At 27.4% G+C, this 246,839-nt stretch overlaps 1 protein-coding gene across 4 annotated transcripts; it reads right to left on the bottom strand.

Annotated features, from left to right (window-relative positions):
• Positions 1–68,990: 68,990 nt before the first annotated feature.
• On the bottom strand, positions 68,991–228,969 carry LOC129965669 (ETS homologous factor-like). 4 transcript variants are annotated; one of them, XM_056079769.1, is made up of 10 exons: positions 228,678–228,969; positions 102,348–102,426; positions 87,915–88,068; positions 84,924–85,181; positions 84,087–84,239; positions 83,294–83,398; positions 82,871–82,900; positions 78,988–79,183; positions 77,735–77,888; positions 68,991–71,727 (listed from the first exon to the last, which is right to left on the bottom strand). In XM_056079769.1, exons 1-9 carry the CDS (start codon positions 228,848–228,850, stop codon positions 77,774–77,776), a joined length of 1,263 nt encoding a protein of 420 aa, XP_055935744.1. In that variant the 5' UTR covers positions 228,851–228,969; the 3' UTR covers positions 68,991–71,727; positions 77,735–77,773. The 4 variants fall into 4 exon arrangements, with proteins under 4 accessions (XP_055935744.1, XP_055935742.1, XP_055935745.1 ...); XM_056079767.1 differs by having other exon boundaries at positions 68,996–71,727; positions 82,826–82,900; positions 228,678–228,966; XM_056079770.1 differs by lacking the exon at positions 228,678–228,969 and adding an exon at positions 141,143–141,473 and having other exon boundaries at positions 68,999–71,727; positions 82,826–82,900.
• Positions 228,970–246,839: the final 17,870 nt, after the last annotated feature.

The following is a 246,839-nucleotide window of genomic DNA, read 5'->3' as shown; positions in this document are numbered from 1 at the left end:
ACATTTTCTCTAAATTTTAGAATTTTTTCCAAAACATTTTTTTTTTTTTGCTATTTCCCACAATTGATTACATTGTTACTCTGAGATTCAAAGCAATTTCATTATTTCATCAAATATTTAATCACATAATTTTCTTTCATTGCTGAAAGCTGAAGAAGAAAGATTCAATTTAATGTTCAAATGAGTAAAAAAATGAAATTACTAAACTGTGAATGTCGGAAGCTAAACGAACTGGGTATTTACGTTTTTAATAGTACTACGACATTATGGGACTGTCTCCATTAAAAAGGTTCATATACACAATAAACATATACAAAGCATGATGATAATGGAGCAATGGTCACGAAAATTTGATGAAATCATTATTATGAAATTATATCTAAACAATTTAAGTGAAAATAACTAATATTCCCAGCGATTCAGCCGGTCGCCACAGGCAACTAGCTTTTAATATTTAACATTATTGTGAGCAAATAGAAGGTGAGAACAAATGAATTGATTTTGATTATCTAAAAGGGATACTAAAAGGTTTCTAGCCAATTTCTTGACAAGCTTTATCACCTCCGTTCTCTAACCGAATTGGATAAACGAGTTCTGACGTAGTGAAGTGCATTTATTTTGTGACAAATATTTGTAGAGGAGTTTTATTATACTTTTCGTTATTGCATTATTTTGATTTTTCTTTCTCAAAATTGGTACAGTTTTATTTATAATTTATTAAGACATTGAAATTACAATTATAACTATCTTGCTACTAAAAAAATCATATTTAAAATAGTGCTTGTTTCTCACAAAAGCATAATTGCATTTTAAGAGTTAGAGAGTTGATGGGAAAATCTTATTCTTTCCTAGCCGAAGCCTTATGGACGTCAATGTAGGCTGCCACGAAACATCCCAGCTCAATGTCAGGATAATACTACCTCACAAGTAATCAAAGAGACCAACCAGAGGCAATCCATCTTCTCCTTCACTTTAAAACTATCTGGATCTTCACATATTAGACCAACCCTCTCAGGAAGATTTACTTTGGTTCATTCCATTCGCTACCAAGTCTTCAGCTCCACAGGCGATGCCTCAAAAATAAAAAATTCAAGATGCCTAAAAAGGAAAATGCCTTTTTTTTTCAGACTGAATTGAAGAAAAGTTTCTATTTAAGTTCCGCTGAGATGACTGCAGAAATATTTCTTTTCTAACCAAAGAAATGATAATCGCATGTTTTGATAATACTTTAATTGTTGGGCTACACAATTAATGGATATTAATGATAACATTAGAATGTTTTGAAAAGGCGTAGTATTTGTTTTTCTTCACAAAAATAAATCTGGAATGAAGGCACAAGTCAATGGAAAGAGAGGGATAGACAAAACGTGGCTTTGATTTTCTACCTCACGCAGACAACAAAAGTAAGAAGCGGGGATAGGGTCGCTAAGAAATAATAGGATGTAATAATAATAAAATAATAGGGTAATGATAATAATAATAAAGTATTGAATTCTATGTGTTTTTACCTTGTTTCTATTTATTGATATATCTTCAATTGCATGTAGTGTAAAGGAACCAAATGCACTGGAATTAATAACACATTCCAAATTTATCATTATAGATTCGCTTAACATAGAGCAATTCTCACATCACAAAGCCATCTCATTAGACCCTAGCTGTAATAAAGTATCAATTAAAAAACAATAAAAGCGTTAAAATATTATTTATCAAAATTTCCCAAAAGTAAAGCATTTAAGAACAAATTTTACTTGCCAAACATATTCTATATTTATTTAATTTTATAGGTAATGTTTTTTTTCTTTTGGCGCAAGGGCCATGGTTATACATATGCAACAGATATTTTATTTTTGCGAATAGTTTTAAAGAAGTAAAAAAATATTCAGTAAATAATTTCAGTTTCTTCTTGGTACTAAGAAAAATTCTGAATCACAAATTTTTTGCTATTTATATCGATTTCAAATGACAGAATCTGTCTTTTCTTTTATTTCTCACAGTCTCTCTTAATTTATTAAAATTCAATTAAGAAACAAAAAGACTTTAATGAATGTAATTTATGATTTAATGAAATTTTCATTTCTTTATGCACAATACTGTGAACAGTTAAAATTACTAAAATATTTTTATTCTTGAATTTGCTAACCAACTTATTTTATAAATCTTGTTAATGGTATTCCAAGTATACACCTTAAAAATCTGCGTCATTTCTTTTCTTACAAACATATTAATATAAACAAAATCTGTTGTAGAAATTTTTCTTTAAGAATCATCATGTTTTTTCTTCAGTATGCACTACAATGAAAAAAAAAGCTTTTGACAAAAAATTGATGTCAAAATTGTAGAAACTGCAAACTCTTAACTCAAAGAAAGCAATTTCTACATAAAATCTTGTTGAATATTTATACTTGAATTTGGTAATCAGGAAATTAGATGGTTTCTTTTATTAGGGAATCTATTTATAATTTTCTTCAGATAAACTTATTTTAGTACAATAAATCACTTACATATTTAACAAAAATATAATCGGCTTAACTCAGTTGCCTCAGAAAAAGTAAAATATAATTTCATACAATATTCAAGTAATGTTATTATACTGTTGAGCATAAATTTAACTGGCTTAGACTGTCATTTTATACGGTAAATTAAAGATATAATCTTTGGTTTTTAGTTTAAGAATCCCTGTTAGCATTAGATAATTTTCGATATCTCTACAGCGTTATTTAATAATTTGAATGTCGCTTAATATCGTAAATATATCATATCAATACTGGAGAGCATCTTAGCCTCATAGGGATCGCACAATGGTTTTATGATTTGCTGCCTCCTTCATATTGTTTGTAAAGTATAGTAAATTACCAATGAATGGAAGAAAATTCGTTATTATTGTTACTTATGACACTTTATAAGCCCGCTGACTAACTGTCAGCGATTTCAAGCCTAGTGTGCAGTAGCTTCTGAAGGTAAAGCCCCTGAGCCTCCAGGGGTAGAGGTCTGACTCGATCTCATATGAAGATAACCCAGACATTAAATAGCAACGATTAATGGAGTTCCCGCCCGATGGGCTACCTCCAACATAGCAATGTGGATAGAAGCCTGGCTTGAGCTAGAATGACCTGGACTGGAATATCTCCGAGGTGTATATAAGATTTATCAGTGACCAATCAGGGACGTCTGGTAAGCGGCGTGTGGGGGTGGGTGCGGTATTCCGGCAAATCCGAAGCTCTCCTTTCAGATGTTGACCCAGACATTCGCTTGCATAACCCCTTTATATAGGGGGGCTCTTTCACACGCCTCACAGACAGAACACAAAGTAGAGAGCAACCATACCCGAACCAGGACTCGAGCTCGGGATACCCAGATCACGGGAAAGGCCCGCTACCCCTAGGCCAAGACGCCGGCAGAAAATTCTCTTTCTATCCATGACCAAAAATTATAAAAATAGCTATTTATGCTCTGGAAGCAAAATACGAGATAAGAAATGCATATTTTAAAACATCATATGCTGTTCATTTCTAATACTAAAATTTCATATAATATTCCAGCCTCTATTTCGAAATTTCATCTTAATTTTTTAGATTCCATTCGATTGCCTTTAAATTATTTTTAAAACCTTATACTTTATTATAGCAACAATAACGTGCACACAGTTTTTTTATAATCACAATGCATGCGTATTTAAACTGAGTTATTAAAACAATGAAAATTATTGTTGCAAAATGTACTTAAAAATATTTTTAATCAGGAAATAGGGTAAAAATGTTTCTTTTTTGAGATAATATGAATGGAGAAAAACATTAATATGTGATTAACTTCTAATTAAAAATGTAATTAAAATTTTGAAAATCTCTTCATTAAGGAGCATTTACTATTTAGGATATAACAATCTTAAGTAGCTATAAATAAAATTTGATAGGTCTTGATCTAACAATCCGATCTGATAATTCTTGAACAATTTTTACATCATACCTCTTGGATGACGTATTAAGTTATTTTCAGATAGTTTGCAGCCTTACCATGTTTAAAAATAGCTGATATAATTTAAGTGAATTTTCAGAAATCTAGCTTGTTCAATTTACTCAACTGTATGAAGTCATGGGATTTCACACATAGAATTTAATTAAATTATTTTGAAAAACATTTGTCCATATTGCGATGATTTGTGCAATAAAAATATAGAAATTCTGGAATAGATTTCTGCGCTTTATGACGTCCAAACAAACCAGTTAGGTTGATTTGCAGAAAAAGCTATAAACTCGGTGCCAACATTTTGCGAAACATAGTAACATAATGAAAGGTATTTGAAATTCAGACCCTACCGCAAAATATCCTTGACTTCCGCAAATGACATGATATAAAAAAATACATTGCAGATAAAAAAAAAATGCAGGTTAATATGTTCCGTGCTAAACTTCGTATCCTGTTCTTTAATTTTTCCTTTCAATTCATATAATTGCATCAGTTCATGAAAAAATATGATTGAAGGGGAAAAAATAATTTAAAGGAGTTTCGAATTTTTAGTCGAAAACATTTTAGTTTGATTCTTTTATCTTTATTTTATTTTGAAAATTGGTTTTTGGTTATACAACAACCATAAAAGACACTATAAAATGAATATAATACTGTCGCTTCGTGCATGAATATAAATCCATTAATTAAAACAGTGATAAATAGTGTTATGAAGTAAACTTTAAAAATTTAAAAATTAATAAAATTATAGAAAAAAAATATGCGAAATTATGACTGATAGAGTTGAAAATTTATTTTTCCAATTTTAAAGTCGATGAAATATGATTTTTTGCAACGATGTGCTTTAAAGTTTATGAGTAGTAATTTTGAAATTTTTAATAATTTTTAATCACAAGCCTAATTGGATTTCATCATGAGAATTTCAATGTGCTTAAGTATGATATGGTTTATACTAGTTTGACAGCTTATAAATATTATCATATTAAATATTTTTGGTTGGAAAACAGAGGTAATGGATGAGAGATAGCCTAAGAAATTTTGCATTTAAAATTTTAAAATGCCGCTTCTATTTATTATGACGAAAAATATAAGTTAAATACGACAAAATACGTTATTATTTTAGATTAATCTTCTTTAAAGCACTTTAATAATACTCCAGTAAAATATTTAAAAATAATATTGAAATTATAATACAGTAACAAAGAAAAAGAAAATTCTTTTTTTCTATCGTTTGGACATATTTGTAAATTTAGAGCCAAAAAACTTATTTTACACAGTGATGCAACGAAGAAGTTGCAAAGAAGTACGGATCTCTCTTGTACAAATTTACAAAACGCTGTGATGACAAAAGATATTACTATTTGTTGTGGTTAATATTATGTTTAAAATTACTTTTAATAAACCGCTGATATAAGGTGATCCATTTTAAAATGTAGGCAGAATTTTACACAAGGTAAAGAAAGAGTTCTGATTTTTTATTTAAAAGGAACTCATTTTTTGTGCAAGAAGATTTATATTCTGTCTGAGTGCTTTCTTAGGAACATATAATTTTTCGAGGAGATTATGATTATATTTTGCAATTAATTGCATTATTTTTTCCTCGACATTTCAACGCAATTATTCTACATGACGCTTATTGTGTTTAATTAAGCAGCGTATTGAAGAGAATCGAATACTCTAATTCCGTTGACAGAAAAGGCCAAAAATTTGATTTTGATCTAGAGTTTCGATAGCAAATTTCATTTATCTACCCCGTAGTGCTCTTAACTGTAGTTCTACATTACTTACCAATAGACAAATCGACAGACATTTTGAAGGTTTTGGTCCAAAATTTTATTCATAAGTGCAATTTTGATTATAAGACCATATGCAAAGTTTAATCGAAATATCTCATCGAGTTTTTGAATTATTATCTTCACATTCATATGGACAAAACCGACAGAATTATCTATTTATTTCCCTATTTAGTTCAAAATTTAAGTAGAACATACCACATTATTAAACAACACACCACATTACATTCGTCTAGCTCTGTTTATCTAAGGATCTTGTTAAGAGACATCAAACAGATATAATTCGAAAATTGGGCTTATAATAAAAGTAGTTCTGGTTAATCATAAGCTGGCACATTGCAATAAAATTTGATCCCCAGTTTTCTACTCATCAAACTAAAAATATCATTGGGTTAACTCTTTTCTTTAATCAAATCCTCATAAACTATACTCTCGTTCCCCTACATTTCAGGTATGGTGAGACAGATTATTTTCCATATATTTGGAAAATTGGTCAATGAATATAAGCCTTGATTTCCAAGTTTTAAACTATCAAATTATAAATATTATGGATTAAATATTTCTTAATAAATTCATTAAAAAATTATCTGTCTTTCAAGTATTATGCGATGTTTTTATCAGGAAGCCTCAAGCAGTTTGGATCTAAGTTTCTAAACATGCTTTCATTGTGAACGATCCATGGTTCATTCTAATAATTTAGTTTGGAACATGTATTATTCTTGAAAACAGAGGACAAAGGGATATATTATACTTTTATATTGAATCACTTTATAAGAACTTCAGGAATATTTCATCAATGAGATAGTATTAAACAATACTATGGAAATGGTATCATTTCCTGAATTCTACAAGATTTTGATACGACAACGGCATGTAGCCGGCAGGTGCTCTTAAAATTTTAAATAACTGTAATTTCATATAAGATTTCATGAGCTATCACTCTTACAATTATTCATAAAATTGAATTTAGAAATATTTAGTTAATTAAATAGTATAAAAAGTTTTCGAAGGTATATTATAATTAAGTTAAATGTCAATATAATAATTCTAATATTCTATTAATTTATAATGTCTTATATCAAGATTTTATTAAAATTATTTACTAATAGCTTGTTTTGCTGTGTACGTTTGTTCTGAAACATTACGAAAAAGACACAATTTTCCCAGAATAATATTTTCATAAACACAATACTCGAAACGAAATATCAATATTTCTCAAAAAAAGATTCAAAATCCCATTAACCACCTTAATTATTTCCAACCTCATTCTTCTTTCCTCGATTCCGCATAATTCTCGAATAATCTCCCTTGTCTTTGTCATGTGTTTACCTAGCAATTACCTCGAAATAATGAAATACAACCTTCAAACCTACGACACAATGATTTCCAGATTTTTGCTTAGTTGCTTAATAACTTTCTCTTACTTTTTCCAACGTTCAGTAGCATTTCATTTTTAGGGTCAATGTCGCAGCTTGCATCTCCAGTGGCATCGCCAAAGTGACGAAACATCGGATTTATTCATGTCCGAAAGAAATCGCCCACACTCGGTAAACTCGGACCCACAAAAGACAAATAATAAAATGTTAACTCTTCCATGAGACTTTTGCATTGTTCCTTGCTTGGTCGCTCAACGGTTGAGAGTTACGCTAGAAAGCTATATACACCACCACTCAAAGCTGAAATGGTGTATCGTTTTTGAAATCTGTGTTGTCATCTTGTGCCAGAATGGAGATGATTGTGTTGATGTTCTCATGTTCCCCAGTAATAAGATTGCCGCTTCCGGCTATTAAGACGGCAATTGATAAAGGGCGGGTACTTGTTCCAGCGGTGCTTGGGAGGTTTACAACAATAGGAAGCTAATTTTTCATGACTTTGGAACTCAAATAATGTATAAAAGTAATGAATGCAAGATATTCTCGTATTCATGAATGAAAAAATGAGTTTTGTTTCAGTACCGAAATTTATTTCAAAAGAGAGAGAGAGAGAGAGCACGTACATTGGTGTCTCAGTAACCCCCTCCCCCAAATAAACAAGTGCTTTATGATATTTTTGGTTTATTATATAGAATACGATTAAAATTAAGGTAAATTATTGAACTAGTAAAATTTCGATCTGAGAATTTAATGAATTATATTTGCCTATCTGCGAACTAGATAATTCAAAAGCAATAATAGCTAGACAATTAAAATATTGTATATTTATCAAAATTGTAGACCATTGAAAATTTTGCACATAAATCCGACAAAACTGAGAAGTCTTTCAAAGAACAGTCTTGTGTCGATATAACTATGTAGAAAAATGAGATTTGACATGAGGCCTTTGCAACAAAAATGTTTCCAAAATGATACCCAAAATACAGATTTGGGTATCTTTTTTTTAACCGATTGATACCACTGTTTGATACTGTTTTGCAATACGAGATCAAACGTAGAAAGTAGATCGAGAACGTAACCAATTTCATTTACGATACTTGTTGCTTTTCGAATGATCATATTCAAATATTCTTGAATATATAGGCACGCAGACAGTCAACTTTTTGAGGGTGTTATATTTAAAATTTGATATGAGTCTATTATTCTAATGATAAATCCATATGCTTAGTTTCATACATTCAGCTATTTGCATTTTTTAGTTATTAGGCTGGTTTGAATATGGAAGAACAGACAAAAAGGATTTCCACGGATTTCAGTCAAACTTTAACAGAATCAGCAAATTTAGTGCAAAAGAAACAATTATTGAATTGCATGTATCTAGCTTATTTCGTTTTTGAGTCATTGTGTTCACAAGCACGCGTATATATAGACTAACAAATATGCAAACAATATGCCTTTATAACAAATATGCTTTTTTTCCGACAGATTTGATCCAAAATTTACGACATATCCACAGTTTTGATCATTCCCTTACAGAAAAAAAGAAAACAAAGGCACCAACATTAACCAGACTTAAAGCAATATTTTAATTAGGTCTTAGTAAAATAACTATCAGGTCTCGGAAAATGTAGGACCACAGAGTCCAGATGCTCCTTCCAAAACATTCATCACTGGTGGCGATATGTTTTGAGCATAGCATTTACATGCACAGAAAGAAAGATTTCCCGTAGACGGTTGTCACTCAAATTTTGATTCATATAGTCAAATTTGGTTAGAGACTGCATTCTAAATTTCATTCCTATATCTCAATGAGTAATTCTTTTCACAAACTCTTTTCATCGATATCGGCATTCATCACTGGTGCGCGATATGTTTTGAGCATAGCATTTACATGCACAGAAAGAAAGATTTCCCGTAGATGGTTGTCGCTCAAATTTTGATTCATATAGTCAAATTTGGTTAGAGACTGCATTCTAAATTTCATTCCTATATCTCAATGAGTAATTCTTTTCACAAACTCTTTTCATCGATAAAAAGTATTTTTTTCTGTAGCTGAGAGATCTGAAAAGGGAAGACTCATTAAAATCTCGATGTTATATTTTTTCCTGATGGTTACAATCTTATTTTACACTTCATACACAAAAGAAATTGGAAATCTTGTTGCTAAAATCTAACTGTAGAAGAAAACCTAAACCTAACTATAGAAGAATTGTAATCACCATTGCATTATTTTTAAATAACTTCTCTTTTTTTTTACACTTGATATGAATAAGTTTGTTTAGACCTTTTCATTCGTATTTATAAACTGTAAACCAAAGTCATGTGCTAATTTGATGTCTGTTGAATATGTATCTTTCACCACAACTAATACGTCCATTTTCATCGAAATACATTACAATTTAAATTTTGTGGCTATTTTTAAACAATTAGCTTCTGATTCTAATAAAAAAAAATCTTCAAGGCTGGATGAGACGATGGATATTGCGGTTTATTCAAAACTGTCTTAGATAAAAGCGCTGAATAATTATTTTCGTGGAATATGAAGTACAAGGCTACCAATTTGCTAAAACTTTTTGAATTAATTCCTCATAAATTCATATCGTTGCCTGAGTATGTGTATAACGCTCTGAGACGGATATATTTTAGATTTATGCTTGCTTTCGCTTAAACTAAGTATATAAAGAGAAAACTATTTCAATCATCAACAAACTCGACTTCCAAGTTTTTCACGAATCCTAACTTTTAGACAAAAGCATCACACGATAACTCAGAAACGGAATACACTCGAGGAATAAAATTTGGCATGCGGTCTTTACGCCACAATAACAAATTTCTAATCGATTTTTGCTGAGATTCTATCAAAAAATTTTTATTTGTAACATCTCTTCTTCGACAATAAAACTTTGCATATGATTTTATCAACAAAAGTAACGATCGCTGTCAAAGAACATGTTAAATTGGTTTGAGGTCCGGTATGTACACAGGCGATTTGTATCAGCCAAATCAGCAAAGAACATGAGAAACGTTTAGCATCTTGAAATACTATGATAACAATTAGATATTTCATATCTTCCTTCGGTAGATTGATAAAATATTTTCGACAATATCTGGAAAGAAATGTGTCGCCAATGATTTATCACACACTTCTTTATCGTGGGAGTTAAATATGTAGTGCTCAGCGTCTATCAATATTCAAATCCGAGTTGCATTATGGACATGGCACAAATATATGACATTAATTGGACTGATGATTAGTGACAAATGGAGAAACGATTAGCAAAATTTCGGAGAATTGATAAGTGGCTTGAAGTTTACTGATTTTAATCAAATACACATACATACTTCTATTTCTCAACGATCTCTGGTGAAATTGATGAGCGTAAGTGCCGCTACGGCATTTCTGTATCGCATTATTTGCATTTGTGACATCCAGTTACTATCAAGCTACATCAAGCCATCAATCTCCTCTCCAATTTTTAGCCGCCAGTGATTTGCCTGACACAAATAATAGATTGTATTATTTAATGGTCGCTATATGTCTGTGTGTCTACTTGTGTGCACGGAAATTAATAACTTAAAAATGAAAGAAGGTCTATGTATCATTTTTAGAATGCGATATTTATATTAAAAAAGAATATTAGTGTTACATTTTGGGCCACAGCAATTGATGGAAAGACATCCTTTTCAAAACAAGGACAATTTTCTTCATTATATAATGAAAAATACAAAATATTTCATTTTGTTAAAGAATGCCAAAAATTGAAATACGGAGATTCCAGCAGATCAGATATAATATTTTATTCTTTATATATCTTGATTTAAAATATAGATATCATTAATTGATAAAATAATGTTCATACTTTAATATGATTTATAGTTTTCAAAGAAAACTTGAACGATTTTATTTTGTTCGATTTCTTTTAAATGAACAAAGAATTGCATTAGATTGACAAAATGCTGTTTTCATTCTCTGCTTAATGATTTGGTAAAAAATTTAATTAGTTATTTTTAATTCCTGAATTTTGTTCTTAATTTTAGTTTTATTTAGAAATTTTATTTTGATGCAACATGACGTCTGATTTCATTTCACGACTATTTTAAATATGGAATACTTTAAAAAATTTAATATTGATGAATATTAATTATAAACATCATTAATTGTTTTGGTTTATTTTAACAATCATAATTACTTTTACGCAAACTTTTTAATTTCAAAAACAATTTTAAACAACATAAGAATAATTATTCTAATAAGATAAAAAGACCTAATTTGAAATGTATAATTAATATGAATATATTTTTGCCTTGAAGCTAAAATAATTGTGTGTCCTTTCAGAAAAAAAGATCCAAATAAATTTAAGGGAAACATATCAAAGGACACTTAAATCCCAACAAGATTTCTTTTATTCAGAAATCATGAATTAACACGACTTTAGACAATAAAGGCGGAAAATATACAAGTTTTAATAAGAAATTTCATGATCAAAATAACAGCTCATAATAAGCAAGACAAATAACACATAAAGTTGTTGATATCAAGAACTTGAAAAGGGAAACATTCTTCTTTTAGTGACAGCTGTCAGGTATAAATATAACCCAATATTATGCCAACAAATTGATTATTTGCCAAGCATTGCAACCTGTCAAACCATCCGCCAACCTTGAATCACAAAGCGCCAAAAGAAATCCCAATCACGATATGGTGGTCACATGGTTCAATCCCCCTTTTTTGATTCCCAACCCCTTCGGACACATCTACGTCAAAAGGCCCAAGGTCAAGACATAATGAAACCGTCAAAGAAATAGGGTGTCATGTAGCTTTCAGAAATATCATTCATTCACTGCGTTCTAGGGCATATAGGTAAAGCCTAGACACATATGCTCCGACCGACTTGAATGTTTTCTAAAGTCAAGGTGATCATTTTGGCGATTAAAGAAGAAACCGCAAAATTGTAATCATTGCCAAATCAGTATTTTAATAATATTGATGGAGGGTAAGAGTCAATTGTAGAGTCTAAACCTTAACTATACTAATTATTTGTTTTTTATTGGCTTAAGTGTTGGTAGATATTTAGCATTTCCTTCTGAATGCTTAAAGTATAAAGCACTATTCAGCGCAAGACAAAAAAAAAAAAAAAAAAAAAAAAGCATTCTTACAACTTTCGGTCGGTGAATTATTGAAATTTACTTAAATTTCTTACCTTATCCAGATTTTAATTATCATATTTAACTATGGAATCACTGATTATATTTTAAAATTCAGACAATAATTTTTTTTATGAGTTCCATGCACCTGTAAGACAGTAAAAACGTAATGAACGTTAATGAAGATCGAATAAATTATTGATTGAGCATTTTAGCCAAATGATTATATTAGCAGAGATACAGAGTTTCCGGAGGTACATATCTAAAACTGTTATCTTTTCATTTGTAAACTGGTATAATGAATTAAGAAATTAGTGATTTAGAAAAATCATATAAATTTAATAAATGTATCTATTTATTTCCTTAACACAATTAATATTACATCAAAACGATAGCTAATGAAAAACGGATCTAGGCTGCATTGTGTGCCTTAGAATAATAATAGTATAATTTTAGGAGGTTTTTTTAAACAGTATTTTTTCTGTGATGATTTGATTAGAATATTTATTTACAAAATTAGATACTTTCTAATTAGATGCAACAATGTTATTTGATTCTAATATAATAAGACTTCTTTAGAAATTACTGCTTATTGAACCACATTCAACTGGTATATTAATAAAGACATCAAATTAAATCTAGATTTCTCTATGCTCTTATGTGAAATTATAAAAATATTTTAAATATATAATTTTAGACGATTTATAAATTGATATTATGTGATGATTTAGATAAGACTTTTGCCTATGGAATAAGTGATTTTTTTTTAACTCTGAAAATAAATTTAACACAATAGTACTTCCTTAACATCTTTTGTCTTTTTAATGCCGTTTTTCTCTCTTTTTTTCTGCATAGAATCACATCAAAACGTCTTATTGATAAAAAGAACATAGCACCGAATTTTTGTGCAAAAGCTGGGAATTTTAGAGTAAAAACGCAGCAGCGTTGAGTAAAATAATATTAATGTATGTATTTTATTGTATTTTTACAGTTACACATTACCATTCTCTTTTAAAATATTTAAATATTATGAAATTAAGTTATGATACCCTTAATTCAATGCATAGTTATTTTGAAATAATTTAAATTTTGTGATAACTGAGTTTTGAAATAATTTAAATTTAGTGATAACTTCACTATCAGTGCAACAATCGTCCTAGTGTAACCATATGCACATATTTCTTCTTTTCTATTTCTTTTGTCTTAAAATATGCAACAAAATATAATTTTCGTTGTTGTGTGTATTGTGATATTGTAGATCAACTTATTGAAAAGGATAAAAATAAAAATTATTTTTAATGCAAAAATGTTCTTTGTTTTCGAGTCATTTATAAAAATTGAAAAAAAAAATTACTTTTAATCGGCATGAGGTTTAATTTAAGATATTAATTAAATTATTAGTTATATTTGGCAACCAATTTTTTCGCCCAGATTATTGACTTTTTGGCTGTTAATCTTTATTCATGAAATACAATCTTTTCATCATATCCATTCATGTTTTTTGATAAAATTGAAAACATGAATTTAATTAAAGCGCATTACAAATTACTGAGTGTACAAGTTAAAAAACACAATATACAAAATAAAAGTAGATAAAAATCCTATTTTGGAAAGTAATTTTTAATTAAAGTAATTAAAATATAAAGAAATTAATTATTTTATCTTAATTCTTACCCTGAATGAGTGGGTTTGAATTTCATTATAACAATAAAAACATCATTACAAAATGTGTATCAAATTAAATTTAAAATAAATATTTAAAAAAAATTAAACAGATAAAATTGATATCATTAAAAAAAGTATTTTTATTTTCTACTTTTAAGATAAAGCATTCGTTTTTATAATATAATAATTTACAATATTTTGAACATCAATTTTCATAGCAAATCATAGCAATTACCTATCTGACAATGGTTAAGAGTATTTTCGAGCTCACTAAACCAATTAACTGCGGAATTTACTTTTTAAAGTCCTTAAAGTCTCCTTTTCTAAAAACAAACGATGACGTATATATACGTCGAACACAATATAAATGATGAAATTGTAAATTTTGCAGAAAAAAATTCATAATAAAGAGAATAAGATGTCATTTTTATTACATAAAAAATTACATATCGACCACGCCAAAATGATTTGGATTGACGTGTACATGTCGAACGCACATAAATGATAAAACCTTCCATTTAGCGGCACTTTCTATAGCCTTATTATTTTTTTTACATCTTTTTTCACATGACTGAAACGAGTTATATTCCTAGATTTCAAATGATTAGTTTGAAGTTCTATTAATAGGCTAAAAGAAACATTGAATTAAGCGCAGCTGTAAAATGTTCAATGCAGTATTCTGAAACGTTCGTGAAGTGGCCTTTTGAATTTGGCTCTTGCCTTCGTCAATATATAATAAGAAATTTTTGCTTTCACGTTAACGTTTTAAATGTATAGATTGCGTGTGGAATTTTTATCTTTAAAAAAGATTTTCTTCCGTTTCATAACGACAGGTAAAGAAATTCCTCTGTTTCGATGGTTTTTAATTGCTAAACAGATATATTTTATTACTTTTGTCAGATAATAAAGCGTCCTCAATCAACATTTCAACTGTGGGAATTTCAAGTGCAATGAAATTCATGTTGCATTTTAAGTAATTATCAAAGTAATACTATAAGCAATTTCTAGAATTCAAATTTAGGAAAATTTGAGTTAGCGTTCGTTAAACTAATTTCATTTATTCTGTCACTATTCTGAATTACAGTCAGCAACCTAAATATTTCAAATTCGAACGATCTTTCTTTCACAACGGCAAATCTTTTTCACTTTTTTAGTAATAACTCTTTCCATATCTTTCTGTTTTTAATTATATGCGCAAATTACTCTCTCGTAAATATCGCATCAAAATCTGCGCTTTTTAAAATTGTATACTTTATTTTAATAATGATGAAATTATTATCTATAAGAAAGCATAAGCACAGCCAATTTCAGAAATATCTTTTTTTTCTTTCTTTTTTATAATTGTAATTTAATACAGATTTTGTAAAAGTGTACTAAAATATAATTGTATAAACATTATCTATATACACATTAAACAAACATATAACTATACAAAAATTATCTAAAAATTATCTCAAACTATATAAAACTATATAACTATATAAAAATTAATTAAAAATTATCTCAAAATACACATCAAACAAACATATAACTGTATAAACATTATCTCAAAATACACATCAAACAAACATATAACTGTATAAACAGTATCTCAAAATACACATCAAACAAACATATAACTGTATAAACATTATCTCAAAATACACATCAAACAAACATATAACTGTATAAACATTATCTCAAAATACACATCAAACATTTGTAATCCCTAAGCAAGGATGTCCAATTTATATAAGAATCGATTTCATTTTGAATTTAGCAAATATTTGCTATTCTTAAAGACATTTTTCAAATCTTGTATCGGACTCCACGTTGGGTACCACTTTTATAGCATTTTATTAAAAAAAAATTCAAGATATAAATATATTTACAAATATATTCTTGAACTATTTTATAATCAACTTTATTTTCGTATCTTTTCCATTGCAGGATGCCACCTCGTATTATTAAAATAAAACCGTACAGCAAAATCCAAGTTCGAGTGCATGAGTTTATTCACATCAGATATAAAAGCACATTTGGCTTAAGGTTAGTTGGTTATAGTACCAGTTTTCAAATTTTTCTAATCCTTTTCATTTAAAACAGTTGATATAATTAAATTTTCTTCTTGGATAATTCTTTTATTTAGGGAAAAAAAAGTTTGATAAAAGCTCAGAATGAAAAGATTGATGCATTGGGAATACTGAAGAGGCAACGAACTTATTACAAATCGAATAGCTACAACGATCTAAATTTCTTTATACACTTATATTTAATCGATTTGTTTCACGTTTAAGAAGAGGAAATACTGGAATCAACCACACAATTTTGATAAACTAGAGCTGTGAATTTTTGACAGAAGTGTGTCCTCATTGAAAAAGCACTATTTTAAACTTTTCAGAAATATCAATCGATCAATCCATTTAATTTAATTTTAATTATCGAAAAGTGTAATTAAATCCAAGAGTAATGAATTAATGAATTTGAGAAAAGAATTTATTTCGAGTTTCTGTTATATTTATTACAACAAATTAATTAAAGAGAAAAAAGCATAATAGAATAAAAAGCAGGGGCCAAATAAAACAGTGTTTTAAAATTCATCAAATGCTAAAATTAATTGGAATGAAACCCGAACTAAGCTCTTATGATTGTTTTATTAAATTTGTTTTAACATAATCGCATTTGCTTATTTTTTTAGGAAATATTTAGAAGCAGTAATTTTTTTTCTTTTAATTTAGAATTAAATTTATTTAGTTATATAAATAAAACTGGAACAGTAATTTTTTGTATTGCATGGAAATCCAACTATTCCGCAGTTTTTCTTCAAATTTTAATCTCAAATACATTAAACGTAAGAAATGTTCGTGATATTTAAATGAAGATTTCGTTACATTTAATTGTATACAATGTTAACAATGAACAAGAAAAAAAAAGAACAGTACAGTGCATAAAATTGTTGTTTTGTAAATTGAATTTTAAATTTCTAAGATAGGAAAAGAATGCTATTTAAATATGATTTATTGTATCTTAATAGTATTGAAAACTGAAAATGGTTTTCCAAGTTTATTTTACTTTAAAAAATTGATTCGAAGATTGATTACATGTTTTTAAATGTAGACAGATATTGAATGCATTGTTGAAAATATTTCCCTTCTTATCCATATCACTAATATTCTTTTTTAAGTTGCGATTCACAATATTTAAATAAATTTTGTTTTTTTCTTTAAAAATTAAATACTAATAACTTATTGAAAATATTAGCTTTCTGTAGTTTTTAAATATCATTAGAGAAACTCTCATTTTCTGAAAAATTTTGAGATTAATGCAATAAGATTTTTTTTTTAATTTTAATCTTTAAACAAAGTTGCAAATGATAGATAAGATTTATGTATTATAGTATCTATGGGATAATCTTTCTCATTAAAAATAAAATTGCAAACGACAAAAGGGTTTTGATTATACCTTGTGTTATAATACTTTATATAAGATAATCTTTTTCTTTAATTGTGGTACATGTAATAAATACTCTTAAATAAAGTTTGTTTGCGGGTACATATGCTAATATCAAAAATATATATTTTTTCTCTTTTGTTGCCCGATATTTACTTTACATAACTTTCGATAACTGATTTAATTTATGGAAACTTTAATTTGTGATATAAATATTTGTCACGTTATAATTACATCAACTGCGCTTAAAAATACTGTAGCATATTGGATAATTTATTGAAGGTTCTGATATAATAATTAAACTGTCAATATTTCGTTTGTAAAAAAGACATGGCAATAATTTTATAGTGGGCAACTAAGTAGATCAGCTATTTTGAGAGTAACTCCACTTTGAAAAGGCAATAAATGACGATAGAAAGCAGACAAATTTACGATATAGTATACTAAAAAGAATGAAATAAAAATATTTCTATGCTAGTAATTGAAAATAACTGATACTCGTATATTAAAAATTAACATTTTCAGAATCATTAAATTTTTATTATTATTATTAGATTTCCTTTATTAAGTATTTATGAATGGGGGGAATCAAATTTGTTTTAAATTAAGCAGACAATAATAAGAATTGAAGCAACTAACAAGTTTCCATGTCTGACCTTTAATAGCTTAGTTAATTAAAAGTTTTTATTATAAAAATTTAAATAATTAAGAATTTTTTTTTTTTTTAACTAGGTGAAAAAAATTATTGCTTCAAAATTTGCAGTCAATTATCTACCATGTCAAAACTGAATTATACTTACTGTTAAAGCGTTAGCAAATCTGATTTAAATAATTATAGACCTTTAGTGAATTTATATTGATTGCATTAACTTTATTTGATTCTGTAAAGGACTTCATACATCATATTTATATTGTAAAAAATAATATTTTTTAAACTTTTATTTCCACTTTAGTTGTTTATTTGTCATTTTTAAATAAGTGCTTTTACAATGCACTGATCTACTAATAGAGAAAATATAATAATTGCGTAGTTTATTGATAAAATTTCAATAAAAATAAATGTATGTTTTAAAAACGCTTATTAGTTAATGTATTAAAAAGCAGAGAATCATTTTTTTTTTACAGAAAATATAAGTTTTGAAGCAAAATTGCAAAAGACGAGGAGCTGTTCGAATTAATTCACAATAAATTAGAATTTTAATCGCATGCGTGATGTATTTTTTAATTTGTAGCAAAAATTGAGAAATTATCGACTTAATCATGCAAGTTGTAGTTTAATTCGCTTGCAATATTTCCTACAATGCAATATGGTTTTACAGTTTTGTTTTGAACCTAAGTATTTATACTTTTCAATACCACAATAAAATCTTTTTTTCCAAAAATTATTTTAAAAAGTTTAAAAACTATTTTTAGTCATCGGTAAGTTCAACAATTCATGATAATAAATATTATAAAATCTGATATGAAATTATTTTTACAAATTTACTACCAGTTAGGTTCTCTGTAAAAAGAATTAAAATTCAATCGATTAACTGATATCTAAGCTTTAAAATTCTAGAGCCATCGGAAAAACACAGTTGTACAAAATTTCATCAAGAAACGAATGAAAAAGTATTAAAAAATTCCATCAAGTCAAATTAAATTAAGACTAGTATAAAAGGAATTGTTCTACAATATAGTTTATTTGTAAGCCTAATATGATGAAATTTTACAGAAACAATGTGTTAATAATCAGAAATTAAAATTTCGTTGTTAAACAATAAGAATATTTGTGAACGGATTAATAAATGATTAAGGAAGCTTACAGATTGTCAATCATGACAGAGAATCAAATATAATATGAACATCATAAAAGCATTGTTGATATTAAGAATCTGAATTTACATTGATTTTATCTCTAAAGTTATTTATTTTTTCCTTAATTTTACTTTTATTTTAAATAAAGGATTCATCTTGATTTTGAAATGAATTAAAAAAATACATTAAGAGCTTTTTATATTCGATATTAAAAGAGATATACATATGTTCCTCATATACTCGTTAAAATGTATCTTTATATTTTTATTTGTCACTAATTGATTAATAGAAAAATGATTAATTTCAAATAATCATCCTGCTAAAACTATCCTACTTTTCATTCAAAATTATTAATAATACAATATGCTTTGCATGAAACGTTCATCTAATCATTATCTGCAATTTTTAAGTGTGATTTATTTCTGTAATGCCGGCGTCCTGGCATAGGGGTAACGCGTCTTCCCCGCGATCTGGGCCTCCTGGGTTCGAGTCCCGGTTTGGGCATGGTTGTTCTTCCTTTGTTCTATCTGTGAGATGTGTGAATGTGCCCTCCTGTAAAAAGGGGTTGTGCAAGCGAATGAGTGATGCGTGAGTGGCAAAGTCGTACTCTTGGCCCTAGTTGGCGCTACTATAAAAAACAAAGAGACGCTCCCCTCCGGCTTAAGTGCCATAAGAAACAAACAACAAACAAACAAACAATTTCTGTAATAGGAAAATTTAATAAAAGCTGAAGCATATTGTCAACAATTTTCCATTCCAAAAAAAAAAAAATTCCGCAATTTAAAGTGTTTGCTAACTTTATATTCGTCAATATTTAAAATTTTTTTCATTTTACAAAGTTGACAGGCAAAAATATCAAGATATAATTTTCTGATTTTTAGATCTATCAGAGGATACTTTCGGATTCATTTTCAGCTAATCTTTTAAGGAAGTAAATGTATTATATAAACTAGAAAATAAATTACCTTTATGTAAGAAAATGGATAGTAGTTAAAAAAAATGGCTATTTTTTCCACATAATGTGATTATAACTCTGTTATACAGACCTACAAAAATCAGTAGAAATGCCAGCTAATTTTAATTTATGGTATTACTTATCTGATTTTCGTAGATCTCGGAGGTATTTCTATTTAAAAGGTTCTTAATAACATTATGTTGAAAGTTACTTTAAATAGTCGTGAAATATTTTCTTTAAGAAATAAGGTTTCATCTAAAATTGTCATATCGTTTTAAAAGAATAAAAAATAATTTATCAACCATAGACTTAGTTATTCGTTAATATCACATTAATTCTTTAGATATAATAGCTTTAATATATCCATTAAGACTATTTCATTCAAACCTTTTTAAAGAATGACTTTTAATTAATTTGATATCTTTCGTTCTTCTAAGATGATATTTTTTATCGGTTTTTATATTCAATTCTTGATGTGCAAGAGCTTTTTAGAGACAACACAATATTTTTATGTTAATAGAAACCTGTTTATCAGTTAATTTAGTAATTTGTTGAAAAAATCTTTGCGTATGAACGGGTGGTACGATTTGATAATTAATTTTATTGTATAGAAGCTTTTTTGGTTTCAAGAAAATATATTATTTATATTCCTGAATTATAAACAAAAAATTAAGCAGCATAAATTTTTTTAAACTAATAAAAAATCTAATTTTTTAATATTTTAATTGAAGAATGCTTTTAAAAAATTGTTTAGATTCAGCTACTTTTATTTTGTTTAAATCAATTAAAATGTCTTTTCAATGTTCATGCTAGGATGCAATTAAAATAATTTTATGGAATCGAAACATTTACACATATTCTTTTTTTCGTTTATTTATGTACAATTTTTTTTAAATATGTAAATACAAATCCAGATATGCTAGGTCAATAATTATTTCTAAATTAATTAAACAGTGAACTAGATAATTGAGTATTTCAGACTTTGAAAGACGTATAAAAAATTATTTATTATTTAAATATTTTCCCATTTCTTTCTTGATAACAGCTCGCAATGAAAAATTTAAGTTTCAAACGAGCAGAACTGAATCTCAGCAACATTTAAATTTTTATTTTCTTTAATAAGATAAGCATTAAAATGATATAAATTATTTGTAAGTATCCTACAGCGGCCAGCTGACAGCTGACTAGCTGATAATATTCATAAAAAAATTTAACTTAATTCATTATTTTTAGCCTCTCATCTTAATTTTCACATCCTTGAATTACTTACCTTATATTTTATATAAAGAGGAATTCAATCATACCAGTTTTTTTTTAATCCGATTTTCTATTTCTCCTCAAACATTCATGATTATTTTGACTTTCTCATATAGGAAGTATAAAGGAAGTATTGTAATCCTCAAAAGACTTCGAACTCGAAATTTTTATGAATCTTCACTTTTCGAACTTTCTTGAACTCGAAAAAACACACTTTTGTCTTTATGTCTTTCGGTTCTAAACAAGATAAATTAAAAACGATTTAAGCTAAAATTAAGTTTAAAAAGGCTGACATCTGATAGATGAAATTGCGAAAACATTTGTATATTTTTATCAAATTTAGAATGAAATCCATTTCATTCAAAGTTCCATTCATTTCATTTCATTCATTCATCCAACATTCATTTTCATTTCATTCTTTTATCCACCATTCATTTTTATTTCATTCATTCATCCAACATTCTTCATTTCATTCATTTATCCAACATTCATTTTCATTTCATTCATTCATCCAACATTCATTTTCATTTCATTCATTTATCCAACATTCATTTTCATTTCATTCATTCATCCAACATTCATTTTCATTCTATTCATCGATCCATTACCTTTTCTTACCATTCGAACATTTCTGCCAAATTTTGAATCGAAGGAAGTATGTCTGTCTGAATGTTCGAGTGCAAGCGCACTCAATAATTACAAAAAGCCAAGAGCTAGGTATATAAAATTTACTATATAGGTTTAGCATCAAAAATATGATGCGTATCAAATTTTAAGCCAAAAGCGTCGAACGGTTGAACATCTGTTGATCTATACGTTCGTCTACGTGTAAACGTAATAATTTAAACCAGTGACATTCGGTATATTATCTTATGACTACAACTATAGTCCCGTATCAATTTTTGATAACAGTCAGCCGTCAAAAAAGGCGTCCAAAACATTCAGTAAAAATGCTAGATTAACGCCAAAGATCTATAATACTTAATTATTATTCATCAATGCTAGTTATTCGTGGCCTAACTTTAGAACCACAGTTTTATATAAGGAGAGGGTGTTAATGCCATTATTTGAGAGAATGTTTCAAGAAGCAAGAAAGTTTCGGGGAAACCACTCCTATCGATTTAAAAGGTTTCCTTAACGAAAAAAATATATCTACTTTCATCTGTAGTGGCTTTTGTATATTTAATCTGGAATGTAAAATTAATTTTAATGTATCATGGAAATTCCGCGGGTAATCTCAGAAATTATTAATAAAGCTACAAATTTTCCCAATTCATTTTTAAAAATATGTTTGTTTGTTTTAAAAAAAAGGACTGAAACATGGTAAAAAATAAAGATTAGGAAACAGCAATAACGACCAAGAATGGTCAGGAAATTACTGGAAAACATCAATTTTCTTTTTTGCGTGAGACTCTATATGAAGTTCAAAAGAAAATATCTTTTTTTTCTAACTTTGAGTAGCAAAAGAACTGGCAAATAGCTGGGAATGAATATTCAGTATAACTTGGCACAATTTCTTGCACAACTTTTTGCACGCATATCCATATTTTGTTGCATACATGAATTATTAATAGAAAGTTTGTTTCAAATTTTCATACATGATAGCAGAGAATGACATAATAATCAGAATTAATTCGATGATATTTTCTGCTTTTTGAATATGCTAACTTACAGATTCAGTTAAGATTCAGTGAATTATGTGTATTTTTGTATGGAATTATAGCGACCTTGAATGATTTAATTTCAACCTATAAGTTTGAGAGGTGATAATTTGATATAACTTTCGACGATTAAAGGGTTTAGCAATATTTTTCTTATTCTTCACATTAGCAAAAATGCTGCTTTATATTTCAAAATGTAAAGTTCTTTATCATACAGACTTTTCACATTTTTACAAAAAATTACTGTATTTTCATTGAAATTGAGTTCACATTAAGTTTTGAAAAAAATATATTATATTATTTTCCATGGTTCTATGAGAAATTCGTAAAATAATCATCAGGATCAAGACTGGAAATTATGTAATTTTTGAAATATTAATTAACCCATAAATACTAAACGATGAAGAAAAAGGAGAAATAAAATCATTACGTCCATGCTTTTACTTTCATATGAGCCACCAGATGGAGTGCAAACACATTCTAGCTCGGACAATAAAATGAAAGAAATTACTACTATATCAGAGATGTTGGATGATATCTTCATCGACTTCAGGTGTCTCCCCCAGTTTCTAGACCTTATACCTTTCGATTTCTTCCTTGAGGTTATTTTAAGAAGTAGCTGTCATCATTGGCATAGACGGTTATGGAGCTTTAGATTTTTATTGACGATGGTTTACGAATATTGACAATGACAGCTTCAATGTTAACAGGAAAGAATATATAGATTATCATAGAGATTTGTATTCGGCAATAAAAGGAAGACTATAGAATTTTTATACGTATAGAATTTGAAAATAAATGTCTAAATGTGATATTTTTTATAATGGTAATATGTGTTTAAACATCGTGATCAAAAGCTTGGCTATTATTTTGCTGTTTTCTTGCAAATTTTGCTGTCTACTAAATATGATTATCAATATCAGTTACATTATGGATAAGATATGTATTAAAAACATACGAATAACTCTATCTTTTTTCAAAACGAATAACTATGTAAGAAGGAAAATAAGATTAAATCACTCTTAAATTGGAAACATCTGATTTCAGCGATTTTCGAATAATATCCATTGTTTGAAGAAGGAAAAAATATTTTTTCTCAAACTTCCTGTTATAAGATGCGAATTTTTTAAATAATATTTTCTTGCATAATTTCCAACAATATATTTCTTTGTTACAAAGAAATTCAAACTTTTTCATTATTTTATTAAATATGTAATCCATTGTTGAAAGTTAAGGAAGAAAAATTTTGCTTATTATCTCCTTATTCATACGAGGAATCAGGAAATGAACTTTCATTACCGCAAAAGCCGTATAATTTGAAATAAATTACCCTGCTCCTTAAGTTTTTATTTGTACTATTGTATCATGGATCCGATTTCATTAGAAGGGTTCATTTACACAATAAAAAGAATGGGTGTAAGACTATTAAAATCGCATGGCTTTAATATTTGTAACAGTTTGATGCATAATACATTTTGTTCTGAGTATCATGAACATCAAGTGATGTATATTAGATTTAGTTACAATTAAATACAATTGATATACTGGCCAATTAATGGCGGATGGTCTTCATTAATGTTAAATTTTTTTGGGTACCGTGAATTAGTGCATATTTATGTAAAGTTCTCCAGCAACTCGCCGAGATATTAATTGCATTTAATTTCAATTAAATCTAATACACATCACTTGATGCGATGTATATTATGACTTGATTGATGAACATCAAGTGATGTATATTAGATTTAATTGACATTAAACGCGATTGATATCCTGGCCAGTTATTGGTCACCAAAGGCGGCTAGTCTTCATTGATGTTAAATTTTTGTGCACAAGGATTTAATGCACATTTACGTATTTCAGCTTTAAATATTCCATTGAATGAGCCCAAATTCTTTTTGATGACTGTATTTAGTAAGAAAAACATAGCGTAAATAAATGAAAGCAAAATTTGCGCCAAAAAAGAAACCGCAAAAAAAAAATCTCGCCTTGTTGTATTCAGTTTAAAATTTATTTCCAAAGCTATAAAATTACACGCATATTTTAATTGGTAAAAATCAGAAACCTGTCATTATACTTGTTTGCAATGAAATAACTAAAACTTTTGCAATCTAATATTTATTCAACTAATGATTAGGATTTTATTCTAGAAGGTAAAAGTGGCAAACCAGAGAAAGGCAATAACTTACTTTTAAGTGGATTTAAATAAATTCATTAACTGATGTTTTTAAACTGTGGAAAGCCCCTATTCTCCACTGATGACACCAACACGAAATGTTTACATGGGGAAAGCAGCAATAAAAAGAAAAACAAAGTGCCGTGATCCTTTCACGTTTCCGAGACACCATGACCTTTGACAGGATTGCACTTTCTCTTTCGTTATTTCGCTTCGACGAAGAAGACTTCGGACGTCTTCAAACACGTAAGCTGCGGCTTTTGCAGTTAATTCTTTTTGTTTCTCTCATCTGTGATTATATTTATTTTCTAAAGAAATGCCAGAGGGATTACGGACTTTTTTTCTACTTTTTTTTTCCATTACGCAAACCTTGATGCACGTGTTGTCTGTATGGATTGCGAAAGCTCCGTATTTTACTATACATTATGTTATTTCTCGGGAAATGCATTTAAATTTAGTGGCGAAAGAGTTGCACGAACTGGTTTTCCATCACCACCAGTTGATCAAAATTTTCTTTTTTCTGGCAACTCCCCTCCCCCCTCTCCCTCTTAGATTGAAGGAGGGGGGGATGAATGTAATGAAAAATAAGCGGGGGGATGCGAGATGACTTGTAACATTCGAAAGCGCTAAGAAGTGATCATGACATATTCCGGAAAATATTAAATAGTTTCATATGTGATGTTCATTAATTTGATTGTGATTAATCATTTTAGAAACTGCTTTGTACTCGGCAAATACATGTATTATTTCCACAAATAAAAGTAATGATATTCTAACATGGCATTCAAATAATAAATTATGAAAATGCTTCAAAACCGGCATTGTTTCTTCTTATCACTTGTAATGTTATAACGCTGCTATTAAAAAAACATATAGATGAACAAAGAAGGGGAAAATTTTGAAATAGGAAATATAAGTTTTAATTTCCAAATTTGGAATTATTAGAAACTAATCGCTAAGTTAGTAACTACTAAGTTAGATTCTCTACGAAAGGAAGCATTAGGCATAGAATGTTGCGATTGGTTTATGCTTGTAGAGTGGTGAATGTATTTGGCAAAATCGCTCAAGTTGCTGAGGCTGGGGATTCTGCTAAAATTTTATTTTGAGACAACTGCCAAAAATGGAGGATTGTAGACGACACGTCGGCTTGCCGATTTAAAGAGGATCACGGAGTACTTGAATTCATGGTTCTTAATCTCCGAATATAACGAGAGAATTGGCAATGATATGGCCATGATAATGAGATTATTTGGTAAATGGTTGTGCAAGATATATGGAGGATTAACTTATTAGATAAAACATATCTAAGGATTCATGAGCTCTAGTATGAAATAAAAATTGGTGAAATAGGTTTCCTTGGTCTTTTTCAGAAGAAAATTCATAGTGAAATATTGATTTTGAGATTTCTGTGGAAAAAAATAGGGGGCGGGGAGGAAACATCTGATTATTCATGATATATCTAAGGATTATGAGATTTCAAATTAAATAAAAATTGACGAAATCAAATCAATGGTTAGGGCTAGAGAACTAGTTCTTCGGTTCTTTGCCAATTATTTTAAATACATAGATTTATAATCAATAGAATTAATAGTATATTAATATAAAAATGTAAAAAAATGCATGTCTGATATTTAAAAAAATATTCCATATTATTTTTTAATATAGCAATGTATTTTAAAAATGAATAATCATATTTGTAGGTAATTAAATAATTTGAACTCATCAGTTCTTTTTTTATTACGTTTAAAATACTCATTGCATTTAAAAGCAATATTAGAATAGGAAAACTCCATTTCAAACATTAAAGGTGAACGAATGAAGAACACTTTTCACTTAGCCCATCATTTGTCTTAATCGAAATAAATTAATACTCCATTATGAAATTACATGAAAGTTATTTTGAGCTTATATTCTCTAACGTAGATGACACTGGAGCTGATATACCAAATACCAGTAGCCTGCTCCCATGTATAGGAATCATTTGAACTCATCTTATTTTGACGATTTTCGAATGTTCTTCTATGGAATCGAACTCGCGAATTTCGAGACTTTGCTGCAAGTTTCATTCTACTCCATTTCCTTCTACCTTGGACATTTTATTTAGAGTATACGATGTTAAGTTGCCTTAGTTCAAATGATACAGCATATTGATAAGAACTAAGGGAATATTAAAAATCTGATCGAACTTTGGGAAGAGAGACATTTGAAATCTGCTTTGTCTTCACCATCCTTGAAAACAAGTGTAGTAGAATACTTTTTTATGGCTTTGAAATGACTGACGTGAAACGGTGTGTAAATTTAGAGATCGAAATTTTAATAAACAACTTTGATTATTGTGAATTTAATTATGCTAAGGCAAATTCATTTAAGAGTAATAATTTCAAAGATTTTAAAATAGTATTTGTATTTACGTGCTTAGATTTGAAAACAAAAATTGAACTTTACAATTGAACATTTATCAACGATAGTAAAACCCATGATAGATTTGATTCCTAATTTTATATGGATCTATATTATAAAAGTTAAAGCCATGAATTAGATTTTATCAGTCTATCACCTTACTTTTTGTAATCCACTTGCACTCGACGACCGGACAAATAGACTTCATCTAAATGGGTATCATTAAGAATATGATAAAAACTAACAAATGTGGCTTAAAGACTATGTGCTAAATTACATTTATAAAGAGCAAAGAATTTTTGAGTTATCGTGTTCACAGACAGACAGAGCAACAGGCAGAATATTCGTAATTCTAAAAATGTGGTTTTCGAAATCAGAGAAGTGTGAAATTTGGAGATCGGATATCAAACTCCAGGATTCAATACTTTCTGTCCATATACGAAAAAGTAAAATAGGACTGTATTTCATTTTTTCAATATGCAAGAAAAGTATTTTAATTACAAATAGGAAAGAAGTTCAATTTAATATATAAAAATTTGATACTTGATCAATCGATTAAAAATGTTTTAATAAAATTACTTCTGTAGTAAAATGTCTGATTCTTATATGAATTTGTAACCAAATTCATACATGAAAAAGTAATTACTTTTCTGATTCGTAATTTTATGCTCAGAAAAAACTTTTTTACACTAAAAAAATTTAATTGCAAAAGGGAAAGGAATCGGATATATTATGTGATAAATTTAGTATCTGATCTAGATTTAAAAAGTTTTCATAAAATTACTCACAGACTTAAAAATAATCCCTTTCAATGTAAAAACTCAGGATCGTTTTGAAGAAGAAACCTGTAATTTTCTATTTCTCTAAAATCAGTTCATTTCGTATTTATTGTTATAACTGTTTCAGAAGTGTGGAGTCAAGTAAACATAGCCATTTTTTTAAACATCAAAATCTAAAACAGCATTATTTTTATCGTTAAAATACAATGAAAAAAATTTTACTTCTTTGTTTTTCAGATTGTTTCATAAAATACAATTATTTCTATATTTCTTAATACAATAAAGTAATATTCACATCATTTTTATTTGCTTAATGTATGATTATTCACTTGATTATGATTTAAAGGCTATTTCATCTTTTAGAAGCCATTTTTTTGAAAAATTACCCTTGAATATCACACTATGTTTCTTTCAATATCCAATTTTATGAAACATTTTGCATCGTACAGTAAAAAAAGATTTATATTCTTATTTCATTTACGTATTAAATTGCTGAATTTAAATATACATTTCAGATCAAAAATTCATTTTAAAAACTGAGTTGATGACTTTTGCTAAAAAAACAACAACTTTACATTAAAAGTTGAGATAAATAAAAATGTAGTACAGGATGGTAATATAGCTACAACTCAAACCCATGACTATCCGTTGTGACCGAATAGCTAGAACGTTAGTTTTCCATTATTTTTACCGAAACGGTTCACAGATCTGAGCCAATTGCCCCTGAAAGTTCTTCAGGAAAATCTAACTATACTTATAGGAGTACGAAGTGGGATTAGAAACACCATTACTTAATATAATGGGCCCACTTTTCAATTTCGAGTTATGAGCATTTAAAAATTAAATGTGTTTACTTTGATCGATTTTCGACACAATATAAATTTCAAATATTTCTTCACAATTGTATCTTACATTTATAAGACTAATTTTTTTTCAGATAAGAAATATGACGTGTAGTTAATGACCAATCTTTTGCGAAACTAATTCTTGAGCTCTGTACAAATTGCAGGTAACTTTTTATTATTCACATGATGCAATAATTCAGCATCAAATTCAATTTACTAAGGCTCGATGAAGTCTAATTTTATAGCTGCCGGGAAAGAAAAATATACAATTAGTAGTTTCGTTTTTATTCTGTTTTATGAATGAAAGGTTTAAATAAGGTCATATGCAAGTGGGTCATTCAAGTAGCATTTGAGTACTACATACTGTTACTGAAAACACGACGCATTGATTACAAAAACACTGCCAAGGTTCACACATAAAACAACAAATCACTATTCAAATAACCGTAACAGAACTTTCAATAGAGCGCAACATCTACCAACTTGTATTATGAATAGAACGGTAAATACAGATTAACTCACTATTTATAAGTTACTATACTCGAATATTTATAAGTTTCGGATAGAGCATAACACCATATGGAATCGTCTAGAAGTATTTTCAGATCTCGGGTCCTAATAGAGACAGTGCATAGTTTTTGCATTTTCTACAATCTTCATTTTCTCGGCAGAACTTGCAAAATTCGTTAACAAACTAGGTGATCAATAACTTAGCATAAGTTAAGAATTTCTTGAAATCTCTGTAACTAAGCATAAGACTAAAATGGTTAAAAGACATTATTATTATTTTGTAATAATATCAATATTTTTTTATAGTTTTCAAATATGTAAGGTTTTTTTATGTGTGTGTGTAAAATAAAGCACTTTTATTAATACTAGAATTTAATCAGTTATCTGTACTAAAATAGAAATTTAAAAAGTTGGAGGAATACATTATGAAATCGGCATTAAATGCGAATTTTTATTTAATTTTCTCATTAATAAAGCTGTTAAATGGTTAAAATTTTTAATGGAGTTTAATCTGTTTCCATAGGAAGGTGAAATGATTATTTCTCATTCTTTTTCGTCATTTCTTATTGCATCACCAGATCATTTGTCTTCTGTTTATCCATCAATTGAGATTAAACCCGAAATCATGATATCATTATTCATATATTCCTCGAAAATCATCTCTTCTCTCATTAGTTTACCGTTAGTTAAATTAATTCGCTTCCGAATCGGTTACACTCGTTACATTCATTAGCATTTGTTAAACAGGCATCCGTCTCCAATATATACATTATGCAGAATGCCAGACATGTTCGGTCGTATTTTAACGAAATGTTCCCATTTTAATTTTTGCGTTTATATTTTTAATACAATTTTTTTTACATCTAAAACGCTTGTTAAGGAAAAGCCCTCATCCTTGTCTGCCTTTCTTACAAAGTATTGGCTTTTTATCTAACATTTAAATATATTTTTATCGTTCTTTCAGTTTGTTTTGCCTGTTTTAGATGACTTTATGAATTTTACATCTTTTGTCAAACTTTTCTATCATGTATTTATTTCTTAGATGTTGCTGCTAAACATTTGTTTCATGGCTTTATCTTGCTTCCTTGTTCTATGTTTTACAATTTTTATTTACATGGTTGTACAATTTTAACCGTACGTGTAGCACAGCATATCTAGACAAGGCTCTTGTGTCAACAATATTCGATATATAAAAATATCTGTATACTTTCTAATTCTAACTAAATTCTTAGTAATCTGAGTTCTTCAAATCTAAAAACAACAAATATGTGAAGTTTTGAGTCGAATAAGTAAAATACTTCATTGATATATTTAAACAAAGTTCTTACAATGATTGCGGATAATTCAGAATTCTGCATAAATGTAAACAAAGTACATATGATAAACCTTTAAAAGATGTTTTATAGTATATTGTAGTTTTTTTTTCAACTATCCTCCGATTTTTTTTCCAGAAAGCGAAGAATATCTGTCTCACTGGTTGCTGCATATGTATAATTTAATTTTTTTCTCTATTATTGCTTGAAATTATTTAATAAATGTAGAAGCAAATGAACAAAATATTTGCGCATGTAATTTTTATATAATATATAAAATCTTGAAATTATGTTATTGTTATTCATATATTTTAAGAAAATAATCTCTGCTGTCAGTAGTTTTCAATCTTTTTCAATTCCAAAAATAATATATAATTAAAAATTTGCATCATCTATATGCAGAATATAAGTAAAATATATATTTCTCCAAATTATTTTCCATGAAGTCAACATATTAAACGGAAGAAAGTTTGGATCATTGGTTGCCTGCCTATTTATGCACAATTTGGTCCCCCCCTTATAAATGTTTGTATAATATATGTAGAATAATATGAGAAAAATATTTGTATAATATATGTAATTCTGAAATTATGATATCATTATTCCTATATATATATTCCTAATATGATCTCTGCTTGCAGTAGTTTTCAACACCGAAAACGATATATAGTTGAAGCTTTGCTTCGTTTAAGTAATTATATGTAAATAATACATGTCCTCCAAATTTTTTTCCAGAAAATTAACATATTAAATCAACATAGAGTCTGGCTCTTTATGTACAATTTGGTTTTTCTTCTATTAGTGTTTGGAATAGTTTAAGAAATGTATAAACATATGAACAGAATATTTATATAATAGCTATCAACACAAATGCAATGAAATTTCATTAAAGGAAATTTATGAATTTGAGCATCGGATAAGTGCAGAATTTAAAGAACTATTTTACCTCTTTACGGCAAGAAAAAGATCAACATTTAATGATGAAAAAGAGTTTGTAATTTTAAATATAATTGTGGCAAATACATGTGATTCTGTAAATTGATGTCTAGTTGATGAATTCCTAGTTTCTGAGATTGCATTGTTGAAAATGATAGAAGGTTCCGAGCTCATTAATTTGAAAAACAGTACATTATTTCTAGAAATTTCAGTTTAATTTCTCCATTTTAAAGAGATTAAATCCAAAGCTATTACTTTAACATTGTTGATACATATAATGAAGCACAGAAGCCATTGAATTAAACATATCAAGTATCAATCAAAAATCATTATTTGAAGGTCAAACGAAAGGATGCATTATCTTGAACATTATCGCCAAGAATTTTTAAATTATGATGAAAACGATAAGATATGCGATACACACGTAAATACCACAGTAAAATGACGATCGAAAGTAATGGAGTATGTATTTTAATGAATCTTTGTTAAACCCAAACATCTTGTGACATATCAGTAATTCAACAATTGCTGCCGAAATAGCTAAAAACCTTGACTTCCGACGTCGCCAAACAAATGAAAGTTAAGAACTCAAATCACCAAACATGTGTTTTAAAAGATCTTATTCGAAAATTACTCCCATTGTTTCCAGAAATCAGACGAGATCGTTTGTTTTTAATGACCTTTAATTGCCGTGCATCTTCTTCTGCTCACAATGAATACGAGAAATTCGAAACAATGAGAACTTATCGAAATTTGAATCTTTATTTATTTATTGTTATTTTGCTTTTTTTGTGAAAGGTCGGAAGGTGATGAAACATCCTAAATATTCTGCGTTTTTATATTGAGTTTTGATTTTAGATTTTTGAAACGTCCTTAAGAATGGAAAGAGTGTGTGCCCTTCATAAACATCGGGATGACACAATGAAATTGCAATCAGCCAAGCGTGGAGTAAAAATAGTAAATTAGGAAAAGCGATGTTCTAGTATTTTGCAATGTCTGCACTGAATGAAATTGCAAGACAATTTTTCATAAATGACAATTTGAATATACATACACACAAACATATATGCGCTCACATACATTAATGCACACATACACACACGTACACTATCTTAAATTAATGTAAATTAGGAAATTAGAATTAATGAATAAATTAGGAAAAGCGATGTTCTAGTATTTTGCAATGTCTGCACTGAATGAAACTGCAAGACAATTTTTCATAAATGACAATTTGAAAAATACATACACACACAAACATATACCAAACACATATGCGCTCACGTACATTAATACAAACATACACACACGTACACTATCTTAAATTGATGTAAATTAGGAAATTAGAATTAAAGAGTAAATTAGAAAAAGCGATCTTCTAGTATTTTGCAACATCTGCACTGAATGAAATTGCAAGACAATTTTTCATAAATGACAATTTGAATATACATATACACAAACATATATGCGCCCACATACATTAATGCGCACATACAAACACGTACACTATCTTAAATGAATGTAAATTAAGAAATTAGAATTAAATAGTAAATTAGGAAAAGCGATGTTCTAGTATTTTGCAACGTCTGCGCTGAATGAAATTGCAAGACAATTTTTCATAAATGACAATTTGAATATACATATACACAAACATATATGCGCTCACATACATTAATGCACACATACACACACGTACACTATCTTAAATGAATGTAAATTAAGAAATTAGAATTAAATAGTAAATTAGGAAAAGCGATGTTCTAGTATTTTGCAACGTCTGCGCTGAATGAAATTGCAAGACAATTTTTCATAAATGACAATTTGAATATACATACACACAAATATATATACCAAACACATATGCACTCACATACATTAATGCACACATACACATGTACACTATCTAAAATTTAAGGAAATTAGAATTAAATAGTAAATTAGGAAAAGCGATGTTCTAGTATTTTGCAACGTCTGCGCTGAATGAAATTGCAAGACAATTTTTCATAAATGACAATTTGAATATACATACACACAAATATATATACCAAACACATATGCACTCACATACATTAATGCACACATACACACGTACACTATCTAAAATTTAAGGAAATTAGAATTAAATAGTAAATTAGGAAAACAGATGTTCTAGTATTTTGCAACGTCTGCACTGAATCAAATTGCAAGACAATTTTTCATAAATGACAATTTGAATATACATACAAACAAACATATATATATATATATATGGGCCAATGGGCATGGCTCGGCTAGCTGACAGTAACATCGAAAACAACATTTATGTTTATGGTCTCTCTTTCTTCATATCATTAAATTTATTAACAATCGGAATTATGGTTTCTTTTTTTCAACGACTGTAATATCTTTCAATATTCTATAGTGCAAAAACTGATTACCTGACACTATATACATTTGAAATGTTTTTGACGAGGGTATTCTTTACAGTAGTTACGGAGTGGTTCCTTTTAGCAGAATATCATTTGCTAAGTATTATATCCGTTGCTTATCAGGATGAAAACAGTTCAATATCTTTTTCATGAATAAAAGATGTAGCGATTGGTTTAATTTTCATGAAACCTTCACTAAATCTTTTTTATTACGTCTGAGCATGTGTTGAAATACTTTTTGCATTACAAAAGGTAAGATTATTACATATTAAATCAGCTGTTGATGGCTACAAGGTATAAACAACATATGAAACAAAATAAAAATCTATTTAATGTAAGTACTCGTTGAAATTTCAAAAAACAGAAGTAAATAAAAATAACAAAAAAATACATTGTATATGTTTCAAGTAAAATGTGGTCTTTTAAAAATTATTATCATGCATAAAATTCTCTAATCGAGTGAAATTTTATTTTTAATTAGAGTGGAAATCTCAGTTGTATCAAATAACTTTTAAATCTCGTCATTTATCGTAAATTACAGAGACTTTTATATATTTTTTTTAGTCATGTCATATACAAAAGATTTTTAAAGATCACTGAAAGTCTTAACCTAATTTTTTTTTAATTGGACATGGGAAATGTTAATTTGTAGACAAGTAAATAAATTGTTTTAAAATATCTATAATATTTCCATTCAACCGAAAATTAAATTAATTTTTCGATAAATGAAAAGATAATTTTTAATTTATAAAATATTTTTTATTTAATTAATTATCATTAAAACATTTTTTATTATGTATTGTATTTGTAAATAAAATTTGTAGAATATCTATTCGGTAATTTGAATTTCTACATATAAAATCTTCATATATTTTCACTTTTTTAATATTGTAGTCTTTATTCGTTGAATCATAATTAAAGACAAAATAAAGCCTTATTCAGTTTATAGGTGAAGTCTTAATTATTTGATGATTAATTAGTATCTTAATTATTGATTATTAAAATAAATATCGGGAATATCGACAAATTACTGTTTTAAAAATGTATGAAAGTCAAATAAAGACTGAAATATAATTTTTAAGCAATAATTAGTTGTAGCAATCTGACAATATTAGGCACGATGCGTGCGTATTATCGATGACATTAAAAAAGCATGAAATTATGCATGTGTAAAATGCCTGTGTACTTGGTAACAGGGAACAAATTTAAATGTTAAAAAAATGCTAAAAATGTTTTCAAAAGGTTAGCGAATCGTTTGTTTAAAAACAGAAAAAAACATTTGTAATAATTTAAAATTATAAAAATTAGTTACAGTAGATAAACTTAGAGAAACGTTTAAAAAATAAGTAATGTATAAATATATTTTTAAATTTTTTTAATACAAAATACAAATTAAAGTATAAAACGAACTCTTTTTTTAGCTGAAATTTACATTTTAGTAAACATTTACAGATCACAGATGTTCAAAACACCATTTTGCATGCATGTTATTTTAAATTTTTTCCATTAATTTGTCCAATGCTTTATTCCTACGGAGAAAGCTTTAAAGTTAATGCTTTGAAAATAAAATCATACAAACCACAAAAGTAATTGTAGGGAACAATTTCTAAATGGGGTAAAAATAAGAAGTCAAGGAATTAATAGAGAAATGACGATTGAAGACGGTATGTAACACTCGTTGCAGTAGGGGCAGCATTAATGAGGAAAGAAGCAAAAAAGGGTGTCTTTGCAATAGGTTAAACGAGCTTTAAAAAATGATGAAATCATCTGATTTTCCAATAATGATTGATAAAACTAAAAATAAAAGGACGTTTTATTAGTGACATTGGAATATTGTGTTCTTTTTTATTACGCAATTTTTAAAGAATCTGGTCAGCTATTGTCCCAAACTAAAAATTCCAACCAAAGCTTTTAAAAAAATAATTGTCTCAGTTACCTATTTGCTGAGGAATAATAAAAATTCTTTTAGTTACGATTTGTTTGATTTTTCCTTTTCATTTAAAACAATATTGAAGTTCATATAAATTATTGTTTTTTTTAGTTTGAATTATAATTTTAGTTTGAACTATTCATATTTCTTAATATGAAATGTGACTTTGAGGAATGCAATTTTGCTGAACGAGCGATGTATTAATGATATATAAAAATGGTATATAAACTTCAATTTAACAAGAGTCTATTATTATATATATTATATCAAATAAATGTACAAACCTAGGTACATTTGTATGGTGGATTCGACCAAGCAAGTGTAGGACTGAAAGTTATTTAGAAATATTCAGTATCATGCACATTACTTTTACACATTTATATTATTTTAATAGTCATTTTCACAAAACTACTAAAATATAATGAAGATACTTGAATTCTAATTATTTGCAATTTTAAGTTTAATTAAAATGTAACACGTTCACTCAATTTCAAATGATTTTTTTTACGCGTAATACTCGTAAAATATATTCAGTAATGTTGCTATTGCAAACGCATGAAATAGCATGTACCAATAGCATTATGATAGTATTTGAATACGTTAATATTGATAACATTGTTTTTAAAAAGACATATTATAAAAACATAATTAAGAAAATTAAAAAAAATTTAAATATATCTAAATAAAAGATACCTTTTTTTAAAGTCCCTATCAAATGGTTTTACAAATTCAAGTATCAAATATTGGTAAATTGAAACTGCTGTTTTTTTTATATTTATTAATAGTATTTTGTTACTATTCTATGGTATTAACCGTCTTTTGAAGATTTTTAATTATTTTTTTCTCAGTATTTATATTTTGAGCTCATAAATGTAATTATTTTAAAGTAATTACAAATTATTGTAATATTGAAAACAATTGACAGATGAATTATTTTATCATTTGAACTATTTGTTTATGAATGGTTATGTGAAGCTTGATTTATTTTATATACTTGTGCTTTTATTCTTTTCCTATAAACAAGGTCACAAGATTTGTGTTAAAAAATAACATGAGTTATAAATTTATCTTATTGTGGATGAATTGAAAATCCCAAACTGAATTATGCGAATTGACTTTCTTAGTGTCTTTCTTTGACAGTGAATTCTTTTTTATATTTGCTGGTATTTTTTTAAAAAAATAAACAGAGATTTCATAAATAGACAGGATTGCTTGAAAATGGTAAAAAAAATGATGTTGTGGTCAAACATTAAGCTACTATCGTTGGAAGAAAATTTTATTTTTTAATTATCTATATAATGATTGTGAATTCAGATAAAATTGAATTCTATGGAATACAATTTCGTTGGAATCTAAAGGCCATACAAGTTTCAAGTTTCGATGTAATATCTTTCGATTACAGAATATGATTTTTATGTTTATCAAAATTTAACAGTAAATAAAAAGCGTGTTTACAAAACATGCGAAGATTTTTTTTTTTTTTTTTTTTTATTGAAACAACAGAATTTTCCATTCAAATGAAAGGATGAAATGAAAATGATTAATGATCAAAAACAGGAAACTCGAAATCTTGAAACTTGTCTAAGAGCACGGTTTTTTGACATTTTCTTAATTGGCTGAGATTTATTACCTAGGTGTTAAAATAGAATTCACATCCTTTGAAGCAAGACTTTATTTTTCAAATAAGCCGAGGTTTCATAATTTGACTTCAAAGCTTCGTAGCGATGAAAAAAAGAACGTCGAAGATGAATAATAAATTTTTATCGTTTGCAGGATGATTAATGTTTCGAACTATTTATCACTAATCATTTAAGACTGTCGACGACTCATACTTTTTTTTTGTCATTAGCACAAATGAAATTGATTTGAAATATCTAAATATGGTTAAAGAACATTCTGATTGTAAAGGAAAATAAAAATGAACTTTCTATTTTTCCGTATACGGAATATATAAAGATACATTATTATAATCGATAAAAAATTCAACCTCGAGTTTTTGATAATTTTTTATACTTTAACTCTTTTTTTACTGACGGTACTTAAAAGTACCAATTAAATCTGGCTTATATCTTCGTAACACGACTAGTTTTTCTGATGGTATTCAAAAGAACGTGGGGAATATAACCCAGAGAGAAAGTAATCAATACAAGATAAAAGTAGAAATTTAAAATATTTAATTATTAATTACGACATTTCGATTAATTAATGTTTCGATTAGTTTAATTAATTAATTAAAAAATCTTGGATTTCATGGGATTATTGTGCAAAGAAATTTTTCTACTGGTGCAAAATTAAAGTTGAAAAATTGATGATAAAATAATTCGGTAAATAAAGGGTTAAACTTCTCTGAGTTTAAAAAAAAGTATTTTTGAAATTACGACTCTCTGTTTTTCTACTAGTATAATGATTATTCAATATCTCAACGAATTTTATGAATGAAATTTGGTATTTAGATTTCGCATTAATTTTGAATATCTGAACCTCACTTTTAAAATTAAGAGAAAAGATATAAAATATTAGTTCAATTATATTCAACACAAAACGAAATTGAGCATAGAAAATATCATAATTCTCATAAACATATTATAAACTGAAGAGAAATTAATTTCGCTATTTTCTATAACTGTTATTCTTTTTATTATTTATTTATTTATTTTTAATTGCAAAATTATGTTTTCTTTGCGTTATGGTTTTAGGGTGCTTAAAGCATGTTAAATACAGGGTAAGTAAGAAATAAGTTATCCATTTCAGAGGGCTCTAAAATGCTTTCTATTGATCCAAATGAGATAAAATTTGAACTACAGATTATTGAGATGATGCGCTTTGCATTTATTAAATTAAAAAATAGTTCAAAAATTCACCGTCAGATGGCGTTGTAATAAACGTATAACCATTTAATAGGGTTTATAATTGTTAAATAAAATAAAATTAAAATTGCTCAATATGTCCTCCTTTATTTTCAACAATATGCTCTAATCGGAGAACCAAATTTTCTATAGATGACCGAAGCGAATCTGCCGGAATATTAAGAATATGGCGCCGAATGTTGTCCTTCAGATCTGATAGAGATGATGGCCTTTGATGGTAGATACTGCCCTTCAAATGAGGTGGCCATGCTATTGGGAAATGACGGCTGATAACTGGTGCTTCTGTGAAATGCTGTATTAACAATCGCTTTACTCGACGATCAATATGAGGTGGTGCACCATCCTGCATGAAAATGATATCTTGAAGACATCCACGCTGTAGAATATTTATCAAAACTATCAAACAACAATATTTACAATCGATTTCAGTACTTTATAAACTGGTTTACAAAGAATATCAATATGAATTAATAAATTTTACACCAGAATTGAATTACAAATTTTACAACACAAATTTTTCAATATGAAATAACGAAATTTACAATAAATTTCAGTGTTTTTGGTGCATTTGAATCGTATCACTTTTAGCAAGAATTACGTAGGGAACCAACTCAATTATATATATATATATATATATATATATATATATCACTAATTTATCATATTTGCCGAAACACACACATAAGAATATAAGTCTGTTAAATATACTTTTGGACGATGTGTATTACATGAAATAATACATTTAATCTGGAAAAAAAATATATGAAATTAATTAGAAGTTAACAGTTTGATAAACTGTTATTTCCTTGAAAATCTCGACTCAATCTTCGCATTCATTCATTAGTTTTTGAGTTTTCTGAAATAATTTTTTTTAATTTCAATAGTCTAATTTTATTTTTAATAAACTGAGTACAAAATCATCCATGTTATAGAATAAAAATTGGAACATCAGCTTCATACCAGTTTGTTTAGAAATGGATGTTCAAAGAAAGCTTCAAATCTCCTCAACAAAGAATGATTTGAGAATTATATTTATTTATTCTTTCCAACAAATCCTAATTTCTAGGTTCAAACAATAATTTAATTCATATGCAAAATCACTAATGCCATCATACAATTCATACTGCACAAGCCACAACATAAAAATGCGTATATATTTATCCATATGTGTATACAATTTCCTAAAGGCCTAAAGATATACCCGGTAGTAGATGTTATTGTTCGTGGTTTGTTTCATATACAGCAAGAGGTAAATTTAGAGGAAGCGCATTAGAATATGAAAGAACTTCTAAAAACAAATATCTCCCTTGTAATTAATATAAAGAAAAGTTTATGTTTTTTCCTAAGAAAAACCTAGAAAAAGCATCAAAAGTGTTAATAAAAGAGTCTTTTTTGTGTATATTTCAGGACCAGTTTTAGACACGTGCAAGAATTTTTCCTCTATGCAACATATTTTTAAAAATTCGGAATTGTTATTTGATCCAGCAACTTAAGGTAAAATTTGTTCTGCAGTTCTAAAACTAGTTGCACCAATATTTCAATATTTAAGAATTTTTGGTTGATACGTTACAATTAGTTTTAAAGGGAATAAGTTTTAAGGAGTCTTAAATATTATTTTATTTTCAAGATCAGCAGGACCTCCCCGATTTTTCCTGTCTTTACGCAAGAAAAAGATACTCTTTGCTTCTAACTTCAATGTACACTAAAGAATATAAAGAATGTATTTTGAACTTCTTTTTAAATACCCAAACGGATCCAAAACTTGGTAGAAAATCTTTAATTTTTAGTGTTAATATTACAAAGGAAGCTCATAATTTTTTTTGTTTGTTTGTTGATCTTTGACATGATGGTTTTCTTACACAAATAAATAAATGCAGTACAAAATTTGACACACATTTACCATCCTAATGCAAAACCCTTATTCCAAATTTCATTCAGCTACTTCATACATCTTTGAATTAAGATGTTCAGATATGTTCGTTTCAGAAAATAGCGCCTATCGCTTTAGAGTGATTTTATTTTGCATTTGATAACACGCAATCAGTAAAAAGAGCGCTTTTCCGAAATGGTTTGTAAACGCTTTTCTACTAGCTGTTCATTTCTATTGCTGATTTTTGTTTTCTTTATGAAACGAAGTATTTTGTTTTAATTCAAAACTTGGGTAAATTTTTTATACGTTGATTGTTAAAAAACTAAAAATTTCCTCGGCTTTCCAACTCAGGATTCTGGAATAAATTATGGTGAAATCAAAGGGCTGGTTCTTTCTGTATCTGAAAACAGAAAATATATGGATAGAAAGACAGATATATCTTTGACAGGATTCGTCCAATATTTGATACAGATTTACAGCGCTGAGTAAAGTTTGTATACTGTCATCACTTTCACGTTACCAATCAATTTAATGTCAAAAATTGATTCTTTGCGAAATTTGTTATGTAAAATGCGCAGATACATCAAATTCCCATAATCGATTTTTTGACATTACAATATTTTCTCTTTTTATACAATAAAACAATGTTTATAGTTTCTCATATAAGGTCAGTTACAACTATGCGTCGTTGCATTACACTCTCGATCATTCGTAGCCAATATAATGATAAACGTCATTTTTAAAGATGCAAATGATACAAAGGTAGTTTCCTGAGAACAGCGATCACTTTCTAAAAGTATGTGAACTATGATAGAAATTTCGTGACTTCGGAATCATTTATAATTAATTACTTATTAGGTGAAAAATTTTCTGAAGCTGACTGAAACAATGATGTAAAAAAATATGAAGCTGTTCTGCCTTTCATTGGGAATACAATGTACTCAAATTTTGTTACTTTGTTTGGCAAAATATTAGTGTAAAAAGAAACATTCGATGAGCTTTATTTGAGGCATAATATTATTTATAATAATCACTGAAAAAACCCAGCTAGTTATACGACGGTTCAATTTAAATTTAAAAATAAATTAAAATTAAAATTTATTTTATATTTTACTAAACGCCAAACTTCCTATAGGTAAATAGTATAAAATAAAAAGTGTATAATTAACGCCCATTCATACCTTTACTGTTCCTCAAAATAAGCAAAAACATATGATTTTATCATTTTTTTAAGAATATTTAATTTTAAAATTTAATTACTGTTTTCAATATCATGTAGTAGTTAACTAGTACCAGTTTATAAAATTTTAAAATCACTACTTTTAAATAAATTTGTATAGATTATATTAAATTCGTAATAAAAACAGTTATTGATTAATATTATATGCCATATCCTATCAGTGTCTTGAAAGTCATAAATGCGATGTTCTACTGAGCCTCACATACAAAAAAAAATGAAAATGTATTCAGATTATTTAAGTATTCATTTTTAATATGTTTTCTTTCAGTGTTAATTTCAAGATGGAAATAAAATTTATATTAAAAAAAACTCTAAGAGATTTGTCCTTCAGGCTGGAAGATATCAATGTCCCAGAAAGATATTAACTGAAGGTGAAAAACGAATAAAACTTGTCGACATTTGCGAGAGTTCAGGATGACATAAGAAAAGCTTTTCTTCGCGTGAATTCTTTTTGAATATTTATTGATGGTAATGAAATTCGTCTTTTGTATCAAGATGATACATTTGAAAGGACTAGGCGGATACACTGTAGCAGTTGACCCCATTTTAAACCGTTTGCTTCTGGCCTTCATTGTTTTCTTTTGAAAGAAAAACTGGAAAGAGTGTATAAAAACAACTAAGTTTGGTATTGAAAATTTTGGTTTCATTTCTTTTGTTGTTTTAAAGTGTAAATTTATTTATGAATTCATTTACTCGTTTATTTTCAACTCGCCTTAATAAAACTAGCAAACAAGAATGAATTAAATTCTTTTTAGATGAGTTCGTGTTTGGATTATAGAAAATTTCTTTGTGATATAAGTACTAAGAAAAATTAAAATGTTATTAAAAATATATGTATCTTTAAAACAGTCGTCTTCATATTTTGATTTGTCGATACAAATATCCCAAATTTATTTATAAACAAATTAATTTTAGCTGTTATTTAAAAAAATGCGAAAAAACAAAAAAAAAAAAAATGAAATACTTTTAAATTTCAACTAAATTGTTGAACAGATTTTCTTCAAATGTTGGTCCTAAATATTCAGAAGATTTAGAAAAATTAAATAGCTCATTTTTCATTAATTAGAAATTGTTTTGATTGCGCATGCTCAGAAAAATTTAAGAAATCAAAACAGTAAATCCAAGATTTTCTAAATAAACTTAATATAAAATACACAAAGCATGTGAAAGATATATGCTTAAATATAGTTTAATTTATCTCATTAATATTAAAGATTGAAAATTACTTTGTGGTTTTCTGTTATTTTGAGATTTATTCCAAATGTAATCTTGATTTTAAAGGTCTATTGGAGATTTAAATTCTTTGTACAAAGCCTTGATACATTATTCCTGATTTGTTATAAACGAATATTTATTATTGAGAAAAGTATATATATTTAATATTTGTTATATAACTATCATACGCCTCAAATAACCGTGTTGAAAAATTATTATGAAACTCATTTGGAACAACATCTGCGCCATCAAGTTTTATACGGTGTTGGAATATTTTTCTAAATTAAACTTATGAATCAAATGCAATTTAATATATTATTATTTCGAATTAGGTGATTAGATATCTCGGAAGAACCAGGAAAGGTATATTAACCGGAAAGTTCCTAATTCTAGTAGAATGTTTAATAATTGTCCTAGATTTGAATTAAATATTCCGTATTGTCCCTGATTATAATCATAATTGAATAGTTTTTTTTAATAAAAAATGATCAATTACTTTGGTTTTTAAATAAAAGAAAAGTGAAAATGAATTCTCCTCTTCAAATACTTATTAAATGGGCTAGTTTTTCCTAGAAAAATTGTCTTGGATTATATTCCTTGTTTGAACTGATTGAGCCTTTTATTTGTATTGTATGTCCTGCATTGTCCCTTTTTATTAGTAAAAGGTTCATATTAAAATAGGATTGGAATAGAATTATTATTACAAAAATTAGCTTCTGAAGACTTCTTTTTAACTTGTACATATGACTAATCTAAGCAAATCGTTATGTAAAAAAAGTAAAAATCATAACAGAAATTTTGTTTTTGTTCAATAACTCTTACTGCTTTCCTTTATGGAAATTCTTATAATTAACTATTTCCTTGGTTCTAATTTATCTTATATGTTTATTCCCAATATTTTTCCTTCTTCTAGTCAGAATCCCGGATTATTCTTTTCGCTTTCAGCTTTCTAGATGAGAGACTTTCACAATCTTAGTTTCGAACATATGAATTAATTTGGCTTTCATAAGTTACTGAGATGCGTAAATGTTCTCACAATAATTTATTTAATTTTATCAGAAAAGCGCCTTGAATTCAAGAATTGGAAACATTTTCAAATCAGATATAATTCCTTATAAAATCAGAAAACAGTAGCATTTTTAAGTACTTGTGTATTTTTAAGACACTGGGATTATTTGATGATAATATATACAGTATATAAACTATTATACATAAGATACCAAGATTTTTCAAAGATAATTGTCAACTTCGATTGGCAACAGTTCGCTTTTTTTTGTGTGTGATGGGAGGGTCAATTTATTTCAGGAGACATAAAAATAAACAAGTATACCCATCTTTACTTTAATAATGCATAGAAAGTTATACAGAAATAACGGGTGTAACAGTGTTAAAAAATCTTCAGAAAGAGATAGTGCTCCTAAAGTATGTAATGGTACTTTAGGAACAGTATTGGTCTATGAATATTTTATTTAACGTTTGAATTTGACTCTAAGTTATATTAATAATTAAATAAGTAATATTTGATTCACGTTAAAATTATCCAAGTACAAGGTTCAATCAATTTTCGTAAATTTTTGACGTACCTTTTCAAAATAATTTCATTAATTTTGCCAAGAAATCTTGTAATTAATGTTAGATTTGAAACTTTCAACTTTCTCCAATGAGCTATGATTTTTTGTTGCAATATCAGAAAACTTCATCTTTCAAACAACTTGTCATCTTGACTCTTTTACGTTAATTGCATTTACGCAAAATGTATATAAAAGATCCAAGTTGTGTAACAAGCCTTTAGGATACGCTGGCATTATCAATTTTCTATTAACACTTTTTTCTAAAAGGATCAGGAAGTTGTCATTGTATTTATTCTATATTTGATGTGATCAATGCTAATTGTTACATCTCCAACTTGTCAACGGCACACTCCATGCGGTCACTCATTTTCCACTGGATGAAAAAAAGTCGAATCCATTATACCTCATAAAAAACAAAGAGTAGAATGAGAACGCAAATAGATCGCAACGAAATTTTTAGCATGTCTAATTAACCAATGTCCTTCACAAGCTAATGATCAGTCATCTTCATACTGGTTTTAAAAGTATTAACATAAGAATAGACATGTCTTGTCAAATAGCTATGAAATAGACATAGTAGGGAAAAAAGGTTGTACTAATTCTTAGAGTGAAAAAACATTAACAAGATTTGGAAGCACTTGGAAACGTATACTTAGAAAAAGGGAACATGATGTTTTTCACCTTCAACTTCGACCTTTAGATGCGAGCATCACTAGATACGTCTTGAATTGGGTCTTCTCAAGGTCACTTCGTTTATGATTTCGGCCATTATAAGGATTTAAAGATAATACTTTTTTAAAGAGGCTGTCTATCCTTAATCTGCGATCATGACAGTAAGATTAAGGATATGATCCTTAAATAGTTAATGAAATGAATCATTACAAATTTGGAATGAACGCAATCAACCTTCACAAAAAAAATTGAAATAAATAAAATATGAAAGCAAATTTTTCGTGAAGATGAAATTAAAATTAAATTATAAGCATTTAAAATATCTTTTTAATATTTTATATGCTTAGAATTTCATTTCATGATGGTTAAGAAAAGACCAAAATTTCGTAGTCAAAGAGACGTGGTTTAATATATGATGTAGTAGAATTTCTTGATTTTTGTCATTTCAAATTCTGCTTGCGTCGTCTCTATACGTTTATATGCTTTGAATATCTCATCATTTCGAATTATTATTCAATAATTTACTTCCAATCTGTCTTTTTTATTTTATCAGCGAGATGATAATTCCATTTTGCTAAAATATGAAATATTAACATTTGAATCAACATAAGGAACTGTTGTCATTTCTCCAAATTGCTAAATCTTAAGTCAAATAATTTATGCAAATATCATAAAAATATAGCTTTGCTCGATTTTTATATAATTTAGAATAGAATTTCTTGATTTCTTTTGCAATAATTGATCTCCTTTTGAAAAAAAAAATTCTTATTTCGTAAATATCAACATGCGGATCAATTATCGCTTCATATTGTAAGTCCTCTGACCAATTACTCAATTCCTGTAACCGCCCGTTTTATGAGTTGCTCAGTCATTGAATGATCACTCTTCAAACTTATAAATTAAAAATAAAATTATTCAAAAACAATAAATTACAATTTCACATAATTACCAAGCACATTAAGTAATCTTAGTATTCTTAATTTAATTATTAGAACAAGACATTCCCAAAATACAAAGTGTCATATAATTAAATAATAAAAAAGCAAAACTATTAAGAGATTAAATTGAATTAAAAGCATATGAAGATTCTTTATAAGTCAATGTAAACTAAAGAGACATTTTAATTCAAATTTTAATGGTAAAAATTGATAAAACTAATATTTATAAAAAAAGTAGCTATTTATTGATATATATATTTTCAGCTTTAAAGGGATATATTTTTTTGAATTCTTCAGAGCTATTGTGGTAGGAATTTTTTGAAAAAATCAATGATTGCTTAACTCTTAATTTTTACGATAATTTCCCATTCTATATAGTGATTTTATAAGGTTAATTTGCTTGACACTTTTAATCTGGACATTTAAGATTAATTATTAATGGAATCAATGATCATTTCACAAAATAATGATGACTATCATATTTCCCATCAATATTTCATTTATAGTGTAGTTATTCATTCAGCTGGGTTGTTGTGCTATTGTCCGTTTGTACCTATTGCAATGGTATTATATGTATTATCTGAGCATTATCTTGCTCATCCTTTTCTTTTATTTAATTTATAGAGAAAGTGTCTCTTATAGAGCACATCCCTCTAAGCATTGTCTATTATTTATTATAAAAATGACTTGCATCTATGCACCTGAATTAACATCTGCGCTGCATATAATATGATAAATGAGTTAAATCGGTTATTATTAATAAAAACCACGGTTGGTATTAATGATAATTAGTGATTATTAATACTACTAGAACTTTTAAGTCAGATATTATTAATTATAACCGTAGTTATATTTAATACTAATAATTAGTTATCTATACTAATAAAATGTATGTGTGCATATATGTGTGTGTGTGTTGCCACACTATACATCACTGTATGGTCTATTGCTACAAAATTTGGCACATGTATACTTTGGAGGTCGGGAATGTGCACTTCAAAGAGATTATTTATTTAAAATCTTATTTAGAATTTTAATTAATTAAAAAAATTTTGAACTTTTAGCATTTTTTCGCAATAACTTCCGAAAATATTACAATACAGAAGTAATTTTTACATCATTGTAAAATTAGAAAAATTATTGTTCAACGATATTAATTTAACTGTACAAATATTTCCTGAAGTTTAGCAATTATTTAAAAAATATTTTATGTCTAATTTTCAACAATGGATTACGTTGTTACCCCGAAAGTCAAACCGTTTTCATTGTTTCATCAAATAAATAATCGCGTGATTTTCTTCCATTGTTTAAAGCTCAAAAAGAATGATTTTGTTTGATATTTTACAAGGCGATTTAAGAAATGAAGTTAATAATTTTGTTACGAATTTTCCTCACCGCCGGGGTTCGCTTGATAGTGGGTGTATGATGAAGGGAACACACAATTAGCAAGCAACAGTAAAAAATAGCGACGACTTTTATTTACACGAAGACACAAGTACACAAAGACGACGAATACACAGACGACAAATATTTACAGCCGAGACGAACACAGGACAGCACACTACAGACGGCAGTAGTCCACAGTAGTAATCGTCCACAGCACACGAAGCGGCTAGACAAAATCCAGCAGGAGAGAGGTTCCTCGGAACTTAGCTCTACGGTCTCTCCAACGGCTGAACTTCTCGCTGTCTTCTTTCGCTTTAGCTGCTCGCTACTTCTCACAACTGGCTACTACACACAATATAAGACGGCACAATAGACGACAGGATTCGGCAGACAACAGTTCAGTACTCACTCCACACAACGCTGGTAATTCGCAGTTGCTTCGCTATATTCTCGAAGACTCGTTACTGGTCGACGACTCCGACTACTCGACACAACCAGCTTGAGAGTGCCAGCCTTTTTTAATACCCGTGAGGCGGGGCTAGACGCTTCTAGAACAATCAGGTGTATCTCGGTTTCTAATGGACGGATCGACAAAATTCTCGAAGTTTCGATTATTATCCATTTTGTTGCCAAAGTCGCCAAGTTTGTCGCCAAGCTCGGGGATCACTGGCTCGGCATCTGGCAGCATTCCAATACGGATGACTGTAAATCAGTCTGTCTTATAGTGACATTATTCGAGCTGGGAAGCAAAATTACATGTTCGTAATAATATAAAGAAAATTAGATAATTAGATGATAGATTTACATTCTTAATAGAGCTATGATATAATGGGACTGGTCTTCGCAATAAAAATTCATATATACGATAAATAGAACTGATGTAAGAAAATTAAATTAACACGGCTTGAATATCTAACAATTTGATGGAATCATGGACATGAAACGATTTACAATTATTAGAAACAATTTATTAGAATTATTTATTATTATGTAAACGATTTATTAGAAAAACGATTTATTACGGTCGTCAGAAGGTGATCTCTACTAATAATAAAGATGAAGGTTTGTGTAAGTGAAGGTCTATGTATTGACGCTCTGCAAGCCAGACCGCATGACCTAGACTTGGCATATAATACCATCTTGCTGATACAAGCATTTTACCCAATTATATTTTATGTATGCATTCGATCCAAATTCATTCTGCATACAGACTTATTAATGCTTTTAGGGTATTATCACTGTGTATAAAATCAGAAATAAAGCAAGAATTTTTTGTTTTATGTTATAGAATACAATTGGAAATAAATTTTGCAAATTGTATGTTGTTCACACGATTTTTTTAAATAAGCCATAATTATTTAGGTAGACATTATCTGTCTATGCTAATAATAAAGATAAATGGGTGTGTGAGGGAGATAGTTTGCTCTCTACAGGCCATATCGTTTGCTCTACAGCTACAGAATTTGGCACATATATATCTTGGATGATGGAAATGTGTATCACAGGGCGATTTCGTTTTCGAAATTTTAATAAAAATTTTATTTAATTAAAAATCAAGCAATTTTTTTTGGAATTTCTCTGCGATAACTTCTACAAATATTATAGTGCAAATATAACTTCTATTTCAACATAATATTCAAATAATTATTTTTCAGCGATAGCAGGTTTATGTCGTATGAATAATTTTTCTATATTTAATTAATATTTTTTAACTATCTTAAGCATATTTTACCAACAAGAATCGTAAGAATTCTGAGCAAATATTAAACGTATCATCAATGCTAATACAAAAAAACATAAGAATTCTAGAAGAACACCAAAGTTATAGATAAAAGTTAACTAAGTTTACAGATTTTTGTTTGTTTTACAGTGCGATTTGATATCCCATCCTTTACACAAATCATTACTGGCAAAACAGATTTCATGTATATTTAAATAATTCTTGGAAGAAACTAAAAATATATATATATTCATGTTTAAAATGTTGTTAATATGAAGAAAATACTACATTTTAAATTGTTTTAGCTTAGAAATTAGATTATATTCTTAAAAGGTTATAAATAACAAAGTCTATCCATTTTTACTAATTTTACTTGAATTAACAGAAAATAGGGGGAATCCATAGCAAATTAACAGAACACTAAAAGTCTTCTAAACTAGTATAAATCATATATCTATCAATATTTAAAGATTAAAAATATTTTGCCCAAAACGCCATTAAGATCAGCTAACATAAAATACTTAGTTAAAAATTCTACTGACCATTCCGATGGTTGCCCAAAGGCATTTAACATTCATTCTTTACAATGAAATGATATATATTTTACCAGATATCTGGCTACAATTATTAAATTACAAGAATTGAAATAAATTATAAAAACATCCTAAAATATTTAAAGAACTGTTATATTTGCAGTGAAGCATTGGAACGATTTTTCTTTTCTATCAATAAAAATTTGTGCGTTTTCGTTGATCACAAAATAATTTCTTTCACTACAAAATTATGCGATACGATAGTAACAAATTCTTCATTTCACGTTATAAAATATGCTGAAGGAGAGAAAAAAAATTGAAAATAAAGTATCAATTGATTATTAAGAGTAAAATCAATAAATGAAAAAACGCGAATATTAAAAAGAACTCATTCTAATAAATCATTACTTTTTGGAAGATATAATCAATAAACAAAATTTTTGTGTAAGCTAAATATATTATCTTTTATATGGCAAGAACGAAATCTTGAAAATCTCAATTTTAGATACGTTTTCTTTATATGTAGATAATTGAAAGAAATTTTCTAGTGTGTTTCCAAATTTTAATACAGCAAATTTCTCCAATTAACTTCTGAAGTTTTTTTTTCACTCTAGAAAAAACTGCTTTCCTTTCCTGTTTTTAAAATATTATGCATACAGAACTATCTTTACAATTATTCCTTTTGATATGATGTTATTTGTAAAATTTTCCCCTGCAGAATTCACTTTTGTAATATACAACAATTTCATTCATTACCAAACACATGTAATTATTTTTATGAAGTTCGAGTGAATACGATAAAAAAAATGAATCAGAGAATTGAGGTCTATTTGAACGTATCTCAATATAAAATTAGGTCACAAGACCTGCAATTACATTCATTAGCATCAATTTAGTTCAAAAGCTTCTATGCCTAGCTTTTCTTTTCCTTTCAATGTTTTCTGATTTGTGTATTTTGTTTTATTTAAACATTCCGTTTTGAAAGTTTTGCTTATTCGCTTTAGTTGTTTGGAAATTAAAAGCATTGTTGTAGTTTCACACAGCTTTGTTTATAAAAAGAGAAATTTGTATATTGGTTGCTTTCGAAAATGTTTTAAATAATGTAAAAAGCTTTGAAAGTTGAAATGTAGTAATAATACTTATTTTTTTGCATTTTCTCTCTTGAAATTTAAAAAATAACCATTTTCTGAATATAAATATTCATTATATTTTAGTTTCGCTGAGCTAATTAATGTATACTTGTTATACCGTATTTCATTTTTTTTCTAATATATTAGTAACTGATATATCCAGTATTGCTCGGGAAATTACATACTTTCATGCATTATATTTTTTATACAAAATTACTTTTGTATAAAATATTATTACATACAAAAACCTTTTATCTTCTGAAATTCCCTTTATTATCTCCTTTTAATTAAAATGTAATTTTAAAAATTTTAATTAAAACACGATTTTTAAATCTATCAATAGTTGATTTTCTCCATAAATTATTAAAATTTGGTTCATTATCATTGCAGACTTTGTTAACAAAAGCTAAGCTCTCTTATTTTGAGCGATTGATTTAAACTTGATTTTAAACCTAGTTAAACCACTACCTTAAAACCATTAAAAGTTTTGTCAGAAATGATAGAATGTTATATAAACATGAAAGTGTCATGTTTTATATAACAATGCTTAAAATTGGGTTAAATTCGCCACAGGTTTTTAGGAGGAGCTGTGAAACCTCATTACATAGCCGCACTTACTTTTAATTATATTAAGATTGCTATAGGGATTGTTCACCGCTCTGCTTTATCTCATTCTTTCATATTAGTATTCTGTTTGCCATTTGATGTTGTATGGTGAAAATAATCAAGTAAGCATTTTCAGCATTTTGCAGCCTTAGTCGGTGTTCATTATATGGGTTCTCGTTTAAAGAACTGATCACCTGAGCGTCACATTCCAACTAATTTTTTTTAATTTAATCCACATATTATTATTCATATTTGGTCAATTATTAATTTTAATAACTTTAATTTTATTGAGTCATTATGATTCAAGACTGTGCAGCATTCACAATATTATTGAAGCAGATATTCAGTGTTTATACTATAAGTGAATAATATGAGCATATAGAACTTGATCAGTTATACTTGATAAAGTGTTTCCATTATCCGAATATTTTATAACTCATTTAATTTATAATTTTGCTAATTTAGTAAAACGCAAAATGAAGCTTTCTAATTGACATCCCAATAGTCCATTCTACGCGTTAGGAGCCAGAGGCGTTTTTAATACTTTTCAATACACTGATCACTTCAATTTCAAGTTTCTATACAATTTTAACTTGATCAACATATTAATGATCTATTTTAGCTTTTTTTTAAATTTTAATAATTTACTGAAAACGTTTGTTTTTATATGTCTATTATGATTTCCAGTTGTGCAATATCCACGTTTGAACAAAGTGTTATTAAGATGGACTCGGTATGTTTTTAATACTATAGTAACTGATTATGAACATAGAAATATGATCAACTATATTAGATGCAATTTTAATATTTTTAATATTTACATTTCAGAGAATTTTTATTCCTTACAAATTTGTTTATTGGTCGACCAAACTAAAAATATTTTTGAATCGACCCACTTGCTGTCTGTCTCAATCTAGTGGTCTTAAATAATTGTTCAGTAAGAAATCGATCACTGAACATTTTGGAAAAATATCTTTTTTCCATTGATATACTTGATTCAAAATTTGGCAATGACTTAGAGCTTAGCTTGTTTCCCTTTTGAGTTACGATCACGTACACGCGAATAGGTAGAAAGCATTAAGCCAATTTTTATGACTGATTTGCTTCAAAATTTGGTCCACATCTATGATTCTGATGATGAAATCATACGCCAAATTTGACTAATCTTCGTTGCATTTTTGAGTCTTTCGTGTCCACATATTATGTATCGCATATTGACTTTCTTTTAGAGATTTAATTCAAAGCTTGACAGAATTCATAACTTTTAATTTTGGTGAAAATAGAGCACACCAAATTTCATCATTATACTCTGTTTCTTAATTACAGTATTCACAGACAAAAATAATTATTTTTTAAAATTATTTTTTGTGATATCAGGATATCTATACTTATAATAAAGCTCAATGTGTGTGTGTGTGTTGGCGCTCTACAGTCCAGACCTTTTGACCTACAACTAGCAAATTTGGTGCATGTATATCTTAAAGATCGGGAATGCAAACCTCAGAGCCTTTTTTATTTAAAATTTTAATTAATTAAAAATTAAGCAAAATTTTGGCGTTTTAACGCTATAACTTCCGAAAATATTACAGCAAAAAAAAAATGATTTTTACATCATGTTGAAGATCAAAAATAATCTTTTCAATGATGCTTACGTTTTCACCAACTAATTAACTTTCTGTTTTTAATGAATTTTTAAAAAATCTGTTTTACTATTATAAATGTAAAAGTTTGGATGGATGGATATTTTTTACTCATCTTAATTACAGTACTTAATTACAGTATAGACAAAAATACATATTTTTTTAAAATTATTTTTTAAGATAACAGGATATCTAAAATAAAAAGACTAATCGAAATCTCAGTTTAGAGTTTTAACAATTTTCTCAAGAGAAAACTTATTTACTAGTGGGAGAAAACCATAATTCAGTGTGCTAGTGATAGAAAATTGAAAAAGGTACGGATAACCCTCTCTCATAGGGTAGACAAAATATTAATTTTCTTTTCTCAACTTTTAAAATCAAATAAGTTAAATATCAAAACGAAATAAAAAAAAAGATAACTTCGTCTTCGTCATCATTTATCTACGGCACACCAAAAGAAAATGAGACTCCTCTTGCATTTTTCCAACAATAGAACTAGGTATTCACAAATGCTTTAGAAAAAATCAAGCCGTGCTGAAATTCCCATTTCAACTAACAAAAAGTTTCAAACCTCATAAGTAAGTTATAAAAAAGCCGATTTTTATTTTTGCATATTTCTTTCAGTTGTCAATCATTTAGAAAATTACGGTTGAAACTGCAATCGAAGAACAGGGGTCAGTGTTAAAAATAAAACTCTTAGCTTCAGGATATCTGTCTTGAGGATATTGCACATAGGATTTTTTTTAAACTTAATGATTGGTTAGTGAAAGAACTGAAGAGGATTTAATTCTATTTTAAATTGGTAATCTTAAGCGCTGAAACGTAAAAATAAATATTTCAGTTAAGTAGCAATAACTTACATTATAAATAATTGAACAGATAAAATTTTCATTGAGTGTTTAGATTATATCTTTTCCAAATATAAACTAAACATTTTATAGCTTAAATAATCTCTTCAAACAATTAATGTAATAATAAAACAAAAACAAAAAACAAGATTTTATTATGTAAATAATTTAAAAAGAATATGATCCTAATCCTTAAATATTTTTAAATAACAGTAAAAATTAAATATAAAAAATATCCAATTTCTCGGATGCGGTCTATTATATTTTAAAATATTTTAAAGTGGTAATCTTAAGCGCTGAAACATAAAAATAAATATTTCAGTTAAGTAGCAATAACTTACATAATAAATAATTGAGCAGATAAATTTTTTATTGAGTGTTTAGATTATGTCTTTTCCAGATATAAACTAAACATTTTATAGCTTAAATAATCTCTTCAAACAATTGCTGTGATAATAAAACAAAAAAATAAACAAGATTTTATTATGTAAATGATTGAAAAAAATATGATCCAAATCCTTAAATATTTTTAAATAAGAGTAAAAATTAAATATAGAAAATATCCAGTTTCTCGGCTGCGGTCCATGAATGAGCATTGAAAGGCATTCTCCAGATTGTTATATAGTATTAATCCTTGGTTAAAAAATTTTGTAACAGCAAATGTATTGATTTACGTGTAGCCACACCTCTCATAATTATTCTAATCAAAAATAGATAAATGCAAAAATGTTTGTTTAATTTCGAAAGAATTAATCTAATTCTAACGGCACTTTACACCTTGACAAATTTGCTACAGCATTTTACTCTTGTGATTCAGGTTTGAATTTTTATATTATTGTTATTAAACACTTTTATTTAACTTTTCATGTTTCATATTTGTAAAGATAGAATTTCGTAATCAATTCGCCCCTTACTTCTTCAGCTAATTCAGCGCTCCATATCTCAATAGTTATTGGCACAAGATAGAATATTTTTAAAATTTTAGAATCCCTAATTTTTAATTACTTAATAAATTGAAATAAAAATTGATTGCACAGATGTGAAGTCATTAATTAATTTTTAACATAATTTTTAGTTTCCATAGTATGTTAAAAATATCTTAGAGATTAATATGTAAAAAAATAAAAGTAAAAAGATTTCAAAATAGTTTTATTAGTATAGTACAAAGCAAGAAGTAATATTTTTTTTTTCAAAATTCGGCAATAACATAAACAAATTAAAGATGCATTGTAATAAAAAGAAAAGAAAAAAATCTTGGAGTTTTATTGAAAATTGAAACATTGTGTTTAAAATTCTTATTTATTAAAAGTGTTTTCCTCAGAAATTTACGATTTTATGATTTTTGTCTCGATATCCGACATAAAATATTATAAAGAGATAAGAATAAAAAAAGTATATTCTTTGAATAATGATATTACAAATGCTAAATAAAACATTTACATTTCTAATATACTGTATAGTATATTAGAACATTTACATTTCTAATATAATGTATAGTATATATTATTACTATTCTATTAGTTCTATATAGATAGAATAAAAATAGGGATATTTCATTTTAGAAATCTAGAATAATAATAGAAAATAATTGTTTTCACAATTGAGAGTTTTTATAACTGTTTAGAATATGAACACAGACTTGAAGCAAACTAGGCAATTTCTTCTAATAATTAACTAAGGCACTGTACTGCTTCTTGGAAGCTTCATTTACCATATAAGGCTTAACTGTTGTACATTTGTTTTTAAAGATAGAATGAATTTTATAAGAAATAAAGACCAAAAACTAGAAAAGGGTGAATACGATTTTTTTTTAAATCTGAGCTGACTGGCATATGAAAAAGAAAATAATTTATTTTATCAAAATCTAAAGATTAAAACAAAAATAATAAATTTGTGAAGTTCAGAAAACAATGAGAGAAAGCGATAAAACCACGATAAGTTACAATAGAAATAATAAAGTCCGACCATTGTCCATATAAAAATTAAAATGCATTATAAATGTGATGAAGATTCTAATTTACTTAAAACCATTTCAATCAATGCGCCTCACTCTTTTATAATTTCCGCCTTGTTCTCCAGATTTTAATTAAAAACATTTATTTTATAGCTTAGATGAAATCGTTTCTAAAACAGTCTTTATATTTATTATATAAATTATATACTAATACAAAATTATTTGTAGATTCTGTTCTTTAATACAAAAAAAAAATTCAGACATTTCAAGAATCTTGGGCTGTCTTAATTAAAATGGCCAAATTATTAGTAACCTGATTTATGTGAAGGCAGATAAAGCTGGAAAGAAAAGCGCACTCATTAAAGGGCCAATATCTAAGCCATTATCAAAACTGCCAATACAAGTAAATAGATATTTTTATAACACATTCGATGTAAATAGTGAATTCATTTTGAACTAAAATATTTGTATATACCCGGTTTATATTGCAGCCACTAAATAATACTGATAGCAATTTGCATGTTACTAGCAATATTTGAAATCCGGCGGTTTAAGTATTTTAGCAAAGTATAAAACGATTAATATTTCACATGTTTACCAGATATTTTTAAAATTGCCATATGACAAGCTGGTAAAGCATGCAAAATATCTTTTGTAATTTTTTTCTAAAACACATTTGTATTTCAGTAGAATGTACGTCTTTGGAATACAAGCCTAATATTGACCCTTGTTCTATATTTTGTTTACTAAGCAACATTTATTATTTAGCAAAATATCTAGAATGTATATCATATAATTCTCTCATAGAATATTTTGTCTAAAAATGTCTAGGCACTCTATAAACTGTAGGCGTTTTTTATGATAAAGAAAATGAAATTTTTTTAAAGTATTGGATTATGCGCAATTTTGCTTTTATATGAAATGATCACGTGATTGCAATAGTTTATTTTTATTATTTCATTACATTTATGTAAAAGCGCATAAAAAATGTCAAGTAAATAGAACATGCTTATATAAATACCAATAACATATAAAATGTAATTAATTATTAACTTATAGTTTACGATGAATCAAAGCCATTTCTTGTCCAGATTTAAAAACAATAAAAATTTACTTTTAAAGCACAAAGAATATTCATAAATCGAATATTCATATATCATAATATGATGAATATTCTTATGAGTGAAAATTGAATGAATATTCATATTTAATTAAATAAATATCCATATTCATGTTAAATTAAATAAATATCTATATTCATATTAAAAATAAATATTCATATTCAATTAAATAAATATCTATATTCATATTGAATTAAATAAATATTCATATTCAATTAAATAAATATTCATATTCAATTAAATAAATATTCATATTCAATTAAATAAATATTCATATTCAATTAAATAAATATTCATTCATCAAAAAGTTCTCATATTTCGTACTTTATCTAAAAATGCCTAGACATTCCATAAAATGTCGGCGTTTTTATGGTAAAAAAAAAAGGAAGATAAAATGTATTTAATCTTTCTTATTTTAAAATATTTGAAAAACAGTTTTTTTTAAAAAATATTTCAACAAATAATTATTAAATAGTGTCTTATTTTACGCTCATTCTGAACATATATCTTCAAAACGAGCAAAAAGTTACTTATTTAATTTTTCAGTCTAATGTCACATTATTTTAAGTCTAATAATTAAAAATAAATAATTATCAAAAAAATACTTTTCACCTGATAGAATATGTTGAAAATTGGCAAAAAGCACTTATTCTATTATATTTTATATTCATAGAAATCGAGGACTACTAATTAAAAGAAAATGCTTTTTGCCAATACATTATCAATCTTAAGATATCAATAAAGGTTTCGGTAAATACCAATGACCTTGTCACATTCTTTAAAGATCTTAAATTAGCAATTGAAAACGAGTATCTGTCAGGAAAACTCAATTAAAATAACGATAATTACCCTCAATTCAATTAATGTCTAGATTTTTCAAAATAAAAATTAGACATATAATGGCTTAAATATGAAAGGAAACTTTCTGGATGTAAATGGAGGAATATTCTTTTCTTAGGAAATTTTCAATGCATTTTCGCTAAATAATTTTAACAATTTAAATGATTTATTATGAATTGCATACAAATGCAGGCATAAACATTTAAAAAAATATTGCTTGAGAAATCGAGATAATTATAATTTATATTCTATTTGTTTTTCTTCAAAATACAAATAAGTGTTTAATAGCTCTTAAAAATTTCTTTTAAAGAATAAATAATAGAAATTCATAAAATTTAACTAATTTATACCAACGAGAAAAATATCTTCCAAAGTCATAAAATCATTATTATCTAAAATGGATTTCGCTTTTTCTCCTTGTCCATTTTGTTTCAAGAAGTATTCCTAAATTTCTGACTATATTTTTTGAATAACCTAATGTATTTTTCTCCCTTACACTTTCTTCCATACTTATAACATGTGGAGGATTTTGTGTTTAATTTCATGGAATAGAAATTTAAGAAAAAAGATTCGGGAACAAAATTTGAAATTGTTATGCAATTTGAATAACAAGACCACATGCACAAAATTTCATTTATTTAGCTCATTGTGAAGTTGAGTTATCCTACTGATATATACATAAAAGGAAAAATTCGTACAATTCACCTTTTGAATGATTTATCCTAAAATTAGGTGCAAATAAACAAATTCGGTGCAAAGATTATACACTAAAATTAGTAATTAGAATTTGATATTTTTTGAGTAAGTAATCAACTTGTGAACGAATTTCGTCAAAATTGAGTTCAAATCCAAAAATATAATAATGAAACCGTAATTTAAATTTAATCTATAGTTGGAGACACTTTGTCAGAATAGTATTTGTAATATCTTTTTCACAGACAGGCATAATTCCAAAAATATACATGGACTTTAAAATTTGAATATCTAAAGCGTAGAGGATCATCAAAATCCCGAAGTTGGGTTTGAGACGATGACAGACCCAGACAGAAATTCAGAGTTTGAATGTATTATATATATATATATATGTATATATATATATATATATATATATATATATATATATATAGAGAGAGAGAGAGAGAGAGAGAGAGAGAGAGAGAGAGAGAGAGAGAGAGAGAGACAGAGAGACAGTGTATGTTTGTATTTGCGTACAAGAGTAAAAGCTTGAGTTTTCCTATTAATGCTTTTTACTGAGAGTCTTACAAGGATTTCTTTGACATGTGTCAATTCAGGAAAGGGAATCTTAGGTATTTTTGGAAGGAATACGTTGGGCGTTAGGAAATTTTATCACATCGCTTGCATCGTGAATATTATTACATAGACATCAATTTCTTAGAGAGTGTGTTAGAATTAATTAAATAAAAAGTGGGATTTAGATCAGGAAATAACAAATGTTTTAGTAATAGTGTACCCTAATTTAAGATAAAATAATAGGAAACAACAGAAAATTATATATTCAGGGAATTCTCGACAATAATGTAAATTATTTTAATAATTTTGTGATATTTTTAATTTCTAGAAACTTAATTTGAACATTAGTTATAAACAGTCAAGAAAATGAATACTACTTTTGTTGTACAACTTCTACGTAATATAATTTTGACTCAAGAATGAGAAAAAAAGAGAAGTGTGGATATCGCATTACACATAAAAATCATTTCGTTTCCTTGATCAAAGTAAGAACATTATTTTCAATTTCTTTATCAATGCAATAAATTTGTTGTTATTTTATCTGTTGTTATGTTTATTAATTTTTTGTTGTTATTTTAATTTTGTTGTAAACACAAATTTAAAATAACAACAAAATTCTTGTTTCACGTAATAGGATTTTACTGACGATTAAAGATTATGGAAATAAATTACAAAAATTTATAAAGAAGAAAAAAAAAATATTATCAAAATTGAATTTGCATCTTTCCAATGTCCATGGTGTACACATTAACGATAAAAGTTTATAAGTTAATGATATTTCATGTCTCTAATTGAAGCATATACATTTCACAACAGAGATGTTCTTGCATAATTATATTCTTCCTTATATAATTAGATTCTTAAGTTCTTTTCTATACCCTTTCTTGTCAGTAGAAATTTCATGAATATGTTTGTAGAATATGCATTACGTACTTAACAAATCTTTTTTTTTTATGTTTAAATGAATTTAAATCATATATAATTACTCCATGATGGGGTACCTGGAATCATTATTGAAACTGTCTGTAAGTAATTATTAGATTATGTAATGGACAGTTAGAACCTGAAAAAGAAATTAAAGAAAGAAACAAGCAAATATTAGTTTCAAGAAACGATTGATATTTACCTGAAATTTTTACATCTTATGCAATAAGGTAGGCCAATAAATAATTTTCTTTAGCAACAAGTGTATGTTGCAAATTTACTGCGTATCAAACAAATATGAAAACAGGAAAATATTTTACACTTTTATTTTACATTCATGTAATTCATTTTATTAAAAATAGCTTTTAGAGTTTTATTCGTTCTTTTACTTAAAGACATAGAGCTAAAATTTTAAATCATGTAAATCTTACCAAACATTTTATTCAGAATGAAATCTTCCAGAAAATTCTGACTCAAAATGTGAAGAAATCAAAGTATAATATATACAAAATATTATTTTATTTTAATAATATACAAAATATAATATATAATAATATAATTAGAATAATATACAAATATAATTATAATAATATACATAACATTATATAAAAAAGTACTTTAGCTCTTCACATTTATGAACTTTTAAGAACTTCTGATCAATGTTAATATTCAATTTAGATAATAAAAATACAATAAAAAAATTTCAAATCTTAATTTATTGCAATACTATGGTATTGTTCAGGGATCATAATACTACCTGTAAATTGCACGTTGTGCTAAATACGATGCGACATGCGATAAGTATTTTAGGCATTCACATGTACGAACTTTTAAGCACTTCTGACCCATATAAATATTAATTTATATAATAAAAATATAATAAAAAAATTTCTAAACTAAATTTATTACTATACTATAGTACTTTTCATAGGTACTACTTGTCATACTTGTAAATTATCAGATCAGTATACTACCTGTAAATTGCGGCATGTGCAAAATACGATGCGACAATCCTTTTAATTTTTTTTTCTATGGGGCCACCTTAAATCACTCGTTTATGCAAAGCATGTACTCTCAATGCAGTTAGTTATCTTATAGCTTTAGTTATTGTTGCTGCGGTAGGCATACAAATATGGAAACCATTTTTACGTCTATGTAGACGATGCAATAATGTCACTTCTTATAATAATGCCACTTCTTATAATAATTAACCGAATAAAATTTCTTGAAATTATTATTGTATTTTTTATAATTCATGCCTATACGCATTTTTCGAGATTTTTAGCCTTTTAAAATAGTTTGGGGCATCCTATTATATCGAAATTTTCGTTCCTTTAAATTTTATTAATATTAAACATTCAACCAGCACGCATTTTTCGAGATTTTTAGCCTTTTAAAATAGTTTGGGGCATCCTATTCTATCGAAATTTTCGTTCCTTTTAATTTTATTAATATTAAACATTCAACCGGCCCGCATTTTTCGCGATTTTTAGACTGTAAACACGGCTTGGGACATTCTATCCCAATGCAATTTTTGTTATTCCTAATGTTTAATAACATGCCTTGGAGTGTATCGTTTGTCTAACAGAACTCTGTATTAAATAATCAGAACAAAACAATCAAAGAAATATTCACCACAGTTAGATTAATATTATATTTCAAACTTCCAATCAGTTAGATAAGAATAACAAACTAGTTTCTAGATTCTCTATGATTTATTTATTCATTATATTTAAATAAATTTTAAAATGTTGGAAAAAATTGTATTTTCTTAAAGATTAGGCAAGCATAATAAAATAAAGGATACTTCTATCTGTTAAAATTACAAATTATAGTGAGTGTGTTGTGATTTTCTACTGAATTGCCCAATTTTAAATATAATATTTTTAATCTACACAAACACAGCTACACTAGAAAATTTACAAAAAAAAAAAAAAACCATAGACAAGTAAATTAAAATAAACAGTGTGGTGGAGGGATTCCACCGTTTCCAACCGAAAGCATTCGGCGTTAGCGCAAGGGTTGCGCATAGAAAAAAGTCGACCTCAGGATGCAGGTCTCCCGTTTAACTGCTTGTCTGTAAACGCCACAAGGGACTTCTGTGAAACGCCACAAAGGGGTGCTACAAAGAGGTACTACAAAATGGCATATTTTTAACACGTCTTGAAAACTTAGCATTCAGTAGAACGGTTATTAGCCCATAAATTTTGTCTATTTTAATTTACCAGCCTATGTTTATTACAAGCATATTTAGTAGTGCATAATTTTTAGAACTGTTTCGGTTTTCTAAAAAAATTTCAAACATCACTAAATTTTAAAGCTAAATATTAATTATTTGTAAGAGCATAGCGAAGGCGTTTCTTTAAAATATACTAGAAGAAATCAATATTTTAAAACTGTTTTTCTTCCTCATCAATAAATCTGTTATCCCGTTCTCTCTGCAAATATTAAAGATGAATGTGTGTGCTGGTGCTCAACAAAAGAGATTTCGAGACCCAATGCAACCAAATTCAGCACATAGATACTTTGGAGTATGAAAATATGCACTTCGAAGCGATTTTTATTACAAATTTAATTTATAAAAATCTAAATGAAATCTCAACGTTGTTTTATTTTTCACTATACGTTCTAAAAATATTAAAATACAAAAGTAATTTAACGACATTTTAAAATTCAAAAAAGGATCTTGCAATAGCTTGCAAAGTAATTTAGAGTAACACTGCATTCGTTAGGGCTGTAAAGAACCTATTTAAAATATTTTTTAAACTTCTATTTTCGTTTCTAATGTTTGGTTTTTTACTCACAATGAGAAATAGATAATCATCGTCAACAGTAATATTAATAATAACGAAGAAAGAACGCAGGAATTGGATTAATGAGAAGCTGCACTATGAATAGTTATTGAATAGTTATGAAAAGCATCCAAATTCGCTCACTGTGCATAACTAAGTGACCAACTGTAAAGCAAAAACAACGTTTTTATTTTTGAATTTAACGCTGAATGAAACGATGAGAGTTTCACAGTTCCAGCTAAGCTATCAGCCAACCGTCGTTTCCTTTTCCCATCCAATCTTTTCACCATGAATTTTTTTTCCTTCCCTTGTTTACTATCTTTTGGTTTCTGTTTTTCTTTCATGTTGCCAGAAAAGAGATATATCTGTTTTAATAAGTATTTATTTTCGTTTATTCGAAATTTACTCAAGCAAAATAGTACTTACAGGATGTCTCTAAAAAAATTTTCTCTGTTTAGAGGCAGCATTTGCAGCCGAAATGCAATTAAACTTCATATAAATATTATAAAATAATGGAAAAATAAATTCCCCGCAATTAAAAATAATAGTATCAAAAATTACCGAAGCAATATGTTATAACGAATATTGACGTTTTAAAATGGATGCACCTGGACGGACCAGAGAATTACAATTCTCTGATTAATGAAGGGTACTTTTTTGAGAATTTCTTACAGAACAACATTCATTTTTGATGCGATTCTTTCATCATTCGAATATTCATTAAAGTTTGCATTTAATTTTTTTCGGTTACGAAAGGAAGAGTATCCGCTATCAGCAACTTTTGTTGCTAATTTATTTTATTTTACTATTTATTTTGAAAATCATCATCCTATGCTTTCCACGGTATATACAATAAATATATCTGATTTCATCCTACATAAATTTTATACTGCAGATATCTCCAAGCAGACATCGTTTTTATAACTATACTGTATATAAATCGTATAATAATTATACATATTTGAATAGAGACATTTTTAATTAATAATTAAAAATAATTATTCAATTATTAAAAAGTTTTGAATTTCGACTAACTACCTGCATGCAACCGATTTTGAGGATTTGTTTTTATTCGCATTCTGTGAAGTAGATTTCATTTCTGCTTAAATGCATTATCTGATATCTCAAAGAAAAACACACGTGTTCAATTTGTATACTTTAATATCTTTGCATCTTCTTAATTATATGAGAAACTCTATTTTAACTTGATTTCATTAAATGGAAATAATCTAATGTTAAAATTTTTGATGCCAACTTGCGAAATGTCTTAACATGACTAGTTCCAAAATGCTTTCTTCAAACCAGCGGAAGTGGTCTCACCAAAACTTTCTCGCATATTCTCCAATAATTATCTTAAGTCTCAAAGAAAAGTCGTGTTCAATTTGTAGGCTTTTATATATTTGCATCTACTAAGTTATGTGAGAATGTATTTAAACTTAGATTTCATTAAGTAGAAATCTAGGATTAAAATTATTAAAGCAAATTTACAATCTATCTTGTTGTTGTTTCTTATGGCACTTGCCACGGACAAACCCGCTGTTCGAAGACACCAGATTTAAGCCTAAGGGGGAGCGCCTCTTGTTTTTATCGTAGAGCCAACTAGGGCCAAGAGTACGACTTGACTACTCATACATCACTCATTCGATTGTACAACCCCTTTTTACAGGAGGGCACATTCACACATCTCACAGATAGAACAGGAAGAACAACCATGCCCAAACCGGGATTCGAATCTGGGACACCCAGATCACGGGAAAGACGCGCTACCCCTATGCCAGGACGCCGGCGTCAATCTATCTTAAATTGAGCATGATTAGTTTCAAATCGGATGCACAAATGCTTTCCTGATCTTTCCAAAAATGATCATTGGAAATGATCTGACCAAAACTTTCCCACATACATTCCAATAAATTTCTTATATTCCTGCCCCTATAAAATTGTGTATCACGAGTAAAGTCGTGAATACAGGTATTGGTGAATAATAGTTACGGAATATAAATATTTTGTTTGCCTCTAGCATTTTTACTAAATCTGCCGTGCGATATATATTTTGGACGCCTATTTATCAGGTCGACTGAAACCAAAATTTGGCACGGATTAGAGTTGCAGTTTCAGTATCTCCCACATACACTCCAATAAATTTCTTATATTTCTGGCCCCATAAAATTGTGTATCACGAGTAAAGCCGTGAATACCTTGCATGGTATTGGTCAATAATAGTTACAGAATATAAATATTTTGTTTGTCTCTAGCATTTTTACTAAATCTGCCGTGCGATATATATTTTGGACGCCTATTTATCAGGTCGACTGAAACCAAAATTTGGCACGGATTAGAGTTGCAGTTTCAGTATCTCCCACATACACTCCAATAAATTTCTTATATTTCTGGCCCCATAAAATTGTGTATCACGAGTAAAGCCGTGAATACCTTGCATGGTATTGGTCAATAATAGTTACGGAATATAAATATTTTGTTTGTCTCTAGCATTTTTACTAAATCTGCCGTGCGATATATATTTTGGACGCCTATTTATCAGGTCGACTGAAACCAAAATTTGGCACGGAGTCGAGTTGCAGTTACAGTATCATATACCTAATTTCATTGATTTTGGTGATTGCGTTTATGAGTGTTTGCGTTTACATGTATGCGAAAATACATATCAACAAACAGTCACCTCTTGGACAAATTTGGTTCAAAATTTGATAAGAATCTATAATTTAAGTGCTAAATTTGTGTACCAAATTTAACACATCTATTTCTTTTGAAACAATACAATCAATACAATTCTGAAACAATTTTGTTGAAAATTTGATAGAAATCAACAAATTTGGTACAAAAATCTCTATTCCTAATCTCATTTCTTTAACTCAAAAAGTATTTTTAGGTTATCGTTTTTACAGGCAGAATGACAGACAATGCTACAAATGTGTTTTTGAAATTTAAGGAAACATGGAGACTGGTAAAAAAATCTTGCGCTTGAATTTCTTGACGAATACTTTCTCTACACTTCATCTACGAGAAAATAAAAATTCAATCTCATTTGTTATACGTAAATTATATGCATGGATTTATTTTATTCGATTGGATTTTTAATTGGCACTTTTATAATATTATTCCGCAATTTTCTTAGGTTTAAATGACGATTTAAGGCTTCCTTATTATTTTCAAATTTGTGCGGTGGGAAAGTTCAACTCTATTTTCTTAGTTATTTGCTTAATCCCGTATTAGACAAAAATTATCGCTGAAAAACACTTACATTCTGAAAACCTCATTTAATATTTCGAAAATTCCACAAAAATTAAAATTAAGGTTTTGACATAATATAAATTATATTTTAATAGATAGTATTTCTGTTTTGAATTTTCTAGGGTCTATTAACTTATTGGTCTTAATTAACATTTTGAATCTAATTTTCATGACAAACATTGCACATTATTTTTGCAGTTTTCCGTAATGCATTAAAAAAATTTTAGATCTATGTTTATTCATTTCTATTTTGAATAATCTATGAATTGCATATTTGAAGGATTGGTAGGAATATAAGGAAAAGAATTTATTTTTATTTTGGCTGTGTAACTGAATATCTAACCTTGATGATGTTCTTTTGCTTGATGAAGGGCAAAGAAATGGTTTTCTCTTTCTTAAATAGTGTTAAAATACGTATTTGGTAATATGAGAAATTGACTTAAACATTTTTAAAAAAAATTTCATGTTTTATTTCATATTATAAATAAAACAAGCAACAACTATATATAATTTATTAAAATTTTCTTTAGATTCTTGTGCCCAAATTTTTAAATATTTTCTTCTCTTTAAGTAATAAACAAATCCTTTCTCAAATTCAATTCAATATATCCAAGTTTCTGTGAACATTGCAATTTTCTTCCAATTTTCAGTATACAGATGTTTTCCACATAAAATTCTAAGTCAAGCTCTACGTCAGATCATATGTCTGGATAAACGATGATGAAGACTATTTAAAAGTATTTTTTTTATTTAGATTCATAGTATTTTATTTACAGGCAAAATCGAACATTTTAATGACTTAGTAACAGAGTAACTAGAGATCTTACCCGCGAAACATTCACACACTATAACTTCTCTTTTCAATAAATTGCGCATTTCATTCGTGTTTTCATGTATTATTATCTTGTCTTTAGATATACTGAATCCGTTGCTTTTATTGTGGTCTTGAAGTACAAAAAAGTATAGTTGTATTTAAAAAAAATAAAAGCATAATATTCTTTCCACTTTTTTTTTAAATGATAAACGCCTTTTTGAAATGATAAAGTTTTATAACATCAGAAGATAACTCTAATTCTGAGTGAATATGTAAAGAGAGAAAAATTGTTTTAACTTAATAATTTAGGGCATTTTAAAATTGTCAAATATTTATATCAATATTCTTTAATTTATTATCCGAAAATTTTAATGAACTATCAATAATTTTTACAACTGAACAACATTAAAAATCGTGAGAATTGAATTACCTGAGAAATAACTAATCACAGAAATTCGCTTATTTTTTATGTTTTCAAAATTATTGTTTCAGTAATTCAGTTGCACATTTTTTTTTTCATGCTTTTTCTATATTATTCCTTTACCTTTAGATAACAGTTCTAATGCTTTAATAACGGAATAAATTTATTTATCATAGAAAAGTACAAACATATGGCTTTTCGTACACTTTTTAGGAACTAACATTATTTTTAAATGAAAGAAAATTATAAAATATCCGATTGAAAAAATAAAACTGCTTTAAACCAAACGATTACTTATACATTATTTTAAAAATGCATGAAAGTTTCATAAATGCCAATACAATTATTAAGTAAATATGAAATGTAGTTAATGTTTTGATTGTGATAATTGATTTTAAGTGAACCACCATTTTCCTTTTCAGAAAACTTCGTTGCCTTGTCTTTTACTCAGAATTAAAATATATGAATAACTGAGTAATGTGCCATAAAAAAAATTGAATGTATACAAAAAATTATATTTGATAGTTTATTTGAAAAATGTCTTTGATAAATTAATATTTAGAGGACGAGATAAAAATCTATGAGTTTACTTATTCAAATGAAACAGTGTAAATACGTTTATAGAAAATAACAAGACACTTAATATGAATATACTGATTTTATTTATATAGTAAGATATAATAGCATTTAAAATACAGAAAAGGCACTTATGAAATCTTATATACAAATGAAAAATTGTCTTTACAACGAAGTATTTCACACTTAAAATTGATAATTTTAAGATTTGAAATCATAACGAAGCGATGTGAGTAATAATGGACTAACAAAAATCTCTTAGTTTTCTTAAAATACATAAATAAAAAAAAGTCGTTGAAATAAATTTCTAGGAAACAAATGAACTAAAAATTTAAAATACCAATTTTCAATGTTTTAAAATTAATTTAGAAAAAAAAAAGATTTAATTTGTACTTTATAAAAATTCAACAGAAATTAAAGTTTTTATTTTTTTTAAATTGAAAATATAAATTAAATTACATTAAAAACTGTATAAGGTAATATTTTTGGATATATTTCAAATTTAAGAAATATTTCCCTTTTGAAAAAAATAATTATTCAAATAATTTATTTAATATTAATGCTCAATGACATAATATTTGCCTTGGAAGAACAATTAGATTTCATATTTACAAGATTTTATTTAGTAAATTAAATTTACAAGATTTTACAAATTTTAAATTAAAAAAAATTGTTCTTATCTTTTAAGATACATAATTGATACGTATTCTGGATATTTTTTAAAATAAAAAGATTTTAAATATTTCTAATTTAAGTCACAGAGCAGTGTTTAGCAATATGACATAACGCCTACCCATGGACTAAAAATGCATAACTCATCGATATAATAAACTAAAAAGAATCAACACATAATATAAAACTTTTTAATAAAAACTTTTGATTGAACATTTTGATATGTTTATACTATAAATATATCTACGAAAATAATACATATGCATTTTGAAATTTATATACACAGTTTAATTCACTTGAAAAAGAGTATGTTTTGCATCTGAAAATAAATGATCAAAATAATAAGAGGAAAATGATATAATTTCTTTAACAATGCCACAGAAATGGAATAAGAACGCATGAAAGCCAAATTTGGAAGAAGGAAATAAAATTAAAAAAATAGGTTTAAAAATTTCCATTTAGGGAAAAAAGGCTGTTCTAGTCCATACAAAAATTAATGAGAGAAAAAATTATGGAAATTTTCTTCTTTTCGAAAATGAAGATTTTATCTTCATTTCAAGTCAATATATGAGGAAAAACATAAAATAAAATAGATCAAAATTGATAACATTATTAACAAGAAATGATATAATACTTTGAAGAGATATTTTATTGCACATTAACAAAGAAATAAAAATTTCACCAGAAATTATTTTTGAAATAGTATAACTAAATAAGAAAAAAAATGATGCAGAATTAGCAAACTTAAAAAAAATTTTTGATGAAAGATATTCGTGAGGAAACAAAAAAAGGGCATTAATGTTTAATAATGTTTTCGAGACTCACAACATACATGGTTTATAAAACAAAAAAAATCTACTGAAAATAATGAACCACATAAACTTTATTTCATTTCTGATCAGATATTTGTATGCGAAATGATTCAAAGATTTCTTTTTAATATGTCAGAATTTTAAAGTAATATGGTTATTATATTTTGAAATTAGAATATATTATTATCTGATATACAATCAACATAATTTCAAATTAATTATCACAAATCGTTTTTATTACAGCTTCTATAATGGCCTCAAGTAAATATATTTAAAGTTTCATAAAATATTTAATTTTATTAATTTGCAAAATGTAAATACTATACAATATAACTAAAATTTATAATTAGTATCACAAAATATTTTGATTCATTATTCAATCACCTTTCTAGAAATGGCTATTTTTTGGCCATAAAAATATTCATATACATATATATATATGATTTTATATAAAAGCTTTTAAATATTAAACTCTAAGTTAAAATTTATTTCATATAAAACTCTTTAAAATATATATTTACATGAATTAACTGGTCCACAGAAAATAAAATCTTTATGAATGAAGCTATGTAACCCTGCTATTTTACAGCAGCTGATATCATATAATCTTTGCTCATAATACCTTTAAAGAATATATACTTATATATCAATTATTACATATAATGTAACTTTTTACAAAATAATCTAAAGGTACAACACTTACAGGACATAAAACACAAACATTTAAATGAAAACATATATTTTTTTTATCATGACTTGATTGTCAGATTTTTACATTCATTGTTAGAAGCATGTCCGGAGTTACTAATTGAGTTTTTGCAAATGAAACATATATATATAATATATATAGTCTTAACAATGAAAAGTTTGGGACAGTCACACAAATTTGTTAAAGAAAACAATAATAATGATTAAATACTTTTAAATTAAACTAGACAATCTGAAATATAATATTTATTTTTATTTTTAAATGAGAATTCTTAAAAAAAAACCAATGCACTAATATTACATTTTACTAAACAAATTTCATTATTCAATTATAATAAATTTTAGATGTTGAATTGCAATTATTTTTCTACAATTAATTTCTACAAAGAGAAAAACTATATGTTCTAATCAGTTTTTATGTATTTAAAAATACAAAATATTTCAGAAATTGTCTAAAAAAATCACATAAAATTGAAATTACAATAATAGTAACACATACTTTGCACACAAAGTGATTGAAAAAGTTATATGAAAACGTATAACACCAACTGCAACACATACATCAATAAAAATTCGCAAAGCAAAAACAAAAATAATCTTTCTCAGTTGTTAAAAACAATACAAAATAACGGAAAATATATTTGTGGACAACGCTTTCTAAACAAGGATCAAGCGGAGATCATTGTTCTTGGAGATAATATCTGAAATCGAAATCTTCCAGTTTTACCGATCCTCTTGTACGGACATTTCCTCAATTGGTGGAAGTTTCAATCATTTTTTGATACATATTAATGTGAATGGAGATAGATTTTTATGTACTTAAAAAGTATGAAATGAGCAACTTCTGCAGTTCCAATCTAGGGATGTGCACGACAGATGTGGGGTGTTGAAAGTTAAATGACTGTACACCAGAAGTCGCTCAGTGGCAGCCTGGACCATGCCTCCAACCAGTTGCGTTGGGGCCAAACTTGTAAACCAACCTCCTGCCAAAGACGGGCAAAAGCACTTGGCTCTTATAGTAATATCTAGTGAAGAAATATTCTATTTAATACGGAAACACATAATCAATCAGTTATTTTATAAAACATTAAAATATTCACAAAATAAGAAAAATTCAAAATTTTAGCGCGACTTATCAAAATTATAAAAGAAAAAAAAAAGTCGCAGTTATGCAATTAAGAGCAAACAAAATGTTATAGAATTCTAACTATCCGAATCGTTTTCAGGTAAAAAAAAAATATATCCAAGAACTAAATTTTATCAAGCAAAAACAATTGACTTTGACCGATACATTCAAACAGTGAATTTTAATTATAGAATGTTAACTATACAAAATGAAGATCGCACTGATTTTGCTATAATTAAATTAAAATGCTATAAATATTTTTTTCTTCTAATATTTCTTTATTTCAATTTTCAAACTATCCGGATCGTAATTGATTAGAACTGATTCGAGTAAATGGAATTCTAGCGAATGACTATACTAAAACAATACAAATTATATCAAGTATTGCTTTATTTTTTACTGGGACAGACTCAATTAATCCATATAATTAGGGTTCAACTAAATCATTGTTTTTATAAAGCAATATAGATAATACCAAATATTGCTTTGCTTTTAAATTAATTATTTCACTATAATAGCCGGTTGAATAATCTGTAAAGTTAATGAAATATATCATCTCACCCTAAGATACAATTTAAAACAGTGAATTCAAAATCCACATTTGATAGTCGGTTCTTAATTACATAACTCCGCCCATATAAAAAAATGCAAAATATTAAAAAAAAAAAAAAGACAAACCTTGTGCTTATTAGATTTTTTAAAAAAAGAATTCTAAAATTTTGAAGGTACATGTAAAAGAAATTTATGTCGCATTTTAGGATAATTCAAAAATATATTACGAAGTATTTATAAGAAAGCAAATCCTTTATATCCTTTTCAATATTTTCACATTATTTAATGCTTTTTCCCTCTTATATTCTATATCGTTTTTCTCTGTGTGTAATAAAATTACGACAAAAATGATCGTAGAATCCATTCTTTTGTTCCACTCTTTCAATGCTTAATTTTTATAATATGATATCATCCGAGCTATTAACGTATATCGTATAACGTAAGTCGTATTATTTGCTATTTAAAACATATATGACTAATTCATTGATCTCTTATTTCGATTAATAAAATTATAAACAATATTTTTGAAGAATACGACTAAGAAAATTGTGTTACAAAAGATTTTGAAAAAAGTACTTTTTTAATATCATTTTCAGTATTTTCACATTAGTCAATGCTTTATTTTTCCTATACTCTTTCTCGTTTTTCTCTGTACATAATATCAGTTACTATAAAAAAACTGACCGAAGAATTTATTCCTTGACCGCCACTTTCACTGCTTAATCTTTATAATATATCACCCAAATTAAGTTACTATTCAATACATTTATGACACAGATTAATTCATCGATCTCTGGCTCCGAGTAATAAAACCATGTAAATATTTTTGAAAAGTACGATGAGGAAGATTATATTCATACAGATATAGTATAAAATGTGATTAATACAATTTAATTAGTTTTTACTTTGGTAGTAGGAAACGAAATTATAATCTACAAATAGTATGTAATCATTCGCTGTCAATATAAAAATCATTCCATTAACCGAGTATATAATTGGCTATATATACTCGGTTAATGGAACGTTACTAAAACATAGCTATTCATTGTTGCCATAGCAACGAGTTTCTGTGTCATTTCATCAAGTGAATTTTGGAATACATAGATGAGGATTTCTAAGCGAGGCGTAGATCGAAATATTCAATAACAGAAGTGATTTCGCATAGATTTATTTCACTACTTTGACATTGAAGAATGTCGCGCGTCATCAAAAATACATTAAGAAAATTAAAATGTTTCCAAAAAAATTTTTAATTCCACAATATGCGTGCAAATGTACATTTTCCTTATTATTGTACTCGAATAGTTTCGCTAATTCGAAAACAACAACCAGGTGAAAGCTTTACAATTAATCAAAGTGTTTTAACGAATGACACTTTACAAATAAACATAGTATAGCTATAAATTTCTGGTAGTCGTATCATTTACAGTTAATATTTTATCATTTCTTGATAAAGCAGTGAAAAAACACATTTTTATTTTATCATTATAAATAAATGTGAAATTTTCTATAAATTCGCCCTGTAATACGAGATATCAAATCATAAACTAACGTAACATTCTTTGTTCTGTGGAAAAATATCAGATTTGGCAATCATAAAATGTGATAAGAAAACAAAGGAATATACTTTTTATAAAGCAATATTTTAAATTTCTGCGTGAATTAGTTACATCACTGTTAGAATAAAATAACTATAAAATAGCGGTAAAGGTAAAAGAAAATAATAATTTACGACATATAAATATTAAACAGCGAAGAAATTATAAACACAGTTGATTCAAAGGAGGATTAATGAAAAATGTGATGCCATGTAAACATATGAGAAAACTTATAAATTATCCAATTAAAAATTGTAGAAATACATTTTAATTCTGAAAGCTTTTAATTTAAATATTTATGCATTTAAAATAATTTGTTAAACTTTTGTTAATGGTTCACTCAAACAAAGAAAAAAGAAGTAACATTACTATCAATTTATAAATATAAATGGTTATCACAATTTTTTATAATATAAGAATGTATGAATAAAAACCAGCTTCTCAGAATTTTTTAAAAGAAAATATTGATTCAGAATCATTTTTTTAAAGTTTAAATGAAAATACAAATTATAATCGTTTGCACCATCTCTGTTTTCATGAAAAAGAAATTAAAAAATATTTAGTAAACACTAAAAGTGTGTTATGAATGTAAAATACTTATTAAAACTGTAAAAGACATATCTATAAAAATAATTTTTCCTTTTATTTGAAAAACTGGGTTAAAATTATAGGATTATATTTTATATTTTTGAGGCAAAACCTAGCATATTAAACATGCAATTTATTAGTAACTAAATTTTCTTATTAACTAAATATCTTTGAAATTGCGTGTAGTCATACAATTCGCATTCTTTCGGTAGATATATACTTACACACACACATACATAAGATTTTTTTTTCTTTTGTTTCTATACAGCTCAATTACAATCTAATAATGCACTATTAAAAATTTATTTTATTTTAGAAAATTTTAGATGGAAAAGCCTTATTTAAAAGATGCAACATATTATTCCTATAATATAAACCAAAGTATAATATTATAAATAGATTATTAATTATTCCGAATATATTAATGATTTTCTTTCTAAAATAGAATTCCACATGACCCCATTCAGCTGTCGTTTGATCCTGAAGTTTAATGGTCTTTGATAATAAAGTTTTATGTATGACTGACTAACAACAATAAGTAAATTTGCTACTTTCACAAAATATCAAAAAATATTTAATTGGGTAATTGCGAAGTAACTAATACATTGATCTTGAAATTAGATTTAAGTATGAATTAAACGCAGCTGTATTATAAAAATCAGGATTAACAGCAGCCGTCATCTCTAATTCCCCCTCCCTCTTTACAGCAGCTTTTTAACCATCTGTCTAGAAGACCGAGTGTACGTCATGTTTCAATGACGTAGTGATCCCATCGCGTCTGGATAATCTTACAAGAGAAAACAAGCAACTGGCTTTATTTATGGAAACCATCTGTCAATCACGGGAGTGTTAGGAGCGCCACCTACTAATTCCATTGGTCTATTGTCTCGAATAACATGTGTGAAAGAGTTGAAATAAAAAAAATACATCTGATGTACGTGTTCCAGTCTTCGCTGTTCATTAAATGAATGCCGATTCGTTGATTTGTATTAACAATATGAGTAACTGGGAAATTTTAGGCTAGAAGAACTGATGACTATTTAAAAAAATATTTGAACAGGGCATTTAAACAGGGCAAATTTTGAATTTGAAACAGGGCATTTAAATATTTGAACAGGGCAAATTTTGAAAAATTTCATTTTTAAAATGTTACAGCATTTCAAAGAAATAATCATATGAAATCAAGAAAAGTACATCAGTTACCTGAGTTTAAAAAAAACCCTTATTAAATCAATCACCCTTTCTTAATCAATCGATTATTAAATTAAATTATTAATTCACCAATTATTAAATCAATCATCAACTTTATGAATGATAATAATGTCCAGTTTATAACAATGCTTTTCACACAGTTACGAAATTTTTGCTAATTATGTTCTTTTCGTTGGATAAGCTTTCTTATAACGTATAAAATACGTTACAATAAAGATTATTTAAGGAAATTCACTTAAATTTTCTAATTTAGTGGAGAATATAGAATTAACAGAGCTTCAAAATTTTGTAAACTTTTTTTATTTCGTATTAAAGTGCATATTTTATAACAAGACGTATGTAGTAATCCGGAAAATTGATTTGATAAGTAAATATGAATTATATGACGGATATGAGTATTGATTTATATCTGAACTATATTGTAGACTTCAGACTAGAATTCGAAAAATTTATTCCCACTTTATTTGTATCTATCGTCAAGGACACTTTCTAAATAACCATGAATATTGTCTTCCGTCTTGATAATTACGGTATTTGGGTTTTCCCCCAAAATTTTATTGTGCTCTTTATTTAATAATCTTATAATATCCTCAAATTATCAGTTTATTTTTCATGGAGAATTTTAATCGCAATTTATTGTTCTATTATAAATATTTGAAATAGCTTTATCATTGTCATTCAATTAATATTTCTTCAAATAACTCGACAATTCTTTAATTCCATCATTTATTCACTCAATGATATCTGATAAACAGATTCTTAATTTAGCTACTTAACTTAAAGGACTTGAATATTATATCCTTTTATTTTCTCAAATGCACGTTTCAGACTTTATTCATAAGTAACTATCGGTTTGGGATTAAATTTTAGCACAAAATTATGTATTCCATTTAGGAACAGAAAACGATTTTTCGATTAAAATATGGATAAATATTCTCAAATTATTTTTTATCTTTATAATATTACTGAGGAGATATTTATAGAATTTATGTTTTATTTGTTTATTTGAAAACTCTTTTTGGTATATGAAATCGCCTTATTTCATTTCGTAAGAACCATATCTAAAAAAAGTATTCTACAAAATATTAATATTCCATATAAAAATTTCTTTTAGAAGATTTTTTTTTATTTGCAAAAATGCCATTCTGTAGAAGATTGCTGAAAAATATTTCCTTCTTTTCTCGTCATGATAAATGCAATAATTTGTAAAGCTATAAATATATTTGTGTGCATTAAACAGCCTTAGTTATGTTTTTTTATTTTTGGAGAAAGTGACCATTTCATAATTTTTTTTAAAGTATGCTTCCATATCCGAAATAAACTTACCTTATTTTTCAAAACTTCAACAAATCTTGATCAAACATTATTTTCATATTAAATATAATTAACTGTAGAGTACATACACTAGAAACATTATTTTCTTATTAAAAATAATTAACTGTAGAGAGTTTTAAAAATAAAAAAGAATCCATTGCACCAGGCAGAATTTCTACGAAAGAGAAATGCTCAACTAAATAACTGAAATATTAATTCAAGCGATTTCATCGAAATTCACAATTACACTTTTAATTTTTTTGAATGAAATAAATGTTTGAAGTTACAATTTTTAATCCGTTTGATTAAAAAAAATAATATATGGTCCCTGCGTTTACCAATCCCTACACAATCTGTTTTAAATGAAAATTATTTATAATTTATCCAAGAAAAATTCCAGAATGGGGTGACAGCAAGCGAGAGATTTTAACAACTTATAGAGGATAATTAAAGGCCCTTAGAGAAACTTATACCAAGTGATTAGTTAGAACGTTATAACACCCAAAAGAAATCTACAGGTATAATATTAAAGTAAAGTAGCATGCAATAAAACCAACACCATATTGTTATTATAGTACAGTAAATAATAATTATAAGATAAAAAATATTAGTATGAAAGGATAGAGAAGAAGTACCAATCACCAAAATAAAGCTCTCCAGAATGATAAGGTTGCATGAAGTTCATGCACGTTTTCTGAGCCACCCGCTTGCTTTGGGGCCGAATTTGTAGATCAGTTTTTTGGGTAGGCCTTCTGTTTTTGGAACCGGCGACAGAATTCCACTGCTATAATAAGTTCTGAGGAAAACCACCAAAATATTTCATTAGTACACTGTACAGTTCAGTACACCTGTATAAGTATCTCGATAAGGTGAATAATAAAAGATAAAGATACTTACTTGAAAAATCATATTTTCTTTCACAGAAAGCATTAAAATGCAAAGCAAAATTACTTTTGAGGCATTTCTTATTTTTTTACATGATTTTTTTTTATTTCAAATGTGCATAATAACAAAAAAAATATTAAATGAACAAAGCAATTTTTTAATATATATTTAATTATATATTAAAAAATTACTTCATGTTATATCATGTTCATTATATTCAAATTCTAAGTATATATTTTTCAGAAAGATTGAAAAAAATAATTTATTTGAACTCTTCTTTTATTCAAGCAATATAACTGATAGTTCGAAAGCAACCTTTAGGCAGAATACTTATATAGGCCATTTGGCAACAATCTCAAATCATTTTTCTTATAAGATAAACTGAATTCATAAAAATTTTATTTAAAAAATAGTAAGAATTAAATTAATAGTCTACAATAAAAAAGACATTAGTATAAGATTCCTTTGTGAAATTATTTTGTAGTAAACAAAATATTTATTGAAATTTTTAATGTTATTTGTTTATTTTGCGTCAGTAGCTATAATTTAATATTAGCTAAATATGACCGTAAGGTTCACAAGTTCATAATATTTCATAATCATAATATTTTAACTGTTTAAACAACGTCACTGAATTGCAGAATTTAAACCTTCCGATTAAAGTACCTGAAACAATAATAAATAAATTTCCAGGCAATAACAAATAAATCTGAACAAATAAATTTCAACTTTCCAATTCATCTGCATCTTTAAAACTATTTTGCCAGCATATAATTCTTAATTTCTGTGGATATCTCAGAAAAATTAACTGTATTTAGAAGCTTTGAAAACAGAGATTTTAATCTAAATTTTAAATCAAATTAATCATTTGTAATATATATAAGGTTCATAGTGAAAACGTGTTATACCTTAAGAATTAATGCCTATTATGTTACCTATAATATAGTGCCTTAAGACTATAAGATTTAGAATGGACGCAAATATTATTAATACAAAATGCGAATACAAACCTCATGGCTCTGCTGAGTTTTTCGTATGTCATCCTGGGATTTTGCTTCCTGTCCCCCCACATTTTCGCTACGCGGTCCGACTGCACGAACTTGAAGATCCCGTCCTCGGGTCTTTCCCAGCGAATCAGGCTCGGATTTGTCACAGGGTCCAAAAGCAGGTCACGGATGAACTCCCACAATTTTCCGTTTCCTTTACCTGCAAACAGGATCGCAAATGTGACACACTGATTTAGTAGCCGCAAACAATAGTGTTATCGCACTTCCGATCAAAAAAGAGTATGTTTACGCAATTAGGAAAGATGCTAAAATACTATTAGGGCTCTTCGTCCAATTCCCGTATAACCCTTTTCCCACAAGGGAGTTGCAGTTCAAGGCTAGACATCATGCATATTATGTACGACCGTAGTCAAATAAGTTGCACTGATCATAGAATTGTTATCTAAAGATTGCCAAAGGGAGAATATTAATATTTGTCGATGTAAATTGATCTTTAATTCTTTGAATGCTTACATCACGCGGATGATAAGTTTTTTTTTTCTTTCTTAATGAGAACAGCGTATTCAAGAAGGGACATGAAAAATTTCAATTTAATTTTTATAGAAATGTGGTGATTGGAAGGGAAAATGAAATAGAAATACTGACACCAGTTTAAAGAAGCGCCTTAGGAACAAATACATTAGTGCATATATCCAACTTTAAAAAAAAGTATGATGAAAAGTTGAAAATAATAATAAAATATACAGTTTACTGTACCATTGATGGGGAGTAATCGCAAAAAAGAAATCAGATAATATCTCGAAAGCCACTTGCTACCGCTATGAAATGGAATCTTCACAATGCGCATATCTTTTCCGTAAATATTAAAAGTTGATTAATTTTTAACATTTTAAAATTAAAAAAATGCAATTCAAAAATTTTGAATTGTCTAATTATTATTCTCAGGGATAAAACGCATATTTGGTTAACTGATAGCTAATTGGAGAATACAGACGCGTAGAACGATGAAACGCTCTTTGATCTTGCATATATAACTGGTTAAGACTTCCGATTTAAACTTTGCTAAGAATAATGCCAGATATACTTTACGACGATATTAGAAAATTAAGGGAAATATTAAAAATTTAATGCCAATTTATTGTGAATTCTTTTCGTATAATCCTATAAAGTTATACGAAAGATAGCGGCAATTAAATATGTTTAACTTCGCTACTGCAGGATAATTTAGGCAGAGCCTCTAATTTTTACTTATAGACACGTAGGAAACGAAAGTACAAAAATAAATGCACTTGGGTTTCTATTGACATTTAACGGTTTTTAGTAAGTATTTGTTATACTTTCTTTTAAACATACATCGGTAGATATAAATAAGAATTCTCAGAAACTCGATATTCCTTTAATCCAGGAGCGGATAATTATATGCACAAGTAATATAGTGTGTAGGCAATTATTTTTTAATCCATCCATTATCGTAACAGCTGGAATATACAATTCATTAATATTAGCGTCTAAAAGAAATTTTATAATCATCCATTCAGAAATAAACGGATCATTATAAATGTAAAGCACAAGATTTAAATGTGTCTTTTCATTTATCGGTTGCTGCCTGACCTGACGATCATAGTGTGTTTTTCTGATTGAAAGCGGCATAAGTTGCTGTAAAAATTACTTGAAAGTTTTCACAATTTTTCATTTATATCCGATATTGGTAAAATAATAATGTCAAAGTCTATTTCAATCCCAGATTTGCAAGAAATATATGTAGATGATTTATTAAATATTCATTTTCAATAATATTTTTAGTTGATATGACATTTTTTTAAAAAAAGTATTTATAGCGAACTATTTCTCAATAATGGATTCGACATAAATTTGAAATCGACAGTCACCATGAGTATTGCTTTCTTTTTTACATATACCTTGCTATTTTCATTAACTGCATATAATTTGGATGAAATGCGCATACTCATCGCGTTAGATTTTTCTTAGTCATAATGCAAAAAAAAAAAGAAGAAGAAGAAACTGGGTGTCGGTGAATCATACGAAAAGTGTCGCATTAATTTATCAGTTGAATTCATGACCTATTACTAAAATCATACTGTTGTCAGCATGATGCAAGATATCTCCAACCAAAAAAATATTGGAGAAAGGAAAATACAAAAAATTATTTTCTCCAAAATGCTACAAGTTTTTAGATAAAAACAGCCATTTGAATTGTATCAAAATTAAATTTAAAAAATAAAGATGGAAATTATTATATCATCAATGGAATATTTTTCATTTTATTTAAAGCACATGAAATGACACAAATATGTACAGCAACCTCCACTTATAATGAAATTTAAATTAAATGTAATATTATAATAAGAAAGAAAAAATATTTATTAATTATAATTACTAAAAAATCTTTGAAAATATATTTGTAACATAATAAATGAAATTATTTATAATTTCACAAGTTGTTGTAAAATCATAAAATATTTGACGAAGCAATTAATGTACATATTAAAAAGATTAAATAGCTGCCATTTAATGTGATTACTTCGGGTCTTAAGAATTTCGATAACGCTAACAAATAAATAAAAATAACCGAATTGATTAGAATTAATTATATGTTTATCAAATGAAGGAAAAAATACTTTCTTCAAGGCTTTAATTTATGTTAAAAGTAATAATTAAAAAGTTCGTTAATTGTTGTTTATCGATAATTATTTCTTAACAATTTACCTATAAATTTGTATTTGTATTGTATTTGTTGAACCATGCAACAAGTTGAATGCCAAAATATCAAGCACTTGATTAATTTCTATGTTTGTTAGAGGATTTTTTTACCCACTTAGAGTCATCTCCGTCAGAATCATCAATGCTTGGTCTCGCTCACAAAAAGCTAATGATTTTTCAGAATTTTACAAAGAAGGTGCTGATAAATTTTCAACTCTGTCGTAGCGTTGCTTTTACACATTTTAGGAAAGCGTTTATACATGTTAAGAATTTCCTGTTTATCTGTTTATCCTTAACTCTTAAATCAGTTGCTTTTATCCATCTAGCTTTCGCAAATCAATCGCAGAGAGTAGTAGTTTATAAGACACAAACTTGACTCGACTCTCTTTTAAATTAATCCAGGCTGCTCTAATTCAGATAAAAGAATGTGAAACCCACAGAAAAAAAAGACACCTAGGCGTTTCCTTGCTAGGAGAAATTTCGTTAACGTTGATAAAAATAAAGTATCGGACAATTCTTTACTTCAAACCTGATAATATTAAAAGATGTAGTGATCAATTAAACGAATATTTGAATGTACATTTTAACGTGGATGGTCTGGTGGTAAGGCTTCGTCTTCAGAATAAGAGGGTTCCTGGTTCGATACCCGATTCCATCGAAAAAACGTCGTGTCAGTAGACCTACTGCAGGCCGAATCCGTCGTAACCAAATTTCTTCCAGCTGGCTTGACACGAAAGATTGGAGAGGGGAGTGTCAGTCCAGGCGCTGCCCCCACCATGGCTCAAAATTACGAGGTCCATTCCAAAATAGAAGAAGTTTAATATTAAAACGGGATGTTAATATAATTAAACTAAACTGTATGCATCAGTTCGGCAACAAAGGTTTTCGATAACATTAAACGGCATGCACTGAATATAAAATTTTGGATTTTCGTTATATTTTTTCACTCCTTAATGCATTGCTACAATGAATAATTCAGTGGGGACGGTATATCAAACTATATGATACTACGAATTCTGTCAATCATATCAATCGATAAGGATGACATACTGAGCGAAGTTGAGGCACTATATAAAGGGAGGTTGCTGTACAGAAAATAATTAATGTGCCGACAAGATACCTTGTCGACTTCTGGAAGATCTGGCTTCCGATTTAGGTGGCCTACCTCTTCTTCCTGGCTTCTTCCCGTCAATATCTGAAACAATTGGGAAGACAACACCGATTAGAAAAGGATATAAAACAATGATTCAACAGATAATTAGAATTTTTTAGATAAATCAAACTACAGTGAACTAAAAATAATATTTATTCGTTTTTTATTTTCATTTTGAAAATATGCAATACCGAATTTTTGTAGAAGTTATTTTTGTGAATTTCATTCTAATAATTATAGAGAGATAATTATAATCTAAGATAAAAGAGATAATTATAATCTAAGATAAGAGAGATTATAATCTAAAATAAGAGAGATAATTATAATCTAAGATAAGAGAGATAATTATAATCTATTTAATCTTCTAATTATAGAGAGATCCGAAATAAATAATTAAAGCAATAATAGAACGGTTAAATGAATTAATTATTTCACCTGAGCATAATGATGACATTATGAATGCTGGAGTGTTGACTGCAGATTTTTCATTTGCGGTGCTCATACTACTGCTTGTACTTTCTCTATCTTCTCGGTCAGAATCTGAAAATAAGTTTTAAAAAACCTACAACTCTACTGATTTATAAATAAGTAAAATTTTAAACGTAAGTATATTCTCAAATTATATTATTGATAATGATTTCATAACATTACTTGGAGTTAAAGTAAATAAGAGTCTAAAATAAAAAAATACGTATTTTCGAACTAAAAAAGATTATTCAATTCTATATAAATGACGAAAAAAAATCAATAAGTATAAAAAACAGATAATTTACAATTCAAGTTTTAAGTATAACTCAGCATTTATTGCATACAAAGCGCAAGCATTTATTAATTATTAATTGTAAGTAATAAGAGTCAAAGGTCTAATAAGGTTAAATTTAAAGTTTTTAAGCAAACAAAAAAAAGACCATATCAAAAAAAAATTATAATATCAATAGAAAAAAATTCTTAACACGCCAGAAAGCAATTATTTTCTATAAAAATAATAATTAATCTTAATTATCACTTCTCATTAATTTATTTTAAATGTTAGGTCATCTAAACAACACACATACATCACCTTAATTTAGTAATTGGTGGTGATGAATTAATTCATTATTGGGAAATCACAACCGAAGATCTATCTGTCAAACTAACATTTTTAATGTGGCGTATCGTATTTTTATAAAATAATACTTTAATTTATAGATTAGAAAACAGAAATTAGGATCAAAATAAAGATTCTTACCATGACTTGATGATGGGCTGTTACCCTGTATGTCTGATCCAACAACACTCAGAAGTTGTGAATACGTGTCATTCGACCACGTATGGAAGGCAGGTAAAGGATTGTCAGACCTTATTGATGAAGTAACGTCCAATGATGTTGGACTTAACTGATCTGAAAAGTGAATTATTACACTTAAAAATTATCTGTTAAAGAAAGCACCGAAAAAATTCCATAAGAAAATCAAATATTTATAGAGCAAATCAAAATTCTACATAAAACTTTTTTATACTAAACTTGTATACTTAAATCTTCTAATCAGAAAATTGATTAAACATGACACAGTTTCCGTTTCATTTGTTCTATATTCATTTGTTCAATTAGAAGTAATTGAATTTGAAAAGATTAAAAATTACGTAAAAAACAACCGGAATGCCATAAAAATATACCACCAATTAAAGTTAAATGGATATCATATTGCATTAAAACTAGTTTACTACAACTACAATAAAATTGATATCATAACTTCTTAAAGTGTTAAGATTTATGCATTTTTCCTTGTTCTAGCAAGACTTTTATTAGATCCTATAAATCAAGTAACTATAGTTAATCAAACCTTTGGATCATCCTAGGTTTGAAGGTTTTGATAACTCAGCGAAAGCTCAGACGGATTTAAGCAACCAATAGTCAAACAGACAAAGTCCTTTCATGATAATACACCACACCCACTTAAATGCAAAAGGACAACTGAGATTCTTTTTTAAAAGCTCTCAAAAAATTAGATAAACTCTTATCTTGACACATGCCAATAAGTTAAGACATTTGGGAGACAAGAGGAAAATTTCATAGCGCACTTACAGTGATGATTCGCTATTTCGTTCTGTAGGCTTTGATAAAGTAGGGGTCCGTATTGGTGGTCTAATGTATAAAAGTCGGACTGAGACAGTTCGCAAAGGGTTTGTCCGTTCATGCGATTCAGTTCTGTCATGCAGTTGAGTTCGAGAAGATCAATGCCAGTTTGTCTGGACCAGTTGATGAGCCATTCTAAGACTTCCGCTTCTGTCCACTGGTTAGGATGCTTATACTGCCAGGGGCGTGTAGTTTCCCATTGTAAATCTGCAAAGAAATGGAATGCAAACATATGATTTATCTTAAAATATCGACAATACTTGCACATGTCATTGAAATTTCGATATATAATTATGGTGCATACCCTTCAACATTGGTTGCCCAGTCATCAGTAGTACTTCTTACCGCTACGTTAGATATGCAGTATCAATACAGATAGTAGTAGACTCAGATATGTAGTACCAATTAATTATTGATAAATAGCTATTTCTAAAAAATTTTAATTAATTTAATTTTAAAGTTAGTTAATAATAACGAAAAAATTAATAGTTTTAATATTTTTAATTTTTAAACAATTTGTAATAATAATAATGATAAATAATTTATAATTAATTTTAAAACAAATGTTTTTAAACATTATTCAAAAATTATTTAATAGACATTTATTATTAACTAAATATATAAATGAAATATTTTTTTAAAAAAAAATTGCACAATGCAAGTTTGTTGATCAAACAAATTAACATTATTTGTTAATTTACAATTTTGTTCCGTTGATTAGTAATAACCTTTGCTTTTTTTAAAAATCCTCATTGCTCAATTTAACATTACAATCAATTACTCTATTCATTTTTATTATGAGGAGCGACTCCAGTGTTTTTGTATTCAAGTTGGAACAGGATTCTATTTTTTTTTCCTCCTTAAAAATACTAAAAAATACTGTGAGCAAAGATTCGGTTTTTTCGGCATTTTTTCGGCAAGCTTTCCTTAACTTTTTATTATATACCCATAATTACGTATTTTTCACCCAATTTCTATAATAAAATTCCGTAACTGTTGAAGGGTATGTATGATGTCTCAGTGAATTAGCAGAAGTAATGATATTATAAGGATTAATATACAAGAATTAATATGTCTGAAAATCTCCTTTAATTTTTTTAAAAAATGCCGTATAAGTAAGATATAATTTCTTATGGATAATTAATCAAATGTGTTTTAAGAATCCTGAGGAATTTGTCAATACAGCTAATAAAAATTATTTTTTAGGTAAATATTAAACTTTCAGAAACATGCACTTATATTCTTAGGACTGACTGTCTACCAAATAAATTAACAGAGACTGGATGAAGATTGTGAAACTATACAGAAAAGCTTAATTTCCAATCTTTCATTCCGGTACCTAATGGAAGATTACATAAAGTATACACACGTGGATAAATGATTTTTAATTGGATATATTTTTTCCTCAATTTATTCTAGATGGAGATCAGGTAATTACATCATTCAATACTCTGTACTTTCCTCTCTCAACTACAATGGCAATATAAATAAAGCTGCTTTTGAATACAATGGTATTGATGGGTAATACGCAAAATAAATTAAAGTAATTTTAAAATGGAGGATTAATACTGACTGAAAGAATTTCATTTTAGATAAAAATTAAAGATAATCGATAATAAATAAAAGGAAAAAGAAGTTATTGGTGCTTTTATAACTTTTTTTTTCAGAAAATAATTTTCAAATATCCAATCCAAAATGTTGTGGAAAGTCCTTAAAATTTGTTTTAAAATACATAAAAATGCAGCTTTTTTTATTTTTTGTTAAATTTAAATAAATGATCTAAAATGGTTTTATTCAAAACGCAATAAACTTATTGCTTATTTAAATAGACATTTTAAATTACAAAATAAAGAGTAATCACTTATAAAATTCATTTTCTTTTATTTCAAACAAGAAAAATCAATTCATTAAAATCCTATCATTATATAGCATTCTCAACATCATGAATGATTATGGTTTCCACTTCAATCATTATAGTCATGAGAATCTTTTAACTAGTTTAGCAGATCTTTTCTTTGAGCGGCTAATAAATATTCATTGAAAATCATTTACATTGTCTAGAAATTACATTTTGAAAAATGAGGAAAAACCTCGATTTATTTCAATGGTTTTAAGTATTTCCTGGACTTTGTAAGCTTTATTCTTTTGCTTACATCCTTATATTTTATATTTGATAATAAAACACCGGCTATTTTCTTCCTGATTTTAAAAGGTCGAATTGCGACCTTTCTCGTGGCCATTAAGATTTGAAAGATGGTAAGATGCATCAAAATATAATTCAAAATAAATAAAATGTACCTTTAACAGTATACCTAGATTAGCGATGTCTTTTTCAATAAGTAATAATTTTCAAAAAATTTGAGGTAATGAACTGAATTTATATACGTATATAAGCGATTTAACTTTCGAAAATGGCATTATTAATCTAGTGAAATAACTAGGTTATAACTATTTCCTAATAAATCGACTTTAACTGATTTACACAATTTCATCTTTTGTAATAATTTTCAAAATATTTCCCTCGAAACGTTATAATGCTAAAATATGTTATGTTATAATTAACAGTTATAATAAATAAAAAATTGTTATGTTATAATTCTAAATAGACATCAATTTAACCGCCACAATGGCGGAACTGTTTCAACGCATAATGCCTTTTTTTAGCAAGCTCGCGTTCGAAACGAGGTCAGCATATGCACGCCCAAAATTAATAATTTAGTAATTAATTTACACATTTAAAGAACTCTGAAGGAATTGTACCTCCGCAAGACTTATGCTTTGATAATTATAACTTTTCGTGTAATTTTTAAGGAATGCAAGATTCACCTTGAAGATAAAATATTCCTCTATTTTTTACATTACAATACATTTCCCTTTTTAAGAGTCTAGTTTTTTTTTTTTTTGAATAAACACAATAAAGATATATTTTCTACTACATACCTTCATTTGTGCCATTAGGGAACATATATTCCATTATGGCGGAGTTACTGTACTGATTGGACGTCTGGCTGAGGATTGGTGGTTGTAGATCAATGTACTGCATTTCCTTTTTACAAACATCGTTATCGTAAAAGGGTACATCAGAACCTACAAACTGCAATGTAAAAAATAAAAAGTGTTATACACGTTAATAATTGATATTAGAAATTATATCTCATATAATTTAATTTCTTAATTTTTAAAGTGCAAATGGAAAAAAGTAATATTAATTATAATTTATTCTGAAACAACACAATTGAGATATAATTAAATATTAAAATTCAACAATATTATTTTTTCAATTCAATCAAATTATATACATACTTACTAAAAGTTATATAATTCCAATTAAAATTATTGTCTTTTTATTTACCATTAGAAATCAAAGAAATTAAATTAATCTGTTAAAGAAATTCAATTCTGAAAGCATTAATATAAATAAATTTGATGAAATTATTTGTCAAATTGCAAAACATTTTTTTTTATTAAATGGTAAAAAATTAGTTAGATGAGCATTATTTCGATATCAAAACAACTGAAAATTCATCATTTCAAAAAAAAAAAAAAAACTCAAAAGTATTAAACAGCTTTCATTTTGTTAAAAATCCTATTTTTCAAAAAAAAAAAAATAATAATAATAAAGAAGCAAGGGTTTTTTTTATATACAAATGTTTATTTTCGAAAAAAAAATTATTTTGTAATTTTTCTAATTCTTATTTTTTTTTTCCTTTTTTTAGGTGCGTGGGGGGTAAAGAAAAACTTTCTGTAAAATCTCTTCATAAAACTATATGGTTATTATTGTTTCTGTAAACCACTTGTGTTTAATGATGACAGTGCTCTCAGAAAAATTAATTTAATAATAAAAAAATTAATTTTATTACATGAAAGAAAATGAAAAAATCAATACTCGCTGTTAATTACAAAACATTTATTATGTACTCACAAATAATCGAAATGATTTCACCTGGTTTTAAAATCTGAGTTTACATTCACATTAACAAAACAATCCCAAATTTACACATTGAAATATTTAAAATATATTTTAAAAAAAAATGGTTATCTTGTCGCGAAAAGTTATTTTTAACCATTTCCATTCCACATGATCAAGCACCTTATCTGTCACACGCATATCTATAATTCAGAAAAATGTTTATTTCTATATTAACAGCGGTAAGTAGGCAGATAAGCCTTCTTCCTGATGCCAAAAATAGGCTAATCTTCGCAGTGATGATTACCTACTTACTTACCTACTCACCAAGATTTGTGACCAGAATGCCCAATTGACTAACTGGATTTAGTTGGAACTGTGCGACTGCCCAAGGAACCGGAGATTCGAGTTTCAGATAAATGCCCGATTTAGAAGAAAGACATTTCATTTCAAAAACAAGAATGATTTTATTTTTAGAAGAGAAATGCGATTCCAAAAAATGCTTCAGGTATTTTAATGTTTATGCAGATTAATGCGGGCATACAAGTATTACGATTCAAGTTATTAAAGAAAATGAATTATGAGAAGCACTCAATAAAGAAACAATTACCAAACGCTATGTTTAAGATCACGAACTGAAGCAACTAAGCATCTAAACTCAACAGCTAGACTCAAAACAACTAAAATAAACTATTTTAACAACTTTAGTTTCTAAAAAGAAGTAAGAAACTGATGTCTGTATCTTGATTTAGGGAAAATATCAGGAAGGATTATAAGCAATACCACTTTATTTAAAGCGTAAATTTAAAAATAAATTTTGTTACAAATTTATTTAAGGTTACTGTCTAACGGTTTTTCTTTAGATAATATGTGAAACTATCATATTAAAATTTTTATATAAAACAATAAAACTAAATTATTAAATAGATATACAGGTTATATAGCAGTTAAAATTTTTAATGCCTGTTTTAATAACAACGTATTTCTAAGCTACTAAACGCGAAATAAACAAACTCATGAAATTATATTTAATGAACTTCATTATAGCATGATAAAATTGATTAATGCAATTAGTTAGGAAAAAAAGAAAAATAATTAATTTTTAACATGAATATAATTATATCCAATCATTTACTTGAAATACTTATTATGTGAACAATTAATCAACTTTTTTCCAACTTACAAATCTTAATTCATGGCAACTTGGACGGAATTCTTCTTTTCATGTATCTAAACATTTTCACTTTTGTATTTAATAAGAAAAATTGTCTCTATTAGATCAAATCTCTATTTACAACAAAATAACCCTCATAAAAATATTAAATTCCCTTTTTTTTTCTCAACAAATTTATTTTTAAATTCATTTCATTCTGATATGGAGCTACAAGTTCTCGCAAAATAAGCAGAAATTTGATTTGAATGAGAGTATTCTGAATAATAAAGATTTGAGATTAATGAAATTTTGTATTTTGTTTTATTCCTGTTCATTTTATGTATTTAAATATTTGTAACTACAAACACAACATTTATGTATACCATGAGCTTTGAAACCGCCACCGATATTCAAATACTCAGTAATATATCTACCTATATTGTTAAAAGCAAGATATTGTCTACACAACTGTTTTATTTAAGCAAATACAGAAAAGGTATATTTTAAAAAGTGTTCAAGTTCAGCGACTAAGAAACGAAAAGAAAAAAAAAAACAAAAACGCCACTGAGAAGAGCAGGCACAAACTGAATCTATTGTTTCAAAACTATTCTATTTAAAAAATATTCTATATATGCAAATTGGAAATTCTGTCATGTTTTTATCAAAAACATGAACATTTTTTTTATATTCGCACATGCATTCTAATAAAAAAAAAACCACGAAAAGCATTGCGATTCTTAGCGCATTCCATCTGCGATACACAACTCACCATATCTGGGGTAGTAAGCAAACAAAAATAAATACCCGTCCCTTACTATAGAGGATCAACGAACTTTTATAAACCTTCACGCATTTTCTTTTTCTTCCATTCAATTATTTTATTTGTTCTTTTCTTTCTTCTGTGTTGTTTAGGGAAGTAAAATTGACACAGGAGGAAGTCGTGCCGCTTCTCAATATTCTTCGCCAGCTCTTGCGTTAAATAACGTTCTCTATTATTTTTTTATTATTATTATTTTACTTTTAGAAGTCGTACCTACCCCTAGCAAGCAAAAGTTGCTCTAATGAATGGCTCTGGCGTGTGGGTCCAGAGCACGTATTGGGCAGGTGAAAGGATCTAAAAATAAAGCTTGAAAGTAACTGGGTCTTCGGTTTCGTATCGAGGTTTGCTTTCTTTATACCTTAATTGCTCTGTCTTAACGGAGAAATGATATTGGTTTTTTTCTTTCGGACTCAGATTGCTTAATCTGTCATAAACACGGTTCATAATACAATGATAAACATTTATGCGTTAGGAGTTTAACATGTTGTTATCACGGAAAAGGAATAAATGTAGCGTGAATTTTAAAGACAAACAAATCTCTTGTTTTATTTAAATTGTCTACTTAAGAAGCTGTTTAGATAAAGCATGTATCATATGTTAAAAATAGGGTTTTTGAAACTGTGTCATTTAATTTTTAGCAATTTAATAAATTCATATTATATATATATATATATATATATATATATATATATATATATATATATATATATATATAATCAGAATTGTTCGAATTGTGGAAAAATAACACAAATTAAAAAATTAACATTTTAGTCATTCAATTATGACAATAATCACTGCCAAACTGTTATTTTAATAAGATATGAAAAAAAAAACGATTCACTAAAAATTATTGCCTAGTTAAAAATATATATATTTAATATTCTGGCACTTAGATATTTTTTATTTTATTTTTCTTATTATATCTTCAAATGACATAACAAATTAAATCTTATAAAAATATCTCTAAGAGAGGTTCTGGTTTGTTTCCTAATGTGTTAACGATAACTGCCGAACCCCTTAGCTATAAGTCATTGGCACTTAGTATTTTTTAAACTTTTTCATGGATTTTTTGAAATATCAAGAGATAGAAACTTTTATCATCTTGCTTTAAAAACTAGATGATAAATATAGAAATACGATAGAAACTTTAGTAATCTAATTTTCGAAGAAAATTATTTTTCATCATTTTTATAAATATAAAATAGGGCATTCACTATATTTTTCTGCATTAGATTCTCTGTAAATTCTGAAGCCATGGTAGATAAAAAATTTGATAGATACAGCCAATAGAAAGAAGCCAAGACTTATTAAATACACAAAAATTATATTAAAATAATATTGACTAGGAATCGAAATGAAAGAAGAAGATTTTTAATTCCAGATATTTAATTTAAATTCTGATGCATAAATTGAAAACAGTGCTTTAATCTCTTTTGACCATTTGAAAATCTATTTATTTTCATTGAGATTTCTACGGAACTTCGGATATAATTATGCATAGCATGCGTTTTATACATAACTCAGAAAATTATCGATAAATATGAGTAAAATCAGTCGCATTTGTCATTTCTATTTATATGATCGACATCAGATAATATTTGAACGTAAATGTCGAAACTATAGTATAATAAACCTACTGAAAAATTCAATTAAGGCGATAAAGATTTTCAAACTATTATTTTAATAGTAAATGATAAATTACGATTTCCTAAAAATTACTGCATAGTTTAATATATAACTAACTAACTGTGCACTAACTTTATCCTCAGAAAAATAAATTTCACGTTAGAGATTATTTGATGACTTAACTTCACTGAGATACTTAAGTATATTCAAAACTTTTCTTTGCTTCAAATTTCTATTTATTTTAGTTATTATGTTTACTTCGAAATCCTTCGTCGCCCATTTCAGCCAATAGCACACCCTTTAAAACCCCTTTAATATTTTAAATATTTTTTTTAATTTAACATAATATCTTTAAAAAATCAAACTTTTCAAATTGTATACTTTTTGTGGGCATAGTGCAACATTAGAACAATTTTAAGGATCTTTTAGATGTAACTGAAACTTTAACTGAACTTTTTTGTCTCTCCACTATTACGAATCGTTTGCAGTAATTACTTCAGTTTAAACGAACCATTTCTTAAGGCTAATTAAAGGAAAATAAAACTAATACAAGTACAGGAAGAAAGCAATAGACAAGGAGAAATATCTTCTTAATTTCAGCTCGTTAACACGATGACTGTGAAATGGGTGTGTTTAGTTTCTGGAACTAACCACGCCGAAAGTGATAAACACAGTTAAAAAGATTTAAATATATAAAGCGTAACAAACAAACAGAGTCTAGTAGACGAAATGTAGTATTTTTTAATCATTTCATCAATCTAATTTTTTTAGGTGCTACTGAATTTCGTTATAATCTAACTTTCTGCAGCACTACTTTCGTAATGCTATTTAAAATGGTGTAATAATTAATGTTGCATACGAAATAATTAATCACTTCTGCGTGAAATTCTGAATTTTGAAATCTATTTTTTATATAAAAAAATAATATCCTACATTTTTGTATTTGATTACAGAAACATCTTAAGGTAGATATTAAATTTGTGAGGTCCAACAACGTCAAATCTAAGAAAATATTGACTTCATCGACAAGAAACAAAAATTTTCGGTAATTTTTAAAGTTGTTTGATTAAAAGATTATAATGATATGTTACAAAGAAGAGACAATGTGTTAATTTGTATTTATTCGCTGAGAGATAATTTTATAATGAAACTGCATTGGTTCTAAATATGTAATAGAAGTGTCTTACAATTTTTATTACATTCATATTCATTACTATCAATATATCACACTGAGATCCTTCTTTTTATTTAGCGTAGATAAGCTTCAGCGAATAAAAAATGCTAAGCAAAATGCAAACGAAATGGAAAATGCAAAATCGTCTGCAATATAATACTAGAGACGTTTTAATTATTTTTTTACAATATTTTGTACAAAATATACTACAGAAAATAAAATAGTCACCCAGACTTCAAACATTACATCCAGAATAAAATAAACTTTACATGCCTGCCTTATTAAAAAACTTTTTTTTAATTTTTGAAAAAAAATAACAAATTTTTACTATTTTTATAATTTTAAAAGAATAATAAAAACTATGCAAAATGTAAAACGATAATAATTTATATTGAATATAAGGTTCGAAATCAGTCTTTTTTAATTCGATAGCGGCAGCGAATTCGATAGAATAGTTAAACTTGAAATATATATATAACACCAAACATCTGCATTTGCAATACAATGCCAATTAATTTCCAGTTGTTCAATTTTTTTAATGAACGCAAAATTTTCCATTCATTAAATTTCATGGCTTGCGAACTCGAGCGTTACTATTCATTAATCTAAAACGAAAGCTACATGAAGATGAAGAAATGGAAATTTCAGAAGAACGAGGCTCTGTTCCATTTTCAGACCAACGACATATTTTTGTAAAGTCATGGGAAGAAAAATGGAAGCTAAATTGACTTACCGTACGCGGAGGCATTTAGCTGCGACATTTTCATGGTCGAGTGAAATTCTAGGTTGATCGTTTTTTTTTTAAACTTCATCAGAAGCTAATATAGAGAAAGCATGATTTTTTTTGCTTCAAGGAATATTAGAGAAGAATCGTATTTGCTCGTAAAAGATGTACTGTGTTCCATTTATTCCATAAAGAAATAAGATTAATCACCATTGAAACTTGACTTATAAAATAAACGAAATGAAACAATGTTTAAAAGTGAATATCATCATCTTCGTTCTCAAATTTTTTAATTACATTTCAATGCATGGTTTATTTTATGATATCACGAGCTTTATGCAGTAAGACATTTATGGACCCATAATATCACAAATATGACTGTAGTTACAATGTGCTGATTAAGGTAATGTACAATGCAATATTTAATGCATTTAGCATTTTGAATTTCATTCAAATAAAACTTTGTTAAAATTACTATAAAAAATTAGCCAACTGATCTATGATAACAATTTCTTCAGCTTGCGATCTAGGCGTCCTGGGTTCGAGTCTCGATTTGGGCATGGATGGTCTTCTGTTGTTCTATCTGTGAGATGTGTGAATGTGCCCTCCTGTAAAAAGGGGTTGTGCAAGCGAATGAGTGATGCATGAGTAGCAAAGTCGTACTCTTGGCCCTAGTTGGCGCTGCTAAAAAAACAAGAGACGCTCCCCCACCGGCTTAAAATCGCTGTCTTCGTACCAGCGGGTTTGTCCATGGCAAGTGCCATAAGAAACCACAACAACATTTTTTCAGCTTCATATACCTGATATGAATCTCTCACTTTTTGTTTCTTAACTATTTGATGTAAGCATATAAATTATTTATGATACCGCACAGAAAAACGCCATATTAATATTTTACATAGTAATAATGTATTTTACCAGCAAATTTCGAATAATTTGGAAATAGTTTGAAAGAATATAACTGTTGTATAATAAGAATTTAACCTTCCGAAAACGAAATTGTGCTGCGTATTCTAAAACTGTAAACTATTGAGTTACATAATAAAGTGCGATTAAACATTTTTGTCTGAATGATTAATGTTTCAATTCTTATCAGATGACAATTATAGTTGTATAATAAGAATTAAAACTTACATTTCAAACAATTATTGATTGCATGCTATGATTTAAAGTTATATAATTTAAGAACTAGCGTAAGAGATTGAAAAATTAAAATTTATTAATATCGGAAATAAATCATTATAAATTGTATTTATGAAGACAGTACCCAAAATCGTGAATGTGCCTTTTGTGTTTAATTAAGAAACGTTATCGGAAATAGTCTGGGAAAAAAAGTTCGAAAACTTTATTTGTTCGATCGAGGTAGGATTTCTTATTGATAATGTGGAGTATTTACATAAATAAAAATAGTTTTATGAGTTCAAGTTTCATGATAATATCCACCTTTTTAAAGTATTCGATATACGTCATATTTTTTTACTATGGTAAGAAAGTTATCTATTATGTAGCACGAGCACATATTGATAGAAATTTTGATTAAATAAGTCCTCGATAAATACTACCTTGTTGTGCTGAGTTCTTCAAGCATTATTATTAAAATAAATTTTTCAAATTGTTAAATAAAAATCAATTGATTCTAGATAAGTTGTTATTACTGTGATATGAAACATGTTTTAATTGAGCAGAATTAAAGTAGATGATTCTAAATTCTGGAAGAATAGTTATGTATTAAAGTTAAATTTGTATGGAACAATTTGGAGTTCGTTAGAAAAATTTATTATTTTTATTCTTTTCTAATTAAAAGAACAAAAAAAATCTTACGAATTTTGCTAAAATTATTTTTAACAGCATGAGAATTACTTGATAAAACTGCTGTGAAAATGTCAGTGTACTTAAAAATTGAGGAGACTTGTTTTGAGCGTCTAATGTACTCTTAAGCCGTATTATATAGTAATTGCAAACGTTTAATTTCGAATTTATGTAATTAAAATTCGGGCTCAAAAGTCGAAATAATTAAATATTTATTTATTTATTTTAGAAGCTTTGTTTTCAAACAAAAATACATTGTTTGAAGAGAACAAAACACCCCGCATACCTAAGTGAAACTTATAAAAATCATAGCTTATCTGTAATTAAACAACCATTTGTAGATGCGTCCTAAAAATTAACAGATTTTTGTATAGAATATTTTTTATTTCATTTCAGTTTAATAATATTTCTAAGATATTTTTTAAATTATGAAAGCATGCGGAATGTTTTAAAAATATCTTAAAGAGAAGAAAACTACATGTCCTTTACAAAATCTGAAAAAATGATTGTAATTATAATTTCAAAATTTCATAGCTATCTAAAAGTCCTGTAAAAAATGAAATGGCAAAATGCTGTAGCCACCACCAAAGAGTGAATCAAAATTCTTTATTTAGTTTTTTTTTAGAATAATTTTTGCCACAGAGAAATATTTCTTAAAATAAGATAAAATACTTCTTTTTAATTTAATTTCGCCGTTGCGTTTTCCCATTGCAAAAGCCGATAACAGATCATTGACACAGGACCCCTACAGTCCGACAATCCATCAAGCCTTAATTCCATCTTGTCTTAAGTTCAATGATTCAAAAAGGGGCCCTTTCAAGAAGACAGGGGGCCCTGCTTAGGAAAAAACCTTCACCCTGAACTTAAGGCCGAATCCCTAACTGGTCGTTGACGACCTTTTACCGGAGAGATATGATGAAACGTGAGAAGAATTCTGGTAGCAGGTGGTTCCATGGACAATTTTAGGGGAAGATTGGGAATATATCTTTGTAACTTCACGAATACGTATTCAGTAAACGAAGAAAATAATTTTATTTTCAATAGCAGAGAAACCCATGTACGCCTTAGTTTACAAATTTGGTCATATTTGAAAGTATTCGATTTGCAAACAATTTTTCTGAGGATTCAATACCTCTAATGATAGTATTTCAGAGTTACGAACAAGTTATAGAAAATCTACATTGTTAAATTAGGGACAAATAAAAAATTAAATATTACTTGAAGAAAAATATTTTACATTCTTTCCGGACAGCATAAACTGATCTTCATAAATTTCTTTTATGATGACGTTGTATATTATGGTAACTAATGATGACTAAATTTTTTTCTCAATTTGATTTGCTCAGGGTGATGTCCCACATTTTTATGATAAATTTCATGACTTTCATTGATTTTGAGTGAAGAATTTATGCATAAACTAGGGTTGTAAATTTTCGAATAAGACATTATCTAATGTAAAGGAGATATTATAATGCCCTTCAGATATATATTGAAATCGAGAAACTTTATTTTGAAATACTATTTTCCTTTGAAATGATCCACAAGTTCTATTATCTAAGATGATCTTTAGAACACGTATGTTCTTTAGATTTGTATTTCATCGCCAACGTCAAATCTAGAATAGTGTCTCTCATCTGTGCAAACAAGTCATGAGAGAGAACTCAGAAATCAAGTATCGACAGAATTAGACTGCACTCTTTGATCAGCAGTGAAGTGTTAAACCCACGATGCCTTATTGTATTTTAGCAAATAGTAACAGTACTGGTACAATTCTTAAGAATTTTTAAACCTTCTGATAAATACGAAATTATTTTTCACTTTTACGTCAATATGATATTCAATATGAAATACAGAATTAACGCTATACTAAATATTTTTTTTCCTTTTATCCAAAACAATCTATTAAATATTTTTCTTTTTCATCAAGAAAAATCAGAATAATATCTTTATAAATAGGGGAAGCCTCTTAACTATCTTTATGTTCTTGACTACACTTCGATTTTTTTTAATTGATAAATTATGTATGAAAATTATGAAATTTATTAGTAATTGTTGTTAAAATAATTAAATATGTTTTAACTTAATGATGATGAAAAATACATCAAATGGAACAATGAAAATAATTTTCCAATTCGAATGCAAATAATAGTTATATTACTTTTCTTTTACATAAAAGTTATCATAACCACTACTAAATATTTTATCACTATCAAAGAGAATGGCGTCTGAATCATTATAGATCGAATTAAAATCATTATCCACATAAAATTACAATCAGTTACGGAAATCCTTCTCAAGGCTTTAACAGTATATTTCTGCCGAAGTACCTAAACTGTTAAATACCTATTCTTTCCTATTTTAAAAATATTCTTACTGAAATCTGGGAAAAGAAATGGTGATAATGTGGCTCAAAAATTGAAGGGTAGCAGACATTACATAGTTCCAAGATTACCCTCAAGAAATTACAGTTTCAGTAATTACATAAAGAATTAAAATAATTAAATAAAATATTATTCATGTCGAGCATCAATACATACGAAAAATCTCTCAGATATTTAATAGCAAGCTCATAAATTCGTTTCTTTAAAACAGATTTTTTTTTCTTTAGGGCTTCATTGTTTTATTCGTAATATCGCTTCAAATCCTAACCTTCAACAATTATAATGAAACGAATTAATACTACTATCTAAACAGATGTTCCGCCAAATTTAAGAAGATTAGAGTGTCGATGCTCGCCTTCTTAGTAGATATGCCATATGCCTTAATATTAACCATTTGTGATGACATGAAAAGCCTTTTCTCTACAGTTTTCAAATGTATTTATGCTTTTTTTATAAAACCATGGTTACAAGCTCTCTTTTCTTAATGAAAGGAATCAAGGTAAAGAGAACACGCACCATATGAGCAATTAAGGAGTACGTGACAGCCGAGAATCATCAAGGTACTCTCAGTATGCCCACCAAACGGCATTGCCACCAACAGATTAGGTCGACTATGTTTCGCAAATCAGGAGCAATAACCGAACGTTGAGCGACCTCAGTAAAAAAACATACCGGACGATACTCAACCTGAAGTATCCGGACAAGGACGGTCGATGAAATTGAAACCTAAAGAGTCAAGGGCGCAAAATAAAAGTGGAAAACGATTCGAAATCGTTGATAAAAAGAGAGTTACCTTGTACCACTAAACTATAATTGAACAGTTCGTTGAACTTCTCAAGTCTACGACTCTCTTCAATGTGGGTCACAAAACACACACACACCCGTCCGAGAATCTTATCTCAAGATAAGGCTGGGAGTGCTTTGTGGGTTGGTTTGCAGAGGAATGAGTGAAGGGGTAAAACTGAGATAAAAAGATGGCATGTTTATTGTAGTACGATTCGTGATATTAATTAGCCTTGTAAATATTCTTAGTTGATATAACTGCGAGTAGTATTAACCTCTCAATATTATCTTTATAATTTTTAAACTTTCGTTAATGCATTACGAGTTCAAATAAAGTGTTTTGGAAATCGTAATATCTAAAACTGCTCATTTATAATAGCCAGCAGGATTGCAAGTTAAATCCCACTTCTGAAATTTAAAAAGGTTACTTTCGTAAAACTTTGTTTAGTGATGAAATAATGATATAGATTTTTTTTTATTGATAGTCTCAAATTCAATGATAAAAAATTTTAATAAATATTCAGTTATTAATGGATATTAAAGCAAACTAAAATATTAATGAACAATTCAGATTCCATGACGACCCCACGGTTGAAAAATAAAATTCAAACATAATTAAGTATTTACTATTATGTATTATACACTACTATGTCTATTAAAAATGAAAGGCGCAAATGTGATGCTATGGCCTTTCATTCAAAACTAATCAGATATTATTGCATTATAAAGGCCACGTGTTGCCAAAAGAATTTATTTTTAATTTCATATATTTATTCCAGAAAATAAAATCAAGACACATGAAGATTAATATTTCAGTTTCAGTTAATAAGGCGAACAAATTTACAGAAGAATACGATGAATTTTAATTATTGGCTGTGACGCTACTGCGATAAAAAATAATGTATAGACTTAATTATTTTGTGTGTATAGAATTTTTTGGTAATTCTTGCAAAAATGAGTGATCATTACTTCTTAAAAGTATGGTGCAAGTAATAAAAAAATGCTTCGATATGTATTTTATTGGAAACTCAAATGGAGACAAATTTCACTAACTAATTTCGAGATAAATATTTACTGCAACTAAATTTTGGAAAATAGAAAAATACATAATTAAAAAACGTTTTAAATTTTAGACAGCATTGAAAATTCAATTTAATTTTTTATTATCTTAATTTTTAAAAAATATCACATCTTGGAAAACTAATGCGTTTATCATAATACAAATAAAAAAAAATGCGTTTAATTGAAAATCCGCAAGATGAATTTTTGTTTCATTAATGGAAATTATATACCTAAAAAAATCTAGAAAAGTCTTATAAATTTCTAGATCAATTATATACATTTTCAATAACTATATCTTCATCGGATTCTATTAGCAAAAAAGGTGGTCTTTTTGTAAAGGTATCTCATATGAAACTAATTTAACGCGTCAAACATTTTATCCGTATAGATAAATACAGCATTGTTTATTCTAATCTTGAATTTGAAATCAAAACACCTTTCTAAAAATAATAGTTAATGATGATAATGATATAATATTTCAATGTTAAACGTTCTTTCTTTCCAATATATTTTTCCAATACAAAAGTGTATTCCTATTTTCCCAAAGTCTTTGTTTTTTCTAATAATTATGATTGCAATGGAAAAAAATATGTTTCATTTTAAACTATTAAAAAAAAGAAATATTTATATAATTATATTTTATAAGTGGTAATAATTTAATTAGTATAAATACGACATCATATTTAGGTCATGCTTTTACTTATAATATTTACAAGTTATGTAGTTTTCAAATGAAAGGTAAACGATATTTTTTGAGAAAAATAAAAATTGCATAAAAATGTTTTTTTAATAATTTAAGTTGCTTCATTCTATGATGAAATTTGTGTAAATTCAATATAATACATTGATTTTAAGAAATGCGTATATAAGTATGAAATAAAATCGATCCAAGGACTTATTACATTTCAGAATAACTTTCTGAAATTAATTTAGTACAAACTACTTCCATTTTTATATCTTCTTCGGAACTATAACTAATAATTAGAGTAGAAGTCTGGGTTGGCCACCTACCTTTCCAATTATTTGATGTCCAGTATTTCGCTTTAAATAGAATTAATCTTAAATATAATTTAGCAAATCATGTAAAATAACCTAAAGCATCTGGTAGATAAATAATCCAAAAGTTCCGAGAGTATAATTTTTTATTTTATATTGGTCTGAGTGTTTGTTCTGTATCTTTTCTATTTTATCAAAAGCACATTCCGCCATCATAATTTCAATAAATTAGCTTAATTCACATTTTATGAGTATTCATGGTAAAAGGTCAAATTGAAGCAATAATATGTTACCAATATTCTAAGATAAATACATAATTTTTCGCTACTCAGTAATACACGAAAGTAAAATTATTCTTTGGCAAAGCACTTTAGAGGATTCTCAACGAAAAGTCTCAATTTGGAAACATAATCAGGAACTGAATAACCAATTCAATGGTATCCAGTTTCTTCTTCGTATTAAATCTTTCTAACAGATATTTGCAATTAATATAGTTAATTTTCACAAATGCTTTATACGTTTCAAAAATGAAACTATATATATATTTCATTCCCTCAAATTCTTAAATTTGGCGATAAATCTATTGCAATTAAAAAGATTTTGCATTTATAAAATACCATAATTGCCTTAAGTTTTAATCACTGACTTTAATGAAATATTTTACATAAAAATAAAAACAATGAACAAATTAATTATATGCACTTGGAAGACCTACGGTTTTCAAAAGTGCTGATTTTCAAAAAATTTGATATAAAATGTAAAAATATTTTTATCATTAAAGTCTTTAAGACGTAAGAAATACATATATATTATATGCAGGAACTTCTAATATTTAATTATATTAAAAATAAATACTCATCAAAATTTTACTGATATATAATATTACAGTTTATAAAACGTATAAAAGAAGTAAAAATTAAAAATGGAAATTTTCTTACCTGTAAGTCTGGTGTGAGATCTGGGCTCAGCATACTCCTTTGCTGGACAGGGGCAGTAGCGTGGGATTGATAATATGTTCTGCACAAAGAAACAAAAACTTGGTATCAGGGAACACGGTTCCACACTAAAAATCAATTATTCAAGTTGATGCACAAGTCAAAGTTAGTTCTCGAAAATTGCAAGACTGAGTACTCATATTTCGCGCACAGCTAACAACACACACGGTTACACCACATCGCTAAGTTCTCTCTGGCGAAGCGACAGAAATGTGTGCAAAAAAATCTAACTGGCTGGATTCGCCTTGAAGGCTGTCTTGTATACAAGGTCGCGGGGCGTACAGATCAAGGCAAAAATTTCAATCCCGCCTTTTCGATTCTCTCTCCTCTATTAACAACTCGTTCCGACTTCTTCGCTGGTAAGAGGGAAACTGTTCGACTCTACTACGACTACTTGGGCTGACGTTGATAGTGATGGTAAGAGGAAAGTGACGGAGAGAAACCGGCTTCGGAAGGCATCACTTGGCGAGGATTTGGCGACAAGTGATGATGGAAACAGAAACTGAATAAACAATAACAGTTTCTTTCTCAATTTTTCGGATAAGGCAGGAATGAAATCTGTCCTCGAAAGAACACAATGAACTTCTTCGCAATCACTGAGAATACTTACACAAAATAGTTTTTGTTTATTTTTATTGATTAAGGACAGATAAAAAGCAAGTTAGGTGAAAATGATGTACACTATCATTTGAGGGAGTTAGTAAACTTAGTCGCAAAGTTGCCAATTTTAACTTTTGAATGATTTTTATAATTGCACTCTCTTAAACTAATTGACTGTTTAATGAATAATGTCAATAAAAGTTTAAAATTTAATGAGATCTAATTTTAAAATACCTGAACATTGGCCATTAAAACCGTAAATTATCGATATAAATTAAATTATGTCGAAAATGCTTAGGTAGATATATAAACATTCTCTCCAAAAAAAAAAACCTTTTCAAATCATTACAGAAACAGTACATATAAATGCTAAGATAAATAAATAAAAAATAAAGGTAAATATTTAAAATACATAAATCAATGAACAATAAAAGTTTCGAAATAATAATCGAATAATCGAAATAATAGTTTCATGTCTGTTTTTTAATAAAAACAAAAATGAAGGATAATCGATTCAAGATTCTTTGAAATGTGATAACATTTCAAAGAATCTTGAAAGTAACGGTATAAAATTTTTCTTTGCCTCTTGACTATGCAAAAATTATATTTTTAAATGTTGAATATTTCGAAATGATTTCAAAATTTTGGAAAACAAATAATTCTTATTCTGTTGACGTAGGCAATCTGCAACCGCATTCTAAATAGTAATTTAATAATAATAATTATTAAATCATGAGAATAAAAATTTAAGTAAATATTTGCGATGATCACGAAAAATTAAATCTTTTACCAAATTACTCAGAAAACAATCTTTTCAACTAAAATAATGCAATTAAAACTAATAACAATTTATTTGCTTTTAGAGTTAGTTTTTTAAACACTACATACAATGAAGATTACAAAAAAAAAACCTTAATAAATTATTTAAGCAATATTATCAACAATTTAAAAATAATAAAAAGTGTTCAAATTAAATTCCAAAATTATTTTTCACCTGTACATATTCGAATTAAAGATCTTTAATCTGATATTTAATCAAAAGCAAAAAGGAAAAACATATTTTCTTAGAATTTATATCTCAAGTATTTGCACAGTGAAAGTCAAAATATAAACAATCTTACGTAATCAGAACTAAATTTATCAATAATAAGTAAATGATTAGAATAATTTTATGGAATTTGCAAAAGTTTTGAAATAATTTCAAAATTTAATTGTTTACTAATAAATATTACTTATTTCATTAAATAAGCTTTTTAAAAAAGTTTCTAACATCAATAGCGAAAATATATAATGTCCTTGAGATATTACATTTAGAGAGTTTCATTTATTAACTTTTCATTGAAAGCAGACCTGTTAGCTTTTAAAATAATACGGAATAATGCATTTTAAATTATTTATAAAAAACAAGTTAATGAAACTCAAAGAGTAAAGCTTATTTTATTTTTTAACCATATTTCCTTATGCTTAGATCAGCAAACTAATAAATATTTATTCGTCCCCTGAGGTAAAAAAAAGACAGGATTTAACAAGCTCGATCTTGGCCTACTTTTCCAGAAGAGTGAGATCAAAAGAAATGCAAAAGTGGCATTTGCCAGTGATAGTTCACTCAACTCTAAAAACTCGTAAATCCGACTCTCAGTTATATAACTGAATAAAATCCCAAGAAGAATTGGCTCATGCAGATCATCCATTGTTTTTAAGAATTGAACAGAACAGAGAGAGATAGAGATGCGTGAACCAAAAGGGAAATACTTTTTTTTTAACTTATTGCTTGCGTAATATCTTAACAAAATCAATTTATATGAAAAATATAAAAGTTTCATTAATTAATTAATACCAGATATTTTATTTTCCACATACATAAATTATTTATATATAAAATTACTTTTTATGCGTACATGGTCATTAAACCTTTCAGTGTAGCATCCAGATTATACAATGACTTATTTTAAAAGATATGAATTACTAGTTAAATTAAGTTACATATTTAATCAGTTGTAAAAATCATGGCTATTTTTAATAAAGAATATGGAAAGACTTCTTGGAGACAAATCAGAGAAAATAAACCACATTTGCATTGTTATCAGAGAAAAACTTCGCGCAAACAGCCAACCGCAAAAAAAAAAATTTCCCTCAAGTTCTCATATTGTTTGTCAGTTATTTAAAAAATGATCGTTAAAAACAAAGTGATGTCTTTCATAATCGTCTCATTTTAATCATTAGAAGATTCTTGCAACTCGTTACATCCATTACTGCTAGTTAGACAGTTTTTAAATAATTAAAGCTTAAAAATCTGATATCCAAGCTCTTATGTTGAAAATATCGTAATCTAAATATTATTTTAGCAATGAATGAAAATAATTAAATAAACATTTTTTAAATAATTAAACTATTATTAATTTAATTAATTAAAATTATTAAATAGTGAAATAAACAAATTGCTTTGAATTAAAAGAATTAATATAATTTAAACTAAATTAATTATTTTTTACCGGTTACTCTATTATTTAGATCATAACACAATGAATATTTAGTGCGCATGTAATATAATACATACTAGTGTGCATATATAATTTCTACAATCGTTAAAAAATTAAGTCAACAATATCTTCTGAAAAAAAATATTGTTTCATATCAAATGCAAAATATTAACATTTCCAGGAATGCGTTATCGCCGTAACAATTCCCTATCGCCAATCTGAATAAATCCAACAACCATAAACCAATACATGAAGATAACAAGGGATTAAGTCCACAAAGATGAAGAATATTTGCATTGGCCATGCTTATGAACAGATGCGAGTCATGATTCACTTCGAATTAATATCTCTTTCGTGAGGAAGATAAGAGGCTCTTTTTGTTTTAACTTGGGATATTTTTCAAGTTCGATACATGTTCTCAAAAAGATTAATCTATTCAGTCATACGAAAAAATATCAATTTTCAGTTTTGAAGGAAATTAAATCTCACAAGAATCAAGTACTACGAACATAAAATTCAGAAATGGACGACTAAATACAAATTCAACTACACAAACGATTTGCTCTTCCAAGAACAGGATTATTATGAAATATAAATTATTTTTAAAAGATTGTATTTAAATAAAATTATAATCGGCTAAGAGTTCTTATTCTGTGTAAAATGAAAGACTTTTGGAGCCCATACAATCTATTTATTTTATTTTTATTTCATTATTATTATTTGTCGAAAGAGATTCAGAAATAAGTATAGACAAAAGTAATGTAGACACAATCACGATTTCCGCCTTCCGTTTTTTCTGCATTTTATTTTAATTATTTCATAAAAATAGAAAATATGTCAAAATAAACTTGAATAAAAAGTAAAAATTTCCTTAATATGTGATTTGGAGTAATTTTATTTCTGAAAAAAAGCTTGAAAGTTTCCGGAAATCAGAAACTAGCAAAAATGTATGCAAAAGATGTTGTAATAGAAGATTTCCCATAAAAACATGTGAATATTAAAAATGCTTTTTTAAGTCTTGTCACTTTTCTAAAAGATCACGACTAACTTACTTTAAAAATGATTCTCATATGCATTATGATAAAGAAACACTTCTATTAATTTATCGCAAACATCAGATTTTTGACACGATGCTTTATTTAACCTTATATTATTTAAGACCGCAATTTGGTGAGGTAAATAGATTTTTCAGTCACCTTACTTGACAAGCAATAAATTTTCTATATACTGGAATTCATTTCTTTTAAAAGACTATTTCATTAATAAACATATATGACCCTCATAAAGTGCGTTTTTTTTTATTTTGCAGAAATACAAAGTTTAATTATATTGTATAGCAGTGCATCCCAGAATTCATAAAATAAATCTTAAAATATTGAATAAAATTACAGAAAATGGAAAAACAGCAACAACAAATATCGTTAATCATTCGTAAATTAGTCATATTTTTCTAAATACTCTAAATAGTTTTTTAATTATTTGCAAAATATGTAGGTTTCAAAATTTTACAAACTATGAATTAAACAGGATTTTTTATTTTATTTTATGTAAACTGATTCACTATATTATTAAGAGTAATTTGTAGTGCATTCTCAATTCATACTTTAGAACATCTTGATTTTGACATATTTATTTCAATTTATTACATTCATATGCAATACATTACATCAGATGCTTCGTCTTCTATAAAATAAATTATTAAATCTCTGTAACAATTATTTATGTTCTAAAATTAAATTAAATCTTAATTTCAAGAAATCATCAACGGAGTCAGTATCAAAAATTATCAAAATGAAATTGGAAAATTAAAGTATACAGCTTAATCTTAAAAGATTCACCCTGCGCTAATGACCTTTCTTCCCTCCTTTGAGAGTTGCTAGGCGGTCATAGCACCCTGGGATAAAGGAATTTGACGCTCCATCAGAACCGTAAGAAGCAATTTGAACGCGTACGATCTAACAAAAATACATACATAATAAAACAATTTAACACCAAATATAATCACTTATTCTCTAATTATTACCTTACAATTTTGCAAAACAACCATTTTTTTAAATAATATTTTATTTCCATCTTGTCTAAACGTGCAAATAATTAATTTTAATAGTTAATTAAAAATATAAAAAAAGATTAATGTATTTGCTTAGTGTGAATATTTTTGGACTTATTTACAAATATATTAACATTTCAAAATCGATCGGTATCTAGATAATCCTAATCTGTTTTTACTTCAATCCTATTTAAAATTATAATTTTATATATATATATATATATATATATATATATATATATATATATATATATATATATATATATATATATATATATATATATATATATATATATATATATATATATATATATATATATATATAGGTTTAAAATATAAACATTAACGCAAAATTTAGATGTCCTGGATCAATGGTGTCACTGGACAATTTAGTTTGCCGAATGGATAAGACAGCCCAGATTATATCTACTTATGACGCAAAAATTCTAGGGTTTAGCCGCCTTTCACATATTATGGAATTACTGATATTCAAGAGTATTATAAAGTTACATAAATCCATTAAATTGGAAATCAACAATTTTTCTCCGCTCAAGAGGGAAAAAAAAATTACTAATGCGCTCAGCATTCACCCAAGTTTATTGATGGAATTTACAACTAAATTGCAAGAATGCTGTGCGTCTTTATTTGATTTTTATTCTTAAAATAATATTAATTTAGTAATAAGTAATTAAACTTGAAGTTAATTAGATATAAGACAAAAACCTGTGCCAAATTTTAGCTCGTAATGCACTGCAAATGCCTTATTTTTCCTAAGAATCCTATGCATTTGCAGAAGTCACTAATGAAATAACAGTGGAAATTTTCAAAGGAAACCTACAATTTTTGCAGAATGAAGAAAAAAAAAAAAAAAAAAAAAGGTTTTCGTGAGTCAATCAACCTTTCCCTCTTTTAGGGGTAGTGCCGCCTAACACAACCAAGAAGTGAAGTATGGCCATCCTCGCCTGCAGTCGTTGACCACTCAGTTGCGCGTGAGGTAGTTCCGCATGACTGGCGTTTGCGGATCAACTGAGCGGAACTTTCTTCAAGTTGTGACTCCATCGCAGTTCAAGATCTCTTGTAGTAACTTCCTGCGCCGATCGAAATTACGTTTCCTTGCTGCAGGTTCCGCTTGTTTTAGATGCCAATAGACCACGCTGCATGAAGACCTTTCACCCCTTTGTCGCATGCCGTACGATAGATATCGGAAGACCCTTTCTTTCTAAGAATATAATTCAAATCGAAAGCTTGCGCGTTTCATTGTTTTGGTACCCTTCAAATAGAAACGAAATGAATTTGCAATAATTTCTGTATAAAGAATTCTTTGATATTACTATCATAAATGACCTTTGTCTATTTTCGAGAGAAAACTGATGACCATATTGGCACGTGGATGCACGTGGGATTTCTTCAATTTACCATTATTTCTATAGGACGTGAGTGAATTTGTTTTCTTTTACAAGTATTCAATGATTTACGGAGCTCTACTAGTTTTAACAAAATGTGCAATAAATAGTTACATTTAAGCATTCACTCATATACGTTGATTTTCAGCCAAAAAGATATAAATTTTAAAACTCAGAATGAATTCAAAATAAAGTAAAATTTAATAAACTTTGTAGTTAATTAATGTCTTTCTCTCCGAAGTACGAATAGATAACTCCCGACAATTCTGGTCTTTTAAAGCTCAATAGAAAAGAATCCCAGATGAAACACTAACCTTTTCTTACGAGTATTCCCTATTCCATCTTTCATTTATTTAATATATTAAGCACTACGTGGCAGAGCACTAATGCTTTTTCTTGTTTATTCACTTAAGCCGATCAGGTATCGGTGCTATACCACGTCATTCTTGTAGCTGAGAGGCAAAGAAAAATCGCCTGTCCTTGAACTAAAGAAGAAAATTGCTCTGCACTTGTGATCAGCATGTTAAGTGGTATAAAGTAATAAATAGTTCACGCAATTTTTCAGTTACTTCATGATTGTATAATGTCCCTAGTTACTAAGTAAATATAAAAATTTAAGATTTTAAAGAATTAAAATGAACACATCTAATGAATAACTTTCTCATGTACTAATAGAATACAAATAATATTAAATGTTAAAAAATAGATCCCCTTTCAAATTCTTTAAACCCCTTTTACATTGTATGTCTATTTAATTTACATGTCTATTTAACATGTAAAGACACTGAATTTTTGATATTTAAATCTTATTTAATTTAAAGTAGCAATTAATTTAAAATACTTATATAAATTCGGTCTTATATAGATTTAAATAAAAAAATATATGCGACAAATAGGGTAAGTCATCTAATTAGAAGCTTAAATGAATTGGTAGGTCAAGAAATTAATATTTTATTTTCCATTACAATTTACAATTTCGCATTTCTACTAGCTTACTTTCCCAAATATGAATCTACCATAGAAACCGTGTTCTAATAAATTAGCAGTAATATTCTGCAACAACAAGTGAATTGCCATTAGACAGGATTATATCATTAGTGTGTACAATAAATTTATTCTAGAAAGATCTAGATATTTCAAAATTATTTTAATATATTCTGCTCTTTTATAAGTCAGCCGAATGAACGTTTTTTTTTAAGATGACGAGGATCTTTTTGTAAAAACTGTAAAAAAATACATGACAACAGAGTTTCTTTTGAAGTAAAATGATGGAAAATAAATGTTGTATCACCTGATTCAATTAAGTTCTGCCGACATTCTTCAGTCAAGTATGCGCTCAAACTTATTTCAAAATATATTTTTCAGGTCTTAGTTTTTGAATCATGTACTTTCAGGATTTCAGGAGTTTCTTCAAGAAAACAAAATAAACCTGATTCGATGTTTGTACATGAAAAGGCCATTGAGGAGGATTATCGTATGGATTTGCCTCATTCTGCGTAGCGGCTGGAACATTAACTGGACCTCTCGATTTTCCTCTAGATCTTGAAATTCAACCTTCAGTTTCGCTATAACAATGGACAGTGAATCCAGAGATTTCAGTAACCAATTCTTAAGTGGGACTTTAAATTTGGCTATTATCTTTTGCCCAAAATTATTGCCGCAAACAGAGAGGGAGGTAGATAATGATTTTTTCAGCATTTTCCGGCTCTTGTGAAACAAAAACCACGATTTTTTTTTCATTATTATTTTCTTGAAAGTAAAACAAAAGATAAATTTTTGCCGTAAACATGCGTGACGATCTCTAGTTTAAGGAAATATGTGAAATGACAGCTCAATGCTATAACTTATTAGATAGTGTTTTATCCAAAAACTTCAAGGAAAATTGGGAAGAAAATACGCTTTGCCCAATTTAGAAGTATATGTTTTCAATAGAGAAAAATGAGTAGATAAAAGAAAACAGCAGGAAAAAAAGACTGCAATTGAAATTAGAACTTTCTACTACTTAGGACAACCATGATATTACTGCAGCGAATCAAATAATTCGAACGTCATGACATTAATACTGATGTCACTATCGTCACCATAACTCAACCAATCAGGCCTCACTGCGACGAAACTAAAATGAAACGGCATCAATGGTACTAAACATGTCAAATATGCAAGGGAGCTTCGACAAAATAATTTTCATTTAGAGACAGTCTGGGGTGTGGTATTTAACGGGTGACGTCTAAGAGAAATATGAGTTTTTTGTATCATTGGTTTTTTTCCCCTTGATACACATACTTTCTGATACAATTACATGATTTCATAGATATAGTGAAATCCGCGTTCGTGCAATTTAGCTGCATTAACTTCTATACTTCTGTAAAAGATATGATTGTCAAATAAAGTCATATCATACGAAATTAATATGGTTCTATTGATAGAATCTATGTGCAACTCACAAATTCTGAAAATATCATAATAATTTTAAAATTTAATTTTTGTTAAATATAAAATCATAATTTTAGAAACGTGATTAATTTAACAAAAGAGGTGCTTTAAAATAAAGCGCTATAATATTTCAATAGTAAAACTGTCATAAAAGTTTTAAAATTAATATTTTTGTCCAATCATGCCCAGTTTATTAATTTTACTGCAATAATTTCAAGTTTCAACTAACCCATTGTTTAAAGTTTTCAAGTGCAAAACAATCTACTAAATTTTGTGCTATATATTAGTACAACATATTTCTATCATTTACGATATTTTCTGATACAAATGCTTTCGTTTACAATTCATTACTTTCAAAACGAAGTTTTAAAATTTAAGAGAGATATATGCATTAATAAACTCATTATCTCCTTTTGAGAAATTATTTTCAACAAAATGGTTTAGAAGGGCAAGAATTATATAATAACTCTAATTAAAGAAAAAAATTATAAAATAAAATAAAATGTTTACTTTTTTTATTTTTTTCAAAAATTATTATCAAAATTTGTTAATTAATTTAATCAATAATTTGTTCTCATTTTTATCAACTGTTATAGTAACTTTTAAAAATTCTTAAATTGTATGTTTAAAGACTATTTAAAATAAAGTAAAAATACGCATCTAATAGGATTCCTATATTTTTGCACATGCTATAGCAATAACATTATCACCGAAAAAAGACTTTAATATAAAATTATCATTCAGTTTTGCGTTATATTTTCGCATAATCATAAAATTAATAAATTCAGATAAATATAAAGCATTTATTTATTCATTATTAATCCAATTATTTGTTTAAATATTAATTCATTTGAATTAAAATAAACGTAAACGTAACTTTCATTTTAAATTAAAATAAAACATCATTTTTGTATTATTTTAAATTTCCTGCAAAATTATCTTCTATAAGTGAACAGTTTTTAAATTGCTATTTATTTCAAAGAACTAATAAAAGCCTCCTGCAGATTTAGTATTTATAACATCGAACATTTTTACATAAATTATTAATATTTTTCCGTTTTTAAATTTACAGAAGTAAATTAAAATAATAAAAACAAACACAATTCAAAAGATTTCATTTTGACAGAGGAGGAAACATTATACTGGAAAATAAATATCTTTCAATAAACATAAATGATACTTTTTTTAACACGTGAATGTATTCCAATAAGGAAGGTTTTTTTTTAAGTTTTTGTTTCAAAGTATTGTCGAAGATAATTTTACCGATGAGATTTTTGTCAGGTGACAATCGAAAAAAATCGACAATTTTCAAAGTACTTTGGAATTTAATTTCAATACCTGCCAAGAACAAACTCAACAGCGCCTTATGAATTTCATACAATATGATAATTTTTAAATGTATAAGCATGTATCCAACCAGGAAGACGGCTAATTTCATTCAAATTCACTGGCGACAATAATTTTATTATGATGCTTCTAGAATATTAAACAAGGCTTAAAAAAAGAATCTATTTGTTTAAGCACTATAGTATTAATATTAGAAAATTAAATACCATCCCCATTATACCCCATTTATTTAGTCATAAGACTTCATTCTAATACATGTATATAAATAATTCTAGACGCCTGAATGCCAAAGTGAGAACTGTCGTGATAAGTGCAAACCTTATCTTATGAAATGAAAACAACGAACAAAAGAGTATTGGTTTGATGCGGAGAGACGTAGCGTTTGAAGGACACACACTATCTGTAGCAGAGAGGGCGCATTTTGACAGCTTAAAAATTCTATTCACAATCTAGAGATTACTAAGAAAGATTCCATATTTTTGTTTCTTGAATCTATACATCAAAGCGTATCTCAACAGTCTATCTTAGGGCTGTCACTCTGTTCGTCATTCACTTTCAAGAGACAATATTTGGTTTAAAGTATAGCGTCCAAAATCTTATCGCGCAAGTTTTCAAAAGAGGTTAAGAATTCCTATGGGCAGTAATTTAATATCTTATATAAAATTTGCAGCAAAAAAATGAGTTAATAATTTTAAAATCTAAAAGGAAGAATGTTTCTTTTCTGAAATTCGCCTTTCGTAACAAAAATTTCGAATTCAAAATTTTTTTTTTTTTTTTAATTTAAGTAATGGCAAATTCAAAGAATTTTCACATCGATTCTTACAATAGTTTTTACATATTAGCACAATTTCAATTTTTTAGAATCTATTAAATGTACCAAACTTTTTATGAGTTGACTAAGAAATGTATACTGCGATAAGAAAATATTTTAATATGAACTCATAAAAATTCCATTCATTAAATCTCCTATTAAAGACATTTTGTCAAAGCTCTTCCAATGTAAAAGATTAATGTACATTTAATGTATTTTATGCAGTTTTAATGTTTCACAATTTAATATGTAATGTAAAGTTGAATGTTTTTTCTCTATTCTTTTCGCTGTACCAATATGCGTTTTCTCTAGATGGTCCTTTGTTGTTTGCATGTTCCCAATGTCATCAAGTGTCGTTTGTTCTTTCGTGCTAGGTGGGGTTGGTCTTCGGCGGCTCCATCAAATTTCCCGCATGGTCTCTAGATAGATCGGATATTGCTTGTATATAAATATTATTAACATTGAAAAATATCTATATCACTATTTTAACAAATATCTTTATAGAATAGGCATCCTTTTTCAACTAAGCATTAAATTCTCAATCTAATAAGAATTCCGACATGCGCATCTATAAATCTATTGCAATAATTTGAAAGAAATCAGTTATAAAGCACAAATATTTTATACGGGAGAAACAATTTGATTTTATGTAGTATAAGCATTTATTTTAATAGATTGATTGTGAAAGCTCGTAATTCAACATTAGAAGATTTATTCCATCGATTTCACTCACAATTCAAAATTAAAAATGCATCAAAGACAAGGCATGTGAATACATCCATTCCTTTTGTTTATTCTGACGTGTTTACAACCCACATTGAGCGAAGAGACATCCAATAAAATATTCCGTACCATCCCACAACTGAACCGACAGCAGCAATTGAGCAGACAAAACATCTGCGAACAAAGCATATTTGCTGAACAAGTCTTAAAAACGAAACGGCGTGCTCTATAGTGTTGCGTCTGTTAACAAAGTTGCGGTTATCTCTGATGTCCCATTCATGTTGGAGCCTGAGCTAGCAGACCTTGTCATACTATCCACCCAGATCAACGGTAGAGTTAACGTGCTACACGCGAGAAAACAACAATACGATACCATGTGAAAATGAGGTAGAAAAAAAGTAAATACATCTTTTATTCATAATGTTCTGTTACGATGCAGCAGTGAATTGGTGTGTTCCGGAATTATATACTTCTGTCAACACTGCGGCCATAAAGCAGGATTTTTTTTTCTAGTGAAGAAGTTGGACTTGTCACTTTTGCGGTCGACATTTGCTCAGTTAATATGTGTGGCCTTGTTGTTTCACCGGTTGTGAAATGGACGGCGCATTAATTGTGATGTACTTGGCAAGGTTTTCAATTTGCAGACCGGTTAAGGCATGGTTTTTAATTGTTGAAAAGCTTTTCGGAAGTTATTTATAATGCAGTATTTCTACAAAGTTCGTAACAAATCTATCACAAAGTGCTCGAAAAATACAACTATTTTCTGTAATTACAATAATAAAGTATATGAATAATATAATACTAAATCCAAATGTCTCTTAAAAGCATTTATTCAATAACAAATTAACAAAAGAATTTCACGAAAAATAATAGACAAAATAAAAATATTATATATATATATATATATATATATATATATATATATATATATAATATAATATAGAATTTTAAAAAATTTTGACATTACGAAAAATAGAATAAATAAAACATATAAGCAAGATATATTATATGAATCACTAAAATGAGTCGATCATAAGTCAAATAGTAAAACTAAAAAAAAAAAAAAAAATTCGGAAATATAATTTTTACTGGATTAATAAATGCCAATATGTAATAATTATTAATAATGCATAATTACTTAAGAAATAAAATAACATGTTAGTCGTTCAATAACTAAAATTAATATCATTTACTCCATTAAAGTGTGCGAAAATCAGAAAATATGAAAAAAATGGGACTTCACCGCATTTGCTACTGAATTATTCAAATAACAGTTTTTCATAGTAATAATGCTTTTAGAATAGATATATTTTTTAATCTGTCTAATAATTTAACCTCAAATTATTAGATAAAATATAAAAATATAATCGAAAAAATATAAAATATTCGAAGCCTATTACACTTTTAATAGTAATTTTAAAAACAATTATAATTTTAAATATAATTATGTTTCACAATTTTTCATTAAAATGCAAGAAGACCAATAAATTGTTTACTATGCGGGTGGAATCAAAGAATTGAATAATTTTTGTGAGAATTAGATAAATTTTTCATTCAATAGAATATCACAATAATTTTAAATTCTATTGATGAGTATGAAGTAATTCTCTAGCAAAACACTTATTTTTAAATTTTAGATTTTGATATTTTTCGTAATTTTTACGATACCTATCAATGACGTAGTTGTATATATTTTCTATTTTAAAAATAATACGTCTCTTGCTGCATCACCGAGAAAAGCAAATTTAATTTCTTCCAATCACTCACGAACAGACCGCTGTTCGAGACATAACAGTCATTGTACTGTCTCGAAAATCTTAATACTTTTATTTCTACATGAAACTAAACCTTCTTGAACAAAATCGATAAGCTTTGATTCTCATAAAGTTGAAATTATTGCATACATTGACTTTTGAAGCATTTGATAACTTTTTTTTCTGTCGTTCTCTAAAACATAGAGAAAAAAGTTTTCCATAATTAGATTCATAGAGTTCAAATACTGAATCAAGATTAATGAGTAATCTGTTACAAGCTGTCACTCTTTTGCGTGTTTCAATTTATTTAAAATGGTTAAAATTAAAAAAAAGGGCATCCCAAATCAACTGATGGTGTGCAGTTTTAATGAAAATACTCAACAGGATATCGCTACCTTCAAGGTGATTAAGGTGAAAAAATCGCATTTTAAACAGGTTTGATGAATTAACACTTATTTACTAAGGTTTAGATAAATGAACTATAGTTTATAATCACATTCTTTTTAAACAGCACGATTAAAAAGTATTTTTAATAGGAAAATGGCAAATTGTATGTCGAAAATTTGCTTTTATATTTGTCGAATACCTATACCCATCTTTGAAGTAATTTAACAATAAAAGACGTTCCATTCTAACGCTTCTCTTAATTTCGCAGCAGACATTATTAAAAAAATATGCGATGATCAATATTAAAATTTTAACATTTGGATAAAAATTTAAAATATAAGAAGTAATGAATATTTAATAATAAATTATGCCTCAATAAGTAAATATCAAACAACCTGACAATTTAAAAAGAAACAAGATTTCTTTTATATATGCACTGTAATAGGGAATTATAAGACTTTTAAATAGTAAATCAAAGCATATTTACTATATATCCTTTTATATCCCAAAAGCATTTAATTTTGAAATTTGATACAGTAAGAATTGCAAATATAATCATTTAATTTGGTCAATACGATACTGATATGAACATCTAACAAATGCTATATAGCATGCATGTAATGAAACAATTACATAAATTTATATCAAAACTGTAAGTTTAACACGCACTTTAGATAAGTTATAACAATAACAGTGTACGAAAAATTTAAAATCTGTTACTGTTATTCGCTTGATGAGGCAAATAACAAAACATTCACAATAAAATCAGACAAGTACAGATGAACTTCAAAATTTAAGCAATGATAACAGCAATAATCTAATGCAAAATTTGATATCAAAGATTCATTTCACCGATACGAGAAATCACCGAATCAAATAGAACGCTACCGTTTATTTATAGTCAACAACAGCTGTTGGACAGATAATGTCGCAGAGAGTTTACAAAGAAAAGTATGTACACTTTACTTAATAATGGCAACAAATTGAACTATATTACTTCTGTTTAACGAGACAAGGATTGGGAACAATGCTAGGGTTGGCTGGGTCGTGTGAGTGATGGACATATTTAGGGTCACGTGATTTGGAAAAAAAATCGTTTGCCTCACCCCTATCCTTGAATGGTTTCCTGTCCAGCGCCTCCGAAGATACATCCCAGTTATTTATTTCTATTAATAAGGTTGAACATGATCTAAACGACGTATTTTTATCAACGTTGCATAATTGGTTGATTTACAAACGGATGTTAGACGAAAATGATCCTAGCGAGAACATATATCTTCACCACTCTGGTTCATTCATTACTTAGCTTGACTCGGTTGCAACCAATTATAGAGAACTGTTTGAAGCAAAATGCTGTTTATCATTTCGTGTTTTTTTCACCCAAAGTGTCTTTCTACATATTAGTTGGAATGGAAAAAATGTAGAAGAAAGAAATAAAATTGTAAAAGTTCACACGGTATTCTCCGTAAACATATTAAAATATTTTACAAATATTTGTATAAATCAAGATTTATATATATTTTTTAATTACTATGATATTAAAAAAATAAGAAAAATGCAATAAAGAAAGCATACGCTACTGCTAACAAATTCTGAAATATGCATTGCGTGAAGCTAAAAAACAGCACTTTCATTATTAATAATTTGCTATTATTTAAAAGAAAATAAAAGACAATAAAAACTTTGCAAGATTCCAAGAAGACATTCAAAATAGAAATATTTTACTAATCAACAATAAAAATTGAGAAAAATTATAAACATCAAATTAAATGTCTACTAAATTAAGAAAAATTAATGAGTACTTGTTAAGTTTGTTAAACGACTGTCACATAATCAAAATTCAGATTGCTACACGTACAGGTAAGTTAACTCAAATATGAAAAAACTACAGTATGGTTTATAGATAAACAATCTGAAAGTTATCTGTGAGTTAATTTATTGTAAAAATAAAAAAAATGAAAACAAGTCTGCTAACGTGTAATGATATATTAAACAAGCATATCATGTTAAACATTATAACAAACAATTTTTCACAGTATACTTATCTAATTCAACAATAATGATAAAACATACAAAGAACATCCTATTAAGGCGGGACCGTGTGATTTTTTTCTTAAAAAAACCATATCACGACATTAAACAGTCATTATATAATTAAACTGGGAGCATGAAAATGTACAAACATTGAACCTCAATCTCCCGTATAGTAAGAATATAGATATGATTATAACTAGCACGATATTAATTTCATGCTTAATAAGATATACAAAGAAACATTAAGTAATCCAGACAGTCACAGTTAATGAATTAAATTTCATGTGGAGAATAATTATTATAAGTTCATATTGAGATGGAAGTATTCATTCTGCTTGCAGTAAATTATAATTCCATTTTCATTAAAACTATATCGAGTATAATACTCATCATTTAATCTGATTAAAAAATTATAATCATAGCTTTAGAAAAAGTTTGCATATATGTAGCTACCATGATGAAAGAGAACTATTATTAGTTACACACGAAAAAAAAACGATTTTATTAATAATAATTAGGAGTCTACACAAATACAACAATTAGCATCTAGTAGAGAATTATAATATTCCAACAAGTGTAAAATAAAAATAACTGTTAATCAACCGAGTTTCATTTTAGTTACCAACAATCATTTTGTCCTCACGATGCCGGTGAAACAAGGATGCTAGTTAGTTTTGAAAAATGGTTTCTAAAAATGATTAAGCGCTACTATTAATGGTTATTTTTTAGGTATCTGACCTTAACTGTTCAAATTGTTTACATTTATTATCGTAGTCGGAATAATAACCATATAAGTAGGTTATAATTAGCATATATTTTCTAAAGCAGATAAATATATAAGATGATAAAGCAAAAAAAAAAGATATATAAAAAAAAGATAAATTAATACACTTGTTGGTTACTACAAGAGTGGCACCGGCTCATAATTTTGTGTGGTACAGAGATGACGATGAGAACCACAAAAAATATGATTCTACGAAGATAAAACATGTATCATGTCCAACTATATGAATTATTATAGATCACGATTTCAAATCAAATCCCAAAAGCTAAGACTCAGCTTCCACAAGTGTAGATATATTACCTCAAATAAACATACAAAAAAAATTTAAGAAAACGTCATTGATTCTATGTAGGTGAAATATAAAGAAAGAAAGAAAAAAAAATCGTCATGTTGTTTAATCTATCAAATAAAAAAAAACAATGCAAGAGAAACATCTGATATTTAACAAAAATATATATCAGAAAGCAAATCATTATTCTTCTGATATGACAACAGCAGATTTTATATCAGTTCTCATTTGAATAATCTTCATTTTTCATCAAAGCTAGATAATCTTCAATTCCCCTATCTATGAATTACAGATTTTTATTAGGTATGTATCTGGCCACATTTTAACAAATCCCAAATACTCGCAAATTTTAACATCTATATGTATAAATAAATATATCTAATTCGTACAAGAGAATGTATGTCGGATATATATTTTAATACATGGCCCTGATTACGAAAATATAAGAATTATATATCTAAATAGATGGAATCGCTAAAATGCGTGTATATGTTACTATTTATCTAAATGCTGAACATAGTGGCAGAAAGCGGTAAAAATATTCACATTTTCAGTTTCCTCGTGTCGTAATGAATATCACGACTTTCAAATGCCACCATCTCCCGCTACATTTTTTTAAACAGTTCTTTTGAAATTTCAGAATTTTCATCAAAATCATTTTATGGTCCAGAAACTAATATTGAAAATCTTTATGAATATTGAAATCTTTATTTAATATTGAAAATGTACTTACTTAATGATATTCAAATTAGGAATTAGCTGCATGAAAAATTAAAACCGCGCAATCCAGATAAGAACTGCAATTATATTTTTTATGAAGTTGGTGTGTTCATATGCGTTCTCAGTCTTAATGTACAGCATATCTACATCTAATTTTCTTAGGTCAACTTACAGAATGTTTTTAAAAACGGGAATAAATATCTGCATAGATGTGGGAAAACCTGTTTATTATGTTTATTTCCAGTTTAATATTTAAAATTTTTCCATCTCAATACAATGAGCGGTTAGAATTAAAATATCCGAATTCAGAACACTGTATAGAAAAAAAAAACTCAAGGCCTTAAGAATGCCGAATTTTAGTTTTATAAATGAACATGGGAAACAAATAGGCCAAAGAAGTTTCAGATACGAACAGTTGCGGGTAGGAGATTCAGGCATAATAATTCAGTCTTGGTCATGACGAATATCAGAGAAATTTGAGGTTCTCGTGAGATCATATTTCTCTTTAGTACTTAGACAAAGGATTCTTACATGTTAACTACACTGTACTTAAACATCACTTAACGTACGGGTAACGAGATTTCTCGTTTTAGTGGACCGAACGTTGTGGACGTTCACGAGATATCTCGTTTTCATGTTTTTTCGGCTGAATTGGCATAACCAACCAGAGGCAAATATTTTTGTTATATTATCAGGGTAACGAAGTCTTACGCATTCTTATAACAAATGGTTAGTAAAATAATTGAATGTCGACATTCCAAGCATTCGGAAACAATCAGTCAGTATAGCCAGTACGTCGGTAGATCTACGCCGATCGTTTACCGTACCTTATAAAGTGTTTTATTATTGTACATTTTGTTATTTCAAAGTTCGTGTTTTAATTTATAAGAGAACAGCTTTTTTATGTGTTAAATGTAAAAAATGTTGTAATCGTAAAAATCATAAATGTAAAAAAGCGTATATAATAAATAGATGTATAAAATATACAGTAATATTTAAGAATACTTTATGTAAATATAATACCACATGCAAAATAAAAATGTGCTATTGCTTGTCACGCATGCTTCTAGAGCTTTCAAAAATGTGCGGGCCCTGAGCGTACGTTGAATGCGCAGAGCATCGTGCGCAATGTGTTAATAGTACACTGCATGCATCTCAATTTCTAATGACAACGTAGCTTTGTTGTCCGTCCCCTAAGTGCCAAACTTTCACAACTTCAAATCTCATGTGTTATCGGTTCTTCAGCTGTATCTCTCATAGACGTGGTGTAGTCGAAACAATGGCGACGTGCGATATGACTCAGCAAACTCCAACGAACGTCTGCATTGAACGATAAGACATGGCAAATCGCAACAGAAAATACATTTCGACCCTTTGCCTGCTCGGTTCACGGGCGAATGGTACAGAAAGTGGGACTGCGAGCTTTATCAGGACCTTGCTTGGAGTTTTCCTTTTTGTGGAGTCACTGCTTCTTTACTAGCACACTGCCCTGCGGAGGTCAGCTGAGTGACTTTTCCACAAAGGATGTTCAAAGACATTGAGACTTTAACCGAGTAGTTATCGCAAAGTTGGGAAATATTCATTTTCGATTTAATCTTTCAATCGATTTTTTTTAAAGTTCTATAGTTCTTCTTTCGTGAATTTATTTTGAAAGAAAACATTGTTAATCCGAGCAATAATATATTAATTGTCATATTTACACATTAAATTGATTACCTGTGTATTAATTTTACATTAAAATATTTTTAACTGGAATATGGAATAAAAATATTACATATGCATTAACTTAATAATCAATAACATTGATTTAAACGTAATTTTTTACAATAAATAACGATTTATTTTTCTTTCACATTTAGTAAAAAGATAAGGCCATAATTTCTTGGCAGACTGGTGAAAAAATCAGAAATATCCGTTACTAGTTATTGCGAAAAATTCAATTTTTCTTTGCTGTTATAAAATTTGGGAAATTCAGAGAGATAGTGTTGCTTGTTCAGCGATGTTATATATTTCAGAAACACTGAAATAAATACATAAAAATGATTGAAACATTGGAAATTTCTCATAAAATTGCTTTTACCTAAATTTTAAAGAAAAACAAGCCTTTTTTGATAGAAATAAATGAATATTAGCATAGCAAATCTTTCTATGTTTAGCTACTACTATATTTAGCTATTAATCAAAATACTTTAAAAAATGTATGGATATTTTAGCTCTTTAATTTATTATACAGTAAAAGCACTATACAGTATAAAATACATAACAGAAAAATTATGGAAGACTGGGTTAAATTTTATTAAAAAAAGGAAAATTAATGTCATAAGAAGATCCAAATAAGAATCATTTGAATTCAAACACATTGCAATTGAAAAAAGCGGTATCAACTATTAATGGAAATCAGGACTGTAGCTTGTCAAAAATAATAATAATAATAATAACTGCTGTATAACAATAATAATTCATTTTAATCATTCGACCTGAGAGAATATTTTTTATTGCATGACATAATTTTTTTTAAACTCAATCTTAAACGGTTTTAATAGAACAATCATAAATCTTTAATACAATCACAACAATTACTTCATTACATTTAAACTACTTTCTCTTTAAACAACCAACTTTCCACATAGATTGTAAAACCTCTGTTGCCGAAATCCTCTAGTGCAATAAATTTCAAATTTCATTACAAACAGTTTTTCCAAAGTATCCTAAAGAAAACATGACGAATGAAATTCAGAAGTTTCGGTGTCTGCCGAGGCATGTCGCAACCTAACTGCAATGACTGGCGTGTCTTCAAGTCCAGTCCTTCGCTTGCATATGCTGAAGCCACTAATTACCTGTTTGTTGTCCGGTATCGCAAAATCGAGTTCTTTCTCCACTACGTTCCCCTTTCTTTACCTTCAGTGGCCTTGAGAACCCCCAAGTCAAAAATTGTATCCAGGTACTACTCCCAGATGGAAACCTGTTCCTATTAGGAAGGATTTCCCTCTGGGTCGAATATGCATGCACAAGACAGTTTCGATTTTTACAGCGATTTTTCTTTCTTCTTCGTACTCAAGACAATTAAATTGCGTCGCTACTACGTCATACAGGATCCTTCGTTTGCTTCCGGGCAGTTTGGAAACAAGTTCAGTAGGACGTGCGTTTCACGGTCTACCGGAAATTACTAGTGACTCTTCTTCCGAATATCATTCTGTACGGTCACCGAGTCAATTTCTCTTTGAGGACTTTATTGGCAATGACTTAATTAACCAGACGTCCAGGATTAGTCGGGAAAACTCCGAATTTTCATACTTTATCATGGATCTGTCCCAGAATTAATGTCTCTGCTTGATTTATTTTTTACAGTAACGGTAAACATTTTTAAAAAATATATATTAAATTTAATTTTAGAAAATTTGCTACTAAAGATTTCTTTCTTGTACTTATAATTATTCATACATAAAGGTCGGCTGATTTGAGTACATTATACCAGATCAGTAAGGTTGTTTATTTTAACATTAATAATTTTCATTATTAACAGATTCCAATGGTTGCATTTCAATGTATAGGTTTCTACTGCGAATATAGAGAGAGTAGTTATCCCAAATTAATATTACCAATTAAGATTTTCATTGTTTGTAATTGCTTGAATTCCTCTGTGTGTCAATACTAAAAATCTACAGCCTACTAGATTGAAATTTAGAAAATGTAGTCCTTTAAGTAATGTCAGAAAATTCAGTAAAGATATAGTGTGAATGGTGTTACATATTTAATCTCAGAATGCAACAAGGATGCTTCAGTTTTTATTACAATGATCTTAATCGATAAAGAAATAAAATGATTCTAAACCTTAGAAACAAATTTTGAAATTGAAACATTAATGCAAAATAAAAGAAGATAATCTATCTATCTTCATTATAGGTGTGAAATATCTGTGTTTTATTATACACGTTTTAGATTCAAATTTTTTTATTGAAGTTAAAATGTGTACAATAAAACACAGATATTTCACAACTATGTATTATGTAAAAATGTTAACTTCTGTTTACTAATAATGAAGAATTTGCAAGAAAGAAATAATTGTACAGGTACGCACTTTGTATTACAGTTTAACCTCTTTCAGTACAGAGGCTCAAAACAAAAGTTTAAAGCACTGCGTAGTGCATAAAAGTTTCAGCACTTTTCTTGATACAATTATAGCTTCTATTAGTTCTAACGATTTCTAAAATAGCATTTACAAATCATGTAGAGATATTTTTTTACTACTCTTAGATAATATAGCAAATATATTGCTAAAAATAAATGTAGAATGAAAATACAAATATAACGGATAGACCAGTAGTTTTAAAGAGAAAGTCATTATTAGAGAATTTGAAGAATTTAATTTCATAGAAAAACAATTTAAAGATGTAAATAAATTACTATTTGTTATTAACTTGTCAATATAAGCTTCAACCAAGAGCTTCAGACACCATAAGCTATATCTGGAAAAAAAATCTACGATTTGAAATTTTTTCAGAATTATTATTATTATTATTATTGATGTTCTGTAAGAATCTATGCAAAAAATCAAAATGGTGCCTCATTATGGATGATTCAAATCCCTTTAAACTTGCTGTAATATATATTTATCACGCACTTGGATGATAATCAGCACTTTATTCTAAATTCCCAATTTTGCTGGAAAGAACGAAAATGTCTTTCATTATAAAAGGTTAATAATTAAAGAAATAAATAAAAAAACTACTCCGTGTTAAACTAAATCTTCTAATAGAGCCATTGTCACTTGATAATAATTCTTTTTTTACTTAATTGTAAAGTTGCATAATGCAAAACTAATAACTTTTTTAACTGAGACAAAATGTAGAATGGATTTCAAAATTGATACTAACTATTTAATGATATCATGTTACCATGACTGACAAAGAGTACTTGGAAATGTCTCAGTAATGATCACGTGACAGATTAAAAACTTAAAATTTTAATACATGGAAAACAATTTCAATACGGACACACGACTATTACCTGATAAATATTGTTTACAATTCACTCTGAGGAATATTTTATATCATGATTTTTAATTGGAATTAATCTTGGGGAATATAGACGCTTTTAGACAAAATATATGAGTCATGAAATATAAGTACATTCTATATAGATGAGTGGATATATGCGCAAGCAGTGTACATTGTACATACATAGCGTGATTCGTTATTTAACACTGAAGAAAACGGTAGCATGTCACGGATCTACAGTAGAAGCGTACTTTTCTACATTATACGCGATGTAATGTAGAAAAAAAATTATATTAAAAAAGAATTCAAGGGAAAAAAAAGACCCTATAATTCGAGAACGAGTGAAACATATAATTCATTACTTTCATAAGCAATTTGGTTAGTTTAAATACATTAAATTCCTTTTTTTTTACTTTAAAAATTATATGGATTTTTTTTTCTTCATGAATTGCAAGAGATTAAATTACCATTGTTTCTTAATAGGATATAAAGGTTAAAGACATAGTTACTTTAAAGCAAGATATAGATTTATAAAAAACTTTTAAGATGAAAATTTGTGAAGCAAAACATTTAATGGAGGAAAAAATGAAGATAAACATACGACTTTATTACTTATTAACTTAAATACTATTAAATAACTTTAGAGGAAAAGATTTTAGAAACTGATACAAAGAGACATATATCAAAGCACTTAATAAAAACATCATCAATGAAGTTGAATAGATAGTTCTAAGAAATAATTAACATTTCTAAACATTTACGAATTAAAAATCACAATAAAAGGCTGTCTTCCTAGATTCGAGATTTTATGAACCTTTAATCCATGAATTTATACCAATTTCCAAACAAATACTGGATATTTTAATGAACTAAAGTTAATAATATTGATATAATCCATCTTTTAGTTTTAAAACATTTTAATGGTTCACTGAATGAGCAAAGAAATAAATCCATTACATGAAAAACATTACTTTTATAGTTTATTATTATCAAAGGCCATTTTTGTTTGAAACTTAATATGTTTAATAAAGGGATAAATTTAATGCTTTACAGATGTTTCTTTATTTATTATTTGTAGACGCAATTCTGAAATTTTTATCCTTTTAGCTGCAAACATGTTGTTTTTTTCCTGTCAAAACAGAGAAGCTGAAATTCTATTTACTTTCTCCGAATTAAATATATATGCATTTTTAAAAATGTAAAATGGAACGGATCTTCATTTCATAAGCATTCATATATTTTTTTTCTAAAGCCTCTAAATCCATTGCAAAAATATTATCTCATTACATATGCATGTATTTTAAACAAATATCTATTAAGATTAAAATATTGATTGGCGACATAAAGTATGATAATCCTTGGAAATTTCCGGGAGTAAGATCGTTTACATTTAGCATTTTAAATCGATCGTTTTTTTTTTCCTAAAGAAGTTTCGGTCCAAATTTATTTTTAGTAACAAAATTCTTTCACATCAAAAATATGTTTGTTTGTTTTTATTAACTTATAAATAACTAAAAAATTCCAATAAGTTTTTATGAGAATTTGAAATTCTTTTAGCACAGTAACAAAAGACTAAAAAAATGTTTAACAAATTCAGCTATAATTGATACTCCTTAAGGGGAAAAAAGAGATGTTGATTTAAATATTTACACATGGAGTTGAACATGTGCTTTAAATATACATTTATCAGTATAATTGGAAACTGAATTCAAGCAATAAATTTCATTTTTCAAACTATTCTCAGATCTATACATCAATATCGTTATCTATTTCATAATGCAAATAAATCATCAAAAACTAAGGTTGATAAGATCTATTTTGAAATTTATTCTGAAACATGTAATAAATTACATTTCTTTTCTTCAAATGAGTAACATTAATTAATTTCATACCGAAAATATTTATAAAAGCAATGACACAATTGCTACGTATTCTTTAGGCAAACCTTTTTCGTTAAACATTAAAACAAAATGCTAAACCAACAAATATCATTTAAATAAGACAAGAAAACGTGGGAGTACACACATAAAACACATTGTGTTTCCACCATCGTAAAAGTAGGTTTTTAAAACGTCGTGTTCGCAATATTTGCTAACACTTTTCTTCTTGGCGAATTTTATCACCCGAAATGACACTCGCAGGTGTTTGATTATGGCGGTTAAGAAAGGCCGCCAAGTGCATGTTTATTCAGTCTCTCAAAAACCTTTTTATTTGTCCAAAAAAAGTAAAAATATTTTTTCAACACAACCAAATTAAACTGAAGAGTTTTTGGAATGTAAATAGAATCTTAATTATTATTGCACGTATGCCTGCAACTTTTTACATTAGTTTTTGAGAATTAACATTTGATTGGAGCTTCAGTTGTATAACTCAATTTATATAATTGTTATATTCGATTTTTCATTTGAAGTATTAAAATTTTTTCGGAATTTAATTTTAAGTCGAAGATAAAATTTATATAAAAATTAATTCATTAATTCCAATTTCAAAAATCCAACAGTTAACGATTATTTAAATCATTAATAAGAAGCATGCCTTAATGTTTAATAATATACAATTATATCTGTGGAAACCATTGAATACTGATTTAAAATATTTCACTTTTATCAGCAAGTGAAAAATTTTAATAGATTATTTAAAATAGTGTTTTTATTAGTTAGTAGGCCTTTTTTTATTGTGGAATCTGCAGTTAGTAGACCTTTTTTTTATTGTGGAATCTGCAATAAACTTTCGTGTAGATTTCATTTTTTATCGTCGTAGGACAGTATGCAAGACAGTATTGTAAGGCATAAATAAAAATGCAACTACCATTAATTCCTGCCCTACAATAGTATTTAATATGATTCTTTCTTTTACATTGAAACAAAAAAGAAGTGTTATAAACTTTTTAATTCTATACGCTTTGGCGGTTATTTAAAAAAATCATGAATGCAAAATGAGTGAAAAAAATATTTTTTTCTTTCTTGTGCAAAATCAAAAACAGGTGGCAAACGGCATTCCTTAAATGCAAATTCGAACACTACATGATCGAAAAACGCTAATTAATCTTCCAGCCGATAACTAGATGACGCGTCGTTTAAGATCGCATGACCTCAATACAACCGATATGCTCCAGATTCTGGTTTCCAAAAAATGTGGGACACTAAATCGGATTAAGTTCATAAAAACATCTCTCTAATTTTAGACACAAAGTGATGAAGCAACACGATTCACAGGTGAACTATTAGTCAAATGAAATATTCGTCTTTCGAAACTTAAAAAAAAAAAAAAAAAAAAAACATGTTTTATCTTTACTCGGAAATTTTGGTGACATTTGTAGCAAATATATAAAAAAAAATCTTTAACCACTTTTCTGTAACAATTCCATTTATTACAGCATCAAAGAGCGGCATCACCATCATTCATAAATAAGAAACATTTTAATTACAAGCAGAAATTCGATTTCAGTAAGCCAAAATAAAAAGCATAGACCAATTCTTCAATAGAAAATTCAGAAAAATTATGATTTAATTTCCAAGATTATTGCCTTTCAAGATCTCGGACAAGGTAGTACCAGCAAATTTTAATATTTCACTGTTAGAAATATGAGTTTACAGTTAAATTATCTGATTTTGAAAAATAAAAATATTCAACAACATACACTATTTCAAAACAAAATTATAGATCTCCTTTTTTGCATGTTTTCTATATAATTACATCAATTGGGTAAATTAACTAAAGCTTGCCGGATGATATTCTAGAGCTATGTATTTTTGCAACACAAAGATAAAGATTGAGAAAGTAAAACAAATGTGTTTTTTTTTCGGTACTGGATGAATTTCAACAAAAATTATCTCTAATGAAGAAACAAATTTCAAACAAACAAAAAAAAACAGAAAATTTGAATTGGAAAAAATTTAAAAAAGAGAAAAAGAAGAGGGGGGGGGTAAGAAAACAGAACGAGGTATTTTGCAATCATATATTCAGCACCAATAATCATTGCATTCAGTCATTTTTCATGGAATCCAATTCAGGGATTTAAATTTCTATCAGCCTATGAAAGCCTGTAGTTCGCTTTTACTAATTTTAGATTTTATATGTTTCTTTTTTCTTCATAACTTTTTTAATATCATTTCATTTATTTATTTTCATATCATTCATTTTTGAACTATCCTAATTATTTGATTTTGCTATTTAAACTCGACTAAAGATAGAATAGTAAGCATATGGTAATAGACAGCTAATACTTATAATGATATTACATCGATTTTATTATATTATAAAAATAAATAAGAATCTCAATAATATTCAGTTAGAAACTGATTCACTAATAGTTTAATACTGAAATATTTTATTACAAAATGATTGAAGTAAGAAAATACTGAAATACTGAAAGAACAAAATCATATTTTAATATTAAGATTTTATAATTTTTTATAATAAAAATCAACTTTGGGGCCTCTATTTTAGAAAAGGCTATGGAACAGTATTTTAATTAATCAAAAAGCTTATTTCAATATCTGTAGTATTAGTGATGTGATATTATTCCTATAAAATATTTTTTAAATCCATATAAAAATACGTTTACAGTAGCCTAAACTTTATTAAATGCAGAAAAATAAATCTGTTAAGCAAATACACTTGAAGAACAATATCACGATGCTATATACAAGGCGAAAATTTAATGGACCAAATTTTAATTATAAAATAACAGCATAAAATTCTTATATAAAGAAAAAACATTAATGTGTGAAGAGAAGATTACAATTTTAAAACATTAGAAATCTTAAATAAAAATCAATCTTAAACAAAAACAATATGTTTTTATAAAGCAGCATGGCTTTTATTTTTAAAAAAAGCATTTAATTTTAATTAAACGTGTCAAAAAAATAAGGAGAGAGGAAAAGAAATTTACTCAATTGCAATTAAGTTGTTAAACGTCAATGGAATAAATTGATAAAAATTTCTTTTTATTTGAGTGAAAAGGTTGAAATACAATAAGGAAACTGATTTTCCAGTAAACAAGTAAAAACTTGAATTAATGTATTTCATAAATTAAAAACAAAGCAAAACAAAATCATAAACAAACGACATCTGAATGATAGCCCGGAAATTTTCTAATTTATCTTTTTTCACTTGTGACTGCCAAACTCTTCGAGTACGCGGATGTGTAGGATTGGGTGGTGAGTGATCACAGATATTCAAATCGCCACTCATAAAGAGCAGATACATGTTGCTCTGCATATGTACGTGACCAAGAACTGTCTCTCCCTCGCTTAACATCATCGCCTTCAATAGCAGGCACACAGTAAAACAAACTAAAGAAGAATCTGAGGGAGAAAAGGCTTAAGTACACGCGTGCATGCATGTCGGCTTGGCCTTGACCTCTTTTTCTCTCTGCCAACACGGTGGTCTTTCTCTCTCATCTTTCTATTTCGCTGTTTCGCTCCGCCGAAGGAGACAACCCGCTGATAACACTGACGTAACCGAAGGAGAATCAAAACACAAAAATCTCGGAAGCTTAAGCAACAGCACAAAATTTTCGAAATTGCACAGGTTTGTGTTGGATCGGAGTTAGAAGTAACATTTTCTTACATGCTAAAATAGGTAAGGAAAGATCCTAAAACTTCCACAAGGGAAAGGACATTGGAAATTTTTAAAATGTAACTCGTATAAAAGAATTTACGCGATCTATTAATTGATACAGTTTTGTGACAATGAAATAAATTTGTAAGCATATGTAGACTTTTAATTAAATATTCTCAGATATAATGGTCAAAACTCTATTAAGCGGTTTTTACAAGGAAACAACACCAAATTTAAAATAAATTAAGTGTAAACTATCAATCATTTGTTTGTCATAAAAACAATTGAGTGAATGTCTAGGTTGGCAAAAATTTAATCACTGCAAAAAAAATTATCTCCATTACAGCACATTTTAATATACAAATTTTTTGCGAATTGTGCGAAATGCAAATTCCGGACCTCCGTAATTTAATGCCGCTATTTCTTAGCTTTTTTTTTTACGGCTCCGCCCTAGTCGCTCCCCCTTTTCGATTAAATAACCCTATTTTTATCACTACGATCAATGCTGATTTAAGCTTGATAGAACTGTAAAGGAACTTTCATATAATTAACTCATTTTGATCTAACACTAATTAGTTTGTGACTTTTAATTTTTATTGAATATATATATATATATATATATATATATATATATATATATATATATATATATATATATATATATATATATTAACAATCTTGAATTATCTCTAACTTTATAAACAATGGTAACAATCACAAATTTAATTATTCAACAAGCACTTGGGCACTATAATAAATATATAATGATTTCTTTGTAAAACATTTCACGACTTTTTTTAAACTGAAAACTTTTCTGTATCATTGAAACTTTATACACTACACTTTTTTATTCTAATTCTATCATTATACTGTTCTAAGAGTTTCTGATTACTTATTTAGATATGCAAGAGGCCCGGAGAAGTTCTGACGTAAATGTAGAAAGTCATTCCTTTAATCAAATATTATACTGTGTATATTAAAGTAAAAACTTTGAATCCGATCTTGAGATACATGCGTTAGTAAGCATGAAATAGAAGACTTATATTATTTTATGTAATGACGCACGTTTTGAAGAATTGCTATAAGTATCGTTATCATAAATGGAAATAAACATTATAAAATAAATTAATCTGAATTACCATTTATTTAACAATTTAATTTGGTATGTTAGATGCATGCTTGCATTCTATTTTGTTATAGGTGGTGTGAAAAATCATTCATTTCTTTTCTTCTTCATTTCTTTTTGAAAATTATTTGTTTCTACTAATTGGTGTTAATGCTTCAATAAGTCAATAATATTCATTGGATGGCTTCTTTTAATGTTATTTTGAGGCATCTAGTTCGCCAGTCGTTGACGGATAGTTAAATTTAATCTGACTCATCTATTTATCCAAACGAAACGTACTAAATGTTGCATGCATCGTTTACCAGACAGTTCTGTTTGGATATGTTAACGCGTTATCATATTACAGTAAGCGCGGCATATGATAACTTATGCATGTTTACACGCCCATTACAAACTTCAGCAAACGGAATCTCAAGCGGTTATATACGCCCATTGCATCGAAAGATTAATTATTTTCATATCTTTAACGGATATTTCTTGGAGCTTAAATTATTGCTATAGTCGGGTTGGTTTGGAGCCCTTTATACTCATGAAAGAGTTGAAGGGAAACCACATACCATGCCCTTGGACAGTTCATGAAATCGTGAATTGACTTAAAGAAAGCCTAAACATGATTAGGTTTTTTTCCTATTTAAAACCAGATGTTGCAGAAATCATGCATTTTTAGCTGGTTGAACATTGCAAATCAACTTCATTTCTACGCCTTTGATCTCTTATTCATCAATCCAATCTCTAAAATTTATGAATTCGCAAATTAGAATTGCGTAAAATCTTACACCCGTACTTTCTGTTCCACCTGACAGTACAAGCGAGGATCCACTCACCAGAATTACACGTTAAAAAAAATTCCAAGAGAAAAGTTTGGTTTCCTCCTCTGCCAGTCCATTTCCTTCCTTCCTTCCGCTAATCACGTGACACCGAGGCTCCTCAGCAATGTTACACTTGATTAGGCACATTTTCGATTTTAGAGATAAAAGGGTTTTTTCCATTGACTGCTTTCACACTGATAACTGCTCCGGATCCAGTTATTTCATTAAGGATCTCGCAGTCGTCGTATGTTTCCGCGAGTGGTTTACAAGATTTCTCTGAAACAGAAGAATTCCGTCCATTGAGACTTAGATATGAATGAGTTCGTTTTTCAAGGTCGGAGGTTGATGAACTAGTTAATGTATATTCAATAATTTAAAAAAAACTGATGATAGTATTTGTTGTTTTTTTAATTTCCCAGTTAATAAATTTCTTGATGATACATTTAATGTTCCTTTGTAACTAAATGTTATACCGATCAATGATAAACAGATGAATTTTATTACACCCTTAACATCACAATAACGTACTGACTAATACCCGTTATTTATTACCCAAGAAGAATGATATATTTAAAAATTTAACTCACTGAAACATTCTTGAAATAAAAAAAAACTTTAAGGGATTTTTTTTCTCAGTTTAAATAAGTGTTTTTGTTTTAATGTTGTACAAAAGACCTAACAATTTTGAGACTTAACAATTTTGTAAAGACCTAACAATTTTGAGCAAGAGCAAGATCTCAAGTAGCACTCTTTCCTACGAAAGTTTCACAAGGCATCTGTGGAAGGACATCTGAAAGCGATTACATTCACCGTCTGCATGCATAAGGAATTTTCTGTCACATAATACCTCCATTTTACGACTCTGAATATCGAGGCACTTAGAGCTAGCAACAAACATTTTTATTACTAGCTCCTGGTTATCGCTTTAAAAATGATACTAAATAGGAGAATTTATTGGAATGTAATTCAAGCATGAACTGATAGGGCTTATTAAGAAATCCTATCACATATAATAAAGATGTGGGTCAAATAACGAACAAATAAAGATAGTTCGTATTTTATATAATATCTCATTTTATTTATACGTGAGGTATAAACAAAATAATAGAATATTCAAAAAAATGATGTATAGCTATTTATTAGATAGATATTTTACATTCATTACCAAAAAGTTGATACTAGTTTTATGACACATAAAGTAGCATTTATCATAATTTCAACAAAAGAAACCGGTACAGACGAGCATCTAAAAGCCATACATAGACGAAAGAACATAACAAATAAAAAAGCTGGCAGAGGTGGAAAAAGAAGGGGGGGAAGGGAAAAGATAACTTGTCTGTATCCCAAGACGTCCTTTCAAGGCTCACAAGCGGTCAGCTTATCCTTTAACTTATGCCGAGAAGAAGTTTCTATGTAATAATTACCTGCCAGCAGTGAACATCTGAAAGGCAGCTGATGAAGAAGGACAGTTGTCACTTGTGAGCCGAAAGAAAAGAAAAATATGTCCAAAAAGAGACAACCTTGAAAGCTGCTTGGTGCAGCAAAAGCATGCAGTGCAGAAAACCAGCTGAAATAATAAGTGCCAAATCCCCAAATATCGAGTCGTGTCAAGACCAATCAAATAGGAGGGTGTTAGAGGTATAACGGTCTTTTAGTGTGGACTTTAAAAATGTGTGTGCATTATCAAGAATCTTTTATGTAATAAGGCTTAAGATGGGTCTTAATATTGTGTGCAAGCGATTTTCTTTTTATCAATTCTGAAAAACAGTACATCGCAAGTTAAATTATATATCTATTTTTAATATAAAATTCCCAAACATTATTGAGCATATTGCATCTATTATAGTATTTGAGGTTCATATTTTTTTTTTTTTTTTTAATCCAGCAAAGTTCCGACAAATTATCTGCTTCAACTATTTAGCAATTGAGGAAAAATGACTTAAAGGCATGCTTCTTACTTTTACAGGACGGGCTGCAATCAAGGATTCTATATTAATTCCACCAAAAATAAACGATGTGAGAGTGGGTGGTGAATAAATAGTCGAAATCAGACACCCTCCTATTGGTATAAAGTGCCTTCTGACCAAGAATTAACATTAGAACAGCCATCCCAAACTAGTATCGCTTGGTAAAAGTAATAATTATCAATAAATTTCACATTTTTTTCCAAATTACATCATATAATAATTTATAATTAATGAATAAGTTTTCTCCTCAACGGACATATGAAATTGCTATACTACAAAATTTAATTTTATAAAATTGAAAATATGTAAAAAAATTTATACTTTTAGATTAACTTTAAATTTCAGCATTATTTCATAAAATATTATCTTTTTTTAAAATTATCCTAAAGTAGCATTTCATAATTTAGGAATTTTTCCTTTCCATTTTTGAGTTTTTAATTTCATTGATAAAATATTTTATGAAGAACAATAAAGGAGGTTAACTCAGCTAAAAATTTGACTGCTCAGTCTTTTTAATACAAAATTTAATTTTATAAACTAAAAATACAAAAAAAAATCATCCTTTCTCAGATTATTTAGATTAACGTTAAATCTGGCTGAATCTTGAAAAATATTATTTTATTTTTCAACTATTTTAAAGTGACATGAAATAACATTTTTTTTTTTTTTTTTTACATTTTTATGCGTAGATGTTTTTTTTATTGTTTAGTTTAGGATTTTGTAGAAGCAAGAAATCATTTTTCAGAATAAAGAAGCATTTAATTTTGCATTTCCGTTTAATTTTATTTATTTATTTTTCTCGTGATGATAAAAATGACATCGCTGTCTAAAATAATTTTCCTCCAAGTCATCACTGAATTCGGGTCTGTCTCATTTTGATACGACCTTGATGGCAATGAGAATTGAGACTTTCGGTAAAGTTGTTTCATGGTACTTTACATCAACTACGAAAATGTTAATTTTATAAACTTTTAGTTAACACATAAAAATACTTCTTATAAGGCTTCTAAGTTAGCTATAAGCTATAATAAGGGCACAATTTAATCGCAGTTAATGTAAAGAAAAAATAGCAGAATTCTTTAACAAAAATGTACCTAAGTAAGAGATTCGACTGCAAAAACTCTTTAAAAACTCAGCTGGAATTTTTTCTCTTTCTACACAATTCTATAATCGACATAATTTTATATATTTCTAATGTGTATGATTAAATTTCGGAAAGAAAACTGACAAAAATTCTAGAATAAGCTATTTTGGGATATTTAATATTTAGTATTTCATATATCCAACTTAATTATATGGGCAAGCAGTTATTTTTAAGGCAAATGGGAGAAAAAAAATCATGAAATTTTATTATCAGTTACAACTATCATAAATCCAGATCTTATTTAAGAGAAAATGGATTATAAGAAGTAACTGTCGATCTTTTTTATTTTGTTATTTTTTTCCGCTTGGATTTAAAAATTAAAAGCGTAAAATATTATAATAAAACAACCATATGTGCAATCAAAATAACATGTTGAAACCAATAAAATTTTCTGAATTGACTATGGAACAAAATAATATTTAATTAAAATTAAAATTCTTTTAAAAATGGTATTACGTCCTACGAATTTCAAAGTATAATTTAGGTTTGAAAAGCGTAGTTCCAAATTTGTAAAATTCATTCCTTTATGAAAGTATATGGTAATAAAAAAATTTAAATTAATTAAGAAATAAAACATTCTTAAAATTTGGTATAGTACATGAAAAACATAACTCAAACTTTGATGGTATTTATGTAAGATTCTAAAAATCGTTGAATGGGGAGAATTTATTATCCTTATCAGTGAATTCTTTTAATTCATTGATAAGGATAATAAGTTTAGAAAAAATGGGATGAACTGTGAGGAATAAAATTATTAAAACTAACGCAAAAGAGTGCATCTGAAATAGAAACTAGTTAACAGAATATCTTATTTTCAGAATACATTATTGAAATGTGCATTATAACATGAAATAAAAGATGATTAAGTCTCTGGATTAAATTCATTTTCCGTGATGAGTCTCCAACAGATTTACTATCAAATATTACTATAAATTCGCTAGAAATATTACTTTTAAAAATGTCCAATTACACATGTTAATAAAAATATTCATAATATAAAATAAAATAAAATAAATGATTAAATGCAATAACATATTTTAAGTTGCATTACGCAAAACAAAATGAGCGGTACTTGATCGCCTGCATAAGTTCAAGGATTATAATACATCTGTAGCCTTTAAAGTTTATATACCCATGCCACAAAATATCTTTTCCGAATGTCTAAGTTATGCTTCTTCGATAAGTATAGTAATCAACAATAAATTTTTTATCCCAGCTATTTTTTTTTTGCACAAAATTTCTCTATTTTCGTTTTTTATCTAGAGACACTGTTAACTACTCAAGGCCTTAAGTTAATTCTAATGCATTCAGTGATGGTGTAGAGTGAATTCGACATGCAACATAAAGAATACTAGCCGTACAGGTTTGAAATATCGAGCCTCGTTTGCTCAAGGATATTCGTAGCCAAGGACTGCAAAGTCGATGTTCTTTTCTATACAGTAACGGGCATCAACATAATTCAATTAATATATATATACATATATATATGACCATTTTTTTTTCTGATTACACTATTTAAGTATGCGTCACGAGCGGGTCATAAACAAGTTCTTGGAATTTAATCACTCATTTCCAGTTTCGTGCCTAAAACACTGCTAGTAATGAATGGCATCAGAATATGTTTTAAGTTTTGTGGATAAACTATAATTATTGTTATAGTTTCGAAAATATATGCAACTTTGCCGTAAAAAAATTACTGTTACTCTGCAGGAAATATATGCATGTTAGCAGTAAAAGAATTACTGTTACACTATGGGAAATATATGCATGTTAGCAGTAAAAGAATTACTGTTACACTATGGGAAATATATGCATGTTAGCAATAAAAGAATTACTGTTACACTATGAGAAATATATGCATGTTAGCAGTAAAATAATTATTGTTACACTGTGGGAAATATATGCATCTTAGAAGTAAAAGAATTACTGTTACACTGTGAGAAATATATGCATCTTAGAAGTAAAAGAATTACTGTTACACAGCGGAAAATATATGCATCTTAGCAGTAAAATAATTACTGTTACACAGCAGAAAATGTATGCATCTTAGAAGTAAAAGAATTACTGTTACACTGTGAGAAATATATGCATCTTAGAAGTAAAAGAATTACTATTACACAGTGGGAAATATATGCATTTTAGCAGTAAAAGAATTACTGTTAGACTGTGGGAAATATATGCATCTTAGTAGTAAAAGAATTACTCTTACACTGTGGGGAATATAAACATCATAGTAATAAAAGAAACCAGCAGGAATAGTCTCCTCAAAACTTTCTTGCATACTTTGCAATAAATATGACAGCCCAGAGAATGCACTGGTGCACAATAGTTACAAAATATTAGCTCTCGTCGTGAATTTAACATTTTTACTGAAACTATCGTGTCATCCTAGGCGAGTTATTTGGTGATAAATCCCCGACATGCAGTTTAAGAGTATCCGAAAATCGAATTTGGGGTTAAGACATATTTCTCCCAATCGATTGAAACAAAAATTTGACACAAAACAACACTTAGTACTCGCAGAATCTCATGCCAAATTTCATATATTTAAATCACTGAATTATCGTGTTCGCATATTTCTGAAAATCTAGGCCTACATATAATCAATCTGTGTTTGTATTAGGCTTAAAATTTGACAAGAATCTACAATATAGATGTTAAATCTATGCACTGAATTTTATCTATATATGGCTCTCCTCATTTTGCAGTTATCGTATTAACTTATATTCGAACAGCCGGACAGACTTTCTTTGAACAGATTTTACACAACATTTGATAGAAATCTGCAAATTTTGTATAATGACTGAATATCAAATTTCAGACGACCAATAGAAATCGTTTTTGCAATACATAGACAGACAAACATTTTACAAAAATGTATTTTTCGAACTCGGGTAGGTCTAAAACGTGGAGACTCGTCAAAATCTCGAGTTCGAATTGTGTGATTATTACTGTTCTTTCTTTATACTATGTAAAGAGAAAGGATAAGCATGTCTGAAATTTAACTGCTATCCACCTGAACAATTAAAGTTGAAAGAATACAGCAATCAATATTGAACGTGCAACTAATTATAATTGCAGAAATATAAAACGCGGTATAAAGAGATAAAGAATCATTTTTAAATGTAATCAAAAATTAAATTTAAAAAGGAACAGCACTTTAATGATTGTTTACAGATGGAAAGTTTGTAATAGTACAGGAAATTTAAAAAATGCTACAGAAAACAAAACCAACAAATATTTTAGAATATACTGAAAATTTTGAATCTTAAAATGAATTGAGAACATAATTTTAATAAATTCAATATTTTAAATTCAATAATTAATAATTATTAATGCTTACTAATTTAATAATTATTATAAATGCTAATAATAATTATTATAAATGCATTACAAAAATTCTAAATAATACATTGTTTAAATCAATGAATTATAAGCGAAGTAGCATGATTAAAAATGGTAAGGTTCTATTGAGTATAAAAACAATAACAAGGTTCAATAAAATACGATTTTTAAATTATTCTAAGAATTTTTTTAATAAAAATTATAGATTTACTTCAATATTTAATTCCGATATTTTAAATAAATGGAAGTGTTTTCTTCGTATAATACTGAAATTCGCCTTTCACGTGTCATACAATAAATAAACTACACTATTTAATTTTTTCAACGACAGAATTTCAACGACAGAGTATCGTTTTCCATCTTGATTTACTATAGTAATTTTTACCTTTTTTTTATAACATCGACCCAAATAATAAATAAATAAAGAGTCAAAATTTTTTCCATAATAACTAATTAAGGAACATATTAATTCAAATGGGCAGAAAAACTACCTTTTTAAGTAAAGAGCCCATCAAACCTATGAAACTTACAGAAATTCCAGAGGGCGCTGCAAAATGTATAAAATATTTTGAACGTTAATTTTCAAATATTCCTCGAATACTAAGTTTTTTTAATTTAGAATTCGAATTAATAAATTCTGATTATAACATTCAAAAATTGAATATCACACTTGACCAGAATGAAAGAAACTATTTACAAATAATCTAACTGATTAAGCTCCCGATTTTGAATAGTTAATATTTTAATATCTTATATTTTAGTATGCTACAAAGCATGAACATTTTTAAAACTGTTTATGAAGAAAAAAATTATACTATAAAATAATACCTAAAGGATATTTCAATAAACCAGACATTCAAATTTTAAATTATAAAAGTTAAGATTTATTTTACTCATGTTTAATTCCTCAAGAAAAAGTTATAGTTTCTGAAACAAAATATCATAATAATGTTTCATATTTATCGCTTGCATGACTGAAACCCATTTCATGTTCAAGAAAAAAGCTTTCGAAAAGATTTTTATAAAATATTTTTTTAGCAATAAAGTAAAGCAATCATTAAAATTTGGTATCTCAAAAAATGAAACAAATTTAATTTTTAAAAAAATATATGCTTTTTTTTTCATGAATAACTATATATAAATACTATAATAACTTTTTAAACGGTTAGGTCTCCATTACTTTCTATTTAGATTAAACCTTATATTGTAGGAATATATTGGCATTTTGGCTCAAATAAATATTTATCCATTCCGGAAATTTTCTGTATAGCATTATAGCACTTATGAATAACTTAATTGTTGTTTAAAACTATAAATAATAGGATAAATTGATGCACCCATAATGTATGGGTACACCGTTTAAGGGATTAAAATTTATAAATGGGCCAAACACCATTCAATAAATTTAACAAAAGTAGATACCTTTTTGTGTATGAGAAAGAGAGGAACAGAATTTCTCTCAGAATTCATATTTATTTCTTTTAAATGAAACAAAAACCTTAGAATTATTTAATAAAAATATTCAAATGTGTCTGAACATCCCATCCCCTCGTTACAAATCTCAGTTATAGAATATTGCAGTTTGTTGTATTGTAAAATATTCAAATAAATTGGTCTTTTATAATATCGTTGAAGTAGATTGAAATAAATATTGCAATAAAATAGGGAATAAGTTTTTAAATAAAACCAATATGGGGATGAACGATTCCCCGCCTGATTAGAAGGAAAACACTCACATGACTGCATCTATTGATCTCAATTGGAGAACTGAAAATAAAATCGGGATTTAAAAGTAAATCATTCTAATCTCCAGTCGGCAGGGTCAATTGATACCAATCATGAGGCTCAGGATAAAAATAGTGAGCGCATTTCGACCTTCAGATAGGTTTGCAACAAGTGGGCGTGATCATAGCTTTTAGTTTGCGTCTCCAATGAAAATAGTTTCCAATAAAAAAAAATTACACACTCACCTGTTAGCTCCGGATAAGTCTGTTGTCTCACGTGGTTAGATCAAAGTGCAAGATCAAGGGTCATTCATTGGTAACAGAAATTTTCAAAATTCACACGTGCTTTCAAGCAAAACTTTTTCCAAACCTCTTGAAAATTTTTAAGCTCCACAACAGTCAGTCTTTTAATGGTAGCTGATGTATTAAATGCAAATATTACTCAGACATAGGCACTAAGACAAACTAGGAGGAGGTGCTGAGAAGGTTCCAAACACGAAGAGCGGCGAAAAAGTAAACAAAAACGCTCTTCCACGAAAACCGCCGACAGAAGTTCGCAATCGCATGCACAAGTGGCCTTCGTGATTTGATAGTCTGGCGCGAAAATCAAACTCGCCAAGGTGACTCGCTGTCGACGCCAAATGAAAAGGTTTGGCTGTTCTTTATGATGTTAAGAAAGGGAAGGGATGTTGCAAATATTTGTGAAACGGTCATGTGTCCAGTTTGTCTAGGACTAAGATATATCGCTAAGAGATTATTTGACCTACTCTCTACTTAACGGGGTTCTTTTTCAGAGAATGATGTACAGTAATAAAAAAAGTCTTTTCATTGAGTTTCGTCGGTTTCCCCTTTTCTGTCTGCTCTTCTTCACAAGGTGGGGCTTCTTTTATAGTTGACCCTTTTAAAACCAGCATATTTTTTAATGTTTCTATGCTTCTAACTAATATGCTTTTGTAATCTTCTGTTACAAATTTTTCAAACAGTTTATGACACATTTCAGCGTTTATTATTGTTCTTAAAAATGTTGAGGTTTGTTGTAGATTTTTGTTACTATCCGCTTATTTTTCTCCTCTCTTATTTTGAGCAGCCCACTTTGATCTCTACTTTTAAAAATTTAGCCTCTTTAATAAGCTTTTCATCTGTTTTACCTTCTTTAAATCACCCCACGTTTATTTTTAATTATTTTATTTTTCTGTTGATAATTCTTTTATGCTGCACTCAAGATTATTCAGTACTTCCAGACAAATAATTTGATATCCTCAAACCGATGATACCATCAAATTATTTGTATCAGAAATCTTATTTGCATATGTCGAAGAATATGATTTTTTTTAAAGATTTTATGATTAATTTTAAGGAATTTTTCCTTTCAAATAAATAAATATAAGTTAAAAGTAGTACTTTTCAGAAACAACATAGGCTTAACATTATATTTATAAAATTTGGAAATGTCATCAACTGATTATTGAAAACAGACATCGGAAAATGTAATTATACTATTTACTCAAGAAGTTTATTGATTTTTTTTCATAGAGCTCATTATCATAAAATTCTATTTAATAAGTATAATTTAAGAGAAAATTTATAGATATTGTTTTGGATGGTCTTCGCTTTTAAAGCGCGGAAAGATCCTTACTATACTATTTTAACATAATCTTTATTGAGTAATGAATAAAGCTTGTCTTGCATGTTGACAATTTTATTTCAGTTGAACCATAAATTTGACTTTTTTCGGACAACATAACATGTCACAATTCCAATGGAACTGAAAATGCAGAATGATCCAAAATTCAAAGTAATTCCCTCAAGTTTCTTCTACATGAGAAAAAATTCAGACAAAAAATTATTTTTTATTTAGATTTTTAAAATTGTTCAAATAACTAATAGATTTTAATAATTATTTTGTTACAAAAAAAAACAGCTCCGGCATTTTAATTTCCAAAATTTTACTGGAGGTTGAAACTTTTTTTTCTTTTTTTACAAATAAAAACGAATATGACGGGATTTCTTTTCCGGTTACATCACGTACGGTCTATGGTTATGTAGTTTCCACATCTAATATTTGCTGATATTAGATGTGGAAAAAAATACCACCGTACTCATTATTGTTATAAGAACTTGTTGTCTTGTTGTTTTTGTTATTGAACTAATGTTGTTGCTGTGGGGTTTTTTTTTTTTTTCTTCTAAAAATTTTTTCAAAACTGAGATAAGTTGGGGTGCTTGTTGATGGACGATTTGTATTGATTTCCACTATGATTGTCAGTCCCGAAATAAATATACTGCAAAACTCTCTTAGTCTAGAATTGATTGAAATTAGTTGGAAGGAACAAGAGTCCAGAATACATTGAAATTATTTGGAAGAAAAAAGTTAGTAAATTAATAAAAAGAATTATTATAGAAAAACACGAAGGGTGATTTCTCATGTAAGAAGATCATAGATTTCTGACTAGCAGAGACAATTCTGAACTTCATACATTTTATCGCAAATTCACTATACAGCTCTTTTATTTAATTGTAAAAATAATGGTTAACCGATTAAAAATTATTAACTAGGTTATTTAGGATGAAAAAAAGGGTTAACTGAATCAGTTCTTGTTAAAAGGCATTGTATAGTATCATTTTTCTGCTTATAAAAGGATAAGCTAGATTAATAAATGTTGAACCAGATATTTTTTGAACAAGATTACACTCTAAAGAATACACCTTTCCAATGATAACTATCATAAAAGGTTCTAGTCTAAAATTCAGGTTAATTCATACAATTATAATCGAAACAGTCTTAAGGTAAAATAACAAAAATACTGTTATTTATGTTTCATTATCTCTTCCTGTTTTTTTTCCTGGATTTTTTTTATAATTAATTAAATAATTGTTTATATTTTTTAAAATTTTATTCGTATGTTTTTTGAATTATAGCTAATGTTTCTCTCCTCATATCTCCATCCAATATTTCGGTTTTGCACATCCAGCTCTAGAACTGTCTAGATGAAAATCAGAACATTTATTTATTTTTATCTGTCACGATGATGCGAAACTTTTCGATTTGAATAACGATAATATAAGATCTTTTGTCTCTAAAATCTCTCATAAAGATATTTAAAGAAAAACTTTAGATTTGAGAAAAAAGTTGCTTAAAGAGATATCACAGAATTTTCCCATCAAGCTTATTCTTATTAATGGGCAGTTGTTTATATATTTGCAAAAAAAAAATCACATTGCTTTCATTATGTAACTTTATACAGATTAAATTTCAAAAAATGCAAGCTTTAGTAGCAAGTCTGTAGTTTCAAAGAATATTAAGAAATTGCATGTTATCCGTTTCCAGAGTTTGCGAAATACATGCTATTTTCAAATGATTATGTACGTTGTCTATACTTATATTCCCTAAATACTTCTGAGTTATTCTGTATATACTAGATTATATATTATATACTAGATTATATAATTTAATTTCTATAGCTTTTCATAAAGTATATCATTTTATCTTCAGAAACTTAAGTATTTACCAGCTAAATGTGCTGTAGATAAGAAACGCGCATTGATTGTAAGTACATTTGTATTTTTTGAATTATTTGTAAATAAAATATTATATTAAGTAACATTTTAGCATTTATTAATATTTTTTTATTCTTCATTTTCCAAACTGAATATCATTGCTGGAAATATTAAAGAATGAGGTGAGTTCAGACCATGTACCTCGATGTTCTGTGTAAGCAAAGTTCTAAAGTCAGTTGAAGTTATTAATGAAATGGCGCGCTTATATTGTGGAATAATGCCGTACTATAATTTTTAAAATGTTTTCAGAGCGTACTTATCACAAATTTGTTCATCATTTATTAAATTTCATGAATTATTTTCAGTTTAATTCCATTTATAATTACGTGTTACAAAACTAATTGATGCTTATAATTGGAGTAAAAGATTTGTAGAACTTAAAATTAATAAGCTAAACATTACAATATATGCTCTACTACATTCCTAGCTTTTGATTTCATATAAAAACGAATTTATTACAACATTCATCTTTTCTTGTTAGTATATTAAATTAGAAACTTCGTATTATTTTTTATTATATGCAAAATGCTTAATAAAAGTTCACTTTGCTAATTCACTGAGCATTTCCTTTTGTCTGTCGTAAGTAATTCTAAAAAGATTGATCTTTCTTTAAAATTTTATCGTTTTTATCTTACAATTATCCTGAAAATAACAAACGGAATAAATAAAGAATTACGCGATTTTATATGTTAAAGCACCTTGTGAAAAATGTTGCGTTTGAAGTCTACAGCACTTTGGAAAGGATTCGATTTTTCAGTAAAAATAAAATTGATCGTTTGTTAACTATTGAATTTCATATTCCTGCACAACTGCAACCCATAACAAAGGTTCTTGTTGTTGTTTGCAATTTGATAAATCCTTCTCATTAAAAGGAAAAAAAATTGGGTAGTTAAACACTGAGACCTTTTAAATACTAGTAAACGAATTTTCATGAAATTGGTTTAACAACACATTGCAGACTCCAATAGCTGTACTACATACGCAATTGCAATGATATGAACAATTAGCCCACAATATAAAATTTAATTCATTCGTGAATTTATATCTGAAAAAGTTGCAAGCATTTTTCGCAGACCAAGCTTAAAGGTTTACAAAATCAGGGCAGAATATCAAACATATGGGCTTTTTTGGTGGACCTCAAGATTTCTTTGAGTATTCTCTGTGTTATTTAATTTTGTGTATTCATTTCATTTGGAGTGGTTGTGTATTCGAATTTATTGAAATCAAATCAATTAATGTTGACATTTTAGAACTTTGTACCTTAGTTTTTTCCCCCTGTTTCATTTCGCTATCAGAAAGGTAGCTCCGCACCCTGCTCCTTTTTTTTCCCCTAGCAGTTCGTTGGCTACCTCACAGTCAGTAAGCCTGGCCATCTTTGTGGCCAGGATGTTTAGATTCAGCTCAAAAAATGTTGAAACTTTCTTATTATATTGAACTAAATTATTTTTAAATAATTTTTTCTATTTATAAGAAATTAAAGTTTCCTTTATTGAATGCGATTCAATTAATTGTTTTTTTGTTTCAGCTTTTCATCATATTTGTTATTTGCAAAATGTTGATAGCGAGAATAATTTAAAATCAATAAAAAAAATTCTGCTTCGAAAGTTAGAAAAGGGAGAACAGGCACAGAAATATGCAATTCATAAGAACTTCTATATACCAAAATCTGATCCAGAACATAACAATGAAAAAATGAATAGTCAATCATAAGTTAAGAAGAAATTTAAAAATTGAAGTGCATTTATTTTTCTGAGTTGGAGAAACCATAACTAATCTCAATAAATATTAAAAAGGTCTTTAATTGAATTTCAATTCAAATAAAGCATTAATTATAGGTGTATATTTTTATAGACTGTTAAATCATTATTTATTTTTCAAATTACGTTTCATAACTGGAAATTTCGGGAAGCATTTGACGCAACAAAATATTAGAATATATAAATAACTGCAAAATTTCCGAATCTATTATGAACAAGATTGTGTTATTTAGTCGCATTTATTCTTAAAATGGGTAAATAAATCCTTATTAGAAATTTTAATAAAGAAATTCTCTAGACTAAATAAGCCATACACAGTTTTTATAATTTGTAAGTAAACTAAACTCTGCATGTTTTCATCTCAACGAAATGAACTAAAACATAGGTCGATTGAATACTATCTTTTAAATTATAACGTAGAAAGAAGAAGTGAAATTTTAAAATTTTATCTGTTTCAAAACAAAAATTATCAATTAAGAAATAGCTTACTGTAACATCAAGATAAAATTGTTACTGACATGCAGAAAGTCGTCAAGTATCCAAGTATCTGAACTAATTGAGATTTGGACTTTAAAATATTTTTTTATATATATTTCCAACTATTCAAAATTTATAATAAATCCAGAAAATTTATTATATCTATAAAAGTGCAAAAAGTTATAAAAATTTTTCAGGAAAAACTGAAATATATAAATTTCAAGAGTCCTCAAAGTACAGTATATATCTAATATTCTAATATTTTATCGAATATAACCTCTTTCGACAATTTTTTAACCAGTCTCATTCCAATAACTTTAGAAATTTCAAATAATTAATATATTTTTTTTCTTTCTTATAAAAGCAAATACTAATTCTAGAAGCTACTATTTTTGCTTCAACAAAATGTGAAACTGCATATTCTGATTTCGATAACCATTTTTTTTTTTTTTTTTTTTTTTTTTATCGTTTGCTCTTTTTTAACCCATTTTTAACTATGTCATAGTACACCGTTGAAGTGTGCTTTGAATTTTGAGAATCACCGCACAAAAGAGATTAGCAGTACCGTATTTACCGAGATAATCACGATTGGATCTTGATTCTTTGTCACCATTTGAAAAAAAAAAAAATGTCATACTTATTCAGATTTTTCATAATATTTCTTAGATTTGTTTTTAATTTGAATAAAATTTCTCAGATTCCTCCCAATTTTGAACGAAATGTTCCAGATTTGTCCCGAGATTGAATAAGATATTCCAGATTTTCCAAATTTTTGCTTGTAAGTAAATAAATAAATAAGCTTGTAAGTAAATACGTTTTGCTTGTAAGTAAAAAAATTTCAAAATGATCAAAACTTTTATTTAAAAAAATTATTTTATAAATAATTCTTTTATTGAATCTCTAACTACACATATAACATAGCCAATTAATTTAATGAACAACAATAAATTATTTTTGAAGATGAAATTCTTTTCGAATCTATCATTTGCTTCAGTGGCTCGGAGATGTCTCTTGGACCTGAGAAGAAACTGTATAATCCTGGAACTTTTACTCTTTTACCGTCTTTCCCGTTTCCTTAAAACATAAGAGCTTCTAGAGCTAAAGTGATAAAAATCTGTCTCTATTAATGATGGCTTCTACCCTAAATTCCTATATTTAATGAACTAAACTAAAATATTTCCTTTTATAATTCCACACTGATGTTGGTGCTGGTGTTCGCTCATTTTTTTTTTATTTTTCGCAAAGCCATGTTTGGCCATGCTGCGCCAATTCGACATTGAAATTCTATAGATGCAAGCAGCAATGCTAAACATGCAGCATGCGAGGGGGCAGCAAAACAGGCAAGTGAGTGAACGGGGTCGATGACGCTCGGGAGGCTCCAACGTGGGGATCCGGCATTCCTCGTTCCACCAGAGATGCGCTTTTTTTTTTTATTTAGGGCAGGTCACGAGAGGGTTTTTAGGGGTCCTCGTGTCCGCTTCACCACCTGATGGATTGCTGACGCTATTTCTGTCACGCTCTGGAAGGAATCTGTGATGACTTTCTCGAATTTATGTTGAGAGGATTATGGACACTCTCTTGATATGTTGATTAAAGATAAAGACAAATTTCTCGCACTGATATAAATTTCCAAAATTTTTCTCTTTAACTGCACTTTAATTACTTTAAATTATGATGCAAAATTTATGAGCTTAAAATTTCTATTCTTTCAATAGAAAAATAAAAATTAATTGCTTATCTCGAGATATATTTCAATTATTAAAAAGTGAAACATTAAGTAATTGTCACTGTCTTATAAGAATTTGAAAATTTTCAATGAAGATTTTTTTATGATAATTAATATAATACAATCCATGATAATACAAAAGTATATATAATGTATTCTTTCTCTTATAGTAAAGAATGATAATTTCATTCCTTACTATAAGAGAATTCATTTTTCTCTTTAATTACACTTTAATGACTTTATACTGACGAAAATTTATGAGTTAAAAAGTTTCTATCATCATATTGAAAAATTAATTTTTATTGTTTACCTCAAAATATGTTTCAATTAATAAGAAGCGAAACGTTAAGGATTTATCAGTGTTTTAAAAGAATGTAAAAATTTTCGATGAAGATTTTTTTTATGATAATTAATATAACACAATCCGTGATAATACAAAAGTATATATAATGTATTCTTTCTCTTATAGTAAGAAATGATAATTTCATTCCTTACTATAAAAGAATTCTTTTTTCTCTTTAATTACACTTTAATGACTTTATACTGACGAAAATTTATGAGTTAAAAAGTTTCTATTCTCTTATTGGAAAAATAAATTTTTATTGCTTACCTCAAAATAAGTTTCAATTAATAAGAAGCGAAACATTAAGTATTTGTCAGTGTCTTAAAAGAATGTAAAAATTTCCGAATGAAGATTTTTTTATGATAGTTATTTAATACAATCCATGCTAATACTATAAGGTATTCTTTTTCTTATCGTAAGAAATGATAATTTCATTATAATATTTTTAAAAAATTTCATATTTTGAAGAAAACTCTCCAAGTTATGGTTATATTTACATCTCTTTATAAACAGAGATTTATCTAAAATTCGACACGCATTTACAAAATTAATCGAATATTTAGTAAAATCATTTTTTATCCAATATTGAGTATTTAAATTAAAAAATAAAAATGATAACTTATTTCAATGAATTCACAGTTTATTACACAAACTATTTTTCGGTATTGATTTTTTTTGCAATCAGAAAATGAACAATTTTTTGGAGGGGGGGGGGGGGGAACATCATTAACTGCTTTCCGATGATTAAAATTATGAAACTGGTCGGGTTTTTTCGTTTAGAACTTAGGATAATCTACTTAAAAGCAATCTTTTAATACCTATATTTACTTTAATAATATATTAAATATCAATTATTATTACTTAATATTTATTATTATATTTATATTTAATAAATAATATTACATTATTATTTTACTTATCTGTTAATAACTATTAACTTTCAATATTTATTTTATTATTTGATGAATAAGAAATTTATCTTGTAACTTCTCGCAGTTATTTATATATACAGTTTTTATCAGTAATATAAAGAATAATTATATGCATTTCAGTCTGGTTTTACTTGCTATTAAATTCAATAAAAATAATTAGTCTTTAAAAATATTTTATTTCAATTTCCTATTTATAGTTTTTTAAATCTGGTCCCGATGCTTGAAATTTTAAAATCTTTTTTTAATTCATACTTCAAGATAAAATCTTTTTTTTAATATTTAAATAGTAATTTTATAGAAACATTTTTTTATTCATTTGTTATAATGTTTCCTTGTCTGATTTTCGAAAATCATTATGAATATATTTTCTGAAAATAGGATAAAAGCATACTTATATATCAATAAAAATCGCAAATGCAAGTAAATTTATATAATATTGTACTTATTGATTTGTTTATTGAATGCTCACTGACATATTTAAAAAACGATATCTGTGTTATATTCTGAAGAATATTCCCATAAGATTATCGAATTCCCATTATCAATAATACCTAACTATACCATTTATTTTCGTAATAAAATAGTTACTTGAATTCTTCAAATAAATATTTATATATAAATCATATGTTCTATTTCTCAGAGAAAGAGTGGAAAAGTAGTAGTAGCTTTAGATTGCAGGTAATTGCGCCATTCAAATTATAGTAATAATCTTCCTCTGCAAACTAATAATAATGTTTGAAATCATAAATTTGTCTGTTTACTATATTCAAAATGTCCATTATAAATTAAAAAAAAAATTTTAAAAAAAGAAAGAAGAAGACTGCTGGAAGAGCAGAAATAGAGCGTTTAAAATTTGCCCTGAAAATTCTAGAAAGTCGTAAAAAAGAAAAAGGTCGAACCAAATGTAATGATGCATAACAGTTTTGACAAAAAAAAAGTGCATTAAATAAAATAAAAATAGAAAGGCGAAGCAAAGGAGGATTTTGTTAACATAATTGAATTGTTAGAGCTTTTATGTTGCAAATTTGATACTTTTTTGCAGAGTTTTGCTTACAGATACATATTATTATTTGGGAAGTTGAAGCAAACCTACAAGCTTTTATTAAGTAGTTATATATATTTAAAATAAATAAATATATGTAAAGAGAATTTATAAATTCTTTCCTGGTTAGAATGTTTCATATCAATTTTTAAAATATATGTTGAAAATTATCCAATAAAAAGCTTAATAGCATGATAACAATAATTATTTTTATTGTTTGAAGTATTTATGTTCTAATAACTTGCAAAGTGGTATTTTTAAATTCGTTTGGCTGAAGTAGCATCTAATTTTTTAACGTTATTATTTATATTAACATGTTTTTTTAACAAACGATGTTTGAAATACTTTTCGAATGACTGTTCTAGCAGCTGTTTTTAAACAGCTGATTATATTTCGTTTGCTCTAATCATACTAAATCACTTTTTATAAAACAATAATTTTCCAGTGAAACATTATTTTTCATTGCAAATAGCAAGAGGAATAATAATTATTATTTACTTTAAAATCTTTGCTGAAGAAAGTAGCGTATCGATCAAATTAAAATTTATAAAACATACTTTAAAAATAGCTTCAGCACTTTTTAATCGCTGTCCTGAATTAATATTTAAAATTTCAATGCTGGAAATATTATTGGATTTTCAGCCATCTCACCTTAATTGATCAAAAATTTAAAATTAAGGAAGTGATCGGATTTTTTATATAGAACTTAGGATACGCTACATAAAAGTAAAGAGAAAAAAATTCATAGCTTGGAACTTCCCTTGATATTCCGGGGCAGAAATAACTTGTATGTAATAAATTCAGAGGAAATCATATATACAATTATACACTACTCACTAATACATTGTTATCAATGTGTGTTACATATGAGTAAAGAAAATTCTTCCCAATTTTTACATGAAATATAACTACACTTAATACTGAATTTAAGATTTGAATTGAAAACTAAATTTAATTTATTTTTAAAAACATTTTAATACGAATTATTTATAAGCGGGGCAATCTGTGGCATTATATGCAAAATGCCAGCAATTAAGGATATTTTTTTCCGCCAAAGTGAATTATCAAATCTAGAATATGTTATCACTTTAATGCAACATGATGAGAGATGTATTAATGCGACATGTATTTGAATTCCCTCAATCTGCTATCAATGTTTTATGAATCATTTCAAGTGTGAGAATTCAGCGATTGTAAAACTTTGTAATGCAATTTACCATACTATATTTTTCTACTAAATACAAATCATTCAAAATTCATTACATTGAGTAAAGTTAATGTTATAACTTTTCTTAATGTTCCCAATTTTTCCGCTGTTTCTCACATTAAGAATTAAAATGAAACAATTTGGCTCATTGCACTCAAATTAAATGAAACATAAAAATTTGAATAGTATATCTTAAATAGTCTTAAATATGTGTTGTTTGAAAAAAAACATATGTAAAACCTAACACATTTTTTATTCGATACATATACTTTATATATATATATATATTTTTATATACGTTTTGCTTCAAATTGAAATATCGTATAAGTGTTTCGGTATCAAGGCTCAACAAATTATCCAAGAAAGAAATTAAAACATAACTTTGTAACAATGCCAACAATGGCGATAAAAAGTCGAATTTGGCATCATACGTGCGAACGTTTGCAAGGGAAAACCAGTTAGTTGCAGATTTGAGCATCAATACGGCAGCCGTCCAGCGGCCAGCTTTGAGCCAATGGCAATATGTAATCCACTATTGCGTCATGATGGGTAAAAGTGAATCTTGGGATACAAAAATAGAATACGGCTTTTCTGTTTCGCAACAACTCTTGTTTTGGATTTCGATACTAGCCTCTGGAGACTTAAAAGAGAAAATATAACTGTGAGAAATTAATATCTACTCTTGCAATTAACGATGGAAAATACAAAACCACATGTGAAGGCTGTGACGTCACTGGTTTACTGCCACCATTAGAGGCAATGTTGGTACCATCCTTCATGAACATAGGGCGGTAATCTTTTAGGTTTATCATATGTAAAATTCGATACTTCAACAATGCTTCTCCTCTGTAGCTCAATAAAAAAAGTAGTGGACTGTAGTTTTTTTAGCAGCTTACTGTGAAACTCAACAATGATATACTAATTAAATTAATAAAGCATTAAAATATTGCAACATTGGATCACACTCTCGCTTAATAGAACGTAAATGTGAACAATAATAAATCATATTTCGTCTCCTGCTTAGTAGAGGAGCAACTATCTCTGGGTCCAGCTCGCACAAGAACTCAGTCTGTACTGAGGGATTCCCTCTTTCGCCACCCCAGGAGTGGCTGACGCTGCAAGTGAGCTTGAACACTTCTGTTTTCAAAATAAGTTCATTTTATGGAAATTTCGAAATTTTAGAAAAAAACTATGATAATGAAAATCATTAGATATTCAAGAACTACACAAAAAAAGCTTTTGTAGATATTTAGTTCCAAATTTTAAAGGCAAAATGCGTGGATATCACTTAGTCATGTACGTCAAAAAATTATAATAGTCTCTATTATTCTATTCATACATTTGTACATATAAATTCTATTACCATCATAGGCATAATGACTTTCAAAGCAAAAGTTTTATATATGGTTGTAATTCAAAAATAAAGTAACGATGCTAAATTATATAGAAATTTTCATGTAAAAAATGTCAGAAATTCAATTCATGATCTGTGCACAGAAACTGTATCAAATGTTGGATTGAATAACAGGACTGCATTAAGAAGGGCTTTTCCTCAAAAACTACATGACCTCTTTTCTTCACTATATGAAGCAGTTTAACTAGCAGCAGCATGAGGTAGTTAAAGATAATGTGCTTCTGATTTGCATCGTAATGGCGCAATTATAATAAATATTTGTTTACTGAATTCGATTGAAAAGTATTGCATTTTTGAAAAGAATTATGCAGCCGAAGTTTCACTTTTTAGGCTCATAATGAATTTCATAGGAAAAGAACGAGATAAAAAATTTTAAATGGCAAAAATAAAGAAACCTCAACGCGTGGGATGAATACTAAGTCTTGTTGTAGTCTAAACCTTAAAATAGAAATTTTTTCACACTAAGTTCAAAACTGTTAATAAAAAAAATATTTCATATTTCTAAATTCCAGGCAGGACATTCATATTTTTTAATCTTTTAACTCATCTATTTTAAACACAGTTAGAATTCAATACAAGAGTTTTTTCTGGAACGCCAATTATCTCAGATCTTTCTAGGCTAATGCTTAATTCCAAAAGATATCAAGAGAAAAAGTGCCTTAAAGTAAATGGATTGTCCCGACGCAGTATCGTGATCTATATGAACTTAGAGGTTAAATCCTGAACGTGAGTTTTTTTTTTATATATATATAAAGAAGATTAACAACAATTACCAGAAATAAAAACTTTTAAGTTAGTCTTTTCATGTTCTCACTATGGGATATACAGGCTAAAGTTGTTCTATAAGACAGTTTCTGTTTTTAGTAATGAAATCCAGGTCCAAGAAAGCAATTTTTTATTCAACATCATACTACGAGTTTCTTAATCACAAATAATTAGTATTTTTTTTTTAAACAACGAGATGAAAAGGTCGGGTAATAATAATGATGTTCAGGTTTGTGATTCCAGAAACCATGCTTTGAATTTAATAAATTGATTCATAATTACACAGAAGAAAATGTTTTATTATTTGTATAATATAAATTTTTAATCATATACAAACATAATAGCTTTGCGCATTGTAGTTAATACTTAAAGATTGTATACTAAAAATACTGAACGCTTATAGACTATAAGAGGATCGCCGGGACCTTACAGCCCGTGCTATATAAAAGTTTACCCATTTAATTTTTTTTATTATTAATATATATTTGTTTTTCCATTGTATTTTCCTTCTTATTATTATTATATTGTATTCTGTGATGTTTTTGTATTTGTATTTTTTTTTCTGTATTTTATTATTGAAGTTTTGACCTGTTGTATGTCTTCTCATTAAAAGATGAAGCCCAGGATCTTTCATCCATTTCTAAAAATAGAAACATGGATAGCATAAAATAGTGTACTGCTTCTGAACCAGAAGGTCGTAGGTTTAAGACCTGATTTTATTCAAGAACTGTATTGTTCATCAATCTGGTGATTTGTTCAGCGACTTAAGTTCGATTCAAAATTATGAGATTCGTTCCCTAATAGTTCTTGTTCTGTTTCCAAACGAATTTTAATCTAATTTAAGAGAAAATTAAACATAGACCGGTTGATATAATATTAATCATATATTCTGTACATCTATTTAATGTACATGTATTTAAATTTCTTCTTTGAAAAAAGCTTCAAATTATTTGCAAAGTTTTGTTAATTTTATAAGAAACTTTGACAAAGGCCTTTTCAATCTGTTATTTAGATCATCTTACATAATTTTAAATTTGTATTTTTCGAAATAAAAATTAATTAACAATAACTTCCTACAATTCCTACAAGAGTTTATTACTTATTTATTAAACAATCTCTCTCTAAAATAGAAGATTACTTATTCATTTACTTAAAATTTCTCTCTAAAATAGAAGATTACTTATTCACTTACTTAAAATTTCTATCTAAAATAGAATATTACTTATTCATTTACTTAAAATTTCTATCTAAAATAGAAGATTACTTATTCATTGACTTAAAATTTCTATCTAAAATAGAATATTACTTATTCATTTACTTAAAATTTCTATCTAAAATAGAAGATTACTTATTCATTTACTTAAAATTTCTATCTAAAACAGAAAATTACTTATTATTTATTTAAAATTTATCTCTAATAGTCAGATTAACCCTTTCTAGTTCCATGGGAAATATGCTTCCCATCTAATTCCCCAATTTTTGAATGAAGTTATGTAAGTAGGTAAAAATTCTGACAAATTTTTCAATAAAACAGAAGCTTAGATGCTTCAATTCCTTATCTTACACAAAATGGTGCGTCTTGATTTGTTACTTAATTATTAATTGACCAAATTAATTAATTAATCAATTTAAATTTATTTAATAAGTAAAATTAATAACTTTTCTTAAGCCAATTTCAAACCTAAAATATTGTAATATACCATGACTAGAAAAAAATTGCCTTTTAACGAGTTAAAAAGGTCAGGTACGTTATTAAATTATTATATTTACAAGCTAATCAATAACCATCATATACAAAATACAAAAGTCAGACAGTTCCTTCTGAAAAACTATACTGTTTTATAGAGAAAATCCTTTATAATTATTAAAAATTCTTTCTAAAAAATGAAGCTCATCATAAAGAAAAGCGGAACTTGAGCATAAATGAATTATGAAGAATATTTTCCAAGAATATAATCAGACATCAGTACACTTGCATATAAAAAAAAAATGAACAAAATACCAAAACGTTTATTTACAGTGGACACAGTGGGGGAAGCCCACCCACCTCGCCATACTCGTCCGAACATAAAAAAAGACACCGCCTTCTGTTTTCCCAACATCAAGCTTTATTTTCTTCAAAAAGGCAGAACTAATAGATTCCAGAGATTTTCTCGTCCATGGTTGGCACGCCTTTCAGTTCTGTACGTCCCGCTGAAAGTGCGGCGCTTGAGAGGTCTTAGTATACTTATTACGGCTAAGTAGGCAGGTCGACGACCTGAGCAGTCAAAGGGATATCACGACGCTGCTGATATAGCGCATACGTAAGTCCACAGATGAGAAGCGAAACGGGCTTTGCCCTGAAGCAGCCCTAAAATCTGTGGAACTTCGAGATCTCACTTGGTTCTTCCCATATACATCGATACAAATTGAAATTCAAATTGTTAACAAAAACAGAAATTTTTGCCTGATTTTTCAATAAATCTTTCACAAATAACTAATTCACTTTTGTAAAATTGAACTTCCATAATAATGTGAAAGATTATATTTATTAATCATAAAATGCAATAAAAATTTTAACCTTGTTTAATTTAATAAAATACGCGTCAACATGATATTAAAATGTGGGAAGTTCAAACCTTAAATTGAAATATATTGATTAATTCGTCCAGTTTGTAACGATTTTTACATTACACAGTTTGTAGGAAGGATGCAAAAACATTATTATGTTATTAAAAACCGAAGTGAAAGATCTGTTTTGAAATTTATATTCCAAATAATCATTCTTTTAAAAATTATAACCTGATAATATAACAGCAGTAAATACAGGCGATTTGTTGAAAAAATATTTAAAAATGTATTTGAATTCGATTACAATAATAAAAGCATCGTCACAAATTACATTTAAAAATATTGATCAGATAATTAAAAGTAAAAAAAATTACACGAAAATAAAGCTTATATCATTAATGCTAAAATTTCATGCACTACAAAAATGGCGCTTGTGAAATTATATGCCTCGAAACTATCTGAAAAATACGTTAGATTTTCGATTAATTTTGAATAAATTAAAAATTTATTTAAATTTTGCAAAAAAATTTAATGGGAACATATTAGTAACACTTTAAATCCAACGAAATATTTTATTCTATACAAAATGATTTTTAAAACATCTAATTTAGGGATAGTATGTCAGCCTGAAAACAATATCATATTAAATAATTCTTAAAAAGAACATTTTTAAAGAAAGGATAATTTGTTTTTAATATATGTTTCATAAAAATAACAGAAAACGATATGAAAAACTCGTACATATCTGTTGAATGCAATCATATGATTCTGCTTTTTTGTTCGCATGAATAAGATTATTGATTTTATATGAATGAAGCATTTAATTATCTATTTCTGTATGTATGGGATTTAAATGGTGGAAAATAAATTCTGGTACAGGTACTTTTAAGATTTACAATTTATGAAATATGATCCATAATTACTTTATTATATTTTAACAAACTTTAGTGACATATAAAGGTAGAATGGAAAGATCTTGAAATAAAAGTTCTTATAAATATAATTCTGCTTCTATCCTTGGAGCTAATGGCAATAATTGAAATAAAATATTTTGTCTTCTGTTATCGAATATTCTAAATCTACATAAGTATTCTAATTTATGAAAAAATTAATACAGATATAGAGTTTGGAGATTTTTATTTTGTATGATTTAATCCTAATTTGTTGAAACATTTCTGAAGAAAAGAATTTTTAAGTTCTTAAAGAAATGTTTGCAATGCAATGTGTAATAAATATGCGAAATTTTTCTTCGCATTTCAACTTAAAATAAGAAAGGACTAAAAGTAATGCATAATTTCAACAGCAACGAAATTGTTATCAATTGAACTTATTATATTTCTCATGGTAAATATTCGTACTAATAAATAATTTATTTCTTATTTTTCTAAACTAGGGCAATTATTGACGCATAATAATTTAGAGTAGACTAAAAATTTCTTATTCTTATTCCTCATTCTGAAAGCCAGTGAAAAATAATGAATCTTTTTGGAACTTTTACAAACATCATTTCGAAATGGATGTCTATGAATCAAAAACCTTTTACTCTGAAACACGAACCGCAGAAACTTCCAAGCCTCGACACAACAGTCCCGCCGAGATCTCGAAGCTACCTACCAGTCTAATGAACGAACAGATTCCGTTCCTGCTCATTAGTGAAAAAACCCTCGGCGCAAGCCTTTGCAGTCGTCGCAGGTGTTCTTACTGACACTCTCATTTAAAATGACGAACCGCCAATTGCGTTCCTTGCAGCTGTTATGATAAGTGACGAACGATCTCTATGAAGACTGGCTTTGCATCTGATACAGGTTGCATCTGGAGTGTATAAATAAAACGGTTTGGGTTTTCAGAATAATAATGGAGGTTTTTTTTAGGGTGTGCTGCATCGAATTGAAACCTTTTATGTATTTCTTTAGCAATTTTTAATAAATAATTTACTAGAAAAAAATTTAAGATGAAAATTAAATGATTCTGCTATATTAAAGACAATTAGAATATTCATAAAACGAATACATATTAAACAGGTTTGATTTTCGAAATACTGGCTTGCACATTTTCCTGAAAATAACTTTGGATGTTGGCAATCATTGGAAATTAACCCTTTCCAGGGCCGTGGGAAGTATGCTTAACACCAAATTTATCAATCGTTGTATGAATTTATGTAGGTTGGCATAAGTTCTGACAAATATTTTTAGAAATACAGAAACTTAGATGCTTTAGTTCTTTATCTCACACAAAATGATGTGCCTTGATTTGTTATTTAATTATTGATTAAACAAATTAATTAATTAATCAAATTAAATTTATCTAATAAGCTAAATGAACCCCTTTTCTTATTCCAATTTCAATCCTAAAAATATTTTAACACAATATGACTAGAAAAAAATGGCCTTTTAAAGAGTTAAATTATTTTACCTTATAGGTTTTTTTTCTCTATGAAACGAAATAAGAAAAATTATTGCGAATTAAAATAAATTATTTTTACAGAATGAATAAATTTACTGAAAGAATAAACTGTACAATGGTTTTAAAAAAAATTCTTACTTATTTTACCCTGAAAAATATTCAGTAAATAAAATTTTGATATTTATTCCTGATTAACTTCGTAAATATTTTTAACTAAGCATTGATTCTTAGATTTTGAAAGAGTTAAAGAAACTAAAACGACAATGAAAAACTGATTTTTTATATATAACTTTTTTAAAGTATTCTAACATTTCTATAATAATAGAAATATTATTGATAATTCTTATCTATAATAATAGCATTTTAGATTTGTGAGAATAGAAAACTCAAACCGTTTCAATTTTTAAAAAAAAATTAAAACACGATGTGAGGACACACTCAACTAGAATTTAGAAATTTTAAAAGGAGAATTTTCAAATATTGCTTGTGGTATTAATATTATATATTATTTTAAATAGTTTATATAATTTTGTTCTATCGATAGTTTTAAAAACTCCAATGAAATTATAATTAAATAGCTGATGTCATATAGCTTAATAATATTAATATTATATAGCTATATGATGTCAGTTTAAAATATAAGATGCTATTCTGATTAACATTTATGCATTTTATAGCTTATTATGAATATATTTTTGCTTACTTACACATTCTATTTTAGCTGGCATCTATGTTTATAAAGTGGTGGAGAAATAGTGGCATGACTTATTTTGTTTTATTATGATTAGGAATTGAAAACTCTCATTTCCAAGTTTAACAAAGATCCTATTTTAAGAACACTAATCGAACTACCCACTTTTAGTCAGAGGAAAATAAACGGCACTTCTTAGTCATGTGATTGGCCCAACACAGCAAAAGTAGATTGATATTAAACTTTTCCTGTTTTGAAGTAAATCTAAATGGCAACAGCACTTTACACCGCCCTTCATTCAATGCGATTGACGGAGTTAATATCAGTGTGAAAAGAATAAACAAAATCGGGAGTTGTTTAATGGTCCAAATACAATTGGTAAACTCTGCACACCTACTTAACTGCAAAGAAAGCAACAACATTGTGATTACGCGTCATTGGGGAATTAGAAAACCATTAAAGACACAAATACCCCTACAAAACTTTCCTATTGTACTTTCTCCTCCACCTTAAAAAAAAAAAAAGGCTAACGCCCGAAGAAAAACGCAAATCTTTTGAGAAAATATCTTATTTTGTTCATTCTTATTATTAGAACTAAGTGGACACTTTTTCTTGCTTGTGGCTTATTTAATGTTTTGGTTACTATGTATTTAAAATTACAGATATCAATACATTTGTTGGAAGATGAGTAACATCAGCTCGCATTGTAAGTGGGGTGGAGTTAGTCTTAAACGACTTTTTCGAATGAAGTGATTAAATATTGATTGATACTCTTGCTCTCAGCGCAGCGAAAGATCACGACCTTTAACGATCCCAAGTACTTGCGCTGAGCAATAAATTACCAATTATTCGGATATTTATCTTGCAACATATATCGGCTTCACCAATCATTTGTTTTGGATAACGACTGTGCATACGCCCAATTGATTTGCGGAATCGAAAGAAGGAAAACTTAAGTCAATAATGTCTTTGACTTCTTCCTTATAATTAACTTAATCTCATTGAGAGCGTAAGTCGCGATTTGTACATATTCTACGAGAATCAAAAGCTCATTAACAGATAAGATGAAAAAATATCGAAGTCCTGCCCAAGAAAAAGGTTTCCTATAAACCCACAGACAGATTTAGTCATCTTATGGCACTAGACAGCGAATATTATAAAGCCATCTTTTGGACCATTTTCTTTCCTATTTCTATTCATTTTCAAATTAACATACATGCTTATTATTTATTTCAAATTAACTATTTTTTATTTCAGTAAGTTTGCAAAAATATATGACTCAGAACTGAGTAGCATCCGTATTAGTACTTTATATTATTTAACTAGACACTTGGCGTTTATAAATGATAAAATAAATAAGTGAACATAAAGAAACAGATAAGAACCTGATTAATTATAATTATAAAGTGCTAATATTGATCTAATATTTTATAAATAGGAGAATTTACCCTTTTTTAACAATTTTATTTGGCAACTATATTAATAACAGTTTTTTTTTAAATCAACCAACTTGCGTCCTCACCCACCAACTGGCCCTAGATATTTGTCTAATCGGAAATCTGTTACTGTATAAATAGCCTATAAAAATCGTTGTTTGTCACCGATTATCAGAAATAGATTTCTAGGATTTGCATTGAACGCTCTTCAGGTTTTCTGATTTGAAGAAGAACGTAGGTAGATTGATTAAAAAAAGGTTATTAAAGCGAAATAGATAAATTTGTAAAAATACTTTTTATTTATGTTATAAAATAACGGTGATTTTATTTCACTAAATAACTATACATTTTTTCAAAGTTGTTATTGTAAAAAAATTAATTCAAAGTAAATAATAATTAATATATGGTTAATTATTATAAGGGGGAGTCGAAATGTGAAATTAATTACTATTTATTTTATCAAAATAATTAACAGAAGGACAGCATAATGGGCGCTGTCTAAGACAACAAAATTCTTTAATCTTCCACCTTAGATTATATGTCCAGGAGTAGGAAATCCAAAAGAAAGGATATATGTATATGAGCAGATGAAAAAAAAATTATTTTATGTTTTATGTATCACTATGTTAAACTTAAAATATTTGTGATTTATTTAATGCATAATGCGTTTAGATTTAATTAATTTCATATCCTTTCATCCAATATTATTGAGCGGTTTGCTAGTTCCTCTAATTGAGAAAAGGACAAAAATAAATCTGAGAAAAATAATTTAAATTATAGGCCAAGAATTTCTATAATTATGTATATGGAACTTCAGCGTTTATCAAATGAAAATGACAAATTGTGAAGCGTTATTTCATTTGATTTTCTTGCTCCCGAACAAGTTTTTTTTTACATAAAAGATAGGTACTTTTTTATATTTTAGTTAAGCTAATGATATTTCTTTGCCTGGTTTGTTATGTATAGCAGAAATAATAAAAATTGATGAAAATTATCGTTACCATTTATTCTGTATCTTCTGTATTCTGTAATTTACATAGTTAATTTTCTTCTTCAGAGCAAAAAAATAATCTTTCTTTTGCTGAGATATGTATAAATATATATGGAAATGTTTTTCTGTCTTTTTACTGTGATAGAATGATCATTAAAATATTCAAACATTTATTATATTCTAATGAAAATCTATTCAAATTTTTAAATTGTGCTGGAGACAAAAAAATTAATACAGTAAATAAATTCGTTAATTTCTTCAAAATTCAAAATTAGTAAAAAAATATTTTTTTAAACTTATACAAATTGTAGTCATGAAATTTTGATAGCATGTTTTTGTCCGCCTTTGGAAATACATTTCAACATAATTTAACTATAAAGAAATACTTTTTGACAATATATGAAGAAAATATTACGTCATTTAGATTGCAGCATGGTATTTTTTTTAATTCTTTGTTTGCAAAAATAGAATCCCAAACTACTGAAAGTGAAATATTAAGTCTAAAATGCACAAAAGATTTCCTTATTGATTGACGACTTAGATGATAATTGAACAATGTGTGTCTAATAAGCTCAAAATATACTTTCATTTTTATTCATACTTTTGAAAGAAATTAATGCTATCTTCACTTGTCTTTGAGATTATAGTTTTTTTTTCCAATAGTGGGCAAAATTAATCACTTTAATCGAGCCAATTATTAATTCTTTAGCAAAGACTTTTCCATCTTGAATTTCCTATAGAACAATTTGACGCTCCGTTGCTTTTGTAAACACGTATCCTCTCTCAACCGTATCTGTTAGTAGCTCAAAATTAGATTTTCTGCAGGCGATTTATTTTGATTCGCTTTCTAGTGTGAAGTTGATAAACAAATAAAAATATAATCTTAATGTTCATTTCATTTAATACCTTCTAAAATCCTTTTTATTGTGCTGTTGAAAATTTTAAAGTTTAATGGGTTAATGATTAGAAAATTAAGCGCTTTGAAAATAGTATAAAATAGAAAAAGTGTTATTTATATATTATTTACCACGATAAACATAATGACACAAAAAATAGGCATGACGTCTGTCAATTTCCAAGCCAGCCTAATATTTTAAATATATATTTTAATTAATAGATATGTATATATATACAAGATGATTTCGTAATGATAATTAAATTTTGCATGAATAATTAAATTTTTCTAATTTTATATCAATGAAACAATGAATTACATTGTATAATTAATATTAATTATACAAGGTAATATATATATATATATATATATATATATATATATATATATATATATATATATATATATATATATATATATATATATATATATATATATATATACAAGATATACCTTGTACAATTAATATTAATATTAATAATACAATTAATTATTTTAGCAATTAATGTAAAAAATACTCTTATATAGTTTTGTATACGTATAGTTTTGTTTTCTAAAGAAGATGTTAATAATATAACCATTAGGCGTATTGTATTAGTAAACATTGCACAAGATATTCCTGCATGAACATCACACCAACACTTGAAGCATGATATGAAAAAATTATAATGAATTAATTTTATATTTTCCGCTTTTTTTATAGTTTTCATTAATGAACACGGAGCAAAATAGGTTTGAATTAAAGTATACAGAAGCTTACTAATACTAAGAAAGCCTTCCAATGTTAGAAATAATGAATAAAATTATAAAAATGTGTTATTAAATGTGATTTTAGTATGAGTTTTAACTCTATCAATACTAAAAGGTTCAAAGCGCCCATTCAACGGAACTACGATGGGCCCTCAAGATTCTCAGATATAACTGAAAAATGTCTTCACCCTCCCCACCCCCCTTCCTTTTTTCCACTGAGTAAAAATCCGTGGCACTTGTTTAGTTCCTTTAAGATTCCCGTCCAGATGATTTTTTTTTGTTTTTTTTTTTGGGGGGGGAGGAGTTTTGATGAGAAATCTCAAAGCATATCTGAGCACACGTTTGTTTAACAGCCATCAGCTAAGCGGGTTTCTCGTTTGTATATCAATATCTTAAGAGCATCGATGTCATTGAGGGGTCAAGGAATTTTTCTTATCTTGGAAAGAGAGACTCGGACGTTGCAGTTGAGGTATCATGAACTCTTAGGAATAAGAGGATTAAACAAATTATCTCAATAACTATCTTAATAATTTCGGTGGAATTTACATAAAAAAAAAATTTTATCAACTTTTTAAACCACTGAAAATAGTTATTTCCCCAAATATTCTTATATATTCTCTATCTCCCTTACCGCGCATATATTTGAGGACTTTGTTGAAGGCCACTTAGAGTGCTCAGATTTCTATTTTCTGTGTCCAGCATGATAGAGTTTTATGCTTTCTGGTACAATAAAGGAAATCGACTATTCATTTTAGATGCCTTTTTTCGTTCACATAACAATTTTCATTTATTAAATCATTATGTTTCTTAATTATAACCTTAAAAATGCATGTGAAAGTACAAATCAACAAACCACCATGAATAATTCTTATTGTGGCATCATCATTCACGAATTCCGTGAATAAGAGTATCACACAAAAAAAAACATAATTGTTTTTGTTTATATGTGAAATAAATGTTTAAACTGTAATATTTATGAATTCATCTAATAAGCCCAATGCCATATATAGGTTGTCATAATGTTGACAAAATATTACACGAAACATATATGAGGAGATGTGCAGTTACTAAATTATAACTAAGTCTCACTGTGATATTTACTAGTTACTATTGTAATGGTAATGCTACAAGAAAAACAACATTTTATGGCTAATAATTTTCTGGCGATTGTAGTGTGTGATGATATCACTTAGCAGAATGTTTTGCAAACTGGATCTTCTTTATTTCACATGCAAAAAAATGTTGCAAATTTTTCGATTTTAAACCATTACTATACTTAGAACTCATTTTTTGACATGCCAAAGTAATTTAGAAAGAACATTATATGATATGTGCATTCCATTTTGTATAAACATATATTTCATACACTTAGCCGTCCATGAACGTATTTGCCGACCCACTTTCGGACTTAATGACAACCACATGCTCGACAATGGGCAATCGAATGTGACACACGTGGTATCGAAATTGAAGAAACAAAAAGGAAAAGTAAAGGGCCTAATGTAATGAAATGTATGTTTGTGTGTGGCTGAGATTCACAGAGCGTGCGATGGCAGAGAAACCATCTTGTGAGAAAGTGCATTGCACTCTGGCGGCTGGTGCACTGAGCCATTGAAGTCGAGGAAGTGATCCAGCGATAGTTCGTGCTGGCCCAAGTTTGTGTATCAGTTCAGTGGGGAAGGTGGAGTTCAGACACTGTCACACTGATACAGGAAACGGGAAAATTTTAGAAAGTCATGCAAATCTGCCTAATCTGGACCTTTCACCATCAGAAAGTGACAAGTTTGTTTCCAAGAGTGTGACGCAGATGAATTGGTCATGCTTGTTAAAGCATCTCTTTTGTGACTTAGTGAAACAGTTTAAGACATAACCATCTTTTTAAATAATTTCCTTAGAGTATCGGGAAGTTTGACCAGCAAGCATTTTTGAGTTGCTCCCGTAATTAATAAATTAATATTTCTTCTTAAAGTTTAATATTTCTTTTTCTATTAAAAATAAAGAAAGGATCTTGTATTTCTTGTCGATGGAATCCAGATTCCTATTAATAGTCACATCCAGTCACTAAAAGACAATGATCATACTTTCTGTAGCTTTAACATATTCTTGGAAGTTCCTTTAACAATTGCATAAAATGAGTTTTATGCTTAAAATATCTGTTTAGCAATTCTGAGCTAATTAATTCTCTAAAGTGCAAACATATTCAGAAATTTACACTGTCTTGTTTACCATGGCAACCATGCTATAATTAAATCCATCATATAATGATAAATAATATTTATTTTACAGCGTTTTATTCATTGACATATCAAACTTTCTTAGGAATTATTAAATTAATTCATTGCAAGGCATTTGATTGACTTTTTTGACAATATTAAACGCAATTGCAACTTTCATTTAAATTTCTGGTCTTGAATTTGTTTCCTCGAGAAATAATATTATTCATTATTTCTTGTCCAATGATGTATTTTTCAAAACCTATTTGACATTCACAAAAAAAAAAAAAAATAGTATTTATTATATTTATTAACAGTATTATAAGGGTTTTATTTTAAAAAATATCAGTAACGTAAATAAAAAGTAATGTTACTCATTTTTGAGAAAGGAAATGCTTGATGATTCTGCATCTAGCAATGAAACTTCTTATCTGATTTGGTCTAGCGTATCTAACCAAATCTATGAGTCAAATACGATAGAGCGTTACCATGTCCATAGAGGGGAATGAGTGGTGTATTCTGAGGGTCAAAGAGACCTTGGATCATATAGTTATACCCCAGGATGGAAATTATTTCTTTTCTTTATAGGAGAATCGTCTTCGTCCGCCATTTCTTAAGAACTCAAGAGCGCGCAACTGTAACTTCAAAACATCAGTCGGTTGGAGGTTAGCGCACTGTACTACGCTGTTCATCTCTCGCCTCATCATGGAGGAATTTCGGTAGAAACTTACAAACAATTGTTTCACTTACAGAAAAAAATACTCTGGAAACCTGCAATTAATTCAATTATCCAGAACAATCGACTCAATGTAAAGGTTGTAAACTCAAACTCAGAACTTTCAGTAGTCAACTCGACTGGAGCCAGAAATTCATTCATAAAATGCACTTTAATATCAGCATTTGAATAACGTTTGAAAACTGCACAATTAAAAAGCAAAAACCATGATATTCTTCTTTTGATTTGTATTTCTCAATCATACCATGTTTTAAATCACTTGACCAACGCTGAAAAATAGGCTCTTACTAACTAGAAAATCTAGCAAAAATTAATGTTTAATTTTTTAAGTTTACAAATATCACAATTTAATATGAAATTAAAATTTCTCAGCTTTAAAATTACATCCTTATATTATGGTTTCCTAATAATTCGAACCAAAATTGAGGCAAACCTATTACAAGATTGTATTCTTATTGTTTCTGTGTATAAAATTTGTGAGAAAGCTCTAAAAAGAAGGTTTCTAGTAACATAATTTCTGTAAGAAAAGGCGAAAAAGTATCGGCAGTCTTCTAGCAACATCACCTCTACAATGCTGTTTTAATATAGCATGTCAGTATCAAAAAAGATTTAGTGTTATAAAAAAGAATGAATACAAACCTATAATAAAAATAAAAAAATAAGAAATTGATAAGATAATTTTTATATTTATTTATAAGGCAATCATTTCTAATCAATTATAAATTTTTTCTGATTAAATTACATTTAGACAATTAATGTTTAAGTTCAATAAACCCTTTTCTAAATATAGGTTATATACCTATTAACCACAGACGTTTCATTAATGATTTTGAATTATCGACATAATTTCCTTTATAATTTTCCACAAAACGCAAAATCCAGTTTCCTTTCCTTTAATTTTCCCTCAAACAACCAGAAAACAAAATTCTTAAAATAATAGCAAGAAATTACATGCGAAACTAGAAGATAAATTACGATTCTCAGCTTTCACAGAAACTAGAGCATCGGAAGATCTATTTTTAAACTCGCATCGAAAGTTGCTCATTGGATGTGTTTATAAGTTGTATTTTTTATAGTTTTTTTCTTAACTTTTTCCTTTTTTCTTTCTAAAAATTCCTTCAAGAAAGTTACGATTAATTGCATACCTGCTCGTTCACATGATCGCTCGAGCGTTAAGAAAAAAAAAACATCATGATGAAGATGATTTTATGAGTGTGCGAATATTTCTGACGTAAATTTCATACGATATATCAGTGAATTTTGCTTCGGAAAACAATTACTTGACACTTGAAGATCAATGAACTTGGTACTTCGAAAATTAAAAAGAAAAGTGTTAATCAAAATGATTTTCAAGTTATTAGAGGAGATTTTGGAGGTTGTGTTTGATATCATCTCATTGTTTTCTATCTGAATCAGGTCAATGGCCTGATACCTTAGAGAAATCAAAATTAGTTTATTAATTTTCGAAATTTAGAAGGGTAATCTTTGGATTCTTTTAAAGTTATACTGAGAAAATTTGGTCATGGGTTTTGCTTAAAATCAGTATAGAAGCTTTATTTTCTCTGGTGCAATTGCATTTTGCTTGAGGTCAAAGAACCCAAGAACTTTGTACTTGGAATCATATTTTTTTAAATATATTCATATTTTTATTTTCGAAATTAATTTAAACAGTGACATGATTTTGATAATACTTATTTATCACAAAAAATTTCCGTTTAAATTATAATTTTTGCATTTGAAATTAAAGACTGCAAGGATTTCGAAGATATTAAATCTTATGCATTGTAAAAATTGAATTTTTGTATCTGCTTTTGCTTCTAGATTTGTAATGGCAACATATGATTTATCACATTATTAAATCTTATATTATATAACAGCTATAAAATATATTTAATCAAGTATAATTTTTTATAAATTATAAGTCATTAAATCAAAGTTCTTTTATTCATTTTGACATAAAAGAGAATTAGAATGTATGTAACATTACAGAAGATTCATTTGATTAACAGTCAACGAAAAATTACGAATTAAACTTTCAAAATCCAGCGATCAGTACTATTAGCTTTCATTTTTAGAAAGTCAATATTATTATTTAGCAATCTTTATAATGAATAAGTTTGTTGTCGGAGGATGCAATAATATTTGATCAAAATTATTGCAACAATAAGATTTGTTCGAGCAATAAATAATGCGAATAATGGCATTATTTGGCTCACTAGCTACAAGTTCAGATCTGCCTTATTCAGATATGAATTCAGATTCTTATTATTTGTTTCAAATAAAGCTTTATACATATATGAGTTAAAGCTCACGAAGATTATATTTTAATCAATTTCAAAATCATCAGACTTTTTGTAATTTAATTCATTTAACTTATTGGCCAGTATCAGCTGAGACGAGAAAATTACATATATATATATATATATATATATATATATATATATATATATATATATATATATATATATATATATATATTTCTGCATCATTTTACAAAGTTACATCCATTTATTTAAAACCTACCATGTTTCAGCAGATATCATAAAAAATAACTGTATTACTAGAATTTATCAATGGCATGTATCAATTGAATAGGCTCAATAAATGCCACGTCCTGATAGAAACGTGTGAAATTAAAATTAAAAATAGGTATATTACTACATTGTTTCCCAGTGGAAGTGGATTCTCTTTCACTTCAAACAGTATTGCATATTCTTAAAACAAAGGTTTTAATCTACCTTTCCCTTCCCCTATATGAAAATGTAAACCTTTAATAAGCATGGATTTGGTTAACAATAATTCATGAAATATAGATCTTTGCCGTGAATCTAACGTTTTTACTCAACTTATCCCGTGAATTTGTATTTTGTACGTCTTTTCTCGGATCGATTGAAATAAAAATTTGACATGGAACTACAATTGTCTTCAGAAAATCAAATACAGAACTTCTTTGGTTTAAGTTGTTGCATTCATGTGTTATTCCGTTTACTTGCATGCGAAAGTACGTACCAACAGATGGTTGACCCTTTAATAGAAATTTTTTTTCAAAATTTTATAAGACTCTTTTTAGATGCTATACCAAATTTTATATGTATAGATCTTTACGTTTTATAATTATCATTCACATTTGCAATCTGACAGACTTTCTCTGAATAAATTTCGCTCAAAATTTGATAGAAATCTACAAATTTGGAATGAAAACCGTACAAAATTTCATCCGAGCAGTTTTATTAAAAATATTATTAGACTAATTATAAAATAAATAAATTGGTAAAAATAAAAATTCTAATATTTTTAAAATGTTAAAATAATATTAACATTTTATTAAATATAATTGGCCAGGGCGCCACCAATTTTTTATAAATCCTTTATTTATTACAAATCAAACGTCTGTTTAAATTTAATTTTGTACAAAATTATACATCACACAGTCATGAGTCATAATAAAATTTAATGAAAAAAATATTTTTCACATAATTATTTAGATAAATCATTCATATGTTGATTATATTAAAAATGTATTATAATGTGAAACGTGAATGACCAATTAAAGAAAGCAGTCTCAAAATGTGCATTCCTAGAATAGTAATATGGTTGATTTTATCAATACCTAAATCTATTACTAAATTACCTATGTAATTTAGTATCTTATGACATTATTAATTACTATTCAACATATATTTATATTTTTAGTTCATGTTCGCTAATGCTTGAATTTTGGAGACATATGTGATAAAAAACATTATAGCAGATTCCTCTTGAAGTAATTCGAGCCACTACAAACAATTACTTTCTTACTTCTAAAATTACTTTTCTTTTAAACGTTTCTTTATATTGTTTTGACCTTTTTCATCAACTTTCTACGAGTCCTAAATTTTCCTTTCAGTAAATCTCTTCGAACTGAAATTCCAGAACTATTATGCTTTCTTTTCTTTATTATTTTATAAAGGAAATTCCGGTTTTGCGCTACTCCTATGTTAGATTTGGAAGATTAAAAAAAAAAAAAAAAAAAAAAAAAACCTTTTTTATAACTGATTTCTACTGATATTTGACACACGTTCTACTTTATTTTTCTAGGAGCACCCTTTTGGGCCTCTCTTAAAAAATATGTAATGAAGAAATGAGGACAGTGAAAGAGCTAAGATACATTAACTCTTATTGTGAGGGTCTAAATATATACTTCGATGGTTCGTGAAGATTGAGGCCTTTCTCCTACGTATCTAGGTGTTCAAAGTTGCGACATCGCGTCCATCTAGAAAATTTTTCTTCGAAGAATGTTATATAACCAGAGAAGCTATGTCAAAGTATTGTTATATAATTTTTATCATCTTTAGATTACATCAAGGTAAATCAGTTTAGACAGGGTTACCAGACATCATGTACTGTCCTATTATGATATTTCCGAAGCTGTGATAGCACCGGATTGGTATATCATCCTGGTTCCAGAATAACCCAATTTTCATTTTACAGTTTATAGTTAAAATTAAATAAATAACTTAAATATTCAATGAATATCCTATTACTAGTTAAACAATGTTAAACTGACTGTCATATAATTTTCATTATCTTCAGATTATTTCAATAAAAATCAGCGTAGAAAATTTTCAGGAGGTCCCGCAGTTTTGAAAATCAAATGTCGACATTTTCTCCCAAATTGATGACGTATCCTAGATTGTAACGAATTTAAATAAATATCCTGAAGAATTAATTCTAATTTTTCACTTAATAGTAAATAATTCAGTGAAATAAAGGAAAGGAAATTCACGAGAGGAAATTTGAAATTTAACTATTCACAAAATTATCCCCATTTCTCGTTTCTTTTATTTTATACAACTTTTGGTAGTCATAACATATAGAATATTATAATCTAAATCGTATATACGCGGTTAAATGAGAAAGAAGGTAAAGTAGTAACAGAAAAAAGCAAATTTTACAAGGTTTTTTTTCTTAATCTTTCTGCTGCTTTTTTCTAAGGGGGGAGTAGCATTGGAAATAATTTTTTTTCCATAATTAAGTCAGTGTCCCTTTTTTTTTATTTATTTATTTTTGAATTTTTCTCAAACTTTTTTGTTTCCCCTGCAGACGTCCAGGTTATATGTTTAAAAAAATGTTTACTTAAAATTAGATAATGTGATCTGATATCCTGTAATTAGACTCCACCTAGAATTAAAAATGTTTCTGAATAATCCGTATTTGAAAAAAAAAAATTCTGCGCTGCCCCTCTTTTTTTAATAGGTAAATATTTCATATTAAAAGCATTGAGCAATTTCCTTTTGAAAATTAAATAAAATTCTGAAGACATTTCTTATTTCTAAAACAAAAACATTTTTTATTTCTAAAACAAACAAACAAAAACATAAACGCAGTAGGGGTGGAAAGTAAATGTATTTGACGTGCGAGATATATGATATAGATTATTTTACACTTTAACGGGCTGCAGATCGTTATTCTATGAAATAACTAGTTAAACCATGAAATACAAGAGAGTTTTACACTTTAACGGACACGATCAGTTATTTCATGGACTAACTAGGTATTCTATAAAATAACGGATTTCATACTTTAACGGTAACATATATATAACATATATATAATTTATATTAAGTTTATTTTTTGTAATAAAAATGTTTATAATAGCACACATTATAAACATTTTTTGTAAAATTTGTATTGAATAGCAAGTGTTCTTTTCATTGTAAAAGTTCCTATTTCATTACAAAAGTTCCTAAATTCTCCTTTGGGAAGAACATACATGTTCGTCTCTGAAAAAATTCAGCTGGTGGAGAATAAAATGAGTCCTTTAAATTCAATTTCTAAAAATGGATAACGATCTTTAAAAATTGAAAATCCCCGTTGTAAGATATGAAATTATCAAAGCTAATACGGTTTATTTATATTTTCAAAATAGTAGCAAATTAGAATTTTATAACTTTCAGAAATACATAGCCAGTTTAACTCAACAAAAAAAAGAGAGAGAGAGAGAACAAATAAGGTTTAAATTTAAAAAAAACACACCTGATTTTCCAAATCTATTGACTAATAATATATATTCGGATTTGAGTTAAAAGATAAAAAAGAAGAAGAAAGAAATTCTTTCGCGAATTTTCACACGTAGATCTAAAAGTAGCATTAAAAAGATAAATAAATAAGCAACAAAATTTAACAACCTAGATACTCTAGTTTAATGCTATCAGCCTGCATTTCCAAACAAACCTGATAAACATAAATAAAATACATCATTGAATGCCGTGTTGATATCGAAAATTCATATCGATGTATCTTCATCGAGTATCGGCAAGGCTATGTGTGTGCGGTTTGCTGACGCAAAAGAAGAGGGATCAAAGCACTGCAATTGGGTCAATGGCATCATAACTGATCTCAAAAAAGCACCGTGGGCAGTTGGTTTTCTCTGCAGCGCCGTTCGGCACCTTGATCGGCATACCGATATGTTCGTTCGCCAGATAAGAAATAAAAAAAGATCTGAAAGGCTTGAGATTCGGATCGCTATTAACCTAGATTCGGCAGTTGCTCGCGGATAATCTGGAGATGGATAGCATTAAAAACGATGTCCCAAACCGGAGCTGAAAAGGACATGATGTGAAAGTGATTTTTTTCCGAACGTGATTCAGATCATACCCTGGATATAGTGGTGTTCATTTAAGAATAACTCTCGAGTTAAAATAGAATTAAAATTCTAGAATTTATTTATTAGGCAACCGAAATAAATTTAAACATCTGCAAAATGCGTGGTTGTATTATGAAATGAAGTGATAAAGAAGGGGCTCTACTTGAATGCTCATTTTGATTTTTAATGGCAAATTTCATATCCCTTAATTATTCTAAAAGGAAGTCTAAATTTAAACTTTTATTTTTTGAAAATGCGTAGAAAGAGTTGTTTTGTATTAAAGGTAGTAATGATTATAAATCTGACATGAGGAACCATCTCCAAAATATCGTTTTGAAAAACACTACAGGAAAAATTCTAATGTTGCCTTAAAATCTAATGTCACTATAATTAATACCTTGGTTATAAATCCTTTTTTCTACAATGGCTCGCTGTAGGCTAATTTTGCAAAGTAAATAAATTCATGCGCTTAGATACATTTTCAATATAATATAGAGTCCAAAATTTATAAAAGGTTGGTTGATTATTTACAAATATATTTCATACGGAAAATGTTTTATTTTATTTTTTAAATCATTGCTAAATAAGATATATGAATATAAACTAAGGGAACAGCGTCTTAGAATAATTTAAACTTTCATTAATAAATGCAATATTAAAGAATAATGGGTTTTATTCAAAATTTCTTGTTGAAGTGATTAAAAATGTATTCTTTATTCCAATGGTTTGTATTAAAAGATTAAAAACTAATATTTTCTCATAATTAATAGATTTTTCAAAAGAATAGAAAGAGCTATTTAATATGCTGAAAAAATAATGTTTGTTCCGTTAGAAATATCATCAGTTGTCGGTAAGAATTTTTCTTGAAATAATACCCCTTTAAGCAATGGTATGCATTAAACGATTAAAAACTAATATTTTTCTCATAATTAATTGATTTTCCAAAAGAGTGAAAGTAACTATTTAATATTTTGAAATAAAATAATATTTTGTTAAAAGAACAATTTATTTTACTCTAAACACATTTTATTTTTAATATGTTACACTAAAAATACGAGCCCAACAGCCAAATTTCATCCTTGATTTTGAGTATTAAGTATTATTTGTCAAGGGTAGGTTTTCATGTTTAAATAACAATATCCCTACTTGAAAAATGTTAGCTTATCATCAAAATTATAACTGAAGTTCCGAACGTTTATTTTCTGTCATGACCATGGAATTTGAATACTAATATTTCGGTAGTAAGTTAGTGCTAATTATCCTCCATTTCTTCTTTAAAATTTTATATAAATATTTAAAGTATTTAAATTATTTTAAATGACATAAAGGATTTAATTCTTTAACAGTTAAGGCTATGAATAATTTTTTATATCTCTCTACTTTCTTTTCTCACTTAGCTTAGAATTCATTCCCTACAAATAATTTTTATAATTTAAACATAAAAAGTCACACACATTCATAATAATTTATTATAAAATTATAAATTTTGAGTAAATGTAGCATAGTTAATGATTTTCAGAAAACGCTTTAACTAATTGAAAGTGCTATCTAATGTATGCAGTAGTTTGTCGGAAATGCAGATTATTATGTGTTTGATATCAACAGAATTACAAATTTATTAGAATTTTAGAATTTCCTAATAATATTTGTAATTTGGTAAACACAAATAAAAGAGTTATTGCTTATAGTAATTTTTTATAAAATTATTATTTACGAATATTTATAAAATATACCAAAATCTACAACTTCAGGAAAAGGAATAAATACAATAAATTGTCCTTTTTTTTTCAGGATTACTCTGAGCATTTTAATTTTAATATCTGAACTAATATCTAATATCTGAAATTTTAGTTTGAAGAGAAAGCATTGTATTCACTTTCTACTTAATCAAAAATATATATATCGAGGACTGACGAATACATCCAACATTTAATTTTCATTTCCTCCACACACAAGTGCAAGTATAAGCTTCAAATTATTAAAATTTTTTTCAAAAAAAAAAAAACATTAATGTAAACATACATTATTAAAAAAGTATTAACTTCGCCATAAAAGCATTTTTTATCTTATAGAACCATCAACCATCAAACCATCTTTTTTTTCCTCCAACAATACCCCAAATACCAACAACTTGGAAAGATCAGTAAAATTAAGCAAAATTATCCAAACTCAAGGGTTATTTTAGTCCAGACATTTAAATTTTACACTTCGTTTTCTATGTAATTATCCAAATCTTCACAATCGCTTCTCAAAACAAAAATGCTGCACTAGAATTAACTTTTTAATCGCGCAATCACTAAACCGATTCTTCAAATTAAGATGTAAAAGATGTGGGACCTTTCTCACAACCACCCACTCATATCCAATGCGTAGATCACGAAAACAATATAGAACCACTTTTAACATCTTTTTCTGCTGGTCTGTGATTAAATCTAGCATCATTTCCAATCAATTCTCTATTTAATATTCCATATTTTAGAACCAAATCGGGCATCTGAAAATAAGAGTTGGTTCCAATCTCGATTATCTGCGAGCCTGTACCGTCATTCAAACCTCGTTCCTTTTCAAACATTAATATTCATTATTTCGCCTAATACAACAGATACACATCGTATCATTAAATGAAAGAATAAAAGAGAGAGCGCTTTAAATGTATCGGTTTATATTTAGCGGTTTCCATTGTGAAAGTGGACAGTGCTGAAGCGATTACCTATTGTTGGATCTTGAATGTAGTTGGAAAGTAACTCTCTGATAAGAAACAAAGAGCGGTCATTTTTTTCTTTGTGCTTTTCTTCTATTGAGAAGAAAGAACAGTTACTTTTCAGCTAGATATACGTCGTTTAACTCTATTACGTACGTCTCATTGAATTAGACATCGAAATCCGTCGTGTGGTGAATGAATATAGACAATGAAGTATTTCTAAAGCAAACTTTCACAGACATAGAAGATCAGTGAGATATTGGTGTTTGGATTTAAGATGAAACCCATGGTGAAAAGTGTAAATGCATTTAAAAGTTGCAAATGGTTATTTGATGCAGAATGGCCCATGAATTCAGAAATAGCAAGCATAAGTAAAATCACCATTTGCAACATGGTTATTTTACTTTAATAATAGTTTTTTTATATAACATTTTTTAATAATATTTTTATTCTTTTTGGTTGGTATTATTTCAGTACATTTTAAAGATTCTTATTATAATCCAGTGGTGAAATGACAGTTAGGGGAAGTGGAAAAGAGCAAGGAGGGTACATTTTTACTGATCCAGTCTTTACCATTTTAGGTCATTTTTTTAAAAATACTTCAAGAAAAGGAAGTATAAGGAGACAAAGTCTTAGTATTTTATTTTTTAAAAACCCAGGTATGAGAAAAAAACACACTGCCGCTGCGCCATTTGAAATAGCTAAGCCACTAATGACAACTACAGTCAAAACAATCGAATTATGCATCAGGAACAACTTATCGTACCTACGCCATTTAATTGGATATTAGTATTTTTCATTATTATCCCTTATTATCAATATCCTCTATTAGAATCCCTTAGTATATTAGATATCAGCATCCTTAGTTTTATGTTTAAAATAAATTACTCTAGGTTGTACACTTTCTAAAACAAGTATTTTAGAATACTGATATTTTCTTTTGTTTAGAACTTAATGTACTCTAAAAGAATATAAAAATGTTACACACACATATCAACAAACGACCCCCCCCCCTCTTCAGTTTTGTAATAATTATAACTTGCAAATGATAATGAAAATTGGCACTGTTGATGATGCGATCGAACAATTTTAATACTACTAATATATTACTAATACTAATACTACTAACTACTACTAATACTAAGTTAGAAATATTAGTAAATATAATAAAATATTTTTTTATATAATTTGGTAACGAAATATTACTAATGAACCCAATTTCTTTTCAGTTTTTTTTTTTCAGAATTGGAAAAATGTTCAAGATGGTTGATTTGTGTTTTCAGGCTAAATTCTATTATTGTTATCCAGAAGCGATTATCAAAAGAAACATTTATAAGTGTATCATTATACATATATATTTTATAACTTCCTAATCAGCAGACAATCTAACCTTGAGAAAAATATGCTCCCTCTTTGAAACTAACGACAAAGGTTTGCACTTTTTGAAATTTAAATGGTATTATTGATATTTATATACCTGGTTTCCATAATTACTAAAACTGAAACTTTTAAATTATTATGAAGAACTATAAATTTTCTACGGTTTAACAATAGAATGAAAAAAGTGACCTAATAAACAGACAGTTACAATAAAAAATGGATTTCGTTCGTGTTTAAAATAGCTCCATAGAAACAAAACAATTTTGAAATCTTCTAACTCGAACAGTTCCTTCGTTATTTAAATTAAAATAATGTCAGCAGAGTAAATATAATAACTAACATTTTGGCAATTGTTATCTTACTGTAATGTTAGGAAAAGTTATGAAAAGAGATATTAAAATCATCATTTAAATTCTGTTTAATTAAACAAATTAAACGATGTTTTTAACGATTATTTTGATGAAACGATTGCTAAAAACATTGCTTAATTATAACGTGGTCGCAAAATACTTTTTTCATAGCAATTCTGTTATTTCTGTCTTTTTTATTTTCTCGTATGGGTAATATAGAGAAAAAATAGTAATCGTCAAAAAATTCGAATTTGAGATTTTGCTGAATCTCCATGTTTTAGGCCTCCTTGAGCTCGAAAGACACAATTTTTTGGAAAATGTTCGCCTGTCTGTCTGTGACAAAGATAACTAAAAAACGCTTTGAGCTAGACAGATGCACATTTCTTTAAAAATTTTGTCCATTTTTTCTGCTGTTCGAATATAAATTCACACATTTATAGAACAGAGAGAGAGAGAGAGCTAGATGAATGAAATTAAGTATACAGAATTAAATTCTATTCTGTAGATATCCATGAAATTTGAGCGAAATCCAACAAGGAGTTGACCATCTTTAGGTTTGTAAATTTAAAAACATGTAAACGCGATAATTCAAAAACACATTGACTGAAATATGTCAAATTTAGTATGGTATTTTGTGACTGCAAATGCAGTTTTGTGTCAAATTTTTGTTTCGATGGATGGAGAAAAACATACCTAAAGCACAAATTCAATTTTTGGATACTATTAACGCATGCAGGGATTAATCGTCAAATAACTAGCCAAGGCTGGCACGATAGATTTAATAAAAATGTTAAATTCACGCTAAAAAAATTTTTGGTACTAATGTATGGCAATACCATTTAAGACGTTCTATGGCATGAAAACTTTATTAGAAAGAGAGCAAGAAAATTTGGAGGAGACCCCTCCCACTGGTTATAGAGTAAATGTTTGTACCCAATGCAGCACTATTGTCCATACAATTTTATAAACAAAAGGCATGTTACAATATTCTGTAGCATCTCTAAGTTTTCCTCATAGTTTTACTCTAACCCGTGTCTTAAACTTGAAGTAACGCATCCTCTTCCGTTACTTAATTCACCGGCGAAGAACCACCTGTAAAGTTTCTCTTTCTATTTAATACTTCCTGTTTTATGCTGAAAATGATTATTTTTCTGATCGACACTTAAAGATTACCATTGATTCTACAATCAACATGGTTTTACACAAAATAAATCTCCGATATCTTCAGAAAAATAGAACAACTAGCATTTTGAACAATTATTGCAACATATATGTTTGTAAATAGAATATTATAAAAGATTATCTGAATAATGATGTTTAGAATTCCTTTGAATCCGTTAGTTTCTATTTTATTTAATTGGATATTTTGTGAGCAGAGTAAATCTAGAATAATATCTCAGCAATTCAGAAAAAAAAAAGATATTATGAAAGTTATATACTTACAAAAGAAATAAATATTCATGCATGGAATTGTTTTATTTACCATGTGGTACAATTATCTAATATTTGGAACATATATGTTTATGGTAAAACGTTTTTATAGAGCAATAAATAAGGAAAAGAAAACAACCGCGAAGTTCGGAATATTCTGGCATGTCTTCTTACCACGGCATTGGTAACCAACTATCTTTTGTTCCGTACTTTTTCAATCTATTTTAATGCGGTATTCATGGTGTCACGACATCTGATAATTAATGATAGAGTTTTTCTATGTTGTTTTCGAATATATAGGTCGATGAATAGCCTAAGGCTGCCGCGAGTCGAAAACCACTGAACAAGGACAGCTCGGTCGGATCCATCAAATCTTGACTACTTTTAAAAGCTTCGATTCAATTATAAGATCAAGATTTGTTATTTCGTTTTAATTATCAATTGATGCAAATAAATGAATACGTAGATTTCTTCACCAGTTGTTTTCTGTAACTTAAATTTCTTTGAAATGCGTGACTTCGAAAATGAAGGCTCGTTTTCCATGGGTATACTATTCTTTGCTTTTTTATATTTATTGTAGTCATTCAAACTAATAGATACTTTAAATGATTTAATGTATTCGTTTCATTTTAAGTGAAAATTAGTTACTTTATTTTGTTCGAAATATTGCTTTGTTTGATGTATTTCTTAAAGAAAGAAATTTAATTTGTTACATTCTTTTGTTCGAAGAAGGAAGGGGGAAAAATGAGAAACACGTGTCTTTCGTTAAAAGTTTTCGAACAATTAATTATAACAGACGACAAAACAAGGAAATAAAAAAATATGTAAATATAGTATATTTTATTATGTTTCAATCATAATAAAGATAAAAAATGAAAAATTACATATCTAATAATATTAATTAATGATAAAATCTGTTGTTGACATTCACATTGCCACATTGTGCCGCTAAAGCAATTTTATAAATTCATTTATTTTTTTAAAATCTTATGAGTACTCACAAATTTGTAAAAACCCTACTATAATATTTTCTGATATATTTTGTTATAATATTATGGTTTTTTCATATATGTTACAATAACTTTTATAATTATTTTTTAAGTTTCAATATAGTTAGTTCTCATATAACTTATAAATTAGTTATCTAAATATATTGAATAAGACTGTCACATTATAATATTTTTATATTTGTTATAACATGGAATTTGTTATAATTTGTAATATATGTGGAATTTGTATTTCTATGATAAAATAAAAAATACTGGGCTTCTTCATTTCTGATAATAATAACTAATTTGATGATAAGATTACCAAATTGTATTCCTCTAACTTAGTGTGTGTTTCTTTTTTAGTTTTGTCATATGCACACAGATATAAACAAACTTCCCTTGTATGTATTTCACCCGTATTCAACGTATTTTGTAAGTATTACAAATTTTGTATTAGGAACGCACGCCAGCTCAATGTGTTTTTGAGTTATCATATTCAAAGACAGAATTCTAAGAGGCACATAATTTTTTAAAGATCGCAGTACTTTCTCTCTGTATACTTCGTATACTTGAAAATGAAAAGGAATGTAGGGTTTAAAGATATTTTGTAATTTAAGCAAAGTAAGAAATTAGCCTGTTAGTTTATGTATTTTCTAATAATCATGTATAAAAACGGTAAGAACGCAATCGTAATAAAAAAACGTGTGTTTTTTAAGCAGTATTTTGGTACATATTAAAAACCACTAATTTAAAAATTTAACATGGTCATTGAAAACTTAACATGAAAATCACTAGTTTATAAAATTAACATGTCCGAAAATATAATAAAATCGCCAAAATGTAAAGGTTTTTTTTTTTCTGTAATTCTTGCACAGTAATATAATCGAATTGGAAAGTACGTTAATATGAAATCGAAACTAAATTCTAGTCCATATTTATAAATATTTTAACCAAAGTATTGATAATAGGGGTTTTAGAATCTTTCTATTACCATCTGTCATCATTTCAAAAGTTTCAATTTCTTTCCCATCATTACGTGAAGCTTTTACTCTTAAAAGTGAAAGCAAAAGTCCCGGTAAATTCCCAAACAGTTGGAATTTGATCCTGAGAGATAAGCAGCAAAAGCGAAGGCTCAAAATGATTCCACAATACCCAAAGAGCTTTTACTTCTTCCAACTCTCACTATAGTTTAACAGCGGGCAATAAATCAGGCGTACCGATATCGAACACAACAACGAACAATGGTTAATTACCAAGAAGAGCACACAATCAACAATAAAAAAATAAAGTAAGATACTGCTTTGTTGCCATTTTCGTACCACTTTTTTCGCTTCTTTTCTCCTGAACCGGACATCACCTCAGTGAAATGTAGGACATCATACACTTTTAAACACCTCTAGGAATAAGTAGCAAGATCTTTTTCTACCCTAGATGGAGGCACCATTGATAGGTTGCTGCTGCTGCTGTTTGTCTAACTGACCTAGATAGGCCAGCCTTAAAGCATCTCGGATAATCTGTGAGATGTATTTTTTCTTATTTCAAGCAGAGGAGGCATTGACCGTCATGAGCACCAGTGTACGAATAAAGCGGTCAAAGCTACGAATCGATTTGGCGCGTGCAACGTTACGCCTAATTATTTTTCAAATGAAAGGCTTCTTTTTTCATTTTCTATTCGTAGCTCTGGAGGCGGAGTTCCAAGTGTAATGCGCGACCAATTTTTAAGTTAACTTTCGAAGAATTTTTGGTACAAGTATCACTTTTCTGGGTTATTAAAATGTAATCAGTCAAACTTCTGGCATTTATAAAAGTTTTATTTTCTCTCTCTCTTTCGAGTTATATTTGGGCCTTTCTGTTTAAAATTCTGAGAATTCTCTGTCAGCGAACAAAGAAATATTTCGACAAAGGACTGAAAATTAGATTTTTTTTTCAAGGCGATATCTGGGTCATATAGGCACCTAATACATTATGGTTGATGATAGAGATAAATTTAAGAAAATAAATTCATATGTTTAATACTAGTAAAATACCAATGCCCATTTTCATTAGCCGTCCATCAAGATTTCATTTTGTGATTTCGAATCCAAAGAAATTTCCAGTTTCAAACTTTCAATAGTAGAGATTCGGGAATGGTTGCACCAGTTGTTGACATTAAATGAATTCTCACCCAGTTTATTCAGTATATGAATAAGCAATTCTGTGTTTCAACAAAAAATGCTGCTTTTAAATATAAATTATATGCTTGGAAACCATTTTCTATAATGAAAAAAATGAATATATGAAAAATCGAACCCACTCTTCATTTGTGTTAGATTTCTAACTAGTTTTAAGTGGCCAGCGGGCATTGTCAAAAACTAAAACTGAATGCAAGGTACTTCCAAAAAAATCAAACTTTAAAAGTAGATCCAGCATATGAAAACTAATCAGTTATAGACATGCCATGGTACTAGCTCTTTTTCGAGTCCTAGAACGCCCTTGCGATTATTTCTGACTGAATAGAAAGAAGTATAAGCTTACCAAAGCTACTAAGCTACCTCTCCACCAGGTTTATTATTTTGAAATCAAGGAAATATTGACTAAAAGAATTACATTGTTAGGTCAAATGCTTTGAAGTATATGATTTACAAACATGTGGTTTACAAACCATATGTTAGTAAACCACATGTAGAATTTGGTTTACAAATATAAATTGGTATCAATGCAAATGGGGAATGCAGTGAATTTTTTTAAATGTTGGTAAAAAAGGACAAAGAGAATTAAGACGAAATAATCAAATAATTAAAACAGTTAATTTTTTGAAATATATGAATAATTATTTTCAAATACATACAATATTTGGAAACGATTTGTATTATAGGTTTAGTTATATTAACGTCCCGTTTGAAGCAACACTTGGGATATTTTGGGACGTGCCTCGTAATTTTGAACCGCTGTCAGATGACAAGGGCAACACCTGATCTAGCAACCCCCTCTCCACACCACACCACACCAGCGGGAGATTTGTATTATAAATTTACTTACTACACATCGGAGATTTGAGTATATTATGGAAAGATAAGTGGTTGATCAAAATGAAATGATAACCAAGGATGTACAGACACTGATACACGAGTGAAAAGAATGAACACAAAAAGCGCAAGCGTACAATAAAATGGGATTTAAGAAACATCGTTGTATGGGAAAACGCTTCATTGATTTGTAGTCATAATTCTTTTATAGACAAAACATATTGATGGAATTATCACGCTGCATGCTATTCATAAAAAAAGTTAATTAATATAAATATTATTTAATTATTTTATATTTTATAAGATAATTATTTTATGTTTTATACTATATATTACAGAAATGTTTGACCTTACTGAATTTTAAGTTACAGTTTTATGCAAACATAATTTATGATGGAGCATACATATGTTTGGAAGTCTTTCACTAGGCGTAAATTCATGCATTCCACATCAGCATAGTTGTGAAACTGCTTCATGTTCCACCTCCAACTTTAAAAGGATTAAGGATGGCTAGTCTTGCTTAATTCAATATGAGTAAATAAAACCCTCTAACACGCACATATGACGTATCCACAGATATATTTCTGATTTGTCTTGCTATGTCTGATATCCTTTTGAAGGTTGTCTGAATCTTTTTGAATTATTCTGTATTAGCCTTTTTACTATTTTACATAAAGACTAATAAAATGTTAAAAATTCAGAAGAATAACACTCCATTTATAAAAATGTATGCAATTCTTCAATAGAAATCGACTAAAATGCAAATCTTCCCTGCATGCAATCCTACAATCAAATTTGAACCTTAATGCAATGCAACTTACAGTCAAGAAAAAAAAAATTAAAAAGGGAGATCATTTTCTTTAAAAAAAAGGCTTTCAAAAATACTTTAATAATTAGTAAAGAACGTCAAAATATTATATAAAATATGAAATAAAATTTGTACTTATAGCAAGTAAGATACATAAAGCGAGAAAGGAAGTTCCTACAAAAACATTTGCATAATCTACACTATAAAACGGTCCTCAGAAATAGTTTACAGCATTATTTTCATAATATTGGAACTTTACTTTCTGATTGAGAAGATAATGTCAATTTATTTTATTCTCAGATTTTAACAATAAATAAAAATCACGATTAAATATTTGCTGAAACAATGGAAATGATTTAAATTCCACTGTAAAAATGAAATGTCCTGCTCAGTGCGAACGAAGACAAGAACTTATCAAAAATCTTGATAACTTGACTTAAGATTCAAGATAAGCTTATCTCGAATCTTAGTTAAATTGGGTTGACTGAGGCAAAAAATTTTTTAACCTTAAATATATTTGTGCTACGATATTTTCGAAATGTGTCGCCGAAAAGAGCTAAAATGCAGCTAAATTAATCATTAAAAAAATCAACTTCTCCCTCAGTTTTACATTCCCATCCCTCCAAAATATATTTGTGAGGCAGCGGTGACCTAGTGGTAAGGTCTCGGTTCGTGAGGCGTAGGGTTTCAGGTTCGAGACCCGATTTCACCAAAGAACCGTCGTGTAAGGGGGTCCGTTGCACGCTAAATCCGTCAGAGCCAGATGTCCTCCCGCTAGTGTGACGTGGTGTGGAGAGGGGGTGCCAGCTCAGGTGCAATTCTCGTCATCTGACCGGGTTTAAAATTACGAGGTCCGTTCCAAAATAGCCCTAGTGTTTCTTTACAACGGGACGTTAATATAACTAAACTCGATAAACCCGAAATATATTTGTGTCAAGTTTTATAGCTTCAAAGTCAAACGGTTTGACTTGTAAATTGAAAAAAAAAGACATATACATTCTCCTTTATTATTATCAGAGATAATACAATCGAGAAACTTTATTTTATTTCAAGAATTAATGTCATACGATAGCTGTATGTGAAAGGTAGAAAACTTTAACTTGGCATCTTATTAAAAATTTAAAGTTTCAATTATTTTAAAAAATGAGGCTAATAAAAGATCAGTTTAATTAAATACTTTGCATCAAAGGATGTATTATTAATGCAAGCCATAAACATTACAGAAAAGTCAGTAAAAATTAATGAGTTATAAAATCTTGAAAAAAAAGTTCAGTCTTTCTTCTCATGTTTTTGTTGACGCAACTGCAGAATATATTTTCATGCTTTTATAATTATTTCACGGAATTTTCTTACAATGGTTGGTTTTCACAACAAAGTTATTAATGAGCTGCTTATCAAAAGACATTAATAGCGTATAAAAATATCTCAGTTTTCACTTATGATTTACTCAGAAAAAAAATGAAATTATGCAACATCTAGTTAAATATTAACCCGCTGTAATAAATCATAAGTGACCTTGATTTTTTTTTATTCTTATGCATGCTTAAAAACCAGACATGATGTTTAAAAAAATTCAAATTAGGCTTCACAATGGGAAATGGAGCTGTATAAGCTCCATTTCCCATTAAGGAGAGCTGCTTTTTTCCAGAAATATGGGAAAACCAGCAGAAGTTCTAGGAGTTAAAATCATATCATATCACTGTATATAGTATATATTTTATTCTTGATGTTATAAAAAGTTAAATATAAAGAACTGACTCAAAATTTGTATTTTTTATACATTTTAATACTTTTTTAACACTCAAAATAGGTTATTCCTCTTATTGAGACATTTATTAAATTGGACATGTTAATAATCATGCTACAAGGAACAATCGTTAAACCGAATAAAAATTTCATTCTTTGCAATTTTCTTTATTGTTTTAAGTATTAATTTACCAGATACTGTTTACCTTACGATGCACTCTAAGTAAATGAATGTCAAATCATTTTATTTTATAAAATGACAATCAAATCAAAATATTATTTTTAATTCATGTGTAGGAAATTCGAGAAAAAAAATTCTTTAAGAATCTATGGCATTCCATAAATAGTGCACAAATCTTAATTTAAAAATATATTTAATCTGAAAAAATATTGCCAATATTAATCTAAATTCCACTGAAAAAAAAGAATAAAGCTGCATTTTTTTATTAACTGAAAAATTACAGATACATTAAAGTTTATGAAATTGCAATACGGATAAGATCGAGTTGTTAGGATATCTAAATAATTAAAGCTAATTTCAATTTTTAATAAATTGCTATATTTTAAATAAATTTACTTCGTTCGATAACATTTTGACTACAAGACACGAAATTTGTCGATGACTATTAATTTTCTTATAGACAAATGACAAACATAATGAGCAAAGTTACTGCAATCAGAAACAAACTTGATGTCATGGATTCATGATTTTATGTCATGTAGGGACCACTAAAAAGGTTTTAAATACTTATTATATCAATTTACTTATAAAAAGTTATAAAATTGATAATCAAAGATTTCAATACCGTGCAAATGTATTAACAGATTAATTATTAATGTTTAGTGAAAAATACGTATCTTCCTGTTCTATGCTATAAAGTTATATTAATATCAATGATGCCTTTACTCAATATATTTATACCTTTTGTTTAATACCAAACATAACTGGAATCAATACATTCATGCCATGTATTTATGCCAAAGATGCCTGGAATCAGTACATTCAATCTATTTATTTATGCCAAAAATGCCTGGAATCGATACATTCATAGCATATATGTATGCCGAAGATGCCTGGAATCAATGTATTCTTACTATGTATATCCAAAAAAATGTGAGGAATCTAGCTTTGTTGAATTTATCTTGTAATTATAGGATATCATGTTTACTATTTGATCAAATACGATATAAAAAATACTTAATATATTCAAAAAATGTAAGGAATCTAGCTTTGTTGAATTTCTCTCGTAATTATAGGATATCATGTTTACTATTTGATCAAATACGATATAAAAAATACTTAATATAATCCTTGTAATGAAACTGTAAGATGTCCAAATCAATTTTTCTTTTTCAGAACTATGAAAATCCCAACCGGATTTGTTGGAGTAAAATCCACTTAAATGAGGCGCTTATTTATATTTGCTTGAGCAGGTCCACTATTCATCGCTCTCGATATCCAAAAACCGTTAAAAAATGGAGTAAAAATAATCTATCAGTTCCCATGGTAAAAAGTAGAGAACGTAAGAAGAGCATGGTCCGTTGAATTTTACGAGCTAATAGAAAAGAAGCAATAATAATAATGTACTCATGATGATACATCGGCATTTCATTTTCTTCTAGGAATTTTTTTTTTTCATTTTGTTTGGTTTTTATTTTTTTGTCACGAGCCATGCCGAAACGGGTTGTTAACTTTTGTTTATTTATTAGTCGTGGGTCTATTTTTGGCTATACAAAAGCAGGTTAAACTGTGTGGGTAATCTTGCGGATAACAGATAGTCTGTTTTACGATGCCTGAGGACTTTCCGAAAAAATATCAGGTGCTGGTAACGAGTTAAAAAATGGATGCAACACACTCAATTGATAAATTTTGCGGCTCTTTTTTTGCTGGTAATATTAAACGATGACAGTTTTTATTTTAAAACATGGGATAATAGCGTTATTATTCGTTGCGGTTGTTTCTCATTTTTTTTTTAGGTTTGCCCATTTTTTTTATGTTGAAATCAGACCACAAACTAACTCTTCGTATCACAATCCGGCTTTTATAACCTTTAGTAATCGTTTACTGTGAAATACAAAGTTGAAAGTAAAATCAGTTTCGTAATTTTGGAAGAAGGTCTTAAAATATGAGTTTATGAAACAGTTTTTAGAAGGATATATTTTCTTTTGCGTTTATAAGTACATAACTGCACATTTTGAAACTTCTGTAAAACGTGAAAAAAAAATTTTAATTCTACAGTTACAAAATTTAATTTTTGGATTCTAAGTATTCTGTCTCCCAACGTATTGTACATAATATAAGTAAATTATACAATTTTAAGTATAATTTTTCATAATACAATTTTGTGATACTACATGTATAGATGTTATTATCATAAGCATAATGGTTATCCTTGCACTTTTAGAAAACAGGTTTAACTTGTAGCTTTGACAACCGATTTCTTCAACATAAATATTGGTTTCAATTCAACTTGATCGTCTACGGAATACTGGTTGCATTTCAGTTTGATCGTCTATAGAAATAGTGGTTGCATTTCAATTTGATCGTCTTCAAAAATATTGGTTGCATTTCAATTTGATCGTCTACAGAAATACTGGTTGCATTTAAATTTGATCGTCTACAGAAATATTGGTTTCAATTCAATTTGATAGTCTACAGAAATACTGGTTGCATTTAAATTTGATCGTCTACAGAAATACTGGTTGCATTTCAATTTGATCGTCTACAGAAATATTGGTTGCATTTCAATTTGATCGTCTGCCAAAATACTGGTAGCAATCATATGCGTTATTTAATCATCTGAATGACTTCCTTCGTAAGGAATATTCGAGTTGCGATATAAATTTAATTCATACAGTTTCAGAAATCTTACTCTGCTAATGGATAACTAAGCTTTATCCATTACGTTTATGCACCTGTTAATCATTCATGAAAGTTCTCATCTTAGATTTCAGTTTTGATATAAAACAGAAATGATGAAAATTCTACTAATCCAAAAATGTAATTTTTGAATCAAACCAATTCATAAAAAAAGATATATATATAATGTTAGCAAGTGCAATCTTGTTTATAATTGGCGGCTTGGAATTGAAAGCAACATCTGAAATTAGCACCGATTCATGCGAATTATCAATTTCAGGGCATGCATGCAATATTAAAAGCATATTTTTATAAAGATCTTAATGCAGCCAGTGTCAATTGATTCTCGGTAGCATACTAGATGAACGTCATAGCTTTCGTCAATGATGTTGAGCCGGAAAGCGAAAGCATCCTCCAGCAAAACTTTCCATCCGTTTCCGTAGGGCAAATCTTTCCAAGAGGATGCGAAATCGCATTTCTATCTTAAAATCGAGAGCGAAAGTATCTCTCACAAGGACAGTTAATCTGTGGCAGTTCAAAATAATTTGAAACTTATGAAGTATTTGAGCATTTCAGATATAGATTTAAATGCTTCTTACGAAGATTAATAGAGCTCACTCATTTAAAAAAAAATGATATGAATGTAAAAGTTATACTTTGGGCAGTAATTAAAAATACACAATAGCTGTTTATTTTAATTTTATTTTTCTTTATTTTTTATTGAGATTATATCAGATTCGGATTGCATATTAGAACAAAAATTATTCTATTTTTTTAAAGCGCTCAAACTTGTACGGGCTTATTTATCTGTAGATGTTTATCAATTTTTTATCACCATTTCATCAAAATATAAATGCACATAAGAAAGAGTATTTTCAAACAAGAAAAATATAATATAAACATTATTTAGGCTCTCGGATGTTTAAAATGCATTGATTAAGAATTGTATTTGACTGCTAAAAACAACAAAAATGCATATCTTTTTTCACAAAATCATGTTTATAGTTAGATTTCTATTAGCAATACGAGGTTCTGTATAAAACCCTTATGTTTAACAGAGAATTGTATACGTATAACGAGATATAAGATTAATTTTAAAAAATGCTAATAGAAAAGCAAAAGATAAAAAGCACTCTTAATCTTTATATTTGTTTTTAGGTTTATTAAAGAATTAAGTTAAGTCATAAACAGCAATTACAGTAATATTTATCTGTAGCATAAATATTTTGGAGATGAATTAAGTGTAAATTTTATTCCATGATTCTTAAAATGATCTGCTAGAGTGAATACGCAGAATTTAATTTGCTGGCAGGTAAATATGAATATACTAACTTAAAAAATTGTGCAACTTGGATTCCATTAAATTTTTTGATACATTTCAATTATTTTTACATCTACACATCTACCACATCTTTATCACTTTTTTTACATTAATATAACCTGCACTTTTCATTGGAGCAGTATGACCAACTTCAGGATTTTTGCGCTTTAAAAAGCCCACAATAATAATAATAATAAAATACAATAAGTGCTCTACGACTAATAGAACTTAAATATTATATGTTTAAAAAATATTTGACAAAATTATTAGTAAAAAAATTTTACGCATAAATTTGTAAAATTGCCGCGGAATAAAATGCAACACTAATTTGAAATAAATATAATGTTAAGATTATCTATAAAATGTTGCGCATTAAATATAAAATCACTGAAGAGAGTAAAATGAAACTTGTTTTATTTGAGATAAATGTAATGTTAAAGAGATATTGCATAATTGTAGAAAGTAGGAGCTCAACTTGCCATGAAAATATATCAGTTTTATTTTCAAAGTAATTGCAGTAATTACCGCAATGAAGAGTACTGTAAAATATAATAGAAAATAATTTTTAAATATTATCAAAATTTGAGAAAAAAATCTAAGAAAATAATACTGAAACTAAAACTAATGTTTAATTTTAATGTGATATAAAAACTAATGTTTTGAATTTTAATGTGATAGAAAAATAATATTTGTTCAAAAATATACTCCGAAGTTATTGAGCAAAATATTAATATTTTAATGACTTTTAATTAAAAAAAATATTATAAAAGATTTTGAATAACCTTTTTTAATGAGCATCTAATATCTAAGACGTAGCTGAGAGTCAATTTGATAGCTCTAGGTCCATCGATCTGCCTTTAGAGCGTTTAGAACGATTTTTTTATCATGCATTCCCCTCATATTATTGGCAGTTAATAGATAGTCCATGAAGAATGTTATGTTAAAATAGAAAGTATAAGAACCCAATAATAGGATCCTGATCCACAAATAACTGTAGAAATTTTACATAAAGCAGCTTTTACATCTGCTCTTCATTTTTAACTGATATGTATATATTAAAAAAATATTTTTTTAAACATAAAATTGTTCAGTTTTTTCTATCCTTCTTTTTTGAATAATTAGTTCTAAGACACAAAATTTTGTAAATTCGATTTTGAAAAAAACCAACATTCTAATCAAAAAATTGCACCTGACACAAATAAGCAGCGAAACTTACTCCTTGTTTTTTTTTAGCTATTAAACCTCTGTCCAAATCTACAGTTTTTTTTTTTTTTTTTTTTTTTTTTTTTGCGGAATGTGTATTTTTATTTTACTGAATATCTACATCTAGGTTTTTAAAACTATGTGCTTAAAGAAGCTTATTTTAAAAAATATATCGTAAAGGCACTTTAACACAAATGAATGTTGAAACTAGTTGCTCTCCGTGCAGTTGAGGAGATTCTTAGAGAACAGTACTTCTGCCATCTAGTGGTGGTTAGAGCAACTAGAATAATTAAGATTCTTATCTCGCATTTCTCGTTTCTTCTCTAACTGTTGATACATTTTGCAATATTTCTATCTTTCAATAATACATTGTAGTTTACATTGAGCGGTTCCAATGGAGCAATAAAGTTTTAAAATTATGTTGTTATTATTAAATTTAGAAATTGAAAATAAAATACTGTCAATGAAATTTGAAAAACACAACAAAAATTTCCAGTTTTATAAAGAAACTTATTTTTTGAAATTCCATTTCAAAGTAATTTTTTTCTTTTACTCTTATAAAAGAAGATAACTGATATTTATCTTATTTTGCAATTTTGAATGCTTAGAATTAATTAAGTAAAAAGTAAAAATCATTTGAAATTAAAAGATAATTTTGAAATATTTAATTTATCTTAAAAGATAATTTTAAAATATTTCATTTAGCTTGAAAGATAATTTTAAAATATTTGATTTAGTTTAAAAGAGCTTTATAACTGTTTTTAGTTCTAATAAAATATTATTTAATAAATAATGAGAATTAAATGCTAATGATTAATAATATACAAATTAAAAATTCTTTTTACTCATAAATATTAACTAATGAAAACGGATTTTATATGTTAAAGAAAAAATTGCTGTTCAAAACCAAATTTATTACCGTAAATCCAATTTCGGCAAATCGGTATTTCGTATACAAAAAAATTGTTTTTAGTTAATGCTGTCTGTATAGCTAGGCTGTTATAAGTACAAAAAGTGAATGGAATAATAAACGTGGAGATAACTTATATATAAATAATGCAAGGTAAGAAACCAATGGGTGTAGAATGCTTATGTTAATTTTATATTATAATTAGAGCAGAGAAAGATGAGAAACACTCTAAAATTGTTTCTGAACTTTATTTTCCAGCTGTATACGATACCCATTGTTTAAAATCTTCGTGTTATTTTTGTAATACTTTCAAAAAAATATTATTTTCATAAAAAAAATTTCTTAAATCATCTAATGTTCAGTAATCTAATAATCTAATATTCAGTAAGATTGTTCTATTTTTAATAGCTTTGATGTATACTGGTTTAAAATTTTAGAGATACCTCTATAAAATTGAAGCATTTCTATTAATACAGGATATTATACGATATTTCAGTAATGTGGTTTGATATCTTGAACAATGTTTTTTAGTATTTTTTTGGTAATAGGATTGATCTTTCATTATTTGAATGATCATATTATATCTTAGATTGATATGAATTTAAGTAAAAGTAATTAGTATAATTTTTTCATGTTACATGTCTACGTTTTTGCAAGGATTCAAATTCCTTCTTTTAAATTATTAAAAATATAGAACGACTTATGAAAAACAACTTTAAAAAACGGAATAACGTAGACATCTTACCAAAGTTTTGATACAACATGCTCTAATTTGTTCTTTTCACTATAAAATCATGCTACTATTACTACGAATATCTACAGCATTAGTATGATGATATTGTTTTAAAATTTGGTCGTTTAACTAATTTTTTTAACCATCGAGCCGGATGTATGTAAAAACAAATATTGAGAAATGTTTGCATTTCACCAGAGGTGTTCTTTCTTTCCCATTATTTTTGATGCGAATGATGTTCACAAAGCCACGCATCAATCGATGATTGGTACAATGCGGCAAATTCAGCTGGGCGTCGCATATGCCATTGTATTTTAATATCTGTGCAGCTGTTGATTATTGCGTTCATTCCGTGGAATACAGAAAAACAGATGCATGCAGAATATAAATTTTTAAAAAAGGCGAACACCCATCTTTTTTTGTTCTTTTTTCTGCTCGTGCGGATGCACAAAACTTTCTTTTTCGAGCTATGTTTGATCACCTGCTCCACAGCATTTACATAGAGACTAATTTTCAAAACGTGCCTTTATATTTCATCTTCCGGTGGTTTTTATTTTTATGTTGAAATGAGTATTTTATGATACAGGTATGTTGGAAAAAGAGAGAGAGTAAGTGCCTGCATTGTATAGCAATCCACACGATATTTATTTGGGGTATAGATCGAGTATATCATAACTTTTGTTGGAACGTGGGATTGGCAAACAGAGTTTGATGAATGAGAGGTTTTGATCAAAAATGACAAAAAAATTTGTTGAGGTTTAAATGTCATATAATGCCAAAATCTATTTTTAAAATATGAAACGATAATAATATATAAAAAAAGTATGAACTGCTTTTAATTTACTTTGAATTAAATCCATATACAGCATTTTGAATACGAAAATCTGTATGCAGCATTTTGAATACGAAAATCCATATACAATATCTTGAATACGAAAATCCATATACAATATCTTGAATACGAAAATCCATATATAGTATCTTGAATACGAAAATCCATATACAGTATTTTGAATACGAAAATCCATGCACAGTATTTTGAATGCGAATTTGTTAACCGTGATGTTGATTCTTTTGTTAATTATTTAATTTGTCCATCTCTGGAATTTCATTCAAAGTAGCAGGTTGCAAAATTTCAACAGATGCTGTCTATAAATCCAAAAGATTTCTATTTAATGAAAATGAAGTTAAAAAATAATATAAATTGTAAACTCCATTGCTGTTGAAGGTTTTACGTTATGAAAGAAGGAGAAATCAAAGATTTAATCAAAAATGACCATCGACAAATCATGAATGAAGAATTGATAATCTTGCAATATTAGTTGACAGAGGAAAGAGTGAAAGTGAAGAAATGAAAGTTTTCTTAACTTACTAGGGGTTTAACGTATTGTTAAACACGGCAGAGAAACAATGTGATTTTGAAATGGATATTGACCCAAATGAAGAAAGAAGAGACTATTTTATAAGAGGCATTGAAGGTTTAAAACTAAACTTTCATTCTCTCAAGCAAAAATGACCGCATCGATATGTTTTTTTCAATTATATTATGCGAAACATTAAAAGGCCTTTCAGCTAACATTTATTTTAGTTTTTCCTTTTAAAAACAAGAATATTTGTTTTTGTTTTTTCTTCAATTTTTATTTATACGTATATTAAATTTTAACTAGTCTTAAAACATTTCTTTTACTGAAACTTGACTTCAATCAAAACGATTTTATTGAGTGAGCAGTCTATTAATGATGGAACCCTTGAATTCACAAGGGTTGTTTATATTTCAATAAACTAGAAAAATCATTTTAAATAAAGTAATATCCCAAAATCTTTTTAATCTAATCTTATTGTAATATTCAACTCTTTTATATTCTTACATTATAATTTAAACAATTCAATGTGTTTACTGATTAGCAATTATTAGATTTGTTAAAATATATACAAAAAAAAGGGAGAATAAAACATATTTAGAAAAATAGTCAAAATTACCTTTATTTTAAATTACAAACAGTCTCCCCGTTACCTCAGAACTAAGCCATATAAACAAGGGTTAAACCAAAATTACCATGATCAGGTGTGTTTTTTTTTTTGTAGATTACTGTACTGCCCCTTCTAATTTAACAAAATTTTATTATTTTCATCTAACAGAAATCAACAAATTTTTCATAAATCTAGAAGAACCCAGACAGAAAATGAAATGGAAAGTTTTAAAGATTTTTAAGTTACTTTTGGGAGTATCTTGACTGCATCTCTAACATATATAACTGAAAATCTGCATTTCCTAAACTTCTCAGTAATCATATAATCTATCATTTCAAACTTTCGGTGAGACATTTTTAAGAACTGCATTATACAGTGGCTTTCTATAAATACCTAAAATATACCTTCTCTTATAAATAGATGAGAAAATAATAATCATTTTTTACAACCAGCCAATGAATTTTTATTTAGATATGATTGACTAGCACTAAATCACAAACATGATTCGCTAATTTTAGATGATCAATCCTTGCTGCACATATTTCAAGATGAGACCTTCACGTCTAGAGATTGAATAGTCTAGAATTTAGCTATTATCTCTCTCTTTCTTCGGTTGTATATATACATGATAAATGATCAGATCACAAACAGGCACAAATAAATGACATGAAGACAGGCTCAAAGCGTTATTATTGGAATTTCTTTTTTTTCATGAGCTATTGAAAGCTGTCTACCGCTTCTTTGTACTCATGATCAAAGTTCATCATGAACTGCTTATTCGGGACATTCTGTCAAGGGCGGCAACCTGCGTTAGCCTTTGGAATTTTTATCTGAATTTTGAAGGCAATCCTTTCAACTGATAAGTCTTTTGTGTAGTTCTTTCAGTTGAACAAAATGTCAAAAATATATTCATAAAGACTCTATACATTACCATTGAAGTTTTTTTAGCATCCAGAATCATGATTTATTTGTGAAATGTAATGTCTAAAAATATCTTTTTGTTATAAATTTATTCATATTATAACATGAGGCTCTATGTGCATTATTTATTTCACACTTATTTATTTAAAAAATTAGAAGTATTTTAATTCTGCCAAGTTCATACATATTCATATGAAAATAAAAACTAAATATTTCGAATACGACCTAATTATTCATATAATTCTTTAATTTTTTTAAAATTTTCTCTATATTCGAATATTATAATCTTCATTCAAACAATAGAGAAATACATTAAAATTCTTAATAATTTTCAATCTATCCAGAATATCAGAATCACGTCGAAGTAAAATTATTAAATCAGGCTTGATATCTTACTGTAGATATTAAAAAGTACCATATCTAAATAAAAAAGTAAATCATAAAATTGATAAGGCTGTACTTATTTTTATAGTTACCAAAATTTAAATTGAAACGCTAGCAGTAAATTTTTTTAATAATTATTGAAGTTATATTATACTGCGAAAATAATACCCAACGATTCTTAAACTGTTAGCAAGTTATTTTCCAATCAAATGAATATAATTCAGCGAAATAACTATTTTTCAAAAATTTTCAAGCTCTCAGATCTCGGATAAGTAATTTACTTTGTACACAAATAATTTTAGTTTCATTTATATATTTAAGACATGTTGTCTTTTGCTTAATATTTTGAAATAATCCATAATATGTAATGATAAAATACATACTATTTCATATTATTATCTAATGTTCATATAAATATTCACATTAAAAATTCAATACAAATCAAGTTACCAAAACTCTGTAAGCATCAAGCTTATTACTGCAATGGTATGCATATCATATGAAAAATCAAGTGTGCAAAATTTCATCATCGAAATAATCAAAATTAAAATAATGGCAAAATAAAGATTTCGATTTTAAAAAATTACTGAATATTAAATTTATAATAGATTCTATTTCAAAAAGGTAAAACATTTTTGAGAATAATTGGCCATATAAGATAAATAAAATATGAATTCAGTTTTTAATTATTAATTATTTCTGGACTTCCTCACAAGATTAATTTTTAGTTTAAGAATAATATTTGATTGTATTTATGAAATATAATAAGTCCTTTTATAAATGCACTTAAAGAAAGACAGAAAAAAATTTAAATTCATATTTTTTAGATAAATTTTTTTCAGCTATTTCTTAACGTTTTAGTAAAGTACTTAAAACGTTTTTGCAAAGTACTAAACATATTAAAGCTTATTAAATACTACTTTTGCTTCACAAGTCAATGACTCGTTCCCAGTCATGCGACTCGAAGAATTTTGGATGAGTTGTTAAAATGGGATTTTAGTCATTAAGTTAATTGATACCTAAATTAAACAAACAGAATACAAATTAAGGTTAAACAATGAATTCAATGTCTGATGAATTTTTTATTGAAGCAATTAAAATTCTTTACTCAAAATTTAAAAAAAATATTTAATTTTTTAAATGTTTTTAGAAAAAAAGCAACATTTTTGCCTCTACTTATAAATTTATATCTGTCTGTATATACATTTACCTTTTTTGATCTCATTAACTTAAACTTTTAGTGGCAGTAAATGTAGTTTGGTAATATTTAACGAGGAATACTGCGTTTCTTAATTGTAACAAGCCTGTTATTTAAAGTAACAGCACAGAAAAATGAAATATTTCAAGACTAACTGGTTTGTGCATATCTCAGTGTGCTGAATTTTCTCTTATCTTCAAGTTCTTAAAAATTATTACAAATTTTATTTTTTATGACATAATGATAAATAGGGATAAATTAATTATATAGATATCGTGAATTAAGATTATGTCTCCAATAAATTTATGCTAAATAAATGGCGACAAAATGTTGTTCACTGCGTAAAAACAATTAATTACATCTCCTTAGCTCAGGATTTGATGTTTTTTTTTCAAATTCCATTGGCAGTCTCATGGGTTTTTTTCTTGGTTTTCTCCTAATGTTTTATCTCGGAGTTGTTTTTGGTAGTTGTTTCCCTTGAGATATTGAGCTAATTCATTTAATTTTGAGTCACACCGAATGACAGCAAAAATAGACTCTATTATGATAATTCATGCTGATAATAAAATTTTCTGATTAATTTATTTGCTATTATTTATTTTTTTAAGATAACGCTCTTTAAACTTTTCAGCTTGTAATCCATTTTCGGTTTAAAAAAAATGAAATAATAATGTTCATTAATTGTTGCATACATCCCCAAAGCACATGCAAAAAAAAAAAAAAAAAAAAAAAAAAAAAAAGTGGAGCATTTTTTTTTTTCCGAAACTTTCTCGCATACTTCCTAATAAATGTTTCAAACATCTCTCCATCCCCACATCCATAAAATTGTGGACATTAAACATGCCGGAAACGAAAAGAGTGCTCAGATTTTTATTAACAGAATTCGGCATGCCATTGCCGAAAGAAATTATGAAAAAGCTCTCTACCGATCCGAACATTGACGATCTTTTTTAGGCGGTCAATTGCTGGGATGCGTTTAATACACAGTTACCGTAAAAATCAAACATTTGGTGGACCGATTAAAACCAATTTTATTTGATTTGATTCAAACATGCAAGGGTAATCATGAAATCATATATATTATTTAAATAATTGCATTTTCGAATTATCGAGTTTATATCCATTCAAAAATGCAGACCAGTAGATGGTCAATCCTTTGATAGATCTGTTTCCAAATTTTATACGTATCTAAACTTTAGATGCTAAATCTGTGTACCAAATATTATCCATCTAGCTCTTTTTATTTTGTAGTTTTCGTGTTTTTTAGTATTTGGATAAACTGACTTCCTCAGAATGCGTTAAAAATATGATAGAAATTTACAAATTTTATGTGAAGACATTATACCAAATTCCATTCGTCTACCTCAGAACGGGTTTAAGTTACTGCGTTCACAGACAGACATTATTTAAATATAGTGTTTTTCGAAATCAGGGAGATTTGAAACGTGTAAATTAGATAAAATCTCAAGTTTGAATATGTTTGATGATTACGATAAATTTTTTGTTCGTCTTTGTAAACTTAGTACACGAGAAAGTAATGAAATGAGAACGCATTGATTAAACAAACAAGAAATTTGCTAAATGCTTTTATTTGGAGAATCTAATAAAATGCTTCTTATTATGAAAAATTTTAGAACTTTTTTTTCACTTTCTATTATTGATAGTTTTGAAATTTATGTTCATGATTCCAGTGAGAGTTTGGGGACTCCTTCCAGCACTGCAGCTGGAAAGAACCTTCAAACATAGTTAACCTCCAAATGTATACGTATAACATAACGTACTTTTACCATATTTTTGGAGGTTAACCATTTCTTTTTCTTCAGTCATGCATGCCTTAATCTTCCAACATATGGTTAAAACATGCCATGATTGAAGAAAAAGTAACTAATGAAAAAAAATCGAAAGTCTATGATTATAGATACTAACAAAAGTTTCTTTCAAAAAAATGAAATATAACGAGAAATTTTTTGCTTGTTATCAGATATGGATTTTGAGGATTTTGCAAAATGTTCTCCATTTTGAACATTTCGATTTTTTAAAAAAAAATTCTAATTGAATTCTCTGATCCTCCTCTGTTCGAAAGAAATAAGTTTCCTAAACCCTTGAAAGTCTTGTTTGTAGATATGTTAAGTCATGTAGCATTAGATCAATAACAATTTAATTTGTTACGGCCATTCTTTTCATCATATGTATTTTTGAATGAGTGTTCCTTAGCATAACATTGCTTTATTTAATTAAAAAAATTAATTTTTTTATAATAAGAAAGCAAGCTTTAAGAATACAGAGAGTAAATATATTTATGATACATTAAATTATATTAAATAATACTATATACTGCCTAACAATGATTATCTAGAATTATAGATTATATTAAATATTACTACATATTATCTAGAATTTTGATATTTATCAAAATTCTATCACTGATTGATATACTTTCTATAATAACTTTTATAGAAAGAGGCAAATTATAAAAATTCTCAATCACTACTTATTTCTGAAGTAAAGCCTTCATTTGCTTCAAAACATAAAAATACAAATTTTAACAAAAAATATCTTTCAGATATTTATTGTTAAAAATTGTACACAGAAAATTAACGGCATCACTTGCCTTGGTATTTAATAAAAGAAGAAAATTATAAATTATCAAATAGTTGTTGAAAGAAATGATTATTGAACTATTTGCAACTAGGATTTATTAACAATAACAAACTTATTTTATATCTCAGATCAAAGATTTGTGAGAAATAGCTGCAGGGATGCAAATTAATTTATCTGCTAAGATGAATTAATTAGCATATTAATTAATTTACTTGGTAGAATTAACAGATTAATTTAATCTGCTAATTCAATTAAGATTCGTGAATGGAATAGGAAAATTAAATCGCTAATCCCAGATTTAAAACAAAACAAAAAATTTGTAACTTTAAAAAAGAATACTTTTTTTTTATTTATCTATCTTTTGAACTAATAATACTTTCCAATTATAAAAATGACACTACATTTTAAATCTGAATAAAACATGTAATTTTCTGTTGAAAACCAAATTATGTCGGAAAACAACATTTCATCCCAGATAGGTTAGGTTCTTGTTGAAAATACATTAAGTACCCAACATGCTTTTGACGAGGTTAATCCTTTCATCAACTTGCTAAGAACTCTTAGGTCTTTGTGATGGAAATCAAATTTAACCTTAAAAGAAATATTTCAGGAAGTTAACCTTTAAAGCCTTGTAGATCATCTCTTTAAAGGTGCATAATTTTTGGGTAGGGCGGAAATATGAATACGAAATTGGGGATAATGAAATAGTTCACAAGCAATTTAGAACTAGGGAATTGAAATCTTTTGTATTGCGAACTGTTAATATTCTATCACTATTCTGGAATATGTAGTTAACCTCGTATATGTCTTATTTTAAATTCTGTTCTTAAATATATGGTAATTTATAGTCCCTAAATTACTTAATATTTCACCTTTAGCATTTCAAAAATATTTATGGATGTAAAAATCACGCATTTAAAGAAAACTGTCATACAAAATGCAAAATCATGCGCATGCACTTCCTTCAACTGATCGCGGTTTAAAATTATAGCGGTCATACCAAATAACCTTTATTTAGCCCTTAAAAAACGACGTTAATATGACTTCAGATAAACTACAGATATTAAACAAAATCCTATTTTTTAACTGCCGTCAATGGAAGAAAATGACGTGTTTAAATGTTTGATAAAATAATGGGTACAGTTTGAATTCCATTGCAAAAATAAAATATACCGTTAAGAATAAGAAAAAAAAATTCTTTTGAGAAATTAATAAGTTTTAGAAAAAAATATGTATGAAAATAAAAAAGCATCATTAAAAAATATCATATCATAATCATATTTTTTGAATTTTAAAATGATAAAAAAATTAAGTTGGGAACAATAATATTTTCAAGAATTATCTTGGAAAACCCCTAAATAGTCATTTAATTTTTAACTAATTGAAATTTGAAAGATATCGTTTGAGATGCACTTTCTCACCCTCTAAAGAATATCTGTGCTAAATGTGGTAATTCTAGATCAATCGATCTATAATCAAGGACCAAACACACACAGAGATACACATTCTCTTCTATTATTGGTAGAGAATTGAATTGAATTGTACTTCACCTATACTTATTAAAAAGACGAAGTTTAATAATAAATTGAATTTTTTCTAAGAGTTACAAAATTTACGGAATGATTTATTTTTAAATAAGACGTTTTTTATGTATTGAATATTATGAAGTACATATAATGTTTTCTTATATTACAACTACAATTCAGGAAGCTGTATTTTCCTCGTAATTACAGGGAAGAAGTAAACAAGTAGTTTTAAATTGATAACCATTATTCTGACAATTTCAAAATGTCATCATTATTTTTGAAATAATATATATGCATAAATAAATTTATTCAGACATTTGCCTTAAACATTTATACAATTCATGTAACTTATTTCTTGCAGCTTAATGTGTAAATTTTAAATAAAATAATAAATATTTATGATGTTAATTGAATTTCCGTCTTCAAAATAATTTTATCAAAAATGTATCTCATTTTGTATTGTCAATTCAGAATGAAATTATTTTTATCGCTGTAATTATATCAATTATATATTTAAAATTTCCCATGTTAGAGCAATATGTGGAATTGCAAGTTTCCTGTTTAACGACATTTTAATAATCTTAAAATTGCAAACAAATAATGCAATAACACATTTTCCTCATTTTCAGAATTTATTTTATAGTTTTTCGGGTTCAAAATGGACCAGGATTTAATGAGAAAAAAATGTATCTTTCCTTTATATTAGACATAAATCTCTTCAACATATTAAAAATTACAAAGATTTTTTTCATTATATAAAGAAAAAATTTTGATAATTTTAAGTAGAAATAACATTGAAATTCTGTTTAAATGGGAGTTCGATATTTATTGGCTAAATGATTCATATGATTTCCTGTTAATATTGTGATATGCACGTTTTTTCGAATTTAAATCTATAAGAAATGCTTACATTTTTGCGTTTGAAAATAAAATAATTGAAAGAAAAAAAAAACATGAAACCAAAAGTGAAAAACTGTATGGTTGTCATTTGAAAGATTCATTCGAAATGTAATTCATATAAATATTTTTTATTTTTTTATTTTCTGAATTTTTAGTTCATTTTTTTTTCTTAAGGATATCTGAGACTCTTAGTTTTCCAAATATCTGTAGCGTTATCGATATGTTTTGCAACAAATATTTTCGCTATGCAAAAAAAAAAGATATATTAAACTATTTCAAATACGTTTTTCAACAAGTATTTTCACTATGCAAATTTAGGCATGATAAATTAAGCTATCCCTAGAATAAGTCTTCTGTGGTTCTTTTCAGGATTGCATTAGAAAGGAGATATTGCTTAAGTTGTATGTACGTGAAACTCAAAAACAGTTTTGATCAATTTTTATTGAGAAAATAATTAAGAATGCAACATAAGAACAAATAAAATGAATATAATTTAAGAAATAATAACACGAATATAATCATTTAATGCATCAAAAAAAATAGATGGAATATTCAAAAAATTTCTTTTTTTTTCGCAATAATTCAAAAGAAGATATATAAAATTGAAGCGTTGAAACTCGTTTCTTCCAAAACCCAACACTCAATTACATTTGAATTTTTAAAAATTCCGAATATGTATTATAAGATAATTTGTGGAACCAAATCGATTATTTAAAATTTTAAATAATGAATGTTATTAATAATATTTTATACCGTTTCAGAAAAACTTTTCAAGTTCAGTTCGGTTCTGTTCAGTTATAGCAACATATTTTTAAAGAAAGGGGTTATTTTTTCCCCCTCAAGCGAAAGTCCTTTTATTTGATTATTTTTTTTTCTGATAAAGTAGAAAATGAAACCGTTGTGAAGGAAAAATTGATCCTTATATAGATCTGTTTTACATGATGACGCCATTGAATTGTGCGAAAATACTAAAAAATATAAATATTATCAAAAGAACCTTAACTATTTAAATTTAGTTTAATTGAATTAACATTGTGTCACAATACGAGAGCTATTCTGTGAATCGTGGTCAAGTGATGATGACCACTTTTGGAACCACATTTCTTCTCCAGTATTATGTGGTATACTACTAGGAAGACATTAAAACTTAATATTACATTTAACGTTGAACAACGCATTTTTGGTAGAACTTACATTTTCAATAGCAAAACTATAACCCTACTATTTTCTCCGAAGCTATCCGAAAAAAAAATCCACTTTGTTTTACAAGAAGAGCATCAGAGGCTAAATAACTGGCAAATCCGGATTGGACTCAAACTTTCCATGAAAGCAACAAATTTATTGATTCTCTAATGCTTGCAGTGTTTGACTTTACTGTATCTTAAGACGCACTTTCAGCAAGTAAACAGTAACATTTCGTTTATTATAGTTAAAACAAAGCTTCATAAAATAAAGCACTTTGCTGCAGACATCAGCAATTAAACAGTGAAAATCCTTTGGATGTTAAATGGATTTTCGAAGTGATGCATATGCGTTTCATATTAACCATCATCTTTAAGTCGCAATTTCTTATATTTCCTTGATCATGGAGCCATTTTGGATTGTTTCTTTGTTTATGAGATGAGTTAAACCACCGATTTTTGAGAAATTGTTCCGTAAAACATCTATTTCTAATTACAGACCTGGAGCCACCATACATTTAAAAGATGTTATTCACAGTCGACTTATGGAAAGTAATAACAGCCAATAATGACAATAATGGATTATTTTCCAAGGCCGGTATTGTTAGATGTCTTCGGAACATCTATTGTTGCAAGGCAGCTGTTACAACAATGTGTCACAATCCCATTGTCGAGATTAAGTTTCCTGGAAAGCGATCGGAATACAAAACACTAAAATTCCGAATTGTTTCTCTCAAAGGACAAGGTTTGCAGGCTAAAGATGAGAGAGGTTTTTGAGGGGAGGTCGGTATTTCACCAATGAAACAGTGTCACGGACACAAAAAAAGAACTGTTTAGTTTTTCTAGGGTGACAATACACGTGTGGGTGGGAATTAACGTCGCACCACAACGCGCATGCAATCACAGGTGGCTTTCACGATATCTGTGTATTTTGCAACTATGAAAAAGAAATTCATTCGGAATATGCAATGATCTTTTTTAGCAGGATTGGATGGAAATATTTTATTGTTTCATAAAAAGCATGTATTTATTTCTGTTGCAAAATGTTGCTATTGTTGTGGTGTATTTCAATGATTCTTTTGTATTTTAATCTGTATTAAGAAAGTTTATTTAATATCTAGTTATCGATAAATTTATAATTTTAAAATCTATGTCATGAGAATTCAAATGTTTTACTTTCACTCATAGTAATATGGAAACTATTGTAATTCTCAAAGAATAAAAACCTCGAGATTTTTATAAACTTCTTCCTTTTAGGCATCGAAAACTCTGGATCAGATTCGTCATTTGTTTAACTGTCTGTCATTATATTTATCCATAATTGCGTGAATACAATGAAAAATGCATCAAGCCCAAAAACTTTTATATTATGATTTGATAGATAGGCAATTGCCTATTAACCACATGCCAGCTATTAATCACCAAAAGAAACGATATCATCTTTATTGCAACTATCAAATAATATCCAAAAAAAACTCGCCAAAGATATCATTTTAATTGACTATGTTCATCAATGACATGTTCTTAGGCCTAGATTAGCCAATGTCGTGTGGTTAAACCACATGCCATTGTGGCATACGGTTAATACACAAGCACTATATGATCTTCAACCTGAAACTGTAGATAAATATCAATTCTGGATTTAGGGATTCTGAATACTCTAGATAAGTATCAATTCTGAATCCAATCAATCAATGAGATGTCCAAATGAGCATCAAGCAAATCAAAATATAAACCACGCTATATTGTAAAAGTAGAAAGACGTATATAAGAAAGACTTAACATTTTCCCTAATTCATGTTCAATGAACATTTTCATGGGTTTCTTCCGCCTCTTCCGCCAAATATATACAGGGTGTCCCAAAAAAATGTATACACATTTTAGCACCTGATAACTAAGTTATTTCTTCTTTCTTTACTGACTGAACCCATTGCACCAAGTGATGGCAGACAGACTTGAATTTGAAGAAAGGAAATTTATTTTAAAATGCTCCTGGAAGTATGAAAATGCAGTAGAAGTGCAAAGGCAATTTTAGAGGGAATTTAACAAAGAACCACCTACACGAGTTACCATCACTCGAATTAGAGATAAGTTTGAAGCTGATGGAACTGTTCAGGACGTCCATAAACCTGCAACAGTTGTTCAATTGAGGGCAACCATTGAACATGAATGTACGAATATCCCAAGGGAATTGTTCCATCATGTGTGCTATTCCATCGCTTCGCGTTGTCAGCAGTGTCTGGAGCACAACGGACATCAGTTTGAGAACATGCGATAACAAGACAATAGAATGATATTTGTAGAATCTTTTACATGTTGGAAATCATTCGAATTATAATAAACCCCAAATTTACAATTATTTAAAGTGTGCATACATTTTTTGGGACACCCTGTATATGCGCAATATATTACATTTTAAATAAAATTCCTTAATTTTATTTTTTTACCTATACTAATCAAATGCTCCCTAACAGATTTACCCGCATTTAATAAACTACATTTCATCTAATCAAATACAAAATTTATGAAATAATATTTAACCCTTTCAGGTCCGGTAATATTGTTTGGCATTACCGGAGTAATCCGATATTAATTATCAACCGATGGCATTACTTGCGCCCATATTACATGTCCCTAAATAACATGATCAGCATAAAAATTAATTATTAATGATTTATTTTAATTAATCTAAAAAAATTAAATAATAAATTAATCTAGCTGTATAATTCTAAACATGAAGTATTTCTGAATTACTTTTTAATATTTAATTATTTTATGAACAAATAATAACTTCTGTTGGATAAGGTTAAATACAGATACAAAAGAAAAAAGTTGAAAAAGATCTTTTGAGGCTAAAAATTTTTTTAGTGATATGAAACTAATATTAAATACAACTTTTTTCTGTATCCGACAGTCAGTTTTTTTTTTTAAATTCAAAGAGTAGAATACATATATTTTAAAAGTCTTATAACAAATTATCTTAAATTATGTTCATGAATTGAGATAAATTATCCAAATTGTTGTTTGAAACAGAATAGAATAAACAAAATATTTGGTCTAGAAAAGCTAGGAATGATTGCGAAATTTGATTTACATTTGTTTTATCGTAAAATATCCCCAAAAAATAAAATACGACAAATTTACTCTGCAACTTTAATTGATTCTACACTATAATTAAATGGAATTTCCATTTATGATGGTTTCCCGATAATAATTATCTATAATTTATTTATTCGAATTTCTTTCGAACTAAATAATACATTCTGATATTTATTCCCATTATGGTTTTTACTTTTGATAAGAAGAAAAATTTTACAAATAAGCTTTCTTATTTAGCCTGCCTAAGAAATTTGGACTGATTTATTCAGTGGAATCATAAACATGTAGGTTTTCTGTGTATCATGCATTAATTAATATTTCTTGTGGTTTTCCTTGTAGTCTGTTTCAAAAAACATAAAAAGATTGGGTGAAATACAGATACTTTCATAACATTATTACTTCATTATTTCAATCCAATCATTGTAATGTCTACAAAGAGTTCAGAAGTTTGCTTTTATGAATGTAATCATTTGAAAACAAGCAATTCAAGTAAACAAAATTTGTAGAAGTAGCCCATTTCATGCTAGATTATTTAATTGCCCTCTACCTTGAAGAAAGGAAACTTTAGAATTTTGTGTGTAACTGTTATTGTTCCATCTAAATTATTATAAATTACGTAACAAAATGTAATAAATAAAAGAAAATTGACCCTTTACTCAATGTCAAATTCAGATTTTTGCAGGAAATGCTGAAAGAAATTCAGAATTTTAGCCGGGATTTTGAGATTTTATCATTTGAAATTTGAAACCATAAATTGCATAATTACATCCATTTAAGTAATGTTTCAATATATCTTCAATGTTATCACAATTTTTGAGTAAAATTTGTTAATAATAATCTTTTATCAGATTAACATAAAGCATATTTGTCGTGGTATCTCTTAGAATTTGCACAGATGTATCTTAAGCATCTATACATCTTACACATCCATTACAATTCGCATCTTGATTCGCAGTATGATTTGAAATTTGGTGTCCTTCAGGAAGAAAATATTAGAATAATTTAAAAAATAAATTATATCTACAATATAAATTATTAATTTAAATTTAGGAAAAAATTTTACGATAAATAAATTAATTTTGGTTTTTACAATGGCAAACAAGTTAGGGGGAAGGTAGCAGAAATGTTTTGCATAATTTTAGTAGTTCCCTGTAAATCTAATAAATTCTTTATTAAAATGAAGAAATGATTGATATACATAATTTTGATAAATAAGTTTATTTTCTATAAAAATAAGTTTACTTTCTATAATTTCAAAGTGTAGAAATTTCAAAATAAAGATATATTTTTCTATTCATAAACAGTAGAATTTACTTGTTATTTTATTTGAAACGTTAAAAAAAGTTTTTTATCAAACGGTTTGAATATATATGCATTGATGATATATTTATATAATAACTATTTCAACAAAAAAATACATTTTAAGTTTGAATGATGGTAGCATTGTTTTTTATCAGTTTCAATTGTCCTTTTTTGAATTTAATTAAATTAGTTGCTATTATCTACCATTTGAATGATAAATTGTTGTTACCACGAGATTTTATGCAGGTTCATAATCTAAAGAAATATGTTTTCACTTTTCTTATCAACTTTTTATTTCTTTATTATATTAAAAATAATAGCTATTTTTCATTACGAACTTCAGCTAAAATTAAGAATAGCTTTTTCATTCACTTATTTATAAACGTCAAATAACTTTCATTATTTAACACTTTCAACGCGCACTAAAAAAAGATTATTTTATTTTATGTACGGAAAAACCAGATTGTAAATATTCGGGAATACAAAATAAAAGATAGATAAACAATTTATTGATTAAAAAAAACTTCCAAGAATTTGGGATAAGAACAAGCTGACAAACAACAGCAACAACAAAAAGAAACCGAATGTATTACACGAATTTCTATCGTAAAAGCTGCAGATATTTCGATCATTAAATCTAATACCTTTATTTACCACACTGATGAAACCAATAATAAATCTTAAAACCATTTAAAGTTTACACACTTTCTCTATGGACAAAGAGCAGGCGCCCTATATCTTTTATTTCACTTGCCGGAACCGATAAGAATCCCCACAGAGACACCAATTATTCTGCAACCCTTAAGTGTCCATGAGGAATCGTTCGAAGCCTAAGAAGTGACAAACTTCCTGAAGCAACGTCTGTCGGTACTAGGATTGATTGATGGACCTCCAAGAAACGAAATGCCACGTGCCTCGCATTTCAAGCACGTGGCGGGACGATGGACTTGTCCATCAATAAAAGGGTGCTACGAATCACGAAAGATGTGACAAGCTTCCATGTTACTCTTTTGCTCACTCTCAGAGGTGCCATGTTCGTATTTTATATTCGATGAACGTAAGTCACTGGTGTAAATTAATGAATGTGGATGCTTAATGCCACGAATGTTCAACATCTGCAGAATTAGAGAGTTTATTATTATTCAGAAATGATGTATTTTTCTAAGAAAAAGATTTTTAAAAACATTTTAAATTAAAAATATGATACTAAATATATTTGGGAATCTGACTTATTTTTTTTATTATTATAAAATAATTTTAAAATAAATAAAATATAATAATAATTTTATATATTTTTATATTATAATGATTTTAAAATAAATAAAATATTTTAAAATAAATTTCAATAAAAGCAATTTGTCTTACACATCGTGGCGGTTGCTCAACAAATAAAGAAGTTTAACTAAACTATTATTAAAAGCAATCTTTTTTTTTTAGGTTTATTTCTAACTCAGTAATAAAATATAACTCGAAACAATTATATTATTTGTTTTTGTACGTTACATGAATTTTGTCAATTCATATAATTATTCATTATTATTATATGTATGAATCTTTTCTACAAGCCATTGTATTCATGGATATGTTTATTTAAACTATTCCATAGTAATTATAATATCTAAACATAATTGTAATAATCTGTACTTTCCCTTTAAATGAAGAAGCTAAATGCTTAGCGATTATTGTATTTACAAATATTAAATATCTGATATCAAAATTTAGGAATGAAAATTTTAAAAATATCCAATATATTATTTATACTCTAAGCAATCATAATAGCAAAGAATGGGGAGTACAATTGTGAAAATCATCATTAAAAGAAGTTTTTTTTTTCTTTTACGCTTGATTAAATATTTGTTTCATCGCTATCATCAAAGTGCTTTTAATTCTCCTGAATATGTTAAAGCTTAAATGTTTAAATACAATTCTTACGTTTTAATTGACTTGGTAAACAAATTTTTTGCGCCACTTATTTCAGATTGACTTTACGTATGATCCCAGAGATAAAAAGGCTCTAGAAAAATATTCCTCAGATGGATTTCAGTTTATATTCTATATTTACAAAAACTACTTGTCCTTTTTTTTAATTTTTAAATATCGTTAAAGAAGAAGCTTCAATATTTCTCGCCAAAATATTTTCAAGGTTAAACAAATCGTCAGCATATCAAATTTATTTATTTATTTTTAATTTTGCATTTTCGCTGTATCAGCTGTTATAGAAACAGGTGTTCTTATAAAAATTGATTTAAAGGATTTTAGTTAACTTTAATCTGCTTGAACATTCATTAGTTTTCTTGTTAATTATATCACCACAATTTTTGTTACTGTTATGCAACCTATTTTTAAGAGCTTTTAGATAGCTTTGGAGATAATATTTCGTAAGTGAATTAAAGGAATTAATTCATTTTAAAATTATTGTAGAAGAAAAATTCAAAAATTCTATATCATTTTACAACTATCTGTTTTATTTAATTATTATTTATAATAAATTCTAGCATATGCGAATTCAGTTAAGAATAAACGCTAGTTTGTATTTCATATTACTTTCATTTCGGTATCTTATAATATGAACAGAGGTAATTCTTTCTTATTCTTTCAACTTGCTCATAATAATTCATATGTTAATTTCGCATACATTAATTCAAACTTTTGCCAATTTTTTTGTTATACGTTATGTTTATACGTTAAGTATTCAATTTATGAAAATTGTATTACGTTGAATAATTAATTGAAGATCATAATTTTAGTTGATATTTATAAACAAAAATTAAGTTTCAAAGTAAATATAGGCTAATTAATACAAATTGAAAATTATGATTAATTTCTATCAAATTAATTAATTAAAATTTAAAAATTTATTTAGATTATCTTATATTTATTATTAAAAATTAATTTTTTTTCTTTTCTTTTTTAGGATCATCACTGGCAGCTTCCTTTATAAAGCAGCTTTATCTTAAATAAAATAAACATTGTTTGATTTAATCACATACTGGGGGTTACATATTAAATATTTAAATTTAGAAAATTTTATTTTATAATTCGCCATCATCTTCTATTCAATTATTTTTAGTTCTATAGCATTTGAACTATGAAGTTGTTTTAATAGCTACCATTCATACAAATAATCAAGATTTCAACTTACACTTGACAATAATCAATCACGGCTTATTGACTCTTTTATTGAAACATTGATAATATTTCCGCCTTACAAAAATAAAAATTAATGAAAGAAATTCATTAACTTATTTTATGATCATTTAATTTAAACACCTAATGTTTATTATAACTTCTTTCAGAAGTAGTAATTTATTTATGAACAATTACTCCTAGTTTCCGGTTTTAGACAGTTTTAACCTTCCATATTCCATTTTGTTGGGTCTACTTCATACATCATGTAGATAGCGATCAACAATACACCTATTTTAACATGAATTCAACACTCTATTAATGAGAAATCACACAATTATTATTCCATGCTGGCAGTAGTGAAACATTTAAAAACATCTTTAAGAACCATGCTCCACCTTTTTAGTTTCAACTAGGGACAAGCTGGACGCTACCGATTTCCAACAAGGAAGCATCGGAGACAAGATAACCAACAAATCATTTGTATGCAGGGCAGAGTTTCAATTTTGAAACAGGTAGGGTGTGATCAATCATCCTCAAGAAACTTTTGCGACGACAGATTAGTTGCGCTAAAAAATTCGGGGCATGTGCCTAACCTGATTGATGATGGACGACATTATAATAACTGGAAGATACTTAATGAAAGATATTTTTAGCGTAATTATAATTATTATCATACTGTGGTCATTGCATGAAATCATGTTAATAAAAACACAATTATATTTCATTTGTAAATGGACATCTGAATGCTCATTGAAATTTATACAATGTTTTTTCTTTCAGCAAGAAAAAAAAAACTTACAAGAAATATTAAAGATGGAAATTAGAGTACTAGTTTAAAAATAACAATTTCATCTGTTCATTATAAGTAAATTTGCTCAAAAGGATAAATCAATATATAATACATTTTTATTTTTTGAATATAATTTGATTTTTATGTAAAAAAAGTTTTAATTAAGATTAAAAGCAAGTAGTTGAAAATCTCTTATTCATTCAACTGAAGATTCATATTGCAAAAAGTATGAAATATTACGCAAAAGCTAGAATTCGATTAATTGAGTAAAATTTATTTTAAAAATTTAAATATCCTTAAAAATAAAGTAGTTATCGAAACTACATAAATCATCCAGGAGCTTATTCTTGGATTTAAGAGACATAATATGTTGATCATTTATTATTATAACGTTGAAATACACTATAATATTATACCGTTACTTAAAAATAATGCTTTGCTTTGTTTATAATTTCAATCTATTTACAAATGTTGTATCTAAAAAGGCGATTTAGAAAAACGGAGTAATTAAAAACTTTAAATTGCGTGCATTTATTGATTAAAAATTTGTATTCGTATCGTAAAATTTCTATTTGAAATTTCAAAATAGTAATTGAACCTACATGAATTAAATAATTGTATATCCGAAAAACTAAAATTAATTACTTCAAACAATTTTATAAAAAAGAATAGAATAAATCATTCCTTCTTATTGGATAAGCAAGGTTGAAAATAACTTGAATTACCATCAAATATAAATCGATTAAAGAGAATGCAAATGAAACACAAATATGTCAGTCTTTAATGAAGTTTTTAAATACTTCAGTGCATTTCTTATATTAAGACTTAAAATTTAGTCTGAGAAAATCTGTAAGGTGCCTTATCTCAAAATAAAATATATCCAAAAAATAGTTTTTGAATAAATGACATTCGATAGTTAGGAATCTGCTTATCACTCCTATTTATCATCGATATCGTTGTGTTTATTATTACGACATAAAATGAGATCTGGTGATAAAGTTTATCTATGAAAGTACTTTACAAGTTATTTTATTTAATTATTATATTTGAAAATACAGTTATTTTAAGTAATTGTTTTGAATAATGTAAATACTAACAACTTTCCCATGCACTTTAATGAACTCAAATGCTTATCAGAAAGTTTTTAATGTTGTCCTTTCTGTCCCTTCTTGCAGTAATTGGCGTTCGAGCTAATTTTTGGGCTAATATTAAAACTTAACTTTAACATTGAGCTACTGGAGCTATATTATTTTTGAAGCCTATGATCAATACTACTCAAATATTGGGACACATGTTACTCAACAATATCTCATATTGCATACGGGAGATTGGGAAACTGCAATTGTCAATATTTTTTACTCATATTCTTTGAATTTAAAACACAAATTACGTCGGATAAAAACCTGGAAGAGGAAGTCTTTACTAACTACCATCCCTTTCCATGCATAAACACTGTTAACTACAATTTATTGAACCATTTTTCCCACAAAACGAATAAGAAACAGAGTAAAAATGAATTTAAGGAACAGAGCAAGTGTTTATTCGCATCAATGAGTCATTGACGATTTTTAAAAAGCAGTAAATATGGTCAACTTCTGATACGCAAGAATGAATGCCTTAGGGTTCTCATATTTATATGAGATATGAAAAAAATAGACCTACCGTTAACTTCCTTCTGTAAGATAAAGTCGATGAACTTTTAGAGGCAACTTCAAACCAACTTCTAACCCTTTTCACCTTTTGGGGTTAGAATGAAGTCAACGCGACTATAAAGTATTGCAAGAAACCATTTTTATAGCATACTTGGTATAAGTGTCAAATGTTGTCTTTTTTTTACATATATGTATTGATATTTTATAAAGGAGGAGATTGTTTTAATATTTCTGTTTACAATTACTACCTTTTTGTAATGAATGTTTATAAAAAAAACTGTAAGAAGAATATTGAAGATATCAGACCAAAGGTGTCATTTTTTGGATGAGTTTGTTCATCATATGCATTTAAATGAGTGGCATTATTAGATTCGTTTTTATTGGTATGTTTCGATTTTCGAACCGCAAAGATTCCTTGCCATTTGTTATATAAAAAAAAATGATCAGTGTTTTTTTTATCATGGCTGCCTTATCTCCATTAATTGCTGAGATTAGTAATGAAACAAAAAAAATTGGCTTCATGATGTATATCAGGGAAGTTTTTCTTTTATTAGTTCTAACATTTTTACACATTATGCACAAGTCCGCAGGCTTTGCCAATGAAGTCATGAAATTCATTCTAAAAATTTTATTTGAAATAAATTATTTTTTTAATAATAAAGTCTTTGGTAGAAAATAATCGATTGAATAATTGTTTTTTAGTCACGAAAAGTAAAAAAAGAAAAATACCAAATAATTTGGAAAGACATAAACACTTCAAAGAAATTAGAAACTCAAGTTAGAGATAAATAAATACACTTCCATTCTGTTTCTTATTTCTTTATATTTATAATTAATTTCTTTACCGAAAAATACACACAAAAAAGAATGTTTTAGTTGTAAGTAAAGAATAGAAAAAAAGATTGAAAAATGCATGTAAAAACTGTTCTCAATTTAATACTGTTCGTTTCAATTATTCTGATTTCGAGATTTTTTTTTTCAAATTAATTTATTTTATTTATCAGAACAAATTTTGAATAATTGTTTTGATTGGAATTCTTTGAGTTATTTCTTTTCTAAAATAGTTAATTAGCTAAAAATTAAAAAAAAAATTATTTTTTATATAATTTGTACTTTCTTCTGAGAAAAAGAATTTCTTTCCAAAAAAAACTGATTCATCTCCTTCAGAAAAATTATTCTTATAAACAGCTGAATAACTGTTTTGCAATACAACATAATTTATAACAACTAATAATTTTTAAGTTAGTGTAAAGTTTATAATAATATTTAAATGTGAATTATTTTATTTTTGAACTAAAATATGTTAGAGATATTCAATTTATTGATTAACACATAATCATAAAGGGATTTGAAGTTTATTTATCAAATATATTCAAAAATAAAAGGCTAATATTGAGTTAGAAAATCAGATATTTTAAGCCTAATCTATAAGAAATGTAAAAGGATCATAATATTTAAATATTATAAGAAAATTCATAAACCTATTTTTCAAATTTTATTTCATGTGCTACAAGAATTGATTTACTTATTCAAAAAAATTATTTAAAGCATGAGGAAACTTATATTTTTCATCTAATAATTATTTAACAACTATCTGAAGCTGTTTTCACTATAAATAATTATTTATGAATTTTGTTCGAATTTTTCATGTCTAAAAACATTACATAATTAGATGTCATGAGGCCATTGCTTAAACAATATCGTCATAAGCTTTATCTAATTGTGTCCATATATTTCTCATTAATTACGAATCTATTACTATTAACAAACCCAGATAAATAAAGCTGATATTTTTCAAAACAACCATTAAATTAATTATGTTATAATGAATGAATAATGAAATAATGAATAATGTTATAATGAAACTGAATGATGAAAAAGTTGAAACAAAATAACCACGAAGACTATGGCGTGAAAAATCACGCCATATACAGTTAAAGCCTAAATGACTATTTCAGCAACAAGTCAAAGGTAAGAGAACTTCTACAATAAAATCTGCTTGCAGCCTATTAAAGCACGATTCTCAATGCTTACGGTACACTAATTAGAACACGTGTTCCGACATAACAGTTGATTTCCTAGTAAAATGGCAGCCTTGAGTATAAAGACGAAACGAAATTGCAGCACGTGCAATTCTGAACAAAACGAATTACTAATAAACTTTTCCTTTAATTTGGTTGGCAGCGAATAAAGTGGCACTCAGCTTCGAGTTACTTTTCAAATGGCTGTGCCGACGTTAGAATACATGAGTTTAATAAACAAAAGCTAATAAACTGGCTGAGTTTTCTGGGTAGCAATATCTAATTTATGTAGGCATAATATAGAGTAGGGTAGACAATAAACAGTCTAAATAAAAATTAATAAAAAACATTTTTGCATCTTGCGTAAAATTTGATTAACATTCCTTGCCATGGTCCTGCAATAAGAAAATGCTTACTTTTTATTATATTTTTAACAACTTAGAAAATTATGTTTCGCTTCATATAAAAAAAATTACCTCTTAAAAGAAAACCCTTTAAAGTGTCAGCCAAAAAAATTAAAAATTATTTTCTAATGAATTCTAACTAAACAAAGTTTTTCTATAATTAATATTTGTCAATAGTTCACTTAGAACATTTGATTATATCAAATGATTGCGTGTGCTTAAGAGAGATATTTTCTAATTAATCCGACAAAAAATTACTGAAAGCAAAATTGTTAAGGAGTAATACATTTAAAATAACTGCAGTTCATTTAAAACAAAATTATATTTTACAGCGAATAAATTTTAAAACTTTATTTTTTTTTTTTTAAATTTTTTTTTCCTTATTTTTATGGTCAATTTTTTTTAAACCGATTTATTTTTTTCAGTTTGATCTAAATTTATTTAAATAATTATCATCTGAAGAATTAAAGTATGGGATTATTAATTAGAACTATATTTTTGAACAGAATTATTGGAAATTTCACTTTTTACAATTATTACAAAGTATTAATCGTATAATTTTTAGATGCCAAATTACAATAATTTAAAGCGTTATATACACAAATAATAAAATTAATTTACCTTTCAAGCTATCGTGAGAAATAATCTATTAAATATTCATAACCAATATTTTAATTACTATTTTAAGGTTGTCCTTTTGATTTTTTTAAAAACTGACACTATTTAAAAGTTTTGATGATGTTTCATTCTTTTATTCCTTTAAAATTACTGCTAATAAATGCCAGATTTAATTAAATTTTAATAATTATAAAACCTTTTTATAAGTTACATATTGCAATACTATTGATTGCCTCTAATAGAAATCCAAAAGGATTTCTTGATTATAGTGTAACATTACAAACAACAATTCATCACAAAAAAATAATTTATTTCCATTAAATAAAAACTAATTTAGGTTTTAAATTAATTAATTTACATGTTTAGCAGGCATTTTTACAATTTATTTTAAAAAGATGTTGTTAGATTTATATTATCAACATAAACATTTAAAATATATAAGTAGAGAAATTCTTTTTAAAAAATTTAAAAAAATTAATTTCTGAAGCTCTTTTAAACGATAAATGTCAACTTTAGCAAAAATCAAATTGAAATCTGTGTCTGAAGTTTCCTCTTTTCCCTGACTCGAACCAGTCTTCTGTCCAACACTTGAATTGTAACTCATTATCATGCATTGAGACTGCTCACAAATCAAACGCCGCAAGAAAAGATATAATGAAATATTTTATGAGAGTTTGAGAAAGGAGTCCTGAGCCAAGAAAACATGAAATTTATTCGAGCGATTCGGACAATAAAGTAAGATTACAAGAGCCGACATTGCTCGGTGCTTTATATGATAAGTGGAGTTGTCGGCTCCACTGGGCTATGAAAACGATCCAACACGCTTTGTGGTAACGCATCAAAGAGAAAAGAGAAAAGATTGGTTGTTTGTTGCCGAACTAAATGCCACTTTTTTCTCGCACTCTTTTTGTTTGGGATTAAAAAAAAGAAAAATATGATAAGCATTTAAGATTTTCTTTAAATAATACATCGACTTGTATCTATTTAATTTTGAATGATAAATATTTAGAATCAAGTTTTTTTCCTCTAAAAATTAAGTTACTCATATAAATAAATGGAAGTAAAAGCACAATATAGAGTATTTTGAATTTTGTTTCGTAGTATATAAAAGTGAAATGAGAAATACATTTTTAATCAGAACTAGTCACAAAATTTTATATGAATTTAAAATTTTCTTATAAAGAAAACTTTCCATATCATTGTATGCTTGAATTAATGTATTCATAGACATATATATATAATTCCAAATATGGTATTTTCGAACTCGCATATTTATAAAATTCAGATCAATCTCGAGGTCGAATATTTTGACGATTAAGATAGTTTGTCTTTAGTTATTAAATATAATCTAATGTATATAGAAACAAGAGAGAAATAAAAGAAATATTCATAATATTTCTCAAATTTATCTATATTTAATAATATTGGCTCAGAAAATAGAAAAAGTTTTCTTACAAAGAAAAAATATTTTTTTATAAAAAAGGATTAAGATTCTTTCATTTAAAATATGAGTCTAGAGGAAGAACACTTTCTATTTGGAAAAAGAAAAACTTAGTACGAATGGTTTTATAAGAACATAGGAAATGAAAACAAAAAACATGTTTAAAAAAGGTAGAAACATCTGCCTTAAAAGTAATATTAAGTATAAAAATAAATATTTTTACATTTGAAATATTTGTAGCATTTCAGAAATAATGTTCAAAGATAAAACTGTACAAACAAATATTTTTTTTAAACATGTGGTAAGAAAATATGGTGTGATTGTTCATACTAGGTGTGAAAAAAATTAGAAATAATTTTTAACATCTAAAATTTTACATTATACCGCATTTTCGTATCAGGTGCGAAAAGGAATCAGGAATATTTTTTATTGACTACGAAAATTTCGTTTTTTTTCCCCCCTTCCTTTTTGTTCTTAAAAAATCTTGGAAAAAAATGAAATAAATGATAATTTTTGTTAGGTGATAAATAGTTTTAAAATATAAATTTTAATTTCTAAGTCAATTAACTTTAAAATGTCGTTGATTTACTTTTAATTTACCTTATTATGACTCTTGAATAAATATACATCACTTTTTAAACTTTGCAAAATGAAATTTATTAAATATTTTAGCGAAATAAAAAAAGGAAAATATTTTTTACTATTAGTCTCTTTTTGACAGTCTTGGAAAATACATTCACTAAATTCACTGTAAAGGAACATTCGCTTAAATCCACTTTTCTATATATTTGTGTATAAGTGAACGCAATAACAAAAATGTAATAAGGTGGAAAAATAAATTTTAGCTTGTGATCTTTGCACCAAAATTGTAATTTTGTGTTAAACTTTGAGTCAAGTCGGTCGAAGGCAAACGGTTCCAAAATGCATACACGATTGTATATTTTAAAAGACAAATGTTTAAGCTCACTTGCAGCTCCACCCCCTCCTGGGGTGTCGAGAGAGGAAACCCCTCAGTTTAGACTGAGTTCTCGTGCGAGCTGGAACAAGAGATAGATGCTACTCTACTCAGCAGGAGACGAAATTCTCTTATTTATTTTTAATTCACATTTACCTCCTATTAAGCGGGGGTGATCTAATATTGTAATTTATAATTCTATAATAATTTAATTAGGATTAATCAAATCATAATTCGATATATGTTTATTGAGTTTCACAATAAACTGTTAAAAAAGAAACTACAGTCCACTTCATTTTATTGAGCTATAGACAACGAAGTTAAATAGAAAATCACTGTATTAGGAAACTACACAAGAAATCGGAAGGGAAACCCCTCCAAGTCATTCTTTCATAGATTGGATCAAATACTTAGTATAAACATATAATTCGCACAGATAATTTCTATTAAGCCTCTTATTTCATTTACAAATAAAGTAAATCTCGAACTACTACGAGGTAAAAATAAAATTCTGGAATGCAATTAAGAAGTCTATTTTTGTACCAATATCGTCTCCAGTAGTGATCCACTCCTAAATAATCTTCCTTTCATCACATGATCATAGAAAGACTTGCGTTTGGCATTAATTGAATAATTGTACCTTTCGCAATGATCCCGAACAGGAAACGGTATCATTGTGATTGTGATATAGGATACTGTGAAAGGTCTTCCGAAGGCCGCCGATCATCTTGGAAGGGCGGAGAGAGATGAAGCATTTTAATGCAGTGTGCCTCGCTTACTTCTACCTCGAAGACAGCAGCAATTTTTATTACTACAACTGTAATCAGGATATATATCACTATTTCCGGTTGCATCATTATGCCTTGCCGGATATGCCATCGGAATTTAAGTTGACTAGAGCTTTAAAACTTTTTAAAGGCACTGATGGAAGTTGTTATAATTGGCTTACGTGCCCTTGTATTGCTGTTGTTTGGAATTTTTTTAAAAAAAAATCAATCTTTGAAAGAATTTTGATGAAGCTGTTGATTTTGTATTAGTGAGAATTCCAAAGAAATGATTAATGTGTCTGGGTGAAAAATATTCCATTATTGACTGATACTAGTATGAAAGGATTCTCTAGTTTCTTTTTAAACAAAGTTGTTTTCCCAATGAAATAAAGAATTTTTTAAAATGACCTTTTGAGCAAATGAACTTGTATAAATCTATATTTTAATTTACATAATTTAATTTTTAAAAATTTATTATGACTTTTTAAAAATTTTCTAGAATTAATTAGAAGAATTAAGAGGATTATTTTTTGAGAAATTTTCTAGTATAATTTAACCAAAAATGAAATAAAAAATACAAAGATTTGTTTCAATATAATTTTTCTAAATTTACATAATTTAATTGGGAATAGTAGTCATAGTAGGATTACTGTGACTTTTTAAAGAATTTTTTTAATTAATTAGAAGAATTAAGAGGATTTTTTTTCTGAAATATTCTAGAATAATTTAACCGAAAATAAAATAAAGAATGTAACGATTTGTTTAATTCATTTATATTAATTTTATGTTAGAACTGATATGTCAAATTTCGGAGAATTAGTTTTTCTAAAAAATTGAAATCTAAAACTTCTACTTTTCGTCGAATGTATAAGTTAACGAGTAAATACGAAATACTCGCATTCTACAGATACTTAGACACTTTATAGAATGGAGGGCGTTTTGGGGCAAACTAGGAAATCTAAGAATCGTTATACACCTTCCTTAGACATTATGTATAATATCTAGGCATTCAATAGAATAACAAATGCAATTTAGGTAAAATATAATAAAAAGTCGTGAAAACGCTATTATTTATTTATTTAGTTAATTACTTTAGAAACAAAGAGTGCACAGATTATTTTCATCATTTTTATTTACATGATTACAGAAGGTATGAGTTTTTTGACGAAACTTCTTGTGTGATCGCACCGTATTGTTTTTTTAAAGTGCACAACAAAGTAAAAAAAAAAAAAAAACGGAAATCTCCTCGGTAAACATATCTTAACCATGTTCAATTCACCGTCAATTATACTCTTATCCATAATTTTAATAGGCCTTTTTCCCTGCATAGAAGATGGATTTCGTAGTTATCTGTTTGACAAAGTGACTATTAAATACCTAAGAATTGTGTGATATGTTTAATCGTTTCAAACATTATCAGTCAGTTTTCGGCATTCTAGAGAATGTTAGCCTTTATCTATTGAATTTTTCATTTATATTATTATATACAAATCGAATATTCATTTGATGCTAGTTCATACATATTTGTACATGTATATAAATCTGAATACTTTGTCCTAATTTTTTTTAAGCCAGTGTCGGCCCACTCAAACAAAATGCTCAGCTTTTTAATCATTGATGGAAAACTCAGTAAATCTGTAAAAACACTGATGTCCGAATTGTAAAAATAAGGCTCAAATCTAGCAAAATATTCTTATTTTACTTATTATTGTGTATAAAAGGAACAAAAAAATAGATCATTTGATGGGCACAATATTTCCAGGTCTAATTACTTAAGAGAATGCAATATTTTCATGAAAATATGAGTGACAATATTTTCAATATTTAAAGAAGGTTCAATGAACAGTGCTAGCCAATGTCATGGTAAAACATTGTCTAAACAGCATAGTTTTACTCAAAACGAATTTTCAATGGTTATTTTAAGATATTTTTTCAGCGATATGAGTTGAATCCAATTTTGATGATTTCTTAAATCTTCTTCAACAATGATTTCTTAAATAATTACTGCTTTAATTTACCAGAATAATAGCTAATAATACATAACAGCTAAACATTAATTCATGGATACGTTCAGAGATTTTTCTTAAACTTGAACTTCACACTAACCGAAAATAACGCAAATCAAAGAAAAGAAACATTTTGCTCCAAATTTCTTAAGTAGAGCACTGAAATTTGAACTTCAGTGGCTGTAACGGTAACCTAATGGTCACTGAGGTAGACCCGTTTTGTTTCATGAGTTTTAGGAAGATCACTGATGCATGTGGCAAAAACCTATGTTGAGACGCAATCTACCTCAGTTGACAAACTCTCCATCGCCAAAATCAGTAGAGCATATCAAAGTGATGACGAAACAAAAACTAAACAAAGATCTTTTTTTTAAACGAAAAGAAATGGGATGAAAGCTAATGATTCCGAATTCTAAGAGAAGTGCCTTAATAACTAATATCCTCAGGAAAAAAAATCTGAAAGTGGAAGTCGCATATTAGCCATCAGTTCCACACTCGACAAATAGTTCATTCCCCTCTTTTGAGTTTTTAGGGAAAGCTAACGGTAAAAAAACAAACAAAAAATAAACCTCCAAATGGTTCTTCCCTCTTGATGGAAGCTTTATTGGGGTTTTCGCTTCAACTGATAAAAGTATGTGTGTGACAAGCTCGATTTCTTCAAGCTCTAATTCCTGTCGCGAAGGTATTTACCGTGATCCTGTTTTTAGAACTTCAACGCCGTTGCTATTTTGTGGTCAAAACATGCGAAATCACGTCCCTCTTTGCGTATTGATGGTTATCCAATGAATAAAGAACACGAAATCAATGAGACGTTATCGTCATTGTTTTAGTTATTATTTGGTTTAGGAATAAATCGTATGCTTGTCTGCGTATTTGGCAATCGGCATCTACGTTGAAGGATAACGTTGAACATTCACTTTTCCTGGTGCATTTTAAAGTTCACTCACCTTTGTAAGTTTCGCGTGCGTTTTTCTTAATAGAGCGAAATTATTTGAGTGAGATTTACTGTACCCGCTTTAAAGCGATTTAATACTTTTACTGATTAGAAAGAATTTGCTGCACGATTGCTGTAAATCATTCATTAAAGACCTCATTGTTTTGTTATATGCAATACGGCAATTTTTCTCTTTTTTTTTATTTTCTCCTTCTTAAAATTAATTTTTGCATTCATAAAATTATTTCCGTATGCATCCATTAGTGAAAATTTAAAACTACAGAAAGTAAAAAATATTCATCGTTTTCTGAAAATCAAGTCATGATAATTCAATAAGGAAAGATGGTGATTTTTTTTTAGATTTTGCTCCAATTATTGTAAAATAATGTTTTGAATAAAAACCAATTTAGTGCTGCATGTTTGGAATTCCGTGAAAATCGATTAAGTATGATTGAAGGAAAGTACACAGATATATATCTCAGAATCACAGAATCCTGACAGTTCATCTATTTCACGTTAATAAAATTGCAACAAAGTAATATTTTGAGATATTTTTATGCCATTTTAAATAAAAATATGCATTTTTGAATGGAAATATTCACTATAGAAATTCATTGATCATATATTAAACTACAGAAATGGAATTAATTTCCTTTTTTTTTTTTACAACTATTTGTATATATTTGTCCATTTACATATTTTTCGTCCAGATTTTGGACAAAATGATAGCCAAATTATTCTCACCTCGCACTTCACTTTTAGATTTGCTGCTGAATTTAACATGAATTTTGACTTTATTTCATTATTATGTACATATTTTATGGAAATATTTTACAGTCTTTTTTTTTTATTAGTGTCACATTTTGTTGAAGCATCTTTTTTTCTCTTTTAATTTAAGATTTTTTCCACCAGAATCATGTTATAGGAATTTGTGTTTCTTGTGTTTCTATAAAATGTGTAGTGGTGTAGTAATATTTCTGAGGTATAGGTGAATTTTTTCATGAATTAAGATAATTGAATATGAGTTTTAAATTAATTTTAATAATTTTTGTTTTATATAAAAAGAGAAAACTCTTAAATTTAATTTTCACTAAGGCTCTGATACCCTTTCTATCTTCTGACGAGAAACCGAGTCAAAAGAAAGAAAGGAGTTAATTTGTTCTGGTTCTTTTAAAATGTAAATGCTCTCCATAACAAAAAAAAATATGCTTATCAATGTATACATAATATATTGATATGAATACTTCTTCTTCGTATATTATGTTATTTTCAATATATTATATTGTACAATGTATATGATGTTGTATTCAATATATATATTCTGACGACTTATTGGTATATGATTTTTTTTCTGTTATCGAAATGATATTTTAGAACTACGAATGTATTTATTACATTATCTTCCCCTTTTTACTTTTGGCGCTGTCAATTTTTTGTCGATGTAGGACATTTTTTTTTAATGTTTGATAAAAAATGTCGATATAGGACATTTTTTTTTAATGTTTGATAAAAAATGTCGATATAGGACATTTTTCATCAAATTTTAATGATATTTTACTTTTAATCTATAAAACAAAATCTAAGACATAAAATTTTCCATTAGTATAGAAAATATCTCTGTCCCAAATATGCATTAATCCTATATTACATTATCTATATAAAATTTGACCTGTTCTATTATTATACTATAAAATAATATTAAATTGCCATCGTAATTGTTTATAACCTCTACTTTGTTATATTACAAAATTTTTTCTTCAAGTTTGAATTAATTTCTTGAAACGAAAATAGTAACACGCTAGTTTTTAATTATATAGAATAAAATTTTCAAAATAATGCAAGTTTCTTTTTGTATAAGTCTATTTGAAAGTGAAAATTTGAGTCAATACTATTATCGAAAACAACATTTAAAATATATTACACATTACATATAATAAATATATAACAAAGTTACTTTTAAATATATTCCGTTTCTTGCTTTATTGATTTTTTTTTGTCTTAAACACGAAAAATGAACCTGTAGTAAAACAATACAAACTGACTAACAGAATTAGCTTTATATAACGTGCAGTTATTTTCAAAATTATTTATACGAACTGTAATTTTTCAAAATGGTGTAATATTGGCATTGAAAATAATGATGTGAGGAAAGATTTCCAATAGAAATACTATTCTGAGTCTTCGTTTCTGTTAAATTCGGTAAAAATTGTAGAAAGCTTAATTTTAAAAACTAATTTAAACAAAAGATGTTTCACAAAACTGTTTCGACATTTGTGGATTATTTGTCAAAGGAGTATCTTTAAAAGAATTTTTTAACACCTTTTAGCCGCAATTGCATATTTTATTAATGTCAAAAAATTTAATAAAGAATTGTTAAATAAAATTAAAAAATGAAATAGGAAAATGTTAGAAAACGATTTTTCTAATGTATTTATACATATAATATGTACCTTTATTCGCATAAATACGCTCTCTATCAAACTCACTTTAATATACTTCTAAAAGTAATTATTGATTCTTATATGAGTTAAGAAAATGTAAATAAAAAGTTGATATAAATCCATTAACTGTTTTCTAAAAAAAATCGAACATTGAATTTAACTAATGAATTCTGAAAAGGCAATTTTCTTAAATTACTTTTAACTCGCTCTGAAATTCTATTTGAAAGTCATGTCCATGTATCACAATAGAAAGTTCTACTGATCGCTTTGGTGAAGGAAAAAAAAAAAGAAGAAGAAAAGAAATCCCCCCAAAAGAATCTTTTCAAATAAAAACGAGAAAAGACAATGGAACAGCTACAGCACTGATACTTCAAAACAACGTGATATAAATGAAAACAACATCGGTTTTGTAAACACTACATTATTACACTGTTAACAATTTTTTTTTTTTTCTCCTAACAAATAACAGTTTTTTATCAATCATGCGGATAGTTGATTATAAAGATCCGATCTGCTTTCAGTTAATCCAGATAATTAGTGATCTAAAGAACACTAATAAATAAACTTTGCTCCTGAATATAAAATTTGATCCTATAAAAAGTTGTTGTATTTTCATAATAAAATGTTTATAAAAATTATATTAAGGTACAGACGTTTAAAACAAAGCAATAAGAAATTAATATATATATATATATATATATATGCAAATGCTTATCATTTTATTAAATTTTTATCATTTTTTTAACAGTACGACAGTTCTAATTTCTAATCACAGAATATTTAGCATATGTCTTGTTAATCAGAAATATTAAAATAAAATTACAAAATTCTTTGTCTCTGAAAGGTACTGTAATTTTGAAAAAAAAAACAAAAAAAAAAACTTTTTTTTCTAAAGTACTTATAGGTTCTAAGAGATAAATACAAATGCACCTTTTATATTTCTAAGAATTAGAGCTTTTTCTTTCATGCAAATACAAAAATACTGGAATTTTTCTTTGTTCATTTTGAGTAGTATATACTAAATTTCAACAATATTGTAAAAAACATGAAAAATTTTCTACTTATTATTTGCGTATTTTAATGAGTTTGATAAAGAACTCCAATAAAATGGAATCAGTTCTTTAGGATAAATCTGGCAGAACTTTAATTACGAAATTTCATTCAAAAATAATTGTTATAGACAAAAAAAAAAATTCAACCTTTCCGCAAAATATATTCAATGCCAAAATTCAAAAATGTATTGATATATATTCTATATTCATTGACATATTTGAAGTATACGCAAATTTTGCTACGAAATATACTCTATTTTGTTAGTGAAAGGTTGAAAAAAAACTATATATTTACTTCATTAAAATTCGATGCAATAACATTAAAAAATTAATTATATAGTGTTTACGAATAAAAAATATTCTATATTAAATAATTCTATTCACTTACGATTTCATTATACAAAGATACTTAGGCATAATTCAAATAAACAATTTATTTAACCATGAATTTATAACTTTTTTTTAATTTTCAAAAGATTATTTATTTATTTGTTACTAAGAAGATAAAAACTAATCATTTGATTTACCATTAACTTAGAGAAAATTATTGCTTAGAGAAAATTAATTAATTTTTTTCCTTTTTATTTGTTTATTTTCATTCTTTAACTTTTTTCCGTTTAGAAGAAACGAAATATGCTGTCGATCTTACCTTATTTTCAGACTTGCACAAAAACAAGTAAACGTCATTTAATTCTCATTCTTAAATTCTAGAATTTGGTAGTACAAATCAAATTTATAGTATTTATGTTTACATTAAAACTACGCACATTCTTAATTCGCTAATTATCTACTGATTTATTCTAATTTTATTATTATCAATGTCTTTGTTAAAAAAAAATGTCTTTCTTAAATGTGTTCTTATCTATGTCTGTTAAATTCTTAAAAAACATTTTTAAAAAAAAATGTAACTAAAGGTTTGAACTTTTTTTTCTTCTTCCTTCATTGAATTATTAAGTAAAATGTAGTTCTTCTACCTTAAATTTCATTTTTTTTTTCAATTTACAGTAGTTTCTATTGTGAATAAAACTTGTTGAATAATTCAAAGTTTTATGATTTAGGTTAAAATATAATTTTGGATTATTTATTTCTTTATAAAAAAAATTTTAGTGCTTCTGAAACGGAAAGTTACAAAACGTAAGTTCGCATACCAGGATAATACGTAACAATTTTCAGGGAAAAAACTGATTTAAAGAAATGTTGAAAAGTAAATAACCTTGAAATACGATTCACTCACGTCAAAGAAAAGGGGAAAAAATCTTATCAATATTCCTTAACTTTGTTCCACTTTGTATCGAACTGCATTTCTGTATATAGAAATGAAAGTATTTTGATGAATATTGAAAGCTCACAGGATTGCTTGATTTCGCTGATTTTTATGTTCAACTTTTACATTTCTGAAATTTAAAATTAAGAATAAAAGGATAAGTTACTTAAGTTGAGTTTCCATATTAATACTCTATTGTATTGTCTCTATTAAAAGTCTAAGTCAAAAATTAAAATTTAAAATATAATAATATTTTCCTTGATATTGCTTTTGTATAATTGCACATGGTTAAAAAAATATGATATAACGTCAAAATTGAAATATTAATAAAAATAAATCAAAATGTTTCAATATCATATTTTTAAAAAATATTTAAAAATTAATAATATCAGTATTTGAAATATTTTATTTATTGGTATTAAGTTTGTATCAAGTTTAATATAATATTTGAAATTTTAGTGGTGAAATCAATTTTTTTTAAGGATAAAGAAATATTTTAGCTGAATAACAAATAATTAATCAATTAATTGTCATTTGCATTTTTTTACATAAATAATTTGATTGTTAACATCCAATTACAAATATTAATTCTAATTTATGATTTTAAATTCAAGTATTTTTTGAAATTAATTAAATTGTTGGTACAAGCTTTCTTTAACATTATTTGTTTAAAGAAATTATTTATTATTTGTTAAAAAAAAAGGAAAGTGTTGAATTCAAATTGAATTAATTTTTATTTATTTTTGAGGCGTTCAGTGTTGCTTTTCACAAATGCATTTACAATAATCAACAGAATAGTTCAATGACTGCTTTTGTTATTATTCATTACATTATTATTTTTATTTATAAATTACATTTATGTATAATTTTAAAAAATTAATAGTATTTAAATTTAGATTAAAATTTAATAAAATTGAATTTTTCAAAAATAATTGAATTATTTTTGAGGAGTTCAGTATTGCTTTTCCCAAATGCATTTACAATATCAAAAGAATAGTTAAATTGGTTGCTTTTGTTATTATTCATTTCATTGTTTTCTTTATTTATAAATTACATTTATATATAAATTTTTAAAAATTTAAAAACATAAATGATATTCATTATTAGGGAATTTAAATAATAATTATACACTTTTGGATTTCATAAATAAATTTAATTTATTTAGATATTATTTTTGTTATTATTAAATTTAAGGAACGTCAGCAAAATATAAAAATACACTGATAAATTGGGAATTTTTAAAAAAATCGAGAATTTAAATGAAGAAATTGTTTCCTACCTGTGTGCCCCACCTCCATCCGGTTGCTGATGAGCATGGGAAGGATTCTGATGAGTGGTCATTTGATGATGAACATTATTGTTTCCATCATAGGACTGTGTGTAGTAATAATATCCCTGGGGAGCATTGTTATTGTTCGCTGCACTGTTCGACACCACACCACTACTATACATACTCAACGGTCAATTATTAGATTTATCTTTCCTTTAATTATCCACAGCTCCCTATTATTTTCCACCAAAAAAATCAAGGGATTAAGATAATTTATTGCAAATTAATCGTATCGGGATCGAATCACTGCTGTTCACCCTGTGCCCGTCACACTCTCAATACAAATGGAGCGGGATCCAGAGAAGGGGGAAAAAGATGGTGATCAGAATGGAGGATGGTTCACCGCCAGTCAAACCAACCAATGACGCTGACTCTTGGTTGCTCGCGTTCAGTGGCTGACCTTTTGGGAGGCGTACCATTACCAGACATCGGTGATTTACATTTTGGCTTGAACTTGAAATGAATATGTGGGTCAGAGTGACCACAGAGGGGTCAAAAGTGTTTCACGGTCCGCTCGGACAGAGAGAGAAAGATGGATGCAAGAAGGGGAACGGTTCTGGAACAATAGAAGTGAGAGTCACGCGATAGTCATCCCTTTCTTAGGTTTTAATTGTGGCAGGGAATGGGGTGTGTGTGTCAGGAAAGGTCATCAAGTTGTGAAAATAAGCGATATCTAGCGTGAAGCAAGGAAGGTTAGGCAAAATGGTAGAATTATCTCAAAAGTAGTGAAAGGAAAGAAGATTTAATTTTGATATGTTGAATCATTTTTCTCTGTATTATTTGCTTCTATCAGTTAAGTTAGATGATTTAAAGCTTAAATTACAAGCTCATTCATATAGAGTAACTCTCCATTGATAGTAAAAGACATCTATTGTAGATCAACAGGAGAGACTGTTAAACATAGAGCTATTAATTTTGACGATCTATATTTTGGAGAGTCCATAGTATAACATTTATTAAAATTACAGTGCAAAATTATTAATTAAAATAAAAAAATTAAGTAAAATATTTATTTTTCCTGTTGATAACATTAAGAAATATTATCACACAAAATAATTTTTGCATCGTCTTATAATTCAAAACAATATTTTTAATGGTCCCAATTTTAGTTGTAGTGCAATTGTATTTAAAGATTAAAAATGTTTGATAATTATTAAAAGTAATTTTGTACATATTTTTAACGATATTTTTGAAATTTACAAATAAATCACATCGTTTTCATTTATACAAATATAATATTACATTTGTAATATAATTTATACAAATATCTCCAGATGTGTGTTTTTCTTCTACTTGCATGTTTGTCAGCATTTGAAGTTTAAAGTTATTTTACTAAAGAAATATCAAACTAGTCGTACGAAATCAGATTGAAAATAAATAAAATCGACAAACGAATTCCCTGCCGAACTCGTAAGTCGATGAAGGTGAATAGTTTTTATTATATAAAAGTGAAAAACTGGAATAATATCAATAAATATTCATTGTTAATTGTCATATCTAACTATGTTTTCAAAATAAATACACTAAAAAATAAATTTTTGGAGAAAAATTAAAAATTGCAATAACATTTTATTTTTAACTGTTTAGCCTAACTATGTTTTCAAGCCACATTCGCCCAGTGGCAAAATTGGTAGAGAAAAATTGCCTTAGAGCTTCAAAGAATCGTTCATTTTTGCATTGTTTGGAAAATATTGTTTAAATTCTCTATAAATCAGCTAACTACTAAAACCTGTTAAACTAATTAAATCTTTACTTTTGAAATAAATGTATATAATTATTTTTACGTTTTTATTCATTTAAATAATAATTAAATTAAGTAATAATTAAATAGACACTACAATTCTTACGAAATTTTACTAACTAAAATATTATTTTATATTTATGCAAACTGGTAATAAAGCACAGTTTTGATGTTTATAAAACACAATAGGCTTAAGACCAGGAATCATTTGATGTTTCTTACATATATTAATATTGATGATAAGATCAAAAAAACTCAATGCCTCAGTTCCTTAGGTCATTTTAGTCGTAAGACTAAAAAGATCTAAAAACTACAAACAATTTAATTTCTCTTGTATTTATCACAAAAAAACTTTAATTATGAACACATTTTTATAATTATAATGAAAACACATTTAATTTTTAAAAAATTGCTGATACGCTTGCGCTTCTAAATTAAATAAACCTATAAAAAATATCAATGAGTTATTAAAAAACTTTTAATATTGCAAAGAAACATATTTCACAGGAAATATTTTAAAATTTTTTAGAGATATAATACTCAAAAAAATTAACAGCAGCATTTATACACGAAATTTGATAACTTATTAGTCTATCTAAATTCAGATCACATGCATATGAAAACAAATTTGAAAAATAAACAATACATAAATTTAGAATACTTGAAACAAAATTAACTAAACTTTTTGATTGAAAAATATATTTTAAAGTAGATGAACATGTAATACAGCTCTGAAAATTATTGGATGAAAATAGTTTTAAAAATATTTAATTACTTCAAAAAAGATAAATGCTATTTTTTTTAAAAAAAATCTTTACTTTTAACGATTTTTTTCTCATTAATAAAACCGCAATATATATAATTCTGTTTTTTTTTTTTTCGTGATGTACTAAATATCGTGTACTAAATAATTCGTGATATACTAAATAAATAAAAGTTTACAAAATAGCCTTCAATAAGTTTTTATATTTGGACATTTTATTTTATTTTATTTTTGAAACGGGTTGGTATATTTCTTAACGACTTTTCACATTTCAAAGCAAATATAGCATACAATTTAATTTTAGCTCTGATGAAAATTGATACTCACCATTCAGACCATTCGCTTTAAGAATCTCTTTTTAGACAAATCAGTTAATTAATCTCAAAAATCGATCTCAAGATTCTTTTTTTTTCTCACACCGTGTCCAAGTTTCCTTTTTGATCTATCTTTTCCATTAGTTCAGTAACCTGTTAGAAAGTGAGATACAGTTTTAGATTTGACACACGTGCTGTTTATTCCTTATAATTAATTTTTTTCTTATTTCTTTCTTAAGAATGAGATTAACAGCTGTTGGAAAAATTCTTATTCTGTAAAAGTGGACAGAAATCACTAAAATCTTTATTTTTTATATATATTAAATATTGAAACAATTTTTGACTCACTAGAATAAAAAAAGGCATTTTATCTTAAAATAAATAAAGTTTTAATTAAAAATATTAAAGTCAGCTATAAAGTATAAAGTGTATGAGTATGTGTATGTATTGGCCTTTCAAAGGCTAAACCGTTCAACCAAATCTGGTACTAGTGTGTGTGTGTGTGTGTGTTTATATATATATAAATGCACACACAGCATATTTTAGCAGTTGCACGGCCGAATAGAAGAAATTATTGAAATCTTAAAACGTCTATTTATTTCACCATTGGAGGCATAATTTACATACAAGGAATAAGGGGTAAAAAATAAGTGTATACATCGCAGCACAAAAGCAGAAGAGACCAAAATTTTTCCCTTCAGTGATTTTACAATGAGATTTTAATAGGGATTTCTTTGACACGTGTACACTTAGGAAAGAGAAATTTATGTTAGAATATTTTGCCTTTCATTCTAATTATCTTTTTTTGTGTGTGTGTGCCTAAATTGCCTAAATAAATTGCATTTTTTGCCCAAATAAATTATAAGTTAGATAAAAAAAATTTTTTATATATTATTCATTGTTTTGAATCACAATGATCTAGAAAATGAACCAAAATTGATAATTGAAGAATTTTTTTCAAAAATCTGTCACCGCATGTAGACAGATAACCTAAAAGATTTTTATCTCTTTACTAGGAGCATGTGAAAATGCTGAAGTGAGCAGTTTTATAGAATACACACAATAATTAATAAAATAAAAAGTAGGAATTGGACTAAAAAAAATAAGAGAACACTTTAGAATGAAGTTAGTATGAGCTAAATTAAGATAAAAATTTGAAAATTAATTAAGACTGAAATTATATAAAATTAAATAAATCGTTATCATTATTAATCAATCATTATTAGAAATTAAATAAAGATATATCATTACACACACACAACGGTATAAGAAGCGTTGGGTTATATTTAGACATAATTGTTGAGATACTTGCCATAACAAATAATTAATCATTTTTTCATTACTGTTTCGAAGATCAGCGACACAAAAAAATAATTATAGATAGTAATAGCCTGTTTCATAACATTAATAATTAGAAAAAAAAGCTTAAAAGGCCTTTTTGATTGAAAATAATTTAACTAAATGACTTAATAAACCGTATAAAAATCTGAAGAATCAAGATCTTGACTACAAGGAGAATGAGAAAACATACCAGCAGAAATTGAAATGGAACTTGCTTGGTAAATGCTATACGAGGAAATAGTGTGATTATTTTATTAAAATTGATCGTAGTTCACTGCGAAACACATGCATTGTTGTCTTCTTTAACAATGATTTCTGTCTTGCAGATAGTTCAAATTAAATGGTTGAATATATATTCTTGATATTGTTACGCAATTTTTTAAAATAATATACATTCTGGATTAGCCATGTAAAGTACATTTATTGCAACTTAAATTCATAGTTAATTTTTTTTTAAAAAAAAAATCCATTATCTCTAGATAAAACATTTTTTTTTTGTTGTTGTTGCCCTAATCTCTCCGATAAGTCATATCACTGACTCTCCGACCCACCCGAAGGCACACGGATAAATAATACTGAATGACCGAACCGCCGCAACAGCAACACTGGCGAGAATTGCGGTTGATTCCTAAGGGTCATCACCGGCCACGGTACAACCCTTCCCGAAGGAAGTACGCCCCGTCATCGATGGAAGAAGCCAAATCCCCCACCTTTTTGTGCACCCTCTAGGGTGGCGACATCCAACCATCACACCGGAAGCATCCAATCCTCATTTCGAGGTGACCCCCAGCGAGGATTCAATGTTTCCAATAAATTAAAACAGCTAAAAATATAGCACTTATAATCCAAAGCGAAAAACGAATATAAAAGACCATCATATTAAAAAAAAAAATACCGTTTGCAATTATTCATGTCAGAATTTCAATACGTTACGCTTATTGTAAATAATAAAACATTTCATTTTTGAATATTTGATTTTTTTTCTCGTCAAATTAGTCAAGATATTAATTTTTATCGAATGGTCTGGATTTATTAATATGAAAAGGTATTAATGAATTTAACAAGAAGTTGAAAATTGCCAAGAAAAATAAGTTTTCTTATTAGAATCATTCAAAATTCCAAATAGCAAGGATTTTTTATTTATTTATTTATTTATTTTGTCATTTAAGTCTTTATTGATTATCTCAGAAACTTTTAGGGATCTTTTTTATGTCCTACTAGTTAGCTTTGGTGATCAGCAATTCACGTGAAATAGTGGTTGTGCCTAATTTTAATGAAATATTTTTATACATATTTTGATATTCCCGATTCCCTGAGCAAAGCATATATAAGCTTCGAGTATTGATAGATAGTAAAGAAAAATGTAGCAATAAAGTCTTACACCTGTTCTGTTTACTGCGTTAAATGAACTTTCTTAATAGAGTCGATTCCCATGACAACATAATACAATTGAAAGCTAACTATCCGAGTAATCTATCACCTAATGTAACATTGTCTCTATCTTCACTTTTTTTTTTTTGTCCTTCATATATTTTGCATTAATAAGAAACAAACTTGAAGAAAATCTTGCAATAAATTATTTGATGAAACATTGAAAAGAATTTAAATTTCATTGCAGCAATGTATTGTTGAAAAGTATGCAAAAAAATCTGAAAACTGTCAAAATTTAGATGATATTTAAATAGAAATTAGATTTATATCATTAAAAAATAGAATTTCAAAACTGTGCATAAATACTTTTTGGAACAATATTTTCTGAAGTTATGGTGGAATTCCCCAAATCTCACTTCAACCATGTTTATTTGGTACCATGGAAATTATATTTACCACCAAACTCTTCAATTTTTATATGAATAAGTTTCATAAGTGCATGGGGTAAATTCTGACTTATGTTTTTAATAAGACAGAAACTTAGATGCTTCAGTTCTTTATCTCACACAAAATGTCGTGACTTGTTTTTTTTATTTAGTTATTAATTAACCAAATTAATCAATTAATCAAATTAAATATATCTAGTAAGCAAAATAAATAATTTTTCTTAAGTCAAACTTAATCGTAAAAATATTTTAATATACCATGACTCGAAAAAAATGGCCTTTTAAAGGGTTATTTTTTTATTTACTAAAATTTCAAAACATTTCTCTTAAGCATGCATCTCCTACTCCCACTAAAATATATTTGTAGCAAATTAGGCAACTGGTTAAACAATCTGCTTTACAATGTGTCAACAGGCATATGCACACCATTATTGTTAATAAAGTTTTTATAATTGATTTTCAACAATCGATGTAAGCAATTATTTCATTGCTTTCATCGATTGTTGAAAAATACATAAACGATTACCATTTGTTTTGAGTATTTTAGGAAGCAGTATTATAATGCTTTAATGTCGAAATTATTGTCTGGCAACACTTTCTATAAAATACAACAACAAAAAATCTAAAGATAAAGACTTTTGTGCTTCTGTGTAGATATTTATTTACTAAATCAAACGATCTTCATTAATAATTTAGTATTTAATTTCAAATTCTAATCCTACACTTGCATGTTCCATTTTTGTCTATTTATTTGGTTAAAAAAAACTAATAAAATTTTTTCGATGAAATGTTGAGAAAGTTTCCTTAGTTCATTACAAATTTCGAAACTTTAAAAAATGTTTTTAACTTTAAAAGGTTACCTGAGAAATTCCACTCACTATATAATATGCCAGTTCATGATTTAAATTTCAACAGCAGGAAAAGCGAAATTATTATGCCATTATAAAAAAAAGATAAGTAAATAGCAGTTCCCTGATGACACCTATAAAAACAGGATATTAAAAAATTATTCAACTTTTATTTCATCTGACGCACGTTTTGATAAAGATATAAAACTGGAAAGAGGATACAGCATTAAGATTAGATTAAGTTGTTTTTTACGGCTGACCAACGAATCCCTGCTAATATATTCTAAAGTTCTGCCACCTAAAAAGCTAATAAACTCATCAGAATTAATTCTGACTCGAAGTTCGATCGCATGAATGGATTAATCTGCACTGACACCAGAAAAAAGGAGAAAGTTCATTATCCGCTGCGCAGCTTTCACACACTAGAAGCTAATGAACTCAACCATGGAGATCGCTTGGCGGATCGAAGTAGGTGAACCAATACCCCTGACCACCAAAGCAAGATAGGAGCTTTTAAATTCGAAAGAAGACATCAAAAATGGGTCCTTTCGACGAAAAGAAGTCATTTTCGTGCAATTCTTGTGCTAAATTGCAACTGGAAGTGTGCCCGTCTGAGTTAAATGAATAAGGAGCAAGCTGACAGCACACTTAAATGATTTATATGCCTACCGTCAACGGAAAATTATTTATGTTTATTTCACCGCATGAAGTGCGAAGTGTGAACTGGCTATTAAGACTGTTATCGGATGTCTGATCTGCCTACAAAAATCAATTATCTTTCGGGATAGATAGTTGGTATAGTACTTCAGAAAGTGTCTTGGTGGAATTTAAAATGTTTATTTTATTTGCTACTCGCAATATGAGCATATAATCGACAGCTAGACTTAAAACTTCAATAAATCATAAATTTACATAGTCTCCTTTATAACTCAGTAACGTTAATTTCAGTTAGTTATTTTTATTTCGACACATCAAATGCAAGGTGCAAACCAGCTATTAAGATTGTTATCAGTTGTCTGATCTGCTTTAAAAAAATCAATTATCTTTCATAATAGATCATTGGCACGACACTTCAGAATATTTCTTGATTGCATTTAAATAGTCTATTATCTGCCATTTAAGCATATAACCGACAACAAGCCTTAAAGTTTCAATAAATCACAGATTTATATATTCCGATTTATAATTTAAATGAATTTCAAATCTACCGGTTGTGCTTTTGATCTCCAATAAATTTGAAGTTTACTTATCGTATCTTAGATTTTCAATGAATTTTAAACAATCATATTATACTTTAGCGAAAGGCTGCGATGGGCTGGTGATAAAGTCTTGGATTCGGTGCTGGAGGGTTTCAGATTCGACACCCTAATTTCACCGAGGAACCTCCATCTTGTGCACGTTACATCCGTCGGGGCAAAACGTCCTCCCGCTAGTGTAGTGCAACATTTTGGAGAGGGGGTGTCACCTTAGGTGTTGTCCTCGTCATCTCACATATTATGAGGTCCGTCCAAAAATATCCCTAGTGTTACATTAAAATGAGAAGTTACATTAAATGTAACTAAATTAAGGACATATTTTAGAGCTTTAATATGTCTGTTAATTAAGCTTTACAGATTCCATAAATTTTATTTTATCTACTCTGCTACTATTTTATTAGTTCTTAATTACAAAATAAATAAATTGTAGTACAGCGGTTTGGGAATAGAATTTCAGCTATGATGCAGCAAGCTCGAGTTCAAGATTCAGTTTTATGGAAAATGAGCAGTGTTTGTTGAATTTAACTGCAAATCTATCATTGAGACTAAATGCAATCTCATTGTATTGCATAAGAGTTCGGAAAATGCGATTTCTACTCTGATGTATAGATCTGGTAAAGGTTAAAATTCATGAAGTCTTTGATAGATTTTAAAATTATATATAAATAATCTACTTAAGAAAATATAGGATGACTTTTCGTTCAATGTCTTACGTTAAAACATATACAATATCAAATATTTTTATGATAAATAGATCAAAATCAAAAGGGATATTTAAGTTATTTACTCAGTAATTATTATTGTATACTAAAATAAACTTATTCTTAAAATATAGAGCACACATTCCATAAAGAATTTAAAATAACCTGTGGAAAGAGTAATTAAAATAAAAGCTATAAATATTCTCAATCAAAACATAATGGAACTTAAATTTTCTAGGAAAAACAAAAGCTTTTTTTTGTTACAAAAAATCTCCCTATTTCGTATTTTTATTGAGTTATACAGTTCAAAAATTACTTTGATACATTAAAGCTCTTTTATTTAAAATGTGTTCTTTCTATATTTCAAATATGCTTATTTCAAGATAAAATCATCATATCTGTAGACTAAAGTCTGATTTATTTCAATCTATTTTTTAAAAAATTATCAATAATTTTGATAAATTAAGAGAAATTTTGATGATTTTTGGTGATATATTCCACAAATATTATTGTTACAATATTATTTTTACTTTATATCAAAATTCAGAAAATTACAAATACAATGAATTTTGTCTGATGGCAATAGAATTTTCTCTAATTTTGATGACGTTTGAAAAATATTTTTGAATATTATCTACAACAATATTTTTTATTCTTTAAATGAAATTTAAGTCTTTTTCATCGCTTTTGCAAATAATGCAATTATAAATAAATTGTTAAATTCTTCCACAGTAAAAACTAAGATATGAAGAAGCTACTTGTTAATTTTTCTTTTTGTATATTGAGATGTTTAATTGTAAATAATTTTTAATTAAAATAAATGGCAAACCAAGAATCGGTCCAATCGCAGATGCAATTTTTTATATGATACGCCATTATTTTATATAAAAGCTTATGAACTCAATATATGTCATCAGTAATCGTCTGCCACCTGACATTTTCAAGAAAAATGTCAAAATTTCAATTTCATTGTATATTATTTAAAGGAAGAAATTCTGGAAGAGTCTATCAATCCCAAATACTCTACCGATTTCGCCAATTTTTTATTTTATATGGAATATTATGATTGCTAGATACGTCATCAGCTGTTAAGCTGCCCGAAGCATCCTCCATTTGCAAAAGACATCGCAAATTAAAGGTTTTGACAGAATATACATTCTCAACAGTTGAAAAGATTTCAATATTTAATTTTTATAGGTATAGCTAATCATTCAGAATACTCTGGATTTATTGTGAAAATAAATTTAAAAGTGCACTTTTTTTGTTTGATAATATGCATTTCATCAAAGTTAGTTATCGTGACTAATCAAATATAAATAATATAGGAATGAATAGTAATATAGTCACCAAAGACGGTGGCAATTTTCAATTTTGCCTTTTGCATTGCAGAATGTTGCATTTTTGTTAAAGCGGAAGATGAAACCCCCTCTAAAATACAACATAATTTAGAAACTATATCGATGGCTGAATAGTTACACATATTATATCAATATTTATATGAGCAGCGCGTTATTGGAGTAATGGAATTTTCCTTATTTCAAGTTTTACAATAAGGCTCTAATAATTAAATGAGATCGCACACTCGCAGTTTAAAAGATATATAGACACAATGAAAAAAAAATGTATTATTTTTCAAATAATATTGGTTAAATTGTCATTACAATTTGAAAATTTTCGCCAAATCGATGTAACTGATTAAGAGAGTATTAGGCACTACAATGTGAATTTTTTAACTATTTTGCTTGGAAAAAATATCGACATTAAGCAGAGATTAAATTGAAGTTAAATACAGTTAATGTTTTCGGATACCAAAGGCAACTATTAAAAATTTAAAATGTGGATGTATTCTGTTCATAAGAACTATCGTCATTGAACAGATTATTAAGTAATACAATCATTTGCATTTCATTCTTTTTATCTATTATTTTAAATAATAATCGACTGTTCAGCTTAATTTTGTTAAACTGTGATGCTTTTAACTTTTCAAATTTCTACTCGCATCGGTAGTATTTAGTGAATCTCTGTGGAATATTGTCAGCCATTATTTTTCAAAATTCCAAAGTTCTTATGTTCTTCTGATAAGACAATCAATCATCTTTCAACAAACCATTGCATAAGATAACCATTTGCATTTCATTTATTTAATCTTCATAATTTTTTTGTTTAAATTTTAATCAATTTCCTGTAACAGTATTTGTATTAACCTAATATTTTCAAAGCTTCTATTAGTATCAGTATCAAATCTCTATGGACAGTATCAGTCATCATTATTCAAAATTCCAAAATTCTTATATTCTGCTGATTACATCATCTTCTTTAAACAAACTATTATATAACATAATCATTTGCATTTTATTTATTCTATCTATATTCTATTCAAAATTCCAAAATTCTTATATTCTCTGATTACATCATCTTCTTTAAAAAAAACTATTACATAAGATAATCATTTGCATTTTATTTATTCTATCTATATCTAATTTATTTATTATTTGTATTAAACTAATATTTTCATAGCTTCTATTAGTATCAGTAGCAAATGTCTATGGACAGTATCAGTCATCATTATTCACAATTCCAAAATTTTTATATTCTGCTGATTACATCATCTTCTTTAAACAAACTATTATATAACATAATCATTTGCATTTTATTTATTCTATCTATATTATTTTTACTTCAAATTATAAGCATCTGTTTAATTTCATGCAACAGGATTTATGTTAATCTTAGATAATTTTCAAAGATTCTATTAGTATCAGCAGTATCTAAGACGGTGCCAATCAAATTGCTCAAAATTTTAAAATTCTTTCTCTTTAGCGATCAAGTCTTTACTCTTCTGAACTGAAAAATCTATATTTTGTTAACTAACTAACAGTTTTTGGCGACCAGATGCTTCGCGGAGAGTATTAGTTATGTTTAATTCAAATTAAATCTGTTTTGCATAAATTCATTTTCATTATACCTTTATCAAAATATTGTAAGCATAAAAACATGGAGGATATTAAAGCTCTGTTATGTTCATAACCTTACGACAAATCTGTTTATTATGTAAATAAACCTTCTTGATGGAGTCAAGTCCCGTGGAGTCAGAGCATCGTTAAAGGATAACTGTTTGGGTCATTTATCTACTAACTTCGTTGCATCTTGCGTGATTGTCTCCTATTTCTGATGCGAACTGCGCAGAGAAATAAAAAGATGCGGTTTTTCTTTAGCCTTTTAGCCATGGAAGAAAATCATGCGTTTGAATATTTTATAAAACAAAAACTATTTGAATTTTATTGCAACAACGAAATATATTGTTGATATTTATGCAAAAATTATATTAACACGTACCCTAAATTCAGGAAAAATTTGCATAAAAATTAAATTGGTAACCTGAAAAAACATTTTTTCAATTTAAAATTGCATAAAAATGATTTTTTAAATAAAAATGAGTGTTGAATTTCTATGTTTAAAATAAGTAAATGGAAATGTCAAAATTTAATCTTATTTAAAATAATTAGAATTTTAATCAAAATTCGAAAAGAATTGTTTCGAGAGGCGCATTTTCACCTTCTTTCTGTAACAAATTTGAGAATTTTAGTTCAAACGGTCTGTCCTACAAGACATGGGTACACATTCAAACATATCTCGGATTATTAATAATTACGATGATACAACTCAGCCTTATATCCTTTAAATATAAAATTTAGATTATATAGCAGTTGAAAATCTAAAATTATTATTATTTTTAGTCCATATTTACTTTTTATTTTAAAAAATACCCTTGCCCATTTTCGTGAAATTTTGTGAGCATGAAATTGTATTAAAAATTCTCTGGTAATTTCGCCTTTTTTCTGTTTGTGACATAATTTATAAATATAAGAATTAATAAAAATCATAAAATATAAGATTTTTTTTCTATATTTATAAGAATTCTATTGAAAATAAATTTTTAATTCAACATGAACAAAATTTTGTATTTGTATTGAAACCAATGCTTAGATGGCCATTGAATATTAAATGAATGGAAGAATCCTTTGTTTTATCATAGATTTTATTATGACACCTACACCTACTTGTACATCTATACAAACGATATTTATTTCATTTTGTCATTAGTTACAAATAAAATAGATTAAAATTGTAATATACATGGAATTTATTTTTCTAATAATTAATTTTATGAAAATTTGTGCCTCTGCATTTCACTAAATATTGTTATGTGAACGTAATAGTTTTTAATAGACAAAATTGAGTAAATACTTCATTGAAATGTAAAATCATTTTATTGTGATAATTATTTATCACAATAAATATAAGTGGTCAAGAGCATAATACTTTTATTACAAGATAATAACTTAATAGAAGATTTATGAAAAAAACATCAATGTTGTCCAATGGCTAATATGCTATATAGTTTCGAATACTGCATTATGTTCGAAATATTGCTATAATGGAATACTGCTATAATTAAATAATCTGCTATAATTCAATATTATTTCGTTTCGGTTATTAATCGTTATTTACAACTTTATTCAGTTCTTTTACAAATGATATTATGAATATTACTATATGCTTTATTAAACAATTAGGTAGCAAATTAATTTTTTAAATACTATATGATAAATTTGCTAAATAATAGTATGTACGCGAACAGTTCGTTGTAAGTGTAGTTAAATAAATGATAATGGATCAATTACTGAATAAATAAGTAGATATTGAATTAATATTAGATATAATTACTTCCTTAGTTATTTTATTTAATTTCTGAAAATTCAATTATTTATTTCAGTTCAAAGTTCTATTTAGCTCTTTTAGAAGCAATAATATTAAAATATAATTGCTGTAAGTATGATTTGAAGACGATTATATAATGGGTTTCAAAAAAAGAATACTAGGAAGATAGCCTTACAGAAGACATCAAGGTTTTGTGAAGTTGCGATTCATCTATAACCAACAGCTGATGCTTCGGAGAAGTAACAGCGATTTCTCCCAAACCTTGACAGCAGTCACACTGTTTATAAGTCAACAATTTATTTATGCACATCAATAAATTCCATCTAATCGTTGGCATATGTCATGCATCTGTCAGATGTAGCATCAAAGTATCTGCATTCCAGCGAGTAGAACTCGTCGTGAGAAACAAACGACAAACTCCCTGCAGGACAGATGCACTTTGGCAACAAATTTATAATCCCATTAGTTCTTGAATCCTTCAATATTTTCAAGTCGACTCCACCTTACCTAGCTCTAAACGCCTGCATCTAATTGACCCCTGCAAGTACTCACCAACCAAATATCACTTCAGATTCTAGCAGTCAGCTGCCCGATCAGTGGCACTCTTGAGGCATGGGTTCAACAAGGGTTGGGAAAAGCAATAATACGTTTTTCTTTTAACCTTTCTGAAAAAGAGCCTTATATTTAATGTGAAGGCTTGCTAAATGGCTCACCTTGCTAAGGTAAAAGCAGTTTTTTTTTCTTTTTATTCAATTGAACCAGTGTCTACTAACTTCCCCGCTGTGGCTGCTACTAGTGAATCCATACTGTTGGATGTATCCACCGTGAATAACTACTCAAGGGGTCCTATTGAATTTTACGAGATACTATTGGGAAGTTATTTATTTTCATGTAATCGTTTAAAAGAACCGGTTTGTTTCGCTAGAAATTACTTACAGCCGGAAAAGACAGCATAAACAGAGCGATTTTTGAGGAGTGAAATGGGATATTATACGGAACAGAATTTTTTTCATAACGCTTTGTTCTGTTGCTGAAACTATTTGATTTATTTCAATCGAGCAGCATAAATATTTAAAAAAAATTTATAACGATAAAAGGAAAGTAAGATGTTATTTGATTGTGCCATTAATAGAATATTTGATATTTATTTCTGAGAACATGAAATTTTTCATAAGGAACTTGCAATAAAAAATTAATTAAATCATGTAATAAAATTTTTGCAATTGAATTTATTAATTTTTATATTGAATTAAAGTTATACTAAATAAGGCAATGAAATAAAATTCTAAATAGAATTTTGAAATTCTGTTATGATTCTTTCAGTGCATAAATCTACAGGTGGCGGAAAATATTAGCCGTGTTTAATTTCAAAATCTCTTATATATAAATTGATGCTCATGATTCTTTGAGTAGAAGAGGAATTTGTCCAATAAAGTCGAAACAATGGCATGAAAACCATTATAAATTTAATGGCATGAAAACTCAAAATACCATTAAATTTATAATAACATCAGCATCATTATAAATTTAAATATCTGGGTAATATACTTCAAGTGCCACACGGTATTTATTTCACGGAAATGTAATAATTAATGCAAACTATGGAGATTTTAAACAGAAACCTTCTTCTTTCGCTTTTAACATTTGGAAAAAATCATGCCTATTAAATATTTGATGAAAAAAATTCAATCGAACTCCATTGCAACAATGATATATATTGTTGAAAATCATGCAACAAATATCTTTAAGAAAGATTGTATCCCTTATATTTGTAAATTCAGAGAAATATTTTATGTCAATGAATTGATATTATTATAAAGACAATTTTTTAAATTATAGAATACAGTAAAAATTAAATTTTTGCTGTAATATTTCTGGAAGTACTGGAAGAAAAACTTCAAAATTTTGTTTACATTTTGATAAATTAAATTAAAAAAAAATTGTTTCAAGTTGTACATTTTTACCATTTAGTGTATATCTGGACCAAATTTGATAATTTTAGGTCTAAATTAACTATAAAGTGCAGACATATAAATATTCCCCTTTATAATTATAAAAGAACATGTCGAACTTGTTGAAGGTTTTCCGATAATATTACTAAACTGAATTATTAAATTTAAAATTTCCAATAATTAAGAACTACGGCTTGCATAAAAAAGTTTCTTATTTTTTTATGCAACTATATTTCTATATATAAAACTATAAGAACTATATATAAAATCAACGTTTACTAATTTTATCAGTTTTTTTTTCCATTTCGAATTAAAATTCTATATAAAAAAATAATGAAATACTGGTGAAAATAAAATATGGAAAATATCTTAATATTTTAGTAATACAAAATATTTTAGTTTTTTCACTAATTATCAAAGAATTTGGTATAATTAATTTAATAAAGTAAAGTAGATTTCTTTAGTTTTTAATTATTTAAAAAACACAAAAGCCATTCATTCTGATGATGAATTTAAGGAATATTAAAATTTTAATCATTTATAACTACATATGAAATCAACCTAAAAAATAAGTAAAAAAAGAATTTCTGGAAGAATTAAAAATTTTCATAAAACACTTTGCAATCCAAATACTACACCAATCCTGCCTCTCTAACAGTTCGACACTTTTAGCAAGACATATAGAGAGTTTTAAATGAAAAAATGGTGGAATGTAATGTCAGTAATCTTGGCAAGATATAAACCATGGATTGTTTCTGATTTTGAGCTATATATTTATTTTTAAATATTTATTCTATGTAGTAAGTTTTTATTTTTATGGAATAATCATAGTTGTTTCTATAATTATTTCTTGTATATTCGATTTTTAATGAATTTGCACTAATCTCTTCTTCTTCGGTTTTATATCTATCACATTATTCATGGTTAAAGGTAATGTGTTTTTTATCTAAATTATATACATTTTCAGCTATGCAATTTCATACTTAATTTTCCACCGCTAATATTTGACTGCAATACATTTTGTGTGTAAACAAATAGATGGACACTGCAATATTACGTTTTTGTTTAGTAATAAGATGAAGCTAAATTTTCAGTAAATTGTCATAAAACTCTTATCAACTATATTTAATTCTAGAAAAATATACAATGTTTTAATAACAATAATTGATATAAACATTAAATTTTCTTTTAGAAAAATAGAAATTAAATTATATGAACTACATTCAAAGATCGTAGATGACCTATGAATCAGAATTGTAGTTTATTCATATAAATAATATATAATAATCTAAAACAAGGATTGCAAAATGTTTTAAGTAATTAAATATAATTATAAATAAACCGTTGAAACATTTTGTAATTCCTGTATTCATTTGGGAGCGTCCAATAAGTCTATTCGAAATTAAACAAATCTTTAAAAAATAATCGTTCAGATCAGCACACATAAAATAATATTTATTTCTGCATCATTTACGAAATTATTCAAAGGATTAACTGCACAGATAATAATCACAATATCATAGAATAAACACAATCTTCTATAATTTTTCTTTTCGATTTTGTAATTACTGTCATAGCAAATTAAATATATCTTCATTAATTATCAAAGAAAAATACCAGATATCTTTCAATTTTCGTCATAAACATGAAGATTTATTACAAATTTTTTGACTGGCTCCTACAATGCTCCTACTTCTCCCAGATAGCATTAAATCCATATCTTCTTCATTTTGATTTACTCGTTCAGGTTTGTCGATAATTAAGGAATAATTATTGATCCGTAATGACACGTACGTTTATCGGCAATTTCCAATAACAAGGAACATGTGTCACGCAAGTTAAAAACCTGCTCTGTTTGGCGACAAGAAAGATAACAACAAAAAAAAGGGACCTTCGATAAAATTGCATGAAACGGTTAAACAAACCAGTTACTAACGAAATCCACATAGTTTCGACAGAACCACCCTTCAATGAATTCTCTGATATTAATATTTAATGCACGATAAAATTAAATTATTTAAATATTCATCGACCAATTGAAACTATGCGTGGTTTCTGCTTATTAATATTTCTAAAATCTATTTTTTTTTGCTCTTATATGAAGTACTAGACGCCATTTATAATCAGCTGACTAGGCAGAAATTTTAATTGTGCTTAGTTTCAATTAAATTTCTAGTATATAAATTGACATTTTGAATTCTTAAGCTCCAAGTTATAGTAAATATTAAAACCTTATCATTTCAATACTTTTATAAGTGGTATATATACCAGTATGCAAGTGAACCATTATAATGGAATCGTCATCAGTAATAATCCATCTTTTAAATGACCGTTCTCTATCGCGGTAATACAATTTCGTCTTCTGATTCGTCATGTAAATCTTCTTTATTAACAGTAGAGACAAAGACATTAAGATAAAGTATCGTAATCATTTAAATTTCTGATTTTAAGATTTAGATGAAATTTCATATTTTAAATCTCCCTGAATCAATTTTTTTCCCTGAAATAATATCTTTTTGCCTGTGAACATGATTTAACTGAAATGGTTACAAACACAGGGGTATAAAACAGCGACTTCTCAAAACAACACAATATGATAATGACCATAATAAGGCCACTATGCTTTGTTGATTTAAATCAAAAGGAAACGTTTAAA

This window comes from Argiope bruennichi, chromosome 4 (assembly GCF_947563725.1).
Source record: "Argiope bruennichi chromosome 4, qqArgBrue1.1, whole genome shotgun sequence".
Taxonomy (NCBI): Eukaryota; Metazoa; Arthropoda; class Arachnida; order Araneae; family Araneidae; genus Argiope; species Argiope bruennichi.
The sequence above is the reverse complement of the archived record's forward strand: the minus strand, read 5'-3'. Positions and strand labels throughout refer to the sequence as shown.

Bases quoted from the DNA above. Each gene is read 5' to 3' on its own strand.
- LOC129965669 (XM_056079767.1), bottom strand. From the start codon at position 228,850: ATGTATAGTAGTGGTGTGGTGTCGAACAGTGCAGCGAACAATAACAAT. The intron at 84,240-84,923 runs GTAAGTGCGCTA...TTCACTTTTCAG, and splicing joins CGAAATAGCGAATCATCACT to ATCAGTTAAGTCCAACATCA. The intron at 82,901-83,293 runs GTGAAATAATTA...CAATTGTTTCAG, and splicing joins AATGTCATCATTATGCTCAG to ATATTGACGGGAAGAAGCCA.